Source organism: Schistocerca piceifrons, chromosome 1 (genome assembly GCF_021461385.2).
Source record: "Schistocerca piceifrons isolate TAMUIC-IGC-003096 chromosome 1, iqSchPice1.1, whole genome shotgun sequence".
Lineage (NCBI taxonomy): Eukaryota > Metazoa > Arthropoda > Insecta > Orthoptera > Acrididae > Schistocerca > Schistocerca piceifrons.
The window spans coordinates 481,637,448-481,925,805 of NC_060138.1; the positions used below are offsets into that span (position 1 = coordinate 481,637,448).

Sequence of the window (288,358 nt, forward strand, 5' to 3'; positions counted from 1 at the left end):
CAGAAGGTACGGTTCCCACCTGTGCAGTACAGGTGGTGCAGGCTGTGAAGCAGTTATTGAACTGAAGCACATTGTGTTGGGCAGTGTGTCCAGCAGCTGGGTACTCCAGTTGTCTCTTGGTCACGGTTTGTCACAGGCCATTCACATGGATAGACGGTTCGTTCATTGTCATGGCCACATAGAAAGCAGCACCATGGTTGCAGCTTAGTTTGTAGATCACTTGACTACTTTCACATGCTGGAGTAAGTGGTGTTGGGAGGATATATGGGACAGACCTTGCATCTAGGGATATAGCAGAGATATGAACCATGAAGCAAGGGGTTGGGAGAAAGGGTGGAGGAGGGATGAACAAGGATACTGTGTATGTTTTTTAGGGGCAGCAGAATACCACTGGGGGAGGGTGGGAAGGATAGTGGGTAGGATATTTATCATTTCAGGGAATGACAAGAGGTAATTGAAACCTTGGTGGAGAATGTGATTCAGTTACTCCAGTTCTGTGTAGTACTGATTCATGAGGAGTGTTCCCTTGTGCCCAGGTGGTGGGTGTGTGGGAGGTAGTAGGTGACTGGAGAGACGAGGTATGGGAACTCTGTTTCTGCACAAGGTTACGTGGATAATTTTGGTCTGTGAAGGCCTCAGTGAAATCCTTCATATATTTGGAGAGGCACTGCTCATCACTACGGATGTGACAGCCATGAGTGGCTAGTCTGTATGGAAGGGACTTCTCAGTACGGAATGAGTGGCAGCTGTCAAAGTGGAGGTATTGTAACCACCAGCAAAAGATATCCAATGGACAACCAAGACATTCTGCACAACAACCTGAAGGCTATAAATCTTCATCCAGACATGGTCCACAATAGAACAAAATGGAGACAGCGAATCTACTCAGCCGACCCTGCCCACAGATGGAACAAACACTGAAGACAAAGAAGAAGAAAATGGAAAGGAGCCTGACAGTCTGCTAGTGCTCATAGTGCAATGTCGCCCCGAGGCAGAACATTTCTTGTCGGCTATGTTCTGTTTATGAATCACGATTGCTGACAATATTAGCAATCTAACAATAGTGCCTCTTAAGTAGTGAGGCAAAGTTTTGTGTTGTGTGCATCAGTTCAGAAATAAATAACAACGAAACATTGTATCCTGTTTTGCATAGCATGGCTCTTTAAATATCTGGAAATGGTAGAATCCTCCATTTCTTCTGAAGACTGTTTTCTAATGTGAGAGACCCAGTAGCAGCTTCCTGTTCTTCAGTTCAATTTCCGAAAAAATTTTTGGGCTCGTAAGCGTCTTCATTGCAGTATTTGTATGAAAGACAACGATATTAATTAGCTTTAGTAATAACTGTTAAATACATGTGTATTTCCACAGAAAATAAGAAGTAGTAGTTACGCATTTCACCAAAATTAGCAACTTTTCATAGTGCAAGTTTCACTCTGCAGCGGTGCGTGCGCTGATATGAAGCTTCTTGGCAGATTGAAACTGTGTGCTGGACCGAGGCTCGAACTCTGGACCTTTGCCTTTCGCAGGGAAGTGCTCTGGCATCTTTTGTTAGTTACAAAAAGAAATATTAGTGCGATAGCGTCACTTTGATCTTTGTAGAACAAATATTTTTAGCATAAAAGCCTAGAAATATGAGTGACTAAAATTCGGAAGTGTGTCTCGCATTTGGCTGAAGTTTGAAAGCAGTTATGAGACATCCTTTGCTCGCTACTCTCAATACGCCGTATTAGATTCATCATATTTCTGTCATTTCTGTACTATAACTTGCATGTTCCGGCAGTACGCCATTTTAAGACAAAGGTTCAATGAATATTTATCACTCTAGGTGAGATCTGTTATAGTTAAATGTCAATAAATTACACATTGTCTAAGAAAATTTACTATCAACAGTTTTAAGGCATGAACATTTATGGATATGTGGTGGTCATGTATGTGGTTAGAGACGTAGAGTCGATGGAAGTAGGTTCGCGTTTAGACACATGCCAATATTTTTTTTTCATCTTTGCGTTTGTAACATATCCTGGGAACTTCTTATTCGTGTAACAGAAATATAATCTACAATATTCGATGTTATGGATATAAGAGTGTGCTCTCTCGGTAATAGTTTCTTCCATTTTGTGACTTCAGTATAATTAAAAAATGGAAGATGAAATTGCTGTTAGTAGATACAACCATCGATGACATTTATATTCGTTCTTATCACAAATGTTTGTCTCTTTTCTCCGAATATAACGTGACTTCCAAGAGTACGGTTAGGCAGGAATCTATTAAATGGCTACAGCTTAAACTGTTGTGAGTGAAACGAGCAGCAGTGATGCATGTTTTCTTGAATGTCACAAATACACTACTGGCCATTAAAATTGCTACACCAAGAAGAAATGCAGATGATAAACCGGTATTCATTGGACAAATATATTATACTAGAACTGACATGTGATTACATTTTCACGCAATTTGGGTGCATAGATCCTGAGAAATCAGTACCCAGAACAACCATCTCTGGCCGTAATAACGGCGTTGATACGCCTGGGCATTGAGTCAAACAGAGCTTGGATGGCGTGTAAAGGTACAGCTGCCCATGCAGCTTCAACACGATACCACAGTTCCTCAAGAGTAGTGACTGGCGTATTGTGATGAGACAGCTGCTCGGCCACCATTGACCAGACGTTTTCAATTGGTGAGAGATCTGGAGAATGTGCTGGCCAGGGCAGCAGTAGAACATTTTCTGTTTCCAGAAAGGCCCGTACAGGACCTGCAACATGCGGTCGTCCATTATCCTGCTGAAATGTAGGGTTTTGCAGGGATCGAATGAAGGGTAGAGCCACGGGTCATAACACATCTGAAATGTAACGTCCACTGTTCAAAGTGCCGTCAATACGAACAAGAGGTGACCGAGACGTGTAACCAATGGCACCCCATACCATCACGCCGGGTGCTACACCAGTATGGCGATGACGAATATACGCTTCCAATGTGAGTTCACCGCGATGTCGCCAAACACGGATGCGACCATCATGATGCTGTAAACAGAACCTGGATTCATCCGAAAAAATGTCGATTTGCCATTAGTGCACCCAGGTTCGTCGTTGAGTACACCATCGCAGGCACTCCTGTCTGTGATGCCGCGTCAAGGGTAACCGCAGCCATGGTCTCCGAACTGATCATCCATGCTGCTGCAAACGTCGTCGAACTGTTCGTGCAGATGGTTGTTGTCTTGCAAACGTCCCCATCTGTTGATTCAGGGATTGAGAAGTGTCTGCACGATCCGTTACAGCCATGCAGATAAGATGCCTGTCATCTCGACTGCTAGTGATACGAGTCCATTGGGATTCAGAACGGCGTTCCGTATTACCCTCCTGAAACCACCGATTCCATATTCTGCTAACAGTCATTGGATCATGACCAACGCGAGCAGCAATGTCGTCATACGATAAACCGCAATCGCGATAGGCTACAATCCGACCTTTATCAAAGTCGGAAACGTGATGGTACGCATTTCTCCTCCTTACACGAGCATTACAACAACGTTTCACCAGGCAACGCCGCTCAACTGCTGTTTGTGTATGAGAAATCGGTTGGAAACTTTCCTCATGTCAGCGCGTTGTACGTGTCGCCATCGACGGCAACCTTGTGTGACTGCTCTGAAAAGCTAATCATTTGCACATCACAGCATCTTTTTCCTGTCGGTTAAATTTCGCGTCTGTAGCACGTCATCTTCGTTGTGTAGCAATTTTATTGGTCAGTAGTGTATTTGGCTGTTTATTTTCGAATATTTCTCGATTTCCGATAATGTGGTTGGGTAGGACTCTAAGAGTACAGTTTAAATTTCTGCGAGTAAAACGACAATCATGTTTATAGTCTCACCTGACACCAGTGGTTTGCTGTTTGTTCGGATTACTGTATGTCGCGATTTTCGAGGATGTACTTTGTAGGAACCCAAGAGCACTACTTAAATATTTATAATCTTGCTTGACACAAATATTTTGCAGCAATCGAATCCTTACCAACGCTTTCGTAAATTTGTCGGTGAAGGCAAATATCACACCACGTGAACGAGGGACGTCAGTGACCACTGTCAGATTTCACCCGAATGCCGATTTTTATGCACTGGTCTAAAAATAAAGACGCAAGATAATAATCGACTAATCGATAATCAAGATGTAATTATTCGGTTGATTTACCCTTTACTTGCATACTCTCGCGTGACCAGTAGCATTCGAACATTGTTGAACGTAATAACAAGGCAGGACAAAGGCGCGCTCAGGTAGGATAATTCCAGAGAAGCAGCTATGCACAAGTCCGCGGCTCGTGGTCTTGCGGTAGCGTTCTCGCTTCCCGCGCATGGGGTCCGGGGTTCGATTCCCGGCGGGGTCAGGGTGTTGTGTGTCTTTCATCATCATTTCATCCTCATTCACTCGCAAGTCACCGTAGTGGCGTTAAAGTACTCGTGGAGCGGCGGCCGAACCGCCCCGCGAGAGGTCTCCCGGCCACCAAAGCCATACGCTCATTATTAGCTATGCACAAGAGGTACGATTTCATACGTCTTCCTACTATCCTCAGTAGTACCACTTACCAGTCCGCCGCGCACGTGCACCTTACCTTGAGAAGGCGCTGGTACTCCATGTCGAGCCACTTGGCACGGTCGACACGGCGTGGCATCGCCATCTCCTCCTGGGCGGCCTCTATTTCCCGCCTCTCCTCCTCTTCGCGCTGCGCGCGCTGCGCCGCCTCAAGCAGCGCCTGAGCCGCCGCGTACCCCTCCAGCCACTCCGTCACCCACTCCCGCTGCGCCTGCCGCCGGTGCTGCTCCCTCTGCAAAGTACACCACCGTCGAGTAGCCCAGTGACGAAACACACCAGCCTCGACAAGCGAAATTTACACAAGACACATAGGTCCAGTCAAACACACCGGACCACCAAAAATTAAAAATTAGTCACACTACTCCTCCCTCTCTACCTCCCCCCCCCCCCCCCGTCGTCCCCCACAAAAGATCACAGACCCATCTCTAGCCTCAAGTACATCCTTCCCACACACTGTAGCTTGAAAGCCTCATTAGATCCTCTATCATTTGAAAAGTGGGGAAGCAAGGGATTAGCCGAGCGGTCTGAGGTGCTGCAGTCATGGACTGTGCGGCTGGTCCCGGCGGAGGTTGGAGTCCTCCCGCGGGCATGAGTGTGTGTGTGTTTGTCCTTAGGACAGTTTAGATTAAGGTAAGCAGTGTGTAAGCTTATGGACTGATGACCTTAGCAGTTAAGCCCCATATGATTTCACACACATTTGAACATTTTTGAAATCAAGAGACACCGTATCTATCTATCTGAATGGCTTGAGCTACGACTTTCTGGATATTATGCGAGAAAGGCGCGAGTTGGGTTTCACATGGTCGATATTTCAAAGCATGGAGGAGGTCATTCTTTTCGAGATATCTCAGCATGTTCGAGCCCAGAGCATGTTCTAAAATTGTACTACAATAGGATGTCAAGGATATCGGAAGGTAATTTTGTCGACGACTACCGCTAGTCTTCAAGGTTGACCGGTGTGAACTGTGCTATTTCCAGCACCGGTTGTTCGTTTGAGTGGTCTACGCTCCATTATATTTAAAACTGGGGATAACTTAGCTGGGAGTAGAATCTGTTAGGGATTCGGGCTCTGGAGTTTCGTTCGATTTTAGCGACTTGGGTTGTTTCTCAACACAATTGACAGTACTATCTGTTTCATTCATTTTTGTAGTGGTACAAAAAAAAAAAAACAAAAATTTACGTAACTTTGTTATTTCAAGGTGACAAAATCTTATGACAACTGGTCGTTCCCTTACCACATTATTAGACAGAGCCCTGTTGGTGACGGGCACAATCCCACATAGTTTTCAAAGTACTTAGATTTCCCCCATTCTTCGAGCGCTCAGTGCTGCGTTTGTAGAAATATACGTATATTTTACGCCCACGCATTAAGACATTCTTCGTAAACGAAGATTCTTTATAAAAATCACAATAGATTCTGCAAAGAGAAAGCTTGCGAAACTCAGCTCGTTGTGTTCGTCCATGAGATCCAGACGCCGTTGACAAAGGCGCTCAGCTTGAGGCCGTTTTCCTTGATTTCAGGAAGGCACTGGACACAGCTCCGCATTGTCGTTTAGCGAATAAGATATGAGCTTACCGAGCATCGGGCAAGATTTGTGGCTGGATTCCGGACTTCCTTGCAGATAGAGGTTAACACTTCGCTCTTAATGGAACAAAACCTACAAGTGTAAAGGTAATTCTGGTAGAAACCCAAGGGAATGTTATAGGACTACTGCTATTTACAGTTCATTCATTGGGATGACAGAAGTCATGGAATAGCGATATGCACATATACAGATGGCGACAGTATCGCATACAGTGGGGAAGCGCGGAATTGGCTGAGCGGTCTAGAGCACTGCAGTCATGGACTGTGCGGCTGGTCCCGGCGGAGGTTCGAGTCCTCCCTCGGGCATGGGTGCGTGTGTTTGTCCTTAGGATAATTTAGGTTAAGTACTGTGTAAGCTTAGGGACTGATGACCTTAGCAGTTAAGTCACATAAGATTTCACACACATTTGAACATTTTTTGAAAAGTGGGGAAAACACGACTCGTAGAACCACATTACACTCCTCCATTGAGCTACTGCGCAGTTTTTGTGTTGTTTGGCTCACTGAAGACGTGCAGATTTGTGTGCCGCGGTGAGCAGTGCCCTTCTATGAAGTAGTCAATTCCAAGACCTCTGCATACAGGTCTCTTCACAACGTTCTCTTGGAAACTGGTTGATATTGACCTGAGTTCACTGACAGCACCATTTCCTGTTGCCGTGAAACAGATTGTAATTAACAATGTCTAGTCTTTTAGTTTCGTCAGTATGTACTGTACTTCCTCGATTCACTGCCATGATTTCATACGGGATACTCTACCTGTGCTGCTAGAACATGTGCCTTTACAAGTACAACACAAGATGTGGTTCATGCACGATGGAGCTCCTGCACATTTCAGTCGAAGTGTTCGTACGCTTCTCAACAACAGATTCGGTGACCGATGGATTGGTAGAGGAGGACCAATTCAATGGCCTCCACGCTCTCCTGATCTCAACCCTCTTGACTTTCATTTATGGGGGCATTTGAAAGCTCTTGTCTACGCAACCCCGGTACCAAATGTAGAGACTCTTCGTGCTCGTATTGTGGACCGCTGTGATACAATACGCCATTCTCCAGGGCTGCATCAGTGCATCAGGGATTCCATGCCACGGAGGGTGGATGCATGTATCCTCGCTAACGGAGGACATTTTGAACATTTCCTGTAACAAAGTGTTTGAAGTCACGCTGGTACGTTCTGTTGCTGTGTGTTTCCATTCCATGATTAATGTGATTTGAAGAGAAGTAATAAAACGAGCTGTAACATGGAAAGTAAGCGTTTCCGGACACATGTCCACATAACATATTTTCTTTCTTTGTGTGTGAGGAATGTTTCCTGAAAGTTTGGCCATACCTTTTTGTAACACCCTGTATATATAAATAACAATGTTGTCAACATGAAAAGTGTATCCTACTTAATATTGTTATGTTCTTACAAGCAGCGACGGAAAGTTCACTTAATGTTAATCCTAGTATAATTTGAATTAATATGACGGATGATCAAACAGGCTCCCCACTCATACAATTTTAGTTGGTGTCGACTTCAATCGATATGTTGGTGAAAACACATATTTAAAGCCGGTGGTAGGCATGGAACGTCGTCCGAAATCGTACTGAATGCCCTCCCAGAAAATTATTTTGATGAACTAGCTCGGGAGCCCACTCAAAGAGTAAATGGTTATGAAAACATTCTTGACATCTCAGTAACAAATAACCCTGACCAAATAGGGAGCATCGTAACGGATACAGGGATTAGTGACCACATAGTGGTTGTAGCTAGACTGAATATCGTAACATCCATACCCACCAAAAATAAACACAAGATATATCTATTGAAAAAAAAAGCAGATAAAATTCGCTTGCCACCTTTCTAAGAGACAGTCTCCAGTCCTTCCAATATGACTGTGTAATCGTAAACCAGATGTGGTTTAAATTTAAAGAAATAATAGGGACAGCAGTTGGAAGATATATACCAAATAAATTAATAACAGTTGGTACTGATCCATCATGGTATACAAAACAGGTCAAAACACTATCGCAGAAGCAACGATAAAAGTATGCCAAACTTAAAAGAACGCAAAATCCTGAAGATCTGCGAAGTTCTACAGAATCTCGGAATTTCGCGCGAACTTCAATGCGAGAGAGATGCTTTTAACAGTTTCCACAACGAAACTCTGCCTCGAAATATGGCAGGAAATCCAAAGAGGTTCTGGTCGTATGTAAAGCACTCAAGCGGCAAGAGGCAATCAACACCCTCCCTGCGCCGTAACAGTGGTGATTTTATTGACGGCAGTGGCACTAAAGTAGAGTTACTAAAAACGGTTTTCCGAAATTCCTTCACAAATGAAGATGAAGTAAATATTCCAGAATTCGAATCAAGAACAACCACCAATATGATAACTTAGAAGTAGATACCCTCGGTGTAGCGAAGCAGCTTAAAAAAATTAAGAAAGCAAGGGTTCTTGTCCAGATTGTATACCAGTCAGGTTCCTCTCAGAGTACGCTGATCAAATTGCTCCGTACCTAGTAATCGTATACAACCGTTCGCTCGTAGAAAGATCCGAACCCAAGTACTAGAAAGTTGTAAAGTCACGCTAATACCCAAGAAAGAAAATAGTAGTAATCCACCGAATTACAGACCCATATCACTAACGTCGGTTTGCAGTAGGATAATGGAACATATACTGTGCTCTAACATTGTGAATCACCTCGATGAAAACGATTTATTGACAAATAGCCAACACATTCAGAACATATCGATCTTGAAGCACAAGTAGCTCTTTAAGCTCAAGAAGTAATTAGTGCTATCGACAGCGGACGTGAGATTGATTAAATATTTTTAGATTTCCAGAAGGCTTTTGACACTGTTCCTCACAAGCGTGCCTGTGGAGTATCGTCTCAGTTGTATGAGAGGGTTCGTGATTTCCTCTCAGAAAGGTCGCCGTTGGTCATTGACGGAAAGTGATCGAGTAAAACAAAAGTAATATCTGACGTTACACAAGAAAGTGTTACGGGCCCTCAGCTGTTCCTGATCTGCATAAACGATTTAGGACACAATATGAGCATCCCTCGTAGATTACTTACAGATGATGCTTTCATTTACCGTCATGTAAAATCATGAGACGATCGTCCGACCCCGGTAGCTTGCCGGCACGGTAACTCAGCGTGTTCAGTCAGAGGGTTGGTTAGCTACCCTCTGTAATTAAAAAAAAAAAAAAATAAATAAATAAAAAAATTGAAAAAAAAAACTGAGTTCATGGATCAATAACGAACTGAAACGGGTGTCTTGCGACGTCCGCACCGAGCAGATGAAACGAACGAAAACGAACAAAATGAGATTACAAAAAAAAAAAAAAAAAAAAAAAAAAAAAAAAAAAAAAAAAAAAAAAAAAAAAAATCCCGGCTGGGTCGGAGATTTTCTCCGCTCAGGCACTGTGTGTTATGTTGTCCTAATCATCATTATTTCATCCCCATCGACGAGCAAGTCGCCGAAGTGGCGTCAGATCGAAAGACTTGCACCTGACGAAGGGTCTGCCCGACGGGAGGCCCTAGTCACACGACATCTCTCATCTCATCAGACGATCAAAACGAATCACTAGACAGTTTGTAAGAGGTATGTGCTGCCTGCGATATGTAAGCTATAAGAGAATCTGAGACCAAAGAGCAGTGTTAAGTGCAGTACGAACTGTGTAGTAGTAGCAGTAAGTTGTTGCTAGCGAGCAGTTGCCTGTCTGCGCTTGTCAGTCGAGTCTGGTGTATCATGTTGGCTGGGCCGATCGCGGTGCAGCGATGCCGGAGCCTGAGTATTATTGTATAAGGTAAAAAAGCAGCCTCGCGCATATCTAGTAATATTATGTAAACTCACATGTAAATCTTTTAAAAATGTCCTAATAATAATCTTTGTCTAATTTCTAACAAGCATTCATTTCAATTTAAAGAATTTAATATATTTTTTAATGCATGATCATTCCGATTGTTGGAAAAGAAAAATCATTTGCTTCCTTTCATAAATAACAAATGTATAGGCCAGCATTGCACAGAGCTGTGCCAGAAAAGAGCTATTGTAAGAGCAGATAGTTGCCGACTTTATCGAGGTGAGAATTTTTGCTTTTTTATTCAGAATGATCTTACAGGGCCATGACGCAGCACTGCTGTCGTCCAAATTTTACCAGGTTACTGAATTTATTTTTTATTACGAGGTTTAGGAATTTTTCTGTTTCGAGCTTATATTAAATGAGAAAATAATTTTGCGGGTACATTAAATGGGAATCAATTTTGTTCAGAGGTTACACAAAAATTAGAATCACTAACCAAATAATAATATTTAAAATTATTTCGTGGGGGAGCTTACAAGTTACTTATATAGTGATAAATATGGTAATTGACTTTAAATCATGAAAAGTGTGAAGTCACTGAAAATAATCCACTAAATTCCAGTTAGACGATAAATCACACAAATTATTACCTAGGAATTACAGTTACAAATCAAATGGCTCAAAGCACTATGGGACTTAACATCTGAGGTCATCAGTCCCCTAGACTTAGAACTACTTAAAACTAACTGCGTAACTAACCTAAGGACATCACACACATCCATATCCGAGGCAGGATTCGAACCTGCGACGGTAGCAGCAGCGCAATTACAATTACGAACAACTTAAACTGGACCAGTCACATAGATAACGTTATACGTTTGACTGATTCTGGAGTAATGTTGTGCTGTGTTGGATCTGCATCAGACAGAACTGACAGAGGATATCGAAAAAGTTCAAAGAAGTGCAGCTCGTTTTGTATTTTCGCGAAACAGGGGAGATAGAGCCACGGATATGATACACGAATAGGGAGTGGCAGTCATAAAAACAAAGGCATGTTTCGCTGCGGTAGGACCTTCTCACGAAATTTCAATCGTCAGCTTTCTGCACAGAGTGTGAAAATATTTTGTTGGCGCTCGTACATAGGCAGAAATAATCATCATAATAAAATAAGAGAAATCAGAGCTCGCACGGAAAGGTTTAAGTGTTCGTTTTTCCCGCGCTCTTATCGAGAGTGGAACGATAGAGAAGTAGCTCAAAGGTAGTTCGAAGAACACTCTGTCAGGCACTTAATTGCGAATTGTAGAGTAATCACGTAGATGTAGATCCAGATGCAGATCAAAGTACATTTAAATCGAAGCAGGAGATTGGGGTGTGGGTGGAGGGAGGGGCGCACTAGGCAGGCGGTCACAGCTTTCAACTGTCCTGTGTTTATTTGTGCTGTATGTGACAGATCAAGTGACGTGTAGCCTCGCTCCGCTACCGATGAGCATGGCTCGCAGTCAGAAGTGTGGCGCTGGCAGACATCGGTGCCACTAGCGGGACGTGCCCCGAGCTTCGGCCAATAAACTGGAAGCAGCTGCTGAATGTCAATAAGTGCCCGCTACCTATCTGACATCGACCTGCTCCAGCCTGCGGAGGACGGACTCACATTTGGGAAGTATTATTCTGCTCGACGATGTCGCGTTCCTCCCTTTTATTTTCTGTGTGGGCTCGTATTGTGAATTACCTTAATTCCTCCCCGTTGACGACTAGGCTAGATTACGCCTAATGCATGGATTCTACTCTGTGAGGATTTCTCGTACACAGTACTTGTCGTGAGAGAGCGGCGGAGGGGGGGGGGGGGGGGCACTAAATCCCCGGAGCCCAAGACTCGTGGGGGCCAAGTCCCTTAAAGGCGCTCAATTGGCAGACATCAGGCTGCTACTGTAAAATAAATTATGTATCGTATAACAAACAAAAGAACATTATCCCAGCTGTTGAAACTCACAGTGAGTTAAATTTGCCAGCTGAAACACTTCCTATGGCCCGGCCTTTTTTGCATTATGTGAGATATTCAAGTGCTTAATCATGACACACATTTGGCTAAAGTTGTTGGTACTACTGACTACAGAAACAAATTATTCAAAGCTCGAAATACTACCATAGATGTTGACGGAGACATTTTGAGACTTTATTAAATGATTAAAAATATCTTCGCGAAAATTGGGGAACTATTTTCCCTGAATGTAAGTTGTTGTCAGTGCAATTAATACCGATTCCGAATTTCACGAGGTGCGCACTAAGAAGTGAAAATCGTTTCATATTGACACCTGACGAGTAGAGCAGCTACAGACGTTGCGTTGTCTGTAGAGCACTGCGCCGACGGGAACTCTTCGAGTATTTGCTGCAATAAATAATTATAAAAGCGCTGTTGTTAAGCTGTTTTTAAACGTTTACAGTTGTTATAAATATAATCTAAGTGTTGTTAAATTAGTGGAAGTGTTAATGAAGTATAAAATAAGATTAAACGGGGTAAGAAGCGTATTTTCCTTCTCGCGCCTGTAGCACGAATCCTAGGCCTAATTTCACGCGCGCGAGTCGTAAGTAAGCAGTGAATTAAACTGATAGGTAAACGTTTCCAGTTGGTATAAATATAATATAAGTGTTGTTACATTAGTGGAAATGTTAGTGAAGTGTTAAAGAAGATAAACTGGGGTAAGAAGTTTATTTTCCTTCTCGCGCCTATAGCACTGATTTTAGGCTTAATTTCACGCGCGCGTATGGTAAGTAAACACTGACTTAAACTTATATGTAAGCACCCGTTTTTTTGTTCAGTACTCTTTCAATTTGTTTATATCTGCCTGAATAGTTTCTAGGGTCCTTCGTTTACGTTTTAGTCAGTACTTAAATCAATTTATACGATTTCTGTTTTTACCATCAGTGAGAAGTGTGTGAAATGCCGTAGGATCGTTAGGTCCGGGGTGTGGTGTGATGGGTGCTGTAGTTTCTTTCATTGGGGCGAATGTAGTGGCGTGGAAAATGGGTAATTAAATGAGGCTCACCAGTGGTATTGTAGGATCTGCAGTAGAGATAGGAAAATACTGGAACAGGAAGGGAAAATTGCAGTTCTTCAAGCTGACTTAGACAAGGCAAGGGAGGATCTGGACAGGTTAAAGAGGGAGAAGGGTGAACGGAGATGAGAAGTGGCAACAGGTAATAGGGAGAACAGGCAAAGGAGAGCGTCAGACAGCTTTGTCATAAATCTTCAAAATAGATTTGACCTGTTGCCTCAGTCAGAATCGGATGAGCCTCATGTAGTTGAAGATGTAGAAAGGGCACAACAAGCTTTCAAGGACTTGAAAAAGATAGGGAAATTTGTAAAGAGAAAGAATCTTCTGTTGTTAGGTAGCTCCCATGGTAGAGGTGTTGGCCAATTACTGCAGGAAAATCTAGGTTCAGAGTACCAGGTCACAAACTTTTTCAAGCCTAGTGCAGACCTGGGTCAGGTAACAGAGGATGTAGGCTCTTTATGCAAGGATTGCACAAAGGAGGATGCTGTGGTTATAGTGGGTGGTCCGGGAAATAGCGTTGACAGCGACTCTGAATATTCCATAGAGAGTAGCCTGGTGGAGATAGCATGAGCAACGAAGCATACGAGTGTGGGATTTGTGTGCGTGTTGAGACGCCATGATCGGCCTCATTTGAACTCTTCCGTCGGGAGGGTGAACTTGGAGTTGGAGCGGCTGCTTAGGACGGATATAGAATCCCATATTGGTTTGATTCCTGTAGATGCTATCGATAGGTGGGACTACACTAGGCATGGCCTTCACCTCAATGGGAAAGGGAAGGGAAAACTGTCTGGGTTGATTGTAAGAAACTTAAGGGGAGACACTGTCACAAATGGTAAAATACCAGTAGACACAGGTGCCAGAGGGATGCCTTTTTTAGGATAGGGAAGGTGGAAAGAAAACGAGTTTTAAAAGAGATTGGCAAACATACTCAGTTTGAGAAAACAGATGAACAGGAGTCAGATTTTAGCACACAGCCTCCATTTAAACAATGTTTAACAGAAAGTAATCAGAAACTGCCAGTTCATCTTCGGCAAAGCAGTTATAAACCCATTAGTATGCAGTATCAGTTATCTTTATTACACCAGAACATTCCGGGACTCATAAATAAAGTTGATGAACTACTCATTTGTATTGATGAAATGAATTCTTCTAATCAAATTGATATAATCTGCCTCTCTGAACATCAAGTGACCACTGGTATAGATATGTTAGACATTTCAGTATTTAAGCTAGCTTTCTACTTCTGCAGAGTAGATATGGATGGAAGAGGAGTTGCCACATTTACTAAAAACTGCCATAAATTCAAGAACATTGACATTAATAAATTCTGCTTAGAGCAGCATATAGAAGCATGTGCAACAGAAGTAGAGTTCCATAACAAATCCTATATAATAGTAACTATTTACTGAGCACCTGCAAGAAATTATAATCTATTCATAAATCATCTAGAAGCTCTTTTGGGTTATTTAGTAGGAAGAAACAAAGAAATTTTGATTGCTGGTGACTTTAATACAGATTTTCTAATGCAATCTTCCAGTAAACATTTACTGCAGTTAGTAATGTTGTCTTTCAATCTAACTCACACTGTAAACTTTCCAACTAGGATCACTAAATCCTCCAGGACAGCCACTGCTAACATTTTATAGACAAATCAAAGAAACAAAATCATATCATAAAATCTGTAATAAATGGACTATCAGACCATGACATGCAGCTCCTTGTTTTAGATGTAAACGCTAAGCAGATTATCAAGACTGCTAAATCTGCTTACAGGAGAGTAGTCAATCAAACAAAAATTGAGTGTTTTAGAAAGCTGCTCAAAGATATGAACTGGAAAGATGTTTATAGTGCTCATGACATGAATGAAAAATATATCACATTCATGAACAATGTCAGTGCCATGTTTGAAAACTATTTTCCTCTAAAAGTTACTGAAATTAAATAGAAGTCTATAGTAAAACCATGCATTACACAAGGAATAAAGATTTCCTGTAAGACAAAAAGGAAAATGTATCTGTCGACCAAGAATACCTCCAATGCTGATGATTTAGCTAAATTCAAGGGCTACTGTAAAATATTTAAAAAAGTAATTCAGACACCTAAACAAATGCACTACTAGAAGAAGATAGCAATGTCAGGGAACAAAATAAAAACAATATGGGATATAGTGAAAGAGGAGACTGGTAGAACCAGAAAGGAACAGGAGCAAATAGCATTAAGGGTAGATGACACATCAGTAACCGATGGGCATAGTGTGGCAAATCTATTTAACAAGTACTTTATATCCGTTACTGATAGAATGGGATTGTCAGGATCAGTAAATAATGCCCTTGAATATCTGAAACTAGCCTTTACAAACAGCTTCAGGTACATGAATATGTCACTCACTTCACCAAAAGAAATAACTTCCATAATAAAATCTTTAAAAACAAAGCATTCTAGTGGCTACAATGAAATGTCAACAAAATTAATTGAGGCATGTTCTTGTGAGTTTAGTGCAATTCTAAGTTACTTGTGTAACCAGTCAATTATAACTGGGACATCTCCTGACTGGCTAAAATTTGCAGATTTCAGGCCAGTCTCAGGACTGAAGACCACAACAACAACATTCAAGAAAGGGAATAAAGAGATATTATCAAACTACAGACCGATTTCACTTTTGCCAGCATTCTCAAAAATTTTAGAAAATGTAATGTACAGGCAGCTTTTCAACCATCTGACCATCAAGAACACAGTTTGGATATCTGAAGGGTTCTGATATCGAGAAGGCTATTTACACCTACAGTGAAAATGTACTTAATAGATTAAATAACAAATTACAAGCAGCAGGTAAATTCTGTGATTTGTCAAAGGCATTTGATTGTGTGAACACAACATCCTTTTAAGTAAATTAGAATTCTATGGTGTCACGGGCAGTGCTGAAAAATGGTTCAAGTCATATCTCGCTAACAGGAAACAAAGGGTCTCAGTGCAAGAGACTAGTGAATTAAGTCATCAGTCATCATCAGAATGGGAATAAATTACATGTGGTGTCCCGCAAGGATCCATCTTAGGGCCATTGCTTTTTTTTGTGTACATTAATGATCTCTCATCAGTTACACTACCAGAAGCAGGGTTCGTTTTGTTTGCAGATGACACAAGTATTGCAATAAATAGTATGTCGAGTTTAGTTCTAGAAAGATCTGCTAATGATATTTTCATAGATATTAATAAATAGTTTAAAGCCAACTCACTGACATTAAACTTCGAAAAACCTCACTATATGCAATTCAGAACCTGTAAGAGGTTTCCACCCAGCATGTGCATAAAGTATGAAGAAGAGCAGATAGAAGAGGTTGACAGTCTTAAATTCCTGGGATTACAACTTGATAATAAATTCAGTTGGGAGGAGCACACCACAGAACTGCAGAAACGCCTTAACAAATCTGTATTTGCAATTCGAGTGTTAGCAGGCATAGGCGACATAAAAATGAAAAAGCTTGCATACTTTGTCTACTTTCATTCCATAATGTCATATGGTATAATATTTTAGGGTAACTCTTCACGTCAAACAAAAGTTTTCAGAGTCCAAAAGCGTGTAATACATATTATTTGTGTAGTGAATTCACGGACGTCCTGCAGAAACCTCTTCAAAGAACTGGATATACTAACTACTGCCTCTCAGTATATTTACTCCTTAATGAAATTTGTCCTAAATAATATATCTCTTTTTCCAACAAACAGCTCAGTTCATACATACAATACCAGGAACAAAAATGATCTGCACAAGGATTAAAAGCACTTATTTTAGTTCAAAAAGGGGTCCACTACTCAGGAACACTCATTTTCAATAATTTTCCAGCAAAACATAAAAAAGTTAGTTACAAATAAAGATCAGTTTAAAATGAGCCTGAAAGACTTACTAGTGGCCAACTCCTTCTACTCCATTGAAGAATTTTTTAATAGAAACAAATGATGTATTGTATATATTCATACCATTAGTATTGTTATTTCAGCTTTAAAAAAATTTGACATGTTCCACATCCACAAGGATCTCCTCAGCACAGATCTATGGAACGAAAAACTAATCTAATCTAGTCCAGGAAAGATGCGACAGATTGAATTCTGAAGATTTATTTAAAATAAATGTTTTTATGTCGTTGTTGACAATCTGCTGACTAACTTGAAAAACATTTGAATTTTTATGGAAATACACAAAGATGAATATTTTGAACGTGGCTGCGCTTCGGCAACGATCAGAGATTTTGATTTATTTACTCAAAGATTACTCACGATTAGGTCGCTGAGGCATTCGAGTTATTTATCAATGATGTTACAATAGATTTACGAGAAGAAAATAAATATTTGAAAATTATTCAGAGTTCAAACTGTGAATTAATTATACTGGAGCTATTTTCATCTCGAATAACGCACGAACTTCAAATTTCAAGCTTATTCCCGCATATATGTGTAGCTATGTACATCTTTTACACTCTTACAGTGACTATATATGAAGCAGGAAGGACTTTCAGCACTCTGGCTCGTATTAGAAAATTATCTCAGATAACTGTGCAGTAACAGCGCGTCGCAGATCTGAGGACCTCGGCAACTGAATGTACTTCAGCAACGCAACTACACTTTTATACTGTAATTCAAACATTTGCTGAACGAAAGGTTCGCAAAGCGCCATTGATAGTGTTAGGACAAACAGGTTATATGTTACCTGTTGCACGATTCGTCGCGGTTTACACGCAATGGCATTGATGTCTGTTTACCGACATTTGTGGGCATTGGCACCAGACATTTCAAGTGGTTCAATGGGCTCTGAACACTATGGGACTTAACATCTGAGGTCAACAGTCCCCTAGTCTTAGAACTACTTAAACCTAACTAACCTAAGGACATCACACACATCGATGCCCTAGGAAGGATTCGAACCTGCAACCGTAGCGGTCGCGCGGTTCCGGACTGAAGCGCCTAGAACCGCTCTGCCACCGCGGCCGGCACCAGACATTTCTTCAATGTACAAATCAATATAATGTTTAGCCTTTTTAGAAAGTGAAGTGAAAATAAATGAAACCAGTTTAAAAAATAAAAGTAACTTACACTTACTTATATTTTACACTAATGAATTACTGAGTAGTATCCGAAGTCGAACTTGTAACTTCATTAGTCTTATCAGTTTGCTCTCTTGCCGTATCAGCCCTGTCGAGCTATCATCCAGTTCCATAGCTGTGGTGGTCTTGCGTCCCTAACTATTGTCTTCATCATTACTTATCAAACCAATATTTACTGCTCTTCTTTCACTCTCCTTCTCCTCGAAAGCGTTATGGTACTGTTAGTCTCGGTGTGTGAGGCTCGGCCAGTAAGTAAGTTTACCTAGTTTACTTTTTAATTTTCCGCAAAATAAACTGTGCTCGTGACATGCGAGGGCTGACCAGTTTGACTGGTTATGTGTCGACAGCGCTGACACCGGCCTACGATGCATACCGGAGCATTTTGCCAGTTTGCTGCCAACAACCATGGAGTTACCACTACAAAGTGTGTGCGCTTGTGAGCTACGCTTTGTCATTCGTTTTTTCGCAAAACAAATATCCGCTGTCGATATCCATAGGGAGTTAACCTCTTCGAATTAGGAAGGCTGTATGATCAATTAATTGATTCGACGTTGACGCGTACCGCTTGTGGAAGGTCGGGGAGATGAGCAGGACGAACAGCGCAGAGGGAGCTCCACTACAACAACATGTAATAACGTCATTATTGCAATTCGCAGTATTGTGAAGGAAGATCGTTGTTTTACCACTGACATCCTAATGCGGCTACCTCCTGGGGCTGCAATTGGACTCTCATCCATCGCAAAGACCCTGGCAGAACATCTTCACTACCGAAAAGTTTGTGCATGATGGATGCCATGTTTGCTGAGTGATGTGCACAAGCAGCAACGGTTGGACTCAGAGGGGGTTGTCACTGGGGATGAGACTAGGGTCCATCACTCGAATTCAGAGCAAAATGGAACACCTACAGCCGTTCTTGCGATCTTATTTATTAGATGGCTACCAGTTTCGGTGCTTCAGTGCACCACCTTCAGACCTTAACTGAATCTGAGGAGTTTAACTCCATCTGTATACACGGTTCATCATTGGCCAACATCTATGAATTGGTTGTCGCAAACTACCTGTAACGACGCCGTTGTGTCGCCAACAGTGTAGTTAACATCCTCAGCGTCAGTTAAGGCCTGAAGATGGTGCACTGAAGCACCGAAACAAGAAGCTATATTATAAATAACACCGTGAGGACGACTATAGTTTTTCCATTTTATTACATAAGTGAACGGCCAAAGTCCCTCAAACCTCCAGACATACAAAACCTGCCTCTAAACGTCCGCGCATGGTGTATAAGAAACCTTGGGAAAGTGCCCCAAATTGGCAAAGCTCACACATTTGGCAGGGAAACTTATGGCATCCGAATTTTGAGTCAGTCAGGGGATTCTGCTCGTTTACTATCTATCGCGAAACATCACAATGAATGCAGAGAGGTACTGTATTTTCTTTAGTATCTCTATGCTGGCATCAAAAGAAAACGGCCTGGACTTTCGTCTCGCAAAGTTCTCTTCCTTCATGTGAATGCTCGTTTTTAAACAGCTCTAAAGACCCCACGTGGAGCTCGGAATATTCAATTGGGAAGTGTTCCCGCATCTTCCATATTCATCAGATCCTGCCCCAAGTGATTTTCACCCAACTCAAAAGTCAACTAGGACCTAAGCATTCCAATACCGACGACAAAGTCACATCAACAGTAAGCAGCTGGTTAGGAGCACAGCACTCGACCTGGTACAACACTGGTTTGGAAAAACTTGTGTCATGTACCGACACTGCTTGGAAAAACATGGCGCCTATAGAGAAAACTGGCAGAAGCATTGCAGAATGCCAGTAAAATTATTTCAACATGATAATTTGTGTGTAATTTTTTTTGTATACAAAACAGGGAAACTTACTTATTGGACACCCCTTATATTTAACCTTTGAATACCATGATTCATCCAACTGGTGTGTTAGTTCTTTCAGAACCACAATGGGGAAACTAGAGATATGGTTTAGGGCTATTTTTTATTTTACTACATTCCAAATTATGTTGATTGTGATAGAACATTTTACAAGGTGTATCATAGATATTTCTATTTTTCTGAACTAACAGAGGGCATTAGATTTAACTTTGTTCTTAATAAAGCAATGTCCGGTAATACGTCGTTTTGAAATTGTACAGGGATGAAGGAAACTGCATATTCTAATAAAAGTGCTGGAAGGACTTAATTGAAAAGCGAGTGTGAAATTGAGAACACGATCTTAGCTATGGCGCATCACACACTACAAACTCTTTTCTTTCAATGAAATTATTTTAATTTAATGTTATCAAAATTGCAGATATATTTAGAAATGTTATTTAAATCTGCAACTACCGCAGTTTGCTCCAATTTTGCTAGAAAATTTGCGCGGAAAAGTGAAATGTGAATGCAGATCAAAATGCCCTAAAAAAACTTACGTACTGGAGACAGGAGATTTAACTTTAAGTGTCAGTTCTGTAATTAGGAAGCCTGTCTTTCCGCACTTACGTGGGAAAGCAACGTCACATATTTTAATACCGGAAACTAAGTAAACAAATTTCAAGAAGGTATTCTGTGACTTATAATAAGAAACTAACTTCAGTAGTTCATTGATTCCACTGTAAGAACAAGAGCTGAAACAACAGTACCTAAACTCTGAGAGATGAGCATTGGATTTTGTATAGAAAATGAAGCATTTGCAGACACTGTATTATTGATAAGTAATGTTTATGTTCGTCTTCTGGGGCAGGAACAGCTACTCTGATACAACTGTATACAAGGTGAGTCATAAATGAGGAAAAATATGTCGAGGACCGCATGCTGCTAAGCGTAACACGCGACGCACCGTTGTTAATTTCGGTCTCCTTGGTGTACTGTGTACGTAAAAATGGTTCAAATGGCTCTGAGCACTATGGGACTTAACTGCTGTGGTCATCAGTCCCCTAGAACTTAGAACTACTTAAACCTAACTAACCTAAGGACATCACACACATCCATGCCCGAAGCAGGATTCGAACCTGCGACCGTAGCGGTCGCGCAGTTCCGGACTGTAGCGCCTAGAACCGCTCGGCCACTCCGGCCGGCTGTGGACGTAAAACAAAGACACCTGTTAACCATTGAACGAGATATCTACGAGCCTCACGATCACGACATGTCATTCACCCACAGATACAACACATGACACACCAATGAGCCGACGTGTATCTGCCAGCGTTTGAAAGATACGAGGAAGAATGTATCCCATCGTAATGTATGTGAAATTGTATCAGAACTTGTGAATCACACGTTGCCGGCGGTACCGGAGTGTACAGTCCCATGTTAGGGAACGTGCGCGGCGTGCATGACGTGTTTACAACACCTCTGCGCTGCTCACTTTGCCCGATACTCGCCGTGTCGCCAGCTGCTAACGGCCGCGTCGCAGAGTTACTACAGTACCATGGCAGGTTCCACAGACGAGGAATATGCTGACATCCACCTCACCTAAGGGCTTGCAGATGGAAGCGTTGACGTTGCAAGGCAACTGTATCAAGAGAGGTTTCCTTGCCGGAGCCTTCCATCTGAAAAGAAAACATTTTACTCTGTGGACAGGCGCTTGAAGGAGTATGGTGCATGTGTAGCACCTCCAGGATTTAGTGATCGTGGCCGACCGTCGACGTACAGTGCGGATGACGAAGAAAAATTATTACAAACTGTTGCGGAGGACCGAACAATAAGCACCAGGTCTCTCGCCACTGCGGTTGGAATGTCACAATCTACTGTCATGCGAGTACTCCATAGAAACCATTACCACCCCTTTCGCATGCAGAAGGTACAGGCATTATTACCAGAAGACTACCAGAGGGCCGGCCGGAGTGGCCGTGCGGTTCTAGGCGCTGCAGTCTGGAGCCGAGCGACCGCTACGGCAACAGGTTCGAATCCTGCCTCGGGCATGGATGTGTGTGATGTCCTTAGGTTAGTTAGGTTTAATTAGTTCTAAGTTCTAGGCGACTGATGACCTCAGAAGTTAAGTCGCATAGTGCTCAGAGCCATTTGAACCATTTTTTTGACTACCAGAGGAGGCTGGACTTCTGCAACTTTATCCAACGGCGTCACACCCACGACCAGCATTTTTTCACGAACAATACTGTTCACCGACGAAGCATATGTCACGAAGGAGGGTATACTGAATTCGCATAATCGGCACGAGTGGGTGGAAGAAAATCCCCACAGCACAGTAATACGAGGGTACCAACAACGATGCGTTGTCAATATCTGATGTGGAATTATTGATCACCATCTCATAGGGCCACATGTGCTGCCACAAAGGCTTACAGGACAGCGGTATCTGCGTTTCCTGGATGCTACGTTACCGGAATTGTTGGACGAAATTAGTTTGGCCTCTCGTATGAACCTGTGGTACATGCATGATGGTGCCCCCGCTCACTTCAGCGGCACAGTGCGACGCCACCTGGGATATGCCTTCCCTTCGAAATGGATCGGTCGTGAAGGCCCTGTAGCATGACCAGCGAGATCGCCAGACCTGAATCCACTGGATTTCTTTTTGTGGGGCCATCTGAAATCTGTGATTTATGAAAGAGAGGTTGTTGATGTGAACACTCTTCAACGCAGAATACAATATGCCTATGATATTAGGCAAAGAGATACAGACATGTTGGATCGTGTTCAGCAATCCTTCCTGCGAAGAGTTCATCTTTGTCACACACATCGTGGCTTTCATTTCGAACAGTACCTATAAATCGCCACTGCAGCTTCCGGTCATTGTTTCTATATTAGTTTCGATTTGTACTGCTGTATTGTATGCGTTTATATTAACTGCCACATACCTGTGTAGTTATACAGGGTGATTCAAAAAGAATACCACAACTTTAAAAATGTGTATTTAATGAAAGAAACATAATATAACCTTCTGTTGTACATCATTATAAAGAGTATTTAAAAAGGTTTTTTTTCACTCAAAAACAAGTTCAGAGATGTTCAATATGGCCCCCTCCAGACACACGAGCAATATCAACCCGATACTCCTACTCGTTCCACACTCTCTGTAGCATATCAGGCGTAAAAGTTTGGATAGCTGCTGTTATTTCTCGTTTCAAATCATCTATGGTGGCTGGGAGAGGTGGCCGAAACACCATATCCTTAACATACCCCCATAAGAAAAAATCACAGGGGGTAAGATCAGGGCTTCTTGGAGGCCAGTGATGAAGTGCTCTGTCACGGGCTGCCTGGCGGCCGATCCATCGCCTCGGGTAGTTGACGTTCAGGTAGTTACGGACAGATAAGTGCCAATGTGGTGGCGCTTAATACACCACCTATCAGGAGGTTTAACACCATACTTCGTTCGAAATGCACGCTGAACAACTGTCGTCGATTCACTTCTGCCGTACTCAATAACACAAAAAGCTTTCTGTTGAGCGGTCGCCATCTTAGCATCAACTGACGCTGACGCCTAGTCAACAGCGCCTCAAGCGAACAAATGTACAACTAAATGAAACTTTATAGCTCCCTTAATTCGTCGACAGATAGTGCTTAGCTCTGCCTTTTGTCGTTGCAGAGTTTTAAATTCCTAAAGTTGTGGTATTCTTTTTGAATCACCCTGTATTTTGTATTCTGCTTCTATGTACTCGTTTCTTAAAACTAAGTCTGGGACACAAAAACCAAATTATAAAACATGCATGTACAGTAGTGCAGCCCCTCTCACGTTCCTTTCCTTATGCCAACTAGCCACGATACATAGTAGCGGCCAGCGTTAACCGGTACGAGATAGATGTGGGCGCTGTCATTGTTCGCAGTGTCACGCAGAGCGTTGCTTGACGCCGCGTGCTTCGCCTTCTCGTGAGCGGCTGGACTACCTACAACACTCGCATGTTGTGCCCTGTTGCCGATCTGTCCCCTTGGCAAATGTCGGCGCACAGTAACACCCAAAAGTCCACTTCATATTTCCAGATTTTTACCATTCAATTGCATTGTCATTTATTGACGTAGGAACATGTGGAAAACGAATTTATGTTTGTAGCTCAGTGTGTGACAATTTTCAGGACATATTTTTCCTCATTTATGGCTCACCCTGTAAAGATTTTCTGGTCTGCACAATTTCTTCAGGGGCATCTGCGTTCTAAATAAAGTGCAATAACGCGTCCCAGTCAGTATAATTTCCTCGAACGTTTGCAGGCTGTGTATTACCGGATAACTCTGCATCCAACATGCATCCATGCGCTGTTAATAGAGGTTCGCTGCTACACGATTCAACTTTTTGCGCCATGAACAACCGTTAGTTCGCTCGAATTACGCTGGCAGCATCTTGTGCAACGTATTATACCTTAGTGCAAATTGCATTTGTGAATATCTATTTATTCTTTAATAAAAAATTATAATTATTCTATATTTCATCACGGTGAGTATTACGAGGCTTATTCTGAAAGTGAGGAACGATCGATCGCGAAATGGAAATCACAGTGAAAATCAAAATTGATTTATTTGAAACAGTTAGGTACATCTTCCAGCTACTTCACTACTGCTGCGTGGGCAGGAGCAGGAAAAGGTAATATACGCCGGTACTGCGGTATCAGTTTACATCACCTTTACTAGTGTATAAACATATGTAAACATATTACACAACCTTAGATGATGACACGTAGGTGCGACGTTGTGGCCCCATCGTAACTGATGCAAAGTCTCAATAACAATCTAAGCTGAAGCTGTCTGCACCTGATGAAATCGGCAGAATCTGTAGCGATGCTCGTAGAGCTCTCCAGCGCCGGCTGGAGGGCGCTGTCATCGGTGTCGGTGTCGTAGTGCCAACTTAACTGGTACCTAAGCCGTGGCGTCGTAGCTATCGCTACCACAACTACTTAGTCACTGCTCCGACTTCGACATCTGTCGTAGCGTTGTACCAACATTCTAATACCCTCGTCGTAGAAGACAGCCTCCTGTGTTTTTCGACGATTTTCTACGCTGGGCTGCAGCTCGTTGTCAGTGCCAAAATGTTGTCTTCGCAGACAGCGGTTCATCTCAGCAGAGATGACAATCAGAGGGAGCCGAGTCCGGGCTGTATAACCGGTGATCCCTTCCCAGCGAATCAACTGCAGGAGCGCCTTCATTGCCAATGCAGTGTGCAGGCGAGAACTGTCATGAAGAAGGAAGTGCATGACAGTTACGTTATGTGGGGTTGCATGAAATCAGGCGGAGTTTTTCGGCAGACACCCATCCTTGGCGGGATACACTATTTATGTAGGATTCTTTATGTGCTCACTGTGCGCTCAGAACTGAGAATAGCGACCTGACGCTATCTACGGAAATACTAGAGACACCACCCGACATATCGGTGGAAAACTTCATCGGATTTTCGCTGTGGTTTTCATTGCATGACTTAGCGTTCCTTACTTTCCAAATAGCCCTCGTATTTTTTTATGTCTCCAGTTTTTCAGTTGTTTGCAGATGACGCTGTCGTTTATCGACTAATAAAGTCGTCATAAAATCAAAGCAAACTGCAAAATTATTTAGAAAAAATATCTGAATGGTACGAAATGTGGCAGTTGGCCCTAAATAACGAAAAGTGTGAGGTCATCCACATGAGTGCTAAAAGGAACTCGTTAAACTTCGGTTACACGATAAATCAGTCTAATCTAAAAGCCGTAAATTCAACTAAATACCTAGATATTACAATTACGAACAACTTAAATTGGAAACAACACATAAAAAATGTGTTCTTTCCAATTTAAGTTGTGGGGAAGGCTAACCAAAGGCTGCAGGACACTTAGAAAATGTAACAGACCTACTAAAGAGACTGCCTACACTACACTTGTCTGTCCTTTTTTAGAATACTGCTGCGCCGCGTGGGATCCTTTCCAGAGAGGACTGACGGAGTACATCGAAAAAGTTCAAAGAAAGGCAGCACGTTTTGTATTATCGCGAAATGGGAGAGGGTGTCACAGACATGATACAGGATTTGGGCTGGAGATCATTAAAAGAAAAGCGTTTTTCTTTGCGACAAAATCTTCTCACGAAATTCCAATCATCCACTTCCTCCTCCGAATGCGAAAATATTTTGTTGACACCGACCCACATAGGGAGGAACGATCACCACAATAAAATAAAGGAAATCCGAGCTCGTACGGAAAGAAACAGGTCTTCATTCTTTCCGCGCGCTATACAAGATTGGAATAATAGAGAATTGTGAAGGTGGTTCGATGAACCCTCTGCCAGGCACTTGAATGTGATTTGCAGAGTATCCTTGTAGATGTAGATGTAGATGTTTATATCACGTCAAACCTTCTGCAAAATAACAATAACACAGGGTTGCTGTGTTTGTACACGGGGCTCAATCACACATTCTGCCTCGAGGCCCAGTCCTGGCTCTCAGGAGCTCTGGTTATACACTAAATTTGAGACCAACAGCCTCTTTGAAATACACGATGAGAAAGTGGTGGAAGTTCGTTCTGTGGAGTGCTCACTGTGACAAATTCCCGCAGCTTGAGGCGCTCCCTCTCGACATTGCCGTGCGAGACGTCGGAGGCGAAGCCGGGTGGCAGGATGAAGACGCGCAGCGAACCGTTGTAGTCCGCGACGGCGACCACGTCCCTGGCCAGGGGCAGGTGGTGCGGGCAGACCGTGTTGAGCACGCGGCCAGAGATGCTCTGCGCAAGGGCCGGCGCGCTCGTGCTGTCGCGCAGGTGCCAAGCCTGCAGCGAGCCGTCCGCCAGCGCCACCAGCAGCAGCGACGGCCGGTGCACGGACCACGCGCACCACGACACCGGCGCCGTGTTGCACCGCCACAGTAGCGGCTGCCCGCCCGGCTCTGCGCAGTCCATCGTACAGCCGTGCTACACAAGGTATTACTTGTCAGAGCACTGTCGTGTTTATGAACGAGAAACGGGGGGGAAGAGGTAGTACACTACTGGCCATTAAAATTGCTACACCAAGAAGAAATGCAGATGATAAACCGGTATTCATTGGACAAATATATTATACTAGAACTGACATGTGATTACATTTTCACGCAATTTGGGTGCATAGATCCTGAGAAATCAGTACCCAGAACAACCACCTCTGGCCGTAATAACGGCCTTGATACGCCTGGACATTGAGGCAAACAGAGCTTGGATGGCGTGTACAGTTACAGCTGCCCATGCAGCTTCAACACGATACCACAGATCATCACGAGTAGTGACTGGCGTATTGTGACGAGCCGGTTGCTCGGCCACCATTGAACAGACGTTCTCAATTGGTGAGAGACCTGGAGAATGTGCTGGCCAGAGCAGCAGTCGAACATTTTCTGTATCCAGAAAGGCCCGTAAAGGACCTGCAACATGCGGTCATGCATTATCCTGCTAAAACGTAGGGTTTCGCAGGGATCGAATTAAGGGTAGAGCCACGGGACGTAACACATCTGAAATGTAACGTCCACTTTTCAAAGTGGCGTCAATGCGAACAAGAGGTGACCGAGACGTGTAACCAATGGGACCCCATACCATCATGCCGGGTGATACGCCAGTATGGCGATGTCGAATACACACGTCCAATGTGTGTTTACCGCGATGTTGCCAAACACGGGTGCGACCATCATGATGCTGTAAACAGAACCTGGATTCATCCGAAAAAATGACGTTTTGCCATTTGTGCACCCAGGTTCGTCGTTGAGTACACCATTGTAGGCGCTCCTGTCTGTGATGCAGCATCAAGGGTAACCGCAGCCATGGTCTCCGAGCTGATAGTCCATGCTGCTGCAAACGTCGTCGAACTGTTCGTGCAGATGGTTGTTGTCTTGCAAACGTCCCCATCTGTTGACTCAGGGATCGAGACGTGGCTGCACGATCCGTTACAGCCATGCGGATAAGATGCCTGTCATCTCTACTGCTAGTGATACGAAGCCGTTGGCATCCAGCACGGGGTTCCGTATTACCCTCCTGAACCCACCGATTCCATATTCTGCTAACAGTCATTGAATCTCGACCAATGCGAGCATCAATGTCGCGATACGATAAACCGCAATCGCGATTGGCTACAATCCGATCTTTATCAAAGTCGGAAACGTGATGGTACGCATTTCTCATCCTTACACGAGGCATCACAACAGAGTTTCACCAGGCAACGCCGGTCAACTCCTGTTTGTGTACGAGAAATCGGTTGGAAACTTTCTTCATGTCAGCACGTTGTAGGTGTCGCCACCAGCGCCAACCTTGTGTGACTGCTCTGAAAAGCTCTTCATTTGCATATCACAGCATCTTCTCCCTGTCGGTTAAATTTCGCGTCTGTAGCACATTATCTCCGTGGTGTAGCAATTTTAATGGCCAGTAGTGTAACAAAGACACCACAGGCGATCCGATTTGGCGGGACGGGTATAAGCTTGTCGTCCAACAGACTGATTGTCGGGTGTTGTGGCCGCCCATTCGACGGTCCAGTCTACTGACCAGATCTGGCCGTCTATGGCGCTGTCGTGCTGTGAGTTTTCAAGCGTGAACGTCGTGAGCAGGCGCCGAACAATCGTGTCATTGTAGAGAACGTGACGGTGGAGTTCTTGGAACTCTAGAAAGATGTTTCATATTTGTTGGACCGCCCAGACAAGCAGAATGCTGTAAGGATACAAGGAATCAAGCACTTGACAAACTAGCTTAAGAAATGAAGGCTACCGAACCTGATAGTGATGCAGCAACAGTGGAAGAGAAATTAGAAAACACGAGCGCTGCATACGAGAGAGTGGTTTTTTTTTTTTTATCGTATGGCTAGGGCCCCCCGTCGGGCAGGCCATTCGACGGGTGCCGGTCTTTCAATTGGACGCCACTTCGGCAACCTGCAGTCGACGAGGATGATAGGATGATGATGAGGACAGCACAACACCCAGTCCCTGGGCGAAGAAAATTCCCCGCCCCATTCGGGAATCGAACCCGGGCCCAGAGGATTGACAATCCGTCATGCTGACCATTCAGCTACCGGGGGCGGACTACGAGAGTGAGAGAGAGTGAACAAACATATATGAAAGTATACAAAATCAGCATTCGGTAATGTTTGTGTTTATTAGCGGAAATAATATTTACAAGAGTCAGGACTCATTTCTGAAAGTATCTGCGGAGAAATTGCAATGCTGTATTTAAGATATGCCCAGTGGGGGAGGGTGGCAAGGAGGGATACTTGCCTTGTCCCCCTTCTTCCCTCGCTTCCACGAAATCAGGAAATCTGCTTTATTTCCTAACTCACTGATCATTGTCGGATACAAGTCAGATATAATCTAATTTCTAATTTAATGTAATTTCAGATCACCAACTTAAAAAAGTGTCATATCAAGAATGATTTTAATAATACTAAAATGTGTACTTTGAAGATAACTGTGGTGTCGTGCACACAACGAAGTCAGATGCAAAAGTTGGTACCTCACGACGGTACCACAAGCAAAGACAACAACTGCCAAACACAGCAACGTATCGGAGACATCGGTACAGGCACGCTGCCAAGTGTTTCCTTCTGCTGCCGCAGGCGGAAAGTTATTTATGTCCGAGTGCAGTGCTGTTCAGCGTCTAGTCCCAACGTTAACGCCCAGTCTCTTTGTAATCAGCGACCACTTGTAATCGTAACTAACGCCGACAGTATCGTCTTAGCACAGATCCGGCTGCGTGCGAACAGAACTTTATATCACGTTACTCAGTGCAATGATCAATTGATAAATGTTGTATGTGTCAGCGACCGTATTAGAAACATGTCATCTGTGTGGGCGCTAATTGCTTCCAAAGTTCAGTAATTACCATGTTCAAGTTTCAATAAATTCCTAATAATTAGTGTGTGTGGAGTAGTATCTGTTCGACCTCCTCTTGAAGTAATCTACTTGCTACAATACACCACAATAACCACGTAATCATGCTTACCTTTTAAGTATCAAAGTAATGTACCGATAATAAATACTGAGTGGATAACCATCAATTATTTGCGTATAATAAGCTTTTAGTGTCACCTACAGAATTCAGTTCGTGTGACATGACACGATTCGCAACTGTCCAGCTCACTTATCTCAAAAACGGCAATTTTAGTCTTGTCATCCCTCCCTCATGGGCAAACTTCCGCGGGCGCCCATGGTCTTTCATAAGCCTTTGCAGTAGACAAGAGCCATAAAGAAACAACCTGACTTTCATCGGCAGTAACGGGTTCTTTTGTAAACGGTTCTGCTTCACAATCAGTGGAGTCACGAAAAACGGCAATCTAATGAAACTGCAGTAGTCTGCTATCAGATAATGCAAATATCGTCATCATTCTGTTGTTTCAATAACGTCGGATAACTAAACAGGTTTCGTTTCAATAAGCATTTTCTTATCCAAAATCTTTCCGTTTCTACTTATGGCGCGTCTAAATGCGTTATCAGTGCATCGTTGATTCTCTTTTCTTTTGGGCCCGAGCCGCGACTGTTATTCACAGCAAGCAGGAGCACACAGAAAATCATATGCTACATCTGCCGACTGGGTGTCGTATCAGCTTCACTGGGCCGACCATGTCAGACTTTTTTATAGGGCAACAAAGTATATTCACAGTGTAATCAGTGATACCTACGTTTTATCTGAAGAAACCACTCCTTCTAAAAACCAGACAGAATAATTTTTCTCAGTTTACTTGCTAGAATTACTGTCCAGTTCCGTGCAACAAAAGCTATGAAGTTTTCGCAAACCTGCTGTTTTTTTATGTTTTTTGTAATATCATAGAAAATTCTACAGAATAAATTATTTTCCACGTATTCAATGGTGTGTTTCCCTTGTGCATTTTGCTTTCAGATACAAGAATCCCACTCCGCTGGGCACCGTCCCCTCCTGCTGTAATCTGGACACGATTGCCTTACTCTATTATGCTTGTCCGAATCTCCTTTTCTCATCATCTACAAATTTAATGACGCTAAAAGCAAGCCGTCGCGGCTGCCTACGAAGGCATTTCCACTAACACTCTCCATGCTTGCACTGGGAAGTAAGAAAACGCACTGCTTTGAATTAAGAAAAGGTAAAATCATATGGTATGGTTCGCTGGGAGACCCTCACGCGCAGTCTTTTCGTATTCTTCGCCCACACTGACACCTTTCTTTCGCGAAGTGTGACAGTTGTATGTTTAGTTCATCCGATTCGCGCAGGTTTCTGTAATGTGTGTGTGTGTGTGTGTGTGTGTGTGTGTGTGTGTGTGTGTGTGTGTAGTGTGGTTTTGTGTCGTGTTTAAGTTGTTTGATGAGCAGAGATGAGGGAGTGAAACCTGGTGCCGGTACATAGCCCGTTCCTCTAGAATATCACCGAGGAGGCGGAAAGATCACCATCAAAACACTGCTTGAGACAGTGCACAGAGATCTGGAGTTTAATCTAGGATACTGGCGCAGAGTCTGGTGATTAGGAACAATGCGCCACCACCCTCCTCTCCTTTGGCCGAAAGGCAAAGGGAAAACCGCCAACAGTACGTAGTGGACCAAGGCTGTTACCCATCCACGTATCGCCCACGCCCGACGTTCCCTAACTTGGGTGGTCTGACTGGAAGTGTATTCAACGATGCAAGGTGGTTGGCTGCTCTGAACTAAAACGTTGCTATACCTAGCAACGTGAAGAGGTTAGTTTTAACTACAGCTAAGTCCGCGGTTAGCTTTGTCGAGTAATACGAGGGCTGTTTGGAAAGTAAGATCCGATCGGGTCCAAAGCTGAAACCACAATGAAAATCCGATGAAGCTTCACACAGATGTGTCTCTAGTACGCCCGTCGATCGCGTCACGTCGGTTTGTTTAGTTCTGAGCGCACAGTGAGCACGTAAATATGCCTTGAAAATAGCCTCTCCCGCCAAGTATGAGGGCCTGGTGAGAGATTTCGCTTGGTGTCATGCAGCCCACAAAAAATAACTTTCTTGGGGATCCTAGTTCATGACAATTCTCGGCCGCACTCTGCAGGGCAATGAAGATGCTCCTGCAGCGTTTTAGATGATACGTGTTTGATTACCCAGAACACAGTCCGTAATTGGCTCCCCTTCCGTTTCATATCCGCCCACATGAACCACTGGCTATGAAGACCAACATTTTGGCACAAACAACGAGCTGTAGACCAGCGTAGAAAACTTGTGGAAAGCACAGTCGGTTGCCTTCTATGACGAGTTATTGGAAAATGTCTAAGTCGCAGCCGCGATTATATACAGAAGTAGCCGGAAACTGTATCTAACAGTTGCAAATGAAACATTGTTGCTTTTCACAGTGGTTTCCTTTTCGCTACCGAACGGACCTTACTTTCCAAATAGCCCTCGTATTAAGCTGTGTGGCTTTTCGTATTTGTCAGCTGTCACTTTACGCAGCCCAAGTTGACGTAGATGCAAGGCTGAGAATGTCGAAACTCCCACAGGTAACCGGAATAGGTACGAAATGGAACTTCGACGAGGTACGGTGTTTGAATAGCCATTCCTCATTTTTATTTTCCCAACTGTGAAGCTCGAAAAATTTTTAAAAAAGAATAGATTAAATCACACTGATGGGAGCTTGGTCGTACCATAAGTGATATGTTCCTTAAAGAACTAGCAGAAGAAGAAGAAGTTAAGTAACCTCTAATGACAGAAAATAGGACTAGATGACGCAAGGTTTTATATTTTGTCAACTGAAATTTTGCTGGAGAAATTCACACGTCCATGATAGTAACTTAACAGATATTTACTGATCTTACAACAAATCATATGCACAACCAGAGCCCACAATCTAAATGAACAACGGAACCAATATCATCGAAGTGCCAGAGAGAAGCCAAGTCATCATCGATAATCCGTCCATAAGCCTTGTTGTCCTGGCATCCATGGAATAAGCTCAGGCCCCGGGAGGCATGGCAGTTTATATGTGGCGGAGATACTCTAACGCTTCCTCCTGGTGCCACCCATGGTAGAAGAACAGTGAGATGCCCTTGGTGGAACACTTGACTAAACATTAAATATGTTGCGAGATGTGATATAACACATGTAAAAATTATAGACTACTCCATTTGAACCCAAACTATGGGCAAGAGCGCTATATATCGCTACAGTAGACCCAGGAGAGCAGTCTTCGCTCTCTGGTTGAGCACTTGGGATTGCGCCCAGGTAACTGCCTCATTTCGTCATTAGACAGGAGAGGAACATACTGGCGTATTCGAGTATGCAGGCGATTATTCCTTTAGAAAATGTAGATACAGAAGTAAGGGGAAGATTGAGAAACGAATGTGGAGGCTGGGGAGAGGAGGGGACGAGGCTGGGGGGGGGGGGGCGGGGGGGGGCGGAAGCAGCGGTACAATGTACAAAGCATTATTGCAACTTACTTTTGCTGAATGCTATTTGGATCAATCATACTGTGTGTGCATATCTCCAAGCGTATGTAGCGGGAGGAGATAATAAATAGTGGTTGGTGGAGCTGTTTATTTAGATTTTCTTGAAAAATCTTCCATCAAATATTTTCTGCAGTTAGTAATATTATCATTCAACTTACTTCCTCACGTGAAATTTCCAACTAGGGTAGCTAACCGATTAAAACCAGGCATTGCTGACATCTTTACAGACGGTTTTATCGAACAAAAGCATATTGCAGAACTAATAATCAAAAGGTTCTCAGACCACAGTATGCAGTTTCTTATGCTAAACGTTAACGATGACCAGGATGTAAAATCTATTAAACAGAGGTCAAGCGGACCAAAAATTTGGTTGTTTTAGGAAAAGTTGTAGAGAAGGAGTGACACAAAAACACCAGACTCAGAAGTCCTTGGAAACGAATATGATTTACTGACTTCAACGAAAACCTCGTCAAGTCGCTTCGTTCACCATACACCAGCCTCCAGCTACCTACTTGCCTCCACAACCTAATTTGGAGTCTGTACACTCGGTAAATACAGGGTGTCCAGCGAAAGAGTCCCTGATTTCAGAATTAAATATATCGAAAACTAAGATTGATAGACGAATGCAACAAAAGGTATGTTTATTGTGAAAGCTGTAAGAATTTTACACAGAAGTTTCGAAATAGTTCTACTAACAGATGGCGCTGTATTCCAATACTAGTGCCAATAAATAGCGCGCTGTAGATCAGAGCTATCAGTACCGCCGTTGAAAACTAAAAGTAGGTTAGCACAATGAAGGAAGAGGTTGAAATCGCGTGTTCTATTGCACAACGTGTTTTTCTGGTACTGGAATACCCCAAGTTAGAACACAGTCCTACAGCAACAAGGTGCAGTTTTCAAACACCATTTAATGTTGCAAAAGGACCCGATGCGAAAACCATTCTCAAGCTCTTCGCCAAATTCCAACATCTGAAAATGTCGCCACGGTTTCTGGAATTATTCAGCAACAGCCAAGGAACCCCGTCAAAAGAACTGCAAAGAGACTGATAAGAAGCGTCCCAGCACACAGAAAGTACTCAGAGAGAGTCCTCACACCTTTCCACACAAAATCCAAAGGCACGAGGCCATACATGTGCGAGCTGTGCGACAGAGGGCTGATTTTGGGAAACCAGATTTTCACAATTATTTATAATGAAAGGTTCGATGTTGGATGCATTTGGTTCAGAAGAGGCACAGTTGCACCTGAATGGAGTTGAGAATAAACAAAACTGGCGATTTTGGGGTTCCGAAAATCTCTATTTCTGTGAAGTGAAACCACTGTATCTCCCACGTATGCAGCAGAGGCATTATCGGCCACTTTTTCACGCGAAAAGCGATCGTTAGTGTACGTTACGTTGGAATAATATGTCGCCACATTGGAGGAAGGACCAAGCACCGATTGGTTCGTGCAAAATGTGGCCAAACCACATTGTGTTGTATTATTACAAATTACCTGGCGCAGGGATGGACTGGCTTCCATATTCGTTCGATCTGACTCCTTGTGACCACTTTTTGTGGAGCACATTGAAAGATACTGTCTGTCGGAACCATTCCACCTCTCTGAGCGAGCTTGAATAGGCGATCTGTGTGCCGTCGGAATCAATTTCAGTTGCAGCACAACAGGATGTGATGGAAAATTTTGTTGTTCGTTAGCGCCATATCTCTACTTCGAGCGGTGAAAATTTGGAAAGGTTCTAATGCGATTGCAAAGACTGCTTGCAGAGGACGAATTTAATTATGCACGCTAACACTGTATGTGCTCCACAGCGTACTGTGCCATCTGTTAGCAAGTTTTCGAACTATTTCGAAACTTCTGTATAAAATTCTTACAAATTTTACAGTAAATATGTCTTTTGTTGTAATTGTCTATCTATCTTAGTTTTTGAGATCAGGGCGCTTTATCTGGACACCGTGCAGCAAACCCCGCCTAGAAAAAACTGGAATCTTTCAGCCCGAAATCCACGCGTCCGCACGGGCACACGAGAGCTGTTGGTCAAATCCTCAGTTCTGTGAGCTCCTAAACAGCTCCACGAAATTATTTAACATATAAGCCTTTCAGCCAACGAGAGCGGACTGTACGCCTTCTCATTGGCCATTTCCTGCTGCTCCTAATAGAGGCACTGCTTCATGGCAGGGTTTATGTTTCACTGCCGCAGATGGCAAACCAGTCAGCTACGACCACCAACTATTTAGGAGGATTACAGAAAAAGTAGCTCATCATCTACTGAACGAAAACCTCCTTCCTCTTGCAGCTGGAAACTGATACAAGATCGGACAGGGCTAGCACGTATGGTTGGCTAGGAAACCATGGACCACGTTATACAGCCCCAAATTTTCGACAGCTGATGGAATCATTCTTCAAGGATAATCAGACTACTTAAATCGAAACGCTTACGTGTTAGGTTGGTGCATAAGTTCACAGCGTTTTTCCATAAGTTTAATAAACACAATAGGTACACATAACAAAGACTTTAGTCATCAATAATATATTCCCTATCACTATGTGCAACAGTCTACCAACGTTGGGGTAATGGATGTGATGGATGGAAAGGGTTTTAAGGGCGCACGACGGCAAGGTCCTCAGCGCCCGCTCAGTAACAGATCGAGAACGGTGTCAAGAAAAGACTCAGAACAATAGTATAAAACAGAACGTAAGACACAGGAAACAGCCGGGGTAACATTCCGCGACTGCATAAATCAGTGGTTTTGATGTGAAGAACGCGTCGAGGCATGTTCTGAGCGCATTTCCATCTGGAAAGGGTGTCTCTTGAAGTTTCTTGGATACAGAGCGTAAAAGGTGAATGTCTGAGGGTGCAAGATGAGGTGAATAAGATGGGTGACTTTCCTACGCAACTCTTAGTGTTCTTAGCCGGGCAGCATGATGCGGGCGGTTGTTATTGTGGAGTAGCACCACTCCACACAGTCTTTTCCGCAGTTATTCGTGGATTGCCTCTGCAAGACGTCTCAGTAATTGACAATAAATGTTAGCAGTGCTAAATCTCGGGGAAACAATTCGTAATACACTACACCGGCGCTGTTTTGTGGATACACTCAGTCCTTTTTATGGTGAGTTGCAGCTTTGTTTGCGCTCAATCATTTCTTTCTTTTCCTTATTTTAGCATAATGACAACATTTCTCATCATCAGTAACGACGCAGGATAAGAATGGTGGGTGCATTCACGAGGCAATTGATGACGAGCAATCAGAGATGCACGTATGACCACCCGCTGATTCTTATGATTTTGGCTTAAAGCGTGTGGTACCCATACACCTGATTTGGGACTCTTCTCCATTGCGTGCAAATATCGCACGATGGTGGAATGATAACCATTGATCACATTCGACATTTCTCAAGCACACTGATATGAATCATTGTGGACTAATCCCTTTCAACGATTTCCATCTAACCATAAGGCCTTCATGAACTTCGAGAGTCACTAATGTCAAAACGATCCTCCTCGAAATGAGAAAATCATTTTCTTGCTGTGCTCTGTCCGATGAAATTATTACCATACACAGCGCAAATGTTTCTGGTAGCCTCCGCTGTTATCACCCCACTGTTGATCTAAAACAGAAGAATACGTCGGATATGTTCCTATTTCTCCACTTGGCACTCCATTTTCTATCGTCCACAGCTCCATTCGCTATCTCCAAATGACAATGTGTAAACTGAAATAGCAACAGTGAACTACACATAAAAATGCAATCGATAAATAAACTCATAGCAATTGTAATACCAAAATGCAAATCAAAAACGCTACAAAATTATGCATCAACCTATTAATATGATGGAGCAATGGCAAGCTGATTACTCTTCCGACTATTGTTTGAAAACAAAAACTTGTCACACATTTCTGATTTACATTACTGAGCCATTCAAATTCGATAACTTCATTATATAATTTATAGGCACAAAGAAATCAACAGTCAATCAGTGCAAGGTAGAGCAGTGCTACTGCGTTATTGCTCCTTTCATCGAAAACAGAACTAACGAGTTAATTAAAATGAAAAAGTATTTATATGGCTACATGCTAGAGCTATTTGCGGTTTTTTTCTTTATAAATGACTAATTATTTTTATTCAAGAATTCTTGTATAAGAGGAGTTGTTAAGAGGAAGCAGCTTTAATCTACTTTTAACCCACTTTCGGTATCTTTCAAGTGATGAAAACCGCAACAGTTACGTCAGAATGATTTATTAATCACGTCTAGTTTCATGACTTCGTAGTCACATCTTCAGGTAACAAACTGTTGACCTAAAGAAGATTCAATAACCTTAATTAGAACTATCTTAAAATAAAACACCAAAGTGATAAAATTTACGTTTGTGGAGTTTTGCTAGGGTGCAGATCCTCATTCTTTCTATGTGACACTAGTAAAGACACATTGCTTGAGGAGACGTGCGACTTATGTCTGGTAGGCTTGTTTTGGGTTAAGGGTTGCTTCCGCATTTCGGATGCCTGTTCTTATTCAAAAATTCTTGTTTCTGGGCTGTGTCTTGCTCCGGTTACTTTATTCATTACGGCTGCGTACTCTCTGACGACAATTTCGTGTGGAAGGTAGAGAACTATTATTTGCCGATATGGAGTTTTCAGGACATTAGTTTTTGAAAGGTCCATATATCTCACATGTCCCTCAGAATTTTATCAATTAGACTTTTTGTTAGGATCACAGTCACTGCGGCTTCTTTAGGTCAAAAGTTTGTTGCTTGAAGACGTGATTGCAACGTCGCGAAGCTGTTGTTGTTGTTGTTGTTGTCTTCAGTCCTGAGACTGGTTTGATGCAGCTCTCCATGCCACTTTATCCTGTGCAAGCTTCTTCATCTCCCAGTACCTACTGCAGCCTACATCCTTCTGAATCTGCTTAGTGTATTCATCTCTTGGTCTCGCTCTACGACTTTTACCCTCCACGCTGCCCTCCACTGCTAAATTGGTGAACCCTTGATGCCTCAGAACATGTCCTACCAACCGATCCCTTCTTCTTGTCAAGTTGTGCCACAAACTCCTCTTCTCCCCAATTCTATTCAATACCTGCTCATTAGTTGTGTGATCTACCCATCTAATCTTCAGCATTCTTCTGTAGCACCACATTTCGAAAGCTTCTATTCTCTTCTTGTCCAAACTATTTATCGTCCATGTTTCACTTCCATACATGGCTACACTCCATACAAATACTTTCAGAAACGACTTCCTGACACTCGAATCTATACTCGATGTTAACAAATTTCTCTTTTTCAGAAACGCTTTCCTTGCCATTGCCAGTCTACATTTTATACCCTCTCTACTTCGACCATCATCAGTTATTTTGCTCCCCAAATGGCAAAACTCCTCTACTACTTTAAGTGTCTCATTCCCTAATCTAATTCCCTCAACATCACCCGACTTAATTCGACTGTCACGAAGCTAGTCTTAATTAATAAATCATTTTGACGCAGCTATTGCGGTTTTCATCAATTGAAATTTATTCTCACAGCTGTGGTTGTCCCTCGTGCCAACTGATTTATAACTTCTAGTCTCTCTGAGACATTTTATTTCCACGAATAGATTGTCGAAGAGTTCTATAGTTGCATGTTACCCCCCTTTCTGTTTCACGTTAGACTCTTCCTCCTTCTCGTGTTGTAATTGCGAGTGCCTCTGTCGCTCTCGGACTGTGTCTTCAGCGACACGCTGTCTACCGCCGAGTGCCGGCAGCGCCCTCACCGTACGTGTCGCTCCAGAGCGCCCAGACGTGGCCGCCGGCGCTGGCGAGCACCTCGTTGCAGAAGGGGTTGCGCGCGATGCAGGAGACGGGCCCGTCGTGCAGCGTGGCGTGCCACAGGTAGGTGCCCGCCTGCGAGTCGACGGGCGCGCCCGAGCGCGTCTCGATGCCGTCCCAGGCGAGGCGCAGCACGGCGCCCGTCGCGGTGCCCATGCCCAGCTGCTGGCGCGGCTCTGCGCCCTCGCCCTCCGGCAGCTCGCACAGGCCCTGGTAGCGGTCGCGCCGCGCCGCGTCCGTCGCCACGCCGCCGCCCGCCGCCAGCGCCACCGACGGGTCGCAGTCCGCGCGTGCCTGCAGCTCGTACCTGCCCCCAGCACGGCTACTCTTAACCTTTTTTTTTTCCTTATTGAATTTCGATTCCCCCCGAAGGGGGCGCGCTGGCAGCAGCGTAGTATGTCGCTCTTCAGCCTACGGACTTTGTTAAAAAGATGAAGAGAATAAATAATAAAAACAGGCGATAAAATCGGAGACTTAAATAGGAACATGGCGAAAAAAAAATCGTGGAACTTAAAACATAGAACAAAGGGATGATGATGTTCATAAAATACATACGAAGCAGACAGGTAAAATTATAGACAGACAATTAAAAAAACGCGGCGACAGTCTGGTGTCTGTTCGCAAAAGACATAAAATTCACACCCAGCGACAGCACGGTTCCTGTTCGCAACACTAGAAAGACGAACAACACTGAACAATCACTGGAACACTGCACTAAAAAGTTGGCAAATGTGACATACCACAGCCGAGAGCAGGTGGTGGGGAAACTGGACAGATGATGCGAAAATAAAAAAGGGGGGGAAGGAAAGGAAAAGCGACGGGGGGGAGGGGAGAAAGGAACCGACGGAGGATGAGGACCCATAAGAGGGGTGGGGGTGCTGGGCAGATGCCACAGGGAGTGGGGAAGGCAGAGGAGGGGAATACAAAAGGACTCGGGGAAGGGGGGGAGAAGGGAGGTAGGGAGAGGTTTGACGGGGAGAAAACAGGATGGCAGGGGGGGGGAAGAGGGAGCTCAGGGAAAGGACGGAGGAAAGGAGGGGGGTTGAGGATCAGAGTTGATAGGAGGGATAGATGGAGGGAGAGAGGGCATCATCCGGGAGGGGGAGTTGATGGAAGCCACCTTGGAAAAGGAGATGAAGGGTGTAGAGATGGAGGGTAGGGGGGACACAACAGTGAAGGCGTGGCAGGGGGCGGGGACGGGAGAGGAGAGGGGCAACCAGGGGGTGAGGGGGATCAAGGCGGCGGGAGGTGTAGAGTATGAGGATATGTTCGAGGAATAGGAACAGATGGGGGAAAGGAATGAGGTCCTAGAGGATCTGCGTGGGGGACAGGAGGCGTATACGGAAGGTGAGGCGGAGTGCATGGCGCTTGAGGATCTGGAGGGACTTATAGAATTTGGGGGGGGGGGGGCAGATATCCAGGCGGGACTGGCATAACAGAGGATGCGACGGATTAAGGATTTGTAGGTGTGGAGGATGGTAGAGGGGTGCAACCTCTATGTCCAGCAGGGAGGAGTTTGAGGAGTTGAAGGCGGTTGTGGGCTTTGGATTGGATGGAGCGGAGATGAGGGATGCAGGAGAGGTGACGATCAATGGTGAGGCCAAGGTAGGTGAGGGTGGGGGTCACTTAACCTTTCGAGCCAGTAGCTTTTATTATTTTGTATCCAAGTCCCGGAGCCATTAGCAGCAAACCACCGCTGTCGTTGCAAGACAGAGATATCTGGTGGTAGACTTAGGTACTTCTACGAATGCAGTGCATAGTAGCCGTCACTTAGGCCGTGTCCTACATGAGCGACAGAAGCGAGCTACAGCTTCAAGCGACAAAACACAACCGCAGGTGTAGTTACGAAAGTGTCCTACGTGAGTGACATCTCTATCGCTGCCTGTCTCCCGCTGCAACTGGCGACGTTTGAATTCAAATGTGTTTCAATCTTTTCGCTGCAGCACGCGCTACACAGGCCGACAGCCACGTGTCTTCTTGGCAAAGCAGTGGAGCGGACGTGACGGCAGCTATGAATTACGTAACATCCGATTTTAAGAAAACTATTAGATGAAAAAATTTGATTCTTCCGCAACGTATAGCTTGATATCCCTAAATGATAAAGGTCAGAATTTATTTTCGTTATTCGTCATAGTTACTGTGATACACGAAATTTTTAAGAATTTGCAGAGGTAAAATCACATTGTGTAGACTTTCCGTATAGTTCATTTAAGGACATACATTATTGCGTATGAAATGTAACCAATAAATCTAAATTGTATTTAAAGTTGAGACCGGAATGATCTCTCTTTCCATTCTTGATATATTGGTTGTTACATCCGCGGACGGGTCGCTCGCGGCGCGTCCGAAACTTTACTGCGCTTCGGGAATCAAGTGGTCGTAAAAATCGTCGTATCTCATAAAGGTTCAAGATATCGAAACGACGAATGTTGGAAATGACAGCACGCAGGAAGGACTATTTTATCATATGATTAACACTCGATACGCTTTTGTAAACGCGTGAGCAGAGTGAAAACAAGACTCCCATGAGGTTTTGTTCAAATTTTCATATCCAAACAAAGGGAGAGAAACAGGTAAACGGGGTATCAAAGTGACCAACATGAGATCTAGTTTGGCATGAAAATATTTAACTGCTTGAAAGTGATCAGGGTAATGTACGAAAACTTAATTCATAAGCTGAGGAAAAATTGAAATATTTCACGAAACGCTGCTGTAAATGAAGCGTCAAAAATTTCATCTGTTCAAGACCTAGCTATTTTGTACATAAAAAGATACATTGGTGCGGTGTTTAAATGTCAAAAAGGGTTCCTTAGAATCAAGTATGTCAGGAAGGCAAATGAGTAGTCAGTAAGGTCATGCTTTCTGAATAAAGCTTGAAATTCAAAAATGGAAGAAATCAGTCAAATATTTTATGAAATGATTTGTGTAAAAGAAATAAGTAGATCAGAGAAACGTTCTACGTACCTTTGAATGATGCTCGAAATCATGAACAGAAAATGACGTTCACCAAACGTTTCCCTAATATTTTTTATTTCATACTTTTAGACAAATCATTACACAAAACGTTTGACTTTCTTTTCAAAAATTTTATAAGCTTTACTTTTACAGACTATTTAGAGTAATTTAAACGCTTGGTCTTAACACTGACTGCTGATGAATTACGTTCGCAACATCAAATATCTATAAAATTTCATGGTTCATTGTAATTTATTAGGAATTAAATGTATGTGATATATTGGGATAGGTGCGAAGATCAAGTTCTTTTTGCAAGACCTTAAAAATATACTAAGCGATGCAGCGTAAACAGTATACATAAAACTTAGTATACAGAATCGTAACTGAGTCAGTAAAATTATAACGACGGAGGGGAATTGAACCCAGGACTTTCTCCTGCCACACATTTCTGGGCTTTATTCGCTACCACTACACCACACCTACATATGCTTCTGTCTTGTAGAACTGTGTTCTTATGGAGACATTTAGCGTAGTTAGTCATGTAAGAGTCATTCCTCAATGTAAAAAAAAAAAACATTCGTATTTAATTTATTGATGAGATAGTCGAATGATCCTCTGCTCATTCACGTATATTCGAAGAACTTGTCTGGTAATCTTCGTAGTTGACGATACTTATGAAATTCTCCATGGAGATTCCTCCCTTTGTGTCATGCACAGCATTCCTTTTCGCTTTATTTTCTTAAGTAAACAGGTAGTACCCGTGGTCTAGGGGGTTATTACAGATCATACGCGCAATGATGCGACAGAACCTGGTCCGGGACTTGAATCAGCTACAACGTGTTGAATACCTGAACCTCCACGTAGCATCCAAACTCAACCACGTGGCACAGGTCCTCCCACTACCGCTGCAGATAGGTCGCCGGCTTCAGGCGGCCTTCAGTTACTACGTTTCCGCAGGTCATATCTTTAAAGTACGATACGACACTCTTACCCTCCCAGTGCACAAAGGAGGGCTGGGATTGGTCAACGTCAGGGCGAGAGCAGCTGCCCTTTACATGAGCAACATGAGGAAACGATGGAAAAGTCAATATACCTCTCTCACGGGTCGTTTACTACAGGTTCTGATGCCAGCCTCTAACGGCCCGCCGGTGTCGGTTGCGCACGTCGCACCACAGCTCTCCCATGTGTCGACCTTCATTCTTGATTACAGCTATGTCTGCTTGAACCTCTCCGCCACACGTCCACCGAAGGCGAAAGATTTTTATACCAACCTTCTGCGGGCTGTTCACCATAACGTGGTGGAAAACAAGTACCCTACGGTTCACTGGCCAAGAGTGTGGAAAACGATACACCACCTCTTTCTGTCATCCACGGTGCGTTCGAAGTGGTATCAGATCGCCAACAAAAAATATGCCACACGCCAGCGACTTCACACTATTGGACTGGCAGACTCCCCTTATTGCCCAGATTGTCACCTTTTGGATACCGATGAACATCGTTTTACTTGCGCATCATCGTCCGGAGTTTGGCGACTAACACAGAAGATACTGGCTTGTTACCTCCGGGTCACACCTGATATGACTGACCCGCAGATCCTACTCTGTCCCGATGAAACTTACTTTCCGGCTGCAAAATATCATGCGCTTACATGGTTCAAGGGACTTACCGTCGCCTACATCTTTAGCGACGGAGAGAAAGAGCAGCTTGATTACTGGTGCTTCCTACAAAATGCTCACAATGCCCTCGAACGCACACCGAAATACCGTACGCTCTTCGCAAATTATTTACGCAGCGTTTTCGTTAACCCCCCACTCAGCTGGGGAGTGCCGGGCTGTGGTTAATGTGCTGTGCCGCATCACACTAACGGCTCAACGTTCTGCCTTGTCAGCCATGACCAAAGGAAGAGACAAGCTGCTGCAAGGATACTGTTTTCCTTGAGGCACTAGCGAAGCAGAATGCCTCCGTTGCAGATGCCCTTCAAAGGCGCAATTGGAGATTTCAGATAACGATGGCAAGGCTCCAAGTGGAACCAGTTACATTATTGAAGATCCTTTTAGTTAGAATTACATCAGTGGTTTATATTTTTATTTTTTGATTATTCTTTTATGCCACCTTTGGCGTGTAACACTTACTTGTAACACTTCGTTACTAGAATTCTCATTTGTACACGCTCCCTAAATGTAATCATATAAAAAAAAGAAAAAGTGGCAACGAATAGCCCTAACCTTGATTCCCATACTTCCCCTGATCTATAGGCAGCTCTCTGGGGTGGGTTTACTCAGGAGCCAACGCCTGAAGTGGATCAGATTTTTTTGTTATAGGATGACAAGTGGCGGTGGCACTTAGGTTTTTTTATTTTTTTATTTTTTATTTATTTATTTTTTGGTTCCATTTTCCTAGGAAGCTTTTTAAGGGAAAAAAGTGGTCCAAAAAGGGGGTAGCGTCTAAAAAAAAGATAAATTAAAAAAACATAAAAAAGGGGTAGCGTCTAAAAAAGGGGTAGCGTCTATAAAAAAATAAAAAAAAGGTAAAAAAAATAAAAAAAGGGGGTAGCGTCTTTGATTCATAATCAAAACGTCTTCGGTCCCAAGTTCTATCCCCGCCACTGCCTAAATTTTGATTAATAATCAGCATTGGCGGCCGAAGACTTCCGGCATAAGACGTTAGCCTCATTCTGCCAACGGCCTTGTCAAAGGGGGCGGAGGAGCGGATAGAGGTTCAGGGCACTCTCTTGTCCTAGGGGTGGGAAATCGCCCCTAAAGGCGGAAGAATCAGCAATGATCAACGACATGAGGATGCAGAAGGCAATGGAAATCACTGCATTAAAGACACGTAACGTGTATCCACAGGACATGTGGCCTGTAATTGAAGAAGTGTCATGATGATCTCTCCATTGGCAAAAGATTCCGGAATAGTCCCCCATTCGGATCTCCGGGAGGGGACTGCCAAGGGGGAGGTTACCATGAGAAAAAGATTGGATAATCAACGAAAGGATAACGTTCTACGAGTCGGGACGTGGAATGTCAGAAGCTTGAACGTGGTAGGGAAACTAGAAAATCTGAAAAGGGAAATGCAAAGGCCCAATCTTGATATAGTAGGGGTCAGTGAAGTGAAGTGGAAGGAAGACAAGAATTTCTGGTCAGATGAGTATCGGGTAATATCAACAGCAGCAGAAAATGGTATAACAGGTGTAGGATTCGTTATGAATAGGGAGGTAGGGCAAAGAGTGTGTTACTGTGAACAGATCAGTAAGGGGTTGTTCTTATCAGAACCGATAGCAAAGCAACACTGACAACGATCATTCAGGTGTACATGCCGACGGCGCAAGCTGAAGATGAACAGATAGAGAAAGTGTATGAGGATATTGAAAGGGTAATGCAGTATGTAAAGGGGGACGAAAATCTAATAGTCATGGGCGACTGGAATGCAGTTGTAGGGGAAGGAGTAGAAGAAAAGATTACAGGAGAATATGGGCTTGGGACAAGGAATGAAAGAGGAGAAAGACTAATTGAGTTCTGTAACAAGTTTCAGCTAGTAATAGCGAATACCCTGTTCAAGAATCACAAGAGGAGGAGGTATACTTGGAAAAGGCCGGGAGATACGGGAAGATTTCAATTAGATTACATCATGGTCAGACAGAGATTCCGAAATCAGATACGGGATTGTAAGGCGTACCCAGGAGCAGATATAGACTCAGATCATAATATAGTAGTGATGAAGAGTAGGCTGAAGTTCAAGACATTAGTCAGGAAGAATCAATACGCAAAGAAGTGGGATACGGAAGTACTAATGAATGACGAGATACGTTTGAAGTTCTCTAATGCTATAGATACAGCAATAAGGAATAGCGCAGTAGGCAGTACAGTTGAAGAGGAATGGACATCTCTAAAAAGGGCCATCACAGAAGTTGGGAAGGAAAACGTAGGTACAAAGAAGGTAGCTGCGAAGAAACCATGGGTAACAGAAGAAATACTTCAGTTGATTGATGAAAGGAGGAAGTACAAACATGTTCCGGGAAAATCAGGAATACAGAAATACAAGTCGCTGAGGAATGAAATAAATAGGAAGTGCGGGGAAGCTAAGACGAAATGGCTGCAGGAAAAATGTGAAGACATCGAAAAAGATATGATTGTCGGAAGGACAGACTCAGCATACAGGAAAGTCAAAACAACCTTTGGTGACATTAAAAGCAACGGTGGTAACATTAAGAGTGCAACGGGAATTCCACTGTTAAATGCAGAAGAGAGAGCAGATAGGTGGAAAGAATACATTGAAAGCCTCTATGAGGGTGAAGATTTGTCTGATGTGATAGAAGAAGAAACAGGAGTCGATTTAGAAGAGATAGGGGATCCAGTATTAGAATCGAAATTTAAAAGAGCTTTGGAGGACTTACCGTCAAATAAGGCAGAAGGGATAGATGACATTCCATCAGAATTTCTAAAATCATTGGGGGAAGTGGCAACAAAACGACTATTCACGTTGGTGTGTAGAATATATGAGTCTGGCGATATACCATCTGACTTTCGGAAAAGCATCATCCACACAATTCCGAAGACGGCAAGAGCTGATAAGTGCGAGAATTATCGCACAATCAGCTTAACAGCTCATGCATCGAAGCTGCTTACAAGAATAATATACAGAAGAATGGAAAAGAAAATTGAGAATGCGTTAGGTGACGATCAGTTTGGCTTTAGGAAAAGTAAAGGGACGAGAGGGGCAATTCTGACGTTACGGCTAATAATGGAAGCAAGGCTAAAGAAAAATCAAGACACTTTCATAGGATTTGTTGACCTGGAAAAAGCGTTCGACAATATAAAATGGTGCAAGCTGTTCGAGATTCTGAAAAAAGTAGGGATAAGCTATAAGGAGAGACGGGTCATATACAATATGTACAACAACCAAGAGGGAATAATAAGAGTGGACGATCAAGAACGAAGTGCTCGTATTAAGAAGGGTGTAAGACAAGGCTGTAGCCTTTCGCCCCTACTCTTCAATCTGTACATTGAGGAAGCAATGATGGAAATAAAAGAAAGGTTCAGGAGTGGAATTAAAATACAAGGTGAAAGGATATCAATGATACGATTCGCTGATGACATTGCTATCCTGAGTGAAAGTGAAGAAGAATTAAATGATCTGCTGAACGGAATGAACAGTCTAATGAGTACACAGTATGGTTTGAGAGTAAATCGGAGAAAGACGAAGGTAATGAGAAGTAGTAGAAATGAGAACAGCGAGAAACTTAACATCAGGATTGATGGTCACGAAGTCAATGAAGTCAAGGAATTCTGCTACCTAGGCAGTAAAATAACCAATGACGGACGGAGCAAGGAGGACATCAAAAGCAGACTCGCTATGGCAAAAAAGGCATTTCTGGCCAAGAGAAGTCTACTAATATCAAATACCGGCCTTAATTTGAGGAAGAAATTTCTGAGGATGTACGTCTGGAGTACAGCATTGTATGGTAGTGAAACGTGGCCTGTGGGAAAACCGGAACAGAAGAGAATCGAAGCATTTGAGATGTGGTGCTATAGACGAATGTTGAAAATTAGATGGACTGATAAGGTAAGGAATGAGGAGGTTCTACGCGGAATCGGAGAGGAAATGAATATGTGGAAAACACTGATAAGGAGAAGGGACAGGATGATAGGACATCTGCTAAGACATGAGGGAATGACTTCCATGGTACTAGAGGGAGCTGTAGAGGGCAAAAACTGTAGAGGAAGACAGAGCTTGGAGTACGTCAAGCAAATAATTGAGGACGTAGGTTGCAAGTGCTACTCTGAGATGAAGAGGTTAGCACAGGAAAGGAATTCGTGGCGGGCCGCATCAAACCAGTCAGTACACTGACGACAAACAAAAAAAGAAAAAAAAACTAATTCTGTAGCCTTACTCTCCAACTACAGCATTCTACAGATCAAGGACGCCGTTTTATAGAAACAGCTGGTTGGCTCTAAGCAGCCATCTTGTAGCGCGACATGGTCGCTCGCACGCAGCACACCCAACGTTTGCGCCTGATGCTGCTGCTTGTCGCTGGAGTGTCGCGTATCCAGATGTCGCTAGCTGTCGCTCGCTTCTGTCGCTCAAGTAGGACACGGCCTTACAGTGTTCAAAGCAACAGTCGGCGCGGAGTTGTGCGATCATTGACAGTGAAAGTTAAGTACACACAGACCCTGTTATACGCTGCCGTCCGTTAATACACTCCTGGAAATTGAAATAAGAACACCGTGAATTCATTGTCCCAGGAAGGGGAAACTTTATTGACACATTCCTGGTGTCAGATACATCACATGATCACACTGACAGAACCACAGGCACATAGACACAGGCAACAGAGCATGCACAATGTCGGCGATAGTACAGTGTATATCCACCTTTCGCAGCAATGCAGGCTGCTATTCTCCCATGGAGACGATCGTAGAGATGCTGGATGTAATCCTGTGGAACGGCTTGCCATGCCATTTCCACCTGGCGCCTCAGTTGGACCAGCGTTCGTGCTGGACGTGCAGACCGCGTGAGACGACGCTTCATCCAGTCCCAAATATGCTCAATGGGGGACAGATCCGGAGATCTTGCTGGCCAGGGTAGTTGACTTACACCTTCTAGAGCACGTTGGGTGGCACGGGATACATGCGGACGTGCATTGTCCTGTTGGAACAGCAAGTTCCCTTGCCGGTCTAGGAATGGTAGAACGATGGGTTCGATGACGGTATGGATGTACCGTGCACTATTCAGTGTCCCCTCGACGATCACCAGTGGTGTACGGCCAGTGTAGGAGATCGCTCCCCACACCATGATGCCGGGTGTTGGCCCTGTGTGCCTCGGTCGTATGCAGTCCTGATTGTGGCGCTCACCTGCACGGCGCCAAACACGCATACGACCATCATTGGCACCAAGGCAGAAGCGACTCTCATCGCTGAAGACGACACGTCTCCATTCGTCCCTCCATTCACGCCTGTCGCGACACCACTGGAGGCGGGCTGCACGATGTTGGGGCGTGAGCGGAAGACGGCCTAACGGTGTGCGGGACCGTAGCCCAGCTTCATGGAGACGGTTGCGAATGGTCCTCGCCGATACCCCAGGAGCAACAGTGTCCCTAATTTGCTGGGAAGTGGCGGTGCGGTCCCCTACGGCACTGCGTAGGATCCTACGGTCTTGGCGTGCATCCGTGCGTCGCTGCGGTCCGGTCCCAGGTCGACGGGCACGTGCACCTTCCGCCGACCACTGGCGACAACATCGATGTACTGTGGAGACCTCACGCCCCACGTGTTGAGCAATTCGGCGGTACGTCCACCCTGCCTCCCGCATGCCCACTATACGCCCTCGCTCAAAGTCCGTCAACTGCACATACGGTTCACGTCCACGCTGTCGCGTCATGCTACCAGTGTTAAAGACTGCGATGGAGCTCCGTATGCCACGGCAAACTGGCTGACACTGACGGCGGCGGTGCACAAATGCTGCGCAGCTAGCGCCATTCGACGGCCAACACCGCGGTTCCTGGTGTGTCCGCTGTGCCGTGCGTGTGATCATTGCTTGTACAGCCCTCTCGCAGTGTCCGGAGCAAGTATGGTGGGTCTGACACACCGGTGTCAATGCGTTCTTTTTTCCATTTCCAGGAGTGTAGTACGCATTAGCAGCAATGCGTTAGCGCATCTCAAAGTGAATCATCAGTAAACCTGTGGCATTCCACCTTACACAGAGTCTGTATTTGCACTGAAGCGCCAAAGAAACTGGTACAGGCAAGCGTATTCAAATACAGAGATACGTAAACAGGCAGAATACGCCGCTGCGGTCGGCAACGCCTATGTAAGACAACAAGGGTCTGGTGCAGTTGCTACATCGATTACTGCTGCTACAATGGCAGGTTATCAAAATTTAAGCGAGCCTGAAGGTGGTGTTATAGTCGGCGTACGAGCGATGGGACATAGCATCTCCGAGGTAGCGATGAAGTGGGGATTTCCCGTGCGACCATTTCACGAGTGTAACGTGAATCAGGAATCCGGTAAAACATCAAATCTCCGATATCGCTGCCGCCAGAAGAAGATCCTGCAAGAACGGGACCAACGACGACTGAAGAGAATCGTTCAACATGACAGAAGTGCAGTCCTTCCGCAAATTGCTGCACATTTCAGTGCTGGGCCACCAATACGTGTCAGCGTGGGAACCATTCAACGAAACGTCATCGATATAGGGTTTCGGAGCCGAAGGCCCACTCTTTTACCCTTGGTGACTGCACCACACAAAGCTTTACGCCTCGGCCAGCCGGAGTGGCCGAGTGGTTCTGGGCGCTACAGTATGGAACCGCACGACCGCTACGGTCGCAGGCTCGAATCCTGCCTCGGGCATGGATGTGTGTGATGTCCTAAGGTTAGTTAGGTTTAAGTAGTTATAAGTTCTAGGGGACTGATGACCTCAGAAGTTATGTCCCATAGTGCTCAGAGCCATTTGAACGATTTTTACGCCTCGCCTGGGCCTGTCAACACCGACATTGGACTGTTGATGACTGGAAACATGTTGCCTGGTCAGAAGACTCTCGTTTGAAATTGTATCGAGCGGATGGACGTTTACAGAACTGGGGACAACCTCATGAACACATGGACCCTGCATGTCAGCAGGGGACTGTTCAAGCTGGTGGAGGCTCTGTAATGGTGTTGGGCGTGTGCATTCTAGTGATATGGTGATATGGGCCCCCCGATGCGTCTAGATACGATTGTGACAGGTGATACGTACGTAAGCATCCTGTCTCATCACCTGCATCCATTCATGTTCATTGTGCATTCTGATGGAACTGGGGCAGTTCCAGCAGGACAGTGCGACGCCCAACGCGTCCAGAATTGCTGCAGAGTGGCTCCAGGATGATTCTTTTGAGGTTAAACACTTCCGTTGGCCACCAAACTCCCCAGACATGAACATTATTGACCATATGTGGGATGCCTTGCAACGTGCTGTTCAGAAGACATCTCCACCCCACGTACTCTTACGGATTTATGGACAGCCCTACAGGATTCATGGTGTCAGTTCCCTCCAGTACTACTTCAGACTTTATTGGAGCCTATACCACACCGTGTCGCGGGACTTCTGTGTGGTCGCGGGGGCCCTGCACGATATTAGGCAGGTGTGCCAGTTTCCTTGGCTCTTCAGTGTAAAAGGCCTGGTAAGAGGTAAGAAAACGTGTCTGTCGAGGAAAAGAAGCGTGTACTCTTTCATTAGAAACAAATTGAGAGGTTTTGGATCGCTATGAAGAAAGTCGGCGTATCGTTGACATTCAGCATGCTTTGGGACTTAGTTAATCAGTGATATCAGTGTTGCAGTGAGACATCTACATCCATACTCCGCAAGCCACCTGACGGTGTGTGGCGGAGGCAATTCCAGCAAAAATTGCAGACATGACACGGAGGGTTGGATTCACTGATGTCGACGAAGAGAATGTGTGTGACGTCCTAAACTCTCACTCCGAATATATGAGCAACGAAAATTTGATAGTTTTCAGTGAAAACAGTAATAAACAAGAAACAAAAACTGAAGTAGTTCAGCCTGCTAGAAAAATGACAGTGAGGGAAATGGCTGAGGACTTCAGAATGATCGACGCTGCAGTGTCAGTTTCTGAAGAACATGATCCTGAAGAAGTAAGGAGTGCAATAATGAAGAGAGAAGTTGATCAGTCTCTTAAACGTGACGTTATTTATTTATTTATCATATGGTTTCATAAGTATACAAAAGTATCTGCAGTCAAATGGAAATGTCCAAATGTGACAACCAGTCGACAGCACTTTGAGTCATTTGATGTCAAGTCGTCAGGTCACCGTCAAATGCTCGAAGCTGGCACTCGTTAACTGTGTGATGTATTGTTTGCTCCTCCGCTCAACAGTCGCATTCAGCAGATGGACGAAAACCCCACTTCATCATGATGTAATCACATCTTCCTTGGCCAGTCCTAATGCGGTTCATCCTCGGCCAGTTTTGGCATGTAATTCGAATCCTTCTACCTTCTTGTTTGGATCTTGAACCAGGTGAGCGTTGTTGGGTGGATCTTCGTTCCAGCATTGTCGCCATTTGGAGGTCACATCAAATAGAACCGATAGTTTCTAATCTACCCAGGGTGGTTTCCGTCATTTCAGACGAGATGTTGGTGTTACAAAGAGTTGTATAATCAACTAGCAAAGAAGGCTACACTACCAACAATTGTACATTTCTTTGTAAAACAGTCTAGCACTTCAAATGAATGTCAGGCGCCTAGCGAGAACACTTCAGCTACAAAGAATTTGCATGTAAGAAAATCCGTCACGGAAACTGAACCATCAGATTCTTCCAATGTTGATTGATTTTGGTAAAATTCTGAGAAACTCTCCTATTTTAAACTTAATATGTGGGTAAGGAAAACATAACGCATAAAAAATGGTTCAAATGGCTCTGAGCACTGTGGGACTTAACATCTGAGGTCATCAGTCCCCTTGAACTTAGAACTACTTAAACCTAACTAACCTAAGAACATCACACACATCGAGGCCCTAGGCAGGATTCGAACCTGCGACCATAGTAGTCGCGCGGTTCCGGACTAAAGCGCCTAGAACCGCTCGGCCACCGCGTCCGGCCATAACCTATATTGTACATATAAAGTGTCTGTCGATTTACACTAATTCGGTGTGCGCGGCGATGCCGCGGAACGTTAATTATGGCGTATAACGAGATATAACTGAATATCTAAAGTTATTGTAACATACATTCGAATTTTCACTACTACTTTTATGAGCGGTTTCGAAATGAAACCATTGGGGCAGTATGTAGTTCTAATTTATTAAGTTTTAGGGCATTTTCCTTGCTGTTTAGGACTATAATTTGTTTTACGTATTATGAGTACATGAAAGTTTCGCGATGGGGGATTTTGTCTAGGAAATACGGGAGTTTTTTTCAGATGTATCACATGAAATGCTGGGTGGCTGAAAACAGTACGTCCTAGTGGTTCCAAAGTAAAACTACTTCCTTAAAGCAATTGATTGCTTTCTTTTTGCCAGTTTCTTCTTGTTTCGTTGCTTACCATGATGATAAAGGTCAATTTTGTGAAAACTTTTAAAATTATATTGTGTTTCATATTTTCGGGGCTCAAAGGGGAGGAGACAGCTAACGCTGACGTTGACGCAGATGGACAGATGGAATATCCAACCTTACGAAACACAGCATTGCCGGCACACGGGACGAGCTAAATCCGGCGAACAGGGGTCATGCCTCGAGGTAGGTCATCTTCGCGATGCTAAAAACCGGTGAGCATTGAGAGAAGTGCGCACAGGAGCATTTTTATGACTCAGGACGTCTCAATGCCACAAAGCGGACGTTTTCACGCCAAACGTATGCACACCATTTTCATAATAGCCTAATAATGTTGTTGGTTTACTTTCTGCTTTGCAGTACGAATTCAGAAGTAAATACGGTTTCACCTGACCAGCTTTTTCTCGATAAGGCGATCATGTTGACCTCTAATTTCTTGAATATTTTCTGTTTTATAGACTGTAGCCATAGCACCATGGCTCATAGTCTGTGATGAATTTGTTGAAAAATTAGAATTTTCTTGGAACACGTTCGTGCTTTCTCGATGGCTAAACCGTACTTATATATTTGACCCCCAGTAAGAAGTCAGGGTACAAAGTTTGCTGCTACTCTTCGCATACGCAAATCAACGTACAGACTTTTGATTTGTGCTCCAGGACAACCGAAATAAGTCTTTGATTTCTTCGACTGTTCCGCGTCGATTTTCACTGATGAGATTAGATATTTTACTGATGTCTTCCTCGGTTCAAGCAGCTGTAGACCGGAGCTAAACTTTGACATTTCCACCCTTTCAAAACGAGAAAACCATTAGTGACCTTCAGTTTTACGAGGAGCATGTTCTTTGGCGCTCTTTGCCTGATCATAACAGTTTCCGCCGAGCTCTTACCGAGTAAAAAAATGAAATTTCACAACCTCTCGTGTTTCGTGAGACTCAGCCACTTTTTCGTGTCACGACTGCACTACTAAAGATCTGTCTCCGAAACCACGCTCGTAGTTGTCAGATGACGCCGCTTAGCAAACTGATTCAAAAGAGGTCCTACAACAGCTGCCTAGCTATGCAACCTGGTAGTACAGGTAAATGAAGCAGAGCATTATGATTGCAATTACTTTTTAGTCCTCCTCTTATATAACATGTAAGTGCGACAAACCAGAAGGGAAGAAATAAACGAATGCGTCTGCAGATAAGCAAGAACATTAGTTTTTACTTATCTCGTGTATTCCGTGGCTCGAGTAGTGTGCATGGTGCTATTGTAGAACGGCATTAACGTACCCAGTATCTGTTCTTGGGCATCAGTCCTTGCAGCTACAAATACAGTGGATCTTGGTGCATTTGTGCTCATTTTGCTTAATTTAAGATCGAAAAATAATAATGTAAGTCAGATTTGTGGCGATAATTTTTGCGTTAGATTTTGTAAGCTCTCTGTTAGTAAACTGTTATCATGATTTAATTACTTTTCTGCAGTTGTACTGTTTGTTTGGCAGTAGAGCTTGCATATGGTGACTGGAATCATTTTAAACCATGGCCGTGTGCCGTATCCAGTAAAATTACAACTAATGATTTTGTTACAAACATATACTGTTAATAACTGGGAAACTACTGAATGATAACAGTTCAAGTTTCATGACACTTTTGGAATTCGTTATCAAGTATTAGTCAGTATGATTCCTAGCTTTTACAGTCATATTGTTGAAATCACCTTTCTATCTTTTGCACATTAAGGCAATTACCAGCAGTAATTCTTCCAGTTATATGAAATAACCAAAGTAAGATACATTCCACATAAATCGTTTTGTTCCACCTTTTAACTAAGTGTATTATAGCCACTGTAATACCTTTACTGTGACCAAGTACCTTGTATCTATTCTAGTGAAGGTCGAAATGCTGCTGAACTGATTCAAAGAGCTACACCATTCTACAGATAAGTGATCAGTGACTCAGAGAAAGATAAACGACAGCTGTTTGGATCTGAAACATCTCTTCAGTGACGCCAGTGAGCGAAACTAACGATGTAGGGGAGGCTGATGCTGCAAGAGTGTGCCACAGATCATGGTGCGTTAGTCACTATGGCATACGCGTATGTCTCTGTTTACATGCCTTGTTGTTGTGAACAGCTTGCCAGCCCTGAAAAGAACAGCAAGCAAGGAAAGATCAGTTCTTTAGAACAGTGCATCAAAGCAGAAACCACTTTCTTGCCTCTTATTTTCACTCATGATTTGAAAATACTACTTGCAAAGTGCTGCTGTGCTGGCCTCTTCAACACTTCACTGCAAGAGATGTTGCTCCATAAAGCCAAAGCACTGGGCAAGTCACTTGGAAGTGAGTGACCTGCAAGGAACTGACTCACCACTCCTGACTCAGGAGTCACAATTATGGATAAAAAAAGGAAAATGCTATTATTATCAGAAGATAACTTCCAGGTTTACTGGCTCTTTAGCAAACTTGAAGAGGTGTATAAACTCCAGGTATCCAACAGCCCCTCTGGAATGGTGCTGGTTGTTCCTGACCAGATCCTGATTTAATTTCTTTTGTGAAGCATACATTCCCAACATCAGGTTTTCGTTCCACAATGAACCATTAGTAAATTGTTATAAAGACGATCACATTAAATGAAATTATGACATTAGATAGACAAAATACAAAACAATCGTAAATATGCTTTGCACAAGTCATAATTTACAAATTCAAAAACTTTACCAAACTTTCTAATGCCCAGTTGTTTGATAAGATTGAAAACTGACTTGACAACTACAAAGGAAATGACAGGGAGACAACTGTAAGTAACATTAGTTTTTATACGCTCGCAGGACGTTGTATAAATGAGAAGACTCAATTAAAATTTTAAATTTTAGAGTGACTGAAGTCTCAAGGAAAATACATTGCAGGAAATATTTCAAACTGTGTAAAAGCTATTACCATCAAACATAGTATGAAGTTTAAAATCACTGCCATAATAGTGGACAATACTTGAAATATGAAATTAGGTGCCATGTTTTTGAACCTTCTTCGAGCCCCATACTTTGCACATTCTTTAAACATCGTTGTGCAACATGCAATACAAAGGCCGATACAAAAAAAATGAAAGAGGACTTATGTTTTTCAAAAAGAGTCCTTTTGCCTTAATCAGACTTGTTGAAATGCGATCAGATTAAAGAAAAAATCACTAACCAGTCATCGCCTTAATGGATGCGAATTCTTCAATTTGAGAAGAGTAAAATGGTACCGTCATTCAGCTCCAAGAACTCCATGACTCAGGGCTGCAGCAGTTTTGGACCAGATTTATATTTCATCAGTTAAAGCTTCCTGGCTGAGAGGCCGTGCTCGATCTACGAAACTGCTTCCTGACGTTTCGTCTCCAACTGCAGAAGACATCTTCCGAGGTTAAACGGCTACTGGCACTAAGGCTCGAGAGACTTTAATAGTGCGCATAGAGGGCACCACCATATGTCACTCGATGGTGACTGTATCTCTGAATGGAAACACAGTTCTCAATTAAAAATAGTCGATTGTCATTCTTTTGAAGGAAATTCGACATCTATATTCTATCTAATTTCAAACGTTCTTTTTTCTATTAAAATTGTTATTGTATTTATGAATCTCTATTGCTTCTCTAGACATGCGTGCATGATTATGCGATGTCCTCACCGAATTTTATTTTGTGGTTGCCACCTCGAAAAACATGTTTTGCTACGGCCGATTTTTCGGTGTGTTCCAGACGACTGTTCCCTTTGTCTTCGGCTACCCGCGTATCGTCCCTTCTTTTTGTGGTTCCAACATACAGTTGTTCGCAACTGAATGGACTTTTACATACTCCAAGAGTTGGTAAGGGGTGCAGTGCCTCTTCTGCCGTTCTTAAATATTTCTTATCATCTTCTCGGTGGGTCTAAAGATCGTTTCGACCCCATCTTGGCCAAAACTTTTCTGATGCGATCCGTAACTTTATTAATGAATGGGAGAAAATCTTTTGTCAGATGGCAGTAGTTGTTGCTCAGTACCTCCGACTTCTTCTCTTCTTTCATGAAGTGCTCGATCAATCTCCTTACTATCACATGCATTTTTCTTGAAGGCCGATTGTAAGTGATTTAATACATCCTGCAAATAGACCGGCTTTCAGATTTTGTTGTCTCTGTCCATAAAGATTATACTGACATCTCTTTTTCGTCTAGGATGATGGTTTGATTCCTTGTGGAGGTATTGCCTTCCGTATATCTTATGACGAAAAAAAAAAAAATGAAATGATCGTATGGCATTGTTGGCCGGGAGGCACCATTCGGGTTCGGCCGCCAAGTGCAAGTCTTATTTCAGTCGACGCCACACTGGGAGACTTGCGTGCCGATAATGAGGATAAAATGATGATGAGGACAACACAACACCCAGTCCACGAGAGGAGAAAATCTCCAATGCGGCCGGGAATCGAACCCGTGCCCGCTGCGTGGGAGGCAAGCAAGTTATCACTTTTTTCTGCAGTTTGTTCGTAATTGTTCGTTGTATTTGATCGTAGCGGACGTCAGGTGACATCCGTTGGAGTTCGTCGTTGATCCGTTCGCTCAATTTTTTTAAATTTATTTTTTATTACAGAGGCCAGCCAGCTCTCTGACCGAACATGCTGAGCTACCGCGAGGCACATTAAGTTGACAGTTGCTCTTTTCCCCATCATAAATCGTCTCTTTTGGTTAATTCCACTAGGATGCACCAAGAAGACATGATGTACCAAGAAGACATCCAGCTCCTCTTCACCGTGAGTCCACACTAAAACGGTATCGTTCACATAGTGGTACCACTTGCTGGTCTTTACTGGCGGTCTGCAGCGCCCACTGTTCGAAGAACTCCAATAAATAAATTGGTAACAGCTGGATTAAGAGGGCCGCCATTTTTTCGTAAAATTCATTGCTGTATTTGAAATAAGTTGTGGTAAGGCAGTGTCTAAATGAAGCCACTATGTCAGTCGAAAAAAATCTACTACGTACTAAATAGCTATGTTTACAAGAACCACTGTCACCACATCAAGGCTGACAAGAATATCACTTGGCATAACGTTAATCTCCTTCAGTTTTTCAACAAAATATACAGAGTTTTTAATGTAATGTCGGTTTTACCAATAGACAGCTGCCGCAAGGAGATGAGATATCGGGCCGCCTCATGGGTGGGAGATCCTATAACACTCACAATCAGTCTCAGAGGAACATTTGGCTTATACGCTTTTGGTAGGCCACATAGTCCGAGTGGATGAGCTTCTGTTTATCAGAGTTGTTTTTTATCGTCTGAAGAGAAAGAAGACTGTTTTACAAGTTGATTGGTGGTTCTAAAAACTTTTGTTGTAGGAACTTTCTGAAACTTTTTATAAGTAGTGAGATCCAAAAGATCACTAATCTTCTTGTGATAATGTTGGATCCCCATCAAAACTGTGACATTACCCCTGTCCAGTTGTAAGTTCATACAGTGATGTCCTTATCCACCTTGATTTGTCTCAGCTCCTTTCTTTCCGCTTCAGAGAAATTACTGCTACATTAAATGTATTCGCAATTGCGAATATGAACAACCATCAGCTGCAGACTGGAATGATTACAATGAAAATTTGTGCCGCACCGGGTCTAGAAACCGAATTTCCCGGTTATTGCGTGCGCTCGTCTTACCTTTTTTATCTTATTTTATTCGTCATTTTTCGTTGTGTTTGTTCAGGGCGGACGTCCCATGACCCGTTCACGCAGGCGTTTTTTTTTTTTTTTCCTTACAGAGGGCCGTTATCCCTCTGACTGAACACGCTGAGCTACCGTGCCGGCTGACACTATTTGGCTATCCGTGCACGGCTCGCGTCCAGACTCAAACTTCCACACGTCGTCAACCACGCACGCGTCTACAACCTGTACTCGTACATCCATTATGTATATTCCCGTACATGTGAGACATTTTACTTGGAAGTCGCTTTCCCGAAGTCGGCAAATAAATACGGTATTGCAAAGTTCTGGATGCATGTCCAAAGGAACTTTAGTACTCCAGGGAAGCATCCTAGGGCCCCTACTGTTTAACCTCTACATAAACGATCTCCCAGCCACACACAACACAACGATGGCAATCTACGCGGATGACACAGCCATCCTAGAGCAAGATTGGAAACCATCACACATTACGTCACGCTTACAGACCGCACTCAGAGTAGCTGAGCCTTGGTTAGAGAAATAGCGTGTTAGAGTAAACGTCGACAAGTGCGAAGCCGTTTTGTTCACTAGAAGACCGAAGCAACTGCGCAAACACCGATACTGCAGACCAATAACTCTACATGCAAGCCCAATACGTTTCCGTGAGAAAGTCAAATACCTCGGTGTCTGGCTGCGCCGGAAATTACTCTGCGGGGACCACATACAACACATGACCAACAGAGCAAGCGCGAGGCTCAAACAACTCTACCCTATGCTCAACAGGCGTAGCACACTGAACAGAAGGGTGACGAGGTCCAAGTACATGACACTTATTCGACCCCTGAAGCCGGCCGGTGTGGCCAAACGGTTCTAGGCGCTTCAGTCTGGAACCGCGCGACCGCTACGGTCGCAAGTTCGAATCCTGCCTCGGGCATGGATGTGTGTGATGTCCTTAGGTTAGTTATGTTTAAGTAGCTCTAAGTTCTAGGGGACTGATGACCTCAGATGTTAAGTCCCATAATGCTCAGAGCCATTTGAACCATTTCGACCCCTGATGACGTACGCAGCCTCTGTCTGGGGATACGCTGCGGCCACACGCCTGCGCCGTCTGCAGATCATACAAAACAAAGTACTCAAAATCATAAGCAATGCTCAACGATACACACGCATCACGGACCTTCACCGGGAATACCGACTTGAGAGTCTCACGGAGGTAATCCACAAACTCACCACAAGACTATACAGAAACTTCAGACATTCGCAGAACCTGTTTATTCTGTATTTGGGGAACTATGACCACAACCATAGATGGAAACATAAAAGACCAAAAGACATAAAGACATACTTGCAAGGACCTAACATCTATGGCCAAGTAACGCAAACACAACAGTACAAGTGAGCCCCTGTTAATCAGGCGCCATTACTGGATATCCAGTTGGAAGACACTTGCCGAATAACTGGCACCACGCAGGGAAGCCGTACCGTACACTGCATGCAGACAAGTTACATCCCCCCCCCCCCCCCCTACACACACACACAGTGAGATGATCTATGGCCGATCTGCCACTAATATATAACGATCCTGATTGTTCCAGGAATGGAGCGGCCGCAGCAAACCGGGATACATCGCCATCGCCTGCCACGGTAATGATGCATGATACCCACACTAACAAACCCAACTTCGCATGAACTATCGCAGCTAGTAAGCTACTACTGCTCTTACTACCCATCCCACTGTCGCAGAGTTTTTTTTCCCACGGCACGAGCCTTGGCACGTTTGTCCCTCTGCTCTTCAAATCGCTACCCTCACTCGCGTATCGTCCATCTATCACCTGATGGACCGTGTTAATGCGTAGTCTTACCCAGACGCACGGATAACATCACAGCCCAGCATCCTGTGACCCACTTACTAGATAACTAGCATGTTGACGGAGGTGACAGTAGAACTTTTGGTTTGGTCACCACGTTGGTGCGGGCGTGGAGGGGCCCCATCTCTATTAACAATTCAGATATCGTATTTATCTGCTGACACGGGCAAGCGACTTTCAAGTAAAATGTCTCGGCTGTTCGGGAATAATACATAATGAATATACGAGAACAGGTTGTGTAGGCGTGGTTGACGACATATGGGAGTTCGGATCTGACCCGAAGCCGTGCACAGGTAGCCAAGTGGTAAGGCGACCGCTCGCGATAAGGGGCACATCCCAGTGCGAGCCACGGTCCGGCACAAATGGTCATTGCCGTCATTCCATTCTACAGCTAATGTTGTTCATATTAGCAACTGCGAATATGTTTAATGTATTTCACACCGGCTGTAGCCGCCGCAGTGCCTGTTCTTTTGGACACGGATGCATACACCGTAATTAAGAGTAACACAGGCGCTGTTAGGTGGCTCCACTTCGCGTAATATTCGGGCCGTTTCTGTGCTAAATTCATTAGCGGACTGTGGTCATAACAGACCGATTCATGCCTCCACATTTGCTATAACGTCTTCCGTGGGAAATTTTAGGGGCGTCACTGCAAAATTACTCCTTTAGATGGAACTTAAGTTACTTCTGTGTTTAATTACCTCTCAGACGAGGTAATAACCGTTAGACAGATTGTCAGTGACTATGTTTCTCGTCTGCCATTCTGTAAGCCATCATAATTCCTTTTCTGCCTATTAGTTGACACTTCACCACTGAGTTTCCATAATCCTGAACGGTGACCGTTCACCTTATTCCATTCACAACATTGCACTACATTACTGATATACGAGGGGCGTTCAGAAAGTAAGCTCCGATCGGTCGCGAAATGGAAACGACTATGAAAATCCGATAAAGCTTTGCACAGATGTGTTGGGTAGTGTCTCTAGTATAACCCCAGTTAGCATCACGTCGCTTTTCTCATTTCTGAGCTCGCAGTGAGTGCGTAAAGATGTCTAGAAAATAGTGTCTGCCGCCAAGTACGAGGGCCTGGTGAGAAATTTCGCCTGAAGCTATGCAGCTAACATTACATAACTGTCGTGCTGTTTCTTCTTCAAGACAATTCTCAGCCGCATTCTGCAGGGGCAATGAAGATGCTCCTGCATCGTTTTCAAATGGAAATGTGAGATTACCCACAATACAGTCCGCAGTTGTCTCCCCCTGAGTTTCATCTCTGGTCACATGAACCGCTGTCTTTGAAGACAACATTTTGACACAGACAACGAGGTGTAGGCCAGCGTGGAGAATTGGCGGAAAGCACTGGCGGCTGCCTTCTATGATGAGGCTATTGAAAAGTTGGTACAACGCTATGACAAAAGTCTAAGTCAGAACGGCGACTACGTAGAGAAGTAGCTGAAAGGTGTAGCTAATTGTTACAAGTAAAACATTTCTGATGTTCACTGTGGTTTCAATTTGGCAATCAATCGGAGCTTACTTTCTGAACAGGCCTCGTATAAATGAAGATATAACAGCCTACTGCTAGGTGCCTCCAGTTCTCGGCTCGTCTGTTGGATCCTATCCCATAGCATCTAATTCCATGCGGTTGTAAATATGGTTAGCTTGCGCCACGTAAAACATTCTCCTCCCCTTCATAAATTTCGGGACTGTTGCAGTATCTCTGCAACGTAACAGGAAAGTGACTGTTTGTTAAACTTTCTTCTTGCGCAGTCCCTCCAGTCGCCGAACCAGAACTGACGTCTCCTCCCCATAGGGGCGTTTGATCATACAATGTACGCTTTCACAGCCGGCGTCTTCTTCAGCTAAAACTTCCGGGCTGAGAGGCCGTAGTCGATGTATAAAACTGCTTCCTGACGATTCGTCTCCAACTGCGGGAGACATATTCCGGGGAGGATATGACAGTTTGGTTTCGGCGACTGGTGGTACTGCGCAAGAAGAAAGATCAACAGCTGTGTACTCTCAGTTTCCTGTTACGCTGCCGGGAAATTGCGACAGTTCCTAAATTTCTGAAGACGAGAATGTTTTAGATAATCAGCTGATATGAAACCCTTGTTCTTATGTTCTAGCGTTTCTAAATAGTACAAAAATGCGTTTTCTGGATTTTCTCATATTGAGGAAAGAAAGTATCAGGTCCACAATGACTTACCGAAAGGTGGGGACGATAAAAAGTTATTCAAGGCAGATATTAACTTCTGTGATGAATATACTAGCAGAGAGTATTGAAACGCCTTTAAAATAAAACGAATGAAACTTTTTCTGTTTGGTTCCCATTGCTTCCAGGATTTCAATAAAACTTTACATTTCAGTCATTCAACTCATAAAAAAGTCAGAGTGTAACAGTAAGTAGATACATAAAACGCAATGATTACAGAGGAACAGTCTTATATATGATACTGGGAAAATGTAGTCAGTCTGCAAAGGACACTGCTTAAAAGTCGCTTTTGTATCCCATCTAAGAATATTGCTCAAACGTCTGGGATCCGTTATCAGAATTTACTAACAGGACATACTGAACGTGTACAAAGAACGGCGGCACGGTTTGTTTACCTCACTCGGCGAAAGCGTCACGAAATTGCTGAAAAATCCTTATTGACACACTCTCCGAGGACAGACCACTACATGTGAAGAATCTACAGTACGGGCGGGCAGACACCAAACGCCCCCACTGTAACCAACGGAACAGACAGCTTCTTCGACAGCTTTTGGGATGTAAAAGAATCGGACATGAATCACTAATTGCACAGTATCTGAAATATCTGTGGACTCATCAAGTGCGATGGAAAATGCAACGGAGCCCTGCACTTTACTTACCGACTGTCAGTGAACGCTTATGCGGCGACGTACAGCTTACAGAGAAAGGCTGATTGCTGGAAACCGATTTACATTCGGCGGGGACAAAAGATCTGCAACGTCATTGATGCACTCATTCATGAAGTAAGCTAAACTTCAGAAAGCTGTTTTTCAGTTCTTGCCATGTCAATTGCAATTGCGGTACGTTCAAGTGCACGTACCGCAAGGTTGTCATTGCGGTCGATCTGAAAACTGAAAGCAGTGTTGCATAAATTGCTACTTAATTTAGACGAGGGACATGCCGAAAAAGAGTTGTAGACCACTAGTGAAAAAAATCAACTTACGTTAGATTCATCAGGTACCGAGTAACTGCTCTTTTTAAGCTCATACTCCGAAAATAAGCTGCACTCATCCTTGTGAAATATGCTATAATGGCGTCCTAAACCAAACATCCGCTGACCAGCAGGTATGCGACCACACATTAAGATTCCGAATTTTCATTATTCTGCACAAAGAAAACCTGATACTTCCATTCCTTTTTAAACGACGCCAAGTCTCCACTTCTCCACTTCTTTGACTGGCAAAGCATTTCTGTTGCTCGTGATGTAACACACACTGTCTAGTGATCGCTCCTCATCAACTTTTGCAGCTAAGGCCGATATTGCACGCCACAACCAGATAGATATCGACGTGCCTCGAGCAGCGGTGTACGCTCGCGACCTGTGTGCAACTTTTGCCTGCCCCTGTCTAGAGATATTCTCCAGCCACTCAACGTGTCACTCCTACAGGGCCAGTGAAGTCAAAATTAGAATAATTACAGCACTTGCACAAGCGATGAAGCAGCGATTCCTGCTACGCTCCATATTCGATTGAAACAGGGAGAAACCCCGAGATGCGGTACCATGCTAAGCATCCTCTATCATGCATTCACAGTAGTTGCAGAGTACAGATGTAGATGTAGACAGCTCGTACCTTGGACAAAAGCCTCTACATCCCGAACGTGTAAGGCCGATGGGTGTGTCATATCTTCGAGATCTCCATGACGTTATTTTTCGACAAGATAACGGAAGACTGCGTGTTATCTGTGCTGTCCAGAGCTTCCTCAACATAAGAGAGTGGTCTACTGTTGCTCCTGCCAGCAAGTTCGCCGGATCTCTTATCCACTGAAAAAGCCTGGCATGGATTACTGATAAGATTGTGGCTCTGAGCACTATGGGACTAAACATCTGAGGTCATCAGTCCCCTAGAACTTAGAGCTACTTAAACCTAACTAATCTAAAGACGACACGCACATCCATGCCCGAGGCAGGATTCGAATCTGCGACCGTAGCGGTCGTGCGGTTCCAGACTGAAGCGCCTAGAACCGCTCAGCCACGCTGGTCGGCCATTGGTAAGACTGTCACGCCACCTCTCATTACCCGCTACGGGCAATGAGCTCTGACACTTAACTGAAGCAACATGGACTGTGTACCCGTATCTATCATCCAAGCTCGGATCAGCTCCATGCCTAGTCAACTTAGAACCAGTATTGTTACCAGAGATGGCTGCTCTAGATACTAATATCCGTACCATGTTTCCCCTAAAATTAGCTACAAATTTAATCACATGATATTCCTAGCACACTGTACACGCCCAATGTCCCGTTAGTATTCGTCGGGATTCATGTCAGGGGATCTGGGTGGCCAAATCATTCGCTCGAATTGTCCAGAATAGTCTTCAAACCAGTCGCGAACAACTGTGCCCGGTGAAATGGCGCACTCTCATCCATAAAAATTCCAGCATTATTTGGGAACGTGAAGTCTATGAATGGCTGCAAATGGTCTCCAGGTAGCCGAATATAACCATTTCCAATCAATTATCGGTTCAGTTGGACCAGAGGACCCAGTTCATTCCATGTAAACACAGCGCACACCATTATGGAGGTACCACAGGCATGTACAGTGCCTAGTTGACAATTTGGGTCCATGGTTTCGTTGGGTCTGCGCCACATTCGAACCTTAGTATCAGTTCTTACCAATTGAAATCCAGAGTCATCTGACCAGACCAAGATTTTCCAGTCGTCCAGTGACCCACCGATACGGTCACAAGCCCAGGAGAGGCGCTGAAGGCGATGTCGCGCTGCTAGCAAAGGCGCTTGCGTCGGTCATCTGATGCAGTGACCCATTAACGCCAGATTTCGTTGCGCAGCTCTAACGGATACGTTCGTCCTAAGCCCCACACTAATTTCTGCGGTTATTTCACGCAACGTTGCTCGTGTGTTCGCACTGACAACTCTACGCAAACGCTCCTGCTCTCGGCCGTCAAGTGAAGACTGTCAGGCACTGCGTTGTCGGGGATGAGACGTAACGTCTAAAATTTTATATTCTCGGCACGCTCTTGGCACTCTGTATCTCCGAATGAAACTTCCTAGCAGATGAAAACTGTGTGCCGGACCGAGCCTCGAACTCGGGACCTTTGCCTTTCGTGGACAAGTGCTCTAACTAACTGAGCTACCCAAGCACGACTTACGCCCCGTCCCCAGAGCTGATGTTTACAGATAGGTGCAGGTACGTCGTAAAGGGACGGAAAGAACCGCGCCGCCGCAGTGGCGTCAACTCAAAAGACTTGCACTGGGCGACCGGTCTACCCGACGGGAGGCCCTAGCCACACGACATTTCATTTGTTTTACGTGCAGGCTTCTTTGGGCTCAGAATAATTCTTTGGCGAATGTCTGCAATAACTTCTGGGGTGCGAACTGAAGGAATTCTTTGTCGTTTCACATTTTGCACAAATTCGTAGGTGAGCCAATTTTTATATAGACCTCGTATTGTTCTCTTTGCTGGCTGTCACCTATCCGGGTACTTGACCCCGAAAATTTCGTGAGTTTCCTTAATCGAACCTGATTTCACATATTTTTCCACAATTTCAATTCTTTCTTGAATCGATAAAATCATGTTGCGGACCGCTAAGAGAAAGGTCTAACTTGACTGCTGAACAAACTGAAATGCTGACAGAAGAATGCTAACGATCGATTATTGCACAAAACTGTCCATTGTTGTAGCTGTTTACTGTATATAAAAATCTGAAACACTGCATTGGCATTCAGAAGGGAGATGGGCTACTTTTAACTGCGGCACCCTTTATTTATAGTAGCAGAGTGCACCTGGATAGGGGCGGGCGTGTAGTGCCTGGCCGGCGGGCGGCCGGAGAATAAGGCCGCAGCGGTTGGGTAGCGGGCGCGCCGTTCGCATCTCTGTGTGGGCATTCTGGCCCGGGGTGCTGGCGGCGCTCTTGTCGTACTGACGCAGATGCGGGTTTCGTGCCGCACTTAGCTGGTACCCTTCGTCTCTGTTGGCCAGCCTCTCGTGAATCTTTATTCCACTGGATTCCCTTATGATACTGACCGAGGTGGCGCAGTGGTTAGCACACTGGACTCGCATTCGGGAGGACGACGGTTCAATCCTGCGTCCGGCCATCCTGATTTAGGTTTTCCGTGATTTCCCTAAATCGCTCCACGAAAATGCCGGGATGGTTCCTTTGAAAGGGCGCGGCCGACTTCCTTCCATAATCCGATGGGACCCATGACCTCGCTGTTTGGTCTCCTCCCCCAAACAACACTCCAACCCCCCAACCGCTATGACGCTGTCCCATAGGCGGTTGCTCGTCAACGGATTTTCGTTTTGTGAAAGTCAATGATGTGGTCTTCCTTGATGATACGCTCTGTCATCGGTGATTTCTCTGTATGTCACAGTAGCACATGCCTGAGTTGCTCCTCGCAGCTTTTCGAAATACTGTGTTGCGTTTACCCGATGTACTGTTGGCCACATTCGAAGGCGGTGCTGTATGTTCCAGGTACGTATGTTTTTATTTGATTTTTCGCTGAACCAAGTCACTCTTTCGTCTTCAGCGGTGGTCGGAAGAGGGTTTCTAGGTCACATTTTTTAAGTTGTCTCGCAAGTTTGGCTAAGAGTGGTCCGAAGTACAAAAGCGCTGTATTTCGAAACGCTGCGAGACGCACGTCAGGCATGTTCGGCTGGTATAGACAGAGAAAACAGCGATGTCAGAGCATAGCATCAGAGAAGACCACACCTTGGCGCTGCTCCTAGCAAGTGACTAATGGGACAGCGTCATGAAGGAATCCTTTGGAATATACACTACTGGCCATTAAAATTGCTACACCAAGAAGGAATGCGGATGATAAACGGTATTCATTGTACAAATATATTATACTAGAACTGACATGTGATTCCATTTTCACGCAATTTGGGTGCATAGATCCTGAGAAATCAGTACCCAGAGCAACCGCCTCCGGCCGTAATAACGGCCTTGATACTCCTGGGCATTGAGTAAAAGAGAGCTTGGATGGCGTGTACAGGTACAGCTGCCCAAGTAGCTTCAACACGATACCACAGTTCATCAAGAGTAGTGACTGGCGTATTGTGACGAGCCAGTTGCTCGGCCACCATTGACCAGACGTTTTCAGTTGGTGAGAGATCTGGAGAATGTGCTGGGCAGGGCAGCAGTCGAACATTTTCTGTATCCAGAAAGTCCCGTACAGGACCTGCAACATGCGGTCGTGCATTATCCTGCTGAAATGTAGGGTTTCACAGGGATCGAATGAAGGGTAGAGCCACGGGTCGTAACACATCTGAAGTGTAACGTCCACTGTTCAAAGTGCCGTCAATACGAACAAGAGGTGACCGAGACGTGTAACCAATGGCACCCCATACCATCACGCCGGGTGCTACACCAGTATGGCGATGACGAATACACGCCTCCAATGTGCGTTAACCGCGATGTCGCCAAACACGGGTGCGACCATCATGATGCTGTAAACAGAACCTGGATTCATCCGAAAAAAAATGACGTTTTGCCATTCGTGCACCCAGATTCGTCGTTGAGTACACCATCGCAGGCGCTCCTGTCTGTGATGCAGCGTCAAGGGTAACCGCAGCCATGGTCCCTCCGAGCTGATAGTCCATGCTGCTGCAAACGTCGAACTGTTCGTGCAGATGGTTGTTGTCTTACAAACGTCCCCATCTGTTGACTCAGGGATCGAGACGTGGCTGCACGATCTGTTACAGCCATGCGGATAAGATGCCTGTCATCTCGACTGCTAGTGATACGAGGCCGTTGGGATCCAGCACAGCGTTCCATATCACCCTCCTGAACACACCGATTCCATATTCAGCTAACAGTCATTGGATCGCGACCAACGCGAGCAGCAATGTCGCGATACGGTAAACCGCAATCGCGATAGGCTACAATCCGACCTTTACCAAAGTCGGAAACGTGATGGTACGCATTTCTCCTCCTCACACGAGGCATCACAACAACGTTTCACCAGGCAACGCCGGTCAGCTGCTGCTTGTGCATGAGAAATCGGTTGGAAACTTTCCTCATGTCAGCACGTTGTAGGTGTCGCCACTGGCACCATCTTGTGTGAATGCTCTGAAAAGCTAATCATTTTGATATCCCAGCATCTTCTTCGTGTCGGCTAAATTTCGCGTCTGTAGTACGTCGCCTTGGTGGTGTAGCAATTTTAATGGGCAGTAGTGTAAGTGCGGCATGGAATATGGCGTCAGCGGCAGTGTGACGAGAGCGCGGTCGGCACCGTTCAACTGGCAAGATGTCTGAATGCCCACACGGAGATGCGAATGGCGCACCCGCTACCCGCACTACCGCAGCGTCACCACTCTCCCGGGCAGCCAGCCCAACAGTACACGACTGCCCGTAGCCAGGTGGAGAGGGGCACTCTGCTAGTACACATATTACAGCATCTGCATATCTCGACACTTCGCCAGATGGTTATGACTATCGTCGAAACGTCTCGGTATTTTAACACTGTCACCCGGCTGGAAGCACGAGAGCTTTTCCCAAACAGTAGACGCTGGGAGAGCCTACATCTACATAAAATTTTATTATCTGCTGTTCATCCTGGTGTTGCTGTTTTAAAGACCAGCAGTATAATTACAGTGTATTTTATTGGCGGGCTTCGACACTATTTCCAGGTAGTTGTGTGCAGTGAGAGTAACCTGACGAACGGCGGGTCGAACGCTATGCAGGAGACGGGCGTCGGGCTGGCGTCGTCCGGCGCCTGGTTGATGACACTGAACTGCGGCCTGAGCACCAGATGCAGCGGCCGGTAGCGCGGGGCGCCCGCGTCCAGCGCGGCAGGGCGCATGCGCGCCTTGCGGCCGCCGCGCGCCTTGGGCTGCACCAGCGCCGTCTCGACGGTCGGCTGGCGGGCCTCCAGGTCCCACAGCGCCACCGTGCCGTCCTCGCAGCCCGTCAGCAGCGCCAGCGACGGGGAAGCGTCCTCAGCCGCAGACGCCAGCTTGCCGCGGTTCGACACCTGCGGTATGGTGCGAGCTTTAAATGGTAGCGCTGGCATCTTCTACGTACGGGGACTGTACAATGCTTGACGACTGCTGAGGAACAGAGATGTTGTCGGACAGGAATAATCACAGGCAATGATGAACGACGTGAAACACAGTACGTGCGTAATAGAGGTGGAGTGGTGAATTTATTACGAAAAAGCCTACAGATTTCACAACATGGGAAAGCAGGATGACAGGCATAAATGACGTTCGTGTCAAATTCCCAACATAGAAGTCGACGTCGGACTCTCAGTAATGAATACGCCCTCCTTGGACACTAACGCACGTTTTGTACCTTTATTCGTGCCGGCTACCAAAGTATTGAGGAGTACTTGGGGCCGGCCGGTGTGGCCGAGCGGTTCTACGCGCTTCAGTCTCGAACCGCGTGATCGCTACGGTCGCAGGTTCGAACCCTGCCTCGGGTATGGATGTGTGTGATACCCTTAGGTTAGTTAGGTTTAAGTAGTTCTAAGTTCTAGGGGACTGATGACCTCAGGAGTTAAGTCCCATAGTGCTCAGAGCCATTTGAATTTTTTTTTCTTTTTTAGTCTTTGGGGATATTTTCCCACTCCTCTTTCAAGGGGATTTTCAGTTCTTGCAGGGCTCTGACAGAGCATGTTCGTTGAAAAACACGTCTGCCAAGAGCATCTAAGGCACGCGCTACGAGGTTTAGGTCCGCGGAGTACATTAGTCATGCTACACGTTTAATATCTTCACTTTGCAGTTTGTCCGGCACTGCAGCGGTCCTGTGTGTGTTTGGCAAGGGGAAGGGCAGAGGGGGGGGGGGGGGGGGGAATCGTCGTCCGCAAACAGGAAATCGGGAGTTACCGCATTTCCAAACAGATAGACGTGATCCAGAACAAACTTCTTGTAACATCTTTGTGCTGCGATGGCACCTCGCTCAAAGATACACAGCTGTGTTTATGCGTTACCTACACCATAAAGCCTAGGCCATACCGATCACATGAAATGTGCTGGCAGTTGCGAATATGAACCACTTCTAGCTATACAATCGGATGAAGACAATGAAAATTTGTGCCGAACCGCGCGACTCGAACCTGAATTTTCCGCTTTACGCGAGTGGTCGCCTTAATCGTTTCAGTTGGTTTTAAATCTAACTTAAAATCATTTCTCCTTGACATCTCCTTGTATTACACTGACGAATTTCTACTTAAACACTGGTAGGTATTGAAAAAAATACATTGTTTTTAAATGTAGTTGCATGAACAGGACTAAAAAAAACAATGTGTTCATTAACGAAAAAACTAATCATGTACACATATCCTATAAAATAACTCGTTCCACATCATCTAGATAAAAGAATCGTTCAAATGAGCTATCGAACATGTAGTACTAACTAACCAAGAATTAACATTTTACTGTTATCCGTCAACGACGTAACTGATACGACGTGATCGTGAGAGGTCACTTGAGCTGATTGGATGTAAATATTGTTGAATAATCCGATCAGTATAGTTGCATCTGGTCATTAACGAGTTATCGTACGGTGTGCGTATTCTTAACGTAGTCAAACCAAGCATGTACCCTTATTGTAAACTATTTGTGTGAGATGTAGTCTGCGATACTTCCGCGAAGTACACTATGTGATCAAAAGTATCCGGACGCCCCCAAAAACATACGTTTTTCATATTAAATGTATCGTGCTGCCACCTACTCCATGTCAGCGACCTCAGTAGCCGTTAGGCATTGTGAGAGAGGAGAATGGGGCCCTCCGTGGAACTCACGGACTTCGAACGTTGTCAGGTGATTGGGTGTCACTTGTGTCAACGTCTGTATGCGAGATTTCCACACTCCTAAACGTCCTTTGGTCCACGGTTTCCGATGTGATAATGAAGTGGAAACGTGAAGGGACACGTGCAGCACAAAAGCGTACGTGTCGACCTCGTCTGTTCACTGAGACCGCCGACAGTTGAAGAGGGTCGTAATGTCTAATAGACAAACATCTATCCAGACCATGACACAGGAATTCAAAAACTGCATCAGAATCCACTGCAAGTACTATGACAGGCGGGAGGTGAGAAAACTTGGATTTCATGTTCGAGCGGCTGCTCATAAGCCACAAATCACGCCGGTAAATGCCAAATGACGCCTCGCTTGACGTAAAGAGCGTACACATTGGACGATTGAACAGTGGAAACTGTCATCAAGGCTAAGGGTGGGCCAATACCATATTGAATTCCAGCATTACCGAAGGAGGGCGCCACGAACTTGTAAGTCATTTTCAGCCAGGTGTCCGGATACTTTTGATCACTTAGTGTATATCCATCAAGAAGAAGGCCTAGAACTGGAGCAAGTGTACTAGTTCAGAATCACAAAAATAGTTCAAATGACTCTAAGCACTATGGGACGTAAGATCTGAGGTCATCAGTCCCTAGACTTAGAACTACTTAAACCTAACTAACCTAAGGACATCACACCCATCCATGCCCGAGGCAGGATTCGAACCTACGACCGTACCAGCATCGCGGTTCCGGACTGAAGCGCCTAGAACCGCTCGGCCACAGCGGCCGGCTCAGAATCCCACAAAACACCGACGCTTGTGGATGAGAGCAGTGGTGGAAGACGTACGACGTGGTAGAGAGAACAAAATAAGGTACATCAATCTTCAGCAGCCGGATGGGACGAAAGCCTGATGAGTGGTCAAACTGATCATCCCCAGATACCAGGGTGTGGAAGACATTCGGCAGTGATGAGAGTGAATTATTCTATTTAAGATGAAATTTTCAGGTGAAGGGTAAACTGTCCTGCCTTCTCCAGCAGGTGTATATTTGTGTGTGTGTGTGTGTGTGTGTGTGTGTGTGTGATTAACATGGTAATAGATGCCGAGAAATAAGGCTACGTATCCTGAAATTCATTGTATTTTCAATCCTTTTCAATAATAGTAAGTAGTAAAAATACGTTTTCAAATTCACCGAAAGAGTTTTATAAAAATTCCAGTTTTAGAACCTTGCACCTTCTTGAACAAATTTCTGTAGACGCCCGGGGAGATGAGATCAGTGCAATCAGATGAAGAAAATGATCAGTATTTTTTTGTTCTTGGTGTCGTGTATTTCGATCCATTCATGACGTAGGCCAAATTGGTACTTCTGATTTGTGTACATTTGTTAGCAGGAAGACAATATAGTTATTTTATTACTATTATATTACTGTCGTGAAATGTTTCTGTTTATGTGGATCATACCTGGTGTACTACGTGTAACTACGGACCACTGTTCATGGCACGGGGTGACAGTACGTGAAGTATTTGTGTATGCTAGTCCTTCACTGTTCTGTGCACGTGGGTCACCGGATCATATTTTTGTGCGCTCACGAATGAGATGGGTACTCTCAAAGTGATTTTCCCTCATTTGTTGTTGTTGCTGAGGTGTCATGATGTAAATACGAGTTTCCATGAGTTACTACCGGAAGCCGTTCTGTCACGTTCCGCAGCATGTAAGGCTACTCGCCTTGTACCACCTGGCTGCAAATGCAACAATGGTGTCTCGTTTGGACGGAGTCAGTCTTTCAGCTGTTTCCTTTTACCCTAGCTGCAACTACAGTGGCCAATGATTACTGTAGTCACGACGCGCAGGGCGACTTCGCTAGCCTTTTCAATCCCCCTTTCCCCTGCTTTCTACCCCTCCACCGCCTCAGCGTATGCTCCAGAAGACGCCACGTTACCTTCCTAAATGCCATTTGCCCCATTAGTGTGCGAAATTGCACCGAGCGTTTTTGCATTGGCTGTGCGATAAATACAAAAGCTTATAGCACTACAATTTTATTTACACATTTTTATTTTTCAGTATAAATTGAATAAAGGAAAAGAAGACATAACACATTTTTAGGTAAGGTTTACACACCATAAAAATAACGTACACAAAATTAAAGTGTGCAGAACTACTTGCTAGTAACGCAGTTAACTCGATGCTGAGATAACTTGAAAGATAATGCTTGTGCCACAGGTAACCCAAGGTTACTGGATCGATTATTCCTACATCCTTAAAATTTTTTTACATTTTACGTCATGTTTTAACACTCAGATTATCGCGATTTTTTGAATAAAATAAACTTTCATAGCATCTATACTCTTTCTGTACCTACGTGCCATGGTTTATTTGTCTCTATGACCTTTTTACGAAAAGCATGTTACATTTTTTATGACAATGCATAGAATACTTGCTGTACTTGGTGCTTATTATGTACCACAATAGCACAGTACACATGCAGACGACAGCTTTGCTTATATTCTGGATATGTACTCATGAGTATTATCAATCTCCTGCAAGATATTTGTGTGATTAATCAAACTTTACAGGTACAAATTTTTCATAAAGTGAGAGTAAGTGATTAAACATGACACTACATATTTATTTACTAAAATTGCATTAAAATATTCTATGTTGCCTTCAGTTTTGTGCGTGCCTACTACTTTTTCACTTGTTGCAGCGCCACTGACATTCTTGATCGGATTATTTTTCATTACGTTGGTAGGATTGGAAATTGGTACTTTGCAATAAGTCCCTCAAAGTTCTCTGGAATTCACAAACATCACTTAACAATGTACCATAACAAGGTAGCAGGGTCCTCAGGCGGTATTTTTATTCAAGAAATTAAGCAGCACCATATTTTAGAATCTTAATTTTTTTCACTTTCAAGCCTTTGGAAATAACTTACACAGTAGCTTGCCCCACCGAGGTTGGTAAAAGCTACATCTATCTTCCAAAACGTAATACTGAAACTGCTGAAACTGACTGTGTAATATGTGTTATGCACAGTGACACTACCCTCCCCCTCCCCCCCCTCAAACACACACACACACACACACACACACACACACACACACACACACACACACACTTGCTGCAAAGGCCAGGACAGTCTACTCTTTACTAAAAAATATAAACAGATGGTGTAAGTGACTCTTCTCATTCCACAACGTCCTTCGTTAGTATATTAGTATATCTGAAAAGGCGTGACCAGCTGGACTGGTCGTCTGATCTTCTTCCATGCGGCTGCTGGAGAATGATGCACCTAAATTTGTTGTCTCTGCCACGCAGTACCTCTTCCATACTTCACTACAACGTATGTTGCATACTTCACTTCAACATATGTTTGTCAAATACTGTACTTCGAACCGGATATTGGCACAAAATTTCAAAATACACTCACACACACACAAATACACACACAGGCATACACATACATGTACACACAGAGAGATTTAGGAGTATATGGCAAAATCTGAAATGAATATGTCCCAAAATCTATGTCACCCATTACCGATGAAATTAAAGCTGGACTTTTCTCTTTTGTTCGTTAGATTTTACTAAATCAAGTGTAGATGAGGGTCTTAGCAAGTTACAACTGAATACTTTCTGGAATGTTTCTTAAAGTTTTCCAGTAAATAAAAGCGTCCATCTTTTTTCGGGCGGTGCATTCGGAGCAGCAATATTTCATCTTCCAGTATTTGAGCTATTAACCACACAGCTATCTTCAAGGTGACTCGCCTGGCACATTTAATAAATATGTGAACGTTGGCAAATACTCTGTGGTGTTAAGGGAGCATTTTGAAATATCAAGATACTAGTAAGTTTCTGCCTGTACTGATGTACATAACTGGTTATGCCGTAAAGAAATGGCTTTTCCTTAAAAAGTATTCCGTTTTCCCCACTTGGGTCCAATCTCATGAGAAAGCTGAATTATCCGTTCCAAATGATTTTATTACAGAATACGACCATGGAAAGTTGACAGATAAAGAATCTGACCAAGATTGTCAATGACATTACAACTAGTAAAAAGAATGGTAGTCAGTTTAAAAGCTGAGGCAGCATACAACATTTTAATGAAATTTTCAGTAATTAAGTACGTAAACTCCACATTTCATTCAATCATTCTCCTCCACTTCTATGTTGCGAAAAATTTTTAACTAATAAGTCTGAAGAATCTTACAAACGAAAGAGAAATTCACAGTTTTCATTTGTGTGAACGAGTGATATAGATTTTGGGGGCTATTCATTTCAAATTTGCCATTTTGCCATTTACCCTTGAGTATGTTTGTGTGGTGTGTGGGTAGATGGGTGTGTGGCGGGGGGCGGCGGGGGGGGGGGGAGGGGGGGAAGAGAGAGATGAAGAGAAATGAAGTTTTGGTGACGCTGATATTGATGGGTACAGAGAAGATAAAACTACTTTTATATTGTAAAAACCAATCAATAATGAAAATAAGACGGTTGGGGTATAAATAGTAAGTTCCTGACAGCCGTATATACCGCCTGACAAAAGAAGTGAAGCACCCAGAAGACATGTTCAGATGTCAACGTACTTTCGTATATATAAATACCGTCGGCGGGCATCTAAATGATTAGAGTTGCAATTGTCTGCGGGAGACAAAAAAATGGTTCAAATGGGTCTAAGCACTATGGGACTTCACATCCGAGGTCATCAGTGCGGGAGACAGAACAACCTCTAGAGTGCCTTATTACTGTTCGTGTGTTTTACTATTCCTAGTAGGCTATATAAGGGGTATGAAGAGCGACAGATGTTATGTGATCCTTATGACAGAACGTACGTGAGGCCAGCTTGGACATCAACTCCGTCCCACTGCCAGCATCCAGGGTATGAGACACCGTTTACAGAAGTTGTAGGTCGGCTTGCCACAGTAGAGGATCCAAGAGCTTTATGACGACCTTTCCAACCCAATCAGGGCATCCTGGCCAAAAGAGGGACAACGTCATACTGAGAAGCTGACTCATACCGCCAAGTTCGTTATAAACTTGAACCGATTGTGTAATCACTGAAATAACGTCAGATACGCTGTCAACACGTGAAGTTTAATTTCGTTATTTCGTTCCCTCCTCCCCTTCTGGATGCTCCACTTTTTTGCCAGGCAGTGTATGTCTTTATGGTGGAAGTTGTCTTTTATGAATTACCTCTAAGGAAACGATTTATTGACAAACAGCCAATATGGATTCAGAAAATACGTTCTTGTGAAACACAACTAACTCTTTATTCTCTCTAAGTAATGACTACTATCAACAGGGGACGTCAAATTGATCCCATACTTTTAGATTTCAAGGGCTTTGACACTGTTCGTCACAAGCGACATCTAATTAAATTGCGTGCCTATCAGTAAAGCCTCAGTTGTGTGACTAATTTGTGATTTCCGGTCATAAAAGGCTTAGAAAATGTAACTGGTCTACTAAAGAGACTGTTTGCTCTACCTTTGTCCGCCCTCATATGGCGTATTGCTGTCCGGTATGAGATCCGCATCAGACAGGATTGATGGAGAACATCGAAAAATTTCAAAGAAGAGCAGATCGTTTTCTATTATAACGAAATAGGTGAGAGACTGCTACGCATATGATACACGAATTGGAGCGACAGTCGTTAAAATAAAGGCGTTTTTCGCTGAGGCAAGACCCTCTCATAAAATTTCAATCACCACCTTTCTCCTCAGAGTGTGAAAATATATGGTTGGCGCCAACCTACATAGGGGGAAATAATCATGATAATAAAATAAAATAAATCAGAGCTCACGCGGAAAAATCTAAGTTTTCGTTTTTCCCGCGCGTTATTCGAGAGTGGAACGGTAGAGAAGTAGCTTTAAGGTGGTTCGATGAACCTTCTGCCTGGCACTTTATTGGGAATTGCACAATAATCATGAAGACGTAGATGTAATTGTAGATAGAAGGAGAAGTGGCGTTTGAAGCTCGCCAATAATCTGATCCAGAACAAAGTTTTGTAATTTACACTTAGGTGGTTTGTAAATGGTGACAATGGTAAATGCGCCATTAAAAGAGTAAATTACAGCGCCCCCTGCATGCAATTTGTCGACCTAAGTTTGATGTCAGTCTTTCTAAACTGAACTGTACCCCTAAGTAAAATGGCAACGCCTCCTTTTCCACTCTCTCTGTCGTGTCTAAGCCCTGCGTAGCCTTTGGATTGAATTCGATGGGATGACAAACCCAGTTTCGCAAATAACGACCTTCCATGTTCGAAACAGGTGATCGTGTACTCCACGTGAGCTCTCCGCTGTTTAAGCCATGTGAAGCCTCATGGACTCCCGTGTATTTGGTACAACGAGCGCTTCTACGACACTGTGTACTTAAATTAAAACATCTAGATAATTATGACATCGCAAAACTTACTGGATGTACGGTGCAGTTCGGCATCCCACGGTGTACAAATATACATACAGAGAAAGTTGCTGAGATTTAAATGTCACGATCCATTTAGGTGTAGGCAGGAATTTCACCTCTCCATCTTCAACTATTTTCTTTAGGAATCTTCTCACGTCGGTGACTAAAAATACAGACTTCTGCAAGGATCTCTTCGAAGGTTAAGCCAGTATCAATATCTTGAATAACGCCCCACCTCTTTGTGAGAAAATTATGGATGTAAGCGTCCTATCCTTCTGCCAGAAGACATCAAGCAACCTTGTTTGCTGACTGCTCTGTTTTGGTTTCAATTTTGTGATTGTTTCTGCCAATAGATGAAATATTAAGAATTGCTACATTCTTTAAGCAACGTTCTTCCCAGGACCATCAGATGTAACTTTCCCACATTATCATTTTCGCCTTCTACAAATCTAACACATGGAGCCATGACTGTTGTTTCATTCTGTCTGGATATTTCGCTCTGGTTTTATCGCTGGCGCGGGGCGATCCCAAATTAATGTGCTGCCTCAGATCAATTTTCTAGAGATCAGTGACATACAGAGACCTCCACCCACACCTAAAGAAATATTCGACATGTTAGCTAAATTTCATACGCAACAACATATTATGTGACGTACACCAAACCCAAAATGACAGCGAGTCCTGTTTTTCATTGCAAACTTTTCCGAAGTTCGGTATTTCAGTCATCAAAACAGGATGTATGCCTTGATGATTTTCCAATGTACAATGGAGAGATTGTCTTTGTATGGGTGTGTTAAAGATAGCACGTGTTTCATGTAACTTTAATCACTGTGGACTATGTAAACTTCTGTATGTTTAAGGCACAATAACAATCCAAAATTAAGGCGAATCTTACACCTTCTTGTATTTAGTTAGGTAACAGATGCGAGCAACTGCTATAATACCCTGCAAAATGCTTTACGCGGAAGTAATTAAACTGAACATTTTTGGAACTAATCCAATCAATATTTCACGCAGCATCACTTTTGCTTGTAATGAAAGTTCAGAAATAGGCCACTACTTGCCTTCATTAAGCTGCTTCACGGCCACAGAAGGTAAGTGTGAGTACGGCCGCAAGAAGAGTGGGCTATGGACGGCCACGTGGTGTTACAGAAAGGAAAAACTATCGTGTGTGGCTCCGGCGTATCGTACTGTATCTGCAGTAGCTATTTGAACACCACAGTGACGCAGCGAACTGTTACAAGTCCGTTACTTCAAGGGCAGCCGTGTAGCGTGCATTGCACTGAGCCCAAACCACTGACATTTACGATTTCGGTGGTGTCAAGCGGGAGCTCATTGGAGGGCGGAGTGGAGATCTGTTGTATTTTCTAATGAAAGCTACTTCTGCCCCGGTGTCAGTGAGGGCCTGCAACAAACCCATCTATAAAATGGTTCAAATGGCTCTGAGCACTATGGGACTTAAGATCTGAGGTCATCAGTCCCCTAGAACTTAGAACTACTCAAACCTAACTAACCTAAGGACATCACACACATCCATGCCCGAGGCAGGATTCGAACCTGCGATCGTAGCGGTCGCGCGGTTCCAGACTGAAGCGCCTAGAACCTCTCGGCTACACCGGCCGGCAAACCCATCTACAGCCTAGACACACTGGATGTACGCGCAGAGTTATGATCTGGGGTGCGATTCTATATGGTAGCAGGAGCACGCACCCTGACTGCAAGCTTGTTGATCAGTCGACCTGTTGTGCTGCCATTCATGAACAGCATTCCACGGGCTGTTTTCCAACAGGACAGCGCTCGCCCACATACCGTTGCTCTACAGAGTGTAACCGTATTGCCTTGGCCTGCTCGATCACCGGATCTGTCTCCAATCGAGCACATATGGGACATCATCTGACGACAAGTCCAGTGTCATCAACAAACAGCCGACCAATTGAAACAGGCATGGAACTGCATCCCACAAACTGACATCCGGCACATGTGCAACACTTGGCGTGCACGTTTGCATCCTTGCGTTCAACATTCTGGCGGTTTTACCAGTTATTAATGTACCAGCATTTCACATTTGCAATGACTTATCTCACGCTTACATTAACCAGCGAGCTTGTAATGTTAATCACACAATTATGTTATGTAGACATATGTATTCCCGAAATTTCATTACTCTAAGTAATTATTTGTAGCTGTTGCGATTTTTTTCCCCTTGGTGAATTAAAACAATTCAGGAGCTATATAAAATGTTCTCTTGTGCTATTTAAGTATCAGTGTCTGAAGAACCATAACTGAGAGTAGTGAGACTGCATCACATTAATCGGGACTTATCCATTTTTGTAGGAAGGGCAGCCTATATGTCGAACTTAATCATCACCAAGTGTTGCACTTTAAAATGCAAATAAAACCACTCAGACACCATACATATGTCATCTCTTTATTGGATGTATTTGCCATGTTTTTTGATGGTGACAAAGCGACTTGTAAATTGGTATTAGCATGTTTCCTTCTCCAGTGTGGTGGATCCATGGTGGATGCATATAAGATTAATATATTTTTGGTGAAACTGAGCCTCAGATATGAACATGGCCAGATTGTTTGACAACTGCCACATCCCCCGAGCATTAATTTCTTGACAGCCAATTCCAAAAACGTTGTACCTGAATGTTCCATAGAACAAATTCTCCCAGAGAACAACAGTGCTTAAGTTTTTTTAATTACCTATCTGTACAACTGAAATAACATTGTGCTGTCGGAGGTAAATGTGAGCCCAAAATGTGAGCCCATTGGCCATTTTAAGTTTAGGGCATTTTCGAAATCTCCACTATTTTTCAGTGTGACCTAAAGCATAATTGTGCTTCTTGCATTTTCGAATTTCCCTGTTATTTTAACTTAGCACGCGTAGATTCTAATGTCAGAGGGGTGGTTGGGTGACTTAATCGCCATCACAAATAACATACTACTGGAAGAAATCAGAACTATTATGTTGCATTTTTTAATTTCTCGCAGTTTACAGCTTAGGTCAGTTACGTTCTGTGATGATATGGGCACTTCCACCACGCAGTTCACTCGGCAGCCCAGCCAGCAGAGTGCATCGGTAACTTCTTTATTTGCATCCTGATCGTCTACGAGATTACGTCATCTGCTTACTCGTCATTGGCTGTAGACCTACATACATGCGGCGACACAGCTTAACTACTTAATAATTTTCGAAACTTTTTTATGACTGTTGATACCTCATAATTAATTTACTTCAGTTTACTTATAAATCACGTATACAAACCAAACTGTTAAGTTGGAAGCAGAAGAAATGAATTAAAATTTGTGCCACCGCCGGAACTCGAACCAGGATTTTCTTCGCTTACTAGGCAAAAATGCTAACCTTTACACCACCGCAACTATTGTCAACATTGTTGCACGAACGACTTAAGTCGAATGCTCTCCTCACGACAAACTGCAATTTATATCTTCAACTTATTTTCCCCCTTACACATGAGACTTAAATGTCTAGGGGTAAATTTAATTGTAAAATCTGTAAGATCACCCATGGTACAGGACTTCCCCATTACGTCCAACATTGGGGTGCTATTCCAGTGCTGGAGAGCACTGGCAATAGTACAGTATAAGGGGGAAAATAAGCTGAAGATATGAATCGAAGTATGTGGTGGGGAGGGCACTCGACTTAAGTAGTTCGTTTGCAGCAAGGTTCACCACAGTGCTGCGGTGGTATAATGGTTAGCATTTCTGCCAAGTAAGCAAGAAGTACCGGCGTCGGCACAAGTTTTAATTCATTTCCCCTGTTTCCGTCATTATCATTGATAAAGATGAGACTTAAATATCTTGGGGTAAATCAAATTACAGTAACTTCGAAAAAGCTATATAGTTATATAAGAAATATCATTGATTACTCCAATCAAATTACAATAACTTCGAAAAAGCTATATAGTTATATAAGAAATATCATTGATTACTCCACTTTCCGCAAGTACCTCAAGGATATGTCCACCGTTGCCGTACTTTGACACAGTCAGCGACCAAGAAACATTAAGGTCAGACTTTTAAAGCTAGGTAGTGTAATTAGTTGTTTATTTAATTTGTTTATATACGACATATGTGTTTGTGTACACTGTTTTTTATTTTATACGGCTGTTAATAATGACTGAATAGTCGGAAACGGTACACCTAATAAATAAAGTTTGTGTAAACATTGACTGTTATAAACTTTATAGCCAAAATTAATTAAATCATGGGTGCCATCCACGAATAACCTGGCAAATATAAACATTTCTTAAAATTAAAAAAAATAATTTTTTATGACTGTCGAGATCGTTTGCAGCATAAAATATTAAAATGCGACGAGTAGTTTCAGGTGACTAAGCAACAATCTTCAGACCTGAGAAAAGCAAAGACCAGAAAATTGCCTTAAGTTACATGTTACGAACTACATCTATGACTTAAAGAAGTCTGAAAGAGGGGAAATAAATAAAAATAATAATGTACCGCTCATGGGAAAATGTATGAGAGCATATACACACACCAAAAAAAGTTTTGCATCACCTCGGTTCCGAGAGTTCCGGAATCAGTACAGTAAATTGGAATAGAGATCAACATAAACATCATTTCCGCCCTTTTTATGACTCATGAAAACCACACATTGCATTTTGTACCACCATACAGCGAGACCTTCAGAGGTGGTGATCCAGATTCCTGTACGCACCGGTACCTCTAATACCCAGTATCAAGTTCTCTTGCATTGATGCATGCCTGTATTTGTCGTCGCATACTGTACACAAGTACAGCAAGACACTGTTGGTCGAGATTATCACACTCCTCAACGGCGATTTAGTGTAGATCCCTCAGAGTGGTTGGTGGGTCACGTCATCCATAAACAACCCTTTTTCAATCTATCCCAAGCATGTTCAATAGGGTTCATGTCTGGAGAACACGCTGGCCACTCTAGTCGAGCGATGTCGTTATCCTGAAGGAAGTCATTCACAACATGTGCACTATGGGGGCGCGAATTGTTGTCCACGAAGACGAATGCCTCGCCAATATGCTGCCGATATGGTTGCACTATCGGTCGGAGGATGGCATTCACGTATCGTACAACGATTACGGTGTCTTCCATGACCACCAGCGGCGTACGTCGGCTCCACATAATGCCACCCCAAAACAGCGGGGAACCTCCAACTTGCTGCACTCGCTGGACAGTGTGTCTAGGGCGTTTAGCCGGACCGGGTTGCCTCCCAAAACGTCTCCGACGATTGTCTGGTTGAAGGCACACGCGACACTCAGCGGTGCAGAAAAAGTGATGCCAATCCTGAGCGGTTCATTCGGCATGTTGTTCGGCCCATCTGTACCGCGCTGCATGGTATCGTGGTTGCGAAGGTGGACCTCCCCATCGGGAGTAAAGTTGCACATCATGCAGCCTATAGCACACAGTTTGAGTCGTAATACAACATCCTGGGGCTGCACGAAAAGCGTTATTCAACATGGTGGCGTTGCTGTCTGGATTCCTCCGAGCCACAATCCGCAGGTAGCGGTCATTCACTGGACTTATAACTGTTAATCGGCCTGAGCGAGGCATGTCATCGACAGTTCCTGTCTCTCTGTATCTCCTCCATGCCCGAACAATATCTCTTTGGTTCATTCTGAGACGCCTGTACACTTCCCTTGTTGAGAGCCCTTCCTGGCACAAAATAACAATGCGGACGCGATCTAACCGCGGTGTTGACCTTCTAGGCATGGTTGAACTGCAGACAACACATGACACGTACCTCCTTCCTGGTGGAATGAGTGGAACTGATCGACTGTCGTAACTCCTCCGTCTAATAGGCGCTGCTCATGCATGGTTGTTTACATCTTTTGGAGGGTTTAATGACATCTCTGAACAGTCAACGTCTATCTTCAGGAGTTCCGGGAACCGGGGTGATTCAAAACTTTTTTTGATGTGTGTAGCTCATAGCAAACTCTGCATCGTGTACATAGCTGGGAGCTATTTAAGAGAACGGAAATGACCGTCGGATAGGCATGGACTACAAATAAACTAGCAAAATTACATCAAAGAGGTAATGTGTAAAACATAGTATGTCTGAATGAGTAACACATTCAGTAATAAAGTATAAAAACTGGATAAACCAGCAAGGTAAAACCAACTAGTTGAAAATCTCTGGTGGTCTCTTCTCTTCCCTTAAATGGCTCCCAGCTACATAGTCGATGCATGGTTTTCAATACACCATACACCTTCGTAAGTTCGAGGTTTTGTTGATAAAAGTTAACTTACGGCAATTTCCTTTTCTTTGCTTATTCTCAGATCTGAAGATGGTTGCTTAGTCACCTGAAACCGGTCACCACATTTTAATGTTTTATACTGTAGTTGTTTGGTTGGTCGATTTGCGGAAGGCGGCATCGGATTAGGGAAGGATGTCGGCTGTGCCCTTTCAGAGGAACCATCCCGGCATTTGCCTAAAGTGATTTAGGGAAATCACAGAAAACCTAAATCGGGATGAATGGACGCGGGTTTGAACCGTCGTCCTCCCGAACGCGATTCCAGTGTGCTAACCACTGCACCACCTCATTTGGTTTTCATACTGTATGCGATCTGGACAATTACTTTTTTTTTAATTTTAAGAAATTTGTACCTCGATTTTTCCTTTTCTGACAATGTCAGATAAATCAAATATGAAGGCAGTCATGTCCTAGTCCTTTCAATTGCCACACAATTAGTCTACCAATTTATGTGACTTCTGAAGTAAAATGGTTTTCAAAATTTTGGTATAAGTGATTTGTTCCGAGTTCATTCGCACTTATTCTTTACGATCATTTTTTTCCTTTCCTACTTCGTTTCCACATTTCTCAAGGAAACAAGGCTTGGTAGGCTCTTTGGTTTCCAGGTACATTCAGGACAGACGGAGGTTCTGTGACAGAGTGATTAAAATGAACGTACCGTCCAGCGCGGGCAGATCCACTGGATATGAGTGATGCTGGAATCCTGGGAGAACTCAATGGAAGAGACGAAGGCGGGCGTCACGATGTGCGCCGGCGCGAGCGGCCGCATGAACGCCAGGTGCGCCATCATGGCGGTGCGATGCGCCTGCTGTTTCTCCGTCAGCTGCTCGCGCTGCTCCACGCGCTCCAGCCGACCCGCCAAGTCCCACACCACAATCTGACGTCACACAAGAGCGCATCACAACTGCAGCCGACGCAATACGGCAGCTCAGCTTTAAGAACATTATTTTACTGTCACTCTTAGAGCATAAGAACACCAGCATGTGATGAGCTGTCAAATTTTTATCACTTAGAAAAAATAAAGTTAGGTAGTTAAATTTTTGTTCGTTTGCTGATAAATGCAGTCCAGGTACACATTCAGTACCCTAGCACGGCGTTAAAGCGGCCTAAACAAAATATCACAGCTCATTGGTCAAGCGGAGCATCGAAGTCGTTTTCTGCATTTGAAGGGGAACAACACTGATCCAATCCACACGAGTTGGTCGAACTGTTCTGCAATAATGCAACATCGTATGACAAAGTCGTTAGGTGGCGCAGACATTGCCAGTGTGGTCGAACAAGTTTGGACGAAGTGGCAGACTGGTTCTCTGTGAATTACCTGAAGAAGTAGAAGCCCTGGTCCTCGTAGAGCGGTGTCGCACAGTAGAGGCGATAGCGGAGAAAAGTGAAAATCAGTCATGGGTCAGTGTTCTACATCTTGCACTACATTTTGAATATGACAAAAGTCGCCACCCGTTGGTTTCAGGACTGTTCACAACCATTCAAAAAGCCCATCGAACGAAGGCAGCAGAGGAATTTTTTAAGCTGTATCAGGCCAACCAGGCATGTCTTCCTAAGCAGCTTAGGTATTATGTGTCAGTGATGTATGTATTCCTGCGACGCTGAGACAAAGGAATTAAGCAAATAGTGTACACTTGTGGTTTCGCCATCGCCGAAAAAGACGGAGACCTGACTGTTTTCGGGCAACATGATGCTGAACGTCCTTTGGGACTGTCGTGGTACATGCTCAGAGATTATGGCTGTAAGGGGTAAACCATCACAGGAGCGTACTACCCAAATCTACGGATGAAAATACTGGAGTCTGTCTAGACGCCGGCCGCCGTGGACGAGCGGTTCTAGGCGCTTCAGTCCGGAACCACTAGGCTGCTACGGTTGCAGGTTAGAATCCTGCCTCGGGCATGGATGTGTGTGATGTCCTTAGGTTAGTTAGGTTTAAGTAGTTCTACGTCTAGGGGGCTGATGACCTCAGATGTTAAGTCCCATGGTGCTTAGAGCCATTTGAACCATTTTTTTGTCAAGACAAAGCGTCGCAGGAACTTGTCCAACAGGCTTTCTTTTTTTTTTTGTCATCTGTCTACTGACTGGTTTGATGCGGACCGCCACGAATTCCTTTCCTGTGCTAACCTCTTCATCTCAGAGTAGCAATTGCAACCCACGTCCTCAATTATTTGCTTGACGTATTCCAATCTCTGTCTTCCTCTACAGTTTTTACTCTCTACAGCTCCCTCTAGTACCATGGATGTCATTCCCTCATGTCTTAGCAGATGTCCTATCATCCTGTCCCTTCTCCTTATCAGTGTTACTCCACAACAATTCCCCAGCTCATTCTGCACAAAACAGTCACATAAAATTTGTGTCTTTGGGCTATCAAATTTTGCTTCACTCTCTATAATCACCCCAGACCATCACTCCTGGTCCTTGGAACGTACTGCAGGCGACAGTCTTGCTGGTATCCCTCTGCTGTCTGGAGATACACGTCTTTGCTGGTCATCGGGCCTCGGTTAGAAGCGGAACTCATCACTGAACACAATTCTACTACAATCAATGAGATTCCAGACTGAAGACGCGTCTGGAGATGTCCTGGACAGAGGTGGGACAACAACCTAACTGTCGCCCGCCATACGGCCCAACAACCAGGAGTCACAGTCTGGGGTGCCATTTCTTTTCATAGCCGGATTTCTTTGGTTGTTATCTGCGACAGTCTTACAGCACAGCGGTAAGTTGACGATATTCTACGCCCCTTTTTATTGTCCGCCATGGGAAGTTGTCCTAGACTTACATTTCAGCTGGATGGCGACTGGTCGCACATGACGAGAGTTTCTACTGCTTGTCTTCGTGCTTGCCAAACCCTATCTTGGCCAGCAAGTTTGACGAATCCCTTCCAAATTGAGAGCGTTTGGAGCATTATGGGCGAGGCCCTTCAACCAGCTCAGGATTTTGACGATCTGACGCCGCAATTGGGCAGAATTTGGCACGATATCCCTCAGGATGACATCCAATAACTCATTCAGTCAATGCCAAGCCTAATAACTGCTTGCATAAGCGCCAGAGGTAGACTAACACGTTACTGTCTTGCTCAATTTGTGAAGCTCTTTCTCTTGAATAATTTTTTTAGCTTTTGTGGAATTGTAATCATTTGTTTGTCTTTATATGTACATCACGTCTACTAATCCCCGTCCCATTCGGATAATTCCCTCTTGGAGGAACTTTCTTTTCAAAAAAATGTTCAAATGTGTGTGAATTCCTAAGGGACCAAACTGCTGAGGCCATCAGTCCCTAGACTTATACACTACTTCAGCTAACTTACGCTAAGAACAACACACACACGTATGCCGAGGGAGGACTCGAGCGCCTCAAACCGCGCGGAGTGGCACTCTTTTTTTTTTTCTTCTTAAGAGTGTATTAGTTGATAAGGCCTCGTAAAGACCATATTATTAGGCATCTGCCTTTTAACTTGGTGTCTGTTACATGTGGCTGCAGTCTGATTCAAGAAGCTACAGACAGGAAGAGCTGACGACCACAACACCAACAATCTATATGTATCATTTGTTTAATTAATGATGGCTTATTCATACCTTCAGTTGCGGACCTGCTCAGGGACTTTCAAATAGTAACATATTCGTTTTGTCATGTAGAGAATCATGTCATAAACGTCATGCATAAGGCAAAGGCACGGTTCCCTCTGTAGCAATACGATATGCGCTATGACCTGTTGCTTATCCGTGCGACACTCGTGTTCCATTGGAGCAATGTGACAAGCAACAAGACCGCAAACTTTGTTTATCACACACCAATCCGTAAATTAATAAAGTTATTTTCCGTACACCAATCGCAATGAAATTTTATGTAGCCTTTCAAAATAACAATATTTAACTCCAGCATGTTTTAATTTTATACCTGCAATAATTTTGGAGGGATTCAAAATTACCTAAAATCTAAATCTTATAATTTCCTAGTAAAAGAAACATCAGCCTTCCGGGCGGGGTAGCCGCACACTCTTAGGCGCCTTGTCACGGTTCGCGCGGCTCCTCCCCCCGTCGGAGGTTCGAGTCAGCAATTTGGTCCCATATGAATTTACCACAAGTTTCCAAAACCTTTTTCCAAAATAAACACCCTGATACATTAAATTGTTACACCAGAGAATGAATTAAACTAAACACTTTGTTGCTAAATAGTTAGTTAAACGGTATCTTGTTCAGAACAGTATAAGCTACGTGATGTTTTCAGTTTTCTGCATTCACCCTCTCATTCATTCTGATAACAGAATGAATGAAAATGATAATGTCGAACAATTTTCAGTTATCTGCATTCGTCCTCCTCAGTCACCACGACAACAGAATAAATGAAAATAGTAATGTCAAACAACTGAAAATAATAGCTGCTGTTGAAAAATGCAGCACGCCTATTATACACCGAAGAGCCGATATTGTGTAGGGTCCCTGCGAGCACGCAAAACTGCCGTAACACGACATGGCATGGACTCGATTAATGTCTAAAGTAGTGCTGGAGGGAACTGACACCATGAATCCTGTCGGGCTGTCCATAAATCCGTAAGAGTACTAGAGGGTGGAGATCTCTTCTGTGGAACACGTTGCAAGGCATCCCAGATATGCTCATCAATTTTCATGTCTGGGGAGTTTGGTGGGCAGCGGTAGTGTTTAAGCTCAGAAGAGTGTTTCTGAAGCTATTCTGTAGCAATTCTGGACGTGGTGGGCGTCGCACTGTCCTGCCGCAATTGCCCAAGTCCATCGGAATGCACAATGGACATGAATGGATGCAGGTGATCAGACAGGATGCTTACGTACGTTTCACCTGTCGGAGACGTATCTAGACGTATCAGGGGTCCCACATCACCTCAACTGCACACGCCCCACACCATTATAGAACCTCCACCAGCTTTAATAGCCCCTGCTGACATTCAGGGTCCACGGATTTATGAGGTTGTCTCCAAAACTGTACAATTCCATCCGCTCAATACAATCTGAAACGAGACTCGTCCGACCAGGCAACATGTTTCCAGTCTCAGCAGTCCAATGTTGGTGTCGATGGGCCCCGGCGAGGCATAAACCTCTGAAAGTCCATATCGATGATGTTTCGTTGAATGGTTCGCAAGCTGACACTTGTTGATTGCCCAGCATTGAAATCTGCAGCAATTTGAGGAAGGGTTGCACTTCCATCATGTTAAGCGATTCTCTGTAGTCATCGTTGGTCCCGTTCTTGCAGGATCTTTTTCCGGTCTCAGTGACGTCGGAGATTTGATGTCTACCGGATATTCCCGGTACATTCGTGAAATGGTCGTACGGGAAAATCTCCACTTCAGGCTACCTCGAAGATGCTGTGATTGCTCGTGCGCCGATTATAACACCACGTTCAAACTTACTTAAGGGGGGGTATTAAACGACGATCCATCGCAAACGGTACTGGTCTAAGCGCGATAGCCGTCTAACGGTAGAAAAGGTGAACTACGAAAATTGGCAGACATTATCCGCGAGCCAGAATAGAGAGCAGTACTAAACTGCCGCCAATCCGCGCATGCACACTAGGTAGCAATAACTCGCGCATGCTCAGAGGGCGGTACAACTGTGCTATCTGCTTGTTATTTTGCCTATTGTTCCGTGGCTATAATCGTTCATAAGAATAAACCTGATGTAAATAAGCACAAACGCGATAATTGGTCAGAAGCCGTAGTACATGTAAACTGGCCATGTTGCGCTCTTGGAAGTAGGTCCTACTTATGTATTAGACATCTTATTACTAAGTTACGTTAAATGAAACTTTAAGATATTCAAATTTATTAACAACCATCAACGTTTTTCTTAATCACGCTTTAGCTACGTAATTTTTATTTCAAAAATCGTGTACAGTGTGGCCTCTGTAGCGTTGTGCTCTGATTGTCGCACTGTTAATGCGCAGTAGGAAAATGACAGAGGCTGCTTTCTGTTCCGTAATGAAACAGGCGCCTGGAACACTGCTAAAAAGTGCTGAGAAATAGGGCGTTCTTAATGTTTTTCATAAATTTACGGAGATAATCGGCTTTGAAGTTTTCTCAGTGTTTTATATATTGCAGTTGAGAAACAAATGCCCATTGAACATACAGCGCCTATCGTAACGTAATTGAATGTGAACTCGGTGCGGTTATTTGTGCGTTGTTTCAAATTTCCCTAGTATCATTTATTTCTCGTTCAATCAGAATTTCCTAAATCTTGTAATTACAAAACTCAATATCATTTTTATGACTAATGCACGTCTTCTTGTTTCCAATTACATATGGGACACAAAATTCCTTTTTCCATTTCAAAGTATCGATGCTTTATGAGAGACGGCTCATAAAAGTTGTTTAAATTAAGAAAACATAACAATTTAATTTTTTAAAGCAAAAATGAACAACCGAATCCTCTTTATTTGGACTATGTCCATCGTTTTATACCACAGAGATAGATATGTATCGTAGAAACATGAAAAACAATCATTTTCACAGCATTGAGTACATCATACCAATTCTGCATTCTTACATTTACTACTGTACCATTACAATGTGAACCCAACAGAACTGATGTGGAGCCAAGCTGCGGGATTTGGCCCGAGAAGTAACAAGACTGTTAAGCTGCCAGACCTACTGCAACTAATGCACGCAGCTTTTCACACGTCACTGCCGAACGATGGTGGGATACAGAACAGCTCGTCATAAAAGAAGAGAAAATGCTGTGCCTGGTTGGCTTCGTGGATTCTGTTGTTGATAGTCTCGTTATCAACGTAGCAGGTGACACTTCCAGAACTGAAATGTATTTCTCGGATTCTGATAAGGAAGTATCTAAGAGATTACCAGACGACCGATTGTAAGTAATACCTTCAGTGGCTTCAATATTTAACTATACAGTGCAATCCTTCAATACTCTCTTACTTTACGCACAGCTTCAGAAAAATTAGCCTGTAGCTAAGTCAGGAATTTTCATCAAAAATGGTTGAAATGGCTCTGAGCACTATGGGACTTAACATCTATGGTCATCAGTCCCCTAGAACTTAGAACTACTTAAACCTAACTAACCTAAGAACATCACACAACACCCAGTCATCACGAGGGAATTTTCATCATTCTTGTTTTTAATTACAATAGTAAGTTAGCTAAAAACGATAACGTGTTGCGGTTTTCGTCTAGTCGTCTAAGGAGCGTATTGTGGGAGATTTGCAGTATATCATTTCATTCTGCTTAAAAATTAAATGACATTCGAAGCTGTATTGCTCCTCTGCTCGGCTGTTTATCCGTGTGAACTGCAGCTGGCCACGTCATTACAGGCTAGCTGTACCAGCTGACCAGCTAGTGTTGTCCAAGTTAAATGCACCGGTAAATCTGTTGTCCCGTATTGTCGCGAAGTCAATGTGCACGTAATGCACAGCACAAAACGTTTCCGTATTATCGTACTTGACAGTACTCGAGTCAGTTTGGTTGCAGTCCCACGTGAAATGAAAATCCAATGAGATTCCAGCAAACGTGGAAGAATACGTTGTGCAATGTTTACATCAGGTTTATTCTTATGATGAACGGATTAAACGGATTATAGTAACTAATTTCAGACTTTCGTGTTGGGGATTTTTTTTTTCAGTAAGTAGGTTTTCATAAATGCAAAAAAAAAACATTTTTTGACAGTAGACTTTCTTTTATAATACAGGCTGTTCGTGAAAGCATTTTTTTCTTTTGATTATTTCGTATTGTAGAAATGGAGCAAAGAAGCGTTAAGCGTCTAAATTCAGGCATACAACGAGGTAAGAGGTATGTGTGTACCCGCTTTATCATAACACGATATGTTGACAATCATTTCTTTCTGAGTTACACGGTGATTTTCGATCTATATCGTAATGCCTTAACTTACGAAAATTCATGTTTGATTTGATTGCATCTCTTGGTTTATTTCAGCATGCCACAAAAGAGAAACGGGCAGTGATGGCGAGAAAATCCATGCAGTTACGCCAAGTGCGACCGACGAGAACCGCAAAACTCTGAGTAGCACATCGCATTCCATTCTCGAAACTTAGAAAAATAACACAAGTGCGCCTTTAAGTATTAGTCCTTTAAAGTATTGCAAACTGTAGTGCATACACCCGCAACAACTTCTGAAATGGTGGACTGTGCTGGTTGTGGCTAAAAGTCAGACTCGTAAAAGATTCCCCAGTCGCTAGGAAACGTAATGTTACAACCAACCTGCAAATTAAAAGGGCATGTACTGGTATTTTATCATTGATCTAGGCTTGTATGATCACAACGTATAGTCATATTATTTAATTCTTGCTTTCGAGAAGGTGAGATAGTCTCCGTCATGACGGTGCCACACTTGCTAATTCCATCTTCTATCACAGACAGCAGCTTCTCGAAACAGGCCATGTCCATTCACACGAAGTTCCGAAATTCTTGCGGATCTTCGGGCCTCACTTCTTTCATAACCAATATAATCCTCTGCCTTCGTTCCTTCCTTTCAGTCAGGGTCGAACTCAATAATGTCTGGCTTTTCGTTTTCTTCGTCGTTATGCCCTAATCCGAAACTGTCACTGCCAGGGCAACAGCTCCAAAAACAAGTGTGTCCTACAGGTGCAAAATGTAAATTTTGGTATACATGTGCCTGTGTAACAAAGTGCCGTAATACAAAAAATAACTATCGAGTCTGTAATTCAGAACAATAGTAACCTACATAATAGAATAACAACTACTTTATAAATAATGATAAAAAACAATTCTTTTTGAATAGGAACCATCAATAACACTGTTCGACATGGGTTCTATTTCTGATATTAAAGCATGTGCTTGTAGACCATTTTACCGTGGGAAATTCAAATACGTAAACAAAATATCGTTCTCAGGGATACTTTTTATGTAAGATGTATATATATATATATGTATAGTCACAATTCATGGCAAACACAGAAACGTTATAGAGAAATACGGGTATGTTGCCGCATCCAGTAGTAATAGAACGTGATAATTTCTTGTGCAACAGCAGGTGGGAAGAATCAGACATCATTAGGTTATCCCCGCCACCCACACCTATGTCATTAAAACCACCTGAAACATCTCATTAACTCGAACAACAGCCGGTCGCTGCCTCGGCAGTAAAGCTTCACGCCTCCTAGGGGCACGTGCATCGAGTTTACAACAGTGGTGTTAGCAGCAATTTGTGTCAGTCTTAACGAGTGGGTGTTTTGGCTGACAAGTAACTGTCTGTCATATTTCCGAGCACGGTTGAATTTTTTAGTTCCTGTGTGTAAACTGATTGAGCCTGGTGCTGAAGGTAAAACGACTGCTTGTTTTTACACATCAGCGTTCCTCTAGTTCCCTACTATTAATTTAATACAGTTGTATTACCAAAGTGGTATTTTTAAATTTGCAAAAATGCCACGTCGTCGTGGATGTCGATATAAGCCGGACAACTTCTGCTGCATCTGTGGGAAGTTCACTTTTGCCAGAAATAGGAAGAAAATTTCTTCAGTCATAAAGAAAGCATACAAACATTACTTTGGAGTAGAGGTAGGAGACCAAGATAAAGAATGGGCACCACATTTCTGTTGTGCTACATGTTACTGCAAACTAATTCAGTGGTGGAAAGGTACAGAGAATGTGGCGTTGTTTGCTGTTCCCATGGTGTGGAGGGAGCCTAAGGACCATGTTACTGATTGTTATTTCTGTCTAACAAAAATTCAGGGTTTTAGAAACAAAAAGTCGAAGAGGCACATTGTTTACCCAGATCTGCCTTCACCGAGAATGCCAGTGCAGCATTCCGACAACCTTCCAGTACCTTCAAGAGCTCGAGGTCAAATTCCGAGTGACAGTGAAATAAGTAGTACTGAAGAAATCACGGGTGATGATTCTTTATATCACTGCACAAGTGAATCATCGCCACACTTGTTAACACAGGCAGATTTAAATGATTTAGTAGCCGGCCGCGGTGGTCTAGCGGTTCTAGGCGCGCAGTCCGGAACCGCGCGACTGCTACGGTCGCAGGTTCGAATCCTGCCTCGGGCATGGATGTGTGTGATGTCCTTAGATTGGTTAGGTTTAAGTAGTTCTAAGTTCTAGGGGACTGATGACCTCAGATGTTAAGTCCCATAGTGCTCAGAGCCATTTGAACCATTTTTTAAAATTATTTAGTACGTGATCTAGGACTAAGTAAACAAAAGGCGCAGCTGCTTGGTTCAATATTACAAGAGTATAATCTACTGCACCAAAGTACTAAAATCAGTGTGTTCAGGCACAGAGAACATGCCTTTATTTCTTATTTTTCAACTGACGAAACACTGACATTTTGCAATGACGTTGCTGGCCTGATGAAAGTGCTGAACTTCACTTATATTTCACAGGAGTGGAGACTTTTCATAGATGCATCGAAAACAAGTCTGAAGGGTGTTTTGCTCCACAACGGAAAAAAATACCCTCTGTTCCAGTAGCTTACGCTAGTTTGACAAAAGAGAATTACGAATTCGTACAAAGGATGCTAAATTCATTAAAATACAATGAACACAAATGGAAAATATGTGCAGATTTCAAGGTAATTGCTATGGTACTGGGAATGCAACAAGGCTACACAAAGTATGCCTGTTTTCTTTGCGAGTGGGATAGTCGAGACCGAAATTCTCACTACGTGAAAAAGAAATGGCCTAGGCGAAGATGGAAAGTTGGCGAAAAGAATGTACAACGTGAAAGTCTGGTAGCTCCTGAATATATACTACTTCCACCGCTTCACATCAAACTTGGCCTGATGAAACAATTCGTGAAAAAACCGCATGGGACTGTTTCAAGATGGTGTCGGAAAACTTCCTCGGAAGGAGAAGAGCTACTAACTACAAAGCAATGGTGAAGGATATGATCAAAGCATATCAGGATTTGGGGTGCAATATGTCTTTGAAGATACATATGATGGACTCTCATCTGGACTACTTCACAGAGAGTTGTTGTGACGTATAGAATGAACATGGGGAAAGATTCCATAAAGACATTTCTACCATTAAAGGCGCTATGAAGGGAAGTGGGTACCTTCTATGTTAGCAGATTATTGCTGGAATATCATTCGAGAGAAGAAAGATTCACAATACAAGAGAAAAAAGTGATGTGCATTACAAGGCAGAGGCTCATTGTTTGTCAATTTTCTGTAATTTCTCATGTCAAATAAATGCTTCAAAGCGTATAGACAAAGGTTACTGTGTTATATGTTAGATCCCACTCTCCATTAATGTGATGAACTTATTACATCATAAAGATGTGCATTTGTTTGTCGAATTTCACCTCACGTTTGCTGCACTATATCAGAAACTGAAAAGAGAAATAAAATTGCGATTACTAATAAACTATCCCTGACAGAAAAAAACCAAAAACAGTTTTCAATTCAGCACTCAAAATACAACTAGGATCACAATGTTTTTTTTATCAGAAATAGAAAAAAAGTCCCCCTTGTGTTTCGAGCGGTAGATCGAACGACTTTACAAGAGAGCAGACGGTTCTATTTGCGTTTCGCGCGTTATTACCGTCTACTGCGCATGTGCGCCAGGTATATCGCGCGTGGATGGTGTAATAGGTCTACGTGAAGAAGGCATACCGTTACAGATAAGCACGCTTGGGGCGCTGGAGGAGAGGTTTACGGTTTACGCGCATTGTGTAATAGGGGCTTTAAATCTTGACAATGTGCCGTTGTAGCAGCAGTAACCGATATAACAATTGCGCCAGACACTTTCTGTCTTTTATAGGCGTTGCCGACCGCAGAACCGTATTCTGCTTGTTTACATGTTTCTGTATTTGAAAACGCATGCCCATACCAGTTTCTTTGGCGCTTCAGTGTATGTGAACTTGAAATTTGTTAATGTGGTATTTATAGATGTATGAGCTTGATAGTCACGTAGTGTAATCGTATCATAACTGGCACACGTGGCATGAGATGATTAAGGTAAGGTGGCCAGTTTTAAGAACAGTATGAATCACGCTTCTACCTCAGGTTCAATCATGAGCTCTTCTGAAGAGGATATCATTGTGATTATCATTATGTAAAGCTTAAAAAAGCCGTACAACGCTAATATCAGTTGTAGCTCGGCTGTTGTTTCTCGTGAGCTCCCTCATATTCCGCAACTTCTACCGAAAGAGTCCAGACAGTTTGCACCTTTTGGAGCAACTAGTAACAGCTTGTCTCACAAAGGAGGGCACAAATTTCCGACTTGCTATTTCTCTTGCTGAGGAGCTAGACATTAAAATCACATATGTTGGTGCAGTTGTTTGAATGAAATTAAAAATGGCGCTATGAAAAGTTTATTTTTAGTAAGATAACGTTGTATAGCATTTTATTCGATGTGGTACATACACATTCTGAAACGTTTGTAAGGGCGTTGCTGAGAAATAATTGCTAAGAAAAAATTTGATACATTGTGCCGTTTCCGAGTTAATTAGCATTGAAGTTAGCCAATCAGGCTGTTGCAAATTTAAGGGACCAGCCGGATACAATTAGTGTCAGTTGTTCTCATAGCGTAGATAACAGCGCACGAAACTGCTCAGTCTTTAGCTCTGGTTCAGTCCTTACTGCTGACGAAAACGTCTGGCGACACTGTCTCTAGCGGACCGCCTGAAAAAGCTCGCGCAACAGTTTAGGTGGCGAACTTCAGTGCTAATTTACTTGGAGACGGTGCAACGTACCGAATTTTTTTGTTAACAGTTACTTCCAAGCATAACCTACAAGCAACATCCTTACAAGCTTTTCAGACTGCCTCCGATCACCCTCTATAAATAATAGTTACAAGCTACAATTTCATAGAATGGAGTACGATTCAACGTGAACTGTTATCAGAAAAAAAAAAACGTTGTCGGATTTGAAGTGAGATCATCTTCGAACAGTCCTACGTGAAAGACATTTTGAATATATGGAGCACAGAAAGAAATGCCCAGGTGTAGACAGACGTCTTTCAAGCTTGAAAGCAGACGTACAAGTGAATGTTTCGGCTTGTATCTGCGGCTTACGAAGAAGGAAAACGTCAGGCAGCTCCGCATAGCAGGAGGTAAAAGCTTCACTTGTGCCGCATCGCTGCCAACCTCGCGTGTGTAAATGTCTTGCTGGAGACTGGAAAGACTCCTTTGAGCCTCAAAAAGAGCTGAGGAGCGTTTTTTCAAAACTATACATGCAAAAAATTTCAAAACTGAGTTAGGAATGCTAATAGCATAATGTTGACCTTTCTCATCAACCTCTGAACCAAGTTTAGCAAAGTCAGATACTGTAATGTGTATGAACAGTCCAAATCACAAGGTTTTAGCAAAACACGATGTGCACATTCCTGCAGCTACAGCGAATATCGACAAACGCACAATAATTATTCCCTAGTCTCTAGTCTTTCTGCAGCAACCAATTAACAATAATGGAGTATACTGGTTGCTTCAAGACAGTGGTTCCCAACCTGGGGGTAATTAGTCCCTGATATATAAAACGAAATTTTCTGTGGTATGAAAACATGAGGATTATGGCACAGTCACGTAATCACGTAACTAAATTGCTTCAAAAAATTAGTTTCACTACCTCATCAGACTAATATCTTTATGACAGGTTGCTAAGTCTAAAAGTGTCAAAAATGACGGTATGCGGCAGTGTGTGGCGGGGACCACAGTGAATGTCTTAGCGACAGACATTACTGGAATTTCGCGCGCAGTAGGCGATGACAGCTATAATCCTTTCATCATAAGAATAAACCTGATGTAAACATTGCACTATGTATTCTTCCGCATTTGCTGGAACCTCATTGGATTTCCGTTTAACGTGGGACTGCAGCCAAGCTGTCTCGTGTACTGTTCAAATGGTTCAAATGGTTCTGAGCACTATGGGACTTAACATCTGAGGTCAGCAGTCCCCTGACTTAGAACTACTTAAACCGAACTAACCTAAGGACAGCACACACACCACACACCCATGCCTGAGGCAGGATTCGAACCTGCGACCATAGCAGCAGCGCGGTTCCGAACTGACGCGCCTAGAACCCCTGGGCCACAACGGCCGTCTCGTGTACTGTCAAGTACGATAATAAGGGTACGTTTCGTGCTGTACGTTACGCGATAATACGGAACAACAGCTTTACCGGCGCATTTAACTTGGACAATACTAGCTGGTCAGCTGGTACAGCTAGCCTGCAGTGACGATGCCAGCTGCAGTTCAAACGTAAAAAGAGACGAGCAGAGGAGCAATACAGCTTCAAATGTCATTTAATTTTTAAGCCCAATGAAAGTATACACTGCAAATCTCCCACAATACCCTCCTTAGAGGACTAGACGAAAACCGCAACACATCGTTTTTAGCTAACTTACTATTATAATTAAAAACAAGAATGATGAAAATTCATGACTTAACCACAGGCTAATTTTTCTGCATAAGCTGCGTGTAACGTAAGAGAGTACTGAAGTATTTCGCCATATAGTTAAACATTGAAGCCACTGAAGGTATTACTTACAGTCAGTCGTCTGGAAGATGGTATCTGTTCTTTCGAACATGTTTGAAAGAACGGACACCATATCCATATAAGTATATAGTTCTGTCAATACCGGCCATGACTTTCTTCTTCTGTGCGGATGTCTTCCACGAGTAATGAGTGTGTTGGGTAGGGACACTACGAATGTAGTGTGTAGGCACTTAAGGTGAGAATGCGGGTCACGCGTGACGCGTGCACGAGATTGTCCCTGCAGTCGCACTATCCTCTGTGCCCTCGGTGGCTCAGATGGATGCCGGCATGGTAGCTCTGCGTGTTCGGTCAGAGGGTTATCTACCCTCTGTAATAAAAAAAAAACTGAATTAATCGATCAACGACGAACTTAAACGGGTGCGTCACGACGTCCGCCCCGAGCAGTTGCAACGAACGAAAGCGAACAGAATGAGATTAAAATAAAAAAAAGAAAAGATGGATAGAGCGTCTGCCATGTAAGCAGGAGATCACCTGTCCTCGTTGATATATGTCAACGCTCGTCAGCAGCTGAAGGTATTAATATATAATTCTAAAAGTTCTCAAAGAGGTTGGAGCGAAATTCGATGTACTCTTGTTCCACACAGAAGTTTGTGATGGCTGTCACATGGCAAGGTGTTGCATAGAGTACTTGAGCTCCGACCACAAATTGCTTTGTTTGTACAAAGGGCGAGGACGAAAAAGGAGAAAGTCTTACTTGCCAAAATAACAGACAGTATATTTATTTCCAAAATCGCATATCTTGCGGGTTTCTTTGCGTAAATTAATACGATTAACCTCGGGATGCAAGGAAATGTGGTGAATATTTTGACGGCACAAGCTGAAGCTGCAGTTTTCTCCGGAAGTTGGAGCTTTACCAGTGCAAGGCTGAAGTCGACATTTTCATGTTCCCAGAATTGACAGTAATGCTCGATGTCAAAATGCTCACTCACAAATGAAATAAGCACTAACCATCAATAATAAATTCTATCAGTAACTATATTTCTGGACTGGAGAATCGACAAGTAAATTCCTGGGTTTTTAGGCCGTTTTCTGTGAACGGAGGAATATTTTCAAACAGTGAAATTCAAGCCATAGCAGAATTTCTTGGACTACTTGAAGACAACACACTGAAAATAGATGTCTCCAAAACAGGACTGGCAGCATTAATAGTATTGATTCCGTTCACTACAACTTATAGGGGTGAAAGTGGATTTGAGACTGTGGTGAGAACGAAAATAAAATCAAGGAAGTGATTGAACTTGGAACGCGATTTATGACGTGCCTTAGCCGAGACCAAACCGAATATAAAATAGATTGTTAAAAATAACCGATACCAACCATCTCATTGACTTTCCTTATTTCTTGGTTTAATACAACACTTACAAAAATTTCAGTCTTATTTGTTGAGCGTTAATAAAATGTTGTGTATTTTCCAGTAATTTTAAAAATTGAAACATTCAAATCGTTTTCTTCTCAATATTAATGAATTAAGGATGGATCCACCTTTTTGCAAGCATGCTATTGTTTTGTTTTACTACCTAGACATGTCTCACCACAGTTGCGGCATCCTCAGTGAGTTTTTCCTTTTACTTTTCATGCAGTTGACACTGTGTGAGTCCCGTGGCTACCAGTGGAAATCGTCCACTGGTCCAGATTAGTAAAATATGTCATCCTTGCTGAATCTGGATTGTCCTGAGCTTTGGCTGGATTTCATTTTGTACCAAACGTGTCTTTGTTGTTTTTGCGTGTTTGAAATAACGTTTTCTCCTTCTCGTTTGTGAATAACTTGCGTCTTGTTATCTATTCCACTCTCAACTTTAGTTAGACTCTAAACTCTGTTAGGGGTATTGGTTTCTACACAATCTCGTTCAGGGACAATTGTCTCAAAAAGGTTGTGAACCACTCCTTTAAGAGATGTTACTAACTACTGTTGCAATATTTACTTGCGGACATTGTGTATCAAACAGCGTTGCCGTTTTTGCAAAATACTGTTACAAGCTTGGCTCAAGCTCACCTTGGCTTGTCTGTTAGCGCAACATATAAATGCAGCCTCCGCTAATTTTATTTGTGTCAACAAGTTTATGTTGATCAAGTCGTCTCACAGATGGCTTGCACGTTGCTCATCCTGTATCGACGATGCAAGCATCTTCTAGATCCAGCGCCAACGTTCGAGAAAATACCAGACTCCTTCAGTAGTATGGTGGTTGGACTATTGAAGCAGTGCCACGCGGAAGAATCGGGCAGTTCCCATTTGAACAGCGACCTGATAAGAGGATTCTTTATAACTGTAATACGAGCAACGAGTGCAAGTTAGTAACGTTTGAGGTGTACAGTGACGTGTACTTTGATGACTGTAGTGCTTTTGTTGACTGTTTACCGTCTAATAAACATATCATATCAAGGCTTACGAAAACGTCCAAAAATGGAAATAGACAGTGTCACGTTCCAGATGATTACACAAAAGAATGGTCTTCTGTCAAGAAAGGACGTACACATCAGGAAGCGTTGTGTGAGATTTGTAGCTGTTTCATCTCAGTAACTGAGGAGGTAAGGCAGATGTGAGGCGTCACATTTCTACCAAAAATCGTACAAGCAGATTCGCGGTAGCATGGACATTAAAGCCAATTTCAATATTAATCATTAAAAAAGATACCCAGGAAGAACTGCTCATTTCTTCTTCACAACTATCAACAGCTTATAAAGCTGCCAAGTATCACCAGTCTTTCTTTTCACTTGAGTGTACCGTAGAACTGAATGCCGCAATGCATCCTGACTCCAAAGTCGCCTCAAATTAGTCTACAGCCAGTATCAAAGCTACAGCGATTGTTAAAATTATTTTCGCACCACACTCCGTGTCCGATTGCATAACAATTGCAAGAAATTTCGTTTACGGCATAGGCACCGTAGCATCGAAACAAAAGTCTGAAAAGATGTTTCCTTTAGTTGGTCAATACTACACTGAAACTGACGGAATCCAGCTGAAGCTGTTGAAATTTGATTCGCTGAATAACGAAACATGGAAGACAACTGCAAAGTTTTGTCTCCATTAGGTAAATAAATCGCTTTTTGTGGAGACAGTACCCATACCAACTTCGGAGAGCTTAATTGGTGCAGCCAGAGGAACGTGTTTCACTATATTAAGAAAAGCTTGTAAAAAAATGTAGAAGGAATTGGATGCTCTATCTGTATTCTCTACAATACTATACCAAGCGCTGCTCGAGTCTTAAAACTGTCGATATTGAAATAATCGTAATGAAAAAAAAATGGTTCAAATGGCTCTGAGCACTATGGGACTTAACATCTGTGGTCATCAGTCCCCTAGAACTTAGAACTACTTAAACCTAACTAACCTAAGGACATCACACACATCCATGCACGAGGCAGGATTCGAACCTGCGACCGTAGTGGTCGCGCGGTTCCGGACTGAGCGTAATGAAAATATTTAATAGTTTTTCAATATACGTGGTAAGGACAAATAAGATGAAAGTATTCTGCTTACATGTTGATGTCAATCATCAGACTATTGTATCTCATTCAAAAACAAGATGGTTGTCGTTAATGCACTCTATTAAAAGGATTCTTTAGCTTTGGATTCCATTAAAACAATTTCTTCCGCCAAAGACAGGCCGCCGAAAATAATTTCAGATTTTTTTCAGTAGTACGATCAATGGAATTTATTTCATGTTTGTCCGCAGCTCGTGGTCGTGCGGTTGCGTTCTCGCTTCCCGCGCCCGGGTTCCCGGCGGGGTCAGGGATTTTCTCTCCTCGTGATGACTGGATGTTGTGTGATGTCCTTAGGTTAGTTAGGTTTAAGTAGTTCTAAGTTCTAGGGGACTGATGACCTCAGATGTTAAGTCCCATAGTGCTCAGAGCCATTTGAACCAATATTTCATGTTTGTGCAGTCAAACTTGGCTCTATTTGAAAAAAATATGTATATAAGAAGCGTGGAGAAGAATAAAGTCTCGATGGTTGAAATAAGAAAAATACTAATCGATATTCAAAGATGTCTGAATGAAAGGAAGACTGCTAAATTTATTTGCTTGATGAATTTCAACAAATTAAGGAATTTGAACAAATTAAAGAATGAGAACCTTAACCAAGAAATAATTAAATTGATTTCAAAATGTGAGGAAGACTCTGTGGCTTCCTATATCGTAGTAATGGTTATTTAGAGGCATGCACTATTTGCTTTAATATATATGAAGTACTTGATTGGGTGACACTATTTGAAACCCAAGATTGGGTGATAACTGAAAACGCTGTTCTATACTTGACTAAAAACGGTGTGAAGATTTCAGACGACAATTGTTTTCAGGAATACATTGATCTGAAGAGCATTAAACCAGGGACCTAGAAACGATGGAGAGGCTTCATCCCGCCGTAACCCTCAGTGGTTCACAACACCACAACGGGCCACAGCAGTCCACCCACCCCACCGCCGCCCAACATCGAACCCAGGGATATTGTGCGGTGCAGCCCCCAGTGGAACCCCCACGAGTGTAACCGCAAATGTTTGTGTGATAGAATAATTATGGTGTACCGCGTACTTGGAAATGGTGTTTGCGCAACAATCGCCGACACTGTGTAATTAAGGCCGAATAAGGGAACCAGCTCGCATTCACCGAGGTAGATGGAAAACCGCCTTGAAAACCATTCACAGGCTGGCCGGCACACCAGACGTCGACACTAATCCACCGGGCGTATTCGTGCTGGGGACCGGCACGCCTGCCCGCTCTAGAAGCAACGCGTTAAGACCGCTAACCAAGAGTAGCTTTGAAGAATGGAGGTCAAAACAATGTTTGGAGGAAAGATGGGTTTACATTCTTAAGGGAACGCAAATGCCAACTGCTAAAATTATGCGAGTTTTTGTTTCCTATTCCCACACACAACGCCACTATGGAAAGAGTATTTTAGATGATATCGGGCCAGCGAACTGATGAAAGAAATCGACTGCTGCCGGGGACTGTGGAATCAGTATTACAGTGCCAGTTCAAGCTGACTTGCTTGGAGTTTTATAAATATGTAAAAGGGAAAAATGTCATGGTGAAAAAGGCGAAATCTTGCGAAAAATAAGGTGTACCAACTACTTCTGCCGCAACAAGTTCTATGTGACTGTGTTATAAATAAAAAGTAATTAGATTAAAAAAGTTTTTTACTTAGTTTCCACACTCCCATCTCAGAATGCCCTGTTGAGGTCCGAGCTAGATGTGGCAATCCTAGTTGCAATCAAACTTCAGTGTCGGAGGAGCACCTGCAGCTTACTTTTAGATAAGTATTTATTTGACACTCACTTGTATGCCTAGAGAGAAGTATTGCAAGCGAAAGCAAAATTGGTGATGATTCTTGTGATTCTGGAAAAGGGCTTACATGTCAAAGAACGTTCCAATATAAGAAAATCCAGATTCAAGAAGAGCTTACATCAACCTGAAAAGAAAGAATGTAAAAAGGAACCTACCATTAAATGCAATCATGAACTAGAGGTTTCGCCTTCAAAAGCTGAAGGAATTAAAGAATGCAAAGCTCCTGAACTCTGCTATGAAGGTGTTTCCCAATTTCATCGTCATTGATCAAGATAAGTTTTTGTGAAAATTCCTTAATATTTCTTCACCTCGGCGCAAAGTAGTGGACACTCAGAATGCAAAAAGGAGGAAAATAGCGATAGTGAAGTATACAATTAGAAAAAGTGATGGTGAAGTACTGCCTGTTTGTGCTTATACTTTCCAAGAAGTATCTGGCATGTCAAAGGGTAGGTTATCCTATCTAGCAAGCAGGTTCCGTGAAGGAGGAAGGTTGCCAAAGGAGAGGAGGAAACAGAACAGGAAAGGATCATAAGGAGGTAACTATTGCCATTAAGAATGATATACAAAATGTAAATGAAGAGAGAGCCACCATGGAAGGACGAAGTCTACTAAAGGTTATTTGCCTTCAGATATTACAGTAAGTGAAATGTTCAATAGATTCTGTGAAGAACGAAAAAAATTAAGACTGAGACAATGCTCTTTATCAAAATACAAGCAAATATTTTACAAACATTTCAGTCTATAGTTCAGCGCATCTCTTACCGATATCTGCTTCACGTATAAGGTTGTTTTAATGGAAATAAAAGCAGAAACATATCTGCAGAAGAAGAATGAACCACGAACAGGAGACAGACTACATAAAATTTGTGCAAAGCGGTTTTATGATATAATGAAGGAAAATAATCCAACCGTCATTAAAATTTGCATTTGCGTTGATTTGTAGCAAAACCAGCCTATTCCAAAACCATCCTTCAGTGAGTATGATTTTACAATCTGTAAACCGTGATCCAAACTAAGGAACAAAAAAAGAAAAGCATCATTTTCTACATGTGGTTGGAAACAGACTCTTCAAAAGGATACAATCAAATTGCTTCGGTTTTGTTGAACTTCCTTCCTGATTTAGATAAAAAATAGCCAAATGATGACACGAATAATATACATTTACTTCAGATTCTTGCAGCAGCCAAAATACAAACAATTGTATGATGACGATTATTACAGCGTTCTTAGAAAAGAGCACAGAATTCAATAATATCTGTTACGTCTTCCCTGTTCGTGCCTCCAGACTGAGTGTTTGGCATAAGTGAGAAGCTGTACAGAAAAAAAGAAAAGATCTTGCCTCTTAAAGAATATTATGATATTTTAGAAGATTATGGTATTCTCAAAGTTCTAAACGCAAATTGGACTGTTAAAAATCTACAGGTAATGCACAGAAAATACTAAAATTGAAGCTACCATTCAAAATGAACAGCCCACATGTGATGTCATACAAGAAAGCAAAGAAAATTGTTAATTTGTCAGTAAGTGATACATACTCTGGAGACCCAGTACAAGTTGACATTCTGAGACGAAAGAAACCAAGCCACCCTACAGTACTAACATCCACCCTATTACTAAAACAAAATGTTGCAAGCAAAGAAAAGAAGAATGATATGTCTGCCTTTTAAAGTATTTAGAAATTCTAGATGATGCAAAGGAGTTTCACAAAGATGTCTAAGACGAATAATGTGTAGATGTAAGAAGGAAAACTTGACAATATCAATGAGATTGTAACATGCAATACTTTGTTTTATTCATTTCATACTTCATGTAGTATTGATAATAATGATATAAACTAAACAATTATGTTAAACTAGTTATCGTTGCTATTATTGTATCATGCCACTGTATTTCTATTGTTATTGTTTGTATTCTCAATAAAATAAAAAACTGTAAATTAAAAAGGTTTGTATGTAATAATTTATGTGAAAATATGCATTTTACAACAATGTAGGCATATAATAAAAATGGTTCAAATGGATCTGAGCACTATGGGACTTAACATCTATGGTCATCAGTCCCCTAGAACTTAGAACTACTTAAACCTAACTAACCTAAGGACATCACACACATCCATGCCCGAGGCAGGATTCGAACCTGCGACCGTAGCAGTCGCGCGGCTCCGGACTGAGCACCTAGAACCGCTAGACCACCGCGGCCGGCGTAGGCATATAATAAGCACTACAGCACGTCCTGCCGGTTGGTTTCCTCCTCCGACAATTTGCATTTCGCGCTGTTGCGGTTCTACCACAGTTCCTCTGTATTCCATGGAGTGTCTGTTGTGCCTAGGTGGGGGAGTGACTGTGTGATGGCGCTAGCGGCGTCGAAGGTATTGCAAGCTTGGTCATGTGGCTCAGTTCTTCACTGCTGGGGTTCACGACCGCATTGTTCCCTAGGGGCACTGCAGCGACGAGCCAGAGTTGTGTTGGCCGGGGTCATAGCTGCCGAAAGTGTGTCCGTTGGCGTGAAGCTCTGCGGAAGTGTTGAGATACGTCTGTGGCGGTTTATTTCTACGATACCGTTGTTTTGGTTATTAGTTGGACTCAGTCAGGATACTGGAGAGAGTGACTTGAAGCCAAGACTGTGGTTAGACCTTCCTGATCGTTCCCGTTGTCTTTCCTCAACATTGCCGCCGGGTTCGGTTAAGTGATGAATAGCGTCGTTGTAACGTTTATTTCTACCAAGACAAAGCCGACAGACCACGCCGACGATAAGGGAGTGTCGTGTTGCCAAGGTGGTTGACTAAGAGAACTGGCTAGGACAGCTGCGTTGGTTCCTTAGCTCCTTGGTCGTGTTTTCTATCGTATTAAAGGGCCAATAACGACTGAGAATTGTTAGCGTTATTCTGCAATTGTGTGCGACGTGTTGATTTCCTTGTCTAGTTTTGTGGTGGGGCCGTTGTGAGTTATTGCAAGGACTGGCACCGAGAACAGCTGTGCTTGATAACCACCTTGTTGCTAAGGAAAACCACAAAAGCATGTCCATCACCGCAGTAAAGTGATGGAAAAGACCATTACGGAGTAGCTGCTACCATTCTAGAGGTGCTACGTTTGATTCTCCTTGTCGTGCTGTAGCATGGTGAGGCCCGTAATGAAATGTTGTAAGGACTACCGGCTGCAAAGTTGGTGGCGAAAGGTTCATCAGTTGCAACGGAGTGGTAGCACATGGACCCGGCGTAGTTGGTTGCCAGAAGGGATTGTCATTCAGCAGTGATACTATTCTTGGCTGTGGCAGTTCTGGATCGTCTCTATCTGGTTGTTGCTACTGATGTAACACAAAAGGGATAGGTACTGGTGGTCTGTCGGGTCGGTACGTTTGTAGAAAATTGAAGCTTGAGCTGTGGAAAGCTGAGTCGCCCCTGCGCTGTTGTGTGGTCACAATGTCCTGGCATTGCAGGCCGTTGTATAGTTAGGGCTTTTATCGTATTGTTCCTCTGCACTGGCTCTAAGGTTTTATTATAAAGTGTATAGGTTAACTTTTGAGGTGGTTGTATTGCGGAGTGTGTTCTTTGCAGTACCGCGCTTTGCTTCCGTAGAATGGGAAAGTGGTGCACCACCGCAGTTAGTAATTCTTATGTACAGTGCTTGCGGCAACTGATGAGCTGGATACGGTCGCACGGGCTTAATATTGTTTTGTGCAGTACCTTAGTGTACGCACGGTTACAACAACTTGACCAGTGTTCGGCCTCGCTTGCGTGGCTGCTCACCGTAAAGGTTAAGCTATGCTTTCGGTTGTGGTCCTGTGAGCGTATAGCGCGTCTGGGTAACAGTAGCTTATTGTTTGAATGTGGTGGTGACTGATCTTGGCCAATATTTAGTACAGTAAGTTTTAAAAGCCTTGTTACTAAGCCCTGTTAGCCTATTGTTTGAATGTAGTAATTATGCGCTTGTCCAGTATAAAGTTTTTTTTTTTAAAATAGTACGATTTCAAAGACTTGTTGCTACAGCCGGGCCCTGTTATCTTAATTTAGTTATCATGCGCTTGCCCACAAAGTTCAAGTTGTAAGAACCTTGTTGCCAAAACTTGACTGTTTCGCATGCCCTTTGTGTCTGATGGTTAAAGCCTTCCCTAGTACTCAAGCTGCCTACCGCCTATTCTTCTGTGTTATTTATAGTCATCGCGGGGTTAAGTAGTTGGGCTTCGGGCATGGGCCACGCCCATTAGAACTAAACAGGGCCGATAAAAAATTTAACTATTCATTGGAAGCCTAAGCTTTTAAGACCGCTGCTAAGTTTGCGCAAAGTTACTTCCACGACGAAGGTAGTGACTGTGGTCTGCTTCAGGGATTCTGCCGTAGCGTGTTGCACGTTTGGCCTGACTCACTCACCACATGATCTTGTGGGAGGTCTTCCTGGGAGGTCGACCAACATCAAGAGATCCATCAGGACCGAGACGGCGTTCGCTTCCTGTCATCATACAGCGGGCGACGGGTGTTGAACATCCAAGAGAGCTGGATTTTTAATTATCGAAACCCATTTAAACAATTCATTCCATTCCACCCTCGATACTTAATAATCCAGGCCTCCAGTCCTACGATATCGGGAACAACATAAAATTAGTTGTGGAAAAAATATACGGAATTAAAGAAGGCAACATATCTCGTATCAGCAACAGTTATAAGCATCTATTGACTTTTGAAAAGAACTGGAAAATTCGCACCTTAACAAAACTGTCATAAAAATTAAATTTTAATGTATTTCATTACAACACTTCAATAATGTCAGTGAGATCTAGTAGTCATCCAAAAACTGAAATGCCCAAACATATCTAGCTGAAAACTCATTTTATGAAAAACTGTATCTGTTGCACTTATCGAGTTTTGAGAAAACGCTCAATTCATATACTGAAATAAATAGTTGGAATCCCGTCGTAAATTGCATTAAGTATTTTTTTTATTTATGGTAGTGCCTAATTTGGCATTGTCCGTTCTCAAACCGTCCGTCTTCGTAAGTCATTGAAATACAGTGAAGTGTGCCTGTGTGGAACAGCCACGGCAGATAGTTTAACTTAGGCTAGGCAAGTTACAGCAAACATTAGCTACTCGAAACATGCATACTTGACTGTATATCAGTTACTTACGAAGATGGCTAGTTTGAGAACAGGCACAATGCCCGAAACTAGTCACCACCAATAAATAGAGGATACTTCTTACTGCAACGTATGACGGAAGCTAACCATTTATTTTAATAAAGAAAAAGTTGCGGCCCAATTTCACCTACAGCATGTTAGAGGCCCGTAAAAATTTGTTAGCTGCATTTCGTAAACAGCAATATATGGCCTACATTTACAATAACTAGTTTTTTTTTTCAGACCCGTTGTGTCGTCTCAGTGAGAACCGCATCTAACTGATACAGCAATTGTCCATCCTCTAGTGCATATCTCTTTTGCACAGTCAGTCCTAGCACATCCCGGCGTCTCCTGATACCGCAGACAAGCATGTGGGTGAAAAATATCTCCAGACATTCTGGCGCGCAACACCTTCAGCGACTTTGTCGCAGCATGATTTACAATCCTTCTACAGAGTGCTCCTAACTAAATGAATGAAATAAAAGTAAATAAGACGTAAGTTAGCGTTGGTCACACAATATTGTGTGACTGACGCGCCTTAGTGTCTAATGTAGTCATATCATAAAGAAGCTATTGATCGTTACCTGTCCACTGAAAGTGAATGTGAATTCTACCAGCCCCACATCAATGTTTTTGAAAACGGATTTTCGCCCTCCCCGAATTCGTGACTACATCTAACAGTACACCCCACAACTTCACACGAGACTACACTGAATATATACTTAAGGCGCATCACTCTTTATCCGGATACTGGATATCAACATGAGTGAGTCAGACAGCATCTGTTATTGGTGGTTGATCAGCAGCAAGGGATCTCTCAGCGTCTAATCTCTTCTAGTCACATTTATTTTCCGGTGAAACAGAAAAAGTTCCTGTCGACGAGGATGTTATTAGAGACGAGCACATGCTCAAATTGAAAGAGTGTGTGCAAAGATACGTGTCCTTCCCAAAGAAACCATTCTGGCATTTGCCTTAATCGCTTTGCGAAGGCCAAGGAAAACCTGAATATGAATCGCAGGGCGTGCGTTTGAATCCCACTCCTCCGAATGTGATTTAAGCGTCTTAATCACGAGCACTTGCTGTGTTTCCCGAATAGGTGGTAATGTTGAAAGTGACAGAGCCAGCTTCACCCCACCTGCTTAGTCTTTCCGCGCCAGACCATCGGCTCTGAGCAAACTCACCTGGCCACAGGCGAGTCCTCCCACCAGAAGATCACCGTCCGTGGGGCAGAACGCCAGTGAGTGCACTTCATGCGGGCTCTCCAGCCGTAACTTGGGCGTGAACCTGCACACACATACACAACGGGATACTTATTGTACCCCACCTCCAGTGAATTAATACTGAAAATTCTGCCTTACATTGAATTCCAAACTGTTTCCTAGAACATTTTACAGCACTGGAGCAACATTTTTTACATGAAATTTATTACTCTTGCAAACCATGGGGCTAGTTTAGAGCTGTAATTTTACATGTCGTCGAAACACATTTGGTACATCACTAGCCATTAAAATTGCAACGCTGGGCAGGATACCAAATAAAGAAATTTTACTTAATGTGCATCTACAGCGTACTAGGAAGAATAAAAAAAATTTCTGACAGAAGCAATGGCTTTAAGTCGGCTGGGTACAGAGTCGAATTGAGATTGGGTAACACACTGGTTCTATGTCAGAAAACAGAGAATGTTATGGTTGATGAGCAATGGCTTATCAGTCTTTGTGAAAACAAAGACCGCATGTTTTCAGCGGATGAGAGATTTGGAGAACATGTTGGCCAATACAACAGTCGGACACCCTCTGTGTCGAAATAGGAAGCTGCGCGGGGTAACCGGGCGGTCTTGGGCGATTTAGTACGGTTCGCGCGAGCCCTTCCACCCCTCCCTCCCTCCTCCACCCCCCCTCCAGTCGGAGGTTCAAGCCCTCCCTCGGCCATGGATGTGTATGTGTTGCCCTTATCGTAAGTTAAAGTTAGATTAAATAGTGTGTAGGCCTAGGGACCAATGACGACAGCAGTTTGGTCCCACAGGAACTTACCACACATTATTCGAAATAGGTCGGGGTAGCACAGGCAACATACATTTCTGCATTACCTTATTGAAAATAACGTAAGAGAGACCTCGAAGATAGCAGACAGCCACGGCCTTAACACGACATAAATCTAACATCTGTCCACATTACCACCTATGCGAAACAGGTGATTGTGTGGTGCACCCAAAGGTACTGCATACCATCAAGCCAGGTGCAGGTTCCGTATGAAGATGATGTATGTGGTCTGGGAACATTCGTTCTCCTTCGCACCTCCATACACCGATATGTCCATCGTGATGCTATATGCAAAAATGGGACTCATCTGAAACGACAATGCGGTACCAGTCTTGTACCCAGTGATATAGTTGGGCACCCCACAGTCGGCACATGTCTCTATCGCTACCTCAAAGGAAACTGCAGCAATAGTAGGCGTGCTGATGGCCCGCGGTGCTGCGAAAAACCATTTTCTCGGGCGCCAGTCACATGAGGTCTTTCAAATCCTGTGATCCTTTACATGTGACTCTCCTGAGCCCATCGATTCTATGTGCGACTGACAGAGTGGGTTCATCACGCAACATGAGCAGCAGTATTGCAAAACCATCAACTGCAGTTTCGATACGCTACGATTATGTGGCTGTCGGATTGCGACTCGTGCTGGTATTGTTTATCCTTTTTTTTACGATAAATAACGATTTATCACAAACAACATTCAAATGCGATTCAGGAATGAGGAACCTCCTACATGTTTTTTTCCTTGTACAGGGTATCCCAGAAATGTTGCTATAAACTTTGAGGGGTTGTAGAGGGCGTCTTGAGGAACAAACCGAGCATAGGAACCTGTGGCCAGGGACGTAATCCAGCGACACTACAGAGTTGGCGCCTGCCACTAGGCCACCCCTTCGGCAGCAAACGTGACTGTACGCTGTCGGATCGTAGGCGGAACACCTCGCAGTGCATGTTATTCACTGATCGCGACTGATTGCCACGATCGCCAATGGAGAAGATGGAGCTAGCTGCTGCGAAGGTAGGCCATGTGTCCTATGAATGCGATGTTCTGTTGCCTCGGTGGATTATAGTTTTGAGCACGGATTTCCATCCACCGTTTATACTTCTCCTGTACATTGAAAAACATTCGAGACTTTAAAGGGTTCCAGGAGAAAAATAAGCTGTGGATGGAAACCTATAACTTCGATGCTATGTAGTGTAACTGAATGACGTTTCCAGACGGATTACTGTCCTCCATTTCGTCCTCATTGCACCCTCTCTAACCCCTCTAAGTCAGTCGTTATATTTCTGGGACATGTTTTATATGGCGTTCCGCCTAACTATTTTGTGTGGTTGAGGCAAATACTAATCGGTTGCATACTCAGACATGTAGTACATGAGAGCCGGCTGCTGTGGCCGATCGGTTCTAGGTGCTTCAGTCCAGAACCACGCTGCTGCTACTGTCGCAGGTTCGCATCCTGCCTCGGGCATGGATGTGTGTGATGTCCTTAGGTTAGTTACTTTAAGTAATCTATGTCTAGGGGACTGATAACCTCAGATGTTAAGTCCCATAGTGCTTAGAGCCATTTGAACCATTTTTGCAGTACACTTTGTCAATTTGATGTTATTACCTAAGGCTTTCACTGTGTTGAAATTTTAATGGCTAGCACTGAAATAACGTGTTACTGCATCCGACACCTTCAAACACTCACTGGCGACATTACGTTATATGACGGGCAGTATTCGGGCAAAAATCCAAAAATAACTGAATTAGAATACAACTGCCTGTCAACAATGAGACAGCTAAACTACCACAGTTTTGAAACTATTGTTGTGGCCACATGTAGTACGCATTGCTTCACGCAGTGGAGAATGACAAAACTGAGGCACGCCAGCGACCGAGGCGTTGCGAAATAAGCGCGCACGGATAGCCTTCCTGACAGCAGCAGTCTACCAACCGGCTGATACAATGACGCACGCAAACCGAGTGCCGAGCGAAGCATGGAGAGTGCTGAGTAAGGGAAGTGAGGCCAGCACTCTAAGTTACGCTGCAATATACTGCGGGAGTAATAACAGAAAGCTACCACCGTGGGTAAAAAACGTCCTCCTGCCGGATATAAATAGTGAGGCGCAGGCAGCAACGGACAGAAGCCATTAGGAAGCAGTTCGGATCAGAGGACGGACGTGGTCCGTGTCCGAATGTTCAATCTTCGTAGGTGACGATCCTGGAAGTCTGTTCCAGCTCGCAGGAGTCATCCGTTCGCCGCCAGATGTCAACTTCAGCTTTGGAGGTCGGCCCGAGTGCGGTCGGCACCATGGCTGACTAACTATAGCGAGAACTTCCAGCAGGACCGGCCGCAGCGCGGTCTTGGTCACAGGCGCCGCCGGGGACTGACGCCCGGACTTAACGGCAACCCAGCCAGACGGCGTGTGGTCCGTCCATGACGGGACCTTGCGGACATCGCGACTGATGGCTTCCCAGCCGCTGGTGAAGCAGGCGTTGGCAGCTGACCTCACGGCGACGCGGCTCCGTGGGCGTGCCCGTACTGGGGGCGCCAAGCGGCGACGAGTTCATCTCAGTCACAGGGCATCCTGGCTTCAGCGGAGCACTGGTGGTCTGAGATTCCAGAGTGCGATCAGCGGCGCGAGTTGCGCGCATTGTCGGAGAATATACACAGCAGGAGCCAGGCGGAGGGATCCGCAGGGCTGGGCAGCAACGACGAGGGAGGAATTGTAAAGAAAGTTCAATAAATAATTGTAAAACTCCATGCCGTCTCAGTCTTTGGCGCAGCCACTGTGTCTGCTGCTAACGAGTGGTGCAGAAGTCTTAACAATATATTGTAAGAAGCAACTGTGTTCTATTTCAGGAACGTATCAAACATTCAAGTAAAGGGTTTATATAAAACACCGTTGCTCTGGAATACGTGTCCAGTATTGAAACACTATCGTTAGACAAAATTCGAGCATTTTTACGCTGCTTGACGATTGCTAAGGAACAGAGACGTTGTTAGACAGGAATCATCACAGGCAGTGATGGACGACATGTAACACAGTACATACTTAACAGAGATGGAGTGGTATATTTATAACAAAAAATGGTACAGATTTCACTACACTCGAAAGCAGGATCACAGACATAAGTAACATTCATGTCTGACACAGGTCAGGCTCCCAACACAAAGGTCGATATCGAAATCTCAGTGAGGAATATACCTTCCTTGTATATTTCACACCAGTTATTCTTGTCAACTACCGAACTGTTGACGAATTCTTCGGAGATATTGCTCCACACCTCTCCCAAGGCGGTTTGCAGCTCTTGCACGGTTCGGGGAGAGTCGTTCGTTGAGAAACGTGTCTGCCAAGAGCATCCCAGGCGTGCTGTGTAGGGTTCATACCCTTGGAATATGCAGTCAATGCCACAGATTAAATATCTTCATTTTCCAGTTTGTCCTCAGCGGTTCAGTGCGGGTTGACATTGGCGTCAATAAACAGAAAGCCGAGACATATCGCATTCCTAAACAGTCGGACATGATCCAGAAAAATCTCCCTGTTATACCGCTGTGCCGTAACGATACTTCACGCTTGCATATGCAGTTGTGTTCGGCCATTGTGAGTAATGCCTGGCCAAACCATAACGCCTAAGCCATACCGATGACTTTCATGAACATTTTGTGGTGTGTAAGAGGTCCCCTCTCTCTCTACACTAACTGGTGGCCAGTATCGCTTGCTACAGTGAAGTGGCATTCGTCGGAGAACATCACTCTGAACCACTGTCGCTGACCCGAACCAACATGCTCCTACGTCAACGAAATCTTTCTTGACGATGGCGTGGTGGAAGTGAGGGTGCATTTAATAGGATTCCGAGTATATACACCAGCCGATTTAATCGCCGCGAAATTATTCTGACATTGATACGTGTACCGGTGGAGGTTGTAAGGTCTGCAGCAGTAAGCCTAGGAGTGAGATGGCTGATCCTTTTCGGGGCATGGTGGTTCGTCTACGGCCGCTGAAATGCTTTCACGTAGCATTTCCGCCTTCAGCGGCCTCTTTTTAATTGCGAGATGATGGTCTTGGACACATCCATTACTGTGGCCACAATAGTGACAATTGTACCGGCTTCGAGCCGCCCAAGTGCTCGTTCTCAATCAAAACCACTCAAACGATGTCTTGCAGACATGTTGCCGTACCACACGGATCTTAACTTAATCAGTTCCAGAACAAATGCCGTATTGTATGAACTGTCGAATGCATACTGAGCGTCTGTGCTCGGCTTCGCTGCAGTTAACACTTCCCGCTCTCTACATTTACTCTATCGATAGTCGATTGTTCCGTAGCAATTGGCAGTTGATCCTTAGCAAGTGTCAGTTGTTTCTTAGAAACTTTCAAGCAGTATATGTGCGCAGTGGTGTCGTTTATCATGTAACACATGCAGACGGCCATCTATAATCGCAAAAAGACCAAAACGGTCCACCTATCGTGCTCAGTTGGTTTGCTGCTAATTGTGTAGCAAGTCGATACGGAATGTTTCATCTTTATAAAACTCACGGTTCTCTATGTTTTAGTAGAGTGGAAATATAGTGAGTTTTCATAGCCTAAACCCCCCTCCCGAGTCCAAAAATGGCTACAAGCACTATGGGACTTAACATCTAAGGTCATCAGTCCCCTAGACTTAGAACTACTTAGCCCTAACTAACCTAAGGGCATCACACACACCCATGCCCGAGGCAGGATTCGAACCTGCGACCGTAGCAGCAGCGTGGTTCCGGACTGAAGCCCTTAGAACCACTCTGTCACAGCGGCCAGCCTCCCGAGTCCCATAGCTCTTTAGTACGAATGTGTGCCACGCATGGGCCACTGATACATTTGTTTTGTTCCCATGCCGCAGTTCCCTGCTCTGACAATATACTAAATAAAGTTCGAGAAGTCCTGCATGCTCTTCTTGATTGCTTGATGATGACCTGACTTGTCCATGTTTTGGACGCCATTTTATTAAATTTAACAGTGATGCGTTCCTTGTGGTGAATATTGCCCAGCGTGGCATGGGTCACAATCAAAGTGCAATGCTCTCTCAATTACTGTTTGCGAAAGTGTCCAAAACTTAGCACTGAGCTAACCCATTGTGTGTGAGGGAATGACAGTGTCGCCAGATATGGCCTTGGTAGAGGCCCCATGACCAGACAGTGAAACGTCCCCTTAGAAAAATTAATGAATTACTGTGCTGAAACACCTCTAACAATATTTGATTTTCAAACAGCTGAGCAAAACTGAACTTACTCAGACATTTCGCTCTTTACCTATTCTGATCAACACTAAACTGACACACAATATTTTTTAGCACAACGCAATCTGACTTTCAAAAATCCCTACAAAAGAATCGCCCTGACTAACAATAACCTATACCTTTCACAAATCACTTACCTCACAAAAATCTTCGTTACTCGAACTACTGCAATACAACGAGCGCCACTACTGTCAGCTAAATAAAAGATTCAAACTACTGAAGGCACTAACTACTGATAGGCATAGTTAGCAAATGAAAGATTTTCATGGAGAACAAACAATTTATTTACCTTAACAGTGTTCAAAAGTCATAATATATATATATATATATATATATATATATATATATATATATATATATATATATATATCAGTTCATGATACCCAGTCTTACAAATTTACTGTCTCTGTCCAGATCATCCGCTCTCAAAACTCCGCCATCTCACTCCCCACATCCACCACTGCTGGCGGCTCACCTCCAACTGCGCAACGCTACGCGCTATTTACATCCAGCTGCCCAACACTGCAATGGCCAACAACAATGCAAACCAGCCACAGACTGCACACAGCACAGCCAGTGATTTTCATACAGAGCGCTACGTGGCGTTACCAATATAAAAACCTAAACAGCCTACTTACGACAGGTGTCGCACTGTAGATACCAGCACTGTTAACTCCCTACGTATGCCGAGAAGCATCTGCGTATCGTGTTTGGGGTTGAAGACTCCCTGGCCACAACATGGAAAGAGCGCTGATGCAAAAGACATGGAAAGAAATGTATTCCACAGTATTTGGTCTATGCCCAGAATGTCGAAGATAATTTCCTGGCCAAGAAACAACTGTGTCTGTAGAATAGACTGAAGATAGTGTTGGAGAATTTGTATCAACTAAGAGTACGAAAATAAGAAATGGGTAGATCCTTATTAAAACAGCGTCCGTGAACCAGTAATGGGCAGCACTTTCCTGTGACAAGCTTGATAATATTACTGTCAACACAATCGTTCAACTTGGTCCTTGTCCTGATGTTCGTCTTAATTTAATACTACAGACAGATGAAGGGTTATGTACCAACTTGCAACTATGTGCAATTCATTTTTCATACGAAAGAGACCGGTGCCAAAGTTTAATAGAGTTGACACCTGAGTCTCCATCTTGATATTTCACGGCGATTTAGTACCGTAAAAAATTAAAATTCACTGCACAAACAACCCCATCTAATTAGGGCGTGTAGAAAAGCATGTGAGCTCCCAGAAACTTTAGTAGTAAGCACTGCACTGCTAATAAGTCAGAAATTGTACCTTTGATTAGTCTATCAAATGCGTTTTGTATTAAAGCAATTGCGTTGAATGAGATAGTGTCAAATATCGAATTTCTACATTCCACGTTCTAACACTTCAACTTCCATACATCATTGCATCAGTAGAGATAAGATACAACACACAACACATGAAAGTAGAACAAATGGTATCCCTACAGCTTACAAGCTGCCACTGTCAGTGAAGTTCTGTGAAATGTTGGAAAATACACTGCCTGAAAAAAAAAATTTGCACGCAGAATACAGCATCACACGTTGAGTGATCACTGCATAATCGTGTGAGACAGCGTTATCAGCTCCTCAGAGTGTTTGATAGGGGCCTCATTATGGGTTTCCGTTTGGCTAGCTGGTCGAATCGTGTAATATCCAGATTTGCTGGCATTCAGATGTGAAAGTGACCCAAAGTTGGACTGCAGGGGAACATGAGAACAGGCATGCTCGTCATCAGATTCTCACCGACCACGTCTTACCATCACAAGGGAGGATCGCCATATTGTATAAGCTCATCATAACCCCTTCACATTTTCACCTGACAACAGAGAAAAAGTAATTAACTCCTGCAACATTATGTGTCATTCTGCACCAGCAGTTGAGGACTAGCAGCAGCCACGCATAGGCTGCGGTTAACATCCCAACACAAACGGTTGTGACAGATGGTGCGGTGAACAGGAAGCATGGACTGCTGATGAATGACATCGCATTGGGATCAGTGATGAGCCACAGTTCTGCACTAGCCTGGGTAAGCATAATAGGCGAATGTGGCGGCAACCTGCACAAATGTTCCATCAGCTCAAAGTTTTGAATAAGTGCAGTGGTGTCACTCCTGGCATCATGGTACGAGTAGCCACCCTGCATGACTTCAAGTCACAGCTGGTTGTGATTGACGGAACTCGAATGGCACAACAGCACGTCACGGAAGTGCTGCATGCTCATGTGTTCACTCGTACGTCAGAAAGTGGTGCCTTTTTTCAGGTGGACAATGGTTGTCCACATATGGTACATGCCTGTATGTACTGTCTCCATGTTGTTGAGGTACTCCCATGGCCAGCTAGATACCAAGATCCGTCCCTGATAAAACATGTGGGTGCGGGCTTAGTAATCAGTTCCGTCTCATCGCCAATATCCAGGACACAGGGGCGGCTCCTGTATAGGTTTGCAGGTTTGCGCTATCTCCAAAGAATAGTTCTGTTCAACTGTCTTTGCCTTCTGAGCGTTCTATACTAGTGGAGAAGTAGCGCTCCGTTTATCTCTCTTGAAATACCCGGGCTCCAAACGCCGAACGCAGCGAAGTTGGACGGAATGTGCCGACGTCGACAGGGGGTTGCACTGTGGCTGTGTGGCTGCAAACGTGGGTGTTTCAGAGGGGGTGCGGGGGCAATGCTTGGCAACACTGTACTCGTATGCGGGCTTTGTGTGTATAAACACCTCACCCGGTCCACCCTGGCAGCCACAGGAAGAGGGCCCGAACTCTTCCGAAGGGAAAGGAACTATCGGATCTTCGAACAAAGCGGGATTCACGCGCCACCTTACCAGTTCAGGTGTAGCTGCGAGCGAACTATTTCGTGTGCGTTGTGTTAGTTACTTCAGCGTGTGCTACAGTGAATTTTGAGGCTCAAGTGACAAGTGAATACGTGAAATAATGAATCAGGTAATTTCATTGCTCTTTGAACCCTTCAGTTCACAGAAGTTTGAAGAAAAATTAGAAATCAAGAGGCTAGGTAGGCCGACTCCTGCTTTAACAATTTCGCAAACCGTTAAAACGAAAAGTAACCAATTCAGTAGGATATTTAACTCTGAATTGTACAAGAAACATGAATGGCTGTGTGGTTGTGACACAAAAAATACCTTATTTTGTTTTCCTTGTTTATATTTGGAGGAGATCTTTCATGGTCTAAACACGGAGTCTCTGACATTCAACACCTCCATGACAAAATGAGAAAACAAGAACTTTCTTCAGTCCATGTAAATAACGTTTTGAATATGGCAAGTCTGGGCAACGTAAATATAGCTACCCAATTAGGCAGTGGGTACAGAAGGTCTGTGGCATTACACAACCAAAAAGTTACCGATAATAGATACATATTGAATCTAATTATTAACTGTATTCGTTTCTGTGGTGTATTGGAACTTGCCCTTAGAGGACATGATGAGATTGAATCATCTTCCAATCCTGGTGTTTTTCGTTCCTTGATTAATTTTAGTGCAGAGTTAGCCTCTGTATTAATATCGCATTTAGAGAAAGCTACAGTTTTCAAAGGAACCTCAAAAACCATCCAGAATGAACTCCTCCAGTGCATGCTTCAAGTCTGCCAAGAGGGAATTAGAAAGTAAATGAAGGGTGCTGAGTTTTTGGCCATAACAGCTGACGAAAGCAGTGACGTAGCCTGTGTTTTCCAGATGGTTATAGCATATAGGTACATCATTAACGGAAAACCAGTTGAAAGATTTTGGGACTTCATAGCACCAGAAAAGCATGATGCCCAGTCTTTGGCAACGTCCATCATCGAACAGATAAATAATCATTTGAGGAACTGTCCACATAAGCTAATAGCGCAAGCACATAATGGTGCAGCAGTCATGAGTGTTTCGTCACGTGGCGTGCAGGCTCTTGTTAAGGAAAAGTTTCCCAGTGCTTCATACATTCATTGTTATGCCCACCAGTTGAATCTCATTATGCTTAAAGCCGCTTCCATTAATAAAAGCCGGCCGTTGTTGCCGAGCGGTTATAGGCGCTTCAGTCCGGAACCACGCTGCTGCTACGGCCGCAGGTTCGAATCCTGCCTCGGGCATGGATGTGTGTGATGTCCTTAGGTTAGTTAGGTTTAAGTAGTTCTAAGTTCTAGGGGACTGATGACCTCAGATGTTAAGTCCCATAGTGCTCAGAGCCATTTGAAACATTAATATGCGAATATTCTTCACTAAACTTCAGGGACTTCGCAGCTTCTTTTCAGCGTCTCCTCAAAAAACAGCAGTTCTCGACAAAATAGTACCAAACCGACTGCCACGTTCAGTGCTTCCTCGTTGGAATTTTCAGTCAAGGAGTGTCAATATCGTTTTCGAATATAGGATAGATATTATCACGTGCATGAATAATATGAACCAGGGCGAAAAACTGTAACGAGAACACGATCCTGGAAGCCTGTGGCTTAGTAACAATTTGAAGGACGAAAATATTTTTTGGCTTTCATTTTTTCATAAAATCATGATCCATGTGGATGTTTTGTATAACCAGCTACAAAAAAAGGATATTGACCGAACTTACACAAAATCAGCTGACAGCTTTTGAGCGTGAAATTGCGATCATTAGAGAAGGAATGAGTGAAAATTCAACTAGTTTACACGAGTACCATAAAAGAGGGAGAACTGAAGACACATCGATCGTTTGCTGCCATAGCCAGTCAACGCTAAATTCCGCCGCATCGTCGACACGTTCGTCGTTCTTTCCACATTCAGTTTTGCTGTTATTTCAAGCAGTGTTGCTTGTCTGTTAGCACAGACAACTTTATGCAGACGTACACTGCGTTGTCCGCGGTGAGAGATAATTTCTGAAATTTGGTATTCTAAGCACAATCTTGACAGTGTGTATCTCTGTATATTGAATTCCCTAACGATTTCCGAAATGAAATGTCCTATGGCTCTAACTCCGCGTTCCGAATCTGTTAATTCCCGTCGTTCGACCACATAATTTGGAAAACATTTTCAGAAGAATCCTCTGAGTACAAATGACAGCTCCGCCAATGCATTGACCTTTTATACCTCGTGCACGCGATACTACCAACACCTGTATATGTGCATACTGCTATCCCCTGACTTTTTTCACCTCAGTGTATGTGCCGTTAGAGCACTCCTATGTTGCTTCCGTTTTTCTAAAGCAGTTCCCAGAAAAGGCGCTCTCTCATTCAGGTTTTTTGGCGTTACGTCGTGGTTGATTTTTCTCGCTGTATCCGTTCTTAAGATGAATTGATATTCTCGCAGCAGATCCTATCCTCTCGTAGCCGAAAGAACACATATGTAGTTGCCCAGATTATTGATTTCATGATTGGCTGATTGCTGCACCTTACCATAATAAGACAAAAGAGTAGTCTATCCGAAAGCAGCCGCATACCACATATATTTCTGTCTGGAATTCGAATGCATGCGTAGACCCAGTTCACCAGAACGGTCAACGCTTACATGTAGACAGTTTTCCCTTTAAAATTCGTTACAAACAGAAGAAAACGACAGAAGGTCTCCGCGAAGATACGTCTAGAAGTTCTGATGCTGTTAGATATATCAATGAAGATTACCGCAGAAGATGAAATAGTATGCAACACAGAGCAAACCTGCTCTCATTTTAGGTTGTAGTCAGTGTGAGCGCTTTGAGAGGTGACTACATAACACAAAGATGTATTGACTGTAGTTTCCAAAATTATGCCGCACTTGTTACGTTGAACATTATGTCTACATTTCTTTGCCTCCAGAATCGCTATTAGGATCCATGCTCCCTCACACTAGCTTAGTGCTTACACCACACTCAGTGAAGAATAAATGAGACACGCAATATGTCACTACATCAACAGCAAGCCACACTATACACACTTATTCAGACATCCGAACTGAAGAGATTGAGACTCATTACTGGCTTCAGACACATAGAGAAGTTACTGAATCCATGTATTCAGTTACATAAGAGATTCACCTGTCCGGGTGGTTCCTATTTAATCGGAAATTGAGGTGTTCAGCGTTAATAGAGAGTGAGAAACGTGAATATGTTCGTTATATGTGAAATATCTGAACTGCTAAGATTAATATGTGTAAGTAGGCTGTTTAGGTTTTCTTATTGGTAACGCCACCTAGCGCTCTGTATGAAAATCTGGATGTGCTGTGTGCAGTCTGTGGCTAGTTTGCATTGTTGTCTGCCATTGTAGTGTTGGGCAGGTGGATGTGAACAGCACGTAGCGTTGCGCAGTTGGAGGTGAGCCGCCAGCAGTGGTGGATGTGGGGAAGTGAGATGGCGGATTTTTGAGAGCGGATGATCTGGACATGTGTCCATCAGAGACAGTACATTTGTAAGACTGGATGTCATGAACTGCTATATGTATTATGACTTTTGAACGCTATTAAGGTAAATACATTGTTTGTTCTCTATGAAAATCTTTCATTTGCTAACTATGCCTATCAGTAGTTATTGCCTTCAGTAGTTTGAATCTTTTATTTAGCTGGCAGTAGTGGCGCTCGCTGTATTGCAGTAGTTCGAGTAACGAATATTTTTGTGAGGTAAGTGATTTGTGAAAGGTATAGGTTAATGTTAGTCAGGGCAATTCTTTTGTAGGGATTATTGAAAGTCAGAATGAAGCCAGTTTTACTACTGATTTATTTTTCTTGTTGCTGCACATTGGCTCATATTAGTTGTAATATTGCAATTGCTTTGCTAATTTATATATACTACTGCTTGCTTTGCCAATTTCCATTTTTTTGGTCTTGCTGTTTGTGTAAATTTGTTATGTGCTGTTGCATTGCCTCGTCCCTTGGTATATAAATCTGAGCTCAGTAGATTTAAGTTAGCTTAAGAGGGGGTAGACGATATAAGAAACTAACTATGATGCATTGGAAGAAATGCATTGAGAAGCTATAAGAAAATGGTTTGGCCAAAAAAGAATTTTGAAAGAGGATATGAACAAAAAAGTAGGGTTTAGGGACAACAGGTTATGGTAAGATTTTCTTGGAAATAAATGATGAGGTAAGATAATAGAAAATAAATAATGAGGTAAGAAATATGTGAACATATAAATACAGAAAACATGCTTTGATAGGATTTTTTTGGTGGAAACAAATGTTGAAATAAGACGAAAGATCTATGGAATGAAGTTTTGGGTTGGTCTGCAGTACCAAATGTTACACTGAAAACAAACCCCGCCCTTTCCTCTTGTGTTATTCTGCTATGTGTTTATGTACTCTTGTGTATTTGTGTTTTCCTGTCTTTATGTCTTTAGCTGATGACAGTTATGTTGTAGAATTTTTGTAATACTATGTTATTTACATTGTAAAGATGTTTAGACATTATCTGTTCTGTTTTGTTGCTCATATGTGAAGTTGATGTTTCAAAAGTTATTCTGATCTTTATGTATGTACTTATGTCATAATTCTGATGCGCGTGTTTATTTCCATTCTTTTGTAAATCCTGTTTTACTACAAATGTTATCTGTATTGTTATGTTCTTTAATGATGTATTTTGTACCTTTGTTATTGTATTCTTATGTTATAAAATTGTAATTGACACCAGTTCATCAAATTAAGTAACTTGTAAGTTACATTTCACTGCACACGTTTCTGTTGGTCATAGTATATGCACAATATGTGAAAAAAGAGGGCTGTTAGTGTTTGGATGTTAGTTAATAATTCAGCAAGGGACTGATTAACAGCATTGCTGGTTCTAAGGACAGTTCCAAAAACTTTGTGAGTGCACAAGTGGTGGTTTATGGAGTTGCTATATTGTCTGCAAGACTTCTAAGGACAATTCCAAAAACTTTGTGTGTGCACAAGTGGTGGTTTATGGACTTGCTATATTGTCCGCAAGACTCTTCAGTGTTGATTGTCCACCTGCACAGTCACAACAGATGGCTGCTGGCCGTCTCTACAAGGACTACAGTGGGTCTGCATCTTTGATGGCCCACGAATACCAGAATTTCTACAAGGACTGCATTGGGTCTGCACCTCTGGTGGCCCACCAATACCGTAAACTCTACCAGGACTACAGTGGGTCTGCTCTGATGACCTACTTACCAATATTCTTCAAAACTTCGACTGACTATGCTGTGGGTTTGCTCTGTTGTGGCCCATTACCTGTCTGCATGTCAAGAGTCAGCACTGTCTCTCCGTTGCAAGGACAACACTACTTGTTCAAGACTGCATGAAAATCCACTACTTCTGTGTGCATTTTCTTTTACTGCTCAGACTTTGAAAAAAAAAAAGAAAAAGAAAAAAAAAAAGAAAAAAAAACTTTACAATTTTTCTGTGATGAACGATCAGGACTGTCTTTATGGACTGAGAAAATTTTAGCTTTTGACCAACATTGTATCAATAAGTGTGTGCATTTGATTTCTTTGCTATTGTAATTGTGAAAATTTTTTTTAACAAATATGTATTGGCCAGTGCCCAAAACAATTTGTATAATTTTTTGTGGGGAGCATGGGGGCTATGTAAGTAGGCTGTTTAGGTTTTCTTATTGCTAACACCACCTAGCGCTCTGTATGAAAATCTGGCTGTGCTGTGTGCAGTCTGTGGCTAGTTTGCATTGTTGTCTGCCATTGTAGAGTTGGGCAGCTGGATGTGAACAGCACGTAGCGTTGCACAGTTGGAGGTGAGCCGCCAGCAGTGGTGGATGTGGGGAAGTGAGATGGCGGATTTTTGAGAGCAGATGATCTGGACATGTGTCCATCAGAGACAGTACATTTGTAAGACTGGATGTCATGAACTGCTATATGTATTATGACTTTTGAACGCTATTAAGGTAAATACATTGTTTGTTCTCTATGAAAATCTTTCATTTGCTAACTATGCCTATCAGTAGTTATTGCCTTCAGTAGTTTGAATCTTTTATTTAGCTGGCAGTAGTGGCGCTCGCTGTATTACAGTAGTTCGAGTAACGAAGATTTTTGTGAGGTAAGTGATTTGTGAAAGGTATAGGTTAATGTAGGTCAGGGTCATTCTTTTGTAGGGATTATTGAAAGTCAGATTGCGTTGCGCTAAAAAATATTGTGTGTCAGTTTAGTGTTGATCAGAATAGGGAAAGAGCGAAATGTCTGAGTACGTTCAGTTCTGCTCAGCTGTTTGAAAATCAAATAACATAAGGGGTTTATCAGCACAGTAATTCATTAATTTTTCTAAGGGGACATTTCATATGGTAAAAAAAAATTAAGAACTTACTGACTGAGTTGCTCCACTGCGTGGAGGTAGCAGTCAGTGTGGGCCAGATCGGTGCTGTCGTTGTTGAAGCACTAGCTATTCTTAATATTTTACTGTCCCTGTGAATACAGGTCGTTAAACCGAATATCACACTAGACTAATCTGAAACTGCTCTATCGAATGGACACGAGATATACCTCTTTTAAAATCTTTCCACATTGGACGTCGCAAGAAAGACGTATGAGCAGTATTTGTTTGGGCTGATTCTAGCTACACATCGGAAATAGGAAATTCCAAACATGTGTCAAAACACCAGCGGAAACGGGCCTGATGACACTTACGAGAGATACCTGGTGTATACAGGGTGTCCCTAAAAGAGACCGACATACGTTAGCGACAGGTTCCTTGCACCAAAACAAGAAAGGAATTTCTTGTAAACAAGGGCTCTAAAGCGTATATCTTAGAGTTATGAGCACTTGTTCATCTTCAATGCTATGACACACCTGCCTTCTACTGCAAGCTCTTTGCTTTCCATATTTTGGGACGAGGTAGTATCGACCAAAACAAGAAAGAAAATGTCTAGTGAACATGGGCTTTAAAATGCATAATTTAAGAGCCATGAGCACTTGTTCAGTAGAAGAGATGGGTTTCGCGCTAGCGAAGATGAACAAGTGCTCATAGCTCTTACAGTATGCCTTTAAGGCCCCACATTTCTTTCTTGTTTTGGTCAATAAAATCTACTCCCAAAATATGGAAAGCAAAGACCTTGCAGTAGATGAAACGTGTTTCATAGTATCGAAGATGAATAAGTTCTCATACCTCTTAAGGAAAGCATTTTAGAACTTATGTCTACTAGATGTTTCTTGCTTATTTCTTTATTAGGCATCTGTCCGTAAGGTTTGTCGGTGTTTTTGGGTCACCCTGTATATGGTGTTTCGAAGTATTTTGTTGGAGACGAAGTGTTCGCTGGCGCTTCATGGAGGCGCTAGGCGTCCTTTTCTATAGGTTTTGCTTCTGAGAGGCGACAGTGACCAGGCATTTTGCGGCGTGCATATGCAGTGGTTGTTGCCTGTAATTGTCATCTGCTCTACGTAAAAGGGGACAACGAGATCCTCGTCTTGGCCTGAAGGTCCCAGAAATGTCTACTGACCGCCGTGTCATCCTCTACCTTACGGTGTCATGCGGGCACGACATGGAGGGACATGTCTCTGTATGTCCATCTTTATGCAAATGTTTGCAGAATCTCGGCTGTTCAGTGCAGAATGTCGAATCAAAACACATTTCAGCCGTCTAAATTTCCAAGTGTTATTTTATCTGTAAGCAACCACTTTCGGCGATATATTACGCCGACGCCGCCTTCAGGTCCCTGACAAACGCGTAGGAAGATTTCAACCACTCAAGTAGGGGCCAGTATTCAAAGACTTGAATCAGTAGCTGTACGAATGCAAATCATTGAATTCTGATTCCTATTCTGACTGGACCAGAGATGTGAAGCTTCCTACACGTCAGTCAGGGTGCCTGAAATGGCGTAATATATCGCCGAAACTGGATGCTCGATAAAATAACAATCAGAAATTACGATGACTGAAAGGTGTTTTCATTCGACGTTCTGGGGGAGCATGTGGTCAGCACACCATTCTCCCGGCAATTTCATAGACTCTCCAGACAGGTCATCAGTTGGCATCACGAGGCTGAGTGCACCCCGTAGCAGTCCTCCCACCTGTCCTTGGCAGTATCGAGCATAGAGCCCAGGTCCTTTGCATGGTAGCCATCTACGCTGACCACTCAGCTATGAAAGTGAACGTGCAAATTTAAAGTTACTGATTCACTTCGAAAATATCTATCCTCACTTGGAGACAATCATTCTTAAAGTGTTTTGTTGTTGAAAATCAATCTATCAGATTACTGGCATAGGTAGTACGCGCCACACCTGGTTAATAGGCCCTGAAAATTTTATGAAATCTCGGCGTCGTAGAGCCAAATGTTAAAGGACACCTAGCGTCGCCGAAAGTATTTACGAACATTTTGTTTCTGATAAAAGACGTTCCCCATGACGTGGTCTATCACCCTACAGACATTTGATGCAAAAACGTTGGCACACGCTGTATGTATTCCACTTCCACTGGTTTCACTATTTTAAAGTTCATGTAGCGTTGACAAATGCTAACATTCAGCTCGTACTGCGCATATTTTTTCATAAATTCGGAACTTTCTAAAAGTGAAAGCTACGATAATATGTAGTTATACAGGGTGATTATAATTAAAGTTAACCTTTCAAACCGCTGTAGAAATAACACTACTGGCCAGAATGACGTCAAACTGCAACGGAATATTATCGGAGATGAGAGAAACCGTATGGCAGAAGAAAAATAAATAGTTACAAAATGTCGCAATAGATGGCAGCAATACAGCAATGCCTAAGGTTCACGTTTGAGGCTAAACAAACTGTACTACACAGTGTGCATGGGTGTACAGGTGTGATGCTGTTAGTTGCGTAAGCCCATCCACCACGACAAGGTCATATCACATTGGATGGAAAAAATCGGTTTTTAGTTGTCCTGACGCCAAAAACCGCATAAAAAGCATCGATCAAAATCAAATCGGATTATTAATTTCCGTATACTGGCGCAAAGCTTTGTAACACCAATATCAATTAGAAGTAGGTTTATACTATGTAAATGTTTATCTACGATTATGAAGTTTTTGTTCTTTGTTAGTTAAGGACATTGATTTGTGTCATGTAATTTAAAGTTTGTAATGTATGTATAAAAAAAGATAGATGACATTTAAAATAATGAAATTTTACAAAATATGTATCTTCATAAAGAAAAATCTGTATGTTGGAAGCTGGTTCATGCTTCGGGAACTTGTATTGTGAAATATAAAAGCTGAAGGGAAGCCCCTCCGCAACGAAAGTGGCTTGGTGCGACGTAAAAGGTGGTTTTGACGGTCGCACTGGGCGGCTCCTTGGTGGGAACGGTACGCAGTTAGTGGCTAGCCGTTGTAAGTATACATCGAGGGTGCCAAGGGGGGCATTTGGAAGCTGTTTTGTATGGAATTTTGCCTCGGATGTGGATTTGGCTATTGCATGGTGCTCTTGGCGATAAGGAATGGCTCTAATACGATGCAAATCCGTCGCCAAGAAGAAATTAGAAAGAGCATTCAGCACCAAGAGCCGTGAGTTAGCCGCCACGTCGCTTGCCACCACTACTTCGCCACTGCTCCACCAACTTAAGGTACACAGATATGTATTATAACACGGACCAGATAATTTGTGTGAGTGTTTTTCAATAATAATCCAAGTACTATAAACCAGTGTTTGAACCATAGCGTTATCCTAATCATGAACTGATGCAGAAACCCATCCTAAGTGTGCAGAAAACCAAGTATCCTGTTTCTAACAAGCTATTGATTTGTTTCTGTGTATTAAATGTGCAAAAGTTCAGTGCCAGAGTATGTAACTGTCACTGCCTAAAATACCTCTTTCACAGGTGATGAAAAAGGTACATAAATTAAACTTATTTGAAATGCAATTTAGCCTTGATTTCAATCATGAACTATTATTTTTTGTTGAGGTTAATCGATCTGTGTTGAATAAATTTCTTTAAAGGATGAAAACATAAATTATTCCAAGTAGGGCTAAACATTAATTTTGGTTGAATTGAACTTTGCTTCTGAAATAATTATAGAGTTGCCTATTGAGACAGTATCAGTTTATGGGTCCACACCATATTCTTTTCATATTAGAAAGATATTTGGAATATAATCACTGCTAAAGAAATCTGATACATCTCTATAAATGGGAGTATAAAAAGTGTAAATGTAATATTATTTAATTTTATTTGTGGATTTTATGTCAGTTAAGTCAGATACCTTTTCAGGCCCAACTTTATTTCAGTGTTTCCTTCAGTAACATCTCAGTACTGAATCATGTAATGATAGTGATTGTAACTTATTATAAGAGTGGGGCACTATCTTGCTTTCTATGATTATTGATTGATGCATTAATGGTAACTACTGCTACTCACAACTTAGATCGTCCTGTATTCTTGTGTATCCAATGTGCTATTCAAAGGGAATCATAATTAAAGTCGCTTCAACAACTCATATTCAATTTTCTTAAACATAATGTTTCAAATTAATATGCCTAATTATGCTGGCGACTGTTTATTGTTTCATTTGTATGAACTTTTCTACTTTCATTAATCCCAAAGTAAAGCCCATTTAGTTTTCTATTAATTGCAATATATACAAAATTACTGTCCGATATCCTTTATCCATTAGACAAACGTGCGGTCAAAACTCAAAATCCTCACAGAGGGTAACACTAGCTTTGTGTCACGACAGGCATGTTAGTGACGTGTAACAAAGTATGACTAGTGTTATTACTTGTTCAATATGCTGTCCACCATTTCTACAACAAGTTGAGATCGAGAAACAGCAAGTTCCACAACTGATCGAAGTGTTTCCGGGGTCACGTTCACAATGTGTTGCGCAATGCGTGCCTTCAACCCAGCTAAGTTTGCAATCAGATCACTGAACACATCTTTCAGGTAGCCCCACAGCCAGAAGTCACACGCATTAAGATCAGGTGATTGGGACGGCCAGACTGTAGGTAAATGGCGGCTGATAATTCTAGCACTTCCGAAATGGGGCTTTAGCAGTTGCTTAACTGGGTTTGCAATGTGCGGAGGTGCGCCATCTTGTATAAAAATGATTCCATCCACACTTCTACGCTGTTGGAGAACTGGAATGACGTGCTTGCGCAAAAGACACTCATAGCGCTTACCAGTGACGTTACAGGTAACAGAACCGGAAGCACCTGTCTCTTCGAAAAAAATATGGCCCTATGATATATGATGCCGTAAACCTGCACCACACAGTGACTTTTTCAGGATGAAGTGGTACTGGTTGATTTACGTGTGGATTTTCCGTTGCCCACATTCGACAATTCTGTGTGTTGACATATCCTGTCAGGTAGAAGTAGGCTCCGTCTGTCCACAAAATCTTCCACGGCCAATCATTGTCCACTTCCATTCGAGCAAGAAGTTCTAATGAAAAGGTCCTCTCTTGCTGGCAGGTCAACAGGAAAGGATGTTTCGTAGGATTTTACGCACCATGCTCACGGGTATGACAAATGTTCGGGCGATTCTACGTGCACTATACGTTTCCTCACCACCACTCGTCTCCTGCATTGCTGTGGCCACTGCTTCCACTGACGTCAGTTCGTTTCCTCCCTCCACCAGGTTGCATACCAAAAAAACCTGCCTCTTCGAACTTCCGAATCATTTTCTCCAGACCCACGACTGTCATCGGACCAAAGCCTTTTTTAAAACCCTTCGGTGTGCGGAACTTCTGCACAGTCATCATTTTTGTAGTACAGCTTTACAAGCAGAGCGCGATCCTGTATAGAGACAGTTATGGCGAACGTAGCAGACGCGAAAGGAGGAAAAGCCGCGTATCTGGCGTGTTTATACCAACTTCAATGGGTAGTGCGCATGACAGGTATTTTAATTTGCGTATTTGACACATACAGTGCCATCTATTAATCAGTTTTCACACTATGTGTTTTCTTCTGCCATACGTTTTCCCCCTTCTCCGATAATATTCCGTTGAAATTTGACGTCATTCTGACCAGTGGTATTATTTATACAGAATTTTGAAAGTTTAATTATAATCACCCTGTACATAGAACACACACACACACACACACACACACACACACACACACACACACACACACGGTGTTTCAAAAAACATTTTTAAAAAATTTAGGATCATATTCCTTACACCAAAACAAGAAAAAAAATTCATATGCATATATGTCCGTAAAATTTTCGTTTTCGAGTTATTAATGAAAGCTGATGTTCAGCGGCTTTCCAGGTACAACACAACAACTTCACTTATCTATGCTCCAGTTTGACCCAGGCTTCTAGAAGGCGTTGTGTTGGCAGGGAGACTTGTTCACATTCATCATTCGTCTGTCTACAACGTGTGCGTTGCGTAGATGTACTACAGGTAGTGAGTTAACTGAAAGTGCTCAGTTCAAACCTGGCAGTATGTTCATCCCGTGAGCAGGCAGACATGTTTTTTGTCACGGCTGTGCGAATGGTAAGGGACACGAGGCAGCACGGTTGTATAAGACGGCGTTTGCATGCCTCATCTTTAGAGCTGTATTTCACCGCGTTACCGGGACACGATCCGTAACAACAGACTACTGATCGAGGAAGTCCACATGTTGCTCGTGCGCTTGATCAGGAAGAGCACGTTCTGCGGGCTATCGAAGAAGGGCCAGTTATCAGCGCAGGACAAGTGGCTCTGACATGGGGTACATCTCCAAGTTCAGCATGGAGGCTGCTTCACGAGTAAGTCATATATCAAAATGGTTCAAATGGCTCTGAGCGCTATGGGACTTAACATCTATGGTCATCAGTCCCCTAGAACTTAGAACTACTTAAACCTACTAACCTAAGGACATCACACACATCCATGCCCGAGGCAGGATTCGAACCTGCGACCGTAGCAGTCGCGCGGCTCCGGACTGAGCGCCTAGAACCGCTAGACCACTAAGTCATATATCCATATCATCTTCAACGTGTGCAGGATCTTACGATTGACAATCATCCACCACGGGAGAACTTTTGGAACGTTTGCCGACGGTTTGTTGAACAGACTGCTAATCTGTTGTTCGTATCTTTGGATTTGTTTACAAGTGTGGTGACGTGTGGAAGAGATAGAATAAGAAATTTGCACAACCAGCACGTAAGAACCAATCGAAATCCTCATGCTACAGTACAAGCTATATATCAGCATCAGTTTAACGCGTGAGCTGGAATTGTATGTAGGGCCATTGTTCTCCCAATAAGTCTTACGTGTGCCATCTTTATTAAAGACTTTATTTAGAACACCCCTCTTCCGAAGCCCTACTAGACGATATGCTTCCCCCCCCCCCCCCCCCCGAAAATAAGAAGAAACATGTGGTTTCCGCATGATGGAGCTCCAGCACATTTCAGTCTAAGTGTTTGAGACGCACTGGATAGTACTTATCATGACAGATGGATGTTCCATGGCTTGCACGTACCCCCGACCTCAATCCTTTGAATATTTGTCTCTGAGGACACCTTAAACAATTGGTCTATGCAGAAGACCATCCGGATGCAGAAATTCTTCATAAACGTGTCATGTAAGCCTGTGAAACTATTCGAAACGGTCAGGGAGTATTTGGAATTGTGCAACAGACAATGAATCCACACGTGTAGTCGTGTTTAGAAGCAAGAGGAAGAGATTTAGAGCATTTATTGTGTATTTGAGTGTTGGTTAATTCCGAATACCTAAATTGTAAACTTCCATTGCTAACTCTAAAACGAAGGATTTTCAGACTGATATTTATACCAGCTTTTTTTCTTGTTTTGGTGTTAGAAGCCTGTCCTAAAAGTTTGTAAAAGTATTTTTGAAACACCTTGTGTATTGGTGTCATTCAAAATGAACCGAGCCAGAGGCTATTAAATAAAAACCGCTGAAGGGACCGTAAAAATCCCTTTGCCTGAGGAAGAAGATACGGTCGTTACAAGAGCGTCGAGGTCACAAACTCGCTTCTAGAGGGACAAGGGCGCACAGTCGCGCACCCACGTGACGACAGAGAGAGCACGTGCACGCGACGGCCGTCCACTGCACGCGCTCGTGCTCAAAACAGAGAATTGGAGGCTTAAAAAGACAAGCAAAGGGTTTAGTGCGTTTTCTTACAGCTGAAGGAGTGCAGGGAACGTACATTCATTGAAGAATGGCGCAAGTGTACGAAGAGCACTGAATAACCGTTGTAATTACGATGCTCAGTGCGGCCTGCGGGGCAATGGCTGGCACGGTAACTCACTGGTCTTCGATAATGTGGTCACCTACATGCTAGACAGTGGTATCGGTAATCTACATCTACATAGATACTCCGCAATTCACGATACGGTGCGTGGCGGAGAGTACCTCGTACCACAACTAGCATCTTCTCTCCCTGTTCCACTCCCAAACAGAACGAGGGAAAAATGACTGCCTAATTGCCTCTGTACGAGCCCTAATCTCTCTTATCTTATCTTTGTGGTCTTTCCGCGAAATATAAGTTGGCGGCAGTAAAATTGTACTGCAGTCAGCCTCAAATGCTGGTTCTCAAAATTTCCTCAGTAGAGATTCACGAAAAGAACGCCTCCTTTCCTCCAGAGACTCCCACCCGAGTTCCTGAAGCATTTCTGTAACACTCGCGTGATGATCAAACCTACCAGTAACAAATCTAGCGGCCCGCCTCTGAAATGCTTCTATGTCCTATGCAGTGTGGCTTTCCAGATGGAGCGTCATCGGCCAACGATATCCGTCCTTCCTTGAATCGTTTGTGCCACGACTTGACCCATTCAACGAACATGCAGTGCTCGTCGTACACTTGTGCCACTCTGATGAATTTCCGTTCTCCGCAACCCTTACGGTGTCAGGAAATACACAACATCCCTCTGATCTACAAATCTCTTTTTTTAGCACGACTGAGTGCAGTGGACGGTTGACGCGCTCACGTATTCGCTTTGACGTGACATTATTGGGGAACACTGAAGAATGTGATACAACCCGTCGGCTTTGAGCAATGACGTCAGAAGTTACCATAGATGATGCGTTGCAAGGATTTAAAAGCACAGACCAATGTTGACAAACACACGACTGTAGGACAGAGAAAACAGATCGTGGACATGTCGCAAGGTACCCACTACTGCTTCAGTTTTACACTATGTGCAACGGATTTATTTGCAGGACCTTTGCATAAATGCCTAACTTGAAAGCTATGTCAATTCTCCTTGGCCCAATGATTGACATTCACACATTTAGTAAAATTATTAAATAAAATTTCTTTTTTTAACTGATAATGAAACAAAACAATGAAAGGTTTGTCTATTCTTACAGAAAGAATGTTCCGACTCAAATTTGAATTTTTTTAGAAGAAATTCGTTTATTCATTAAGCATTTCAGGTTATTATAAGAACAAAAAAACTCTCTTCTTTAAACAAATATTAAGTCGGCTGATCTTTACACGGCTTGAAATTTGCATCAGATTCCACGATGTAATTTACACGTATCTGACTTTCCTATTGTTGTTGTTGTGGTCTTCACTCTAGAGACTGGTTTGATGCAGCTCTCCATGCTACTCTATCCTGTGCAAGCTTCTTCATCTCCCAGTACCTACTGCAACCTACATCCTTCTGAATCTGCTTAGTGTATTCATCTCTTGGTCTCCCTCTACGATTTTTACCCTCCACGCTGCCCTCCAATACTAAACTGGTGATCCCTTGATGCCTCAGAACATGTCCTGCCAACCGATCCCTTCTTCTAGTGAAGTTGTGCCAAACTCCTCTTCTCCCCAATCCTATTCAATACCTCCTCATTAGTTATGTGATCTACCCATCTAATCTTCAGCATTCTTTTGTAGCACCACGTTTCGAAAGCTTCTATTCTCTAGTTGTCCAAACTATTTATCGTCCATGTTTCACTTCCATACATGGCTGCACTCCATACAAATACTTTCAGAAACGACTTCCTGACACTTAAATCGATACTCTATGTTAACGAATTTCTCTTCTTCAGGAACGCTTTCCTTGCCATCGCCAGTCTACGTTTTATATCCTCCCTACTTCTACCATCATCAGTTATTTTGCTCCCCGAATAGCAAAACTCCTTTACTACTTTAAGTGTCTCATTTCCTAATCTAATTCCTGCAGCATCACCCGACTTAATTCGACTACATTTGCTTTTGTTGATGTTCATCTTATACCCTCCTTTCAAGACACTGTCCATTCCGTTCAACTGCTCTTCCTAGACCTTTGCTGTCTCTGACGGAATTACAATGTCATCAGCAAACCAGAAAGTTTTTATTTCTTCTCCATGGATTTTAATACCTACTCCGAATTTTTCTTTTGTTCCCTTCACTGCTTGCTCAATATACAGATTGAATGACATCGGGGACAGGCTACAACCCTGTCTCACTCTCTTCCCAACCGCTGCTTCCCTTTCATGCCCCTCGACTCTTATAACTGCCATCTGGTTTCTGTACAAATTGTAAATAGTCTTTCGCTCCCTGTATTTTACCCCTGCCACCTTCAGAATTTGAAAGAGAGTATTCCAATCAACATTGTCAAAAGCTTTCTCTAAGTCTACAAATGATAGAAACGTATGTTTGCCTTTCCTTAATCTATTTTATAAGATACGTCGTAAGGTCAGTATTGCCTCACGTGTTCCAATATATCTACGGAATCCGAACTGACCTTCCCCGAGGTCGGCTTCTGCTAGTTTTCCCATTCGTCTGTAAAGAATTCGCGATAGTATTTTGCAGCTGTGGCTTATTAAACTGATAGTTCGGTAATTTTCACATCTGTCACCACCACCTGCTTTCTTTGGGATTGGAATTATTATATTCTTCTTGAAGTCTGAGGGTATTTCGCCTGTCTCATACATCTTGGTCACCAGATGGTAGAGCTTCGTCAGGACTGGCTCTCCCAAGACTGTCAGTAGTTCTAATGGAATGTTGTCTACTCACGAGGCCTTGTTTCGACTCAGGTCTTTCAGTGCTCTGTCAAACTCTTCACGCAGTATCATATCTCCCATTTCATCTACATCTACGTCCTCTTCCATTTCCATAACATTGTCCTCAAGTACATCACCCTTGTATAGACCATCTATATACTCCTTCCACCTTTCTGCTTTCCCTTCTTTGCTTAGAACTGGGTTTTCATCTGAGCTCTTGATATTCATGCAAGTGGTTCTCTTTTCTCCAAAGGTCTCTTTAATTTTCCTGTAGGCAGTATCTATCTTACCCCTAGTGAGATAAGCCTCTACATCTTTACATTTGTCCTCCAGCCATCCCTCCTTAGCGATTTTGCACTTCCTGTCGATCTCATTTTTGAGACGTTTGTATTCCTTTTTGCCTGTTTCATTTACTGCATTTTTGTATTTTCTCCTTTCATCAATTGAATTCAATATTTCGTCTGTCACCCAAGGATTTCTACTAGCTCTCGTCTTTTTACCTACTTGATCCACTGCTGCCTTCACTACTTCATCCCTCAAAGCTACCCATTCTTCTTCTACTGTATTTCTTTCCGCCATTCCTGTCAATTATTGCCTTATGCTCTCCCTGAAACTCTGTATAACCTCTGGTTTAGTCTTGGTTAAAAACAGTCTTGGTTGCAATTTTAGTTTAACTAATACTGTTAAGCACTGGTTTGCTGTATGCTACATATGGATAGGAAGAATTTCTGGTTTAGTCAGTTTATCCAGGTCCCATCTCCTTAATTTCCCACCTTTTTGCAGTTTCTTCATTTTTAATCTATAGTTCATAACCAATAGATTGTGGTCAGAGTCCACATCTTTCCCTGGAAATGTCTTACAAATTAAAACCTGGTTCCTAAATCTCTGTCTTACCATTATACACTCCTGGAAATTGAAATAAGAACACCGTGAATTCATTGTCCCAGGAAGGGAAAACTTTATTGATACATTCCTGGGGTCAGATACATCACATGATCACACTGACAGAACCACAGGCACATAGACACAGGCAACAGAGCATGCACAATGTCGGCACTAGTACAGTGTATATCCACCTTTCGCAGCAATGCAGGCTGCTATTCTCCCATGGAGTCGATCGTAGAGATGCTGGATGTAGTCCTGTGGAACGGCTTGCCATGCCATTTCCACCTGGCGCCTCAGTTGGACCAGCGTTCGTGCTGGACGTGCAGACCGCGTGAGACGACGCTTCATCCAGTCCCAAACATGCTCAATGAGGGACAGATCCGGAGATCTTGCTGGCCAGGGTAGTTGACTTACACCTTCTAGAGCACGTTGGGTGGCACGGGATACATGCGGACGTGCATTGTCCTGTTGGAACAGCAAGTTCCCTTGCCGGTCTAGGAATGGTAGAACGATGGGTTCGATGACGGTTTGGATGTACCGTGCACTATTCAGTGTCCCCTCGACGATCACCAGTGGTGTACGGCCAGTGTAGGAGATCGCTCCCCACACCATGATGCCGGGTGTTGGCCCTGTGTGCCTCGGTCGTATGCAGTCCTGATTGTGGCGCTCACCTGCACGGTGCCAAACACGCATACGACCATCATTGGCACCAAGGCAGAAGCGACTCTCATCGCTGAAGACGACACGTCTCAAATCGTCCCTCCATTCACGCCTGTCGCGACACCACTGGAGGCGGGCTGCACGATGTTGGGGCGTGAGCGGAAGACGGCCTAACGGTGTGCGGGACCGTAGCCCAGCTTCATGGAGACGGTTGCGAATGGTCCTCGCCGATACCCCAGGAGCAACAGTGTCCCTAATTTGCTGGGAAGTGGCGGTGCGGTCCCCTACGGCACTGCGTAGGATCCTACGGTCTTGGCGTGCATCCGTGCGTCGCTGCGGTCCGGTCCCAAATGCTGCGCAGCTAGCGCCATTCGACGGCCAACACCGCGGTTCCTGGTGTGTCCGCTGTGCCGTGCGTGTGATCATTGCTTGTACAGCCCTCTCGCAGTGTCCAGAGCAAGTGTGGTGGGTCTGACACACCGGTGTCAATGTGTTCTTTTTTCCATTTCCAGGAGTGTATAATTATCTGAAACCTGTCAGTATCTCCAGGATTCTTCCAGGTATACAACCTTCTTTTATGATTCTTGAACCAAGTGTTAGCTATGATTAAGTTGTGCTCTGTGCAAAATTCTACCAGGCGGCTTCCTCTTTATTTCTTACCCACAATCCATATTCACCTACTACTTTTCTTTCTCTCCCCTTTCCTACTACCGAATTCCAGTCACCCATGACTATTAAATTTTCGGCTCCCTTCACTTTCTGAATAATTTCTTTTATTTCATCGTACATTTCTTCAATTTCTTCAATTTCTTCGTCATCTGCAGAGCTAATTGGCATATGAACTTGTACTACTGTAGTAGGCGTGGGCTTCGTGTCTATCTTGGCCGCAATAATGCGTTCACTATGCTGTTTGTAGTAGCTTACCCGCACTTCTATTTTTTTATTCATTATTAAACCGACTCCTGCATTACCCCTATTTGATTTTGTATTTATAACCCTGTATTCACCTGACCAAAAGTCTTGTTCCTGGTGCCACCGAACTTCACTAATTCCCACTATATCTAACTTTAACCTATCCATTTCCCTTTTTAAATTTTCTAACCTACCTGCCCGATTAAGGGATCTTACATTCCACACTCCGATCCGTAGAAAGCCAGTTTTCTTTCTCCTGATAATGACGTCCTCTTGAGTAGCCCCCGCTCGGAGATCCGAATGGGGGACTATTTTACCTCCGGAATGTTTTACCCAAGAGGACGCCATGATCATTGAATAATACAGTAAAGCTGCATGCCCTCGGGGAAATTTACGGCTGTAGTTTCCCCTTGCTGTCAGCTGTTCGCAGTACCAGCACAGCAAGGCCGTTTTGGTTAGTGTTACAAGGCCATATCAGTCAATCATCCAGATTGTTGCCCCTGCAACTTCTGAAAAGGCTGCTGCCCCTCTTCAGGAACCACACGTTTGTCTGGCCTCTCAACAGATACCCCTACATTGTGGTTGCACCCACGGTACGGCTATCTGCATCGTTGAGGCACGCAAGCCTCCCCACCAACGGCAAGGTCCACGGTTGGGTGGGCTTTCCTGTTAACAACGTAAAATTTAACGCATCTGACTTTGTATCTTTATTTATCGTTAACGTATCTGACTTCTTACTAAAACTATGGTCGTCTACGGACTGCTGTCTCTTCTTACCTTAAGTGCCCACTTTTTGATCGGAAGAAAAGGATATTCCACAACTGTATCCATTAATCAACATGCACCCGCTATTACTGCATCAATATACGCACAGGAGAAACGTAAGGATCGATCCGTTAGCAGTTCCGATATTCACCATACAGTAACTATCTCTACTCAAAATTATTCTACCGAAAACCAAAATTATTACATGTAACTACCGCGCCTACGTGATCATTCACTTTAATAGCCACTATTGTACTGCTGCCTGCTACCGACACAAATTCACCCATTGAAATATGAAAACCCTTCCAAAATTACACATGCAAAATACCCACACTCAAGATGAACTACTTACTTTGTTGCAGCCAAAATTCATGGCTACGTTATCAGTTTAATAATCTTTTTTTCCCGCTTTGCAATTTTAATTATTCAGAAAATCTCCCCACGCGGCTCTACATTCCAATAAACATGAATAAGCAGCCATTATCTTCACTTGTTTTGCTAAAATTCGACACACCCTTCACACGAGATACGACGTGTCCTTACAAAAGGATTCACGTTACTAAAGCTTTTAAGATTGCAGATATGTAATAAAATTGAAAATTTATAACAGTACTTAATTTCACATGCATATTTCATGTAATAGCACACTTCCTACTTATATGCTGTAAGTCCCTAGCACTCGTGCATCCACTAGTTATAAAATTCTTGATCAGCCCCACGTGGTGAGTGCCAGGTGTAAAACTAAATAAATTGCCACACGCACTTACATATTTCATTTTTTCCTAATGAACTTGCTTGCTCAAACAAATTAGATTAAATTATTCACCGCGAAATTGTTATAAAACCCCAAAGTTGCAAATTACTATCACAAAGGAAAGCAACAATTTTACATCACCTACTACTGCACATTACCTACCTAAGTAAATTTAGTTCCCCAAAAATATTAAGATTACTTTACGTCTAGCTGCAAAAAAAAAGGTTGTTCACCTAATGTGAAACCATTAATCATAAATACAGCACATTTCACATACTTAAATCGAGCATGTCTCGCCCCGTCTCAGAAAAGCGTCCTCTCTCGTCCAAGTCTTCAGCAGCAGTCCTCGACTCGGATCCACGCTACCATTCTGCTCGCCTAACCGCTCATGACGGGGGCGGCTCCCAACCAGTCATCAGCTCAGAATTTCCCCAGTTTAAAGTTGCCGGTCAAACCTCCCATCTACACAATGAGAAAGATCCCGCGCTTTTCCTCCCAAAGACTGAAACGTAGGTTTTGCAGACTATCCAACCTTCCTACACCTCGCTACAGCCAAAGGCTGAAGTTTCAGAGCTTCTATATTCGCTGCATATCGACTAGTTGTTCCCTATCGTACACCTACAATCGCTAAATATCATTCTAGTCTTATTCTCTCCCCAAACAATCTTCCTGCAATTATTTTCATACATTCATTTCTTTCTCTCTCCTGCTGTGCACTCAACAGGATAAGGACATATAGGAAAAGCATTTCTTAACTTATTCAGTCAATAAAAACAGTTCGATTCCTCTGGTCATTCTTTTATAACTTGGCGTTGGTTTGCAGACACCGACAGTAAGTATGTGCTAAGTAAATTAAATGATATTATTACGATCAAAAATTGATGTTGTTACGATCAAACTCGTGTTCTCAGAAGAACGTGAGGATCAATTGCATTAAATATTGTCACATGACGAGAAATATAAGTGAGAGTTGCCATTGCCAAAGACAATGGCCACCTCTCAATGTATCATGTACATCCATGTTTCGAACGTAATGTGACGTGTATCTCTTTGTTCACAGTAGAAAATCAGGTCAGCTGAAGAACAGAATACTAACACTAACACTACCACTAACACTAGCACTAGCTAAGGCGAAAAAAGCGACAAACGTAAAATTTGTATCCCGCATTTCTGTTGACCTATATAGGTCAACTGAAGAATAGGATACTAGTGCTAGCAATGGCGAAAATAAGTGACAAACGTAAAATTTGTGTCCTGTACTTCAGTTGACCTATATAGCTCGAATGAAGAACAGAAACTAGAACTAGCGAAGGCGAAAAATACTAGTATCCTTTCTTGAGTTGACCTACATAGTACAAGACACGAATCGATTGCAGAAGAAACAGCAAAAGCGTACACAACACCTATCTCCTAATAACATATTCATTTATTTCTATTTACGATTATGACGGTTTGCCACAGAAGATAACCGATGTATTATTTATGGCTCGGAAATAAACAAACTGATATCTATGACTAAAATATGACGTCATTGATCAAAGTCGACGAGTTGTATCCCATTCTTCGGTTGATTTTAGCGATAAGTTTGGTGGATAACGTCACCAGTGCAACGCATTTGCGACATCTCAGACGTGACCATGGAAGGGTGGAAAGTAGGGGACTCGGAAGGGAAAAACCAAGCAATATTTTTAGTGACAGTGGATCAGATAAAAACAGTATTTCAGTTTCAGTGTGTCAAGATTCTCTTCACTACATTGTCTTCGATTTTTCGAACTATGTCTGAATATGTTGAACTGGAAGGAAAGATGTCTACTTATGTAAAGCAATTTTGTACATGATTTGTAAAGATGCACAACCTTTTTAAATTGTTCAAAATTAATCCTTTTTAAATCTGCTGAAAGTCTTCTCACCTTTGTGCAAAGTACCATCGAGACATACATTCAAGAGGATGTTGTAAAACCAATTACACGTTACTAAGAACAACTTCAAAAATAAAATTCGTAACGTGGACAGTTTAACACTCAAGATAGGTATAGGGACTGTCTAACGCAGTGTAAAATTTTCTAGGATTACCACTTATTATTTTGATGATTAAATAATGACAATGGCTATTCTTGGTATCTATGAGTTTTCAGGAGTACTTACATATCAATAAATTTCGAGCATGTCATTGCAGACCGGTAACGAACAGGGAATATAAACCAGCATAGTAATGGAAGTGGTGAGTCCTGTGGAAGCTAACAGGCTTAAAGGAATTAGAAACAGAATGTGTAAGAAGTCATTTACTGTGTTTCACGCACATGTTCAAGTTTCAGTGGCAAAAAAGTATAGTGAAGAGATTGACGAACTATCTGAGTTTATTAGTACTGTGAAAAGGACTTAACCTGGTTTAAACAAAGTGATGAGCTAAAAAGGTATCAGGCGTCAAACTAATTCCAAGAAATATCTACTACATGGAATTCAACGTTTTAAATGGTTTCTGAAGCTGCGTCCAGTGATTAATAATATCATTACTTGGCATACTAGTGCAACACCCATGTTAACAGCCGCAGATATTGTGAAAATAACAGATTTTTGTGACATTTTGCGGCCTATAGAAGTGAACATTCTAAAATTTGCATAGAAAAGTACTTTTCAAGCAGTAAAGCATTACGAATAACGAGCATGTTGAATATCAATATACAGTATCTGGCATACAACTAATACAGACTATTAGAGAATCTGAAGAGTAACATAACAGATATCAAAAAGCGCTTACTACCAACTTAATGAGTTAATAAATTAGATATATCATCATTGATCTATGCTAGGTTCACGAACGTACACTTTTGCTTCAGCATGTTCATAGGCAATCAAAACCATCAAGGATTTGCTTGTAGTTGTTGAAACAACTGTCTGTGGGGATGGGAAAAACGTTAATACATTACTGGACAACGGAGAGAGTGGATTTGATTTCTAGAGTGATCATTATAAAATACAATAAAAAGAAGAGAATCATTTGCAACTGGAACAGGAAAAGACCTACCATCACAGTTCCGATAGTGTATGGAAGGTCACCCACTGGATCCATTAGAAGTATGAAATCGCATCATGGGCGCTTTCTAACCAAAAGTACAAAAACTGCACTTAAATTTGTGAACTGAATAATTAACCATATCACCAGCTGCTCTCAATAGTAGTACACTATGCACTCTCTCAACAACGTAATAGTTTGATTTGATAGGGAAACGTCTCTCAAAAATGTTAGTCTATAGCTGAAAAGTTAAGAGCAGCGCGTGGATTTTTCATGCAAACGCATGTAGAACGTATGTCTGCACGTTTTGGCCATTTGAGGAGCAAACACTTATTTCCAAGACTGCATGAATTTAGACTTTTATAGTGTATATTATATTACTTCTCTGGCCTTCAGTGCATATATTATAATAACTTGCTCGCTCTCTCGCTCCTTACCCTCTCACTGGAATCGCCTCCGAGGTGAGCTCCATATGAAATTTATAGGCTGTGTACCAATTATTATTTTAGAAGTGAAAAATTTAAGCGTTTTTAAGGAGATTGTTGCTACGTAGAGTTGTGTGTACCTGTTATAGGTATTCTTAAAAGCTGCTGCCCACGTTGCAGCATTTAGAGACCTACTGCCAGATTTAGCTTTGTCACCATAACGTATTTTGACCAGATGGAGTATCTGAATAAATATGCCATCTTTCACTGAGATAATTTTGATGAAATTAAGTGGGTAAGAGACTTTGAATCCCTGCAAATTTATTTTACAAGGGGCGTTCAATAAGTAATGGCTCTGAGCTCCATAGGACTTCTGAGGTCAACAGTCCCCTAGACCTTAGAACTACTTAAACCTAACTAACCTAAGGACATCACACACATCCATGCCCGAGGCAGGATTCGAACCTGCGACCTTAGCGGTCGTGCGGTTCCAGACAGTAGCACCTAGAACCGCTCGGCCACCCCGGCCGGCTCAATAAGTAATGCAGCACATTTTTTTTCTGAAAGCAGGATGGTTTTATTAAGGATTCCAATGCATCATATTATTCCCCACTCTTTGCGCTACAAAACCATAGTTTTCAATATAATCTCCGTTCGATGTGACAGCCTTGCACTACCTTTCTGGGAGGGCTGTATGCCCGCACGGTACTACTCTACTAGTCGACGTCGAGGTCAACGTCTTGTTGCACTGATGTCCTACCTATCATCCACGTACTGCTTCCCGCGGAGTGCATCCTTCGTTGGCGCAATCAGATGGAAGTCGGAAGATGCAAAATCCGGAGTGTAGGGTGGATGAGGAAGAAAAGTCCAATGAAGTCTTGTGAGCGCCTCTCGGGTGCGCAGACTTTGTGACGCAGGAGACACTGTGTACAGCTGCAAGCGCTAATGAACATCTGCGATGCTCTGGTTTTCCGCCAAAAGGAACTCAATGGCAGCTCTCTGACTGGAACGCACCTCCGTTACAGACGCCATTTTGAAGGCTACGCATAACGCCGGCACTTATCGAACTTCATGTAAGTATAGAGGCTGACGAGGGAAAATTCCGCGATGTCCCACAACAAATTCCGCATTCTTTCAATAGAAACTGGCCGAGCAAAAACTCTGTTGCATTACCTATTGAACAGCCCTCGTAGATGGCATCTGTTTCCTACGTTCAAAAAATGTGTGTGAAATCTTATGGGACTTAACTGCTAAGGTCATCAGTCCCTAAGCTTGTAAGTAGGCTGTTTATGTTTTCTTATTGGCAACGTTACGTAGCGCTCTGTATGAAAATCACTGGCTGTGCTGTGTGCAGTCTGTGGCTAGTTTGCATTGTTGTCTGCCATTGTAGTGTTGGGCAGCGGCAGCTGGCTGTTAACAGCGCGCAGCGTTGCGCAGTTGGAGGTGAGCCGTCAGCAGTGGTGGATGTGGGGAGAGAGATGGCGGAGTTTTGAAATTTGTAAGACTGGATGTCATGAAATGCTATATATATTATGACTATTAAGGTAAATACATCATTTGTTGTCTATCAAAATCTTTCATTTGCTAACTATGCCTATCAGTAGCTAGTGCCCTCAGTAGTTAGAATCTTTTATTTAGCTGGCAGTAGTGGCGCTCGCTATATTGCAGTAGTTCGATAACGAAGATTTTTGTGAGGTAAGTGATTTGTGAAAGGTATAGGTTAATGTTAGTCAGGGCAATTCTTTTGTAGGGATTATTGAATGTCAGATTGCGTTGCGCAAAAAAATATTGTGTGACAGTTTAAGCACAGTCATGTATAATTTTTCTAAGGGGACGTTTCATAAGCTTACACACTACTTAACCTAAATTATCATACGGACAAACACACACACCCATGCCCGAGGGAGGACTCGAACCCTCGCCGGGACCAGCCGCACAGTCCATGACTGCAGCGACTGAGACCACTTGGCTAATCTCGTGCGGCTTCCTTCGTTCTATTGATAAACTTCAAGTTACGGACCTGCCATTAATATTTTTTTGAATTTAGATCGTAGACACTTTCAGAGTCACTTATGAAGTTTGCATTAAGGAGGCGCAAGTGGCATTCAAGAAAACAGTTTTGAAGCAAGACCCGATTTACAACAAATCAAATGTTGCATATTTGCTTGTGGCAGTAACGTAGTTGGAAGCAATAGATTTACGACTGGTGGAATCTTTCGCCATTATTGAAGAGTCTGAAATTTTTTTATAATCATCCCATGGATCAGTCGAAGTTGCAGCAAGAGATTAGCTGATCAAGCATGATACTGAATTTATGAAGTTGACCAAAAAATATTTTGTGACCAAAATGCGAAAGATGTTCAACTTGATCTGATGATAGTGATTTATGGCGGAGGGCTCTAAACAGCAAGTTTATCAACGCCCTTGCGTTAATGATATACTGACGAACATGATGAAAATCTATGGTAAAAGGCCAATAAACCTGAAAACCGAGTTTCATTCCCCCACAAGAATAGCAAGGCAGTAACAGTATGGTGGTGAGCTTCAGAAAAGCCTGTAATAAAATGCCAACGAGACACAGCAGAATAACTACATAAAATCATGGATAAAACACCTGTAAAGTCACGGTTAAAAAAGGGGCAAATAACTGCAGCTGGATTACTACTTATAAATTATAAGTGACCCAGCCACTCTGTGACACATTAAGATCTCACACCCAATATTTTGGGAAGTATTCCGGACACCGCACAAAATCTCAAAATAAGAACAACACGCGCGTCTTTATCTATTAAAATAGATGGCCGATCTTGTGGGAGGCCCAGTTCAAACTTCAGGTCGTCATCTAAAACATACTCAGTTAAAATATGTCGTGTGTTAACAGCTGTGTCCAGTACCTCTGACATACTGGGGTCTCATCCCGATGAAATAGCAAGCCATACGTCAATGGACACTTTCCCATTCTAAGCCGTGTCATGGCTAGTTCTTCAGACCGTCGTGGGTGGAAGGAGGTAAACCATGGTCGCACTGAAGTTTTCATGAAACATAGTTTATTATTCCTTACTTTCAGCCACTGAGACTCTCACCAACATACGGCCTTCCTGGTTACAAATGAAGTGACAGCCGGCAGGAGGACCGAACAGCGTGCAGGAGAAGGAAAGGAGGAAACCTCCTGGGCAGCCGCATCAGCGAGTTTGTTTTCCTGAATCCTGTGTGCCCTGGAACCCAGGAGAAAATTATTCCCTTGCTTTGCCTTTGCAATATAAGCAGAGCGTCCTGAACTTGTTGCACCATCCGATGTGCTGGGTACATCTGTCCAACATCAAGAAGGACAGTTAGAGAGTCTGAGCAGATCAGGAATTTCTTATCATGATGCCGTCTCATCTGCTCCATTGTCCTCAGGATTGCAAACAATTCCGCTTAATGAACTGAAAACTGTTCTGGGAGTCCTATCCTGAGGAAAGCGTCGGGAACAATCGAGAAAATCTCCCTGCTTAGAACCATCCCTGCAGACAGAAATAAAATCTGGATGGCTATGTAGAATCTTTTTAAATTTAATTTTAGAAATATAGTCCGGGGTTCAGTATTTCCTCTAAGCAGTCATTTCTAGAAGCAGTCTGGACCTCTGTAGTGGCCAGGGGGATGCCCTAGTTCACCCCTGGCTTTGGACCTTAAAGCCCCCCACCTATAATAACTCAAGGTTTTCCCTTGCATGGATACCAAATGGCCTCGTCGCTTGTGGCCGATAACTAAACAGCTGTTCCAGTTGGGGCTGTACAACGTAGCTGGATGTTGGCGATTCAGGATCGGATAGTGCTCTATATGCTTGACATACCACGAGAAGAGGACGTCGAATAGACAATGGAGGCTCACCAGCCTCTGCACACAAGCTAACAGCGGGGCTCATGCGATAGGGTCTGGCTGACAGCCTAATACTTTCGTGGTGAACCGCATCCAGCATTTTGAGGTATGAAGGCCTTGCTGACCCATAAATCTGTCATATGTATTCAAGCTAGGATCGCACAAAGGCGTTTTAAAGTAGGAGTGACATACCCTGTCGACTCCCCAAGAGCTATGACTGACATGTCTAAGAATGTTTAAGGCCCTGAAGCATCTCCGAGTCAGTTCTGTAAGGTGTGGCAGCCATGTTAACTTCTCATCAAAAGTAAGGCCCAGATACCTCACCTTTTCCTTCAAAGAAAGGACGGTGACACGGTGCCCCCCAGTTTTAAAATGGGTAAATTAAACAGAGAGAGGAAACGATTAAAATCGACACAACCTGTTTTCTTAAACGAGAATGTGAAACCTCTGGTGTAAGACCATTCCTCCAACTGCCTGATCGTCGCGAGGCTGGAGGATGCGCAGAAGATGTAGAAGTCTTCCACAAACGAGGAATATAGTAAAGGACGTCGCACTGTGGACGTAATACTGATTATTACAATGGCAAATGCTGTGATAATGAAAACACTCCCTTGAGGGACACCATTCATCTAATTAAAACGGTCAGACAGGACATTCCCAAGCTTGTATAGAACATATCTGCCCGAGAGAAAGGACCATATGAAGATGGGTAGACATCCACAGAATCCCCTACTGACAGAGCTGCGACAAAATACTGTATTATGCTTCCAGGTAGTATCGTAAGCTTTTTCCAAATTGAAGAAAACGCCGATAAGGTGTTGCTTGTGAAGGACAGCTTGTTGAATTGCTGTGTTGTGCAGGTCAGCTTATGGAACTTGGAGTTATATCTCCTGAACTCACACTGGAAGTGACTGAGCATGGACCGGGTTTCGAGAACCCACACTAGGCGCCAATTGACAATATGCTCCACTGTCTTCCCTATGCAGCTTGTTAGGTTAAAAATACGATAATTACAGGGGTCTGTCGGATCCTTCCCTGGTTTTAAAATTGTGATCAAAAGAGATTCTTTCCATGAGTTGAGAAAGTCGCCAGTCATCCAAATTTCTTTAAAGAGCTGAAAGGGGGACCTCCTTCGACCGTCGGTCCACCTGTTTCAACATGCTGTAAGTTATCAGGTCGTTTCCAGCGGTTGTATCATAAGCTACTGACAATGCAGAATCTAGCTCCCTCAGAGAGAGAGGCTGGTTGTATTCCTCCAAATTGGTGGAACAGAAATCACAAACAGCCTTCTCCTGTGTCTCCCGATATCGACAAAAAGTAGGATCCTGGCTAGAATCGGCTGTAAGATACTTATATGATTCAGGCATTGTCTGAGCTATGTCTGGGCGATGTCACGGGAGACTCCTGTATTTGTACAGCTGCTATCGGCGGTCGAGAGTTACACCTTGAGATCCTCCTGATGGTTTCGCACACTTTAAATGCAGATGTGGATCTGTTGATGAGGTTCCGGAACTCTTGCCAAGACCTCAGTTCACTCTCCCGAATTATTCGCCTCGCCTTTGCACGCGCCATTCGGAAGTTTGCAGGATTCTCATCTGTAGGGCATCGATTGAATCTGCACTTAGCCGCCCTCTTGCTTGTGACTGCAGACCGACGCTCAACATTCCACCAAGGCACGGGTCGCCTCCTAGTCGTTTCCGTTGACTTTGGGATGGATGCATCAGTAGCATGGTGAATCACATCTGTAGTGCGATTCACCCACTTCTGAACGCAGTCACACTGCTCGAAAGCAGCTAACTGCCTATATAAAGCATGCAGTTAGCCTTTTTGAACAACCATGTCAGTAGTGGCTTCCTTTCGGGTTCTCCTTCGTCAGGCAGATGGATCTAGATATGGTAGTGATCGGTATCATGAAGGCTATTTTTCACCCCCCCCCCCCCCCCCGCACACACACACACACACACACACACACACACACACTGAGCAGTGTCTGCTAGGGCAGGCGAGCAGAAGTAGAGGTCTATGGCTGTAGAAGAACCTGTAGTGGTTCCAAAATGTGTAGCTTGATCCATGTTCATCAGTATGATATTGGTAGTGCGTATCAGGTCCTTAAGTATCTTACCCTTGGGGCAAGTGGGGTTAGAACCCCATAGTGCACTATGTACATTGGAGTCCCCTAAAAGGAGGAAGGGATGGAGTATTTCATCAAGATCATGAGTGAGGATTCCACAGCCAAGAAGCTCATGGAGCGATAGGTACACAGAACACACCACAATGGCAACATTAGCCACTATCTGAAAATCAACTGCTTGTAGTGTTGTGGTTAAGAGAACACCCTGTCACCAGTATTTTCTGTAGGGGTGATAGCCTCCCACTACACGTGTGTCAGTCTCTTTAAAATGAGTCTCTTGAAGACAGACGCAAAGGGGTCTGCGTGTACAAGGAGCCTCAATTCCTCCAGATGAGTCCTGTATCCGTTAGTATCCCATTGGAGTATGGGAAACATTTCATCAGTGTGGTCTTGACCTACCCCTGTCCTTGCACTGGGGTGGTGAGGTGCTTATAGATCGAGTTCGGGTGGGCATTCTGCCTGGGACTGGTGATGAGGCCTCAAAATCTGTTATGTCCTCATCAGTCTGACATACCAGAAGACATCTGACGACACCTGGGACAGCTTTCGACCTGAATGCTGAGATCGTTTCCCCGCTCCCTTTCCAAGCAACGATGAAGAGGAAAGGGTGCAGTGAGAGCCACTTTTCTTTTAAGAAAGTGGGTAATGAGAGGTACTCTGTCTTTGGGATGCTCGCTGCGAAAGCATTACTGGTCTCTTCCGTCATAGCGGCCTGGGTAGCTACGTCTTTAACTTTGCTTTGGCATGTACAGTGCTGGTGGTGGATAATGGTTCGCTGGATGTCGCCTGTGTCGAAGTATCAACCTTAGGAACAGATTTCTACACCAAAGAAGCATAAGAAGTGGCAAAGACAGGGGGTTTCATAGCCATATATTCTTTTTTGGCTTCTGTGTAGGGGATATGTTTGGTCACTTAGTTCCTGAATTTTGCGTTCCTATGCAAAAACAGGCAGTCTCGGCTCCAGACTGGATGGCTCCTAGAGCAATTAATACAGACTGCTGGACATGGACAGTCAGTCCCAGCATCATGGGCTAACTTCCCACACTTCCCACAGGTCGCTTTGTGTCTGCACCGCAGCGTTGTATAGTATTTGAAGCAGCAGATAAGGTTAGGTACATAGGGCCTAACCCTATGTCGGAGGAAACCTGCCAAGATGTGTTGAGGTAGCGTCGGAGAATTGAAGATCACAATGAAGGTGGCAGTCTTCTCAATTTCTCCATTATTCTTAAGCGTCCTTTGCTCCACATCTACTATCGCCTATGATGACCATTCTTGTTTGAATTCGGCAATGTCGATGTCCATAATGTCACGGCAGGTGATCACACCTTCGCTGGAGTTAAGGAAGTTATGCCACTCATTAATGATGTCATAATGACCCAATTTTTGTGACTTCCTAACTAGTTCCATCTATAGATCTTATAATTAAATGTTTCCCTGAGACCTTTAAGTCTCTTCGAGAGCTACGATAATGATCGAAGCAGAAGAAACGAATTAAAATTTGTGGGATGGCTGGGACTCGAACTCAGGTCTTCTTGTTCACTAGGTAGAAATGCTAACCATTAAACCACTACAGCACAATGATCAATTTTGCTGCACGAACTACTCAAGTAGAGTGCCCTCCCCAACACAAACTTCATTTCATATCTTCAGCTTATTTTCCTTTACATTGTCATTATTGCCAGGGCTCTCCGGTATTGGAACAGCACCCCAGCGTTGGACGTAATGGGAAAGTCCTGTACCATAGGTGATCTTATCGTAGATAGCGAAGAAACTTAAATGTCTCAGGGAAACATTTAATTATAAGATCTGTAGGATCATCTATGGTACAGGACTTTTCCATTACGTCCAACACTGGGGTGCTATTCCAATACCGGAGAGCCCTGGCAGTAGTGACAATGTAAGGGAAAATTAGCTGAAGATATGAACTGATATTTGTGTTAGGGAGGGCACTCAACTTCGGTAGTTCGTGCAGCAGTGTTGACCATTGTGTTGTGGTGATGTAATGGTTAGCGTTTCTGCCTGGCAAGCAAGCAGACCCGTTTTCGAGTCCCAGCCAAGGCACAATTTATAATTGATTTCTTCTGCTTCGATCATTATCGTAGTTCCACCTAATTTGCCTATTCAGTCTGTCAGCAAGGAACCACTGGGCAACCGCTTAATAGACTTTAGAGTACCAGCAAGCCCTTCTAAGCCTTTATGGACGTAGAAAGGGGGACACTTTTTCAAACGTCCCCTCTTTCCTCTTGATCACTACAAAGACATTCTGATTTATGACTGCTTGAGCTCTCTTACTAACAACAAGTTGATTACCAGGAGGACTAGCCTCCCTCAGTCGTTTGGATGAATGTGTGCGAGTAGTCCCAGGCAGTACGCCCTTCGAACTGAGAGTAGGAGAAGAAGAAGTTTTCGAGGGTCCCATCTTGGCCCCACGAGCAGCTAGGGAAATAAGGATCGACACAGACAGAGCCCTGCGTGCCTGAGCAAGCCTTGTACAACTCTGGTACAGCAGGTTCCCCACAAGTTGCCCGCTAATAACTGTTCCACCTCAACAGCCATGCATCTCATCAGCGCGCAGCACATCTTGAGATTGAGGTTTTTTATGGAGGTTCATTCCACGCTCGCGATCCGTGTGGTCAATTTGATCTGATTTTCTCCCAAATTTTTTCACATAGGCATGCAACTGTCACTTCTTGTAACGTATACAGGGCATTTTCTTTATGCAGAACTGTTCTGTAAGACAAACATATGAGCCAAAGTGAAGAAAATTTGGAGTAATTGGTGTTCTGTACTGTTTCAGACGAAAGTAGAAATAAACATGGAACGGTATTTTGATACCACATATTTTTATTGTTTTGCTGCCTAACTGTGCGTGATTAGCGCTCCGATACTGCAAGAACGCATGCTTGTTTTACGATTCGATGGTGCATGAAAATCAGGAATCTAGTTATGAGATACAATGTATAACATTAATTACTGTTACAGTTATTTATTGATTGCCCGCATCTCGTGGTCGTGCGGTAGCGTTCTCGCTTCCCGCGCCCGGGTTCCCGGGTTCGATTCCCGGCGGGGTCAGGGATTTTCTCTGCCTCGTGATGGCTGGGTGTTGTGTGTTGTCCTTAGGTTAGTTAGGTTTAAGTAGTTCTAAGTTCTAGGGGACTGATGACCATAGATGTTAAGTCCCATAGTGCTCAGAGCCACAGTTATTGATTAATAAACATGATATTCGATGTATTTGTATGTCACTTTAACGTCAGTCTGTAAGTGTTAATTGTTAAATGCCGACGCTCTAGAGGTCGTTTATTACCATCCATCGATGTTTAGACGTCGATAATGGAATGTATATCAGCATGGATGTTTAGATAACATCGCACATACCTAATAGCAAGTGCAATAAAAAATTGTCGACAGATACGCACAATGAGTACAGCATTATGCGAGTCCAACGCCATTGTTTAAGGAATATCTCATATTCCAATGTAACTGCTGCCCCAAGATACACTAAAAATTCAGTATAGGTACATCCAGAGATGATAGCTGCTACCATACCAGTGGTCCTCAAATTTTTTTTGGTCAAGTGCCAAGACTGACATTGTGGAGCAGTACCTCGGGACGCGCTTGTATCGATGTTGGTATTAATTCGTCACCTACATAAATTAATATGTTATGAGTCCCCCAAAGACTAACTATAGTAAGGGCGCGATCAGTTGGCCGCTGGCCCCAAAGTTCTGATCGTTAAAAGACGGTACCATTCGAAACACTTCGTGTCGAATGTTCTCTGTTCCAAATTGCTGTCACCCTCAGCGAATACAGTGACGTGACACTGTAATTGCCTCATGCAGTGTTGTTGTGTTGTCTGTGTAAGTGGAAGAGGAATTGACTAATAACAGTAATTATAATAATATTGAACTGCATCATGCAGTATGATAAACGATGACACGTGTTTACTAAACGTAATTTTTGTTCTGCTCATTTCGTTGTATTACAACAGAATTATTAATTTCATATTGCTTGTTACAAATAAGTACCGCATTTGAGATAACTGTTTCTGTAATGTGTATCCACGAATCCATGTTACATCCATGTTAACATTTATACTATTGCAATTGATTGGTAGGGTCGCGCATGCCCGTGAGTTGTCAGTACTGGACGACAATCAATAATACATTGCCCTTCCCCCGCACTACCCCTCCGCCCACGAGATAAACGGCTACCTTTACTTAGCTCACGGCCCAGTTCACCAACGTCAGTTAAAATTAAGCACCTCTTTAAATATTACTGTCTTTGTAAGTATTTTTGTTTAGAACTGAGCAGGAAAAGTACTATCTTAAAAAGCTCTTAACGTTACTTGACGTTTCTGGATTCGGTTGTTGGTTGCTACATGCATATTATTATACGGGGCGATCAAAAAGTTCCCGTTTGAAAGCCGTGCAGCCCATAATCGGTATGTGTACATGCGTTATCATGAAACGGCACCCGTGAGTATATAGTAAGTGGAGTTGTCATGACATCACAAACAATAATCCGACATCCGCCATGTTAGCAGCACCAAGCATTAGTTTCTGGTGAAAGCATTTTGATAAAAAAATGCCACCTTGCATCAGTTACAGGTGTACTAGTCGTTCTAATTGCAGTATAAAGTGTAAAGGAATATTATTTCACTCGTAAATGAAGTCGTTCAAGTGATATTTGCTTTTAAATACAAGAATTTCAGTTATGCTGGTTTCTTTTGTTGTGTTGGTTTTATTTCTGTAATCTGACTTTAGATTTTCTATTAGTACAGCTCGAAGAGTGCTCTGGTTGAACACTGATGGAAGGAAATACTGCATACCGCCCAGACAGCAGAAAATACGGCCTTAGAATTTTCGGTAAGAGGACATACTGTAGATGGAACGTCAGTCTCGTCATTCTTTATTGAGGAAATTGGTGAAATTAAGAAAGCAGCCCTTTCACGTCACTTACTTTGCTTCTTGGTTATTCGAAACGAGTAACCAAAACAAAGTTACAGTAACGATGCCAAGTGCATCATATTACTGGATCAGATATGCCTTTAAGACCAGAAATACGCCTGAAAATGCCTTTCTGAGACTGTGTTACTCACGAAAGCACCGCAATGTTTACTATTTAAAACAAATGTTGCGTGGACACAACAGAAATTAAGGACAAGAAACAGCTCTGAACTCTAGTCTGCTAATTTTTAAGAGCTACGAGTACTAACATGGTGTCGCCGGTTACTAAGCAATGTACACTGACGTGACAAAAATCGTGTCGAACCTCTTTTTGCCCAGAGAGGCATGGACTCAACAACTCGTTGGAAGTCAGTTGCAGAAATATTGAGCCATGCTGCCTTTATAGCCGTCCTTAATTGCGGAAGTCTCGCCGGCGCAGGATTTTGTGCACGAACTGACTTCCCGATTATTTCCCATAAATGTTCGATGGGACTCAAGTCCGACGATCTGTGTGGCTAAATTATTCGCTCGAACTGCCCAGAATGTTCTTCAGACCAATTGCAAACAACTGTGCCCCAGTTATATGCACATTGACACCTATAAAAATTCCATTGTTTTTTGAGAATATCAAGCCAATGAGGAGGCTGTAAACGGTCTCCAATTAGCCACATATAATTATTTCTCGTCAATGATCGGTTCAGTTGGACCAGAGGATCCACACCATTATTAAGCCACCAGCAGCTTGCACAGCGCCTCGTTGACGACTTGGCTCCATGGCTTTGTGGGGCCTGCGTCACACTCGAACCCTCCTATCAACTCTTACAATCTAAAATCGGGACTCATCTGACCAGCCCATGGTTCTCCAGTCGCCTAGGGTTCCACCGATATGGTCACGAACCCAGCACAGGTGTTGCAGGGGCTGCCGTGTTGTTAACAAAGGGACCCGCATTCTGCCGCACTGTCTTAACAGATACGCTCGTCGTAAGTCCCAAGCTGATTTCTGCTGTTATTCCACACAGCGTTGCTTGTCTGCTAGCACTGACAACTCTACGCAAAGGGGGTAATTATGTGAAGACCGGAAGACCATCGGCCACGGCGTTGTCTGCGATGAGAGATAACGCCTGAAATCTGGTATTCTCGTCACAAACTTAGCACTGTGGATCTCGGAATACTGAATTCCCTAACGATTTCCGAAATGAAATGTCCCATGTGTCTAGCTCCAACTAACCCTCCGCTTTTAAGGTCTGTTAATTCCCATCGTGTGGCCGTAATCAAGATGGAAACACTTGCACATGAATCACATGAGTACAAATGACAGCTCCGCCAATGTACCACCCTTTTATACCTTGTGTATGCGATACCACCAACATCTGTGTACGTGCATATCGATATCCCATGACTTTTGTCACATCAATGTAAGTCTGTTTCGCCAGCTCCTTGGCAACAGCACACCTTGTCACATCTTTCAACAGACAATCTTCATTTTCTGGTGTATAACGCTGCCACAGTATATGTTTCCGCATTTACCGCACACACGTGGGAAATATATGAGTGGCATACTAATCCCTTGCCTTCATGTAGGTACTAATATACCAACATCTGAGACGCGATACGGTAGTAGTAGGGCAACAAGGACGCCACACCACGTTGAATTGTTGTCAGATTTATTCAACATGGCGGATCCAAGTTGGCGACTATAGATGTGGAAACGTTGCAGTGACATCATGGTGGGAAATTCAAATTATGCCGGGAAAATAGTCAATTGGGCTACCTCCACTAGTTAACCCCCCTCACCTTCTCCCTCCCCTCCCTCATCAGGAAACTGGCGGAAAAAGGACTCAGTCTGTGCTGGGCTGTCAGATAGGATAGATGTAAATCTTTATTTTTCGATACATTGCTCCCCTCCCCTTCTCTCCCTCATCTGGAAATTAGTGGGAAAAGGACTCAGTCTATGCTGGGCTGCCGGACAGGATGGACATAAGTATGCATTGTTTATTCAAACAATGTAAGTTGTCATAGGCACTAGCTCCATCTGGTGTGTTCACCATGAGGTCTGGAGTCCAGCTGATCTAGTTCACAATACAACTACCAGAGGACACTGTCGTCCCTCCCCCTTGCCCCTCCTGTGACTAGCATTCGAGAGAACAACAGTTCAATCCCGCGTACGGCCATCGCACGGTCGACTTCCTTTCCTAATCCGATGAGACTGATGACTTCGCTGTCTGGTCTCCTCCCCCAAAACAACTCAACCTCCTGTGACTAAATCCAAGATGGCGTTCTAGGCAAAAATGGCGGGAAAAGGACTCAGTCTGCATATAGCTGCCGAACTGGGAGGACGGAAATAATTGTTTACTGTGCTCATTGGATGAGATGTCTATGCTCACAAAGAAGGAGTACATTAGCTGTAACCATGCATCTAAGAACTGTGTTGATAGCAATGATGTTTGGTGAAGACAAATATGTGTCATGAAATAACTAAGATGCAGAAGGATGGGGCTATGTTACACTTCACAACTCATGTGCAATGCATGTGGTGCAATTGTAGATCATTCGAAAAAAGTCAGTCTCCCAAAGCGCAAGAGGCAAGACGTTCTCTCCAGTGCGCGTGCTCCATTGGAGGAGAGGCCACTCGCTGGCTTACGGCATGGCCACGCGATACCTGCAGGAGTGGCCACATATTTCCTGTCGCATTAGAAATACTGGCGCCCTTCCTCCTTCCCATCCCCGGCTCAATGATACACTTTGTTGTTGAACACAATCTGCTTGGGTTGTTATTCCATCTGGTGTTGAGGAATATTGTCACATAAATAACATGAAGATGTCACAGAAACCAAATGTATCACTGCACAAAGAGAGCTTTTCAGATGACGCAAGAATATTTAAACAATTACACGTTTTATTCCGAGGAATATCACCACCGCTACACTTGAACACAAGACTCTAAAAAGATTGCGGCACACTCGTGAAACCATCCCAGAGACTTTAGCGTGCTTTTGTGACATGTGCCCCTGTCCTGAGTATGGGCCGCTTCAGAAGTTACTAAATGCAACTGAATATGGGTCTAAATACACTTTCAAAAAGATCGTTCCACAGTAGTTTGCTTCAATTTTGCGATGTATAACGCCACAGACTAAGAAAAATACACGACACACTTGTGAAACTACCAGAGACACTTCGCGCGCTTTTGTGGAAAATACCCTTGTCTTTGAACACGAACTGCTCCAGGAGTTACTAAATCCAATTGAATATGTCTCTAAAATACACTTTCAAAAAGATCGCTGCGCAGAATTTACCTCAGTTTTGCAGTGTGTACTCTACACTTGAACATGTACTCTAAAAAAAAGATTGCGGCACACTTGTGAAGCCTCCCTGAGACACTTCACATGCTTTTGTGGGAAACAGATCCCGAAACCGATATCATTTGCAATATCTGATTTTTACACGCCAAAACGACGATATTCGGAAGTCTAAATAAATATCTCTATAACTCTAGGAGCAGTCCATTTTCTTTTAGTTTTATGAGTAAAATCTCTATGGTTTTTATGTTCAACTGCAGGATAATATCTGCAGCTCATTATTTTGCGACATTCAACGGAGTGCACCGCCGCCGATTATAGATGATCAGCAGAGACATGTTCACCCCACGTAAAATTGGGGAAAAAAGCTTCCACAATTGTGATGTGAAAATTATCGATCACCACAGAATGTTCTCGTTATTTGTAAACCGTCATCGAGTAAAGAAAAAGCGAAAATTTAAACTCCAAGGAAATACATCTATGTTAAGCAGTTTCTTTCAACTTGCTGGACAACTTTTTACGCCCTGAGACCGTCTATCGCGTTCAAATCAGTGTCTGTAAGCAAACTGTCATGCACTTATGTATTACAAATATTTCAGACATGTGAAGTAACATTAGAAAATACGATCTCTCACGCCGTTGGCTCACATGCCGGAAAAAAATGTGCGATGCTATTACTAGCGTTTACGAAACAAATCGTGAGCGCCTGTCTCGCCCTGTGTAGGTGGGAGATTGAAACATCGTGAAAAGGTATCACCACAACGAAAAAGAAAAAAAACCGCCTGTCAAGAATCATCCCTTGATACCTCAGCCGTCTGTAACACATGTACAGACACAGACATCCAGAAAACAGAACAAACGTACTGCAGCTGTAGAATATGTGGTAGGAGGTGACTGGATGCATTCGAGAACAGCGCTATATTATGCTGTCCGACCAGAAAGATAGTGGATTTGCACTAGGTGTTGACAATTGTCCTACATTTAAAAGCAATTTTAGAATTTGTGGTAAGAAGTAATATCATGATCCTATGAGCTGAAGTGAAATAAAATCGATAAAATTACGAGAAATGACGAAAAATACGTATACACTGAGGGAAAATACGCCAAAATGCCGGGAGGGGGAATGAGAGGAATAAGTGGATACTTGCATGTCTTCTGCTTGGTGTAAAAAAATTCTTGTGCACGGGAACGAGTATGCAACAGCAAGAGGAATACGAGATGAAGTTGGCATGGAAGCACCTGGAACCAGGAAAACCAATCATTTCTCGTTGACAGCGATAAGATGGTTGGGATAGAATGTTTAACGTGGATGACCACCAACTGTAGAGTAATAAATTTATATGTGTCGTGTCACAATTCCAGGTGTGAACCCAAAGTTATCGCCAACGCCTTATAAATTTTTATAACGTGTCCTTAGCTAAACAGCATTGTAGTACTAGCTGGGGTGACTACAATATATAACTACAGAATGGATCACATGTTTGACCCTGTGCAGGACTATTTAGGTGTTTCAAACACTAATGAACTGTATTTACAATATGCTTCTCTGTGCTCTCTTCAAATCACAGCCATGCGGTGTGAGCTAACAAAAACCTTACAAACGGTTGCTGTGTGGCTTTTTTTTCTTTTTAACAACATTTTGCTGAATGTCTATTGAGGTAATAGCAATACATGGAAGTTGAGTACTGTCTTTGATGCTTTCCTGAAAAGAAAAGAAAAGAACCATTTGCTTCTAAACTGATGTTGATCTTCGTTAAAGGATGGAGTGATTGGTTGATAAGGGTTGTAGCAAGGTATGATTTAATGGTGGACTGATGATGCATTCTAGGGAGAGGGGGATGTTGCTGCAAGCCATTCGTCACGCTGTTAACCATTTTTCTCCGTTGTTCTCTCAGGGTGTATCAGTTGTGTGGTATAACCTGCGATCGACTAATTTACAATTGCGTGTTCTGTACGTCTGACTTAGAGCACTGTCTGCCGGCGATGGTTAACAAGAAACGTCTCCATACGACAGTCATTAGAGGCCTTCCAACGCATATGTGATGATGAAACACATCCATCAATGGAAAACCCGTTTTGGCACTCTCATCTAGATGAACGAAGATGTTTGCGGTGTACTCCATTTCTCTGTCACATCTCGGTCATAAATTGAGTCTTCAGTTTCATATAGTAGGTATGAAGCAGCTGTTACTATACTTTTCATGTTCATTCTACCCAAAATGCATTCAAGTGGATTGTCAGGTTGGGACAGGACTTTACTAGATTGGTGTATAAGACTAGCAAAAATTCTCGTAGAAAATCAAACAGAACGTGGGTATGTCAGCAATATGACCATTTGCATACAAACAACTGTGGAAAAAATGCGGAAAATGATATAAAATCGGTAAAATTCAAGGAAAAGGTGGTATAGTCACGAAAAATTGATGTGAGATACGTAAAAATTGAGGAAAGAAGCGTGAAATATGTCAAATCGCGAAAACCTCGTAAAATTATGGAAACTGATTGAGTATACATAAAATCGGAGACAAATACCACGAAAACAGTACTGAGCAAAATCAATAAAATTGAGTGTTCTGGAGGAGGAGGAGGTAGACTGACGTTACGTACACACCTTAATAGTGGAGAGAGGAGGCGTTCTAGACACGTGGCGTCAAGGCGAAACAGCAATATTATTCTGCACATGAGCAATACAACCTAACTTTGAGCCAAGATTTCTAAGTGGAAGGCGAAGGTTACCAGGGGCAGTGGTAACTGCGGTAAGACTGTTACATCTCCTCCAGCTACTGATGTAGTGTTTATTTCTTCGTATGCATTTTCGGCTTTCGAAGATAATTTTATAGGGCTGTTGTGAGTGTAGTAATTTCCGAACCGTAATCGTGCTTGAACTTCGTAAACGACAGGCGTCACACACATCTGGAAACCTATGTAGTGTTTGTGTTACAAAGAATTGATGTTTTCTTTGTTGTGCAACGTAGCAATTTTATACTTCACAGTTTGTCACCATACTTTATCGTAGAGAAACTTGCAGAGAGACGTTATATCATGCGTTGGGAATATATTTTTTACACTGGAATATCAACAGCGAAGCATTCCACGAGACTAATACGCCGGAATCTGTGCCGCTCTAGCATTACAGCGTGATTTAAGTGCAGAACCTTGTAGCCTTAGGAATATATGTGTTTACATTTCACTATCATTGTTCTCTTACCAATACCTTCTTGGTACTTTCCCCAGACACTAGAACAATACTTCTGAATTGATAGCGCAGATGATTTACGTAAAATGCTTCAAACTATGTCCGTCTGGACTCCATCACGCATAAACTACACATTTCTTCCTCATAACCGTCTGTTATATTGTCGCAGAAGAAACTGAGTAGCACAGTCACCGTGGTGTAGTGGTTATAATACTAGACTCTTGGATGGAGTGTCGTGAGTTCTAAACTCATCTGAACTCGAAAATTTTAATTTCTATATTCGTTTCGAGTACATTCTAGAAGTATCCACAAATACACTCCTGGAAATTGAAATAAGAACACCGTGAATTCATTGTCCTAGGAAGGGGAAACTTTATTGACACATTCCTGGGGTCAGATACATCACATGATCACACTGACAGAACCACAGGCACATAGACACAGGCAACAGAGCATGCACAATGTCGGCACTAGTACAGTGTATATCCACCTTTCGCAGCAATGCAGGCTGCTATTCTCCCATGGAGACGATCGTAGAGATGCTGGATGTAGTCCTGTGGAACGGCTTGCCATGCCATTTCCACCTGGCGCCTCAGCTGGACCTGCGTTCGTGCTGGACGTGCAGACTGCGTGAGACGACGCTTCATCCAGTCCCAAACATGCTCAATGGGGGACAGATCCGGAGATCTTGCTGGCCAGGGTAGTTGACTTACACCTTCTAGAGCACGTTGGGTGACACGGGATACACGCGGACGTGCGTTGTCCTGTTGGAACAGCAAGTTCCCTTGCCGGTCTAGGAATGGTAGAACGATGGGTTCGATGACGGTTTGGATGTACCGTGCACTATTCAGTGTCCCCTCGACGATCACCAGTGGTGTACGGCCAGTGTAGGAGATCGCTCCCCACACCATGATGCCGGGTGTTGGCCCTGTGTGCCTCGGTCGTATGCAGTCCTGATTGTGGCGCTCACCTGCACGGCGCCAAACACGCATACGACCATCATTGGCACCATGGCAGAAGCGACTCTCATCGCTGAAGACGACACGTCTCCATTCGTCCCTCCATTCACGCCTGTCGCGACACCACTGAAGGCGGGCTGCACGATGTTGGGGCGTGAGCGGAAGACGGCCTACCGGTGTGCGGGACTGTAGCCCAGCTTCATGGAGACGGTTGGGAATGGTCCTCGCCGATACCCCAGGAGCAACAGTGTCCCTAATTTGCTGGGAAGTGGCGGTGCGGTCCCCTACGGCACTGCGTAGGATCCTACGGTCTTGGCGTGCATCCGTGCGTCGCTGCGGTCCGGTCCCAGGTCGACGGGCACGTGCACTTTCCGCCGACCACTGGCGACAACATCGATGTACTGTGGAGACCTCACGCCCCACGTGTTGAGCAATTCGGCGGTACGTCCACCTGGCCTCCCACATGCCCACTATACGCCCTCGCTCAAAGTCCGTCAACTGCACATACGGTTCACGTCCACGCTGTCGCGGCATGCTACCAGTGTTAAAGACTGCGATGGAGCTCCGTATGCCACGGCAAACTGGCTGACACTGACGGCGGCGGTGCACAAATGCTGCGCAGCTAGCGCCATTCGACGGCCAACACCGCGGTTCCTGGTGTGTCCGCTGTGCCGTGCGTGTGATCATTGCTTGTACAGCCCTCTCGCAGTGTCCGGAGCAAGTATGGTGGGTATGACACACCGGTGTCAATGTGTTCTTTTTTCCATTTCCAGGAGTGTATCAAGACTCATTGTACGGGAATGTTCCGTAACTGTACCTATACCATATGTGTTCTGGCCGGAGGCAGTTCGCTCCGCGCTCTTGTATGTGCAAGTGCTGAATAAACCTTCGTTAAGTGAAGTTAGTGTTCGTCATTCATCTAATTACAAAATCATCACAACACTCTCATAGCTACTATACACTGACAAGGGGTGCTAACCTCCTCGACAGGCAAGCAGCTCGGGAGATCTTGTACACTCGGATGGGCGCCGTAAGATTAGTGTGGAACAGTCTTCGCTAAACGGCAGTTATGGGCTCAGTTCACTCTGTTCCTCCGAAAGACATGGAATGTAGTGCATACAATAGCCTACTTCTGGTCAGCTGCAGATTAAATCGGTGACAGAGTTTCAGGGAGGGTTGGTCAAAGACAATACGGGGAGATCTCTCAATCTCCAACTTTACCCTAAGAATGCGACAATACCTCGTGTCTCCCAACCTCGTAGGGAAAGATGGACAATCGTAATCGTAAATAATGCACTATGTTCGAAGTACTAGAAATGTGTAGATCAGTATAGGACCTGTCTGGTACACTTTGGTATATATATGTTCGAGAATTAACCGTGATTGGACGTACTGCACAGTCATCTATCTACATTTGCATCTACTGGCAAAGTAGTGGGGGGGGGGGGGGGGGGGGTTAGCGATGAAACAGAAATTTGGAAGCACACTGCCGCCTCATTAGTTGGTGTTGATATTGTGTTGGCAGAAGAGCCAACACCGTGTTACTAGTAGAGGCCGAAGTGCACGCGTTTTAGCTCTCGCAGGCTGGCGTAAGGAGGGAAGAACTACACTGACGTGATGTCTGGAACATGACAAGGAATTAGAATTCAGAAAGCGGGAAAGCGGACGTAATTAGTTTGATACTTAACTTTAATCCATTAATGATGAATGTTGCTCTTGACGATATATGATTCACAATATTATCTCTTCAGAATAGTAACAATATGGCGCCTTGCTAGGTCGTAGCAATTGACGTAGCTGAAGACTATGCTAAACTGTCGTCTCTGCAAATGAGAGCGTATGCAGACAGTGAACCATCGCTAGCAAAGTCGGCTGTCCAACTGGGGCGAGTGCTAGGGAGTCTCTCTAGACTAGACTTGCCGTGTGGCGGCGCTCGATCTGCAATCACGGATAGTGGCGACACGCGGGTCCGACGTATACAACGGACCGCGGCCGATTTAAAGGCTACCACCTAGCAAGTGTGGTGTCTGGCGGTGACACCACAGTTGAAATTACAGAAAAACTTGTAAAATTGCTAAAATTGATCGCGCTATCTACTGTGGTGCTTATTACAGTTAATCGACAGCGTCTTTTCCATCCCAACCATCGACTGGTATGCTGTTGATTACCACATAAAGATTGACTGACATCACTTGTTTGAGATGGAGAGAGAGTCTTAGTGGGAGCAACAGCCTCTGAGAGTGACCCGCATCAAAACGATGATCGCGTACGTGACTGTGATATTATGGACCAATGGAAATGGGACACCTAGACATCAATTACCACATCAATGTGTTTGGAAACGCCCCACAATTTCGCAAAACTCTACCAGTTTCCGTATGTTGTGATGTCTTCTGCATTTTTTTCTTGATGAGAAACACTACCTCTGTCTTTTATTTTAATCCCCCTGTATCTATTGTGGAACCAGCAGCAGCATAATTTACACCATGCGATGTCCAGTTTTCTGCAAGAGCCAATGGATTAGACTTGTCAGTTTGGCACCTGTCACAAACCTCAAAGTCATGGTGCAAAAAACAAAATGATGGTGGTGGATGTAGCTGTATTCATGCACTGCTTGGATATGTTACAGCAGAAAAAAACAATATATCAAACAACAACACAGGAACCCTCTCTTACGATTGATAGTCTGTGGGACATGGTCCTCTTACAGTACAGGTAACAAAACTTTACACTGGTCTGTGGAAGTGACTTCGATCATGAGCCTCCTTCTCCAATGGACCAATATCTGTATATTTAATAGGATCGCCACATATGGTTAATGCCCGCAAGCAGACTGTATTTGTTTTCGATATATCAGAAGATAGGGATTTGGTAATATCTTATAGAGTTCTGTAACGGATGGCAGTAGCAGAGTTTTTATAGTTCTTAGTTTCTCTGCTGGATGGTACAAGGTAATGAGGTGTCAGGGAATTTTTGGGTGATGGACATGAATGCACTATGAGAGATGCAGATCTCCTTTGGACTGCAATATCTGTATGTAGATTGAAGATGTGCCACAATGCACTAGCAAAATCCTCATCCTTCCTCCATGCCCTGTATAATGAGGATTTTTCCTATTCCCAACAAGAAACACCACTGTAACTGTTCGTACTATCTTTTCTACTACCTCACGTCACAGTGGAAGGCTTTATTTGGCACTGGCCTCACAAATTGTACACAGTTGGTGGAGCTACGACAACATGTTTCCATTTCCACTGAGTAGTCAAAACGGGCTCCTGTTTCATTAACTCTTCTAATTCTGTTTCCCCGTGGGATGCAGGAGGTCTTCTGCATTCTTTTCTTGATGAGAAACACTACCTCTGTCTTTTATTTTAATCCCCCTGTATCTATTGTGGAACCAGCAGCAGCATAATTTACACCATACGATGTCCAGTTTTCTGCAAGAGCCAATAGATTAGACTTGTTAATGTCAGTTTGGCACCTGTCACAAACCTCAAACTCTGACTTCCATTTAGGTTCAACTTAAATGGGGATGATCACATGGACGAAACTACGGGGAAGGAGGGGCAGAGACTGAGGAGCTGTTACAAGACGCAGAGGGGCTGTCTAAAAGAGAGTGCTGGCGTTTATGCTATATGGGATCCTTAGCAGACAGGTTCGAAAAAGGTGACTCGTTTCGAGATATGAGAGTGGCACGAATATATGAATGTCATTCACCAGTGGCTGTAATCATTAAAAGACGTCTCTACAGGATCCAACGCGGGTATGTAGCTGAATAGATACACTTGATTCCAAATTGCAGACAGCATTTCTACCAGAAAGTGTAACGCTATCACAGACTCTTATGTGTACCTGTAGACCTAAGACCACATTTCATGCAGGGTGATGGTAACATAGTGGTTATGATCGCGTTTTTAATAGCGCAGTCCTTACGCAAAATCTATGCTGTGGACTGTAGAATCCCTCTGGGGTCTCAGTTTCAAATGTCAGTTCTCAATAGTAATAGTGTTCCTCGAAAAAAACATCGTCTCCCACCCCCCCCCTCCCCCCTCAAGAATTGCTCTTTGATTTACCTGTTGAGTGTATTTCGCCTGCTGAAAAAAACTACTTGCCATGCAAAGTGGCTCTCATGATCAATTTCAGTAATTATCCTATTAATTTAATATGAATGACATGCAGCCTGGTGGGTGGAAGAGATGACTAGGGCAAAGCGGAATGTTTCTTGACAGACATTTTTTCTATTTTTTCGTTGCCGCAATATCTTTTAACGATGTTTCAATCTCTCACCTACACAGGGTGAGACAGGCTCTCACGGTTTGTTTCGTAAACACTAGTATGATACAGCGTCACACTGGTAAAACGGGACCCACCGTGATGTACGAAATAGCTCCATCCTCTTGAATTATAGCTTTTTGTTGTCGAATATAAAATGATTTGATGGCATGAAAGATTATATTCTGTAATATTATTTCACATGTCTGAAATGTTTGTAATACATACAGGCATGACAGTTTATTTACAGACACTGATTTGAACGCGAGAGATACTCTCAGGATGGGTAAATCGTCCATCAAGCTGAAAAAAATTGCCTAACATACATGTTTTTTCTTTGGAGCATAAATTCTCGCTTTTTCTTTACTCCGATGGTGGTTTCCAAATAACAAGGACATTCTATGGTGATGGGTCATTTTCGCATCAAAATAGTGGAAGCTTTTTCCTGATTTTATGCAGGGTGAACATGTCTCTGCTGATCATCTGTAATCAGTTGCGGTGTACTTCGTTGGATGTCACAAAATAATGAGATGCGAATTGTATCCTGCAGTTGAACGTAAAAACTATACCAGTTTTGCTCATAAAACTAAAAGAAAATGGACTGCTCCTATTTTTCTGGAAAGAGGACATTTATTATCGTCGCGATTGTATTTTCCTTTTTTAATAGATGCTTGATTATGGGAGATGCGTTGATATTAAATACAATTGTTACAGTGCAGTGCTTAGAATGGCGTGGTGGTTGAGTTCTGTAGGAGGTGGAAGCTGTCCTTTTAGACGAACAACCAGCAATAAGGATAGACCTCATTTATCACAGTTTTGTTCTGAGGAATGCCGGCGTCATGTTCTATTGTACGTGTGGCTTTTGTCGCCGTCGATAACACTGACTGCCCAGCGACGTGCTCATGGGGTCACATTGCACTGAAGACACAGTGATGTGAGGCTGCTCTAGGGTCTGCAGTATCTTTAGGCGAAAGGCTTCCTGTTTTCCAAACAGTCGATTTTTGAAAAAGCCATCTGGAGCATTCTCTAGAATTTCGTTGTTGTTCCATAGGTGTCCAGTCTTTCCGATACATATGTTTAACAGAATGCAAGAAAGAATTGCATTGATGTTAAATAAAAGTGTTCTCCATCGCAGAAAGCCAGGCCTATAGGAGGCATTGTGGCGTGCCTAGTCTGTGAGGTCGCCTCCACAGTGCGCCCCGTGCAGTGGAGAGGGAAGAAGGCAGCAATGATGTATGGAAGGGGGGTAAGACTGCCTAAGAAGTCGGTTAATTTGTGGGCGCCGATTGAGGAAAATGCATATTCAACTACCGCCCCCTCTGCTGTCTTTAGGGATGACAATTTTCCCCAGTGCATGTGTTGCATTATGACCCATTCATTATAATACTGGTTTTTTCATAACAATTTCGAAGTGTAATTAGAACAGTGACGCATTTTTCCTATCCGGTGTGGTAGTGTGTATTGGCTTTGGTACCTGGTCTACAGGATGACTGTCGAACATGCGTCTGCAGTGTAATCTGTTGTCAAACAGCATTAGATACTGTCCTCAGCTATATGCTTACAGGTACAAAACTTATTAAACTCCTCTCTGTCCGACACCAGCATCTCGTCATTTGAACGTATTTTCCGCCAAAAAAAAAAAAAAAAAATAAAATAAAGATAGAACCTTACATCCCAGCCTTTTTCGTGCCAGCTTGTAGGTGAAGGGTAGAGTTTGAGTGTGTCTGTCACTATTCTCGAATGATACTGTGAAGTTTTTTTCTGGCACAATAATATCAGTGGTATGGCGTCGTAAAATTTATAGCTGTATTGCGATTTTACACATTCCTTGTTTAGCACTATGCATATAGTTGTGTAATTAGTGCCAATTTTTGTGATACATTTCGTAATTAGGAGCGATGTTCACATCAGATTTCCAACCAAAATAAATAAAGTACACTAATACAACCTTCCTCTCCTGCATCTGGGCAGTTTCCATGTGTTGCACTTTGACTTTCCATTCTAAAGCACCAGAGTTCGAGCCCCGGAATGTGTACCGTCATTTTTAATTTCACGCCAGTTCCAAGTGCCTCTCGTAGTATAATGTGTTACGAGGGTGCATTTGTGCTTTCTGTTCAGGAGGGCTAGGGCTCAAGTCCCAGAAGGGGCGCCACCATTTTTAATTTGCCACCAATCTGCGGCTAGGGGGTGATATGGGACGTCACCACAGACCTGGGAAAAAGAAAGTTTCACCAAAAATTAGAAATTCACGCCAGAATTCGAAATTCCCAACAAAATTCGAAATTTCCACCAATATGGTAGGGGGGAGAGGGAGGGGTGGGGAGGGGAGGAGGGGCTGGGACCCACGTTCAGGTTGAGAAAACACATGAGGTAATCCTGGGGTGTGGTTGAGCGTCACTGGTGGTGGTAATTAATTGACCAATTAAATAATTTGCATATCAATTTGATATCAAGATGTTATCAAAATTGTACTCATGCCCCTACTACCCTACTACTCTTCCATTCCCCTGTGCTTCTTGGGCATAAAATCGAGTCATGGTGATTCTAAGTCAGCAACAGGTGTTTCTGAGACACTGCATTCCCAATGCATACATCTGCTTGACCGACGTCCGATTTATGGAGTTAGTGGCAGCATCACTGCTGCTATGCGTTTGTCTGTTTCCTTGTAAGAGGCATTGTCCATTACTAACGATCATTTTTATAAGACTGATGGGATCATAGTATAATTTCTGTACCGTGATCGGGTGTGAACAGTGTGCACTATACACGTCTGGAAAGCTATATTGTGCATATATCACAAAGAATTAATGTTTCAAGGTAGTAATTTTTCCATTTTGCAATATGTTTCCATAGTTTATCGTAGAGAAACCTGCGAGGAGACTGTATGTCGTGCGCTGGAATATTAACAGCGATGTATTCCAAATGACTAATAGGTCAGAAACCATACCGCTCTATCATATAGTGTGTTTTAAGTGCTTTAGGGGTGCATGTGTTTATGTCCACTCTTACCAATATCTTCACACTAGACAGACACTAGACCAATACTTTAGAACTGATGGCGCAGTTGATTTACGTAAACTCCTTCAAACTCCATCCATCTGGAGCTCCATCGTGCATAAAAACCGCACGTTTCTTCTTCTTAACCGTCTGTTATATCATCACAACAGTTTCATATCTACTGTACACCGATAAGGCTTGCTAACCTACTCGACATGTTCGCATCTGGAGAAATATTAGGCAATTGGATGGGTCCTGTGAATAAAATTGGTGCAGAACAGCAGTTAGGGACTCAACTCGCTCCGCTCCTTCATAAGATATGGAATGTACCAGTCTACTTCTTGTCAGCTGCAAATTTAATCGCTGACAGTGTTTCAGGGAGCGTTGGTCAAAGAGAATGCGAGATCTTTGAATCTCTGACTTTATGCTAAGAATGTGAGAATGCTCTGTGACTCCCATCCGTATAGGGAAAGGTGAGCACTTGTAATCGTAAATTACGTACTATGATCGAAGTGCTATAAATAAAAGGGCGCGGCAGCGTTCATAGTAGGAAATTAAAAACACTATCAGGCAGTAACAGTAATTTATTTATTACCTCTCATGTCAATTGATAGTTAAAGGTATGCCATTTACTAATGTGTAAGTCATTGTCCATCGCATGGATTACTTTTTGAACATGACTCCTGTCAAATGATGCCCCCTCTGCACAACACATTCATCTAGGCGGCGTTGGAAGCTTTCCCTGGGACACTGCCGACGGCAGTTCTGATGCAATCCTTCAACTCAGGAATGGTGGCACAATGTGTTCGGAACACTTCTTGCTTCAGGTAGCCCCAAAGGAAAAAGTCTGCACATGTAAGGTCAGGTGAGTGAGGCGGCCAGGAAATATCACCAAAATGGGAAATTACTCTACTGGGAAATGTCTGTCGCAAGAAATCCATGCAAATTCTGGCTGTATGCGAGGTCGCTCCGTCTTGTTGAAACCATAATTGTTCCACATCCACATCGACCATACCTAATTGGGAAAGAACGAACTCTTGCAGTATCTTTAGGTAGCATTCACTGGTGACAGTTACAGCCACACCGCTGTTCAAATGGTTCAAATGGCTCTGAGCAGTATGGGACTTAACTTCTGAGGTCATCAGTCCCCTAGAACTTAGAACTACTTAAACCTAACTAACCTAAGGACATCACACACATCCATGCCCGAAGCAGGATTCGAACCTGCGACCGTAGCGGTCGCGCGGTTCCAGACTGTGGCGCCTAGAACCGCTCGGCCATTCCGGCCGGCCTCACCGCTGTCATCCTCAAAGAAGTAAGGGCCAATAATCCCAAAGGAACCAACTGCACACCACACTGTGACACGAGAACAGTGCAAGGGCTTGAGGTGCAGTTCATGCAGGCTAACATCACTCCAATAACGCATATTCTGTTTATTCACTGAACCACATAACTTGAAATGAGCTTCATCTGACATCAGGATAGTGGGCAACATTGGTGGATTTTGGCGAAGGTGATCACACATGGTTAAGCAGAATGTTTCGCATGAAATTCAATCGCGAGGTCTAATTTCCTGAAAAGTCTGCAGCTTACATCGGTGAAAATGGAGATCTTCGTGCAGTATTCTCCTGAATGAGCGATCGGACATAGGCACAGTTTGCGCATGACGACGAGCAATAGTGCAGCACGAACATTTTCCATGATTTCTGGTGTCCGCACAGTTCTTTCACTTCTTCCCGGTTTGCCATTGCAAACAGAACCTGTTGTTCGAAATGCACTTACCCACCTCACAATGGTCCGACCATCTGGATCTTTCCCATGACGTCCCAAGTTGAAATGTTGCAGAAATAGAGTCGTTATTCTTGAAATAACTAGCAACAGGAAAGGCACGATGCTGTGCACTCCACCGCTCCGTATCACTGTCACACCTGAAACGGCAGCTCATTAGTACACGAATGCGGCACGAGCTGGCGCGCATTCCTGCAGTACATCATTGTACTATGCAAGTCAAATTACGCTACGAACGCTGACGCACCCTGTATGTCTATCGCTTTCTGGTATGCTTTGGTATGTATATGTTCAAGAATTAACAATGAATGGTCATACTGTACAGTCATCTATATACATTCACAATGGTATTCACAAAGTAGTGTGGGGCTGCCTTTAGCAACGACGATACAGAAATCAGGAAACATGCTGCCATGTCACTGGTTGCCGTTGAAAAACTGGTAAAATAGCTAAAATTGATCACACTGTCAACTGTAATGTTTATTATTACAGTACATCGACGGTGTGTTTTCCATCCTATCCACCAGTACACTGCTGATTACCACATAATGATTGACTGACAGCACTTGTTTGAGATGGAGAAAGAGTCTCAATGGAGTTGGCAACACATTCCAGGGATGGCTAGCACTGAAACAGTGATCGTGAGTATGACTCCACTATGAGGAATCAATCGAAATGGAACTGCGAACTATCTGCTGTCCCATCACTGTGAAAGATGAGACTAAATGTGGAGCTCATCAGTCACCTTCAGACAGGTGTTTGGAAACGCTCCACAATGCCGCATAACTCTTCCAGTTTCCATATATTGTGACTGTCTTTTGCTTAAAATCACCCAGTGTGTGTGTGTGTGTGTGTGTGTGTGTGTATGTGTGTGTGTGTGTGTGTGTGTTGCAGGAGAAGCAGCATAATTTACAACAGGTGATGTACTGCTTTCAGTCAGAGCCAATGGATCAAAATGTGTTAATGTCAGTTTAGAATCTGACACAGACCTCGAAGTCATGGTGGAGCACAAAAGATATATGATGGTGTACAAAGCTGTGTCATAAGCTGCTTGGAGGTGCTATAGCAGAAAAAACAATGTGTTAAACAACAACACAGGGTCCCTCACTTGCGATTGATAGTCTGTGAGATACGGTCCTCCTACAGTACAGGCAATGAAATTTTACACTGGTCAGTGCAAAAGATTTCCATTTTTGAGTGGATCAATACTTCTATATTTAATAGGGGTCAATGAAAATGCTCGCTGCCAGCTCGCATATGGTATTTGTTTTCTATATATATATATATATATATCAGAAGTCAGGGGGGCGGTAAAATCTTATCGAGTTCTCTACTGGATGAAGTTAGCGGATTTAAATAGTTCGAAGTTTTTTATTCTCTGTTGAATGGTACATGAGACAGTGAATGTTTGGATGACAGACGTGAATGCACCCTGAGAACGCGGATCTCCTTCGGACTACTGTACCTGTATGTGGTTTGGAGATGTACCGCAATGCAGTAGCAAAATCTTTGTCTTTCTCACAGTTCCCATACTGAATTTTTTTCTACAACTACTTTGTGTTGCTGGAGAAAGCTTTGTTTGATGGTTCAAATGGCTCTGAGCACTATGCGACTTAACTGCTGAGGTCATCAGTCGCCTAGAACTTAGAACTAATTAAACCTAACTAACCTAAGGACATCACACACATCCATGCCCGAGGCAGGATTCGAACCTGCGACCGTAACGGTCACGCGGTTCCAGACTGAAGCGCCTTTAACCGCACGGCCACACCGGCCGGCTAGGCTTTGTTTGATGCTGATCTCATACAGCATACACAGTTGGTGGAGCTACGACAACATGTTCCTATTTCTAACGAATGGTCTAAACACTCCTGTCGCATTAATTCAGTTCATCCTGTTTTTACATGGGTTGCAGAAGATGGTAGATATAGTGCTCTCTGACTTCTGCTTAGTTACGACTTAAACTGAAACGATCGCATGCAGAAAGCAGCAGGAATGGCTGGACATATACCAATGAACATTTACAAGATGCATAGGGACTCTCTAAAACCACGTTGGAGTTTTACTGTAGCAGCTGGTTAGCTGGTTCGAAGAAGGTGATTCGTTTCAAGATATAAGAGTGCTACGAATATGATTCACTAGTAGCTGTATCGTTAAAAGTCATCACTATAGGAGCCAATGTAGATATGTGGTTGAATGAAATGACTTGATTCCAAATCGCAGACAGCATTTCTACCAGAAAGTGTAACACTATAGATGTGAAAAGCCAGTGTACGTTTCTTACGACCTCAATGTAGCATTGCATTTTTTAAAATGATTCGTTGCATAACACAGCATCTACTGTACGTGACCTTTCTCAGTAAACCATAGCCTATAACCCAGTGGATGTATTGCAGAACCTATGACATGGCATCAGGATAGAATGCATTAGAAATACTGGAGAAACATATAGTAGCTGCGTGATGGAGTTGCAAATACCAGCTTCATACCACGTTCCTTAGTCGAATCACTTTCTAAATTTGGTGATTTTATTATGAGCTTAGACCACCAGCGACATGCTCCCGCACTTTTCATCTGTTAATACACATCCTGTGAACACTGTCTACATTCAATGTCGCGGTATTTGTGTGGAAAACCACTTCATTCAAAAGCAATGCCATAGCTCGATTTATAAAGCTTGTGTAGTGTTTAACATGGATGTCCTTAGCGATACTTGTTGTCGCTGGTAGAACCAAAACCGCTTGTGACAGTAACATAGCTGTTGCAGTTGTTTTTTTAACTTCTGGTGTCTTGTAAGACGATTACGTCTATCTTTCTAAGACACCCTGGTACCACTCGCAAGCAAAAACAAATGAGACATCTCTATCCGTAACGGGTTTTCACTCAATATTTTTGATGTCACAAGCATTCAGTTACCGGGGAAGTATTTCCTTTAGGAGTAGGGGACGCATGATAGATTCACTGTGATCAACGGGCATATAAAGTATGTACGCGTACCAACTTGTGCAAAGAAGATTACTAAGTCCTGTCGTAAGGAAGGTATGGATTTGACGTGAAACTTTGCGGTAGCCGTAATGCGAATTAAAGACATCTTTTACGTGGAAAATTACGTCCAGCTATAAGACATTTATATTTACAGAGCCACTGTCGCCAGGAGCGGGTATTTTCGATATTTCGAACATTGTGGAATGTTGTCACATTGAGGCTGCAATTGTAATCTTTAACTGTAAGTACATGGATAAAATATATGTGTCTGGTTTCCTAGGACGACTCTGTCTGGGATGTGAGAGCGCGTGTTACGGCGGTAGCCTTTGGCTGGAACAATTGACATTTCCAACTTCTGCCCGAACTGGAGAAGCCAGCTGGGATACAGGAAATCAGCTGAGCTAATCCTGTCCCCTCTAGGTGGGTGAATAGCGAACTAATACTCAGTATGTTGTGGGCAGTCTTCGTGATCGCGTGTGTTCTCCATGGAAATTTGAGAAAATTCAATGTACGCGTGTGTTTGTGCTGGACTGTTATTTCCTCCCACGTAAATTGTCTGGTGGATTGCTTCTACGCATTTTCTGTCTTTATTTGGTTGAGAGGACATCAATTGTGGTATGTATTGTGTGTATCTAGATGGTGGAAGATAGGAGGAAGAAATGTTTGCTGGTTCTCTAGACGTGAGAAACACCTAGTGAAGTATACTACTGGCCATTAAAATTGCTGCACCACGAAGATGTGCTACAGACGCGAAATTTAACCGACAGGAAGAAGATGCTGTGACATGCAAATGATTAGCTTTTCAGAGCATTTACACAAGGTTGGCGCCGGTGGCGACACCTACAACGTGCTGACATGAGGAAAGTTTCCAACCGATTTCTCATACACAAACAAAAGTTGACCGGCGTTGCCTGGTGAAACGTTGTGATGCCTCGTGTAAGGAGGAGAAATGGGTACCACTACGTTTCCGACTTTGATAAAGGTCCGATTGTAGCCTGTCGCGATAGCGGTTTATCGTATCGCGACGTTGCTGCTCGCAGTTGGTCGAGATCCAATGACTGTTAGCAGAATATGGAATCGGTGAGTTCAGGAGGGTAATACGGAACGCCGTGCTGGATCCCAACGGCCTCGTATCTCTAGCAGTCGAGACGACAGGAATCTTATCCGCATTGGTTGTAACGGATCGTGGAGCCACGTCTCGATCCCTGAGCCAACAAATGGGGACGTTTGCAAGACAACAACCATCTGCACGAACAGTTCGACGACGTTTGCAGCAGCATGGACTATCAGCTCGGAGACCATGGCTGCGGTTACCCTTGACGCTGCATCACAGACAAGAGCGCCTGCGATGGTGTACTCAACGACAAACCTGGGAGCACGAATGGCAAAACGTCATTTTTTCGGATGAATCCAGGTTCTGTTTACAGCATCATGATGGTCGCATCCGTGTTTGGCGACATGGCGGTGAACGCACATTGGAAGCGTGTATTCGTCATCGCCATACTGGCGTGTCACCCAAAGTCATGGTATCGGGTGCCATTGGTTACACGTCTCCGAAACCTCTTGTTAGCATTGACGGCACTTCGAACAGTGGACGTTACATTTCAGATGTTTTACGACCCGTGGCTCTACCCTTCATTCGATCCCTGCGAAACCCTACATTTCAGCAGGATAATGCACGACTGCATGTTGCAGTTCCTGTACGGGCCTTTCTGGATACAGAAAATGTTCGACTGCTGCCCTGCCCAGCACATTCTCCGGATCTCTCACCAATTGAAAACGTCTGGTCAATGGTGGCCGAGCAACTGGCTCGTCACAATACGCCAGTCACTACTCTTGATGAACTGTGGTATCGTGTTGAAGCTGCATGGGCTGCTGTACCTGTACGCGCCATCCAAGCTCTGTTTGACTCAATGCCCAGGCGTATCAAGGCCGTTATTACGACCAGACGTGGTTGTTCTGGGTACTGATTTCTCAGGATCTATGTACTTAAATTGCGTGAAAATGTAATCACATGTCAGTTCTAGTATAATATATTTGTCGAATGAATACCCGTTTATCATCTGCATTTCTTCTTGGCGTGGCAATTTTAATGGCCAGTAGTGTAGAAGGGTAATTTAGAATCTGTAATATCATTGACATTGGTATTCATTTGAGTTTTCATTTAAAGATCTTCGCAGACGCGATAAGTTTTAGTTTCTGAGTGGTTTGCAGTACGTTCCAGCTCGCTGAACCTCGCTAAAGTTTTGGGTTTCGAGAGAAATAATTTCCACTCTTTATTTTCGGAATTATACTATGTGACCGATCGGTAGTGTACTGCTATGTGCTTGATATCGCGAACTATCGCTTAAATGGTACGATATTCTGGCAAACCATTTGAAAATACATATGTTCTTGTAGTCTCAGAGTATGGAGATGGGTGAAGAAAGCATGGCAGCAAGCAAGCAAGCAAGCAGGTCGAGGCCTGAAACAGTTAAGTCTTTGAGCTGCTGGGGAGGGGGGAGGGGGGGGGGGGGGAACAACCTAGCCTTTGTACAACAGTTTGGAGAGTAACCACTGTCAATGGAGGGCGCTCCGATTGCACGTCGGGTCAGCGTGTATGTGGGTTGAGTCATGACCACTGGCTGTGGCGGATGGCCTACGGACCTCACAGGAAGTGTCTAGTGCTGCAAGGACTACATAAGGTCCATGTGCTTATGTTTTCTTTGGGATCTGTCTGTCTTTGCGACATAGGTTCGTGTGTATGGTGGCCGATAGCTATATGCAGGATGCAGAAGTGATGATTTTGTATGGTGCAGGATAGAAAGGGTATTTTCTACATCGATATGGTATGTGGTGACATAGCCCAGTGGGAGATCGGTTTCTCGCTGAAAGACATTCAAGCTCTCTTCAGCGATCTTTACAAAACAGTTTAGCCACAGAAAGTCTCGTAATTTGTTCGTCTGCAGAAAAAAATGGCAAGCAGTGCTCCCACACCGGCAGCAGCAGTTTGGCGGGTTTCATAACCGAAAAATTCAAGCTTTCCTAAAATGTAGCAGAGCAGTGTAATTGATGAAGCGTCTTTGGCGATAGTTTCCATATTTCATAATCTGTAGACAACTTCTGCAGGGTTTAACTGTCACTGCAATATGACTGATGTATATTTTTTACGATCTGTACGAAAATAGTTCTGCCACTGGAAATCTCGTTATTTGTCTGTCCGCAGAAAATGGCGGACAGCGCTCACACACTGGTGGGAGCAGCAGCAGTTTGATGGGTAAACTTACTAAGAGCCGATCAGAATGCGCCATTCTCAAGGCATCCTTTGTGCAGGGCATAGGAGTACCTACAGACTGGTTCAAACAAGAAGGGGGGGGGGGGTGGGGGGTGGAGATGTCTAAGAAAAGTTTTGTGGTTTTGTGATGTCTGAGACTAACGTAATGTCTACTTTGTTTGAGTGTTAAGAGGCACGTGAAAGCAGGCCATCCACCTCCGGCGGGATTCTGTAACTCATTCGCCATTGTAGGACACCGAAAATTCCAGCAATTTATCTCGTCTGTAGGAGAGAGCTTCGAATTTTTCTAATTTTATCGTCAGTGCTTTGACACCAGTGTGTGCTTCGAGAAGCTGAGGAAAATAACGTTACTGACAGCAACAAATGTAAACTAAAACCACTCACTGTTTCAGAAAAGTGATGAACACCACAACAGCTGTAGGATTCGGAAATTTTTCTCTCTCTGGAAATGCCTTCAAACAAGCAGCTAAAACTCGAAAAGTGGTGATCATGCTGTTTAGAGTTAGATATATTTATTTAGACTTCCAAATATCGTCATTTTGGCGTGTAAAATCAGATGCTGCGGCTGATATCAGTTTCGGGATATGTTTCTCACAAAAGCGTGTGAAGTGTCTTGGTCGGGAGGGGGGGGGGGGAGTGTTTCACAAGTGTGAACTGATCTCTTTTTAGGGTACCCGTTCGAGTTCGGGGTGTATATACGGCAAAATTGAAGCAAACTACTGTGCAGCAATCATTTTTAGAGGTATACTTACAGACATATTCAGTTGGAAATGTCCGAAAGAACAGATACCATCTTCATACAGATAAGGCTTACCGGCCAATGATCTTCAGTGTGGATGCATCCACATTGCTCAAAGTCTTACGGGAATTGGTAGATTGACTGCCGTGCGTGATGAGTATAGTGGGCAGGGCACTACAAATGTAAAGTGTGAACAGTAAGTTGGAAGTGTGGGTCTCACGGGGAGCGTGACAGAGGTAAGTCTCTGCAGTCGCACTGTCCGCTGTGTGCTCGCTGGCTCAGTTGGTTAGAGTATTTGCCATGTAAGAGGGACATCCTGGGTTCGAGTCCCAGTCGGGCCACACTTTTTCAACTGTCCCCGTTGATACTTATCAATGCTTGTAAGCAGCTAATGGCTTGGATTTGATTGTAATTTCATCATAAGATCTGTCAAAATTGTGGAAAATTTTGTTCTGTAGCACTCTGGTCTGAAGTAATTTATACAATGTACGCATTTTTGTTATTGATGAAGACTCTCACTAATGATTACCATTGAGTATTTGGCCATCTATTTATTTTCCGCTATTGCAGAAATCTGGCTTGTCTATTATAACCTGTAGCCCAGCTTGATGTCTAGACTGGGTTGGAAGGCAACAGTTTGGTTGTGAGTTTGCGAATCCATCGAGTGTGATAGTGGAAAACCTGTCTGTGGTGACAAATTGAACTGTAGCGTAGCCCGAGGTCTAGGGTAAGTTACAATCCAACAGTTTGCTCGTGATTGATCGTGAAAGCCAAAAACAGTACATGTGCTGAGAAACTCACCTGTAGTGTGGCCCGAGGTCTGTGTTAGGTGTAGAGAGAAAATTTCGTTGTGAGTTGTCGAAGGGAACATGAATATACGATGACTCTGGTTCATTTGTATCGCATATCCAGACAGATGATCCTCTTTGGAACAACCTACTTGTACTTCTAATTTTGCCGCATGTTTGGACGAAGTGTTTCAGTTACGCCTTATGAGTGCTAAATACCAGTTTGATGCCGTGCGGGATTAGCCGAGCGGTCTCAGGCGCTGCAGTCATGCACTGTGCGGCTGGTCCCGGCGGAGGTTCGACTCCTCCCTCGGGCATGAGTGTGTGTGTTTGTCCTTAGAATGATTTAGGTTAAGTAGTGTGTAACCTTAGGGACTGATGACCTCAGCAGTTAAGTCCCATAAGATTTCACACACATTTGAACATTTTGAACCAGTTTGATATTATTTACGAAAGAGTATTGTTATTGGCTTAGGATTACGTACTGACGATTGAACGTATTCAGTGTGTTGGTTGTGATGCTTATTTGGCTATTAATTTCGAATATACGGTATCTCGATTTATGAGGTTTTCTTTGTCATAAATATTTCGCTACCAGTATTTTCGAATACAATGTAAGCTACATTTACTTGCGGAGAAAATCATGTTTTCGAGAATCTGATTGGCTCTCTGTATATGACTGATTTGTTATGTTGACTTCCCTCATTCATAGCAGGAGCCACTATTAACAATGGCAGACACTGGAAAAGTTCCTGAGACTGTAGGTGTACTTCTAGTTTGCTTCTTTTGTGTGATAGTTTCGGCCTCTTTCGTTTAGTAGCATGTTTTTTTTCCAGTTAATAGATAGTATTCAGAGAAAATTGATGTATCTTACTTTCATAGGTTCTGTCGTTTTATACAGATACTGGTACCGATAGTTGTTAGTTTTGATTTGAGTTAGCGACCTGCAGTTCATCGACGGTATTTGTAAATTCGTACTGAAATCTTCTTCCGATATGTATAACCGAAGTGTATTTTCGAATAGTTTCCATTTTTACTATAAACATTTCTTTGCCTCTCATACTGTGCGTTCTGACGTCTATTACAACGACTGAGTGTATTTAAGATACTCGATAATTTTTTCCTTCTAATAATTATTTCTTTCATAGCAGTATTCGTCATTCGAAGCATTTATTCCACAATGTGGTAAATTTTCTTACTGAAAACTTTGGTTTCGAGCCGCGCCCATTCAGCTATCTCACCAGTTCAATGTCAATTATGGCCGAACGAACGGAAGAACAAAATGAAATCCGATTTGGATTGGAGTAAAAAAACTCGGGTCCGGGTGGGAATCGAAACGAGGCCGCTAGGATGGACAAACCACCGCGTTGATCTCGCAGCTACCAAGGCGAAAGAAATAGGTTAACTTTATTATGGTCATGATATCGACACTGGTATGACGCCACATTTGGGATATCATTTACGAGGTTTGTCGCATGTTTCCTACGGTAGCCGCCAAAGCCGACGTCGGGTATCGAACATTCCTCTTGACATGCTACGTTCCTCGTAACATGGTACAAAGATATTTCAACAGTGTTGCTTCCCAAACAGTTTGTATATAGTAAGGGTTGTTTTCTTGTAGTGATTTACATTGGAATTTACATGAATCTGTCACCCAGAACTGTTATCAGTAGCCGGCCGATGTAGCCGAGAGGTTCTAGGCGTTTCAGTCCGGAACCGCGCTGCTGCTACGGTTGCAGGTTCGAGTCCTGCCTCGGGGATGGATGTGTGTGATGTCCTTAGCTTAGTTCGGTTCAAGTAGTAAGTCTAGGTGACTGATGACTTCAGATGTTAAGTCCCATAGTGCATAGATCCATTTGAACCATTTGTTATCAGTAACAACGATGCCTAAAGTACCTATCATGCTTTACATTCTATTTTTATACCACTACGGTGCAAATGCTGAGTGCAACGTATTAAGAATTGATCATTATGATGGATTTACTAACATACTACAGTCATTATAAAAGGTGTATCTTTTATCTTACCCACCCTAAGTAACGTTTTGTCCAGAAGGGGGGAAAATGTATCAAGCAAATGTTTAGCTACGGGGACATTAACAAGCAGGACTGCCTTTATGACACTTTGTTCGTTACGGTATGATCGTGTTTTTGAAATAACGCTGTATTTCTTTTATTCGGTAATCCACTTCCTCTGCTCAAGACCTGTTCAAAAACGTATCACAATGTACCGTTGATGTAAACATGACGTTATTAAAAACGTAACAGACTATGTTTACTTTCACTCTCTTGTACTGACACCATGTAGGTCACTTGGTGGTATTGACAGTAAACAAATGGAAACAAGGAAAATGCAAACTGGTCATTCATTCGACATTATTTACCTTAGTAGTTGGAAAGGTAATTTCCAAGAAGTGTGTAAGAGGTCCATGACTAAGGAATTTGTTGTTAGCGCACTCGAGCAGATGTAATTTCGATGGATTGCTCGCGCTGCCTGCGATATGTAAGCTATAAGAGAATCTCAGACCACAGAGCACTGTCGGCTGCAGTAGGAGCTGTGTCAGCAGTAGAAGTAAGTAGAAGCTAGCAGTCTGGTGTATGGAGTTCGCGAGGCCGGTCGTGGGGAGCGATGGCGGTGCCTGAGAGATGTAGTATAAGGTAAAAACAGATGTGCGCATATGTAGTTTGTCACAACAAAGTTTGTACTATTGTTATATCAAGTCCCATGTAAATGTTTTAAAAAATCTTTTAATAATAATCTTTTTTTATAAAATTAACTTTTTTGACAATCATTCATTTGAATTTAACTTCTGCTATCCATTGTCATCCGAATTATCGTAAAGAAAAATCAGTTGTTTCTTTTTATACATGACAAATCTATCGGCCAGCATTGCACTGGGCTGTGCCAGAAAAATTTCTTATAGGAGCAGATATATACGCGTTATCCGGCGACTTCATTGAGGTAAGAATTTTCAATTTATTCAGAATGATCTTTCAGGGCCATGACGCAGCACTGCTGACGTCCAAATTTAGCAGTTTAGATTCACAGACAGTTAATGATTGAAAGGTTATATGTGAGCCACAATCTTATTGAGAGATTAGTCACGTTATTATTGCGAGGTTATATCGTAATAAACTGTTGTGAGGTTATGCTGAATGTGAATGCTATACTTATTTTTTACTGTTACACTTTATTTTTTTACTGGTGGGAGGTTACACTTGGCGACCCTGCCAGGATCGTATTTTTTGTGAATTTCTGAGAAGTAGTCAGTTATATATCTGCTCTTAATTACCTAATGTTAAATGTAGTTTACATTTGGGGCAACGTATTTACTAATTTGTCACTCCTTCTTTCACAGATCATCGGCAATTTATTGCTCTTTGTTGTTATTGTATTTGTTCCATTTTGCTTTGTCTTTGATTTTGTGAAAAATGCCGCGAAAAACTGCTAACAGTACATCGCGTTGTGTTATGAGTGAAAAAGCCGACTTGAATCATTTGACTGATAATACTAGCGACACTCAGATTCATAATGATAATCCACCAATTACAGATAATCAGTGTGTGCCGACCACCAGGAATGACTCTAATCTAAATGATGAGCAAACAAATTCAATTACGTCCACAGTAAATGTAACGACAATTGTTGACTCGGCGCGTTCCGATACAATGAACGCTGCCCAATTTGACACACCTGATTTGCAAAATTTACACAGTGAACAGATAAATGTTTCTAACGAAGACGAACAATGTATGCAAAATATGTCAGATTTATTTGATCCCGATGTAGTGACCAACAGTGCACATCCTATTATCGAAGCTTTTCCTGAATCAGACAATGACCAAATGGTTACACAAAACGTGACACATGCAGATACACCATCACACAGCACGGAGAAAAGAGTCGCTAATTTTGGCTTGGATCAAGTTATGGCAGTATTGCTACAACTTAATCAAAAACAAGACAAAAATTATAGGTAACTTAATGAAAATCTCAAACAGTCGAATGAAAAACAAGACAACTTAATGAGTCGAACAAACAACTTAATGAAAACTTCAAACAGATTAATGAAAAGATTACAGTCATTTCCGTGCAATGTAATGAAACTAGAGAACAATTACGTGAAGAAATTAAGGCTAGTGCTAGGAATAGTAGGGAAGAGTTACGTAATACACATGCAGCCACAACAAAATTACTTAGAGATGAAATTAGTGCAGTTGCTAAACAATGTTCAGCAAACGCAACACAGTTACGCGACGAGTTTAAATTAATGTCAGCAGAACTTTCACGCACACTGGATGCAAAAGTAGACAAGAAATTCGAACAACAGAACAGCCAAATTGACGAACGTTTTAATCACCACCTGCAAAACAGTGAAATGCGTTACCGTAAATTCATACAGGAACAGAACAAAGTAAAGAAACAAGTCATGGAAACAATTACTGCACAGAGACAGGAAGACAAGCGTAAGTTGTTTACGAAAGCAAAAACATACGTAGACACCAACACTGCGATAGTATAAGGCGAAATCAATTCTATCAAACAGTTGAACACTAAATTGCATTTTTAAGATCTCCGATCTTAAAACAATGCCCAGCAGACTTGAACAATTGGAATTAATACAGGAACCCGATGCCATTAAAGCAGACGTTAAGAAATTGTACAAAACCACACGTAAAATGCAAAAACAAATTAATGTTTGTGACACTAAAAATGCTCAGGTAAAAGCACTGACTGAAAAATATGATGAATTGGCCAGTTGTATTGACGTTATCGAAAATAACAATGACACCAAATAAGATGATACGTCACCAATTTCATTCAAACACCGGAATTCCAAAACATACAGCAGACAATCAGTGAGATATGTTCATCCAATAATACACTACTGGCCATTAAAATTGCTACACCAAGAAGAAATGCAGATGATAAACGGGTATTCATTGGACAAATATATTAAACTAGAACTGACATGTGATTACATTTTCATGCAATTTGGGTGCATAGATCCTGAGAAATCAGTACCCAGAACAACCACCTCTGGCCGTAATAACGGCCTTGATACGCCTGGGCATTGAGTCAAACAGAGCATGGATGACGTGTACAGGTACAGCTGCCATGCAGCTTCAACACGATACCACAGTTCATCAAGAGTAGTGACTGGCGTATTGTAACGAGCCAGTTGCTCGGCCACCATTGACCAGACGTTTTCAGTTGGTGAGAGATCTGGAGAATGTGCTGGCCGGGGCAGCAGTCGAACATTTTCTGTATCCAGAAAGGCCCGTACAGGACCTGCAACATGCGGTCGTGCATTGTCCTGTTGAAATGCAGGTTTTCGCAGGGATCGAATGAAGGGTAGAGCCACGGGTCGTAACACATCTGAAATGTAACGTCCACTGTTCAACGTGGCGTCAATGCGAACAAGAGGTGACCGAGACATGTAACCAATGGCACCACATACCATCACGCTGGGTCATACGCCAGTATGGCGATGACAAATATCGCGATAGGCTACAATCCGACCTTTATCAAAGTCGGAAACGTGATGGTACGCATTTCTCCTCCTTACACGAGGCATTACAACAACGTTTCACCAGTTAACGCCGGTCAACTGCTGTTTGTGTATGGGAAATCGGTTGAAAACTTTCCTCATGTCAGCACGTTGCAGGTGTCGCCACCGGTGCCAACCTTGTGTGAATGCTCTTAAAAGCTTATCATTTGCATATCAGAGCATCTTCCTCCTGTCGGTTAAATTTCGCGTCTATAGCACGTTATCTTCGTGGTGTAGCAATTTTAATGGCCAGTAGTGAATATTACGTAGAAAATTGTCATCTTTGCAGCAAGAAGTGACAGATATGAAAAATTTTTCAGCCTCTAACACGTCACAGCATATGCCATATCCTGAACATTTGTCACACTCACTCAGCCAGTATAATTTAGGTAATTTACAGAGAGTACGTGACTTAGATTCCGAACAGACACAGACAGATAGATTCTCATGCAATCATGAATCTGCTCAGACATTCAGAGACGATAATTTTGATTGCAAAGCACTTTCTATCCGTTAGGAAATTTAAGGTACTTAAAAATTACAGAACACAGATTCACCCTTTGGATTGGATACAACAATTTAGCTTTGCTTTTCCACCAACTTGGCCCGTAACACACAAACTTGAATTTATTTGCAGTTTTTTGGAAGGCCAACCGGCAACTCGTATGAGACCGATCGCGAGTCAATCTTATTCGCTAGAAGAATTTCAGAATGCTTTTCTGTCAGCGTATTGGTCGAAGACGACACAGCGCGGAATCAAGGATCAGTTAATTAGCTTACCGAATTATGAGAACTCTAATTTTCCCACTGTCACGCAAGTTTTTGAACACATGGTACAACAAAACCAATGTTTATGTGAGCCATACAGTGAATCAGCACTTATCCACTTATCCCATTATGTATTTCAAAATTACCACGATCGTTAAGAGTATCACTTTTAACAGGACAGCAGAAAGAAAATATTTCGGCATTTAGAGACCTGTTACAGCTTTTGGAAGTTCAGCAATCAGACTATTCCTTCATAAACAAAAATTTTTCACATCATAACCAAGGCCAACAAGCTTACAGTAATTATGATCAGACACGCTACTTTAATAGCAAAGGTGATGGGCGCTCCAGGAATGACAACCACCAGAACTTTAATAACAGACAAAATTATAATGATCACTATCATCAAAATTATCAGCAATAGCAAACACATTTTGGTAACAATAGAGGCTTTTCTCCACAACAGATACAAAACCAGCCGGTTAGCATACCTAACCAACAATGTAATGAGCAAGATCAACCAAGCTTTAATGTTTCGCCGCCTACACGTATAGCGTCGGCTCCGACAAATAGTAACGCACAGCAACAAGTAAATCACGACGTACAGAAGACATGTCACTTCAACTATCGCAACGCGCCGTATAGTAATGACTATCATGACAGACGTAAAAGTAATGAGCACAGTTTTCAGCGCACGTTTAATAACAGTAGGTCTTATCAGCAGCAGAATCATCCACAACAACAGATTATCATGAATGAACCAGACAGTCGGTATCATCGCGAACCTAATACGTCAGGACGAAGTAATAGAGCAGTACAAATAGTCGAAATGCCACAGCATCCTCCTGCAAATAACAGTACGTCAGAAAGAATTTCACCAGATGCAGTACGGGTTGCATCCTCCAGCAACGTAAGCAATACTTTTGATACTCAGAATCTTGTTCACGAAAATGTTATTACTTTTGACGACATCCGAGACACACTTTTACATGAAAAACCAGTTATTCAAAAAACCATTTCCCACCCTGTTATTGAAGTAAAGGTTTGATCGTCCACATTTTCAGCAGTAATCGATTCTGGATCACCTATGTCAGTTATAAATGAAGAAACTTTCAACGAATGTAACAAAGAGAATACTTATCCTACGTTACCATTAGGCAAAACTAAAGTAAAACGAGCAGCATCTGGTAAAGGAGTAGATGTAAAATTACAGACACACTTATCATTTTGCATTGCTGGTCATATGTTCCACTCAAATTTTTGGATTGTTCCCTTATTGACAACAGACGTTATTTTAGGTACGAATTTTTTGGCACAACACGACGCTATTACTGACTTTCAAAATTCCTATTTAATGTTAAAGGATGAAAAGGTACAACTGGCATTAGAATTTCAGCACGCTTTATCTACAGAAGAACAGGCAATTAATCGTACAGAGGTCATTTCTACATCACGTAACATAGACTGTCATTCTACATTGTTCACAGATACGTATGTACACAACTACAATATACCAGACGAAGCCGACTATGACGTTATGCAAATGATTTCTGACAAAGTAAAAGAGAGCAACGCAAATACAGAGGTCGAACGTACTCAACAACGCAAAATTATTTTACAGCAAGCTCCAGTTTTTGACAACATCCTTGGTACTATGTCCGGTTTTGTGTATGAATTTCAAGTTAAACAGCTCGACACATTTAAAGCCAAACATTTTCCCATTCCATATATCCACAGAGAGCAAGTTAAGAAAGAATTGTAAGCTATGCTTGACCAAGGAATTATTGAACCGGCAGTTAGTCTGTACATAAACCCGCTCCATGTTGTCATGAAAAAGGACGGTTCACTTCGCCTCGTACTTGATTCACGTCATGTCAACGACATTATTATCAATGAAACAGATCGCCACAGACACTAGAGGAACTTTTACAGAAATTTCATGGTACTGCTATTTATTCCACATTAGATTTGAAATCGGGACTTTGGCAAATTCAGCTCCATCCGACCTGCAGAAAGTATACAGCATTACTCTGTTTTGGTGACACTTATCAGTTTTTCAAATTACCGTTCGGTCTAACAATTTCTTCAGCAGCATTTATTCGCGTTTTGAATACTATACTTCCGACAGAAGTTAAAGACAGAATCACAACGTATGCAGACGACATCCTTATCGCAGAAGCTAACTGGTCTGAACACAATTTGATTCTGGAACAGCTAGCTGTTGCAAACTTTTCGTGCACAAGGATTCACAGTTAATCTTTGCAAATCACACTTTGGCAAAACTTCCATAAAATTTCTTGGACATGTAATTTCAGCATAAGGCATTGCGCCTCACCCGGAAAAACTTCAAGCTTTATGTAACATTACTGTTCCAACGACGAAGAAACAACTACGCAGCTTTTTGGGATTAATTAACTTTTTCCATAAATTTATTCATTACTCTGCTTTAGACACCCCTAGATTATGCCAATTGACGGGTAAAAACGCTATTTCGTCCTGGGATAGCCAAGCACAGTCCGAATTTGTTAATCTGAAACATGCCTTGTTGAACGCACCAATTTTATCACACCCAGATCCTACCAGAAATTTTTCCATTGCCACCGACAGTTCTAACACCGCATTAGGCGTACACATTTTTCAGGAAATTGAAGAAGATAGTACTACAGTAATTAAAAACATCGCCTTTGCTAGTCGCATTCTGTCACCTGCTGAACGCAATTATTCTGTTACATAACTTGAAACATTAAGTGTAGTATGGGCATTTACCATATTTAGGCATTTTCTTTACAGAAGACATACTACAGATCATAGAGCTATACAGTTTTTACTTTCTGCTAAATTTACACATGACAGGTTAAGCAGATGGAAACTTTATTTACAGGAATTTAATTTTACAATTGTTCACATTCCCGGTACACAAAATATTGTAGCAGACGCATATCCCGTTCTCTCAGCAACAATCAGCAAGCCATCACAACCAAGTTCTGCCAAGCAAATTTTAGCGTCATGTATATTCAACAAGTTGCATTTGAAAATTTCATTTCGACGTCATTACGAGACAGCACAAGAGTAGAGCAAAGACAACGTATGGAAAGAAATTAAACACCTTTAGCAAGATAGGAATAACGTTACCATTAGAAACCATTATACTGTACGCAACGATATTCTGTTTCGTCGCTCTCATCCTGACAGCGACAACTGGTTATTATGCATTCCTGACGAGCTTGTTAACAAATTAATTTGGTATACTCATTTAAGTTACGCACATTATGGAGCCAGAAAATGTTTTCTTATACTGAAATAGAACTGTTATTTTGCCGACATGGAGAAACGTAGTCGACGAGTTTTAGCGTCATGTAAAATCTGCCAGAAAGCTAAATCAGACACGAATTCACATATTCCTCCGTTAAATCCCATTGTACCGATTAAATTGAGATATATGGCCGCTGTAGACATTTTAGGACCGATTCCCAGAAGTAATAGAGGTTTTTGTTACTTCCTTGACGCTGTTGAACTCACTTCGAAATTTGCTACCTTCACTCCGTTACGCAAAGCTACTGCTAAATCTATTTCGAATGCATTTGTAAAACATTTTTTATTCCATGTAGGGCATGTATTGAAAGTAATTTCCGACAATGGACCACAATTTCGATCAGCGACATGGACACTTATGTTACGAGCTAGAAACATTTCTCCGATCTATATATCCAGGTATCACGCTTCTTCGAACCCTTCTGAACGACTGTGAAAGAAATTGATAAACTATGTAGAATATACTGCCATAAAAGACATATTGATTGTGATACAAACATACTCTCATTCCAGGATGTAATGAACTCCAGACCAAGTGAATCTACTATGCTATCTCCGACTGTTATATAAAAAAATGTTCAACCACCCAACAAAATTAAAGAATTAACACTCTTTCCTACATCTCATCGACTACGCCACCATGAAATAATTGACATTGCGCTCAACAACATCAAACGTGCCGCAGAGCGCCGGAGATGACAGCAAAAACAGGTTTGTACAGGCCGTGAATTTCACAAAGGACAGAAGATATTAGTACGCACACATTATTTATCCAACAGAGGAAAGAGTACATTCAGTAAATTTAAGCTTCTATACGCAGGTCTATATAGAATTCGCAGCATTCCTCACCCCAATGTAGTACATGTCGAAACTTTGAGAACCAGAAAAAGCAAGGGCAATCACCATATTTCCAATATTAAACCCTTTATTGAATAAACATACTTTATGACTATCACACTGTAATGCCATTTCCAGAAATTTATATGAACACTTACTGATGATTATTTTTTTTTTCTTGGCAAGTGCCCGGCAAGGTAAGGTTAGCAGGTCGCTTTTCTTGTCGTTATATATCAGACCATACACATTTTCCATTTTTTATGTATATATGATGGTTTTCCCATCGAAAGTAGAATTTTTGTCTGTATGCACTATGAAATCTTTAAGATATAACAAACACCAATTTACTTTGACATTTTGCCTTATGATATCTCAATATCTTGACTATTCTACATTCTTTGCTACTACATTATGATATTGTGTGTAAATTTTTGCACTTGAAAACTGTCTATGTTTTTGACTTAATACGTTTTCTGTCATGCTATGCTGTACGCTTAGTTATATCACTAGAAACAAGTTTTCATATAATGGGTATATGAATTAAACGCAATATATTAATCCATATTCATCATTTTCAGAAAGCAATAACGTGTAAAGAAATAAATTAAACAAACCACAGTGGTTTACTATGAAATGGAAATTTCACCATCGGAATGAACGAAAGAAAATGCAATACCTTGTCATGAAGAGTAAATGAATCAGAGTTAACAAACATTAAGAAGAATATACTATACACACTATATGATAGCAGTCTTGACTAATTATTTTTCTTTCAGAATACGAGTCGATTATTTCAGGCTGTCAGACGGAACTATACATGTTAATTTTAGTGATGAAATATGTTAGAAGTAAGAAATTCTATAATACATGAAACAATGAATGATAATGAATAGTTCATCATCATCATCATCATCATCATTTAAGACTGATTATGCCTTTCAGCGTTCAGTCTGGAGCATAGCCCCCTTATAAAATTCCTCCATGATCCCCTATTCAGTGCTAACATTGGTGCCTCCTCTGATGTTAAACCTATTACTTCAAAATCATTCTTTACCGAATCCAGGTACCTTCTCCTTGGTCTGCCCGACTCCTCCTACCCTCTACTGCTGAACGCATGAGTCTCTTGGGTAACCTTGCTTCTCCCATGCGTGTAACATGACCCCACCATCTAAGCCTGTTCCCCCTGACTGCTACATCTATAGAGTTCATTCCCAGTTTTTCTTTGATTTCCTCATTGTGGACACCCTCCTACCATTGTTCCCATCTACTAGTACCTGCAATCATCCTAGCTACTTTCATATCCGTAACCTCAACCTTGTTGATAAGGTAACCTGAATCCACCCAGCTTTCGCTCCCATACAACAAAGTTGGTCGAAAGATTGAACGGTGCACAGATAACTTAGTCTTGGTACTGACTTCCTTCTTGCAGAAGAGAGTAGATCGTAGCTGAGCGCTCACTGCATTAGCTTTGCTACACCTTGCTTCTGGTTCTTTCACTATGTTGCCATCCTGTGAGAATATGCATCCTAAGTACTTGAAACCATCCACCTGTTCTAACTTTGTTCCTCCTATTTGGCACTCAATCCGTTTATATTTCTTTCCCACTGACATTAATTTCGTTTTGGAGATGCTAATCTTCTTACCACAGTCCTTACATTTCTGATCTAGCTCTGAAATATTACTTTGCAAACTTTCAATCGAATCTGCCATCACAACTAAGTCATCCGCATATGCAAGACTGCTTATTTTGTGTTCACATATCTTAATCTCACCCAGCCAGTCTACTGTTTTCAACATATGATCCATAAATAATATGAAAAACAGTGGAGACAGGTTGCAGCCTTGTCTTACCCCTGAAACTACTCTGAACCATGAACTCAATTTACCGTCAACTCTAACTGCTGCCTGACTATCCATGTAAAGACCTTTAACTGCTTGCAAAAGTTTGCCTCCTATTCCATAATCTTGTAGGACAGACAATAACTTCCTCCTAGGAACCCGGTCATATGCCTTTTCTAGATCTATAAAGCATAGATACAATTCCCTGTTCCACTCATAACACTTCTCCATTATTTGCCGTAAGCTAAAGATCTGGTCCTGACAGCCTCTAAGAGGCTAAACCCACACTGATTTTCATCCAATTGGTCCTCAACTAATACTCGCACTTTCCTTTCAACAATACCTGAGAAGATTTTACCCACAATGCTGATTAAAGAGATACCTCTGTAGTTGTTACAATCTTTTCTGTTTCCATGTTTAAAGATTGGTGTGATTACTGCTTTTGTCCAGTCTGATGGAACCTGTCCCGACTCCCAGGCCATTTCAATTATCCTGTGTAGCCATTTAAGACCTGACATTCCACTGTATTTGATGAGTTCCGACTTAATTTCATCCACCCCAGCTGCATTATTGCACTGCAATCTATTGACCATTTTCTCCACTTCCTCAAATGTGATCCTATTTCCATCATCATTCCTATCCCATTCTACCTCGAAATCTGAAGCATTACTGATCGTATTTTCATCTACATTGAGCAACTCTTCAAAATATTCCCTCCATCTGCCCAAGGCATCCACAGGATTCACCAGCAGTTTTCCTGACCTGTCCAAAATACTTGTCATTTCCTTCTTACCTCCCTTTCGAAGACTGCTAATTACACTCCAGAATGGTTTTCCAGCAGCTTGACCCATAGTCTCCAACCTGTTTCCAAAGTCTTCCCAAGATTTCTTCTTGGATGCTGCAGTTATCTGTTTTGCTTTTTTTCTTTCTTCAACATAACTTTCTCTGTCTACCTGAGTTCTAGTATGTAGCCATTTTTGATACGCCTTCTTTTTTCCTTTTACAGGCTGCCTTGACTGTGTCATTCCACCAAGCTGTTTGCTTCATTCTACTTTTACACACTACTGTTCCAAGACATTCTTTAGCCAGTTCTAGTACTGTGTCCCTGTACCTTGTCCATTCCTTCTCCAATGACTGTAATTGACTACATTCAACTAAGTGGTACCTTTCTGAGATCACTGTTATGTACTTGTGCCTGATTTCCTTATCCTGAAGTTTCTCTACTCTTATCCTCCTACATATGGACCTGACCTCCTGCACTTTCGGCCTCACAATCCCAATTTCACTGCAGATTAAATAATGATCAGTGTCATCAAAGAATCCCCTGAATACACGTGTGTCCCTCACAGCCTTCCTGAATTCCTGATCTATTATTATATAGTCGATGACAGATCTGGTTCCCCTGCCTTCCCAAGTATACCAGTGAATGTTCTTATGCTTAAAAAAGGAGTTTGTGATTACTAAGCCCATACTGGCACAGAAATCCAAGAGTTGTTTCCCGTTCCCATTCCTGTTGGCCTCCATGAATACTTGTATGAGGAAAATGGTAACATAAGTATGAATAATGAATAATGAAGTTTCTATTTTTTGCAGATGGTAATAAATGATGATGAGTAGTTGTATGAAGAATATGGTAATATGAATAATGAAGTTTTTCTTTGCAGATCATGATAATGATGAAGTTTATATATTTTCTATTAATTAAGAGAAGCTATGTAGTTATTTAAGTATTTGTTGCAGTTCTTTTTGACAGTATGTCATATGTCACATAGTACAGGGTGATAAAAAAGTCAGTATAAATTTGAAAACTGAATACATCATGGAATAATGTAGATAGAGAGGAACAAATTGACACACATGCTTGGAATGACATGGGGCTTTATTAGAACCAAAAAAATAAAAAGTTCAAAAAATGTCACTAGCAACTTAATGCTACATGCAATAACTCCTGTATTGAATGATGACTTATGAATAACGCATAATAAATGCTTTGTAACTGGCCAACGAGTGCCAATAATTACTGTAATGAGATGACCTATGATGCCAATAATTCCTGTAATGATATGACATATGAATGATGTTTTGTAACACTGCATAAATGCTGTGCCAACGATTAATGTAATGATATGAATTATGAATAATGTTATGTAATACTCCATAAATACTACATAAATGCTTCGTAACTCGGCCAATGAGTGCCAATAATCACTGCAATAACATAAGTTCTTAATAATACTTTGTTATACTCTATAAATGAATGCCAATGATTACTGGAATGAGATGAGTTATGAATGATGTTATGTAATACTTCATACATACTACATAAATGGTTTGTAATTGGCCAATGAGTGCCAATAATTACTGCAATGACATGACTTCTTAATAATGTTATAAGTTCTTAATAATATTTTGTTATACTCTATAAATGAATGCCAATGATTACTGGAATGAGATGAGTTACGAATGATGTTATGTAATACTTCATACATACTACATAAATGCTTTGTAACTGGCCAATGAGTGCAAATAATTACTGCAATGACAAGACTTCCTAATAATGTTTTGTTATACTCTATAAATGCTATGCCAATGATTACTGCAATGAGATGACTTATGAGTAATGTTTTCTAATACTCCATATATACTACATAATTTTTTTGTAACTGGCCAATGAATGCCAATGATTACTGCAGTGAGATGACTTGTGAATGATTTTATGTAATATTCCATACATACTACGTAAATGCTTTGTAACTAGCCAATGAGTTCCAATAATTATTCAAATCGGTTGATACACTAGTGTAATTCTGAATGATGACTAGCATAAGACTTAATGTATCCTTCACCTTCTGACCTAATTACCACAAATTACTGCGATATCCATATGTCCTGTCCATCCTCATGATCATGGAGCACTCTATTTGGTTTTTGCATTAATTCTACATTGATGTAAGAGTATGGATTCTACAAGACTATGGTGTTGACACCAAGCTGTCCACCACTCTGACCAAAGATGTTATTATGGTCCTACTGTTTGGTGTACCTAATGTACTACCACAATGGTATCATACAATATTAATACAACATTTCAGTGTCTTGGCTACACTGATAAATAATTTAGGGAAGAGAACTTCAAATTGTCTCACTTGGAGTTGTGATTCTGTAGAAAGATATGAACTTTTAGTACATCAATGTGCAACTCACTATGCTACAACCATGATGCTATCCTTCCCATTCCTTTCCTAGTTCTTATAAAATGCTAAAGACTTATACAGTGCCTGTGCACTTTACTTCATTTCTGGATATATTTAAATTCTTGTAAAATGGTAAAGACTTATACAGTGTGTGTGCACTCTTTTTCACTTCATAGTATGTTCTGTACTCATTCCGTATATACTTTGTCATTTCATAATATGTTCTGTACTCAGTGTGTGTGCACTCTATTTCATTTCTTAATGTTCTTTACTTTTATTATCTGTCAATAATGTTATATATATGTATATACTCTGTGACTGTAGACTTAGTAAACTGAATAGACTATAGAAAAATTTGTTGCTCATGGCAAGTACAATTGACTCACCATAACTGCCAAATTTTAACCCCCCCCCCCCCCCTCCCACCCTCTGGAGGGTTATGTAAGAGGTCCATGACTAAGGAATTCGAGCAGATGTAATTTCGATGGATTGCTCACGCACTGCCTGCGATATGTAAGCTATAAGACAATCTCAGACCACAGAGCAGTGTTGGCTGCAGTAAGAGCAGTGTCAGTAGGAGTAAGTAGTAGCTACCAGTCTGGTGTATGGAGTTTGCGAGGCCGGTCGTGGGGAGCGATGGGGGTGCCTGAACGATGTAGTATAAGGTAAAAACAGATGTGCGCATATGTAGTTTGTTACAACAAAGTTTGTACTATTGTTATATTGAAAGGGTACAGTACCGCCTGAAACTGAAAATAGGTACAACATTCTTCGTTATTCTTGTCAGTACAACATATTTTTTCTAATAATAACTCAATTTCAATTAATACAGAGAAGCCGGATACCAGTGTGGGAAAGAAAGACAATTTATTTATTTAATTGATCACATGTGCACTCCCACAAAATAAATCCCTACATCCAGTTTGGTGAGATCTGTGAAATGAATGAATGTATAGTCGTCTGCTAACCGCAGATAGTGAATGTGAATATATGATCATCTTTGAGACGATCTTTTGGTCACCTTTGGTGGAACCAAAGAGATGAAATTTACCGGAGCTTTGAGCGCCTGAAATGTGGCTGACCAATGAGTAGCATGGTCTTCCCCCACCTCGAAGGAGGTGCGAGATGACCTGAAAAACGGCCATGTTTCAGCACTCTGCCGCTGGATCTTATGTTGGTAAAACCTGTCTTAGGTGTGCTCTGTAAAGAAAAAAGAGTGGAGACATGGTATGCATGTGAAATACTTAAGTGTAGTTTGGAATAATAATTTCTCTATTTCAGGAACTTTTGTGGGGAGAATTAAATGTCAGGCAGGTAATATTAACGGGATCATAGTAATCTTCGGAAGTGACCAACGGTCACAATGAAACCACGTGTAGCAATAAGTTGAAATACTTCTGAGTGCTTAAGTTAAGCTGAATTACTAGCGTGTGTACAATAAGTTGGAAATATTTAAGAAATGGCGTGTGCAGGACTTGAAATTAGAGACGAGAACTTCCACGTGGTGAGTACTGTGTGAGTCTCAATCTGTGTGTGAGACAAAGGATAAAGAGAAGTACTTGTCTGTGGTATCAGTTGAGGACTCGCGTGTGTGATGAATATGTTCTTAATATTACTTTGTGTGTTATGTTTCCGTCTGACGCTTGATTCAAACTATAATACTCTGAGAGAGAAGCAAGGTGAGTCAGCCGTCTATCCAGCAACGCCACTTGGCTTGCATTGCACAGGAAGACGTGCATATATCCTCCAGAGTTCATAGTAGGAAATAAAAATTACGAAGTGGGGCAGTGTCGTGTGAAACTGGGATAAATACTAATTGAAGTGGGAAAGCTGAAAGTGATGTGATTATAACGTTGTGACTATTCTTTGTATTGTATGTTGCCAGTGTGACGTATTTCATGAAATTTAAGTATGTGTGGTTGGCATGGGAGAGTAACAGGATAGTTTCAGAGGCAGTGAGTTATGCATGTTCCTTTTTGTACCGCTCGGTCTGGAGGAAATTTATCATGATGAAGGATGTGAGAGTCGAAGTGTGAGGTATAGCAAAAGATCCACCATCCTATCCAGAAAGTGCACTGTAGCGTTAAATAATTACGAGACCATAAGATAGAGAATCACCAATGTAAAGCCATGCCCACTGGGAGGAATTTCTCATGTGTTATCGTTGTAGGTTACAGAATTGGTGTGTTTAGGTTATAGAATTTATTGGAATAAATAAGATAGTGAAAAGAAAAAGATTGGTAGCCTTTTCCTTCGAATAGTATGTTGTCATGATACCCAGAGTTTATAATGTGTGCGCTATTCATATTCAGTACGATGGCCACGTGTTGATCAAAGCCGTTAAATAAGAAAGAAAATGTGGTATTGCCAGTGCGTAGTGAACAGTCAGAGTTGTGTAAATTACTAATAGTCAGATGTGCGTTTCCGTTGCGTAATATCCAAACAGGAGAATAACTTTTAACTTAATTGTGAGTACTAGAGTTCATGTTACTCGATAAATAAGAATGAGTCCACTCACTTGGCAGACCACTCATCTTGCAGACCTGACTGCTTGAAGCCACAGTATGAGCAAGGAGGAGAAGTAATACAACAACCTATTGCATTTGCGAGCCGAGTGCGTAGCAAAGCTGAGAGAAATTACACGGTAACTGAGCTTGAAGCTTTGGCAATAGTATGGGGTTTTAGTAAGTTTAGATACTATTTGTATGGGAGGCATACTAAAATCTATACTGACCACAAGTCACTACAGTTTCTGATGTCGGCCAAACTTAACCATAGACGACTCTCTAGGTGGGCACTCTATTTACAGGAGTTTCAGTTTACGGTCATGTATGTTCCTGGGCCACAGAATATAGTGGCAGATGCGTTGTCGAGGAACCCAGTAGGTCATGGTCAATGCTTTGACGAGGAGGTAAACGGGAACAGATATGACATATTGTATATGCAGGGCGTGCCGTTCGCAAAATACGTAGGGGCGGTACTCACAAATATCGCGAAAGAGCAGGATAAAGACGCGTCATGGAGAAGGACAGAGTTAGAGCGAACTTAGATGCCAATATAGCGCGCTTCTATACAATTCAGAACGGGGTCCTTTTCTACCGTAGAAATCCGAACACACACGACTGGGTTTTGTGTATACCAAATGAAATAGTCAACAAACTGATCTGGTATATGCACCTAAGTTATGGGCATTACGGGGCAAGGAAATGCTGTAAGAAATTAAGGGAATCAGTTTATTTCATTAGTATGGAGAGGAGGATCAAGAACGTGCTTGGTAGTTACAAATTGTGCCAGAAGGCAAAATCGTTAACTATCTCATACAGAGCACCGCTTTTTCCGATAGTGCCAGGTAGATTGAGGGAACTCGGAGCGACAGATTTGTTTGGCCCATTACCAAGGTCAGTGCAGGGATATAGATATATTTTAGTAGCACTGGAATTAGTGTCAAAGTATGTGACTTTTACCGCATTGAAACGTGCGACGGGAAGGACAGTAGCAGCAGCGATCGTTAAAAACTTTTTGCGAGAAGTAGGAACTGTAGAAAAGTTCATAGCTGACAATGGACCACAATATGGATCCAGACAATGGCTAACCACACTGAAGAGAAGAAGGATAAAACCGGTGTTCATATCCCGATACCATGCTGCAAGTAACCCCAGTGAAAGAGTGGTAAAAGAACTGGGAAAGTCGTGTAAAATCTATTGCCATAGGCAACATAGAAGTTGGAGTATTTTTCTTAAAGATTTTCGGGACATCCTCAATAAGCTACCACATGGAGCAACTGGTTTATCACCAATTACGGTATTAAAGAATGAACCACCACCAGACCGAGTCAGGGAGCTGGTAGATTTTCCGCGATCGGGAAAGCAGAGGCACACAGAAATTGTCAAGATTGCGATAGAGCGTATTAAGAAAGCAGCTAAGGATAGGCAGGAGAAGCAGAAAGGAAAGATCCGTAAGATCGAATTAGCAGTAGGAGACAAGGTTCTAATTAAAACTCATCGATTATCAAAGAAGCACAGATTCCTAACTAGCAAATTCTTTACTGTGTACAGTGCACCATTCAGAGTGAGGCGGATTGTCCATGAAAATGCTGTACTGATTGAGACGATCAAGGGGAAACATTCGCGTGGACTTCATCACATTTCTAACATCAAATTATGGAAAAGTTAAGGACAGATCGAAAGTAGGGAAGTTATGGTAGATAGTCAGTGTATTTATTTGTGGTGTGTAACGTTGTGCAGGGTCAAATCGAACATAATAATTTTCAGGCGGGATGTGAGGAAGTATGACGGAATAGACTGGTTGAATGAGTCATGAACAGGAGTCGACAGAGTGGTGTATGTTCGTATTTTTTGTCATATCAATCAGGATCAAGCAGAAACGACGTGATGAGTAATGAGTGGATAAAGATGGTAGATAGTGAGAGAAGCGACGTAATAAATAGTAGTTGAAAAAGGTGATATTTAAGGAGAGAAGCGACGTGAAGCAGTGTGATTAATAAAGAGAGATTCGACGTGATGAAACAGTGGTAAATAAAGGTGAGTAGAATTAATAATGTGGAGATGTCTTAGATGTATGTTACAGAGAGGCCTGTGTATGCTGCAATCGAGATTGATGCGAATGGCGAAGGAATACCAGGAAATGATGGAGTAACGGACGGACGGAGAGCCGAAATACGAATGACGAGATGAGGACAACTGCACAACGTGAAAGGACATAAAGGGAGTATGAGGTCCAGATGGTGAACGTTGTGGAATACTGACGTAAGATGTAATATAAGCGTAAATCTAATTCTTACCATAACATTTGCAATATGGCAAAAATAATAATTTGTTGTTGTTGTTGAAGCCTGTTACCAGTATAACTAATCAAAATGGTACCAAGAATGTGTACAGTTATTTTGCAGGATGAATAACTTGTGTATTTTTTGTTCTTAGATGAAATGTCGCAATTCTAAGTTGATATTTAGCAGGATGAACAATCGGTAAAGTGAATGCAGAGGTAAGCCGATGGAGAGAGGTGCCAGAGTGAAAGGACGAATTCAGAGACTGGAATGCTATCTCCGAAACAACTCCATGTGTTATGTGGTTGAGTATAAGGGAGCAAAGGTATGGTATGTTGTCGTGAGTGTGGTGGTGTTTAGGTTAGCTGACTTCTAGACCTATTCTGTTGGTATATTAATGGATTGAATGAAAAGGAAAATGTGGTGCCTGTTGAGTGAGAGTCGTAGAGTAGTGTGATCAATGCACACACTCCTGTAAAGGGGATGCTACCGATCCATAACTAAAACATTATTGTGCTTTATTGTTTGATTTGGATGAACCTCGATGGCAGATCAGGATATGACGCCATGTGGATGGTACATACATGTCATAGAAATGTTGTTATATATAATAAAAGGTAAAATATGTAAAGAGATACTAATTTCTGTCTGTCACAAGCATAAACGTGCATTGTATGTTGTAGATTTAGAGTCGTCGGTTTCTAAAATGATTATTGTGTTAGGATGTTAAAGTAGTTTACTATTTAACATTATGTGGTAGGTAATCGTGAGCTGTATAGATTGTTTCTTATTTCTTTTTTTAAACACTTTCTTGTTTTGTATGAGGGACGACAGGTACAATCAATAGCACAAGTGTGGGCTGTATATAGAAAAGGGATAAATGTTGATGTTGTATGTGTAGAAAACTAGGGTGTATGATGTTATGTTTTTTAGACCAAAGATTCTTTTATTACCAATGTATCTAATAGATCATTCATGTAATCAATGAGTATTTAAACACTGTAAGAATATCCTTTTGTTTGTAATGTTGCGAGATGCACCGAAGGGTCTGACTGATTGGGTGTCGTAGTGCTGAGGTGCCCACGCAGAACGCGCCCATACCCACATAAAAATGGGGGAGGCCAAGCTGACGTCGCCATGGGAGAGGCGACAGAGCCGCTGCGCTCCCCACTCCACTGTCGGTCGGGATACACTCCATGCGCCCGCTACAACAGGTCAACGACCTGGGGCGACACGCACCTACCACTGGCTGCCATTCATAGGTTGCACCATCCTTACGACTGGAGACAGTATCCCGCGGAGGCAACAGCGGGTGGTTTTTTCTGCTCAACGGCTCGCGTGGCAGTGGAGCGGCGGCAGAATGAACGATGCGTGGAAGAGTCTGGCGGGCATTTTTTAACAGCAACTATTAACTAGTACTGGACTGTGGAGCCGTGAAACAACATGACTGCTCGTGTGTCTCAATAAGTTGGAAAGTGAAGGACTGGTGTTTCCACATTGTGAGTGGTGGAAAAGATTTTGTCTTTAGCACTGTCTTGAGCACTGAACGGTGGGATCCATAAACTTTTGGCAGTGACTTGTTAAGTGTGCTTTGTAAATTGCATGTAGGACGCTTGGTATACTTAAAGAGGACAGTTGTCGTATGGTGACTAATTATTGTATGAACGCAAGAAACTAAAGTGGGACACTGACATTTGCATTTGTAGCAGGAGACATTTCTTTAATTGGCTCAGGAATAAGTGCTGTTTGTTGGAACTTACGACTTTTAATTACACCATGAACTGAAAGGACAGAACCGTGGGTAATTGTAGTTGTAGGACCATTTCTGGACGACCAGATTCGTGTGGATGGTAATCTGAGAGTGACTATGACGTTTGTGTTTGATGTGAGATACAGTTTACTGTTCAGGGAGTGTTCAAAATGCCGATTTGAGTGACCTAAAGACTTTCGTCAGGGTAACCATGGGAGAGCTTCGACACCGAGACAGTGTTGCTAGGAAAACTATCAGCAACTTTTTGACCCCAAGAAAATCACAGAATGAAATGATTCCATGTGACTCGCAAGACAGGGAATAATGTATTTGTATTTGTAACTGTGTACATTTTTTTATATGTTTTATTCCTGAAGGGTCAGCAAGTGTAATTGTATTTCATTAACATATGTGTTTAGAATAGTTAGTGTGTTTTTTTGTTGTTTGTTCCAGGTTATCAAGTTCACGTAGCATGTTTATTAGAATATTTGGTACAAGGATGCTTTAATTAGCCAGTGTTGTAATACTAACATAGCGGCTCTTGTTGCATTGGACAGTAAGGTTGCCACAGGGGAGAAGAGTTTGCATTGCACAGCAAATATCGGAATCAACTGATGCATTTTGATGTCGTGGACAGCAATAATCTTGTTGGTGTGTTGACTGAAGCCACTTATTTTCATTATCACAGTGGTGATATTTCACACTGAAGTGTAATGGAGGCTAGTCGAAATGCAAGTTCTTGTCGTCTAAATATGTAACAACAGAGAAATGAGCAGTAGAGTAAAATACGAGAGTTACTGGTGGATTCAAGCACTTATTGCTAACTATTTACTCCGTGTATTGATCAAAGTTGATGGACTGACTACCTCAGCAGCAGGTATTTGTACTGGTGGACAAGGATAAGGTTAAACTCACAGTCAAGTAGTGGTGGCAATTGCTTTAGTGATGATAGTTAATGAGGTATGACATGATGTCTTAGATGAACTGTATTACGTAACCAGTATGCAACTTGTATATTTCATTGTTTTTCTTCTCAGTTTTATTTCTCTGTAGGTTTGGTGTATATTTTAGAGTACTGATACGGAGCCTGACTTCTACATGTAACTAGCGTACGCAATTTTTTTCTTTTGTAGATTTTGTTTTGTATTTAGACATTGCTGTGTAAAGATTATTCCCCTGCAATTTATGAATGTCAGAATACTTGCTCTGTGTTTGGACGGTGAGCTATTTAAAATTTCATGAGTATAATTAGTATTTTTTTATTTCTTATAGAATTAGTGAAGTTTGGATTACTCCTAAAAATAACGGAGATCCCGGTAACTAAGCAAATTTTTATCTCACCATTATTTTTTTATTTGTATGATGTAATGTTTTATTTGTCATTTGGATTGTTGTAAATTTGTACGTGTACGTTACTCCGGATTGTGGAGAGTACAATAATGCAACAACTGTGTCAATAATTTGGTAAAGTAACAGCATTTGGTCGTCTATTTGAGGTCACCAGGGGCTAAGGTCTCCTCCTGATTATTTTGATGACTTGCTACGTTTATTCTAATACAGTTTTCTAAAACAAATGTTCGGAACTACCCTCGCATTGCAAGGATAGTACTTTTTTCTGCATGGCTAGCCGGTGGTGAAAAGGTACAGTACCACCCGACATTGACAATAGGTACAACATTCTTCGTTATTCTTGTCAGTACAACATATTTTTTCTAATAATAACTCAATTTCAATTAATACAGAGAAGCCGGATACCAGTGTGGGAAAGAAAGACAATTTATTTATTTAATTGATCACATGTGCACTCCCACAAAATAAATCCCTACATCCAGTTTGGTGAGATCTGTGAAATGAATGAATGTATAGTCGTCTGCTAACCGCAGATAGTGAATGTGAATATATGATCATCTTTGAGACGATCTTTTGGTCACCTTCGGTGGAACCAAAGAGATGAAATTTACCAGAGCTTTGAGCGCCTGAAATGTGGCTGACCAATGAGTAGCATGGTCTTCCCCCACCTCGAAGGAGGTGCGAGATGACCTGAAAAACGGCCATGTTTCAGCACTCTGCTGCTGGATCTTATGTTGGTAAAACCTGTCTTAGGTGTGCTCTGTAAAGAAAAAAGAGTGGAGACATGGTATGCATGTGAAATACTTAAGTGTAGTTTGGAATAATAATTTCTCTATTTCAGGAACTTTTGTGGGGAGAATTAAATGTCAGGCAGGTAATATTAACGGGATCATAGTAATCTTCGGAAGTGACCAACGGTCACAATGAAACCACGTGTAGCAATAAGTTGAAATACTTCTGAGTGCTTAAGTTAAGCTGAATTACTAGCGTGTGTACAATAAGTTGGAAATATTTAAGAAATGGCGTGTGCAGGACTTGAAATTAGAGACGAGTACTTCCATGTGGTGAGTACTGTGTGAGTCTCAATCTGTGTGTGAGACAAAGGATAAAGAGAAGTACTCGTCCATGGTATCAGTTGAGGACTCGCGTGTGTGATGAATATGTTCTTAATATTACTTTGCGTGTTATGTTTCCGTCTGACGCTTGATTCAAACTATAATACTCTGAGAGAGAAGCAAGGTGAGTCAGCCGTCTACCCAGCAACGCCACTTGGCTTGCTTGCACAGGAAGACGTGCATATATCCTCCAGAGTTCATAGTAGGAAATAAAAATTACGAAGTGGGGCAGTGTCGTGTGAAACTGGGATAAATACTAATTGAAGTGGGAAAGCTGAAAGTGATGTGATTATACCGTTGTGACAATTCTTTGTATTGTATGTTGCCAGTGTGACGTATTTCATGAAATTTAAGTATGTGTGGTTGGCATGGGAGAGTAACAGGATAGTTTCAGAGGCAGTGAGTTATGCATGTTCCTTTTTGTACCGCTCGGTCTGGAGGAAATTTATCATGATGAAGGGTGTGAGAGTCGAAGTGTGAGGTATAGCAAAAGATCCACCATCCTATCCAGAAAGTGCACTGTAGCGTTAAATAATTATGAGACCATAAGATAGAGAATCACCAATGTAAAGCCATGCCCACTGGGAGGAATTTCTCATGTGTTATCGTTGTAGGTTATAGAATTGGTGTGTTTAGGTTATAGAATTTATTGGAATAAATAAGATAGTGAAAAGAAAAAGATTGGTAGCCTTTTCCTTCGAATAGTATGTTGTCATGATACCCAGAGTTTATAATGTGTGCGCCATTCATATTCAGTACGATGGCCACGTGTTGATCAAAGCCGTTAAATAAGAAAGAAAATGTGGTATTGCCAGTGCGTAGTGAACAGTCAGAGTTGTGTAAATTACTAATAGTCAGATGTGCGTTTCCGTTGCGTAATATCCAAACAGGAGAATAACTTTTAACTTAATTGTGAGTACTAGAGTTCATGTTACTCGATAAATAAGAATGAGTCCACTCACTTGGCAGACCACTCATCTTGCAGGCCTGACTGCTTGATGCCACAGTATGAGCAAGGCATGTGGGTGCCTCTCAATATCAAGTCCCATGTAAATGTTTTAAAAAATCTTTTAATAATAATCTTTTTTATAAAATTAACTTTTTTGACAATCATTCATTTGAATTAAACGAATTTACTAATTTCTGCTATCCATTGTCATCCCAATTATCGTAAAGAAAAATCAGTTGTTTCTTTTTATACATGACAAATCTAGCGGCCAGCACTGCACTGGGCTGTGCCAGAAAAATTTCTTATAGGAGCAGATATATATATGCATTATCCGGCGACTTCATTGAGGTAAGAATTTTGAATTTAATCAGAATGATCTTTCAGGTCTATGAAGCAGCACTGCTGACGTCCAGATTTAGCAGTTTAGATTCACAGTCAGTTAATTATTGAAAGGTTATATGTGAGCCACAATCTTATTGAGAGATTAGTCACCTTATTAACTGTTGTGAGGTTACACTGAATGTGAATGCTATACTTATTTTTTACTGTTGGAAGATTACACTTTATTTTTTTACTGTTGGGAGGTAACAAGTGTTGCATATCATGTCACGGCCTGCCTCCAAGCGATGTAATTGTATCGAAAGCGCGATTCTCGAGGATGCAAATATGGATACTATTTACAGCGTTGACAAGAGCGACGAGAAATGACGAATGTTATATAGCAAGGTAATTTACGAAGAAAACTAGTAATTATCACTTACTTTACTCGCCGGCGACGACTTCAGCATGAAAAATTCCAGACCGCTGTGGATCATGGAAGTACAAATACAGGAATATACATAGTTCGTCTCGGTCGGCCTTCTCTCTTACCAGATGATTTTAAAGATTTTCGCAACTACTCAGTATTCTGCGTGAGGACCGATGGATCTTCGGAAGATACAGATTCAACAGAATGGCTCACAAATTCATGATCTATGCCTTTTTTCTTCAAAGTTTTATAAGTCTTTCAGTCATCAGTTGTAACTTTGGTTCCTGGCAAAATGAAGTGCTTTATAGGGGCATTAATGTTTTCTTGCAGCTAGAGCGTACTCGAAGAATAAATAACTTCCTAGACTCCCCTTAAATACCTCCAAAAACCCACATAGGTAAATCCATTTCAAATCACCCAATATAAATAAAATTTGTCTCTCAGCATTTTTTATTTTCCTGATTTTTTATCATGAGATCCCTATAGGGAGACAGTCACAAACCACTGTTTAAAAAACATTGATAAGCCATAGTTTTTTCTGGCAGCCATTTTTAAAATGGCGACTGGGCAAATTTTAATGGAAAATGGTTTACAGAAAGTTTATCAAGTTACTTTCCAAGCCATTAGAATAATTCAAAAACCAATGTGTTCAGCATGAAATGAACTTAAGGAATACAATTTTCAAATTTTTCCATCATGCAAGAGAGTCAGTCAATCTCTTCCTGTAAAGACTCAGAAAAAATTTATCAATCGTTACTTTTTAAGACTATAAATTTTTATGAAGGAAAGAGACTCACTAATAACATGTTATTTCTGTGTTGAGGACTTACATAACTACCTGTAGTATAAGTTTAGTCCTGAGAAAGCACTCCTGTTTTCTCTAGAGCTTTTTTCAAAAATGACCAAAAGCCTTTTAACATCAATTTTCAGAAGTGTCTAAAAAGGGACTGAATGAAAACAAGTGCAAATTTTATAGAATTTTCTTTATACTTATAGGAATATCTCACAAAAAATATGACTGAATCTCAACTACGTTGAGAGTATAGAACAGTGAATTTCAGTAAAAACGCGTCTTTCCACATGCCCGTTCTATGCCAAGTTAGCAAACAAAGGCTTGAAATTATTGCAGCTGACGTTGGTTGAATGATGTGTAAATAATTGCTTACAATAAATGATCGAATACTTTTTACTTTTAAATAGTAGTGGCACTTATAACAATAGGTAAGGTACTAGTTGAACAGGAAGAGTAAAAATGTGGATATTAACCTAATTCCTGGACAAGCTCTATGTCCAATTTGTGAATCACGAATATTTGTAGAAAAACAGATGAAGAAGCGACAAATACTGTTGAAAATGACCATGAATTTCTTCCAGGGCCTTTTGAATTAGTTGAGGATAATCAATTGCATCAAGTAGAAAGTTGTGAAACTTTGGATTTATCTCCTTTGTGTAAAACAAGGAAGCTTAACGCACACAGCGACTGCCAGATTTACAAAGAGAAACAAGCACAGTCAATCTATAATTGCTAGAATCTTTCCATAATGTCTTAGAAGCTCATATCAAAACAGTATATAAAATTTACAAAAAGAGTTGAGATAGGTGGAACAAAGAAACGAGGAGTTACACAAGCTTCCCTTCAGAGATCTTACACAGAACATATCCCGACTCCAGAAGATATGTTAAGATATTGTTGACAGGATATTACTTGTACCAAATATATACTCGTTTCTTCACCTGAAATTGAACAAATCAAAACTGACTGGGATATTTGAATGTTCCTTATCAGTTAAAGGAAAAGGAAAGCTGTCACAGATTTGTCCCTATAAGTGAAAATCAAATAAGATGTATTGTTACTTCCAAAGGCTCACAATTTGATGATCATTAAACTTCAATACTTTTTACAAACATGTCATCTTTAACAAACAATGACATTAATGTTTCTATATATGATGTGAAGTGATGGCTTGAAAAAACTGAAGACAAACAATGATGTTTTGGTGCATTTCTTTCACTCTTCTGCATCAAAAATTGGCTTTCAACTTTCCAAAAATGATACTGTTTGGTGCCTGCAAAGACAATAGTATGGAAAGTGAGTCAATTGGAACTCACACCATTGTTTGGTAGAACACACAGCATCACTGATAAACAATGCAATGAATTATCATGTATATTTAACTCACTAACGAAAATTGCAGCTGGCAAGTGGTTACAACTTATGTTTAAATCTAAACACATAGAGAAACGTTATTGTATGTATACTGTACGCAAGTGTAGTACAACAAAAGTATCGGTAAGTTAAGTTTAAGAATTAGAATTCTTAGCTATGGTTATCACCGCCTATTGTTATTTAAAAGTAGAAACATTGTATCATTTATTGTAAGTAGTGATTTTAATATCATTCAGGCAATGTCAGTTATAATAATTTCAAGCCTTTGTTTGCTATCTTGGCACAAAACGAGCCTGTGGAAGGGTAGCGATTTTACTGATATTCACTGCTCTATTACTCTCAATGTAGTTGAGCTTCATTCATAACTTTTTGTGAGATACTTCTATGAGTATAAAGAACATTCCATAATATTTTAAGTTGTTTTTATTCAGTCACTTTTTAGATACTGATTTCTGATATTGATTTTGCCCATTTTTGAAAAGCTGTAGAAAAATGTGAGTGCATTCTCAGGACTAAACCTTATACTGCAGGTAGTTATCTAAGTACCCAACAAAGAAATAACATGCTCTTCCTTCAGAAAAATTTATGGTCTTAAAAAGTAACGATTGATAATTTTTTCCGAGTCTTTACAGAAAGATGCATGATAGAAAAATTTTAAAAATATGTACCTGAAGTTCATTTCATGCTGATCACACTGGTTTTTGAATTATTCTGATATCTCGGAAAATAATTTGGCAATTAAATTTTCTGTAAACCACGTCCTCTATTAAAATTTGCCCAACCGCCATTTTAAAAATGACTGCCAGAAAAAGAAAAACTATAGCTCCTAAATTTTTTTTAAAACAGAGTTCTTTGCCTGTTTACCTTTAGGGTACTCAGGATTAAAGAAGTAAGTAAAATAAAAAATGTAGAGCAACATTCGGTGATATGAAAAGGATTGAACCACTTATGTTCTACTTCGTTTTTTAGAAGACGTCCTCTCTCGTACTTCCGAGTGGTAGTATGTGACTCATCAACTTAGCAACCTTGCTCTTACCACCGATAAGGACACTTCTGTTCCTGACAATAACACAGAAAACCTCATGACAAAAACCGAGTCTACTGAAGAACTGGATACAACCCATCGGCTTTGCCCAGTGACGTCAGAATTTGCCAGAGAGGATTTATTACACAAATGTAACGGCAGAGAGAGTGTTCATAAACAAAGGAATGCGGGAGATAAAAGAGATGGTAGACATATATCAAGTCTAGTAATATTTCGACCATAATGTTAAGGATATCGCTTGTTTGAGTCCTAGTACTAATTTAAAAAATAAAGAAGAAAAAGGGATGGAAGTAGCAGTAGCATAGAATACCTCATTTGATATATACGTCGATTTCTTCGTTTTCGTTAGCATTAGTATCCTATTCTTCAGTTCAAATGTATAGGTCAACTGAAGTACGGGATACAAATTTTACGTGTGTTGATTCTTTCGCCTCCGCTACCTATAAGAATCTGTTCTTACGTAGATAGTATTAGTCCCGACGGCAGAAAGATCTACGTACACAATATTTGTATCCCTTACTTCAGTTGACCTATGTATATATTATACTGCTAACGAAAACGAGGAAATCGACGTACGTTACCTTTTTACCTCACTTGAACTACGCGAAGGCGCAAGAAGACGACACACATAAAATTTGTATCCCATACTTCAGTATGGGATACAGTTATTTTTGCCTTCGATGCTAATAGTATCGACTGAACGTTATAGTCTTGCTAACGACGACAAGAAAACCAACAGCAGTGAAATCTGTATCCCATTCTTTATTTGAGCTATATAGGTCCATTCAAGAATAGAAAAGTAGCACTAGCGAATGGAAAATAACGACATTTATAACATGCGTATTCAGTACTTCAATTGACCTATGTATGTCAATTGAAGAATAGGATACTAGTGCTACGGAAGACGAAAAATAGCGCCGTACGTAACATTTGTATCCTGCTCTTCAGTTGACCTATATAGGTAAATCACATAAATGTTACATATATCGCTCTTTTCGTCTAGGTAGTACTAGTATCCCGTACTTCAGTTGGCCTTTACACGTCAACTGAAGTACGGGATACAAATTTTACGTGTGTCGGTCTTTCGCCTTTGGTAGTGCTAGTATAGACTCGAAAAAATCGTACTGATACAAGTGCTGGGAAAGGGGAGAAGAGCAACAGCTGCAAAATTTGTATTATGTTCTGCAGTTGACGAAAATATACGTAACGGTGTAATACAATAAAATACGTCAAAATAGACAAATGCAGCGAAACAAAAAAAATAAAAAACTGAACTTACCACACGGAAACTCCTCCGCATAAAAACCGAAGCTCACCTAGAAAAACATCAACAAAAATCACATACCCACACACACAAGAACACAACGTCACGAAAACACACACACACACACACACACACATTCATCCCCCACCCCCATCCCAATCTGAAATTAATTATCAAATTTTGGACGATACATTTGCCCAACATGTTTAAGAAATCATTTAAACGGGCAGTATGTATCGGGTACACTATGCTTCAGCTCTAACACCCGGCCCTCCCAACGGCCCCCTGTGCTTTAAATATTCCCCACAAACTTCCCTACAAAAGGAGTACCAATCTACAACTGTAGGCTCACTCACACAACATTCATACACACACAGCCACACAGGATATGGTTCAAATGGCTCTGAGCACTACGGGACTTAACTGCTGAGGTCGTCAGTCCTCTAGAACTTAGAACTACTTAAACCTAACTAACCTAAGGACAACACACACATCCATGCCCGAGGCAGGATTCGAACCTGCGACCGTAGCGGTCGCGCGGTTCCAGACTCTAGCGGCTAGAACCGCTCGGCCACCCAGGCCGGCCCACATAGGATACCTCAAACACCAATAGTATGTAATTTTTATGATATCCCTCAAGGCGAACTTAGATTTCTCGAACCATGTTCCTCGTCTAATGGACCGCCACAAACGATCTTTGCTGCAGCGCCATACGAATAAGTCGTGAGTAGGGCGAGCGGACACACTAGTCAGGCGCATATGTTCGCCGCACTCACGACATCGAACGTAATCGGCAACAAGGCCATACATTTGTAAAAATCGAATCGTGGCTATCATGTTCACGCCCATAGCCTCCTTTAAATCATCCAGATTCATTGGACTAGATGAATCCATACCTACAAACGAAAATGAAAACCTAAAAATTCTCCTAAAATAAAAAGTATTAGTCCCAATTATCTCAGACTCACTAAGAATGAAATTAAGAGCCGAATGAACTGCAAACAACCAATTACTTAAAACAATTAAGAGCCGAATGAACTGCAAACAACCAATTACTTAAAACAATGCACATTTAAAAAAATTTACGCAATATCTAGCGCTGTCTTTTAAAACCACATTCAATTTTTTTTAATGTGCAGTGGTGGCGCTTATCCGCAGCAGACAACCGATTTATTATCTATGGTTGGAAAGTAAAGACGTTAATATCTATGAGCAATCTATGACGTCATTGGTCAAAGCGACGGGTTGTATCCCGTGCTTCAGTAGACGTAAGTCCGCTCCCGGTAGCAAAGTGGTAGTTCCGTTTCAGCCGCGCTAGCGAGTGGCCGCTGTTAACTGCTGCGCTGCACTTCCGTGTATACATCGCTGTACTTGTGCTTCGCCGACTGCTGTCCGTTAATCTCCGTGTTCGTTCTTACTCCTTGTGATCTGATCGCTCTTTCTAGTCTTGCTGCTGCTAATTGGAATTTCGGGTGTTTAACCGAAATTGCATCGCTGGATTAACCATGGCTACAAACCTCAGGAAGAATACTCTGGTATTTGCTTTTGACAAGGAATGCCGTCCTATTCAGCCGACATCCCTGGAAATAGATGACTGGATTACACAGGTAATTAGTCTCAATTCTGAAACCGTCCATACCTAGCAACTGGATCAGGAAAAATACTGTGTTTTTGTCAAGTTATTCAGTGCTGCGACTGTTGGTAAAGTGTTACGAAAGTGGAGCTATGAAGTAGATTTTGTGCATATAAATGGTTATAAAAGTAAGGTTTCAATCTACAGAGCGAAAATTCACTACAAAACCGTTCGTGTCTTGAATCTTCCCATTGAAATTGAAAATGATGAGATTAAGGAAGCTCTTTCAAACTACGGGGACGTTACATCAATCGAAAATTAAAGATGGTAGCCTCGCTTTAAATTACAATGTTTCAAAGGGGACCGCTGTGTAGAGATGGACGTTAAGACGAATATTCCGTTTCAGATAACTGCTTGAGGGTATAAGGCACAAATTGTTTTTACAGGTCAGGAAGCAACATGTCATATATGTAACGAAACTGGCCACTTCGGACAGGAATGTCCGCGGCGAACTGTTGTTCTTAAAAGTAATTTGATACAGCGTCAGAAGCTTACCTTAGATGATCTGTTACCAAAGAATAGCCCGGATCAACTGGTTGAGGATGTTAACGCAGCAGGCCAAGCTGATGTCTCCCTTCACGATAACAGTCAATTTCCCCCGTTAACAACAAAGGGAAATCCTGCTACCACTACTCGTGAAACTGAAATGCAAGCGGAAAAACGACCTCTGGAGACAACTGATAGTTGATCAGAGGACGAGCTGTCCTGTCCAGCTCCCTTACTTCGCAAGCAAAAACAGTGCGATGAGGAGGTAGAGGAACCGGAAGGCAAAATGCGAATGGAAACTGATGAACAGAAAGGTAATACACATACGGTACCAGAAAATGAAGGGGGTGTAATCAGTATTAATTTGCAAGAAACTTTAGTCGCAGTAGCCGATTGAAAACATCAGCAGCTATCTGTTAATAAACAAATTCAGGGAGAGGTTGCAAAACTGCAGTCTCCAATTGTTTCCCTCGATCAGGGAGTAAGTGATATTAATAAAGAAGGAGGAAGTTTTGGCCCAACTGAAATCACGGTCAACACCTCAGGGCAGGCGCCGGCAACAGAAATTGCGAAAGCTGCTCCAGATAAGCCGCGAAGTAAAATACCGACGCAGCCAAATGAGAATGTAGCTCGTAACCAAGGGAACGGAAAATCCGGTAACGGCGACCTAAGCCCAAAGAATGTTCGGTCCGAAACGGTCCTACACGAATCACTGGAGGAAAAATCAGAAAGTTTACCAGTCAGCTTGCGGTACAAGAGAACACATCAGAAGTAGAAAAAAACTGGACAGTAACTAATAAACTGACTGAAGTGTTATTATATGTTCAGCCTCCCGAGAAAACTGTTATAGCTTAACTGAACCTTGAACCACAGGAAATTAAATTAGTTCATCAAAACAACTATACAGCGACAGCGCAACGACGCAATCTTATTCTGTCACCACTATGAACATAAATAAAATTACGTCCGGTTTGAAATTATCGGCCGTTAAGGAATTTTTTTACGAATCCGCGACTGATATTGCCCTGTTACAAGAAGTTCTAATTTCGGATTTAGTAATTCCCGGTTCTGTCAGTTACATAAAATGTGTCTCCCGAAACAAGTGTTGGAACAGCTGTTTTGGTGAGGGAAGGGATTACAGTAAGCGAGGTGGAACAACTGGAATCCGGAAGGGGTATAGGACTAAATATCTATGATGTGACTATCATCAACTTGTATGCCCCTTCAGGAAGTTCTCACCGAACTGACAGGGCACGTTTCCTCAAAGGTGACCTGATATAGTACTTTTCAGACCATTCAAGTGCCGGCCGGTGTGGCCGAGCGGTTCTAGGCGCTACAGTCTGGAACCGCGCGACCGCTACGGTCGCAGGTTCGAATCCTGCCTCGGGCATGGATGTGTGTGATGTCCTTAGGTTAGTTAGGTTTAAGTAGTTCTAAGTTCTAGGGGACTGATGACCTCAGAAGTTAAGTCCCATAGTGCTCAGAACCATTTGAACCATTAAAGTGTCTTAGCTTACATAAATCTAAAAAGACAGCCAGTTCGCCGATTCAAGAATCAGTGGAATTTGAACACTTCCTTGTTAGTAAATCATGATTTAGAAGACCTGATTAAAGAAACATGGGCAATACACCTGCGTGCTCGTAGCAGATATGCCACTGCTATCGACAGGTGGGTTAAAATGGCGAATCCAAAGTTGAGGAAGGTTCTTGTTCAATTCAGTGCCCAGAGCGCAAGAGAAATGAAATGCACTATAGAATATTACTATTCCGTTTTGAGAGATCTATATGATCAAGTCTCAGCAGGTTCCTCACTTCGTATAGCAGACATCAAAAAAGTCAAAGCCACGTTACTTAATATCAAGAGAAGTCAAATGGAAGGATTGAAAATAAAATCGAAGGCAAAGTCGGGGTCAGAAGATGAAACTACTTCCCTGTATCATTTAGTGAAGCATACGAAAAATGGGAGAAGGACTTTGATTGATGAAATTCGAACAAAAGGTACGATTCTCAGAACCCAGCAGGATATCAAACGAGATTTATCGCTATTATTGCGAGCTATATTCTGTACATCAAAGTAGTGATGCTTCCTTGTAAGATTTCCTTGACATCCTGGCCCCACAGCTGACAGAAGATGACAACGAAACTTTTCTCTAGGTTGTCAGTGAAGAGCACATGTATGAGACTCTGTGTGTCTCACCACCAAAAAAATCCCCAGGACCGGATGGTCTGCCAGCAGAGTTTTGCATCCGTTACTGGCCAATAGTAGGTGCGAAAATAGCGGACATTGTAAATGAGGTTATTCAGGGTAAAATGCTTCCGGATGAGTTTAATGAGAGTAAAATTGTTCTGAAGACAAAAAATAATGGTAACAGAGATTTAAATAATTTTCGTCCAATTTCACTGCTGAATTTTGATTATATATTAATAGCTAGAATAGTAAACAAGAGAATTTCATGCCTTACAGATAAAATTATTAGTCAACATCAGAAATGCGCGCAAGGCAGAACCATATTTCAAAATCTAGCATAATTCAGGGATATCACTGCGATAACTTCTGTAACAAACGTAAAGTGTGCCTTATTTTTTTTAGATTTTTATAAAGCGTTCGATGTAGTAAATCATGAATATCTTCTACAGACATTGAAGAAAATAGGTTTCAACGATAGGGTTATACAGTTGATTAAGAACATAGCAACTGGAATAAATTCTAAAATAACGGTGAATTGTCAACAATCCAGGCCGATGCAAATACAACGAGGTGTTCCTCAAGGAAGTCCTCTGTCCATGTCGCTCTTCGCCATTTCGCTGGAACCTTTCCTCCGACATGTCCATGCTAGATCAAAAGACTTAACATTATCAGGAAATAAAAGAGTTATAAGAGCCTATGCTGACGATATATGGGTCATTATAAAGAACAATGACGAGGCAATCACACTAGTAACAGTGATTGATTCGTACTGTAGAGCATCTGAGCCCATGCAAACGAAAAAAAAGTAGGATGTTAAACTTCAGAGGTTTTGATAATATCAGCGTCGAGTTGACAAAATTAGTCCGACAACATAAAACACTTGGGATCACTCTAACAGCATGCCCCATGAAAATGACGGCTTTAAATTGGAAAGTTGCAGCAGATAAAGTGCAAGGAGCCATTATAGAGAATTTAACTCGATATATGAACCAAGTTCAAAGAACAAATTATATCAGCTCATGCATCCTTGCTAAAGCTTATTATACTGCCCAGCTGTTTCTAATACCGAGAATGATAGCAAGGAGAATAATGTCCAAAATCACCAACTTTTTGTGGAGATGTGAAGTGTTCAGAGTACCTGTTAAAGTAGCCACTTTAGATCCTAAAACTGGTGGACTAGGATTAATTGATGTAACGGATAAAGCCTCTGCACTTTTTATCAAAGGAAAGTTAATTTAATAAGAGACTCGCGAGAAAGCCTAACCAGCCAACTTTTCGAGATCATTTAACCTCGAAGCCTGCTTCCCCCGATTGACGTGCAGAATATCAACAGTCGTTTACAGCATGTGAGGATTTTCTATGTTGAGTTTAGTTATGTAAGTGTCGAATTCAGGCAGTCACGACACTTAACATCAAGAGCCATAATGCAGGAACGAAAGAAAAGCGAAGGAAGGAACAAAATAGAACGACAGTTTCCAAACATTGAGTGGACTGATATTTGGAAAAACATTAGTTCTAATGTGCTCGCGTCTAATATACAAACATTATGGTACAAGACAGTTAACAACATAGTTAGCACCAATGAAAGACTGTACGCAATTGGACTCTGTGAAACAAATTTATGTCAACAATGCCATCTAATTGACACAATAATTCATAGATATACTTAAGTGGTCACATGAATAGATGGAAGTGGATCCGGGAGCAAATAGCTCTGATTACAAGGACATCCCTGAGTATATATCGCTGTCATTGATACACAGGCCTGAAGCACGTTATTTCCCAGAGACAGAAAATAACGCTGTGTACTGGTTGCTGGGTAATTTTGATAATTACGTCCTTAACAAATTATGATCTGACAGTACCATAGAGTTCAAGCAACACATGCTGTGTGAATTCCACAAAATTAGAAGGTATTCGAATCACAAGAAAAAGTTTGGTAATATGTTAAAAATTATATTTGAAAGAATGGGCATTGGTTAATAATAAAAAGAAGACTGTGTTGACAGTGATGTATTATAGTTATTTTAAGGATATTATTTAAAATTTTACTGTATATTTTTGGTGTGTGCTTTTACTACTTCAGAGAGTAGTTTTTGAAATTTTATAAGCTAATGTACAGAACTTATGTGACAGTCAGATTGTGCGTATAATAGTGTCAAAACACAAAACATTAATGCTGCATTATTGGTTTAGATTAGAAACCTGGAAATTGACAGTTTTTTATGGAAATGTCGTTATCGATTGGTTAAAACCATATGATTCTATCTGATATAATATAATATTCAATTGCTGGCACATTGCCCTGTTCATTTTAGCACTGTGATGTCTAAGTCAGTTTTGCAGTGAAAGACTTATTATATAGGTCTGATCACTTCAGATACTTAACATTCTGTTAATGTCCAGAAAGTGTAGTTGGAAGGCTAGTCAACTTTATAATATCTCCTTTCCGCCATTCTCAAGTATTTCAGAAATTGTTTAATATGATTATCAAATTGTTTTATGCGCGATGGGCATAAATCTTCCATATTCTGTATTTGGTGACTTCCATACATTTGTGTGAAATGCTCATAGCTAGTCTGACTAGGCTGAGAAGGTTAAAGACTGGTTTCTACCCTTAACCTCTCTCTCACAGAGACGATTTCCTTGTGTACATTAATATATTAAAAATTATCCCACCAGCTTGCTGCTATCCTTCATAAAGAGCTATTTCTGTTTCTGCGAAGATCGAAGCACATGTAATTCAAAGTGCAATTTTTATTTCTTCATTTTGAAGTTTGATGTCTTTAAAAAAACTTTTCTTGATGTTTAACTTAATTATTTCTGGTAATTTAGTCAGTAACACAATCTACTGTTGTATTTTTTTAACATCAGCATAATTGCGATGATCAAACTGTTTTTGTTTAAATCATTTCATGCATAACATGTGTACATGGTTAGTATGTATTTGGAATGTGTAACATTGTTATTTTAATAAATGTTTTTATAAAAAAAAGTGCTCAGCGCGACAGAATGTCAATCCTAATGGCCCGAGTTCAATTCCCGGCTGGGTCTGAGATTTTCTCCACTCAGGGACTGGGTGTTGTGTTGTCCTAATCATTATCATTTCATCCCCATCGACGCGCAAGTCGCCGAAGTGGCGTCAAATCGAAAGACTTGCACCCGGCGAACGGTCTACCCGACGGGAGGCCCTAGTTACACATTTTTATTTAGTAGACCCCTAAAACCGTTGTAATCGCCAACAGCATTTCAGACGCAGTGGCTTGTAACGTGTATTCTTTTACCCATCACGACGCTATACTGACACTCACTCGATGGTGAATTTGGAGATATCAAATCATGGAAGTTCTGTTCTTGCATTTTGTGTAGTGCAACTGAAAAGAGATGTCAACAGGGGCGGCCCTCTAAGTGTTCGTCGCACACTTCTCCCCATGACAGTCATTGTGACAATACTCTCAAGAAAACTGTAAACAATTGTCTACACTACACAATCGCGGAATTAACTTCCACTCTGTGAGACCATTCGAATTCGACAGTATACCGGTTTCAGTCATCACTATTAACAACGTTATACGACGTTCCGTTGTCAGCGCAGAAAACAGTATCCCTATTTGCCTCCTCGAGAGTCGCGTATTCAACATATATCGCTCGGAGGTAAATCGCGACTCCGATGTACAATTTTTCTTGAAAATTACCGGAAATTAAAAATCAGTTTCGAGATGTTTTTTAGTAGCGTCGTGTTACGTGAATGGTACACTGTGATACGTTTCTGAACAGGTCTTTCACCGAATGAAAGGTACAACAGGGTGCTATTTAAAAAAGACGTATTGCTTTTCATAATGAACAATTTATTTCGCTTCTGCACAAAAAATTGTGACGGTTAAGAGAAATAGGACACAGTGTATAAAAGGCAAAACATTTATTGATTAGATTCTCTGTAATATGGACGCTTAATTCTGTAGGACAACAAAAGAATATGGAAACGAATAATTTCGAAAGCAGAAATAAATAAGAGATGGGGGTGGGCAAGTGTGGAGGAGGCGGCGGTGAAAAGTTTCTGGCCTAGGGTCTGACATCAGTAAATCTGGCCCTTAGCTTTGCCAATATCTACGTGCACTTGCTTATATACAAAGATCCATGATGTCATATTTCGAGTAACGAGAATAGTTTACAAGAGTTATAAAGACAGCAATGACAGGCCGTTACGTTCTTCAAGATGGCGGTCTCAAGATAGGACATTTCGGTCGAAAACAAGTATTAAAAACCCGTAAGTATTTCAATAAAGTAATAAAATGATATCAACGGGACAAGCGCGTGAATAAGGGATTTTGGGCTGGGACAAACTAAAAAAAGTCTAATAAAGCTAAGATCATTCCAAAGGAACCAAAAGACCGAAAAGTCATGCATACTAATTTCTCTAAAATAAACGGAACAAAAATATACAGTACACAATGGAGGTAAAAAAAGAAGGGAGGTGGCACCACAAACACACGCTATACGTTGTTTTGAAGCCAGAGTGGGCTGGGACTGCCGCTATTTTAAGTAGTCCAAAACGTTAGCAGACTACTGTTTACAGTTGCTTCTTGTTATTTCTGCCGCGCGCGCGCAACAACTGTTCTGAATATTAAAAATTATAGAGCGTACATAAATAACATAGTGTCAGGAAGGCAGTTTCGAACGTTTTTCTGTTCTCGAATGCGTATTTGCTCTAGTAATACGACATAGAGTAGCGTCGCAAGGCAGTGTCACCACGGTGAGCTATGAGGGTATGAATGCAGTGGACCTAATATTTCGGGCTAGATAAGGTGGCGGACATTGGCTTCAAGTTTGTGACGTGCAGTACGGTACACAAAAAATTGTAACCAAACAATTCCCTTGACCTATATAGGTCAAACGAAGATCGGTACTACTGAACAACGGGATACAACCTCTCAGCTTTGACCAATGCCGTCAGAATTGCGAGAGATGATTTATTACACAGATTTAACAGCAAAGACGAGTGTTTATAAACAAAGGAATGCAGGAGAGAGAAAACAGATGGTAGACATATGTCAAGTGCATTATTATTTCGAACGTAACGTTAAGGATATCACTTGTTTGAGTCCTAGTGCTTTTGTAAAAAATAAAGAAAAAAGGGATAGAAGTAGCGTTAGCATGGAATACCTCAGTTGACATATATGTAAGTTATATCTCGAACATCAGTCGATCTGTACAGGTTAGCTGCAGAACGGGATACAAATTAAACGTTCGTCGATATCTCCGTTCTCGTTAGCATTAGTATCCTATTCTTCAGTTGACATATATAGGTAAATGATAGTAGTGTTACATATGTCGCTTTTTTCGTCTAGATAGTACAACAATATCCCGTACTTCAGTTGACCTGCAAACGTCGACTGAAGTACGGGATACGATTCTTAGGTATGTCGGTTTTTTCGCCTTCAGTAGCGCTAGTATAAACTCAAAAAAATCGTAGTGACACTAATACTACAAAAGGAAAAAAGAACAACAATTGCAAAATTTGTATTCCGTACTTCAGCTGACGAACCCATACTTAACGCAGAACAATATAATACGACAAAAAATACATCAAAATAGACAAATTCAGTAAAACATAAAAATAAAAGACTTAACTTACCAAAAGCAAAATCCTCCACAAAAAACCAAAGCTCGCCTTTAAAGACGTCAAGGAAAATCACATACATAAGAAACGCAACATCGCAAAAAAACACATACACACTTACATACAAATATATAAACCCAGAGTCCACATCAACGAAATGAGGTAAAATAATTAAAGAAATATCCACAGAAGAAAATTACCTAACAAAACAAATGAAGAATGATAGATCAACCCCAGAAAATCCAAATCAATATTTTTACCATCGCGACCGAACTCATCGTTTTCCTTAATTATCAGTTACCCCCCCCCCCCACCCCCCACCCCATTCCAACCTGAAATTAACTAACAAATTTTGGAGAACGCATTTGCCCAACACGTTTAAGGAAACACGAAAACGGGAAATATGTATCGGGTACTCTACGCCTCCATGAATATTCATCTTAATGGCTCTGTGGTCTCGAAATGCGTCGTTTCTCTCTCCCTGCAACAAATTTTATGGCTGACCAATAACCTTCTATACTGTTGGTACAATCCCCAGTTGATGAAGATCTGAATTCAGTATTATGATTGACGTCAGGATTGTGAAAACCCCTATTCCCCAAATCCGTATATGAAACTTCGGAAAAACTGCAGAACCCTCTGCAACATGATCTTCAATTAATTTCATCAACATTTTCTTCGTTCGATTAGGAACCGAAATTACATCCCACTATATCTATAATGCCGCCGCAGTTTCCTCCTTGTTGTACCTGGTTTTGCCAAATTGAGACTCATCGTTTTCGGCTATACCATCCGCCCCCCCCCCCCCCCCGCCCCCTCCAAAGGCCTCCTATATTTTATATATTCCCCACAAACTTCCCTACGAAATGAATACCAATCTAAAACGGTACGCTCACTCACACGACATTCATGCGCACACAACAACACAGGATACCTCAAACAACAACAGTATGTAATTTTTATTATATCCTTCAAGGCCAGCTTCGATTTCTCAAACCATGTTCTTCGTCTAATTGAGCACCACAGTCGATCCTTGCTACACTTCCATATGAATAAGTCGTGAGTACGACGAGCCGACAAATTTATCATGAGTACATGTTCGCCGCACTCACGGCATCGAACGTAATCAGCAAGAAGACCACACATTTGCAAAAATCGAATGGTTGCCATCATGTCTACGCACAAAGCCTGCTTTAAGTCTTCCATATTCATGGGAATAGATAAATTCATTCCTACAAATGAAAATCAAAAGTTAAAAATTCTTATACATGAAAAACTATTCTCCCAAATCATCTCACACTCAATAAGAATGAAATTAAATACCGAATGAATTGGAAACATCCAATTATTTAAATCAACTCAAACGAAAAAAAATTTCACGCAATGTCTAGTGCTAACTTTTAAAAACACACTCATTTATTTCAGCTTACAACGATGGCCCTTATTCCCAGCAGACAACCGATTTATTATCTACGGCTCTAAAGTAAAGACATCAATATCTATTAGTAACATATGACCTCATTGATCAAAGCCGACGGGTTGTATCCCGGTCTTCAGTTGACCCGCGATACCTAACACACACACTCCAAAACGACGTCATAATCTAAAAGTGATTAACACACAGAACTTCCTCCAGAATAAACCAAAATCCAATAAAAAACACAACTGGATTCGAATTTTCGCTTGATCTAAGTAACTCACACGAAAATAGCGATGCCAGACACACAACCACAAAACAAACACATAATCGAAAAATAATACAAAAATTCCTCCGAAATAAATCGAAAGAAATATATGCGAAAAAATGAAATTTCACTGCAAACGAAAACCAGGTCAAAAACCGAAAGGAAGCAAATACCAGAGGCTCGATCCTATCAGCTATACCATTAGTATAAGCAACATCACAAAGTCGAACATTCACCAAAAGAGTGAACCACCAGCCACAATAACACGACCCCTCGATTTCATATACGCAGTGTCTCAACGACATCACATTCACAAAAAGCTGACAAATGTTTGTAAAATCCAAAACTAAAACTAACATTACTATTTCTCTCTAAAACTTGCCACATAACAAAAATAGAAAAATAATTGTAAGAAACACCATGTTAATTACAACAGGTAATCATTTCACTCGTGACAATTTCACTTGTGCTCTTATGTTCCTGCCTAACCTTACCCTCAGAAATCGTGACAAATACAGCAAGAAACAGCCAAATATTTCCGAGAAAAAAAGCGTAATCGCTACTAGTTTCTAAATCGATAATTGAATGTCTGCTCTCAGGTTCCACCCAAACTACACCATCTTACATCACCATATATTCGGAATAAACAGATTAGTTTACAAACATCATTAGTAACTAAGATAAACACAGATAACATTTAATAACAGGCCGCATAGATCCTTCTCAACGTAAACTCTTGTCAAAGCACAAGGGTGGAATCGAACCTTGCACTTGACCCAAAGATATGGACTTTGTGCTACATAAATTATAGAGTAATGCAAAAATCAGATCAACGTACTTGTCTGTGAAGCTCCAGAGCAAAACAAGGTTGTTGCCATAGAACCTATTCTTGACCTCCCTGTTCATCTGCTCCAGACCCTTAGACGCAAACCTCTCGTAGAAAGTGAAGCGTGTGTGCTCCGCGTAGGAGACAGCGACTGTGCCAGTAAGTGTCGGGTGCCACGCCACTGACGTCACCACCCTCTCCTTGCAGTGCTGCACATCGATGAAGTTCTCGTACTCGTCGAAAACGACTTTCTCGCGAACCTCATAGTCTTGAGCCCCAACGCCAATCCTGCCGTAGTCGTCGCAGTACAAGTCTAGGACGGCGTTGTAAGTGAGTTGACTCTCTACATTGTCCATCACCGAACTCAAGTAGCCTTCAAGCTTTTCTACGACTTCTTCTTGTAACGTCCCCGCTCCTACGTCCACTGTGTACTCATACTGTGACCAGGTGTGTCTCGGAATGGCAGTGTACGTCTGTGCCTCTCGGTTAGTCACAGGAGGACTCGCCTGACAGAAGTTATCGTACCTTTTCCTCGCGATACGTTGTGATTTCAAATGTTCTTTGGGGAAGAACCTGAAACTGAAGTCGTCTTCCCCGTCGCCACCTTCGTCTTCAAAATCGGTGGGTGCCTGTGATTTGTCTATGTCCCGTTCTGTAAACATTTTTGTCTTCAGTTTTGGTCTCGTGTCCTGTATAGCAGCCTCTTCTAAGAATGTTTCCGTTCCGAGTGACTTCCATTCCTTGATACTCTTCAAGACGGCGTTCCCCAAGCGCTCCTCTACAGCTATTCTCTTTTGCTCCAACACTTCAAGAATCTCTTCTCGAGCCTCTTTCGTCAAGCACAGTAGAAATTGGTTTTCTGCTTCTTCTAACACATCCCACCCGATGAACATCCTATCTCCGGGGTAAGTGGTAATTGCAATTCTGCTGTCGTAGAACGGTGACTCCGCCTTAAGGGTTCCAATGTTTTCTTGGATTGCAGCTTTTCGCACTTCCACCCAAGGCGAGTCCAGAGTGCATTGTTCTCCTATAACGCATTCTAGCACGGTTTGAATTTCCAACGGCAGGCAAAGGCGCACGATACCTTCAATAGCCATGGGTGGGCCTTCCTCTTCGTCCTCTTCCATTTCCATTTCCGTCTCGGATTTAAGGGATACATGCTTCTTCTTTTCAGTGGATTCACCTTTCCCATCTTCAGTTACGTCTTTCTTACCTTTCCCCTTTTTTGGCATTTCCCACTGAAACTGTATGAGCTAAAGAAAACTGCTCTTGATAATTGCTCTTCTCTTATGTCTTTCTTTATTCTTTGCGTTATTCTTTAAGTATCTCTTGGAACTTACAACTAAATGTACACGTACTGTACTAATTCGTTTTTGCTCTGCCGTATGCTTTTGTGAAATTTTATTCTTCCTTCACTGGTGTCACAGTTAACAATTCGCTACCAAAATCTTTCCTTTATCTAGCACCTAGAAACAATATGAAGCTGTTTTGTAGAAAGATATACCACTTTCCAACTAACGTCTCTCATACTGCAAGGAGTCCATCATCATCTCTCGAATACTTCAGTTTAAACGAGCCAGTACATTCGAACACACGTAAAACAGACCACTGAAGCGGCAACACCCGCCATAGGTAAACCGTTTTCTTTTTCTTTTCGCTGATTGTGTTGATCAACACAAGACTGTTAATGTTGCCGTGCTAAGGGCAACTTTGGTTCAGAGAAACACATATTTTCAATAATTGCTAGCAAAAATAAAAAGATTAGCGACCAACAAAGTATAGTGTTGTGTAACAGTTGATTTCTTCACTCCTTAATCATAGCAATTCCATCCGTATAAATACACGTCGCAGATTATTGATGATACTTCGTTAGAATAGGTTAGGAAATATATCATTTCCTTTCTTTCAAACGGTGTATGTTTATACGGTTGTAACAATTATTTTTTACCACTTCAATAGAGATTCGGAAAATGAACATTAAATTTGTATTAATAACATATTCTACATACGGTTATGCTTTTCTCTCATGTTCCATCTCCTTACTATGGGTTTATGGAAAGAACAAGGTATCTAATCTGATGTACACTTAGAACTAGTATTAACTTAGTTTGCTCATCGCTGATTGACAGCTGCTTACATTGACGGGGACATTGTATGCGTCGGTCGGCTTAGAATGTGATCTGCCATGGTTGACCGTTTAGACAATTACTACTTGCTTCTGTCATCATCAAGGATGGTAAAGTATGGGACCACGAGTCCCAGTGGTGATGGTGTTGTGACGATGATGAGGATGGTGGGTGTGGTCTTAGTCGGTACTCGTGATACCATTTGTGTGGGACTTGAAAGCAAATGTTGATCCGAAAAGTTACTAACGGAAATTTAGAACTCGTACACAGTTTCAATTTGTTCGCTACGAAGTTAAAATTAATATTAATCTAGGGAAATGAAAAAGATCTGCTCGTTTACCGTAATACAGGGTCGGCTAGAGCGTGGCCAAGTTCACACGCGCAGCGTGTACCGGCCGCGGGAGGGCAAGAACCTGGCCTGTCATTTGGCGTTGCTCGGTCCTTCCCGGATGTTTCTGGAACAGCATGACATTCATTTTGCATTTCGAAGCGTCATTTTTCGGTCGGCCCAAATCTCTTGAGTTCTGTACAGCAGTGCCGGCAGCGCAGTTTACTCTTCGCTGTTTGCTCGGTGGTATGAAGGACGTTCACTGGTCCAGTGGTTGTTTGCACAAAAAGAGGCAGTCTGTCGAACTGAATCCTTTAACATGAATGGGAATGACAGAAGAGAGGATGGGAACTGTCAGTTTGCGTAAGCGACGAATACTCCATCTTGGCCGTGAATGGCATTACAATACCATGCAGAAAGAATTTAAACATTTAGTTGACAATGAAAGACCAAAAAGTTACAACGGTCGACAGATGGGATTCGTTGTTCTGTAAATCAAGAAACACTTTGTGCTAAATTTGAAGGCATGGAGCACGTGAAGAAATTGGAGGTACATTTCTGAAGCCGCATGCATTGTTCCATTATCCATTGCAACTGTTTTCAATGGAACTGAACGAGGAGTATGAAGACTTCATATGCTCGTATTGCTGCAAAGTACTTTAGTTAAGTGAGGGGGCAAGTCTGGAACGATTTTTCGATTCAAAACTAGCTATTTTTGAATTTGTGAAGGATAAAAGAGTGCAGGAATGAAAATTAGAACATCCGAAATGGATTGCAGACTGCGCATTTTAAGTGTACTTGACTGCACACTGTCCACAGTAAGATACTGCAAGATAACTTCTTTCTTATTTGATGTGGATATGTTTATAAAGAAAATCGCTTTGTAGAAGGGACACATTCTGACAAACACAGTCATGTTCCTCAAGTTCGCTGACGTTAAAGAAGACGAGAGGGTGGAAGAATACATTGTGGTCTTGACAGAATTACAACGTTTCCTAGACGCTTTGAGGACACTGCCAATGAATCTTACATCTCTTTTCCAGCTGTTTTCGAGACCCTTTGCCGTTTCAGTTGAAAGCAACCCCTGTAAATGGGTCAGGTGTGCACTACTCATTAGAGACTGCTACTTACATAGCTGACTGTGCCTGAGGTGCACACAAGGGTTTTTAAATTATGCGACTCTCCACCCAATCCAGATAACGATAGCTGTAGGAAACCTGGAAGTATCGGCGTAAGATCAAAGGAGATGCCTCCCACAAGTGAGAGTATTAAAATGCTGGGTCAACTGAGCAAAGGAATACAACCCGTCGCCCATAGCCCACGGATAACCCAGACTGCGCATGACGTCATTTTACTGGAACCAACATCTAAGTCATGTGACTCGGGGCACGAAGCCGAGTATGTCATTACGCATTCACGGCGGACATTTTATGATATCTGTGTTACAGATCAAATGTTACGCTTTTTTACTAGAAGCAGAACTATTGACCTTCACATATGCTCAGATAAGTCTTGTTTTATATCCTGCTGATTAGGTAAACCGACGAAAATCTCGGTTGTGAAAGTGAATTACTTTAAAATACTCGCAGAGATATTTCCATAAGCGGAAAGTTAGAATGCATGTTAATCCTTAATTGTAAAACTCGATGAAAAACTAACGTTTTAAAATGAGAGAACGTTAATATCTCACTCACTACAGTAATTCTCTACTATATTTTCTAATAAATTATGTCCACTATTTTGCTTTCTGTACTGGATTAAGCAGAAGTCATAAAATATAAACGCTTATTATGAGAGAAACGGACATTATAGATATAAACTGATTTAATTCCTTATAAAACCGTAATGAAATATTTCATACGTATTGTTGAGGAACTGTCAGAAAATTAATGCTGCCTGTCAAACATATAGTTCGTCTTATAATCCTGTGGAAGTGGTGAATTAAGACTGACAGTGTAATGAAAACAGGCATTCACCGAATAACTGTAATTCTGTGTTTCGTGAGAAGAATTGTCAATACTTTTTGAATGGTCACGTGTAATAACGATAGCCATGGCATTAATATTAGGAATTTCGGAAAAACTAAGTTAACTGTACTATTGCACAGAGAATAGTAGCAATACAAGTCATTTTATTGTTAAAGTGTGTGCTTGACTTCAGGTATAAATGAGAAAAACTGTCAGCCCCACTTTGTAATGACAGAGTTCGGTTTGCTGCAACGAGTTTAGCTTGCTCCCAGAGTCACGTGACGAAGATGTTGGTTTCTGAAGTCAACACGTCAAGAGATTGGTGCGTGCGCGGTCTGTATTATCTATGGTCTATACTGTCGGCTTTGACCAATGACGTCATGGTCTACTCATAGATATTAATGTCTTTATTTTTGGGCCATAGATAATAACCGTTATCTTCTGTGGCGAGGTGTCATCATTATAAATTAAAATAAATGAATGTGTTTTTAAAAGACAGGGCTAGAAATTGTGTACGATTTTTGCCACCTGTATTAATTTAAATAATTTGTTTGTTCTAGTTCATTCTTAGCGAGTTTGAGATATTTTAGAAGACTTGTTTTTCATTATGGACAATTTTTACTTTTTGATTTTCTTTTTTAGGTATGGATTTATCTATTGCTATGAATATGGCAGACGGGAAGCAGGGTTTTTCCAGAATACAGATTTTTCAGTTGTCGGTTTTTTTTCTCCTGCACTAACACTAGTATTGAATTACGAAGATAATATCCTGCTCTTCAGATGACTTACAAGGCAAGTGAAGTACGGGATACAAATTTTACCGTTGCAGGTTTTTTCGCCGTCACTAGTACTACTGCGATGATTTACAGTCGATGCTATTAGTATCGAAGGCGAAAAAAATTGTAACTCATATTTCAATTGACCTGTATAAGTCAACAGAAGTATGAGACACAAATTTCATGTATGTCACTTTTTTTTCACCTAAGGTACAGGATTTCAGTGTTATGTACGTCGATTTTTTCGTCTTCATTGGCATTAGTATGCAATTTTTCAGTTGGCCTATATAGGTCAGCTGAAGTATGGGACACAAATTTCGTGTATTTTGGTCTTTTCGCCTTCACTAGTACTAGTATCAACTGAATAATAGGATGTTAGTAGTAGCAGAGGCGAAAAAAGTAACACCTGTAAAAATTGTATCCAATACTTCAGCTGACCTACATAGGTCAACTGAAAAATAGGGTACTAGCCCTAGTGAAGGTGAAAAAACCGACATACGTTAAATTTGTATCCCGTATTGCAGTTAATCTATATAGATCAGTTGAAGTTCGGGATATAACTCGTATTTGCCAACAGAGGTATTCCATGCTAACGTTACTTCTGTCCTTTTTTTCTTTCCTTTTTGCACCAGTATCCTACTCTCCTTCCATGAACCATGGACCTTGCCGTTGGTGGCGAGGTGCAACCACAACGGAGGGGTATCTGTTGAGAGGCCAGAAAAACGCGTGGATCCTCAAGAGAGGCAGCAGCCATTCAGTAGTTGCAGGGCCAACGGTCTAGATCAGTGGTCGTCAAACTTTTTTGCTCAAGGGCCAAAACTAAGAATATGGTGTGGCACCTCGGGCCGCAGCTTTCCAGGTCTTTTTATTAACTGGCAAACCACGTAAATTGTGTGTTATGAACCTCCAATAGACTAGCTGTAGTAAAGAAGCGAGAAGTTTACCACTGACTTTCTAGCACTTTTCGTTAAAGTCGATACCATTTGGACCACTACGTGTAGAATGTTCTCTGCTTCAGATTGTTGCCACCCTCAATGACCCGTAAATTGTAACACTGTAATTGCCTGACGAAATGTGGCTGCATTGTCTTTGTGAACAGATGGTTAATAACAGCAAATGGGCTTATACTTAAATGTATTATGTAACATGAGACACGATCACAACTTTTTTCTACATGTTTTGAAAGTCATTTTTCTTCAACTCACTTGGCTGAACTACAACAGCCTTAATTTTATTTCATACTAGATGAAGTACCTGACACTGGCTAGACATGTATTTATTCCAATCTTACGTTATTCTGTCTCTTCCTCCCCTCACTCTCTGTCGTCCATCTCAACTTTCCCCTCACTCACCATCTCTTGACTCCTTTATCTGTCCATTTCGCACTCCCCCCTGTATGTTTCTGTGTCCTCCTCCCCTTTCTCCCTCCACATTACCATTCCCCGCCCCAATAAGACGTTGCCTTTGCCTACCCCATAATATTTCTTTACAAATTGAAAATAATATGTATATCAGTGTGGTTGAAATAAATCCGAGGGTTTAGGAGGAGAAGTGGAGGATAAAACACACACACACACACACAAACACACACACACACACATACATTTTTTAAGAGCTAATGACTAACTATTTCTTTTAACAAATATGTACCCTATATGACCGTCTCTACAATGCGTATTCATGAATCTAACGCACTTTCATTTAAGGCCAGTATTACACTAATAAATTTCTTTGTCAAATATCTTTGTCAAAAATCTTTGTCGAAGATATTTGATGGTGTAATAGGGAACTTTGTCAAATGTCATCCACTATTTGATCAAATCTAGGGCCTCGCTGTAGATTTTATCAAAGAAGTCGCTTGTCTTCTGTTCACAGCAGTGTGACATGTTACCACATGGAGCGCTAGCATCACTGCAGCGTTCTGTCGTCTGTAGTGTTTTTATAAACATTGCCGGTAAATACAATTGGTGTGTGCCGACAACTACAAAATTAATAGAGATGTGTGAAACTGATGAGGCGCTTTACAACGTGAGGCACCCTGAATACAAAAATAGATTAAGAAGATTGTAGACCTGGCCTAACCTAACCTAATCCTTTCCTGTAGCAAGGAATCGGAGTGTTACAGTGAGCCTGTCTTCTGCAGATGTAGCAGTTCTTAAGTGAATATTGTACTTTGTGATATGAGAATACACTTCACTGAGCACATACAGAAATGAATGCTCATCCGTTCTTAAGTAATTGATGTACGACTTGATGTCCTCCACTATAAGCTCACGTAACAAGTTTTGTTGAATGATTTTATCGTGTCCTCGTAAAACCCACGGCTTCACCCAGGTACGTTTCCTTTTTCTCCCCCGCTTCTCTTCCGCATGTGCACACAGTGCAATTGTGGTACATGCAAATGCTGCGGTTAATAAGATGTTGTTGTCAGCCATCTTGAACTTTGACGAAATGATGACAGTGTAATAACCCTTCCAGCGCTACGTCAAAGATCTTTGTCAAATATATTTGACGGAATATTTGATCACATCTTTGATCAAATCTTTGACAAAGAAATTTGATGGTGTAACACCGTTCTAGACTGATACCACACCAGATAATTGGTACGAGGCACATGCACCCATTTTTTGTCAGCACTGAGAAACAAAAAAGAAAACGTTTCCATTATTACGTCCCCTCCCACCGCAACGACAAATCTATCTGCCCTGTATCAAGTGGCACCTGTAAAGGTGATAGAACAACTTTACGCGGTCCTACTTACAATTCTTGAAATATTTTGCATTTGACGAAGGAGACAGGTACAGCAGACAGCTGCAAACCATTTATTCTGTACCGGATTTGGATATATATCATTTATCGTTCTTCAGAATCTGTAAACATTAGCACCTGTTAAAATGAAATAGTACTTTCGGAAACAAACCACTCGCAGCTTTTGGATGTATGTGACTCCTTCGCCAAATAACATTGCTATGCAGTTGCTCGCAACAATAAGCCATGTTTGTGACACTGAAAAATCTGCAACAAAGGGAAAAAGATTTTTAAATACCTGTGCGTCGGTTTGACAACTATTAGATTATGAGGGATATATTCGTAGGAGACATACAAGTAGCCGTCACATTGTCAACAATTACATTTTTAGTCAGTCTTCACAGGAGTAAAGTGTTGAGACCTACTGGAATAATCGTTGTGGTAGCATGAGTCAATGATGACATGTGCCATTCACAGACTTTCACAGAATGACTGTCACCATGTTAACGAGTGTTGAAAACTGCATAAAATGCTGCTGATCAAATTTCAATTAACTGAAAAAAAAGCATACAGTGCATCCGACTAATTCATTCCAGTTTAATTATCTCTGTGAAAATAAAATTCACATGACTTTGAAACATCCCCTTTTGAACAATTTATACATGACTGTGCTTAAACTGACATAAAATATTTTTAGCGCAACGCAATCTGACTTTCAAGAATCCCTACAAAAGAATGGCCCTGACTAACATTAAACTATACCTTTCAGAAATCACTTACCTCACAAAAATCTTCGCTGCTCAAGCTACTGCAATACAGCGAGTGCCACTACTGCCAGCTAAATAAAAGATTCAAACTACGGAAGGCACTAACTACTGATAGGGATAGTTAGCAAATGAAAGATATTAATAGAGAACAAACAATGTATTTACCTTGATATCATCATATATAAATATAGCAGTTCATGACAAATTTCAAAACTCCGCCATCTCTCTCCCCACATCCACCACTGCTGGCGGCTCACCTCCAACTGCGCAACGCTACGCGCTGTTCACATCCAGCTGCCGCTGCCCAACACTACAATGGCAGACAACAATGCAAACTACCCACAGACTGCACACAGCACAGCCAGTGATTTTTCATACAGAGGTGGCGTTACCAATAAAAAAACCTAAACAGCCTACTTACATAGCCCCCATGCTCCCCACAAAAAATTTTACAAATTGGATTGGGCAGTGGCCAATACAGATTTGAAAAAAATTTCTCATAATTACAACAAAAAAGAAATCAAATGCACGCACTTATTGATACAATGTTGGTCAAAAGCTAAAATTTTCTCACAGTCTATAAAGACAGTCCTGATTCATCACAGTAAAATTACAGTGTTTTTCCTTTTGTTTCAAAGTCTGAACAGTAAAAGAGAATGCACACAGAAGTAGTGGATTTCCATGCAGTCTTGAAGAAGTAGTGTCCTTCCATCAGAAAGACAGTGCTGACTCTTGACATGCTGACAGGTAATGGGCCACAACATAGCAAACCCACAGCAGAGTCATTCGACGTCTTGAAGAACATTGGTAGGTAGGTCATCACAGAGTAGACCCACTGCAGTCCTGGTAGAGATTACGGTATTAGTGGGCCACCAGAGGTGCAGACCCACTGCAGTCCTTGTAGAAATAATGGTATTGATGGATCATCAAAGGTATAGACCCACTGTAGTCCTTGTAGAGATAGCCAGCAGCCATCTGTTGTGACTGTGCAGGTGCACAATCACCATTGAAGAGTCTTGCGGATAATATAGCAAGTCCATAAACCACCACTTGTGCACTCACAAAGTTTTTGAAATTGTCCTTAGAACCAGCAATGCTGTTATCCAGTCCCTTGCTGAATTATTAACACTAACAGTCCTTACTTCTCACATATTGTCCATATACTATGACCAACAGAAACGTGTGCAGTGAAATGTAACTTACAAGTTAATAATATCATGAACTGGTGACAATTACAATTTTATAACATAAGAATACAATAACAAAGGTACATAATACATCATTAAAAACATACCAATACAGATAACATTTGTAGTAATACAGGCTTTACAAAAGAATCGAAATAACATATACATCAGTGTTACAGGAATTATAAGTACCTACATAAAGATCAGAATAGCTTTGGAAACAACAACTTCACACATGAGCATTAAAACAAAACAGAATAAATAATGTCTAAACATCTTTACAAAGTAAATAACATATTATTGATGCAAATTATATTTGAGGATAACAGTATTCCTCATCATAGTTCATGTAGCTAAGTATGAGAAAAATTCTACAACATAAGTCTTATGAGGTAAACATATAAAGACAGGAAGAACATATATACACAAGGGTACCCAAACACACAGTGGAATAACACAAAAGGAAAGGACAGGGTTTGTTTCATTGCAGTATTTTGCAAACAAAACTTTCTTTGCTTCTTGGAGATCTCCCTTCATTCATCATTATTCCCAAAAGTCCTATCTAAGCCTGTCTTCTGTATTTTGTTCACATCCTCTGTCAAAAATAGTTTTTCTCCCTGCTTTCTGTATTCTGTTCACATCCTCTGTCAATAATAGTTTTTCTCCACTGTACAGTATCCTTTTTATTTTGCCAGACCATTTTCTGATAGCTTCTCAATGCATTTCTTATAAATTTATAATAGTTAGTTTCTTATATAGTCTACTCCTCTTAAGCTAACTTAAATCTACTGAGCTCAGATGCTAAACTAAGGAACGAGGCAATGCAGTATCACATAAAACAATTAATATAAACAGCAATGAAAAAAAATGGAAAATCGCAAAGCAAGCTACAGTAAATCTAAATTACCAAGCAATTCAACATTACAACTAATATGAGGCAATGCGCAGCAAACAAAAAAATAAATCTGGCTTAGCAGAGTAACACAAATTAAAGTTCAGTAGCACTATGCCTGGCAAACAGCAGCTTATATCTAAACATGACATAGCTCAAGCAGAAAAAATAGTACACTAAAGATAACAATGCAGATAAGGGAAATGTATAATCACATCTTAATGTCTAAGTAATTAAAGTGGTGCACCACAACAACTTATTGTAAAAGAAATATTACCATGTAATTGAAAAGAATATTATGTATGCAGTTACTGTTACTAGTCCCTTCTTATTGTTCTTTCCTTTCCTAGTGCTCCTTTTTTGAAGAATGTGGATCACAAAATTATTATTTAACAGATCTGTTGACAGAAAGTGTTCACATTAGCAAATGCATTTAATTTTATTTTTATGAAACCAATGCTGCAACACAGCTGGAAAACAGATGTCAAATGAAATAAGCAATTACGCCAACCAAAGCATAAAAATATCATTCAATAGTCATGTGGCATTTCGTAAGTCAGTAGCTCTCAACTCTCGTAGAAAGACACTTGTCATAATCAGGTGTGCAGATGTACGAATATTTCCCATCAATTCATAAGCATTTCAGTAATTAGCACAAAGTACGAGTAACCATATGTTTTCAGGTAATGAGCGTGTAATATTTGCGATGCTTTCTACAAAGGAACGTCAATAGCCAGGATAATGGCCTCCCTTTTTTTTTCTACCTGTGCCGCTGAAAGGCTAATGGCTTTTTTTCGGGCGGCTGTCGCCCAGGTGGGTGCCCGCGACGCATTACGTGCAGGTGGTCACTTAACTTTCTTACGGAAATATTTACGACACCAGTTTCCGCTACAGTGACAGTCTCATATGAAAATTTCACAGGTCGAAAATTTACGTCACAAGTGTGTAGAAACAAAATCCTATGAATATAACAGTGTCCAAAAAAAAATTTTCGCCGGCATTGTGATACATTTACGCATTTACACACACATTTCATAACTCTTAAAGTACGATTCTCGGTTTCCAACATCCTTTTTCACAAGTCAAGAGTCCCTACCCACTATTCATTACTCCTTACCTTATTACACATATACGTATCCATCGACACTCGTCAATATTTCGTCATTATAAATATGAAGCATAATCAAATAACACATATAGCCTCAGCCTATTAATCATAAACATACCTCAGCAGCATAATACACATCGTCGTCGTAAAAATAACATCATAACACCTCAGTCAAATCTCAAAATCGCCGTAGCTTCCTCCAATAATTAAAAAAATTCTCTGTTCATGTCAAAAGTGTCATCTGCCTCAAACGTACTTTAAAAATCATGAATCCATACCAAATACATCATTCAAAGCTCTCATACTATCACAATGGTTCCAAAAAAAATATGAACAGTTTACAAAGTACAGACAAAATACAATTTCATAAGTGTGAAGTTATCCAACTGTGTATTGCGTAAACATGTGTCACTGATGTAGTAAAAAAATGTTTATCTCTCAGTTAAATGATCAGATAGCTGTGTAATTTGTGTGTTAGAGAAATATGGTACCGATGTGTAAAGTTGTATAAGCAAATACCATATTAGCTAGGGTTCCTTGTGGTTGCCATACGCATGGTACACAAAGTAAGCGTGTACCCCCCTGAGGATTAATGTAATTATACCCTCAGGTGTTTCAGATTACAGCAATGGAATGAAATGTATCACGGAAAACTTTCTTTGTAATTCAAAAAATCTTTAAAAATAAATGTTTTAAGTACAAAATTAATCACTCAAATACGTGTACTGTAGCGCTAAATGTGCGTCTTGTTGCAACATAATCTGTGTGGAAGTGTCGTAGTTATCGTCCTCCGAAAGCTAAGTTCTGCAGAAGTCAATGTACTTACCTCATAATACACAAAAGTGAAATGCTTTGCGTATAAATGTCTTAGTTATTACGCTTATTGCCGTGATGAAGAAAGTACTGTACTGTAATGTATTGTTGTGCTACGGAAAAGGCAGTCTCATTGTAGCTATACTACAAAAGTTACTACTAAAACCTGTTTTACTTTCCAGAATAAAACAGAAAACTGTGCAGATATAAAACAGAAACACTGCAAAAGCAACATCGTAAATTTTCACTCATTAGTAGCGTCGTGATAAAACCGTGTAATTGTCACATAAACTAACCACTGTGTCGTCTGGTATCTCACAGAAAGTACTTTAAACCCAGAATGTATTTTCAAGTAAACCAAAATGTTGCATTAAAATCTCGTTAGCAGTACTGGTAAATGTTCTAAGTATGTGAGCCTTATAGTCGTTACGTAATCGTGCAACTAACAAGCAAGAATGTACAAATACAACACTGTGTCGTCTGTTCACTATAACAATGCATTCGTAATTTCTGTTTAAAAATGTTCCCTAGGTTCTAGACTGGATATTTAACTTCAAACATAGTTGTATGTTAACAGTTTCTTAAGTCTGACACAGCATACTAGTAATGTAAAGTGAAAAGTTATATGGCAAAGACAAAGTTAAAAAGCAGATTATCTTTCAATAAACGGTTTTACATATGAAATGTGGTGTAAACCTTTACTCTTCCTAGTACGCAGAGTTTCAACTTCAACGCAATTATCATGTGGTATACGTCGGATTCTGTAAGGTCCATTGTAAACTAGAAAGAATTTGTGACTCAAGTGTTTCTTCTTATGTGACAATGAATGAGCTTTAATGAGAACTTTCTGATCAATATACAATTTCTTTGCATTTGCTTTACCGTGTAGTTTTCTCCTTTTGTCTGCTGCATATTTTATATTTTTAAGAGCCAAATCAATTATGTCTTTGTGTCGAAGTTTACATGTATTTGGGAAAGGTACAAGCTCTCTGATTCTGTTCGGTGGTTCTTCATTCTTTGGTACAAGAGTAGGTGGTAAAGCAGTGGAATCATGAGGCATTTCATTCAGCACATTTTGAAATAAGTGTAAATATCTGTCCCAATGCTGATGCTTTCTGTGACAATAAAGTCTGCAAAGCTTATTGATTTCTTTCATAATCCGTTCAGACGGGTTACAATGTGGTGAGTACAATGAAATAAAAACAGGTTTGATTTTATGATTCCGAAGCATGCGTGACCAAACAGCAGATCTGAATTGAGGTCCGTTATCTGAAATGACTTTGCTAACGTGTCCAACTTCACGTAAGAAATTTTTAACAAAGGCGTTGGATACAGATCGTCCAGTGGCTTTACGTAACGGAGTGAAAGAAACAAATTTTGAAGTAAGTTCAACAGCGACTAAAACGTACGAAAATCCATTAGATGTTCTGACAAGCGGTCCCAAGAGATCAACAGCAGCAAATTCTTTTAATTTAGAAGGAATAATAGGAAATAACGGAGCACGATGTGAGACAGTAGATGGTTTCGCCTTTTGACAAAGTTTACAAATAGACAAGACTCTTCGAATTCTCTTTTCCATATTGTTAAAATAACAAGTCGTTCGAAGAATATGATAACATTTTCGTGGACCAAAATGTGCGTAGCTGAAATGAATGTACCAAATGAGCTTATTAACAAAATCGTCTGGAATGCAAAGTACCCATAGCTTGTCATCAACAGCGCAGCGTTTGAAGAGTATGTTGTTTCTAACCAGGTAATAATGCCGAATCTGTGTGTGTGTCTTTTCATGCCATTTGCTCTTGATGTCTTTCCAAATCGGATCTTTATCTTGTTCATGAGCAATGTCCTTTAAAGATGTGGTGATGAAGTTTTCAAAGGCGACTTTCTGAATGTAAAGAATACTGAAATTTTTCTCGAAGTTGCCTTCTGTGTTACTTTTCTCAAGCCCAGCCGGTGTGCGTGACAGTGCGTCCGCAACAATGTTCTCCTTGCCGGGAATGTAGACTATTGTGAAGCGGAATTCTTGCAGAAACAATGCCCAACGTTTTAACCTGTCATGATTTAATTTTGAAGACATAAGAAATTGTAATGCACGATGATCACTGTATACTTTTACGTGCTTACCAGAAAGAAAGAAACGGAATTTGTTAAATGCCCAAACGATAGCCAAAGCTTCTAATTCAGTAACGGAATAAATTTTTTCAGATTTTGTTAGCACTCGGCTAGCAAAAGCAATGGTTTTCTGAACGGTAGTGTCATTTTCTATGGCTTCTTGAAATAAATGGGCACCAAGACCGACTTTAGAAGAATCCGTGCTAAGGCAGAAATCTTGTGACAGATCTGGATGAGCTAGTATTGGCGCGTTAAGTAGCGATTCTTTCAAAGAATTGAATTCCAACTGTGCTTGTTCGTCCCAGTTCCAAATAGTATTTTTTCCAGTGAGAGAACAAAGTTTTGGTGTAACAAGAATTTGCATATTCAGAAAACAACGGTAAAAATTTACGAGACCTAGAAAACTGCGGACTTGTCTTTTTGTAGATGGAACTGGAATGGCTCTGATTGCTTCTAACTTTTCAGGATCCGGCTGAATGCCTTCAGAAGAAATAATATGTCCCTCTTCCCGTATTGGAGCGCGAGTGTCCTCTGAAATACGTAATTCTTGTATTACCTGCGTCAACTGATCTTGTACTTCCCGGATTTCTCTTTTGTACTGTGTATTGATTTGATTTTGATTTTGTTTGAATTTTCTTATTTGTTCATACTCTTCTGTGTCAGTGAAGGCTACGGGTATTGTGTCATTCAGATCATCATCTACCGTTGTAGATAAGTTAGTGACCTGATCCGAAAGTTCGGCTACTTTCTCCGATAGTGTACTTATTTCCTCCATGTGTCTTTCTGAACCAATTTTCAGGGTATCTACTGTGTCCTTTAAGTTTTCCTGAGTTCTTGCAAGTTGCGTAACCAAATCGGTAGATGCAACTGAGTCAATTTTAGCTTGCAAGGTCTCATGATTTTCATGAACAATAGTTTGCAGTTCTTTTATGGCTGCTTCGTGATTCTGTAATACATTTTCATGACGCGAAAAAATAGGTTGGAAATGCTCACAAATTTGTGTTTTTACGTCATTACAGGCCTTTTGACATTTCGATTCGATGTTATGTAACTCAGTGGTTAAATCTTCACGTGTTTGTTCAAGTGTAGTGTCTAACTTTTGAAGATTTTGTTCCATTGTGTCTAACTTTTTGAGATTTTGTTCCACTGTGTCTAACTTTTTGAGATTTTGTTCCACTGTGTCTAACTTTTTAAGATTTTGTCCCATTTGTTGCATTAATTGCAATAATAATGTATTAGTGTCTGGAATCTGTTTCTCTACGGTTTTCGGCAGTGCATTTGCACCGGCAACATTCACATTTTGACAAGCAGAAAATGCGTCTTGACTTATTTGAGAAAACGGTGATAACCCAAAACCTGAATCTACAGTATTTGCGAAATTGTGTCGTGTCATTTCGGATTCCTGAGGCGAGCTGTTGCCGACCGATCGATCGATAATGCTTCCCTGTTCACTACCTGTTTCACTGTCTACACCATTGTTTGCAGCCCGCTCCATTTCCCTATGCACAATTACCAAATTACTACTTTGAACATCAGTTAATTCATTACTCGGTGGCGCTAACACACTGCTTTCATTTTCACTGTCATTTCTCAGTTTACTTTGGAGCCTAGTATTACGTTTTTCACACGCCATTATTGTCACAATATTTCACACGACAACACAGAAAAGCACAATTTGAAGAGCAAAAATAAGAGAACACATTAACATAACACTGAAAATAATATCTAGTCAATTGCAGCTGCGAAATACTTGGTGCAAATCTACATGCATGCCACAACTGTTTTACTGTACAACAATGAAAGACTGCAACTACAAAGGAGATTTTCTCTACAATTACGAGCTAGCAATAAACAAAATCTACACTAATTACACAAACTACAACAAAAAATCAGAAGATTCCAGTGAGGTATCCTCGGCTAAGGGTCGACATATGAAACATCCCCTTTTGAACAATTTATACATGACTGTGCTTAAACTGACATAAAATATTTTTAGCGCAACGCAATCTGACTTTCAAGAATCCCTACAAAAGAATGGCCCTGACTAACATTAAACTATACCTTTCAGAAATCACTTACCTCACAAAAATCTTCGCTGCTCAAGCTACTGCAATACAGCGAGTGCCATTACTGCCAGCTAAATAAAAGATTCAAACTACGGAAGGCACTAACTACTGATAGGGATAGTTAGCAAATGAAAGATATTAATAGAGAACAAACAATGTATTTACCTTGATATCATCATATATAAATATAGCAGTTCATGACAAATTTCAAAACTCCGCCATCTCTCTCCCCACATCCACCACTGCTGGCGGCTCACCTCCAACTGCGCAACGCTACGCGCTGTTCACATCCAGCTGCCGCTGCCCAACACTACAATGGCAGACAACAATGCAAACTACCCACAGACTGCACACAGCACAGCCAGTGATTTTTCATACAGAGGTGGCGTTACCAATAGAAAAACCTAAGCAGCCTACTTACAACTTGCATAATCTTACAGTATTCATGTACATAGGCAGGAGCATATGTTGGGTGAAGGGAAGGAATGGAATATTATTAATTTTGTGCCACTACCAATAACAAATCTGGTATCAGTGTATCTTGTTCCTATTTAGTTTAAAGTACTTTCATGCAAGATGAGATATATGTATTCTTAAAATATTATATTACATTATTCAAATGGCCACAAAAACTTTATTGTAATTGCATTAATTTCAAACTTTCAAAAAATGTAGAAATAAGTAAGAAATTTAAAAAATAATTAAAGGACAGATGCATTGCACATGCAACAGGCTATATAAGAAAGCCACAGGTCTCTTGTTGAATTTGGTTTTTATTCATTATAATTGCAAAACAAATGTAAATACAAATATATAATTTTTCATTAATGTAACTTGTGATATTGAACTTTTCTGGCCATGTCGTCTATACTTGAGTCGTTTGGCTGCATGCAATCCTCATTGCGTCTTCTAAATGACTGGATAACCGATTACGATATTTATTTTTCAGGTACTTCATTTTTGAAAATGAAGCTTCAGAAAGGTAAGTTGAAGGAAATAGTGTTAAAATGAACTGTGCACAGTCTCGAAAATTTTTATAATTGTTAGGCACACATTTTCAAAATTCAGTGTATTGTTGTGCCTCACAATGTTCTATAAAGAGAGCTTTAAGCTGTATATCATGCTTAAGTTCGATTATTTCATTTAGCAAATTAGTTTTAGGAAATCCAAATTGGCAGAATAATTTGAGGTCATCATGTCCAACATGCCAAGGGTTCTCTACGAGAATGAAACAGTTTCGAATATTGCTAACATTTGCAAATCTGTTTTTTTATTTCTTCCAAATAGGCTTCCAAATATTCTTTCATGTTTTGGTAAATCGTTTCAGCGATAGTTAAGCCTGATCGGAGCAAAGCAACAGTTGGAAAATTAGACAGATATTTTACTTCGAGTTCATTTATATACAATTGCAGTTTGGCTTCAAATGGAAATATTTTATTAGTCATTTGCCCAATTATCTCGTTTGTTCCTTGTAATTCCAAGTTAAGGGTGTTGAATTTTTGTGTAATGTCGGCCAAAAAGCTGTAAGTATCTACCATTCATCATCATCAAGTTCAGGATAATTTTTGCCACTTTGTTGTAAGAATAAAATAATTTCAGATTTCAAATTGACATACCGTTCCAACACTTTTCCTTTGCTTAGCCATATGACAGCAGTATGTAGGAGTACATCACTGTAACAAGCTTGCAATTCCTGCAGAAGTTCTTTAAATTTTCGGTGATTAAGTTCATGGGCACAGATGAAATTTATTACGCTTATAACCGTTTGCATAACATTCTTCAATTGGGTATTTGAAATCTGACATGTCAAACTTTCTTGATGCAGTAAGCAGTGAATGGAGAGTAAATGTGGCAAATTCCATTTCTTCTTAATCAGTGCTATCAAACTATTGTTGACGCCCGTCATTGACGGACAACCATCTGTACATTCTAATATTAATTTGCTCATAGATAAGTCATTTTTTTACAAATTCTTTAATTGCATCAAAAAAATCATATCCTTTTGTGTGATCCTTCATGGTTATATTTGCTAAAATATCTTCCTCTATTACCCCATAATTTGTGCAGTAACGCACAAATAATGAAAACTGATCCATCGAAGCTAAATCTGTACTGGAATCACATGTAAGACTGAAGTATTTGCATAGTTTGACTTTATTAATTACTGCTTCATACATATATATTGAAATAGCTTCTATATGACGTCGACAGGTAGATTTTGAAAGTGTAAGCTTACTCCTTTCAGCTGATATTTGTTTACTGTTGGAGAAATTCTGAAACAAAGTTTCAGAAACAGTCATCATACATTGCTTCACTAATTCAACATAAGTGAAAGCTTTCATATTTTTTGCCAGAATATTACATACAGTACTTCGTATGGTGCTCTTGTGGCAGCCTCACTTTGCCCAACTGCTGCCAACATAACGTTTTGTTGATGGCGACTGGTAGATTTTAGATGAGCAATTTTTTCCTTTCTTTCATTTGAATTCAAAGGAAAAGCTACTGTAAATGATTTGTGCGGACTTGTGTAGTGGCGAAATCAATTGTATCTCTTCAATCCCACAATCGTATCCCGGCATATTAAGCAAGTAGCACTACGTTCTTTGTGTCCACTTATAAACCAGAACTCTTCTTCCCATATTTCTTGGTAACTTCTTTTCTCTTCACATATTTTCCTTTTAGTCACTGTTCTTGAGGGTACATCAGACATTATTTATTCCACTAATAATTATATCACCAAATATGAGCACAAATACACTCAATACGCGACGAACGCTCAGGGGCACCGAAACTTAGTTCACGACTGACACTACAAAGCTAACAATGAGGCGGCTGCGGGACAAGCCTGCCGCAGACAAAGGAGCGGCCGTGGGCACGCGGCGCGTTTGATGCACGGCTCACATTGTTGGCTAGCAGGCGGCTCACGCCTGTAGCGCTGCGGAACACAGGAAAGTGGCGCGTTAAATGAAAGTGGTGGATGGTTTTCAGTTACCTAATTACTTCCCCAACTTTAATCACGATTCCACGCAGTTTCCGTAAACAAAACACCGCTACGTCTGACATGTAGTTAACTAACGCTACTCGTGCGAAGCCGAGGAGGGTCGCGGGCAGCACTAAATCATGATCAGGGCCGCATGCGGCCCGCGGGCTGCAGTTTGACGACCACTGGTCTAATTGATTGACTGATCTGGCATTGTAACATTAACCAAAACCGCCTTGCGGTGCTGGTAGTGCGAAAACGGCTGAAAGCAAGGGGAAACTACAGCTGTAATTTCTCCCGAGGGCATGCAGCTTTACTTCATAGTTAAATGATGATGGCGTCCTCTTGGGTAAAATATCCCGGAGGTAAAATAGTCCCCCATTCGGATCTCCGGGCGGGGGCTACTCAAGAGGATGTCGTTATCAGGAGAAAGGAAACTGGAGTTCTACGGATCGGAGCGTGGAATGTCAGATAATCGGGCAGGTAGGTTAAATTTAAAAAGTGAAATGGATAGGTTAAAACTAGATATAGTGGTAATTAGTGAAATTCGGTGGCAGGAGGAACAAGACTTAAGGTCAGGTGAATACAGGTTTATAAATCCAAAATAAAATAGGGGTAATGCAGGAGTAGGTTTAAATGAATAAAAACAAGAGCGCTAATAAGCTACTACGAACATCATACTGAACTTACTATTGCACTAAAGATAAACACGAAGCCCAAGCTTACCACTGTAGTAAAAGCTTATAAAGGCTACCAAATAGCTCCGCAATGAGGATGAGACTGAGGAAATGTATAACGAGATAAAAGAAATTATTCAGATGATGAAGGGAGACGAGAGTTTAATATTCATGAGTGACTGGAATTCTATAGTAGGAAAAGGAAGAGAAGGAAAAGTAGTAGGTGGATATGTGAATGGGGGTAAGGAAAGAAAGAGGAAGCCGTCTGGTAGAATTTTGCACAGAGCATAACTTAATCATAGCTAACACATGGTTTAAGAACCATGAAAGAAGTCTGTATACGTGGAAGAGGCCTGGAGACACTCGAAGGTTTCAGATAGATTATATAATGGTAAGACAGAGATTTAGGAGACAGGTTTTGAATTGTGAGACATTTGAAGGGGCTGATGTGGACTCTGATCACAATCTCTTGATTATGAAATGTAGATTAAAACTGAAGAAATTGCAAAAAGTTAGGAATTTAAGGAGATGGGACCTGGATAAACTGAAAGAACCAGAGGTTGTAGAGAGTTTCAGCGAGAACATTGGGGAACAATTGACAAGAACGGGGGAAAGAAATACAGTAGATGAAGAATGGCTATCTTTGAGAGATGAAATAGCCAAGCATCAGTGGATGAAATAGGTAAAAAGACGAGGGCTAGTAGAAATCCTTGGGTAACAGAAGAGATATTCAATTTAGTTGACGAAAGGAGATAATATAAAAATGCAGTAAATGAAGCAGTCAAAACGGAATGTAAACGTCTCAAAAATGAAATCGACAGGAAGTGTAAAATAGCTAGGTATGGATGGCTACAGGGCAAATGTAAGGATGTAGGGGCGTATGACACTAAGGATAACATAGGTACTGCTTACAGGAAAATTAAGAAGACTTCTGAAAAAAAGAGAACCACTTGTATGAATATCATGAGCTCAGATGGAAAACCAGTTCAAAGCAAAGAAGTGAAAGCAGAAAGGTGGAAGGAGTATATAGAGGGTCTATGTAAGGGCGATGTATTTGAGGGCAGTATTATGGAAGTGGAAGAGAACGTAGATGAATATGGTTCAAATGGCTCTGAGCACTATGGGACTTAACTTCTGTGGTCATCAGTCCCCTAGAACTTAGAACTACTTAAACCTAACTAACCTAAGGACATCACACACATCCATGCCCGAGGCAGGATTCGAACCTGCGACCTTAGCAGTCGCGCGGTTCCGGACTGAGCGCCTTAACCGCGAGACCACCGCGGCCGGCAGATGAATATGAAATGGGAGATACGATACTGCATGAAAAGTTTGACAGAGCACTGAAAGACCTAAGTCGAAACAAGGCCCCAGGAGTAGACAACATTCCATTAGAACCACTGATAGCCTTAGGAGAGCGAGCCCTGACAAAACTCTGACATCCGATAAGCAAGATGTATGAGACAGCCGAAATAACCTCAGACGTCAGAAACAATATAATAATTCCAACCCCAAAGAAAGCAAGTGTTGACAGATGTGAAAATTACCGAACTAACAGTTTAATAAGTCACAGCTGCAAAATACTAACAAAAATCCTTTACAGACGAATGGAAAAAGTGGTAGAACCCGATCTTGGGGAAGATCAGTTTGGAGTCCACAGAAATGTTGGAACACGTGAGGCAATACTGAACCTACGACTTACCTTAGAAGATAGATTAAGGAAAGGCAAACCTACAATCCTAGCATTTGTAGAGCTTTCGACAGCGTTGACTGAAATACTCTCTTTCAAATTCTGAAGGTGGCAGGTGTAAAATACAGGGAGTGGAAGGCTATTTACAATTTGTGCAGAAACCGGAGGGCAACTATAAGAGTTGAGGGGCACGGAAGGGAAGCAGTGGTTGAGAAGGGAGTGAGACAGGGTTGTAGCCTATCTCCGACGTTATTCAGTCTGTATATTGAGCAAGCAGTAAAGGAAACAAATGAAAAATTTCGAGTACGAAGTAAGTTTTTTTAGTGGTGGTAGTAATAAGACATCCTGTGAAACTTTACTAAATGCCTTCTCTGAAAGCTACGTAGAACAGATAGTAGTACCCGCTAATGATGGAAACATATTGGATCTAATGGCAACAAATAGACCTGACCTTTTTGAGGGACGTCGAAACTAGTATCAGTAACCATGACAAGGTTGTGGCAACAATGATTACCAAAGTACGAAAGACAACTAAAAGAAGCAGAAAGATATATATGTTCAGTAAACTAGATTAAAAAAAATCAGTAGTGTCATATCTAAGTGAGGAACTTGAAACTTTCAGCACAGGGCACGAGTATGTAGAGGAACTATAGCTCAAGTTTAAAAGAATAACTAACTCTGCACTGGATACCTATGTGCCCAGTAGAACAGTTCGTTATGGGAGGGACTGTCCATGGTATACAGTCACTGTAAAGAAAAGCTCTAAAGGAACAAAGATTACTGCATAATAGATGTAAAATAAAACGTAGGGCTATAGATACAGAAGTGCTGAATGAAACGCGTCTGTCTGTCAAGGCAGTAATACGTGGTGCCTTCAATTATTACCATATCAGAATATTGTCAAGTGAACCTCCACAGAACCCAAAAAAATTCTGGTCATACGTAAAAGCTGTTAGTGGCATCAAAGTTAGTGTCCAGTCCCTAGTGAATGAGACATGAACTAAAATTGAGGGTAGCAGGACAAAAGCTGAAATGCTTAACTCCATTTCCAGATGTTCCTTTACAAAGGAAAACTCAGGAGAATTGCCCCTATTTAATCCTCATACCACTGAAAGACGCATGAAATAAGTATTAGTGTCACCAGTGTTGGGAGACAGCTGAAATCATTAAAAGTAAACAAAGCTCCAGGGTCCGATGGAATCCGTGTCAGATTCTATACTGAATTTGAGATGAGTTGGCGCCTCTTCTAACTATAATCTATCGTAGATCACTTCAACAAAAAACCGTACCCAGTTCTTGGAAAGAGGGACAGGTCACTCCCCTCTACAAGAAGGACGGTAGAAGCGATCCCCATAACTACCATCCCATATCCTTGACATCGTTTTGCAATAGAATCTTAGAACATATTCTGAGTTTAAAAATAATGAGGTATCGTGAACAGAATGACATCCTGAATGCCAGCCAACATGAATTTTGAAAATATCGATCATGTGAAACCCAACCCGTACTTTTCTCACATGACCTACTGAACGCTTTCGATCAAGGAAGTCAACTAGATGCTGTATTTCATGGTTTCCGAAAAGTATTTGACTCAGTGACACACTTATGCTTACTGTCAAAAGTACAATCATATGTCGTATCAAGCAAAATTTATGACTAGACTGAGGACTTTTTGGTATGGAGGACGCAAAATGTTATCTTGGATGAAGAATCAGCGTCAGATGTATAAGTAACTTCGAGTGTGCCCCAGGGAAGCGTGCTGGGATCCTTCCTGTTCATGCTATATATCAGTGACCTTGTAGACAATAGTAAAATCAGGCTTTTGACGACGCAGTTATCTACACTACTGGCCATTAAAATTGCTACACCACGAAGGTGACGTGCTACAGACGCGAAATTTAACCGATAGGAAGAAGATGCTGTGATATGCAAATGATTAGCTTTTCAGAGCATTCACACATTGTTGGCGACGGTGGAGACACCTACAACGTGCTCACATGAGGAAAGTTTCCAACCGATTTCTCATACACAAACAGCAGTTGACCGCCGTTGCCTCGTGAAACGTTTTTGTGATGCCTCGTATAAGGAGGAGAAATGCGTACCATGATACAGGTTGTGTGGTAAAATGAGGTGAAAAGGACTGCCCAAATCTGAATAATAGGCAGCAAATACGTGTAGTAAATTTTCTGAACATTATTGTGTGTGCTTGTTTTTTTTTAGTAAGTAAGGAAATGGACTGCCATTCAATGCAAGCAGCAATAAATTGTCTTATAGTGTATACAGATATTTGCATTTGCTTTTGTAGTTAAATTTTTATGTTCCGACTTTGATAAAGGTCGGATTGTAGCCTATCGCGATTGCGATTTATCGCATCGTGACATTGCTGCTCACGTTGGTCGAGATCCAATGACTGTTAGCAGAATATGGAATTGGTGGGTTCAGGAGGGTAATACGGAACGCCGTGCTGGATCCCAACGGCCTCGTATCACTTGCAGTCGAGATGACAGGCATCTTATCCGCATGGCTGTAACGGATCATGCAGCCACGTCTCGATCCCTGAGTCAACACAAGACAACAACCATCTGCACGAACAGTTCGGCGACGTTTGCAGCAGCATGGTCTATTACCTCGGAGACCATGGCTGCAGTTACCCTTGACGCTGCATCACAGACAGGAGCGCCTGCAATGGTGTACTCAACGATGAACCTGGGTGCACGAATGGCAAAACGTCATTTTTTCGGATGAATCCAGGTTCTGTTTACAGCATCATGATGGTCGCATCCGTGTTTGGAGACATCGCGGTGAACGCACATTGGAAGCGTGTATTCGTCATCGCCATACTGGCGTATCACCCGGCGTGATGGTATGGGGTACCATTGGTTACACGTCTCGGTCACCTCTTGTTCGCATTGACGTCACTTTGAACAGTGGACGTTACATTTCAGATGTGTTACGACCTGTGGCTCTGTAACAACAACAACTGTACATATAACAATTTTTCTTCTGATTTTCGATAAATTAATGTAAGCAATGTTTTGATTTCATTTCTTTTTCTTTTCGTGTCATTATGTTCAAGAAAATGTAAGCAACTTTCGATGTGAATATTAATATTTATGTCAAATTTCAAGAAATGCTATAACAGAATTGAAGTGTAACACATGTTGAATCTATTGTAACATGTTTAAAATTGTAATTGTGCGCCTGGTCCATACGTAGGCAATGTATTAGGATATGTGGAATGTAAAACCTTTGGTGAATACCCTATCTGTAGGGGAGCGGTAAAGGGTGGATGGCAGGCGAGCGCGGGAAAATGCATACGGGCGCGGCACGGCATAACGTGCTCAAGAAAACAGTCGGAGTTGGGCATCGGTCTGATAAACACGTTCCGGATCGAGGAGGCTATCCTGGAAAAAGTGATTTCATTGAGCCTCGGATGTGCCGTTTCCGACGACTATACAGCATGGCTATATTCTATAGGCACTGAATTGAAAAGGATTACGACGCTAAGAAGAAGCAAAGTGCCGATACCGCAAGAGCCATAGCTGTGATTGATTGTATGTGTGCTGTGCGCCTCGCCATTTCGCCGCCCGCCAACCGCTGCATCGACACGAACAGGTTGAATCTTTAGAATTGTATTCGTGTGGACCAGTGTTAATTTTGTTCCTGACTGTTCAATAACAACTTAACTTTTACCAGAATTGTCCTATGAATTAATTATCCTTATCACTAACCTAGACAGGGTCCTTTCCACATGTTGTGCAATCCGAGTGCCCCGAAATGAAGATTTAAAGTTTATGTTAATAAGAATTTCCTGCAGACCTTTTTTATGCTAGAATGAATTTTAAGGAGCTTTATTGTTAATGAAAATATAAGCAAAGAACAAAGGTCTGACAAAGTTGGAAGTTAATGTTGGAACTGGTTTAGTAATGAAGCTTAATTAATTTGAGACAAAAATAATGGTAGTTAAATGAGGAGGTAATAAGACAAAAAGAGTAGTAACTCATATTTTGTAAATCTTGAGTGATTAATGTTTCCATTAGTTAATAGTTGCAACACAGTGATCATAACAGTTTCAGGGTCCCCCCCCCCCCCCACCACTCCTTTCTTTTCTATTCATTTAAATTCTGGAGTGTACTGAACTGATTTGACATGCAAAGTTAAAGTCAATATAAAACTTAAATTTATCAGTGTTTTACCCTTATTAAAATTGACATTGTTTGTGTTTCAAAAGTGCTATTTCTAGGGTAACCTATGCCCGATTTCAGTCAGATCAATAGACAAAACGCTGTTTGTAGTAATCATTATAGTGTAATGTTGTGTATTTATAGCTTGTCCAAATTAGTACAGAAAGGGAAAATATTAGTTCAGTAGATTTTTCTGGTTCTAAAATTTACCATATAATGCAGTATTACTACGTGTTGTTATGCTTGTACGTACATCCACTTGTACAAGGAAAAAACTCACTTAATGCCTAATTAGGCTGGCGACCGTATTATTAACAATTGGTAGCATTTGCTGTGTATGTTTCTTGCCCGTCCTAACGTGTAGTTGCACTTTAGACTTGCTTGACGTATCATTGTTGTTACTGAGTGGGCGTAAGTCAGATTTTGTCTCCATTAAGGTACACGCGGTCAACATATTTACTAAAATCCTTTCTTGTAAGGTGAAGCCCCGAGAGGAGACGTTACAGCTCTACCCTCCATTCGATCCCTACGAAGCCCTACATTTCAGCAGGATAATGCACGACCGCATGTTGCAGGTCCTGTACGGGTCTTTCTGGCCAGCACCGTCTCCAGATCTCTCACCAACTGAAAACGTCTGGTTAATGGTGGCCGAGCAACTGGCTCATCACTATACGCCAGTCACTACTCTTGATGAACTGTCGTATCGTGTTGAAGCTGCATGGGCAGCTGTAGCGGTACACGCCATCCAAGCTCTCTTTGACTCGATGCCCAGGCGTATCAAACCGTTATTACGGCCAGAGGTGGTTGTTCTGGTTCTGATTTCTCAGGATCTATGCACCCAAATTGCGTGAAAATGTAATCACATTTCAGTTCTAGTATAATATATTTGTCCAATGAATACCCGTTTATCATCTGCATTTCTTCTTGGTGTAGCAATTTTAATGGTCAGCAGTGTACAAACGTAAAGAAGTGTTATTAATTTGGGAAGAAAGAGGAGCATACGTCCTCAGGTCATTAGCAAAACTACAAGACTGAATAAGCGAAATAATCGCGATTTGTCAATCGAGGGCGATACAGTCTAAGTCTACTGTTTGCTTTCCGAGTAACAGCTTTTAAGGACAAAATAAACTCTTGTTCACGAAACGGCAAAATTTGACTCAAAACGTGGCACAGAATGCAGAGTTTACGACAGGAAGAAGATGCTGTGATATGCAAATGATTAGCTTTTCAGAGCATTCACACAAGGTTGGCGCCGGTGGCGACACCTACAACGTGCTGACATGAGGAAAGTTTCAAACCGATTTCTCATACACGAACAGCAGTTGACCGGCGTTGCCTGGTGAAACGTTGTTGTGATGCCTCGTGTAAGGAGGAGAAATGCGTACCATCACGTTCCCGACTTTGATAAAGGTCGGATTGTAGCCTATCGCGGATTGCGCTTTATCGTATGGCGACATTGCTGCTCACGTTGGTCGAGATACAATGGCTGTTAGCAGAATATGGAATCGGTGGGTTCAGGAGGGTAATACGGAACGCCGTGCTGGATCTCAACGGCCTCGCATCACTAGCAGTCGAGATGACAGGCATCTTATCCGCATGGCTGTAACGGATCGTGCAGCCACGTCTCGATCCCTGAGTCAACAGATGGGGACGTTTGCAAGACAACAACAATCTGCACGAACAGTTTGACGACGTTTGGAGCAGCATGGACTATCAGCTCGGAGACCATGGCTGCGGTTACCCTTGACGCTGCATCACAGACAGGAGCGTCTGTGATGGTGAACTTAACGACGAACCTGGGTGCACGAATGGCAAAACGTCATTTTTCGGATGAATCCAGGTTCTGTTTACAGCATCATGATGGTCGCATCCGTGTTTGGCGACATCGCGGTGAACGCACATTGGAAGCGTGTATTCGTCATCGCCATACTGGCATACCACCTGGCGTGATGGTATGGGGTGCCATTGGTTACACGTCTCAGTCACCTCTTGTGCGCATTGACGTCACTTTGAACAGTGGACGTTACATTTCAGATGTGTTACGACCTGTGGCTCTGTAACAACAACAACTGTACATATAATAATTTTTCTTCTGATTTTCGATAAATTAATGTAAGCAATGTTTTGATTTCATTTCTTTTTCTTTTCGTGTCATTATGTTCAAGAAAATGTAAGCAACTTTCGATGTGAATATTAATATTTATGTCAAATTTCAAGAAATGCTATAACAGAATTGAAGTGTAACACATGTTGAATCTATTGTAACATGTTTAAAATTGTAATTGTGCGCCTGGTCCATACGTAGGCAATGTATTAGGATATGTGGAATGTAAAACCTTTGGTGAATACCCTATCTGTAGGGGAGCGGTAAAGGGTGGATGGCAGGCGAGCGCGGGAAAATGCATACGGGCGCGGCACGGCATAACGTGCTCAAGAAAACAGTCGGAGTTGGGCATCGGTCTGATAAACACGTTCCGGATCGAGGAGGCTATCCTGGAAAAAGTGATTTCATTGAGCCTCGGATGTGCCGTTTCCGACGACTATACAGCATGGCTATATTCTATAGGCACTGAATTGAAAAGGATTGCGACGCTAAGAAGAAGCAAAGTGCCGATACCGCAAGAGCCATAGCTGTGATTGATTGTATGTGTGCTGTGCGCCTCGCCATTTCGCCGCCCGCCAACCGCTGCATCGACACGAACAGGTTGAATCTTTAGAATTGTATTCGTGTGCACCAGTGTTAATTTTGTTCCTGACTGTTCAATAACAACTTAACTTTTACCAGAATTGTGTAGCAATTTTAATGGCCAGTAGTGTATTTGGTCAATTTGTTCACAGTTACCCATTTTATCGGATAATGGTGAATGGTAAATCACTGGTATTGTGCATTCATGCCTTCTACCAGAAACTGAATGGACACACGTAATTGTGCTTTATCTGAACTACGAGGGGCGTTCAGAAAGTAAGCTCCGATCGGTCGCGAAATGGAAACGACTATGAAAATCCGATAAATCTTTGCACAGATGTGTTGGGTAGTGTCTCTAGTATAACCCCAGTTAGCATCACGACGCTCTTCTCATTTCTGAGCTCGCAGTGAGTGCGTAAAGATGTCTAGAAAATAGTGTCTGCCGGCAAGTACGAGGGCCTGGTGAGAAATTTCGCCTGAAGCTATGCAGCTAACATTACATAACTGTCGTGCTGTTTCTTCTTCAAGACAATTCTCAGCCGCATTCTGTAGGGGCAATGAAGATGCTCCTGCATCGTTTTCAAATGGAAATGTGAGATTACCCACAATACAGTCCGCAATTGTCTCCCCCTGAGTTTCATCTCTGGTCACATGAACCGCTGTCTTTGAAGACAACATTTTGACACAGACAACGAGGTGTAGGCCAGTGTGGAGAATTGGCGGAAAGCACTGGCGGCTGCCTTCTATGATGAGGCTATTGAAAAGTTGGTACAACGCTATGACAAAAGTCTAAGTCAGAATGGCGACTACGTAGAGAAGTAGCTGAAAGGTGTAGCTAATTGTTACAAGTAAAACATTTCTGATGTTCACTGTGGTTTCAATTTGGCAATCAATCGGAACTTACTTTCTGAACAGGCCTCGTAACTTACACAAAAGCTAAGTGGCAGAACAGGACTAGGTTGCTTTCGATTAGAGGTACTACGTGTTGAAGTTCTGCTGGGAATTCCTGTTGTGTCTGGCGTAATCCTGTCAAGAATTGTGTTGGACGTAAGAGTGTGGAACCCAGATTTCCGTGCATGGCATGGTAAACAGTTTCTTGTAGCCAGAATGACATTTTCACTCTGCAGCGGAGTGTGCGCTGATATGAAACTTCCTGGCAGATTAAAACTGTGTGCCGGACCGAGACTCGAACTCGGGAACTTTGCCTTTCGCCGGCAAGTGCTCTACCAGCTGAGCTACCCAAGCACGACTCACGCCCCGTCCTCACAGCTTTACTTCTGCCAGTATCTCGTCTCCTACCTTCCAAACTTTACAGAAGCTCTCCTGCGAACCTTGCAGAACTAGCACTCCTGAAAGAAAGGAACACTTGCCCGCGAAAGGCAAAGGTCCCGAGTTCGAGTCTCGGTCCGCCACACTGTTTTAATCTGCCAGGAAGTTTCAGCTTCTTGTAGCGCTGCTGCGGCTAGCCTCACGTAATTAGAGCTATCTGCCAAGGCACCCAATAGTCTGGCTATGCTCATTCTCCCTTCTTAAGCTCTAAATCGAACCTGAATTCTTCCCAGGTTGTTATTCATTGTCCGCATGACACCTTTTGTTCGTCGATTCTGTTATCAATCCTCTTATCATTCTCGTTTTATTAAGCACATTCTGTTCCATCTATTCACCTGTGTAGTACGCCAATTTGCTGTAGGTCTAGGGGTATCAGCTGCTTTGTTGTAGTGTACTGCCGGCCAAAGTGGCCGCGCGGTTCTGGCGCTGCAGTCTGGAACCGCGAGACCGCTACGGTCGCAGGTTCGAATCCTGCCTCGGGCACGGATGTGTGTGATGTCCTTAGGTTAGTTAGGTTTAACTAGTTCTAAGTTCTAGGGGACTAATGACCTCAGCAGTTGAGTCCCATAGTGCTCAGAGCAATTTGAACCATTTTTTGTAGTGTACTATTTAAATTTTGTACATCTTCATTGTCTCAGGTGCCGAATACGGTTTTCAGTAACTTCCACCTTGCACCTATCCGTCCTCATTTCTTCCTGGTTAACATCTGTTTCTGTCAGTTAGTTTAATTGCGCTCTCAGTTTCTCATATGAAAGTCTGTGCTCATGATTCTCATTTTGTATTTCCTCCAAAACATTCTCTTTATGCGCGTCTTCGTGTAATTCCGTGAATATCTCCTGTAACCTGCATACCTCAGTTCGTGTTTCCCATATGTCGAAGGTTAAGCTTAACGTCCACCGATAACTAGTTATTAGTACATGTGGTTGTCTGGAGAACTATTCCCAAATTAAACGATTGGTTCCGAACTGTATTCGGTATTCCTTCCTTGACGAAATGAAGTGTTATCAGGAGTACGATAACATTCCTGTAAGTCCGTAGTGGTACGCAATCTAAGAGAAACGAATGTCTCATCAGTTCCTTCCCTTTTCGGGAAATGTGTAAACGTGAAAAGAAAAGAAACTCTGTCCTACTCGATACAAAATTTCTGAGCTCTTTTGCACACGATATGTCAAAAATACGTAGCAACACTTAAAGACAATGAATGTACAGCAAACTCTAAAACAATATAAAAAATCTGATATACAGTGTCTCATTGCGCGGTCCGAGTGCATAAGGCATTTAGTGTATCTCTTGATCGTTAATAGATACTCGTTTCTTATCGTTTTTGGACGCTTTTTCAGAGATTTGTGCAACTGATGGAACTTGTGGTAAAACATGAACAGCTCCTTTGAATGGTTTCAATCTGCTAATGTGAACAACAGATGTTTTAGTTGACAACTGCGACTTAACATTTACCGGTGACGTTGTTTTAACGACTTCTTACAGTCTGTAGTACTAAGTTAATTTTTTTTTTGTATCACGTTACTGTGTATATGGGTTGGTTAATAGTACCCACTGACTAACTCTGCATCGGGTCAGTTTCCTCTAAACTTTGTTTCTGACTTTCTCAAGCTTTTGTGTTGGCTCGTTTTACCCCTTGGCAAACTTCACGTAAACGTTTTGCAAACCCTGTTACTGACTAGTTGTTAGCTTCAAGCTTGGATTTTATCATGTGGAAAGGAGATGGCATTTTTCTGCCACATACCACATCGTATGGTGAAACATTGTTACTGATGTGAACTTTAGAACTGTGCAGCAAAGTTGTGAATGCTAGTTACGTATCCTAATTATTGTACTGGTTGTTAACATGATAGCAAACATTTTTGAAGCCATTCTGTGAACTCTCTCTGTTCGTCCATTTGTTTGTGGATGGAAAGGACTTTTTTTGTTTAAGTTGCGTATGTGAAGGAAACGACACAACTGGTCAACTCTGATATGAAATTTGTTCTGTGATCTGTTGTTATGGCATCTGATACTCCAGACGTGAGGATCCAATTACTTACTAAGGCCTGTGCTACTGTGTCAGCTTGTTGGTCTGGGATTGCTACCTTTTCGATGTATTGGGGAAAGTGATCTACTCTGAGATGACAAATGTCATGGGATAGCGATATGTACATATACAGATGGTGGTAGAATCACGCAGACAAGGTATAAAAGGGCAGTGCACTGGCGGGGCTATCAATTGTACTCAGGTGATTCATGTGGAAACGTTTCCAACGTAATTATGGGAATTAACAGACGAGGATACCAAACTTCAAGCAGTTGCGTTTGCGTAGAGGTGCTAATACTAACAGACAAGCAACACAGCATGAAATAGCCGCAGAAATCAGAGAGGGACGTACGACGAACGTATCTATTAGGACAATGCGGCGAAATATGGCGTTAATGAGTTGTGGCAGCAGACGACGGACGCGAATGCCTTTGCTAACAGCTCGACGTCGCCTGCAGCGCCTCTTCTGGCCTTGTGACCATATCGGTTGGACCCAAGATGACTGGAAAACTGAGGCCTAGTCAGATGAGTCCTGTAATCATTTGGTAAAAGCTATGGTAGGTTCGAGTTTGGTGCAGACCCCACGAAGTCAAGTTCTTAACAAGGTATTGTGGTGTGGGCTATGTTTACATGGAATGGACTGGGTCCTTTGGTACAAGTGAATCGATCATTGATTGGAAATAGTTATGTTCGGCTACCTGGAGACCAAGCCATCCATTTTAGGGATGACACTACTCCATGTGACCGAGCCATAATTGTTCACAACAGGTTTGATGAGCATTCTGACCATTCAAGTGAACGATTTGGCCGCCCAGATCACCTGACATGACTGCCGTAGAATATTTACGGAACGTAAAGGATGGCTATAGAGACAGATTGGCTCAATATTTCTTCACGGGACTCCCAACGACTTGTTGACTCCATACCACGTAGAGCTTCTGCACTGCGCCAGCTCAAAAGAAGCCGACACGGTATTAGGAGGTATATCATGACTTTTGTCACCTTAGTGGGTTATTGTTAATAAATACTTATTTCCTGCAGGGGAATTATTAAAACGCCTCAGGACGTTCAATACAAGATTTTCAAACACTTTGTTGGCTTCTGGCAGTAGCTGCTTGGCGACTAACAAGGGAACCTCCCCATCGCACCCCCCTCAGATTTAGTTATAAGTTGGCACAGTGGATAGGTCTTGAAAACTGAACACAGATCAATCGAGAAAACAGGAAGAAGTTGTGTGGAACTATGAAAAAAATAAGCAAAATATACAAACTGAGTAGTCCATGCGCAAGATAGGCAGCATCAAGGAGAGTGTGAGCTCAGGAGCGCCGTGTTCCCGTGGTTAGCGTGAGCATCTGCGAACAAGTTTTCCCTCGAGTGAAAAGTTTAATTTTTTGTTTTCGCAAAGTTATGATCTGTCCGTTCGTTCATTGACGTCTCTGTTCACTGTAATAAGTTTAGTGCCTTGCCAATGGGAACCGAAAACATTTGATCGCAAGGTCATAGGTCAACCAATTCTTCCACAGGAAAACACGTCTGATATATTCTATACGACATTGGTGACGGCATGTGCGTCACATGACAGGAATATGTTGTCGACCCACCTAACTTGTGCACTTGGCGAATGGGTAAAAAGATTCTTCTACCTTGCCCGATTTAGGTTTTCTTGTGGATGTGATAATCACTCCCAAAAAAGTGATGAAAACATAAGAGTTTGTCACATAAACTGCAACAGTTTCACAGTCGCAGTTTTCCCTGTGCTCTGTCAAAATATATGTTTTTAACGTTTTCAAATTTTTCCGTGTGTAGACCGTCAAATCCTGCATATGTCCAAGCAAATCTGAACATGTCCTGGAATTTTGGAGAGCGAAGTTGATTATGTATGAGTGCCTGAACTTTGATAATTGTCTGAAAATAAACACGGTAACCACGGGACCACGGCGCTCCTGAGCTCACACTCTCCTTGATGTTGCCTATCTTGCGCATGGACTACTCAGTCTGTATATTTTGCTTATTTTTTTCATAGTTCCACACAACTTCTTCCTGTTTTCTCGATTGATCTGTGTTCAGTTTTCCAAGGCCTATCCACTGTGCCAACTTATAACTAAATCTGAGGGGGGTGCGATGGGGAGGTTCCCTTGTAAGATCAGAGTTTTGTGTCTAAGATATATAATTTTTTACATACTCTTCCACATCACATTTCCTAATTTTGCACCTGTATTTTTCGCCACTTCTGCTATCCATAATTCTGCAGCGACCATGACCTGCTAACATGCAGTCATGTGCTTATTGTAAAACTTCACCCCTGGACGCTGCTAGTCTTCATGGTCTGCAAGTTTAGGTTTAGGTCTTCATGGTCTGCACTTTGTCGATCTGCTGAGTAAGTTGTCCAGTGTCATGAACAGGGCTGCAATTTAAATGCCTAGCACTCTATGTCACTTGATTGTGCCTTCTGCCATTCAGCTATACTTTTGCATATTGTCTGCAGTACTCCGATTTTTCTGCTTAACGTGTCCACAATTTTATACTTCTTTCTTGGTGTACGGATTTCTTCATAATCGAATTCACTCAGTTTGAGTACCCATCTCAATAATCTACTAGAAGGATATTTTAATGACAACAACCATTTTAACAATGCATGGTCTGTTAATGCTTCGAACTTTTCGCCCTACATGTAACAATGAAAATATGTAATTCCATAAATCATTACTAACAGTTCTTTTTCTGTCATGGATTAATTCAGTTCTACCTTGTTGAGTTGTCAAGACACATAGGTCACAGATATTCTTTCATCACCTGCATTTTGACTGAGAAGGCACCCTAGCACATTATTACTAGTACGTATTATATGAAACGACGAATTATTTTTCGAAATCTTGGAATATCAGTATTGGGTTTCTTGTTCATATTTTCTTCATCGCCTAAAATTTTGTTTGTTTACCTATTGTACATTCGAATTTTACACCTTTTTGTAACAATCAGTTCAATGATTCAGCAATTTTTGAAAAACCTTTAATGAATTTCCTATAATAGCTGCGAAGGCCTATAAAACAGAAGTTGTTTGGTTTTTTGCGGTGCTACAAAGTCACAGACTGCCAAAATTAATCAGGGATCAGTTTTTGCACATTCTGCACTAATTGCATAGCCAAGGTACTCCACGTTTGTTTGTGCGCAATCGCATTTATTGGCGCTAAGTGCTAGACATGTTGTTTGTAGTCTGTTAGACACTTCTACCAATGCTTGAAGTGTTCTTCCATGTTTCTCGAAAATATAATGTCATCTACATAAACCACACGGTTTTTACACTTCAGTCCACGTAGTATGCAATCCAGCAGTCTTTGGTGAAAGTTTTTGCGTTCATATATCTGTAATCACAACAGAATCTGTTCTTCTTTATACCATCCGGTTACTCTTTTGACATGACGATGACATTTGCACTCCATGGACTGTGACTACATTCTATTGTTCCCTCTGCCAATTGCTGGTCAATAAATTTTTCCATTAATAGTTGTGAACGCTTGGAAACGTGGTATGGTTTTCTATAGGCTGGAGTGATGTTACCTGTGGGTATATGAAATGGTGTAATAGGCTATACTGGTAAAGGACCGTTCGTGTTAAACAAATCTAAAAATTATGGTAACAAAGCTTCCATCACTTGTCGATCACTTCCTTGCAAGTAATTCACTTTCTTACGTAATGCAGTTCCATTAACTGTTGCCTTGCGGCTCTCGTCGTCACATGACCTCTCAATTCTTCTTCATTCCTAACATCAAAATTGTCAATCATCGAGTCCTTTGGCAGCCGTTTCTCATCCATGCCAAAAATATCTAGGCTAACACGAACTATAAGCTCTCCATTTACATTGCTAATCCAAGCTATGTTTCTGGGTACAAAACGATGTAGCATTCCATCTCTGCATACGTATGTGCAGTATAACGTTCTACAGGGCATGGCTTCCGACGGGCGACACATTCCCGTTTGTGTTTAATGAATACATTTTCTCAATATTTTTTCCTATTTTCTTTTTTCTTCAACTTAAACCTTACGAACGACTTGACAATACTGATAACAATCTGGTTGGCGACATTGCTTCTGCAGATGGTTCTTATGTCCATATCTGTAACGCTTAACATTCACAGCATTATCTGTTTCCTCCAATTGTGCGGTGATACTAACAGCTTCTGCCAGGTCAGATGGATTCTCCGTCCTGACTTTGGGTGACATACCCTTTACAAAAGCATTGAGAGCCCTATTTTCAGCTTCATGCAAGGCGATTGTGTCAGCTCTTGCTCTTTACCAGAAGCTCGTATGTTTGTGCATTGATCTTAGGATTCTATAAAAAAAATCCACAGATTCAATCGTTTTCTGCACTAAACTATTCACTTTCTCACAAAAACTTGTCGGGCAGTTCTGCCTCTGGTAGTGCTGTGTAAATCATCAGCTAGATTCAGGTACGATTCTGCCTAGCTAAGTACCTCATGATACATTACGTATGCTTCACCCACTAACCGTAAGTTAACAATATGCAAACACATTTCATTCGCCCAATTGCACAACTCAGCGTTGGCTAATACATTTCTAATGAACACAGTGACACCCTGCGTTGTTTTTCCGGTAAAAGACGGTTATTAAATTTGCTGCTGACGAATAGAGAGGAGGGCGCGATGCACTGGACACTATCTTAGCATCTCCTGATTCTGACTGCAGTTGCTGTGCCGTACCTTGTAACATTTCAACTTGCTTCTATAGATCTTCATTTTCCTGTTCACACATTTGTACTCGCTCTGTTATAGCAATGACAATTTCACCCACAGTAGCAGAACGTGTTTCCACCATTTTGTGGGTTCTGTTACTGCCGTTACAAAAGAAAGATGTGCGAAAGCTATATTTATGCTACGACCAACAATACTACAAATTAGTTCCTACGCCAGATCATAATCCAACGTGACTCTGAACAGTACTGCACCATGTGTCCAAACCTTCTACAAATATGGCTCTGAGCACTATGGCACTTAACTTCTGAGGTCATCAGTCCCCTAGACTTAGAACTACGTAAACCTAACTAACCTAAAGACATGTCACACACCCATGCCCGAGGCAGGATTCGAACCTGCGAGCGTAGCGGTCGCGCGGTTCCAGACTGTAGCGGCTATAACCGCTCTACAAATATCACATGTAACTGAACTGACCTAGTGCATGGCAATTCATGGCCTGATAAATTACAAAATTTGAAACTCATTGGCGTCGAGTACATTTCTCTGGTATTTCCACTACACAATAAGTCTGCAGGCTACAGCAGTTTCACAAATGACAGTCTCAGAGTGGAACTAACGTTCCTGCGCTTTCACATGGTCACAAACAAAAATACTGTCAGAAAGGCCAACGCAAAATAATGCTCACTCACCCCACTGCATTGCATCAGGATGAAAACGCAGATGATGACAGCTGTGGTGCTACAGACGTGGTTCTGTTACAGCGTAGCTCTGCTGCCAAAAACAATTCTGGGGCCAGTCTTGTATAAAACTGGGTTGAGACCTCTACAGCTGTCAGAATGACATAGCATGGAGTGTAGAGGCGCAGGCCAGTCTTCGCGCTGGGTATGAAATAAGAATTTATTTCATTAAAATTTACAATCATATATTCTCCTTTCGTCAGCGCCCAGGCCACCGCCAGTGCAGCGCAAAGACTCGGTACTTGCTAACGCTGTATCAGCAGACTCCAGCGGACGTCGTCCTCGGCCTCCAGTTCACGTAATCATGGTGTCAGACAGGTCATGGCCGAGTGACATAGCACATACGACAGGCATGGCAGTCTGGGACAGACACTGCGTTTTACTGGAGCACTCTCGTTGAAGTTGAAGGGGATGTGCTCTGGTAATCTCTCAGTAACTCTGCATGTTATGGAGATGGTCCACAGCATAGCTCTCCCACTAAGGGAAATCAGGAATATCGATGACTGTTTACAGATACCAGCCTGGAGCAGCAGCCGCTAGCGCAGCTCCCAACGCTGTACAGGTGGCCAGAGTAGCAAACAACATCAGTTCAGCTCAGTAACCCGTGAGTAGAAGTCTCCTGGTGATTGCAAAGTCGGCAGGCCAAATGACCGAGTATGGTAGACCAAACAGGTAGCATTCCAGAGGCGGAAGTCATCTTGGCGAGCGGTAGCAGCACATCAATGGTTTGGCCTCGTAGTTGCAGCGTAAAGATTCAGCCAAGGACTCGAGAGCCAGAGTATTTATTACTAATGGTTCGAGACAGTGACTTTATATCAGGACTGCCATGACTGACTGTGCCTTCTTTCCTGCGGTATCACAATCCCTCTGTTTCATAAGAATGGCTTTCAAGGATTCAGCTTTATGCTTTCCCGCCATATCAACAGGCTGATAGGTGTCATTGTGTACTGTTACTCTCTCTTACAGAATCAAGGGGTGCTGTTACAATGACGAGTCGTCTTCTCCTCGCTGAGGTCATGTTGCTGAGTTTACGATTCAAGCTTCTCGCTCGTGCGAAGTCGGGCATCCTCTTCTGGATTTGTTCTGCTTTCCCAAATGTCGGCTTTCTATCAGTTTGTCGTTTTGATTGCGAAGCGGGGCGTTGGCATGGCTTGCGCTGCCTTGATGCAGGCTGAAGAGGATTTTCAGAACGTTTTGTTTTTCTTTAATGCAATTCTATACTGTAACAGTATTCTCATGTATCCACAGAATGAGAAAAGAATAAATCAGGAGTCCTTTGCAGCCGAATAGCAGATTTTTCTGTTGATAATGACCAGCCTTTTGAACCACCTTTACAGAGTAAGACTCACCCCAGTTCCTAGAACTCCTGAAGATAGACGTTCACTGTGGATATTGTATCACAGACATAGACCCTTTGACTGTTCAGAGATGTCACTAAACCCAAGATGTAAACAACCATGCGTGAGCAGCGCCTGTTACACGGAGGTGGGTCTGACAGCCGATCAGTTCCAGTCATTCCACCAGGAAGGAGGTACACGGCTCGTGTTGTCTGTACTTCAGCCTTGCCTAGACGGTCAATACCGCCGTTCGATCGCGTCCGCATTGTTACTTCGTACCAGGAAGGGTTCTCAACAAGGGAAAACCAGGGGTCTCGGAGTGAACCAAAGCGATGTTGTTCGAAAATGGAGGAATACAGAGAGACAGTAACTGTCGATGACATGCCTCACTCAGGCTGCGCAAGGGCTGCTACTGCAGTTAAAAATCCTATAAAATTAAATAAGAACCCACTTACACCAAATAAAAAAATTCCTCACGAAAGCCTGAAGATGACAAGAAACCGGGACTCAGAAATGTTGTGTCTTCTGGATGCACAACCAAGAAATATTCAAATGCAAACACTTTTATGACAGGCATCCGTCACAGGAGTCACCTAATAGATTCTTCTTCCTTCACAGATGTTATCTAATACACACATCGAAAAACGTTTAGCATCACCTCGTTTCCGAGAGTTCCGGAACCTGTACAGAAAATTAGAATAGAGATCAACATAATCATCATTTCCGCTATTTTTATTGCTCATGAAAACAACACATTGCACGTTGCGCCAGCATACAGCGAGACCTTCAGAGGTGGTGGTCCAGATTGCTGCACGCACCAGTACCTCTAATACCCAGTAACACGTCCTCTTGCATTGATGCATGCCTGTATTCATCGTGGTATACTATCCACAAGTTCATCAAGGCGCTGTTGGTCCAGATTGTCCCACTCCTCAATTGCGATTCGGCGTAGATCCCTCAGAGTGGTTGGTAGGTCACTTGTCCATAAACCGCCCTTTTCAATCTACCCCAGGCATGTTCGATAGGGTTCATGTCTGGAGAACATGATGGCCACTCTAGTCGAGCGATGTCGTTATCCTGAAGGAAGTCATTCACAAGATGTGCACGGTGGGGGCGCAACTTGTCGTCCATGAAGACGAATGCTTCGTCAATATGCTGCCAATAACGTTGCACTATCGGTTGGAGGATGGCATTCACGTATCGTACAGTCATTACGGCACCCTCCATAACCACCAGCGGCGTACGTCGACCCCACATAATGCCACCCCAACACAGCTGGGAACCTCCACCTTGCTGCACTCGCTGGACAGCGCGTCTAAGGCGTTAAGCCTGACCGAGTTGCCTCCAAACACGTCTCCAACGATTATCTGGTTGAAGGCATATGCGACGCTCATGTGTGAAGAGAACACGATGCCAATGCTGAGCGACCCATTCGGTATGTTGCTAGGCCCACAGTACCGCGCTGCATGGTGTCGTGGTTGCAAACATGGACCTTGCCATGGACGTCAGGAGTGAAGTTGCTTATCATGCAGTCTATTGCGCAGTCTGAATCGTAACACCACGTCCTGTGTCTGCACGAAAAGCATTATTCAACATGGTGGCGTTGCTGTCAGGGTTCCTCCGAGCCATAATCCGTAGGTAGCGGTCATCCACTGCAGTAGTAGCCCTTGGGCGGCATGAGCGAGGCATGTCATCGACAGTTCTTGCCTCTCTGTATCTCCTCCATTTCCGAACAACATCGCTTTGGTTCACTCCGAGACGCCTGGACACCTCCCTTGTTGAAAGCCCTTCCTGGCACAAAGTAACAATGCAGACGCGATCAAACCGCGTTATTGACCGACTAGGCATGGTTGAACTACAGACAACACGAGCTGTGTACCTCCTTCCTGGTAGAATGAGTGGAACTGATCGGCTGTCAGACCCACTCCGTGTAACAGGTGCTGCTCATGCTTGGTTGTTTACATCTTTGGTCCGGTTTAGTGACATCTCCGAACAGTCAAAGCGACTATGTCTGTGATACAATATCCACAGTAAACGTCTATCGTCAGGAGTTCTAGGAACCAGGATGATGCAAAACTTTTTTTGATGTGTGTATATCGTATATAACAGTGGGGAGATGATGGCACCCTGAGGGATTCCCGATATGAGTATAAAGTAAGATGACTTTTGATCACCAACTCGTAGTTGTACTTTTCTATTTCCAGTGAGGTTAGTTATTATTGTGCTATTTCAGGTGGGCCGTTGTATTGTAGCATTTTGTGAAGATTTCCGGCATGCCATACCCTATCTAAGTCGCGTTCTATGGCCAGGAAGAGGGCAGAAGTCACATCTCTTAAATTACAGGCTTCTCTTACTTTACTAGTTAGTCTTAATAACGGACCGGCGGTAAGGTGATTGTTTCTGAAACCAGCTTGCTCATGTGGTATAATGTTATCTTTTTCGAGCTGTGGTAGTTTCTTGTTAATTATTGTTTCAAAGGTTTTGCCAATTACTGCAAGTATTGCGGACGACCCATATGACTTTGTTGTTTTGGGGTTTTCCAGGTTTCTGGATCATTCAGATATGTGTTTGTTTTCATTGGGATGGTAAAGTTTTTTGAGTTAAGGCTGCATTAAATAGAAGTTTTAGTATTTGAACAAGTCCCTGTGGAAGACGTAGCTTGACATTAAATCGTCCAATGCCGTCATTTCCATGACTGTATTTTTTCCGCTTAGTAGAGGAGTTAATAGTCAGTTACACTACTGGCCATTAAAATTGCTACACCACGAAGATGACGTGCTACAGGCGCGAAATTTAACCGACAGAAAGAAGATGCACTGATATGCAAATGATTAGCTTTTCAGAGCATTCACACAAGGTTGGCGCCGGTGGCGACACCTACAACGTGCTGACATGAGGAAAGTTTCGAACCGATTTCTCATACACAAACAGCAGTTGACCGGCGTTGCATGGTGAAACGTTGTTGTGATGCCTCGTGTAAGGAGGAGAAATGCGTACCATCACGTTTCCGACTTTGATGAAGGTCGGATTGTAGCCTATCGCGATTGCGGTTTATCGTATCGCGACATTTCTGCTCGCGTTGGTCGAGATCCAATGACTGTTAGCAGAATATGGAATCGGTGGGTTCAGGAGGGTAATACGGAACGCCGTGCTGGATCCCAACGGCCTCGTATCACTAGCAGTCGAGATGACAGGCAGCTTATCAACATGGCAGAAACAGATCGTGCAGCCACGTCTCGATCCCTGAGTCACCAGATGGGGACGTTTGCAAGACAACAACCATCTGCGCGAACAGTTCGACGACGTTTGCAGCAGCATGGACTATCAGCTCGGAGACCATGGCTGCGGTTACCCTTGACGCTGCATCACAGAGAGGAGCGCCTGCGATGGTGTACTCAACGATGAACCTGAGTGCACGAATGGCAAAACGTCATTTTTTCGGATGAATCCAGGTTCTGTTTACAGCATCACGATGGTCGCATCCGTGTTTGGCGACATCGCGGTGAACGCACATTGGAAGCGTGTATTCGTCATCGCCATACTGGTGTATCACCCGGCGTGATGGTATGGTGTGTCATTAGCTACACGTCTCGGTCACCTCTTGTTCGCATTGACGTCACTTTGAACAGTGGACGTTACATTTCAGATGTGTTATGACCTGTGGCTCTACCCTTGATTCGATCCCTACGAAACCCTACATTTCAGCGGGATAATGCACAACCGCATGTTGCAGGTCCTGTACGGGTCTTTCTGGATACAGAAAGTGTTCGACTGCTGCCCTGGCCAGCACATTCTCCAGATCTCTCACCAATTGAAAACATCTGGTCAATGGTGGCCAAGCAACTGGCTCATCACAATACGCCAGTCACTACTCTTGATGAACTGTGGTATCGTGTTGAAGCTGCATGGGCTGCTGTACCTGTACGCGCCATCCAAGCTCTGTTTGACTCAATGCCCAGGCGTATCAAGGCCGTTATTACAACCAGACGTGGTTGTTCTGGGTACTGATTTCTCAGGATCTATGCACGCAAATTTCGTGAAAATGTAACCACATATCAGTTCTAGTATAATATATTTGTCTAATGAATACCTGTTTATCATCTGAATTTCTTCTTGTTGTAGCAATTTTAATGGCCAGTAGTGTATTTTGGAAGTCAGATTGCGGTGCGCTAAAAATATTGTGTGTCAGTTTAAGGACAGTCATGTAAAATTTTTCTTTAACTTCTAAGTTCCATTTCACTGCACACGTTTCTGTTGGTCATAGTATATGGACAATATGTGAAAAAAAAGAGGACTGTTAGTGCTCCCAAGTGTGTTAATAATTCAGCAAGGAACTGGTTAACAGCGTTGCTGGTTCTAAGGACAATTAAAAAAGAAAAAACTTTGTGGGTGCACAAGTGGTGGTTTATGGACTAGCTATATTCTCCGCAAGACTCTTAGACGGTGATTGTGCACCTCCACAGTCGCAACAGATGGCTGCTGGCCGTCTCTACATGGACTACAGTGGGTCTGCATCTTTGATGGCCCACCAATACCATTATTTCTACGAGGACTGCAGTGGGTCTGCACCTCTGGTGGCCCACCAATACCATAATCTCTACCAGGACTACAATGGGTCTGCTCTGTGATGACCTACCTACCAGTATTCTTCAAAACTTCGAATGACTCTGCTGTGGGTTTGCTCTGTTTTGGCCCATTACCTGTCTGCATGTCGAGAGTCAGCACTAACTTTCCGTTGGAAGGACAACACTACTTCTTCAATACTGCATGGAAATCCACTACTTCCGTGTGCATTGTCTTTTACTGCTCAGACTTTGAGAAAAGAAACGGCAGTTTTACTGTGATGAACGATCAGGACTGTCTTTATGGACTGTGAGAAAATTTTAGCTTTTGACCAACATTGTATCAATAAGTGTGTGCATTTGATATCTTTGTTATTGTAATTATGAAAATTTTTTTCAAATCTGTATTGGCCAGTGCCCAAAACAATTTGTAAAATTTTTTGTGGGGAGCATGGGGGTTATCTAAGTAGGCTGTCTAGGTTTTTATATTGGTAACGCCACGTAGCGCTCTGTATGAAAATCACTGGCTGTGCTGTGTGCAGTCTGTGGCTGGTTTGCATTGTTGTTGGCCATTGTAGTGTTGGGCAGATGGTTGTTAACAGCGCGTAGCGTTGGGCAGTTGGAGGTGAGCCGCCAGCAGTGGTGGATGTGGGGAGAGAAATGGCGGAGTTTTGAAATTTGTAAGACTGGATGTCATGAACTGCTATATACATTATGACTTTTGATGACTATTAAGGTAAATACATTGTTTGTTCTTTATTAAAATCTTTCATTTGCTAACTATGCCTATCAGTAGTTAGTGCCTTCCGTAGTTTGAATCATTTATTTAGCTGGCAGTAGTGGCGCTCGCTGTATTGCAGTAGTTCGAGTAACGAAGATTTTTGTGAGGTAAGTGATTTGTGAAACGTATAGGTTAATGTTAGTCAGGGCAATTCTTTTGTAGGGATTATTATTGAAAGTCAGATTGCGTTGCGCTAAAAATATTGTGTCAGTTTAAGGACAGTCATGTAAAATTTTTCTAAGGGGACGTTTCAATTTCTTCCAGTAATGGACGATCGGCTGGTATGATATTTTGATGAAACAATGAATGACGTTGCCTAGAAATACCTTCCTCGTGGTTGTCGTCAAATTTGGGGTGAAACGCGGAATATTTCAGCCTTCTTCCTTTCGTCCACCGTGACGTGGACATCGATTTTTAAATCCGGTTCGTTGGCGAAGTTTTTCCCATGATTGTCTTCAATTTTTCCCAAAAGAAAGTGAGGTTACGTAGGTCAAGTCCATGTGACTCACGTTCCCATCTATTTTCTCTGAATTGACGAGTCGCGGATCTGACTTGATTGGTTAGACGGTTCCACTCCGTTTTAGCCCTTTCATTAGATTGTCGTTTAATCTGCCTATGTAATTTTCTTTTTTCATTGATCAGGTTGAGAATATGAGTGGGAAGTCTATCCTTGTGTTTTATGATGGTTTTCTTTGATGTACTGTTAATGACGGCAGATCGTATCGTTTGGACGATTAGCTGGCTGTAAATGTCGAGATCTTCTGTAGTATTAATGATTGTTGTGCTGGGATTTTTTTTTAAATATTCTGTTCTGAAGTTTTCTATATTAAAATTTTTTGAATCGATTAAACCTTTCCTATTGTCGTTTTTGACGTGGATGCAGCCGCTGTTTTCACGATTATTGGGAGCTGGTCGCTGGAGATGCTGTCACCTATTTCCATTTCACTGCAGTGACGAGCAATTGCGTTCTGCAAATAATGTGATCGACTACAGAGGTTCCAACTGTAAGTAGGCTGTTTATGTTTTCTCTATGTAAGTAGGCTGTTTAGGTTTTTTTATTGGTAACGCCACCTCTGTATGAAAATCACTGGCTGTGCTGTGTGCAGTCTGTGGCTAGTTTGCATTGTTGTCTGCCATTGTAGTGTTGGGCAGCGGCAGCTGGATGTGAACAGCGCGTAGCGTTGGGCAGTTGGAGGTGAGCCGCCAGCAGTGGTGGATGTGGGGAGAGAGATGGCGGAGTTTTGAAATTTGTCATGAACTGCTATATTTATATATGATGATATCAAGGTAAATACATTGTTTGTTCTCTGTTAATATCTTTCATTTGCCAACTATCCCTATCAGTAGTTAGTGCCTTCCATAGTTTGAATCTTTTATTTAGCTGGCAGTAGTGGCGCTCGCTGTATCGCAGTAGCTTGAGCAGCGAAGATTTTTGTGAGGTAAGTGATTTGTGAAGGGTATAGTTTAATGGTAGTCAGGGCCATTCTTTTGTAGGGAATTTTGAAAGTCAGATTGCGTTGCGCTAACAAAATATTGTGTGTCAGTTTAAGGACAGTCATGTATAATTGTTCAAAGGGGACGTTTCATATGTCGACCCTTAGCCGAGGATACCTCACTGGAATCTTCTGATTTTTTTTCTTGTAGTTTGTGTAATTAGTGTAGATTTTGTTTATTGATAGCGCGTAATCATAGAGAGAATTTCCTTTGTAGTTGTAGTTTTTCATTGTTGTACAGTAAAACAGTTGTGGCATGCATGTAGATTTGCACCAAGTATTTCGCAGCTGCGCTGGCAATTAAGTAGACATTATTTCCATTGCTATGTTATTTTATTTTGCTCTTCAAATTGTGCTTTTCTGTGTTATCGTGTGAAATACTGTGACAATAATGGCGTGTGAAAAACGTAATACTAGGCTCCAAAGTAAACTGAGAAATGACAGTGAAGACGAAAGCAGTGTGTTAGCGCCGCAGAGTAATGAATTAACTAATGTTCAAAGTAGTAATTTGGTAATTGCGCATAGGGAAATGGAGCGGGCGCCAAACAATGGTGTAGACAGTGAAACAGGTAGTGAACAGGGAAGCGTTATCGATCGATTGGTCGGCAACAGCTCGCCTCAGGAATCGGGAATGACAGAACACAATATTGCAAATACTGCAGACTCAGGTTTTGGGTTCTCACCGTTTTCTCAAATGAGTCAAGACACATTTTCCGCTTGTCAAAATGTGAATGTTGCCGGTGCAACTTCACTGCCGAAAAGCACTGAGGAACATGTTTCAGACACCAGTGCATTGTTATTACAATTAATGCAACAAATGGGACAAAAGCTTGAAAAGTTAGACACAATGGAACAACACCAGAGACAAACACAGCAACAGTTAGACACAGTGGAACAAAATCTCAAAAAGTTAGAAACAGTGGAACAAAATCTTAAAAAGTTAGACACAGTGGAACAAAATCTTAAAAAGTTAGACACAATGGAACAACACCAGAGACAAACACAGCAACAGTTAGACGCAATGGAACAAAATCTTCAAAAGTTAGACACCACACTTGAACAAACACGCGAAGATTTAACTACTGAGTTACATAACATTGAATCGAAATGTCAAAAAGTCTGTAATGACATAAAAACACAAATTTGTGAGCATTTTCAACCCACTTTTTCGCGGCATGAAAATGTATTACAGAATCACGAAGCAGCCATAAAAGAACTGCAAACCATTGTTCATGAAAATCACAACACCTTGCAAGCTAAAATTGACTCAGTTGCATCTACCGATTCGGTTACGCAACTTGCAAGAACTCAGGAAAACTTAAAGGACACAGTAGATACCCTGAAGATTGGTTCAGAAAGACACATGGAGGAAATAAGTACACTATCGGAGAAAGTAGCCGAACTTTCGGATCAGGTCACTAACTTATCTACAAAGGTAGATGATGATTTGAATGACACAAGACCCGTAGCCTTCACTGACACAGAAGAGTATGAACAAATAAGAAAATTCAAACAAAATCAAAATCAAATCAATACGCAGTACAAAAGAGAAATCCGGGAAGTACAAGATCAGTTGGCACAAGTAGTACAAGAATTACGTATTTCAGAGGACACTCGCGCCCCAATACGGGAAGAGGGACATAGAAATACGGAACAGCCACAAAATAATAACACAGGGCATTTCGGAAGTTATGAAAGAAATTGCCAATGTGCACCGAATTTTGAGATGGAACGGCCGACACGACCTAACAATGACCAATATGCGACTCGCCGACATGATGATTTTGACTATAAGCTGTTCATGACTACACGTAAATTCAAAACATTTAAAAATTCTGGCAACGACATTCATCCACAAGCATGGCTCCATCAATTCTCGCATTGTTTTCCTCCCAACTGGTCGTTAGAACACAGATTAGAATTTATGTGTGGCTACTTAGAGAATGAACCAGCTGTAAGAATGCGGTCGGTCATTCACGATTGCCACAGTGAAGGAGAGTTTTACCATGCCTTCCTCTCAGCATATTGGTCTCAGGCCACACAAGACCGAGTAAAACAAAGCATCATAATGATGAAACGTTTCGAACAATCTGAATTTTCCAGTCTTATGAAATATTTTGAAGACATGTTGCACAAGAATCAGTACCTGTCAAACCCATACAGCCCCTCAGAACTTATCCGCATTTGCTTAATCAAATTGCCTGAACATTTACGACACATTATTTTGGCAGGACGTTGCAAAGACGACATTGAAGCTTTTCAGGGACTGTTACAAGAACTGGAAAGTGACACTGACAATCGCGGAACGCGAAAACAAGGACACAACAATTACAGGTCACATCCGTCACAATTCCGTGACGACAGAAACAATAACCGGACACGACTGGTCTATTCTTACAACGCAAATCGTGACCAAAATAGACACCACCCGTACGACAACCGTTGGCAGAGTAATAATAGTTACAGAGAAAGATCGCATTTCCGTAGTAATGACTATCACAGAGACAATCAGAGAAACAGACAATATGGGAACCAAAACAAGTATTATCAAGGGAGGCAGAATAACTTCAGACGCAACAGTTCGGCGCAGAGTTACGATTCAGGGAGAAATTCTCCACGACATGACCGACAAACAAGAAACTATGTGAACTACCGACAAAACGACAGACGTGAATTTCATCAGAACTGGCGGGATTTTAACAGAGCTGGGCCCTCTCGGCAAGGCGAATTTGTAGAAGTTAGGTCTCCTAATCCCAATAACAACGCGCGCCAACAAAGAGACAGACAATGACTCGCGCCGCAGGCACCCACGTGCGCCGGCTGGCTCAGAGAAAAATAACATAGACGCTAACCTTGAGAAAAATTCCAGTATTCTTTGCTGACGTATACCGCATGACAATTGCATTCAAGTTCAAACTCTGAGTACTATGAAGAGTAAAGGTTTAGACCAGGTTTCACATGTAAAACCATTTATTGAAAGATAATCTGCTTTTTAACTTAGTCTTTGTCATAAAATTTTTCGCTTCACATTACTAATATGCTTTGTCAGACTTAGAATCTGTTAACATACAACAATGTTTGAAGTTAAATATCCAATCAAGAACCAAGAGAACTTATTTAAACAGAAATGACGAATGCATTGTTATAGTGAACAGACGTCACAGTGTTATTGTGTGTGTACATTCTTGCTTGTTTGTTGCACGATTACGTAACGACTATAAGGCTCACATACTTAGAACATTTACCAGTACTGCTAATGAGATTTTAATGCAACATTTTGGTTTATTTGAAAATAAATTCTGAATTTAAAGTGCTTTCTGAGAGATACCAGATGACACAGAGGTTAGTTTATGTGACAGCTACACGATTTTTATCACGACACTACTAATGAGTGACAATTTACAATGTTGCTTTTGCGGTGTATCTGTTTTATATCTGCACAGTTTTCTGAATTCTTCTGGAAAGAAAAACATGTTTTAGTAGTAACTTTTGTGGTATAGCAACAATGAGACAGCCTTTTTCGTGGCACAACAATACGTTACTGTACAGTACTTTCTTCATCACGCCAATAAGCATAATAACTATGATATCTATACGCAAAGCATTTCACTTTTGTTTATCATGAGGTAAGTACATTGACTTCTGCAGAACTTAGCTTTCGGAGGACGATAACTACGACACTTCCACAGAGATTATGTTACAAGACGCACAGTTTAGCGCTACAGTACACGTATTTGAGTGATCAATTTTATACTTAAAACATTTATTTTTAAAGATTTTTGAATTACAAAGAAAGTTTTCCGTGATATATTTCATTCCATTGGTGTAATCTGTAACACCTGAGGGTATAATTACATTAATCCTCAGGGGGTACATGCTTACTTTGTGTACCATGTGTTTGGCAAGCACAAGGAGCCCTAGCTAATATGGTATTTGCTTATACAACTTTACACGTTGGTACCATATTTCTCTAACACAGAATTACACAGCTATCTGATCATTTAACAGAGAAAGAAACTTTTTTTACTACATCAGTGACAGGTGTTTACATAATTACACAGTTGGATAACTTCACACTTATGAAACTGTATTTTGTCTGTACTTTGTGAACTGTTCATATTTTTTTAGAACCATTGTGATACTATGAGAGCTTTGAATGATGTATTTGGTAAAGGGATTATGATTTTTAAAGTACGTTTGAGGCAGATGACACTTTTGTCATGAGCAGAGAATTTTTTTAATTATTGGAGGAAGCTACGACGATTTTGAGATTTGACTGAGGTGTTATGATGTTATTTTTACGACGACGATGTGTATTATGCTGCTGAGGTATGTTTACGATTAATAGGCTGAGGCTATATGAGTTATTTGATTATGCTTCATATTTATAATGACGAAATATTGACGAGTGTCGATGGATACGTATATGTGTAATAAGGTAAGGAGTAATGAATAGTGAGTAGGGACTCTTGACTTGTGAAAAAGGATGTTGGAAACCAAGAATCGTACTTTAAGAGTTATGAAATGTGTGTAAATGCGTGAATGTATCACAATGCCGGCGAAAATTTTTTGGACAACGTTATATTCATAGGATTTTCTTTCTACAGACTTGCAACGCTAATTCTTGACCTGTGAAATATTTTTATGTGAGACTGTCACTGTAGCGGAAACTGGTGTCGTAAATATTTCCGTAAGAAAGTTAAGTGAACACCTGCACGTAATGCGTCGTGGGCAGGCAGCTGTGTCAAACACCTGGAGAACAAGCCATTAGGGTGTGCCTTTCCGGAAGCACAGGTAGAAAAAAAAAAAGAAAAAAGGCAGGCCTTTATCCTCGCCATTGGCATTCCTTTAGAGAAAATATTGCAAATGCGACACCCTCATTACTTCCATTAACCTCGCTTCTGACATTCCTTTGTAGAAAGCATCGCAAAAACGACACGGTCGAACTTGAAAACATACGATTACACTGTGCTCTTAATTTATGATATTTACTCAAATGCCTAATGAAATGACGAGAAATATTTTTACATCTGCACACCTGTTTATGACAAGTGTCTTTCTATGAGAGTTAAGAGCTACTGACTTACGAAATGCCACATGACTATTGAATGATATTTTTATGCTTTGCTTTTCGTAGTTGCTTATTTCACTTGATATCTGGTTTCCAGCTGTGTTGCAGCATTGCTTTTATAAAATAAAATGCATTTGCTAATGTGAACACTTTCTGTCAACAGATCTATTAAATAATTATTTTATGATCCACATTCTTTAAAAAAGGAGCACTTGGAAAGGAAAGAACAATAAGAAGGAACTAGTAACAGTAACACATAATTTTCTTTTCAAGTACATGGTAATATTTCCTTTTACAATCAGTTGTTGTGGTGCACCACTTTAATTACATAGATATTAAGATGTGAATATACATTTCCCTTATCTGCATTGTTGTTTTTACTGTAATATTTTTTCTGCTTGAGCTTTGTCATGTATAGATATAAGTTTTATATTTTTTATATTTGCTGCTGCTGTTTGCCAGGCATAGTGCTACTGAATTTTAAATTGTGTTACTCTGTTAAGCTAATTTTACTACTGACTTATTTTTCTTGCTACTGTACATTGGCTCATATTAGTTGTAATGTTGCATTGCTTGGTAATTTATATTTACTGTAGCTTGCTTTGGAATTTTCCATTTTTTTTGCATTGCTGTTTGTGTTAATTTGTTATGTGCTGCTGCATTGCCTCGTCCCTTAGTTTAGCATCTGAGCTCAGTAGATTTAAGTTAGCTTAAGAGGAGACTATATAAGAAACTAACTATTATAAATTTATAAGAAATGCATTGAGAAGCTATCAGAAAATGGTCTGGCAAAATAAAAAGGATACTGTACAGTGGAGAAAAACTATTATTGACATAGGATGTGAACAGAATACAGAAAGCAGAGAGAAAAACTATTTTTGACAGAGGATGTGAACGAAATACAGAAGGCAGGCTTAGATAGGACTTTTGGGAATAATGATGAAAGAAGGGAGAACTCCAAGAAGCAAAGAAAGTTTTGTTTGCAAAATACTGCAATGAAACAAACCCTGTCCTTTCCTTTTGTGTTATCCCACTATGTGTTTGGGTACCCTTGTGTATATATGTTCTTCCTGTCTTTATATGTTTACCCCATCAGACTTTTGTTGTAGAATTTTTCTCATACTCAGCTACATGAACTATGATGAGGAATACTGTTATCCTCAAATACAATTGGTGTTAATAATATGTTATTTACTTTGTAAAGATGTTAGACATTATTAATTCTGTTTTGTTTTAATGCTCATGTGTAAAGTTGATGTTTCAAAAGTTATTCTGATCTTTTATGTATTTACTTATGTCATAATTCCTGTAACACTGATGTATATGTCTATTTCTATTCTTTTGTAAAGCCTGTACTACAAATGTTATCTGTATTATTATGTTCTTAAATGATGTATTTTGTACCTTTGTAATTGTATTTTCATATTGTAAATTTATAATTGTATAGACACCAGTTCTTCAAATTAAGTTACATTTCACTGCACACGTTTCTGTTGGTCATAGTATATGGACAATATGTGAGAAGTAGGGACTGATAGTGTTTGCACGTGTGTTAATAATTCAGCAAGGGACTGGATAACAGCATTGCTGGTTCTAAGGACAATTCCAAAATACTTTGTGAGTGCACAAGTGGTGGTTTATGGACTTGCTATATTGTCCGCAAGACTCTTCAGTGGTGATTGTGCACCTGCACAGTCATAACAGATGGCTGCTGGCCATCTCTTAAAGGACTACAGTGGGTCTACATCTTTGATGATCCATCAATACCATTATTTCTACAAGGACTGCAGTGGGTCTGCACCTCTGGTGGCCCACCAATATCGTAATCTCTACCAGGACTACGGTGGGTCTGCTCTGTGATGACCTACCTACCAATATTCATCAAAACTTCGACTGACTCTGCAGTGGGTTTGCTCTGTTGTGACCCAATACTTGTCTGCATGTCGAGAGTCAGCACTGTCTTTCCGTCGGAAGGACAACACTACTTCTTCAAGACTGCATGGAAATCCACTACTTCTATGTGCATTTTCTTTTACTGCTCAGACTTTGAGAAAAACTCTGCATTTTTACTGTGATGAACAATGTGGACTGTCTTTATGGACTGTGAGAAATTTTTTGCTTTTGACCAACATTGTATCAATAAGTGTGTGCGTTTGATTTCTTTGTTATTGTAATTATGAAAAATTTTATCAAATCATTATTGGCCACTGCCCAAAAAAAAATTTGTAAAATTTTTTGTGGGGAGCATGGGGGCTATGTAAGTAGGCTGTTTATGTTTTCTCTATGTAAGTAGGCTGTTTAGGTTTTTTTATTGGTAACGCCACCTCTGTATGAAAATCACTGGCTGTGCTGTGTGCAGTCTGTGGCTAGTTTGCATTGTTGTCTGCCATTGTAGTGTTGGGCAGCGGCAGCTGGATGTGAACAGCGCGTAACGTTGGGCAGTTGGAGGTGAGCTGCCAGCAGTGGTGGATGTGGGGAGAGAGATGGCGGAGTTTTGAAATTTGTCATGAACTGCTATATTTATATATGATGATATCAAGGTAAATACATTGTTTGTTCTCTGTTAATATCTTTCATTTGCTAACTATCCCTATCAGTAGTTAGTGCCTTCCATAGTTTGAATCTTTTATTTAGCTGGCAGTAGTGGCGCTCGCTGTATCGCAGTAGCTTGAGCAGCGAAGATTTTTGTGAGGTAAGTGATTTGTGAAGGGTATAGTTTAATGGTAGTCAGGGCCATTCTTTTGTAGGGAATTTTGAAAGTCAGATTGCGTTGCGCTAACAAAATATTGTGTGTCAGTTTAAGGACAGTCATGTATAATTGTTCAAAGGGGACGTTTCATATGTCGACCCTTAGCCGAGGATACCTCACTGGAATCATCTGATTTTTTTTCTTGTAGTTTGTGTAATTAGTGTAGATTTTGTTTATTGATAGCGCGTAATCATAGAGAGAATTTCCTTTGTAGTTGTAGTTTTTCATTGTTGTACAGTAAAACAGTTGTGGCATGCATGTAGATTTGCACCAAGTATTTCGCAGCTGCGCTGGCAATTAAGTAGACATTATTTCCATTGCTATGTTATTTTATTTTGCTCTTCAAATTGTGCTTTTCTGTGTTATCGTGTGAAATACTGTGACAATAATGGCGTGTGAAAAACGTAATACTAGGCTCCAAAGTAAACTGAGAAATGACAGTGAAGACGAAAGCAGTGTGTTAGCGCCGCAGAGTAATGAATTAACTAATGTTCAAAGTAGTAATTTGGTAATTGCGCATAGGGAAATGGAGCGGGCGCCAAACAATGGTGTAGACAGTGAAACAGGTAGTGAACAGGGAAGCGTTATCGATCGATTGGTCGGCAACAGCTCGCCTCAGGAATCGGGAATGACAGAACACAATATTGCAAATACTGCAGACTCAGGTTTTGGGTTCTCACCGTTTTCTCAAATGAGTCAAGACACATTTTCCGCTTGTCAAAATGTGAATGTTGCCGGTGCAACTTCACTGCCGAAAAGCACTGAGGAACATGTTTCAGACACCAGTGCATTGTTATTACAATTAATGCAACAAATGGGACAAAAGCTTGAAAAGTTAGACACAATGGAACAACACCAGAGACAAACACAGCAACAGTTAGACACAGTGGAACAAAATCTCAAAAAGTTAGAAACAGTGGAACAAAATCTTAAAAAGTTAGACACAGTGGAACAAAATCTTAAAAAGTTAGACACAATGGAACAACACCAGAGACAAACACAGCAACAGTTAGACGCAATGGAACAAAATCTTCAAAAGTTAGACACCACACTTGAACAAACACGCGAAGATTTAACTACTGAGTTACATAACATTGAATCGAAATGTCAAAAAGTCTGTAATGACATAAAAACACAAATTTGTGAGCATTTTCAACCCACTTTTTCGCGGCATGAAAATGTATTACAGAATCACGAAGCAGCCATAAAAGAACTGCAAACCATTGTTCATGAAAATCACAACACCTTGCAAGCTAAAATTGACTCAGTTGCATCTACCGATTCGGTTACGCAACTTGCAAGAACTCAGGAAAACTTAAAGGACACAGTAGATACCCTGAAGATTGGTTCAGAAAGACACATGGAGGAAATAAGTACACTATCGGAGAAAGTAGCCGAACTTTCGGATCAGGTCACTAACTTATCTACAAAGGTAGATGATGATTTGAATGACACAAGACCCGTAGCCTTCACTGACACAGAAGAGTATGAACAAATAAGAAAATTCAAACAAAATCAAAATCAAATCAATACGCAGTACAAAAGAGAAATCCGGGAAGTACAAGATCAGTTGGCACAAGTAGTACAAGAATTGCGTATTTCAGAGGACACTCGCGCCCCAATACGGGAAGAGGGACATAGAAATACGGAACAGCCACAAAATAATAACACAGGGCATTTCGGAAGTTATGAAAGAAATTGCCAATGTGCACCGAATTTTGAGATGGAACGGCCGACACGACCTAACAATGACCAATATGCGACTCGCCGACATGATGATTTTGACTATAAGCTGCTCATGACTACACGTAAATTCAAAACATTTAAAAATTCTGGCAACGACATTCATCCACAAGCATGGCTCCATCAATTCTCGCATTGTTTTCCTCCCAACTGGTCGTTAGAACACAGATTAGAATTTATGTGTGGCTACTTAGAGAATGAACCAGCTGTAAGAATGCGGTCGGTCATTCACGATTGCCACAGTGAAGGAGAGTTTTACCATGCCTTCCTCTCAGCATATTGGTCTCAGGCCACACAAGACCGAGTAAAACAAAGCATCATAATGATGAAACGTTTCGAACAATCTGAATTTTCCAGTCTTATGAAATATTTTGAAGACATGTTGCACAAGAATCAGTACCTGTCAAACCCATACAGCCCCTCAGAACTTATCCGCATTTGCTTAATCAAATTGCCTGAACATTTACGACACATTATTTTGGCAGGACGTTGCAAAGACGACATTGAAGCTTTTCAGGGACTGTTACAAGAACTGGAAAGTGACACTGACAATCGCGGAACGCGAAAACAAGGACACAACAATTACAGGTCACATCCGTCACAATTCCGTGACGACAGAAACAATAACCGGACACGACTGGTCTATTCTTACAACGCAAATCGTGACCAAAATAGACACCACCCGTACGACAACCGTTGGCAGAGTAATAATAGTTACAGAGAAAGATCGCATTTCCGTAGTAATGACTATCACAGAGACAATCAGAGAAACAGACAATATGGGAACCAAAACAAGTATTATCAAGGGAGGCAGAATAACTTCAGACGCAACAGTTCGGCGCAGAGTTACGATTCAGGGAGAAATTCTCCACGACATGACCGACAAACAAGAAACTATGTGAACTACCGACAAAACGACAGACGTGAATTTCATCAGAACTGGCGGGATTTTAACAGAGCTGGGCCCTCTCGGCAAGGCGAATTTGTAGAAGTTAGGTCTCCTAATCCCAATAACAACGCGCGCCAACAAAGAGACAGACAATGACTCGCGCCGCAGGCACCCACGTGCGCCGGCTGGCTCAGAGAAAAATAACATAGACGCTAACCTTGAGAAAAATTCCAGTATTCTTTGCTGACGTATACCGCATGACAATTGCATTCAAGTTCAAACTCTGAGTACTATGAAGAATAAAGGTTTAGACCAGGTTTCACATGTAAAACCATTTATTGAAAGATAATCTGCTTTTTAACTTAGTCTTTGTCATAAAATTTTTCGCTTCACATTACTAATATGCTTTGTCAGACTTAGAATCTGTTAACATACAACAATGTTTGAAGTTAAATATCCAATCAAGAACCAAGAGAACTTATTTAAACAGAAATGACGAATGCATTGTTATAGTGAACAGACGTCACAGTGTTATTGTGTGTGTACATTCTTGCTTGTTTGTTGCACGATTACGTAACGACTATAAGGCTCACATACTTAGAACATTTACCAGTACTGCTAATGAGATTTTAATGCAACATTTTGGTTTATTTGAAAATAAATTCTGAATTTAAAGTGCTTTCTGAGAGATACCAGATGACACAGAGGTTAGTTTATGTGACAGCTACACGATTTTTATCACGACACTACTAATGAGTGACAATTTACAATGTTGCTTTTGCGGTGTATCTGTTTTATATCTGCACAGTTTTCTGAATTCTTCTGGAAAGAAAAACATGTTTTAGTAGTAACTTTTGTGGTATAGCAACAATGAGACAGCCTTTTTCGTGGCACAACAATACGTTACTGTACAGTACTTTCTTCATCACGCCAATAAGCATAATAACTATGATATCTATACGCAAAGCATTTCACTTTTGTTTATCATGAGGTAAGTACATTGACTTCTGCAGAACTTAGCTTTCGGAGGACGATAACTACGACACTTCCACAGAGATTATGTTACAAGACGCACAGTTTAGCGCTACAGTACACGTATTTGAGTGATCAATTTTATACTTAAAACATTTATTTTTAAAGATTTTTGAATTACAAAGAAAGTTTTCCGTGATATATTTCATTCCATTGGTGTAATCTGTAACACCTGAGGGTATAATTACATTAATCCTCAGGGGGTACATGCTTACTTTGTGTACCATGTGTTTGGCAAGCACAAGGAGCCCTAGCTAATATGGTATTTGCTTATACAACTTTACACGTTGGTACCATATTTCTCTAACACAGAATTACACAGCTATCTGATCATTTAACAGAGAAAGAAACTTTTTTTACTACATCAGTGACAGGTGTTTACATAATTACACAGTTGGATAACTTCACACTTATGAAACTGTATTTTGTCTGTACTTTGTGAACTGTTCATATTTTTTTAGAACCATTGTGATACTATGAGAGCTTTGAATGATGTATTTGGTAAAGGGATTATGATTTTTAAAGTACGTTTGAGGCAGATGACACTTTTGTCATGAGCAGAGAATTTTTTTAATTATTGGAGGAAGCTACGACGATTTTGAGATTTGACTGAGGTGTTATGATGTTATTTTTACGACGACGATGTGTATTATGCTGCTGAGGTATGTTTACGATTAATAGGCTGAGGCTATATGAGTTATTTGATTATGCTTCATATTTATAATGACGAAATATTGACGAGTGTCGATGGATACGTATATGTGTAATAAGGTAAGGAGTAATGAATAGTGAGTAGGGACTCTTGACTTGTGAAAAAGGATGTTGGAAACCAAGAATCGTACTTTAAGAGTTATGAAATGTGTGTAAATGCGTGAATGTATCACAATGCCGGCGAAAATTTTTTGGACAACGTTATATTCATAGGATTTTCTTTCTACAGACTTGCAACGCTAATTCTTGACCTGTGAAATATTTTTATGTGAGACTGTCACTGTAGCGGAAACTGGTGTCGTAAATATTTCCGTAAGAAAGTTAAGTGAACACCTGCACGTAATGCGTCGTGGGCAGGCAGCTGTGTCAAACACCTGGAGAACAAGCCATTAGGGTGTGCCTTTCCGGAAGCACAGGTAGAAAAAAAAAAAGAAAAAAGGCAGGCCTTTATCCTCGCCATTGGCATTCCTTTAGAGAAAATATTGCAAATGCGACACCCTCATTACTTCCATTAACCTCGCTTCTGACATTCCTTTGTAGAAAGCATCGCAAAAACGACACGGTCGAACTTGAAAACATACGATTACACTGTGCTCTTAATTTATGATATTTACTCAAATGCCTAATGAAATGACGAGAAATATTTTTACATCTGCACACCTGATTATGACAAGTGTCTTTCTATGAGAGTTAAGAGCTACTGACTTACGAAATGCCACATGACTATTGAATGATATTTTTATGCTTTGCTTTTCGTAGTTGCTTATTTCACTTGATATCTGGTTTCCAGCTGTGTTGCAGCATTGCTTTTATAAAATAAAATGCATTTGCTAATGTGAACACTTTCTGTCAACAGATCTATTAAATAATTATTTTATGATCCACATTCTTTAAAAAAGGAGCACTTGGAAAGGAAAGAACAATAAGAAGGAACTAGTAACAGTAACACATAATTTTCTTTTCAAGTACATGGTAATATTTCCTTTTACAATCAGTTGTTGTGGTGCACCACTTTAATTACATAGATATTAAGATGTGAATATACATTTCCCTTATCTGCATTGTTGTTTTTACTGTAATATTTTTTCTGCTTGAGCTTTGTCATGTATAGATATAAGTTTTATATTTTTTATATTTGCTGCTGCTGTTTGCCAGGCATAGTGCTACTGAATTTTAAATTGTGTTACTCTGTTAAGCTAATTTTACTACTGACTTATTTTTCTTGCTACTGTACATTGGCTCATATTAGTTGTAATGTTGCATTGCTTGGTAATTTATATTTACTGTAGCTTGCTTTGGAATTTTCCATTTTTTTTGCATTGCTGTTTGTGTTAATTTGTTATGTGCTGCTGCATTGCCTCGTCCCTTAGTTTAGTATCTGAGCTCAGTAGATTTAAGTTAGCTTAAGAGGAGACTATATAAGAAACTAACTATTATAAATTTATAAGAAATGCATTGAGAAGCTATCAGAAAATGGTCTGGCAAAATAAAAAGGATACTGTACAGTGGAGAAAAACTATTATTGACATAGGATGTGAACAGAATACAGAAAGCAGAGAGAAAAACTATTTTTGACAGAGGATGTGAACGAAATACAGAAGGCAGGCTTAGATAGGACTTTTGGGAATAATGATGAAAGAAGGGAGAACTCCAAGAAGCAAAGAAAGTTTTGTTTGCAAAATACTGCAATGAAACAAACCCTGTCCTTTCCTTTTGTGTTATCCCACTATGTGTTTGGGTACCCTTGTGTATATATGTTCTTCCTGTCTTTATATGTTTACCCCATCAGACTTTTGTTGTAGAATTTTTCTCATACTCAGCTACATGAACTATGATGAGGAATACTGTTATCCTCAAATACAATTGGTGTTAATAATATGTTATTTACTTTGTAAAGATGTTAGACATTATTAATTCTGTTTTGTTTTAATGCTCATGTGTAAAGTTGATGTTTCAAAAGTTATTCTGATCTTTTATGTATTTACTTATGTCATAATTCCTGTAACACTGATGTATATGTCTATTTCTATTCTTTTGTAAAGCCTGTACTACAAATGTTATCTGTATTATTATGTTCTTAAATGATGTATTTTGTACCTTTGTAATTGTATTTTCATATTGTAAATTTATAATTGTATAGACACCAGTTCTTCAAATTAAGTTACATTTCACTGCACACGTTTCTGTTGGTCATAGTATATGGACAATATGTGAGAAGTAGGGACTGATAGTGTTTGCACGTGTGTTAATAATTCAGCAAGGGACTGGATAACAGCATTGCTGGTTCTAAGGACAATTCCAAAATACTTTGTGAGTGCACAAGTGGTGGTTTATGGACTTGCTATATTGTCCGCAAGACTCTTCAGTGGTGATTGTGCACCTGCACAGTCATAACAGATGGCTGCTGGCCATCTCTTCAAGGACTACAGTGGGTCTACATCTTTGATGATCCATCAATACCATTATTTCTACAAGGACTGCAGTGGGTCTGCACCTCTGGTGGCCCACCAATATCGTAATCTCTACCAGGACTACGGTGGGTCTGCTCTGTGATGACCTACCTACCAATATTCATCAAAACTTCGACTGACTCTGCAGTGGGTTTGCTCTGTTGTGACCCAATACTTGTCTGCATGTCGAGAGTCAGCACTGTCTTTCCGTCGGAAGGACAACACTACTTCTTCAAGACTGCATGGAAATCCACTACTTCTATGTGCATTTTCTTTTACTGCTCAGACTTTGAGAAAAACTCTGCATTTTTACTGTGATGAACAATGTGGACTGTCTTTATGGACTGTGAGAAATTTTTAGCTTTTGACCAACATTGTATCAATAAGTGTGTGCGTTTGATTTCTTTGTTATTGTAATTATGAAAAATTTTATCAAATCATTATTGGCCACTGCCAAAAAAAAAATTTGTAAAATTTTTTGTGGGGAGCATGGGGGCTATGTAAGTAGGCTGTTTATGTTTTCTCTATGTAAGTAGGCTGTTTAGGTTTTTTTATTGGTAACGCCACCTCTGTATGAAAATCACTGGCTGTGCTGTGTGCAGTCTGTGGCTAGTTTGCATTGTTGTCTGCCATTGTAGTGTTGGGCAGCGGCAGCTGGATGTGAACAGCGCGTAGCGTTGGGCAGTTGGAGGTGAGCCGCCAGCAGTGGTGGATGTGGGGAGAGAGATGGCGGAGTTTTGAAATTTGTCATGAACTGCTATATTTATATATGATGATATCAAGGTAAATACATTGTTTGTTCTCTGTTAATATCTTTCATTTGCTAACTATCCCTATCAGTAGTTAGTGCCTTCCATAGTTTGAATCTTTTATTTAGCTGGCAGTAGTGGCGCTCGCTGTATCGCAGTAGCTTGAGCAGCGAAGATTTTTGTGAGGTAAGTGATTTGTGAAGGGTATAGTTTAATGTTAGTCAGGGCCATTCTTTTGTAGGGAATTTTGAAAGTCAGATTGCGTTGCGCTAACAAAATATTGTGTGTCAGTTTAAGGACAGTCATGTATAATTGTTCAAAGGGGACGCTTCACAACGTTATTGATGAAATTAGCTCATTTATTTTCTAGGTGAATCAGATGTCGTTTACAGCTGCAATGATAAGATCGCCGTTTTTATTGTTGGTTTTATCACCAAAAGAAGGGAAAGCAGAAAGGTGGAAGGAGTATATAGAGGGTCTATACAATGGCGATGTTCTTGAGGACAATATTATAGAACTTGAAGAGACTGTAGATGAAGATGAAATAGGAGATATGATACTGCGTGAAGAGTTTGACAGAGCACTGAAAGACCTAAGTCGAAACAAGGCCCCAGGAGTAGACAACATTCCATAAGAACTATTGACGGCTTTGGGAGAGCCAGGCCCAACAAAACTGTACCATCTAGTGAGCAAGATGTATGAGACAGGCGAAATACCATCAGACTTCAAGAAGATTATAATAATTCCAATCCCAAAGAAAGCAGGTGTTGACAGCTGTGAAAATTACCGAACTGTCAGTTTAATAAGCCACGGCTGCAAAATACTAACACGAATTCTTCACAGATGAATGGAAAAACTGGTAGAAGCCGACCTCGGGGAAGATCAGTTTGGATTCCGTAGAAATGTTGGAGCACGTGAGGCAATACTGACCCTACGACTTATCTTAGAAAATAGATTAAGGAAAGGCAAACCTACGTTTCTACCATTTGTAGACTTAGAGAAAGCTTTTGACAATGTTGAATGGAATACTCTCTTTCAAATTCTGAAGGTGGGGTAAAAAAACAGGGAGCGAAAGGCTATTTACAATTTGCACAGAAATCAGATGGCAGTTATGAGTCGAGGGACACGAAAGGGAAGCAGTGGGTGGGAAGGGAGTGAGACAGGGTTGTAGCCTATCCCCGATGTTATTCAATCTGTATATTGAGCAAGCAGTAAAGGAAACAAAAGAAAAATTCGGAGCAGGAATTAAAATCCGTGGAGAAGAAATAAAAACTTTGAGGTTCGCCGATGACATTGTAATTCTGTCAGAGACAGCAAAGGACCTGGAAGAGCAGTTGAATGGAATGGACAGCCTCTTGAAAGGAGGATATAAGATGAACATCAACAGAAGCAAAACGAGGATAATGGGATGTAGTCGAATTAAATCGAGTGATGCTGCGGGAATTAGATTAGGAAATGAGAGGCTTAAAGTAGTAAATGAGTTCTGCTATTTGGGGAGCAAAATAACTGATGATGGTCGAAGTAGAGATGATATAAAATGTAGACTGGCAATTGCAAGGAAAGCGTTTCTGAAGAAGAGAAATTTGTTAACATCGAGTATAGATTTAAGTGTCACGAAGTCGTTTTTGAAAGTATTTCTATGGAGTGTAGCCATGTATGGAGGTGAAACGTGAACGATAAATAGTTGAGACAAGAAGAGAATAGAAGCTTTCGAAATGTGGTGCTACAGAAGAATGCTGAAGATTAGATGGCTAGATCACATAACTAATGAGGTGATATTGAATAGAATTGGAGAGAAGAGAAATTTGTGGCACAACTTGACTAGAAGAAGGGATCGGTTGGTGGGGCATATTTTGAGGCATCAAGGGATCACCAGTTTAGTATTGGAGGGCAGTGTGGAGGGTAAAAATCGCAGAGGTAGACCAAGAGATGAATACACTAAACAGATTCAGAAGGATGTAGATTGCAGTAGGTACTGGGAGATGAAGAAGCTTGCACAGGATAGAGTAGCATGGAGAGCTGCATCAAACCAGTCTCGGAACTGAAGACCACATCAACATCACCAAAAACACAAAAACAGAAGATCTGGCAGTAAGGTCTCCTGCGATGACCACTGGGCCAGTTGTAGATATATATCCAAGGAGATGTACTGGTAGATTTTCCGCAGGAGCTACATGTACGGTTGCGAGTAAGATCGATTTCCTATATCTTATACTATTTTTAGGACAATAGCTTGGTGGGTGTTATAACTTCCAGTTGTTATGTATGAAAGATGGCGACTCCTCCTTGTGCATGTCTTCCTCTTCCTGTTTTAGGTTTGTCTAATCTCTGGTACACATGGTTGAGAAAGCTTTTGTCTTTGCCGAAGCATTTGGTTCCGGCAGTTCTAATAATCTTATCCTGTCTGGACGTGAATGCAAAAAAAAAAAAAAAAAAAAAAAAAAAAACTATCAAAATTGGGCTGATGAATCTGGCGGCTTGCTGATGTACATCTATATGGAGACTCTGCAAATCACATATAAGTGCCTGGCAGAGGTTTCATCTAACCACCTTCACAATAATTCTTCTATTATTCCAATCTCGTTCAGTACGCGGTTTAAACGAACACCTATATCTTTCCGTGCGAGCTCTTATTTCCCTTATTTTATTATGACGATTGTTTCTCCCCATGCAGGGGAAGAGAAAATTGGTGACTGAAATTTCGTGAGAAGATTCTGCCGTAACGAAAAACGCCTTTGTTTTAATGACGTCCACCCCAAAACCTGTATCATTTCAGTGACACTCTCTCTCCTGTGAATGTATGCTTTCCCGGCGTATACAGCTGGTTAAGAGTTCTCGGGCTACCGCCACCCGGCTGGCAGCCCGAGAACTATTCGTCAACCCTCACTCCTATTTCGCAATAATACAAAACGTGCTGCCCTTCTTTGAACTTTCTCGATGTACTTCGCCAATATTATCTGGCAAGGATCCCACACCGTGCAGCAATATTCTAAAAGACAACGGACAAGCGTAGTGTAGTAGATCTGTTATACTTTGTAAGTGCCCTGCGAATAAAACGACGTCTTTGTTTAGCTTTCCCACAACGTTTTCTACGTGTTCCTTCCAATTTAAGTTTTTCGTGACTGTAATTCCGAGGTATTTAGTTGAATTTGCGGCCTTTAGAATTGACTGATTTATCGTGTAATTGAAGTTTAACGGATTCCTTTTAGCACTCATGTTGATGACCTCCCACTTTTCGTTATTTGGGGTCAATTGCCAATTTTTGCACGATACAGATATCTTTTCTAGATCGTTTTGCAATTTGTTTTGATCTTCTGTTGACTTTACGAGTCGATAAACGACAGCATCATCTACAAACAACCTAAGACGGCTGCTCATATTGTCTCCCAAATCGCTTATGTAGATGAGGAACAACAAAGGGTCTATAACACTACCTTGGCGAAAGCCAGAAATTTCATCTGTTTTACTCGATGACTTCCCAGTCAATTGCTACGAAGTGCGACCTCTCTGACAGTAAATCACGAATCCAGTCACGTAACTGAGATGATATTCCATAAGCACGCAATTTCACAACAAGCCGCTTGTGTGGTACTGTGTCAAAAGCCTTCCGGAAATCCAAAAATATGGAATCAATCTAAAATCCCTTGTCAATAGCACTCAACACTTCATGCGAATATAAAGCTAATTTTGTTTCACAAGAACTATGTTGCCTAAACCCATGTTGACTGAGTGTCAGTAGACCATGATTTAAGTTGATTCACTACTCCGAGGATATTTACTTCTATTTTACTCATGTTAGTAGTTGTTCTTGATTCGAATTCTGGAATAGTTACTTCGTCTTCTTTTGTGAAGGAATTTCAGAACGCTGTGTTTAGTACCGCTGCTTTTGCAGAACTGTCTTCGATAGTACCTCCATTGCTATCGCGCAGAGAAGGCATTGATTGTGTCTTGCCCCTAGCAAACTTCACATACGACCAGAATCTCTTTGGATTTTCTGGCAGGTTTCGTGGCAAAGTTTCGTTGTTTATCAGCATTCCGCATTGAAGTCCGCGCTAAATTTCGAGCTTCTGTAAAAGACCGCCAATCTAGGGTATTTTGCGTCTCTTTAAATTTTGCATATTTTCTTCGTTGTTTATGCAAGTATTCAGACCCGTTTTTGTACCAAGGAGGATCAGCTCCGTCGCTTGTTAATTTGTTTGGTATAAGTCTCTCAACTGCTGCCTATACTATTTTTTTATATTCAAGCCACAACTGGTCTACAGTTACATTTTTAATTTGGAAGGAGTGGAGGTTTCTCTCAGGAATGCGTCAAGTGAATTTTTATCTACTTTTTTTGAATAGGTATATTTTTTGTTTATTTTTGTGGGATTTGGGGGTTATAATATTCAACCTCGCTACGACAACCCTGTGTTCACTGATCTCTGTATCCAATTTGATACTTGTTATTAGCTTAGGATTATTTGTTGCTAAGAGTAGAAGTGTGTTTTCACAACCGTTTACTATTCGCATGGGCTCATGAACTAACTGCTCTAAATAATTTTCACAAACTGCATTTAGCACAATTTCGGATGATATTTTATACGTACCTCCGGATTTAAACATGTATTTTCGCCAACATATCGAGGATAAATTAAGTCACCAACAGCTATATTTATATGAGTCGGGTACGTGTTTGATATTAAACTCAAGTTTTACCTTTCAACAATTGTATCACTGAATTGGGAGGTCGGTAAAAGGATCCAGTTATTATTTTACTCCGGTTGCAAAGAATGACCTCTGCCAATATTAACTCACAGGAACTATCTACTTCAAATTCGCGAGAAGTTAAGCTACTTCTGTCTGCAACACACTCGACACCGCCAACGATGTTTAGCCTGTGTAGGCGCCTATATCTTGCTTGAGTTCCTCTTCGACTTCGCCGACCGCGGTGGTCTCGCGGTTCTAGGCGCGCAGTCCGGAACCGCGCGACTGCTACGGTCGCA

At 41.9% G+C, this 288,358-nt stretch overlaps 1 protein-coding gene across 1 annotated transcript; it reads right to left on the minus strand.

The window, feature by feature from the left end:
* Window positions 1-69,467: 69,467 nt before the first annotated feature.
* Window positions 69,468-223,127, minus strand: LOC124740009 (dynein axonemal intermediate chain 3-like). Its single transcript, XM_047248619.1, has 6 exons — window positions 221,908-223,127; window positions 110,288-110,390; window positions 84,919-85,137; window positions 84,256-84,309; window positions 69,675-69,821; window positions 69,468-69,563 (listed from the first exon to the last, which is right to left on the minus strand). The coding sequence occupies exons 1-6, from the start codon at window positions 223,125-223,127 to the stop codon at window positions 69,468-69,470; spliced, it is 1,839 nt and encodes a 612-aa protein (XP_047104575.1).
* Between the last annotated feature and the right edge of the window lie 65,231 nt (window positions 223,128-288,358).

What these genes read in the sequence shown, in the direction of transcription:
- LOC124740009 (XM_047248619.1), bottom strand. Translation starts at nt 223,127, where the DNA reads ATGCCAAAAAAGGGGAAAGGTAAGAAAGACGTAACTGAAGATGGGAAA. An exon ending in GAGGACTCGCCTGTGGCCAG is followed by an intron (nt 85,138 to 110,287) that starts GTGAGTTTGCTC and finishes GTGTGACGTCAG; the next exon opens with ATTGTGGTGTGGGACTTGGC. An exon ending in GGATCTGCCCGCGCTGGACG is followed by an intron (nt 84,310 to 84,918) that starts GTACGTTCATTT and finishes GACCGGTTTCAG; the next exon opens with GTGACTAAGCAACCATCTTC.